This window comes from Haliotis rufescens, unplaced genomic scaffold, assembly GCF_023055435.1.
Source record: "Haliotis rufescens isolate VD_foot unplaced genomic scaffold, xgHalRufe1.0.p SCAF_6, whole genome shotgun sequence".
Classification (NCBI taxonomy): domain Eukaryota; kingdom Metazoa; phylum Mollusca; class Gastropoda; order Lepetellida; family Haliotidae; genus Haliotis; species Haliotis rufescens.
In genome coordinates this window covers 20,262,161-20,516,838 of record NW_025964334.1, presented here as the reverse complement: position 1 = coordinate 20,516,838, position 254,678 = coordinate 20,262,161, and the positions used below count along the sequence as shown (strand labels likewise).

The 254,678-nt window shown below is 40.7% G+C and overlaps 8 protein-coding genes across 19 annotated transcripts in view; 4 read left to right on the top strand and 4 right to left on the bottom strand.

The window, feature by feature from the left end:
- The first annotated feature begins 14,819 nt into the window (after positions 1 to 14,819).
- On the top strand, positions 14,820 to 19,454 carry LOC124151337 (complement C1q-like protein 4). Its single transcript, XM_048386371.1, has 2 exons — positions 14,820 to 14,909; positions 18,908 to 19,454. The coding sequence occupies exons 1-2, from the start codon at positions 14,867 to 14,869 to the stop codon at positions 19,333 to 19,335; spliced, it is 471 nt and encodes a 156-aa protein (XP_048242328.1). The 5' UTR covers positions 14,820 to 14,866; the 3' UTR covers positions 19,336 to 19,454.
- A 15,919-nt stretch (positions 19,455 to 35,373) lies between these two features.
- LOC124151344 (complement C1q-like protein 4) lies at positions 35,374 to 40,449 on the top strand. The gene is made up of 2 exons (XM_046523754.2): positions 35,374 to 35,548; positions 39,903 to 40,449. Exons 1-2 carry the CDS (start codon positions 35,506 to 35,508, stop codon positions 40,328 to 40,330), a joined length of 471 nt encoding a protein of 156 aa, XP_046379710.2. The 5' UTR covers positions 35,374 to 35,505; the 3' UTR covers positions 40,331 to 40,449.
- A 2,178-nt stretch (positions 40,450 to 42,627) lies between these two features.
- LOC124151336 lies at positions 42,628 to 73,495 on the bottom strand. Its single transcript, XM_048386463.1, has 6 exons — positions 73,367 to 73,495; positions 61,025 to 61,507; positions 60,655 to 60,677; positions 59,213 to 59,723; positions 57,647 to 57,712; positions 42,628 to 42,893 (listed from the first exon to the last, which is right to left on the bottom strand). Exons 2-6 carry the CDS (start codon positions 61,485 to 61,487, stop codon positions 42,628 to 42,630), a joined length of 1,329 nt encoding a protein of 442 aa, XP_048242420.1. The 5' UTR covers positions 61,488 to 61,507; positions 73,367 to 73,495.
- An 11,146-nt stretch (positions 73,496 to 84,641) lies between these two features.
- On the bottom strand, positions 84,642 to 139,424 carry LOC124113673 (kinesin-like protein KIF27). 2 transcript variants are annotated; one of them, XM_046474131.2, is made up of 36 exons: positions 139,371 to 139,424; positions 137,227 to 137,270; positions 136,734 to 136,871; positions 134,503 to 134,589; positions 133,667 to 133,774; positions 132,687 to 132,819; positions 131,327 to 131,473; positions 128,982 to 129,062; positions 128,764 to 128,865; positions 128,300 to 128,421; positions 127,734 to 127,835; positions 126,459 to 126,539; positions 125,969 to 126,090; positions 123,838 to 123,973; positions 122,249 to 122,332; positions 121,360 to 121,446; positions 120,772 to 120,891; positions 119,830 to 119,904; positions 117,360 to 117,479; positions 114,118 to 114,296; positions 113,286 to 113,410; positions 112,349 to 112,538; positions 110,365 to 110,461; positions 105,874 to 105,977; positions 103,632 to 103,739; positions 102,640 to 102,739; positions 101,951 to 102,093; positions 100,990 to 101,086; positions 99,364 to 99,683; positions 98,206 to 98,317; positions 97,245 to 97,382; positions 95,346 to 95,530; positions 94,682 to 94,785; positions 92,757 to 92,862; positions 91,630 to 91,841; positions 84,642 to 85,009 (listed from the first exon to the last, which is right to left on the bottom strand). In XM_046474131.2, exons 2-36 carry the CDS (start codon positions 137,257 to 137,259, stop codon positions 84,975 to 84,977), a joined length of 4,233 nt encoding a protein of 1,410 aa, XP_046330087.2. In that variant the 5' UTR covers positions 137,260 to 137,270; positions 139,371 to 139,424; the 3' UTR covers positions 84,642 to 84,974. The 2 variants fall into 2 exon arrangements, with proteins under 2 accessions (XP_046330087.2, XP_046330088.2); XM_046474132.2 differs by lacking the exon at positions 119,830 to 119,904 and having other exon boundaries at positions 139,371 to 139,413.
- A 193-nt stretch (positions 139,425 to 139,617) lies between these two features.
- Positions 139,618 to 153,618, top strand: LOC124113674 (SAP30-binding protein-like). 4 transcript variants are annotated; one of them, XM_046474137.2, is made up of 11 exons: positions 139,618 to 139,686; positions 140,340 to 140,564; positions 141,082 to 141,182; positions 141,788 to 141,830; positions 142,926 to 143,014; positions 144,675 to 144,766; positions 145,409 to 145,469; positions 146,524 to 146,575; positions 147,708 to 147,766; positions 150,106 to 150,163; positions 150,855 to 153,618. In XM_046474137.2, the coding sequence occupies exons 2-11, from the start codon at positions 140,342 to 140,344 to the stop codon at positions 151,019 to 151,021; spliced, it is 945 nt and encodes a 314-aa protein (XP_046330093.2). In that variant the 5' UTR covers positions 139,618 to 139,686; positions 140,340 to 140,341; the 3' UTR covers positions 151,022 to 153,618. The 4 variants fall into 4 exon arrangements, with proteins under 4 accessions (XP_046330093.2, XP_046330092.2, XP_046330091.2 ...); XM_046474136.2 differs by having other exon boundaries at positions 150,852 to 153,618; XM_046474135.2 differs by having other exon boundaries at positions 147,708 to 147,772.
- Positions 153,619 to 160,385: 6,767 nt separating this feature from the next.
- Positions 160,386 to 190,281, bottom strand: LOC124113675. Of its 3 annotated transcripts, XM_046474138.2 has the most exons (14): positions 190,130 to 190,281; positions 186,821 to 186,911; positions 182,167 to 182,381; positions 180,599 to 180,800; positions 179,842 to 179,991; positions 178,944 to 179,086; positions 178,018 to 178,255; positions 176,363 to 176,509; positions 175,390 to 175,536; positions 166,222 to 166,328; positions 165,338 to 165,536; positions 163,934 to 164,056; positions 162,399 to 162,569; positions 160,386 to 161,010 (listed from the first exon to the last, which is right to left on the bottom strand). In XM_046474138.2, exons 1-14 carry the CDS (start codon positions 190,184 to 190,186, stop codon positions 160,751 to 160,753), a joined length of 2,250 nt encoding a protein of 749 aa, XP_046330094.2. In that variant the 5' UTR covers positions 190,187 to 190,281; the 3' UTR covers positions 160,386 to 160,750. The 3 variants fall into 3 exon arrangements, with proteins under 3 accessions (XP_046330094.2, XP_048241966.1, XP_048241967.1); XM_048386009.1 differs by lacking the exons at positions 182,167 to 182,381; positions 186,821 to 186,911; positions 190,130 to 190,281 and adding an exon at positions 181,474 to 181,526; XM_048386010.1 differs by lacking the exons at positions 182,167 to 182,381; positions 186,821 to 186,911; positions 190,130 to 190,281 and adding an exon at positions 181,401 to 181,415.
- Positions 190,282 to 193,971: 3,690 nt separating this feature from the next.
- Positions 193,972 to 203,692, top strand: LOC124113652. The gene is made up of 5 exons (XM_046474111.2): positions 193,972 to 194,104; positions 201,695 to 201,815; positions 202,174 to 202,298; positions 202,882 to 203,091; positions 203,496 to 203,692. The coding sequence occupies exons 1-5, from the start codon at positions 194,059 to 194,061 to the stop codon at positions 203,570 to 203,572; spliced, it is 579 nt and encodes a 192-aa protein (XP_046330067.2). The 5' UTR covers positions 193,972 to 194,058; the 3' UTR covers positions 203,573 to 203,692.
- Positions 203,693 to 224,257: 20,565 nt separating this feature from the next.
- LOC124113676 (secreted frizzled-related protein 1-like) overlaps positions 224,258 to 254,678 on the bottom strand; it is a 68,293-nt gene continuing 37,872 nt past the window's right edge. For 2 of the 6 annotated variants that reach the window (XM_046474141.2, XM_046474142.2), the window contains exons 2-5: positions 246,215 to 247,417; positions 233,787 to 233,840; positions 229,295 to 229,372; positions 224,258 to 226,170 (exon numbers count right to left, since the gene is read on the bottom strand). In XM_046474141.2, the coding sequence (XP_046330097.1) occupies positions 225,602 to 226,170; positions 229,295 to 229,372; positions 233,787 to 233,840; positions 246,215 to 246,743 (1,230 nt within the window). In that variant the 5' untranslated portion in view covers positions 246,744 to 247,417 and the 3' untranslated portion in view covers positions 224,258 to 225,601. The other 4 variants (XM_046474144.2, XM_046474145.2, XM_046474140.2 and 1 more) reach the window with 4 other exon arrangements.

Sequence of the window (254,678 nt, the reverse complement as noted above, 5' to 3'; positions counted from 1 at the left end):
TGAGTGAGTGAGTTTGGTTTTACGCAATCTCACGGCGGGGGACACTAGAAATGGGCTTCGCACATGGTACACATGTCGGGAATCCAACCCGGGTCTACGGCGTGACGAGCGAACGCTTTAACCTGTAGGTTACCCGACCGCCCCACCACAGATAAGAGTACGATTTACATATGCTGCAGCGATTCTTTTTCTAACAGTACCACGTTGTTGCATGTGAGTGAGTGAGTGAGTGAGTGAGTGAGTGAGTTTGGTTTTACGCCGCTTTTAGCAATATTACAGCAATATCACGGCGGGGGACACGAGAAATGGGCTTCAGCGTGACGAGCGAACGCTTTAAGCACTAGGCTACCCGACCGCCCCTGGTGCAGGTGAGTTGCATGATATAGTATGTATACTGTTAAAAGCGACCTTGTTTACTCATTCTTTCATTGTCATTGGGATGGTTAGGATATGAATATTGTACGTGCGAATCATCTGTTTATCATTTCCATAAGCTTTAAATTACCGAGATTGATACACGTAAACTTGAGATATCGACTGCTCGAAGCGGACGTAAAAGGGTCCTTAGTACCCGCAACAGTCACACCGCAATGCAACTGAATGAAGTGATTCATATATTCTGTTATTAGTCATCTAAAAGTCGACATATACACACATGCAAACGTAACTATCATTATATATTTATTTATCAATAATCCATCCATCCATCCATCCATCCATCCATCCAATCTTGAAATGAACAGAATCACCATCAGTCTTGGATTGGAATAAAGCGACAAAACCCTTTCTATATCCAATAGAAATCCCTGCATTAAGCAGAGTCGATTGACGATTCCGACTATATCATGAACATGTGTTTTTAAATCACTATCAAACAGTAATGATACCAGGTTTTCGCGAAAAGGTGAGCGTATGCTGCCCCACCAGTGGCACCAGTCACAAACAAATGCAAAGACAAGTCAACATTTCACCTAAAAAGACAGGGGAACATATGGTACAAGTCAAAATAGGGAATTGCATTGGGCATGATTTTTGTACCTAATGCGTCAAATTTGTAAAGCTTTACTGAGGCCTTGACTGCTGTAACCTTGATCAAACAAGTTCTGAGCAAGAGTCGTATGACGCTCTTTGAAATCTTGGTAGAAAGAGCATGCTCGACTGTATCTCAAAAGTTGTGAAATGTAAACACCAAAGGCTGGAAGTGCTGGAATATTGCTCGACATGAAGGGAAAGTTGACTGTTGGAAAGTTGAAGTCATCCCTCTTGTCATAAAGTTTTGTTGAGAATGTTTTGTCATATGTATTCATGGATCGTTGCTCGTAGTATCGATTTCTGGATTGTCTAGTCAAGACTGAATTATTTACTGGCCGTCGTCATAAAGCAGGAACATTGCTGAGTGTGACGTTAAACAAGGCAGACAGACAGAAAGGTCTACGTTAGGATAACGGACTTGGGCAACAACCGATTACGATCAGTATGAAATAACCATCCATATCTAACTGGGTAATATCATGCAGTATGACACATGTTTTTATTTATTCAAACACATTGTAATGTGTCCATATTTAATTATCTCTGTAAATAAATTGCAAAACCTATCCATTTATAAATATAGGACTGCACTTGTTCATTTGAGGTGTTCTTCCCACCAGCTTGAAAATGAGACTGGACCATAAAAAATGGACAACGCATCAGTAAGGTTTTACGCCGCTTTTAGAAATTTTCCAGCAATATCACGGCGGGGGACACGAGAAATGGGCTTCGGCGTGACGAGCGAAGGCTTTAAGCACTAGGCTACCCGACCGCCCCTGGTGCAGGTGAGTTGCATGATATAGTATGTATACTGTTAAAAGCGACCTTGTTTACTCATTCTTTCATTGTCATTGGGATGGTTAGGATATGAATATTGTACGTGCGAATCATCTGTTTATCATTTCCATAAGCTTTAAATTACCGAGATTGATACACGTAAACTTGAGATATCGACTGCTCGAAGCGGACGTAAAAGGGTCCTTAGTACCCGCAACAGTCACACCGCAATGCAACTGAATGAAGTGATTCATATATTCTGTTATTAGTCATCTCAAAGTCGACATATACACACATGCAAACGTAACTATCATTATATTTATCAATAATCCATCCATCCATCCATCCATCCATCCATCCAATCTTGAAATGAACAGAATCACCGTCAGTCTTGGATTGGAATAAAGCGACAAAACCCTTTCTATATCCAATAGAAATCTCTGCATTAAGCAGAGTCGATTGACGATTCCGACTATATCATGAACATGTGTTTTTAAATCACTATCAAACAGTAATGATACCAGGTTTTCGCGAAAAGGTGAGCGTATGCTGCCCAACCAGTGGCACCAGTCACAAACACATGCAAAGACAAGTCAACATTTCACCTAAAAAGACAGGGGAACATATGGTACAAGTCAAAATAGGGAATTGCATTGGGCATGATTTTTGTACCTAATGCGTCAAATTTGTAAAGCTTTACTGAGGCCTTGACTGCTGTAACCTTGATCAAACAAGTTCTGAGCAAGAGTCGTATGACGCTCTTTGAAATCTTGGTAGAAAGAGCATGCTCGACTGTATCTCAAAAGTTGTGAAATGTAAACACCAAAGGCTGGAACTGCTGGAATATTGCTCGACATGAAGGGAAAGTTGACTGTTGGAAAGTTGAAGTCATCCCTCTTGTCATAAAGTTTTGTTGAGAATGTTTTGTCATATGTATTCATGGATCGTTGCTCGTAGTATCGATTTCTGGATTGTCTAGTCAAGACTGAATTATTTACTGGCCGTCGTCATAAAGCAGGAACATTGCTGAGTGTGACGTTAAACAAGGCAGACAGACAGAAAGGTCTACGTTAGGATAACGGACTTGGGCAACAACCGATTACGATCAGTATGAAATAACCATCCATATCTAACTGGGTAATATCATGCAGTATGACACATGTTTTTATTTATTCAAACACATTGTAATGTGTCCATATTTAATTATCTCTGTAAATAAATTGCAAAACCTATCCATTTATAAATATAGGACTGCACTTGTTCATTTGAGGTGTTCTTCCCACCAGCTTGAAAATGAGACTGGACCATAAAAAATGGACAACGCATCAGTAAGGTTTTACGCCGCTTTTAGAAATTTTCCAGCAAAATCACGGCGGGGGACACGAGAAATGGGCTTCACACATTGTACCCATGTCGGGAATCGAACCCGGGTCTTCGGCGTGACCAGCGAACGCTTTAACCACTCGGCTACCCGACCGACCCCATATAAAAAGGAACTCAAACATCACAAATTGTAGTTTGTAGTCAACATATTGTCAAAGATGATTATGGGTTTCACTAAAGGGGTAAACGTCTAATACCTCCATCACTTCGAGCTATCCTCCCTGGGCTGACATAAGCATCTAACTGAAATAAGTAAATGTTTTTAAGGCCGCAATTAGCAATTTTCCAGCATTACCACGGGGATCGCATGAAAGTAAAGAAACAGATGGAAGTGAGAAAATCGTGAGATAAATGATTTATATGTGTGGCCACTCCTGTTGGCAGTTTTAGTGCATGTAATCACACTCTTTAATCTGATCACACCTCCGGATCCTTGAGGATGCATTGTTTCAAAACCCAAGTTGAAATAAATAAACTGTAACACTTAGTTCGGCCTAAAAACATTGAGGCAGAAAACGCTGTTAAAATATGAAGTGAATAGGCGTCTGTTCTAGTCCAGAGAGCACAGAAGGAGAAGCATCTCTATTACAAGCGTTAACAGTAAATATGTTTGCTGTGTAAAGCAACACTCAGCAATATTCAAAGTCAAGTCAAAGTCAAAATTAGTTTATTTGTGTGTAGGCCTTTGGCCCTTATACGAGAAAATGCAGTGCCAATAATACAATGTGAAGCACATTACATAGATTTTACGACTTCATGTCTTTGTTTATACGCATAATATACATAGTATTGCAGACGTTTTAATAACTCATCCTGAGTTGTACACAACTTCCAATACAATTCTGGCAAATAAACTTTACGAAGCTCAGTATAATGTTTACAGATCAATACGAAATGATTTTCATCTGCAACAGACATATTGCAAACAGGACACATACGTAAACATGATTCAATAGATTGCCATTTACCCTCGTTCTGTCGTAAAGGTAAAACGTTACATCTTAATTTAATAAAAACACTGCGTACATGTTTGCCATTGTAAATGCTCAAATATCTTTCATGTTCAAACAGTGTTTTATATTCTTTATACATCATATATCGGGTACTACTGTTGACATCCAGTTGTGACGAAATTCATCTACAAGACAAGTTTTAAGAACCCCAATGAAAGCTTTATTGTCCCCAACAGACTGGTTTAACCATACAAATCCCAAACCATGCGAAATGTTTTTGTTATGAACAGATGCTACCCAAGTATTACGACCAATGTTGTCGAAATACATCAACATTTTATATATACTGAGTCAAATTAAAAACTTCACATTTTTAAAAGTAATCCCATACATGATATACAACGGACAAATGTATCAGAGAAGGTAATTTTTAATCATTAATGTCTAAAAAAGGATATTAATTAACGGTGGCAACCATAATTTGTTCCAAGCACCTACGGTATTCGGTAATAAATCATAAGTCCCAAGCACGAGAATCTGATGGCAAACAAGTTCAGTAGCGTGTATGGCCACCATGTGCGTTGACAGCTGCCACACAACGCCTCCGCATGGACCTTGTGATGCTTGTGAACACATGATTGGGGAGACGACGAATTCTGTGGTTGGTTCTGGAGAGTGCGCAGACTTCTGCCAAGAGCATCCCAGACGAGTTCGATGGGATTGAGGTCGGGAGACCTTGACGGCCAGTCGATGACGTTGACTCCCGCATTCTGATGGAAATTCCTTGTCAAAATTGCTGTGTGGAGTCTGGCATTGTCGTGTTGAAAGATCAAACCGGGTCCATGTGCTGCCATAAAAGGCAGAATTTCTGGTGCCAGTACCTGGTCGCGGTAAGCAGCAGCGTTAAGTTGCCACGAATGACAAGAAGCCTGGAACGTGCACTGCCATAGAAAGAACCCCACACCATGACACTTCCGCCTCGAAATCTGCCAACTTCCTGTACACAACACTGGGCGAAACGTTCATGACGGCGCCTCCACAACCTCGCCCTACCATCAGCAAATCGAAGATTAAATCGGGATTCATCACTGAAAACGACTTGATTCCAATTCCTCTGAGGCCATCGTAAGTGTCGCTGTGCCCACACCATCGTGCTTGAAGGTGAGCAGTTCTCAGACGGTTTCGAACTGTTTGCGCACTCGGTCTACCCCTAAACAGTTCATTTCTGGTTGATGTAGCCGTCAAAAATCGGTTACGGAGTTGACGTAAGACAATCTGACGATCCTCTGCATGTGACGTCACACGTGGTCGACCTGGCCGAGGGCGATCAGCGATGGTACCCGTTTGCTGTAGACGCGTCTGTAAATCAAAAACAGTCCGTCGACTACAACCGATCGTCCTTGCGGCTTCAGCTGCGGACGTTCCCTTCTGCAACAGGCCAATGGTACCTTCACGTTGCACATTTGAAAGGCGTGGCATGACAAATAGCCGTAAAGACTTTTGTTTTCTTGTGTTTTTCTTTTTTGTTAATGACTGCTTACAAGTATGGCTGAAAACACGTGCGGTATTATGGCCACGTGACCAGTTGCACGTGAAAAACCACTTTTGCCACTATAGTGCTGTCCACATGATTTTGATCGATTCACCTGCACAGAAACGGGTGTTATCTGAAGACAATACGTGGCCATTACTGTTTAAATACACAATAAGGGCCCACAATGATAACTGGTCAAAATGTTAACATTTTAGGATTGTGAAGTTTTTAATTTGGTTCAGTTTACTTTTCTTGGGATACGCCGTTCATGCATTCGGGTTAATTTTAACCAATACTTTATAATGCGGACCTGCGCATTGACATAAAGCGGGTGGCGACAACATTCACCATAGACAATGGCATTTGGCGTTTGTTTTCCCACCTTTAAAAAAATGTACATGCCAAAAGATGAACTCGTTCTAATTGATCATACCGCTGGTAACCCCATACTTCTGACCCATATAAAAGTATTGGTAATACCTGTGTATCAAATATTTTGAAATATACTTTTGGATCAATCATTCCTATTTTATTCAAATTTATATTTATTTCCATCAAAGCCCGTTTTCCACGATTTGCTAGATCAGCAATACACTTTGTCATCTTTAAAGTAGAAGAAAATATTACACCTAAGTACCTATAACTGTTAACTATGGGCAGGGGATGTCTTTGTATGTCCATTACTCCTTGGCATATAAGGCGCCTCTCCTTCTGAAAACAACTACGTTTGATTTTTGTATGTTAGCAGTTAATCCCCATGTATCTGTAACCTTAAAATCTATAAATGCAACATGTAGTTTTTACCTTTTTTTAATCAAACACTTTTCTATAATAGAGTGTAAAGTATAAATAGGATCGATGGTGGAATACCCAGATCGGAAACCTGCCTGCGACTTTGGTATTTTGTCCTTTAGTTCTGCCCAATTGGAAAGTCTGTTATTGAGAACACCTGTATATATCTTGCTTATAACACTTAATAGTGAAATTCCCCTGTAGTTGTCTGGAATCTTCGTATCTCGTATGTAGCGGTACTTAGAATAGACTGGGTCCAAACTGAAGGAAATATAGAGTTGTAGATCTTATTAAAGAGGCAAATAAAAAATGGCATAAAACTGTCTGATGTACTTTTTAACATTTCAATCAAAATCTCATCTATACCCGCAGATTTGCCATTTTGTATATGATGAAGACCCTTTTCTATTTCTTCCTCTGTAATAGGCGATTCTAGTATAATATCATCAATTTCATCTAAAGGCGGGTCTTCAATATTAATCTGATTGTCCTTGAGGTTTATACTGTCGGACTGAAACATTTCACTGAAATATGTAAAACACATATTCTGACTGATAGTGTTAAAATGACGGGGTACTGTAGATATACCCCTAACTACCCTCCAAAATCTAGCAGGGTTATTTGTTGTTTGTTTTAACATATCTGCTTTTTTTACTTGATAAGCTTGTTTTGTCTGCCTACAAATGCTCTTGTATTTATTTATTTCAACACATTGAAGACGCTTATTTTCAACAGATTTGCTTTTCCGAAGGTGTCTTAAAGTCTTGCGAGTTCGATACTTTGCTCGCTAACAGTGAATATAAAAAAAGCCACTAAAAGCTCCTGTAAATTCACGCTTTCTCATACAATCGGCTGCTTTTAAAACGGCCTGGATATATGACTCGAGAGCGCGATCGATGCTTATATCCACGAGCTGTGTTGCTGCTAACAAAGATGATTGGGAGGCACAATGGATATTTTCAATATATGCATTAGCTAGAGTTGGATTCCAGGCGTATTTGTAATTATCACTACATACATCTGAATGTTGCTGATTATACATTTTCAGTGGCTTTTCTTGATGTACGAGAGACATTTCTAATGGCATATGATGCGATTCAAACCTGTCGTTTACATACAATGACCCCACTAGCTGAAAAGCATCAACTCCAGCGATAAAATAATCAATTACACTTGAACCCTGCTCAGATATAAAGGTAAATTCTCCGTCGGCGTCCCCAGACACTCGACCATTAAGAATATATATATCAAAAGTATAACACAAGTTAAGCAATATTCTTCCAAATCTATTGGTAACAGTCACCTGACTTGCGATTTTTAAGTGGTACCGGTTCCTCTTGAGGAAAAACGTTACCGGTAAAGTCAGATAAATTCGCAGGCGGGTTGTTACTTTGTCCAACTCTGGCGTTCAGATCACCGGTGATAATCACGTAACAGTCAGCTAAGATATCTGGGTTCTCAACCAGGCACTGTTCAAGGAGTTCAATACCATTACCTTTTCCACTTGATGTACAGTATGTTGACCCCTATGGTGGTACGTACATACCTATCAAGAAAATATCCTTTTTGCTTTGCAGTACCCGTTTAGATATTCTTAGAGCAACAGAATTGTCAATACCAAGCATTACCTGTGTGTACAATGCATCTAATGACGTACTGACAAAAACATAAATACCGCCTGACAGTCGTCCATGACGGGCAGTTGTATGTGCCTTTGCTAAATAAGGGGTATTTTCTGATCAATGTGGAATTGATAATAATTTATCGCTGAACGTTTCCAGTAAATACACAATGTCAAATTCTGATAAATATTTCAGAAAACCACAATCATCGAGTTTAGATGATATCCCGTTAATATTCCAGGATAGAACTTTCAGGTTATGTGTGAGTAAACACTCATCTGCTAAGGGATTGTTAAGGATTGGTGCGGAAGGATGCTCTGGGCCAGGACCACACCCCTATTTAGGAGCGTCACCGTTATTCATATTCAAGCTATATAGTCTGCAAATAATTGAATCTGGCTCTCTGACATGGTTGATGCATGTCATCTTATCCTAATTGCATAGATCAATGGTACATTTGTTGGACCCAACGATCTATTTCTCTTTGTAAGGTGTTTTTGTAGCTTTGGTACAAACGAGGAACGAACATGTATTTGGGTTTTAGAGTCAAGACAAACGTTGATAGTTAATCGAATCTGGCTCTCTGACATGGTTGATGCATGTCATTGTATCCCAATTGCATAGATCGGTGCTCGTGATGTCAATCACTGGACTGCCTATTAGTAGTAGTAGTAGTAGTAGTAGTAATAGTAGTGGTAGTAGTAGTAGTAGTAAAAGGTCGTTAAAACAGTAACGTGTCTTGAAACAATATTGTTTCATTTTCATTTCAAACATGAATGTCACTTCGCCAAGGTGTTAAAAGCCATGATACACAAGGTGAGAACAGTCAGTGGAGCAGACTGTGTTGTAAAATGATGACAGATTATACATTTTAAACGTTCGTGATATCCGTGTTTACTCCAGCTGTGTAGGGGTGTGCCTGCTGGTCGCACCTCTGTGTGGCACTTTGTACTGCTTCGTTGCATTTGGAAATAACATCCACCATATCAGGCTCTCCCATCTTTGAAACGACCAGGAGAGCTGTCAATGTGATGTGCTTCTATGTGATCAATTAAAATGTCATGTAGATTGTACAGAACTTTCCAGCATTTCACATATTGTTTTCTCAGTAAAATTCAGATGATACTTGCTTTCATCTTTGACAAATTTTCCTGAACTTTGAATATAGAGATGTAACTATGTGTATGATCGCCACGCTGAATGATAAATGTCAAATGAATTAAGGAATGAAATCGAAATGATGTTTGGAGCTTTGGGAATGCAGGATAAAATAGGAATGGATATGTCGTCAGGTGTCGGAGTCAAGCCAAACGTTGATAGTACTGATGGTTGGGGCGGATTACTCTCTCATCAAACACGCTGGCTTCATATGTTATATTATTACAATTAATTGATGCTTTCACATACTTTTCAAATAAGAAGGAGATACTCGGGAATAACTCTAAATTTCAAAAATAGTAAGATATATTAGTTTGTAGCAATAGTAAATGGGAACACATAACGACTGATCTGTAAGTATGACAGGAGATGTTATGACCGCCAGCGATGGGAAATTTCCAAGTTGACGTTTTTGGACCAGCAGTGCATAATACCATCACGATTTGTCAAACCTTCATTCACTCGACGAGGCATATAATGCGCACGAGTCTCCCAGTGACGATTTGAGGGAGTCTGTCCCTCTCCGTTTTCAGCGACTGGCCAAGTTCAGACAACGTGGTCGGCGGCCTTTGACGTTGACGCACACGTCTCTCTATCATGTCCCAGACGTGTTCAATGGGGGAAATGTCTGGGCTCATTGCTGACCATGGCATTGTATGGATGTTGTGCTGCTAGAGCATTGAAGATTCGTGCATGGGCGTTGTCATCCTGAAAGACAAAACGTCGACCCACACGATTTGCAAAAGGGGACAAGAGAGAATGTCAGTATGTTGCCCCAAAAGCACCGTCCAGTGACCTTTGTTGCACAGTACGGAGTGGGGTTCCATCATTCATAGTGATGTCACATGATACCTTAATCGATCCACCTCATGCCACAGGTTGACATTGACTTGACGTTCATTTCCACGTCGCCAGACACCACCACGCCTATCAAGTGTATCGGGGCTCATCTGGAAGCATTACATATGTTTCGACAGTGTGTACATCATTGACATCTGTTGGCAATATGACGATTACTAAGGGGCGGCACAACACACTCAAGGAGTTGACCTGCATGTGGACGATTTCTAATCGTCAACCCCGTAACTAAAAGTCCTGAACCCTGATGAAAGTTTGAAGCAATTTAATTCGCCTTTGAGCTCATTTTCGTAGACCCTGGTTTCGGATATATTGATCCTGTACTTTTCCCGTGTAACCTTTGACGCCCTGGACGAGGTCGATGGACAATATTTCTATTTTTTGGTACCTGTTCCACAGTCTCCTAATCACAGACTGTGAATTATTGAACGTATTGGCCACTGCACGCTGTTGTATTTCAGTTTGCATCGGAAAGATCCGGGATAGAATAGGTCTTAAGCAACCCATGCTTGCCGTAAAAGGCGACTATGCTTGTCATAAGAGACGACTAACGGGATCGGGTGGTCAGGCTCGCTGACTTGGTTGATGCATGTCATCGATCCCAATTGCGTGGATCAAGGCTCATGATATTAATCACTGGATTGTCTGGTCCAGACACGATTATTTACAGACCGCCGTCATATGGAATTGGAGTGCGGCGTCAAACAACAAACAAACAAACATCGTGGCAATAGCCCGAAGACGCTCCGCGGGTTGCATACACAAAGAATGAATGAAATCAAGTAAATCACAATGGTATGACAAGCAAAATCAATAACCTTGACAGAAATAATTTACCCAGTGAGATTAAATGACCTCCCTTGAAAGTGTCAAAATAAAGGAATAAAGGTTTATGTCATTCATATTTTTTTCGTTTTTAGTTTTTGCATACTAACACTGACAAATCTTGATTTGACTTAACCTTAAAGACTATATATGTATCATAAAAGTTTAAGCAAACTTCTGCTAAATCCTACACGTTTTCTGAGATACAGAAAAATGTTACTTTTAACACCATCCGCATGCTGTGAAGAATTACTTTCGAATTTGTGAGATTTTGTGTAAATTTTAAAGTTTTCATCGAGCGTAAATGGAAAAATAGTGATGAAGATAACATTGATCACTGAAAGTCAGTCATGACAGGACGTGTTGGTGAAAACAGTGTGTCCTGCTTTACTGGTAGCATCCGCCACCCTCCATATGTTCATTTAAAAAAAGGTAATCGTTTGTTGTCTGTTGTCCACACCGTGATGTCCAGCCATAGGGCAGCGGCTTAAAAACAATCGAGTCTGGACCAGACAATCTAGTGATCAGCATCACCAAGTATGACCACGCGACGTTCAGTTAAACATATTTTAACTTTCAAAATCGGAAACATAATTTACAAAATAGTCTCCTCGTCTGTGACGTGAAATGGCGGGAGTTGCTCACCTTTGTTTCACGTATCGATCAGTTCAGTTTCAGTTTTACATCTTTACAGAGAAACGTGTGTCTATTGTTGAAGTGAAATGTGTGTTTGAATTGAAGCATGAAGACTGACGAAGCATGAAGTCATCGCAACTCACTCGCTACAAACAGTATTGATTTTTCGCGACTCACCAGCTACTGTGCCGAGGAGCGGTAAATGTTCTTGTTTTCGATACAGGCAAAATAGTAACTTTAACATTATTTAATTGAATATATTTATGTTTAATCATCATTGCAAACAGAGTGGAAACTTATCTGCATGTGTTGAATTTCCCCAAAACGAGGGGAATAGAGGCCATTCCCTTACTCGGGTCATATAATACGCATTTCCACATACATCTTTGGTAAAGTAAACCATATGTTGGTTTCAGCTGTGAGAGGTAAACCTGTATACCAGCTTGCCTTTTCAACTGGTCTGAGGCATGACGCTTTCCCGTCACCAAGTCCTTCGGAACAGCAACATCTTCCTGAACGTTGGCAACGCATATAACGCAGACACGGGGATATTCAAATGTCCTCAGAGTGGGATCTACATCTTCCAAGTTCACGCTCTGTCTCAGAATGGTAAAGAAGTTTCTTTATGCGCCATCGTTCTCAGATCTACAGTGAGTGAGTGAGTATTATGGTTTTACGCCGCTTTTAGCAATATTCCAGCAATATCACGGCGGGGGACACCAGAAATGGGCTTCACACATTGTACCCATGTCGGGAATCGAACCCGGGTCTTCGGCGTGACGAGCAAACGCTTTAACCACTAGGCTACCCGACCGCCCCAAGATCTACAGTGAACTTTGTCAGATACTGCGTGGCATAATGGTGTAATAAAATAATATAACTCCAGCCCTTGTTGTTTATGTAAATGAGGGACTACAGCTGCTCTCAACCTATGTCTATGACTTATATTGATAAGATCCGGATTAGAATTGATCTTCAGCAACCCATTCCAGTCGAAAGAGGCGACTAGCAGGATCGGGTGTCAGACTCGCTGACTTTGTTGGTGAATGTCATCGTATCCCAATTGCGGGGATCGATGATCATGTAATGTCTTGTCAAGAGTCGATTATATACCGACCACCGTCATATAACTGGAATAACTGGTGTTAACCAACAAACAAACAAACATGAATAACGTAAATGGTGAATGAATCCATGATCAGCCATACAAAATACAGCCGTCCATGGGTTTGCCACTTCACAACATCTTAAATGGTTACATGGAACGAAAACGTTGAATTTTAAATATACACAAAGAGAACAACTGATTCCACTGAAATAATGTAACTTCTACCAACTTCATTCTGTGCTATGAACATATATAGTAACTAAGACCCCTGCCAACACGTGAATATTAAACTTGGCATTAGATTGGACTACTTGTTCATCAACTAAGTGATCATGTGTCAAAAGAATTATAGGTAAGTGAGGATAATTCTATGCAGTGAAGTACCTTCCGCTCCTTCCGCTCTATAAATTTATAAAATCGTTTACAAAACGTACGCCCTTTAACAAGCAGGAACAAAAAGCAGATGGGGAATATAGTATGCTTCGTTGTCAGGTTATTTCGTGCACCGTACGTGTGTATTGCGCAGTAAAGTTCGAAAACAATAAAGTGGTAATGGGTTTGTCACATACGTGTGAACTATTCGTGTGGTTTAAATGTGTGCAGGGTGAAATTGATGCTATCTCATATTCTATGGACCTGTGAACAAATTATTATGGGTGCTATGTTTTTGAACTGTTATGTAACATGTGCTACATCCAAGCTGTATTTTATATTTCATCACTAACGTGTTGACGTGTATTTACAAAATACTACACTCCTTCCCGTCAGATGATGATTTCTGAATACAGTAAACTACGGTTATAACGAACTCAAAGGGACCACTAAATTTAGTTCGTTATAAGCGTAGTTCGTTATGAGCACATTTACAGCATATATACAGAAAATGGACGGGGCCAAAAACAGTTCGTTATATCCATCAGTTCGTTATAAGCGTGTTCGTTATAAACGTAGTTTAATGTGAGTGACTGACCGAGTTTCGTGTGAGGAAGTGAACTAGGTGTTGTTGTGACGAGCTTCAAAGCTGAATATTTACACGACGACTGTTTATCAGTGCGATGCGTATTGAACTGTCATTTCAAAACAACTCCATGACATTCCTTTACAATACAGATGACATCAAGAAGTACACACTGATGCAAATGCTATATTCTTATCCTGATTATAAAGCGACAAAACCCTTAGCATGTCCAATAGAAGTCTCTGCATAAAACAGAGCCGATTGTGCGATTCCGACTTTATCATGAGCATGTGTTTATGAATCTCTATCAAATAGTAATGATACAAGGTGTTCACGATAAGGTGAGCGTATCCTGTCCCATCGGTGGCACCAGTCACATACGGAAGTGTTTTCGGACTTTTAAAGATACAAATATTGCCTCTGGTTGCATGTATTAGAAGTAAAACATAAATATTTACGTAAAACGATTAAACACATTTTACATAAAGAAGCGACGGTATGTGACGGGTGACACCGATGCGAAGTTAAAATTTAATTCATTCACTCATACTTGAAGAAATGCATTACGTTTGTCTTCACATTACAAAACCCATAAAAACGAGTCAGTCGTATGCTGAATTCAGCATATTTATATAGTTTCCATTTTTTATCAGAAACACTCAGGTGTAGTTTATCCAGGTTTTCCTACACACACAAAGTCCTTTTTATTTCTATGTTAATTTTTGTTTCTAGTGTGAGAAATAACAATATCGTCCCTCACATCGGAAGTAAGGAATTGTAATCTCAGTTTTGGCAGATATTTCCTAATTTGAAAAACGATCGTGAGCATGATTAAATTAGTGGGACACAAACAATTAAAACACAATAATGACAATAGTTCCACTGGCTTGCTACATCTAAGGCTCGGCAGATATTTCGAAATTTGAAGAACTGTCGTGTACATTCTTATTTTAGTGATACGCAGACACGTGATACAACAATAGAACAATAGTTAGACTGGCTTGTTTTTGAGTATCCCAATACGACCGTGTGTTTTAAATAAAACTGAATACTCATGTTTACTTTACTCGCCATATGTTGCAGCGATTGTGAAACGTGGAGCCGAGATGTGAACGACACAGTGTGAAGTGCACTATTTTCCACTTTGAAGGTTATAGATTCTTGAATGACATTTGACACCCATACTCAATATAAGCCCCAGTGTATGAAGCAGTAGGTAACACTCTAGAGATGACTCGATGCTCTATCTTCATTTTGCTGGTGACCCTTGTTGGTAAGTATAATGTTACATCATTTCACAATTTCTTTGCTGATCTAAACCTCTGGGCTAGAGGGGTTGAAGTGAATGGTCATTGCTTCGAAACACGTTTTCTTCTCTGAAATGAGCCGTGAAATGTATTTTCACAACACATTCTTACAGGACATCCAGCATGTCCAACTTACAACGAGTTACTTTTTACTATAATCTGTGGGAAACTGGAACAGTTTGGCATAGTATTCCAGTTGTATCACGGCGTGTCATTATACAGTAAAACTACGGTTATAACGAACACGCTTATAACGAACTGACGGATATAACGAACTATTTTTTTGGTCCCGTCTATTTGCTTTATATATTCCGTTAAGTTTGTTATAACCGTAGTTTACTGTAGTTACATTACTGGGAGAGTAGGGTTCACTGTGACCCACACACCGTACAGACAAACACGTGTATCAAATCCGTGCTTCTCACGTGAGTGAGTGAGTGAGTGAGTGAGTGAGTATGGTTTTACGCCGCTTTAAGCAATATTCCAGGAATATCAAGGCGGGGGACACCAGAAATGGGCTTTACACATTGTACCCATGTCGGGAATCGAACTCGGGTCTTCGGCGTGACGAGCGAACGCTTTAACCATTAGGCTACCCGACCGCCCCAGGGGTTGGACGAAGGAAAGTGCGTGGAGAAGGGAATTTTGCATGACTAGAAAGCAATCTATTTTCACAATACATTCTGTACGTCAAGCCTTCCTGATGCAATTATGATTCAGTTACCCAATCGCCCTACTTCATTTAATTTAAGAAATTTATTGCCGCTCAGGCCTTTCTGTTGGATTATAAGTCAGATGGAACTCTTGAAGGCGCGACTTTTTCTCTTCGGCTGGGTATGGGAAATAATCCAAATTCATTCCGACTGCGCTTGTTGGTTGTCAGCACCAAAAAGTCCTTGTGGGATTCACAAAAATATCGGCGGCCTGCATCACCTTGGCTTTCTAGGTAGGGTAGGTTTCTCGGCAGGATAAAGCCAACGGATAAAAACGATATTTGTTGGGGTTATATGCGCATAGAGATGCAAATATCAAAGGTCAAGTAGGGACTACTTTCAGTGTTTATAAACAAACATGTCGTCGCCCTTGTCATTCGGCGATCGAGTCAGAATTAACCATCGGGAATCTGGATAAACTAAAGGGAAAATTCTATCATTTTTTTCTGCAACTTTGGAGATATAAATTTCGAAACAATTTTGCGAGGGCACAATTCCTAGCAAAGCGGGATCAGTAGCCATATCTGTGCTTGAAATCGTTTCCACAAATTAAAATAGTTGGATTTGGCCGAAACATGTTTGAATTGTTACCTTGCTTCGTTTTGTCGCTGTGTGTACGTCTGATTGCACTTAACGTTATGACAGACAGTCCGACTGTCAACAACGTCTGAACATGGCCGTGACGTCTCATAGACTAGGGTTAGAGTAGCTTCCCTTGGACAAAGGGCAGCTACTCTAGCGGACGGACCGATGGATTGCCGCGAAAGGCAAGTAAAAAGAATTGTCGTTTGGCGGATATGTTGCTTCGCCACTGTATAAGAAACAGATTTTAGTTGGAACTAAATTGGCTACTGTCACTTACACATCACTTACCCTGTGACGTAATAAATATTAATGCGCGCATTCCAGGAAAACTCGTAATGTTTAGGTAATGTTTGTGAGTGAGGGGAAGCGATTTTCAAGCACAGAATTGAAGAATGACATTATATGATGAAGAGGTTATCACGCTTGTGTGTTTAGGGATGGTAAATATCCTGTATTAGGAATAAACACTACGTATTCCTAATGCAGGATATTTACCATCCCCAAACACACTTGCTTGATAACCTCTATATATCTTCATTTGTATAAGCTATATAAACAAGTGATTTTTTTCAGGTGCAAAAGCATTTAATATACAAAAACAGTCCAGATATCTGTGCTTGTCAAAAATACTTTATGCACACAAGATCTTTCGCCGCTCAACAGCTCTTCAGTTTAGGGAAAACGTAAACGTAGTCATAGGCGACGCACAGCAGCAGTATCTGTGGCGTCATAATGTTATACTCAAGAGTAACTTATACGAAGCACTAAACAGCCTAAATTCTCATCCAAATGCTTACAAAAGTACCATCAGTGTAACAAAATGTCAGACCCGTGAAGTTCAGGGGTAGAATAGATCCTCAGCAACCCATGCTTGCCGTAAAAGGCGACTATGCTTGTCGTAAAAGGCGACTAACGGGATCGGGTGGTCAGGCTCGCTGACTTGGTTGATGCATGTCATCGATCCCAATTGCGTGGATCGATGCTCATGATATTAATCACTTGATTGTCTGGTCCAGACTCGATTATTTACCGACCGCCGTCATATAGCTGGAATATTGCTGAGTGCGGCGTTAAACAACAAACAAACAAAGCAACCAACTAACAAAATGTCACACACCCCGATGTGAAAATTGCCCAATAATAATTGAAGACTGAAAATAACAATTTTGCGAAGATACATGTAAATTATTTACAGTCAAAAACAACATGAACTGCCGCAGTAAAGGTGTTATATATGTTTTAACATGTGCGGGATGTGGTGAGCATTATATTGGACAAACTGGTATGTACACAGACAGCAGTTCGTGATCCAAATGTAAGTTGTATAAATGTACGCAAACAAATTGATGAATGCGGGAGTAGCAATTTTATAAATTGTTTAACAATCCCAAATATTTCCCAATGGAAAAAAGTATAATTTTCAAAACCTCCCCATGAAGCTCAATGTGTATGTGTGCACTCACACCATAATGTATTTACACATCCCCCTATTGTCACTAACTGTTATGTCATAGATATTATTACGCCACGAATACTGCTGTTGCGCGTCGCACATGACAACGTTAAAGTTTTACACCTAAAGGGCCGTTGAGCGGCAAGAGATCGTGTCTGCATGAAGGAGTTTTGACAAGCTGGAATCATATTTATTGTTCAAAGGGAACTTAAACATTATTACTCCTGTCCCCTCCCTCCTCAAATCGACAGCGCATATGTTACACAGTCGTGTTGTCAGAAGATCTTCACAGATTTTCAGTGGTCCATTCATATAATTATCACAACTAGTTTGCCCTGTACGCCAAATGGAATCTGTTTCAGTGAACTTGTTATATTATTCGCTGGCATTGACAATTTATATTTACTTAAACTTTATTTAAACGGGGTTGATGTTTGTGCTAGTGGACTGAAGTTCCCGCGTTTCATCATAAGATCAGTAGCATTTACCTGTGCTACAAGTGCAAAAGGAACATACTTATTAAAAGTGTTTCTTTACTTATAAGCAGCAGGATCTCTGCACTTGTACACTGCAGATGTATTTTCTGGTTCACCCATCACTGGATTGTCTGGTTTGTTTACAGGTCGCCGTTGCATGGCAGGAGTACTGTTGTGCGACTTCAGGCAATACATACTTCCTTTTTTAATGCAAATTGGGGGGCACGGAGGCAAAGTCGTCTTAGGCGCCGCGATTCGCTGTGCAGAGTTGCGTCCCTTGGGCACGCCAGAAACCTATCGTTGTGGATTCGAATCCCGGTTGGCCACGACTATGTTTCTAGGTTTGTCAGCACCATACCCGTGCTCGTGGGTTTCACCGATGTGGTAAACGTCTGAGACCTGCATCACATCGGGCTTTCCTCCCACATTAAGCTGAAACACCGTGATAGGACTGGAATAATGTTAAAAGCGGCGTTAAACCCAACTCACTCATTCATGCAAATTGTGCGAATGGCGGGTGATACCGGTAGAGCAGGTCATGCTTATCATTTTCGGTATACACGCCTTCTTCTATTACAATGACGCATGAATATAAAAAAATAATTAATATTTAGTTTTTTTTAAGACAGAAGCGATTGTCTTTTTCTTTTATATTTGACGTTGTTGAAGCGGTTTACCAAATTAAAACTATTCACCTGTTGGATGACTATAAGTAACAATGAACACATTTCTTTCAGCTGTGGGTGGTGAGAGCTTCTACCAGCTTGCCTTTTCAGCAGGCTTTAGGCGCGATGTCACCTTTGCTCAAGGACAAGCCATTGTCTACGAGCAGACCCTCCTCAACACTGGAAACATCTACAACAGGACCATGGGCATATTTTATTGTCCCCAGAGTGGAGTGTACGCATTTCATTTCCATGCTATTTCTCAAAGTGGTAAAGAGGCATACCTGCAGCTCCATCACAACCACAACAAAGTGGCGAGCGCCTATTGTCAACCAACTGGTTACACGGGTTCTGGGAACTCCATTATCCTTCATCTGAAGACTGGCGACCAGGTGTGGGTGGAAGCAGCAAGGACTGCATATTTGCATGGGTCTGCAGCCAACAGTTACACTACATTTTCTGGTTACCTCATCTCCCCTTCGTTCGATGTAAAACGTTAGTAGTCCAAGATGATGCTACAACATGTGCTCATTGTGTCCGAAATGTAGAAATTGTATCACACAGAGCACACAACCATGTAAAGATATTGATTCAGAGATACAATAAAGCATGATATATGTGCGGCATATGCTATTGCTAAGGTCCACGGCACGTGAAGATCCGGGGTAGAATAGGTCTTCAGCAACCCATGCTTGCCGTAAAAGGCGACTAACGGGATCGGGTGGTCAGACTCGCTGACTTGGTTGATGTATGTCATCGATCCCAATTGCGAAGATCGATGCTCATGTTATCAATCACTGGATTGTCTGGCCCAGACTCGATTATTTACAGACCGCTGACTTATAGCTCGAATATTGCTGACTGCGGCGTTAAACAACAAACAAACAAAGCTCAGGTCGTCAATGGTGAACGGAACACGACAGAGGGCCCAGGGAGTAAGTAGGGTTTAACGCCGCTTTGAACAGTGTTACAGTTATATCAAGGCATGAGAGCTTATGGTCAAAGGAATACCCGGAGTGATGCAGGTCTCCGACGATTACCACTTTGGTGAAATCCAGGAGCACGGGTGTGATGCTGAAAAACCTAGAAACAAAATAGGGACGAACCGTGATGCGAAGCCAATATCATACGTTTGTGGCGTGCCAAAGGGATGCCACATTACACGGCGAGTTGCGGCACCTTAGACGACTGAGCCACCCGTGCCATCGACTGAGAGGAACAAATGTAGATAAACTCAATATACCATTAGGTTTATGTAAAGAATGTAAAAATTCTTATGTGAAAAAAGTGACGATGGGCGGGCTGATCGACGCCACCAATTAAGCGTGTTTTGATTATAAACAAGAAATTCGGTAAGTCAGCTGTACAAATTTCAACAGGAATTTTCGCTCGGAATCGAAACACACCATATTTACAGTTTTAGAAAATGTTAGCTCCCAAAGCATGCAAAGTACGGCTTCGATTTTTGTTGTTTAACGCCGCACTCAGCAATAAACAAGAGAGAGAGAGAGAGAGTGAGAGAGAGGGCAATAAACAACAAACAAACAAATCATACAAAATGGCGGCCTTCAGTGAATTCAATCTGATCGATAATAAAGATATATATTGTAATAAAACGGGTCTGAAGCAAATGCATGTGATATGCGAGATGGGATTTGATTGGTCATAGAAGGGACATAGAAGAGACATAACCTGACATCATTTAATTTGAAAGTATACACAGGAACAAAAGTTTAGCAACACCCAAATCTTGAGCATACACATATTACATAGTCTGTATGATGAGGAATGACATTACAAGACATGTCACCATGACCTATACACGGGTGTAAGGCGTCATTCAAATTTGAAATTAAAGATTAGACATCTTCAGAAAGACCATGAAATCAAATAACCTCCAGTACACTTTGAATCTTGAAATTATAAAAGAGAGATGCTGTAGGATTGCCCTTGTTAACATCATAGCATGATAAGTAAGAATATCGTTCTATATATGTTTGCCTTTAATATACTAGTTCTTTCTCATGGAACTATTTTAGTACAAGAATACCCCCTGAGAGATGTACGCGATCTGAGGGTTCGCATACTATGGAAAACGCTTATGTGTGTGCGTGCGTGCGTCTGTTTATGCTAGATCGAGCTAATGCCAGTTTTATAGCACTCGCCCACTGAGATACCACGCCCCAGTTCAACATGGATACCCCACTCATACACCGTATGATTATTCTTAAGCGACCAGTGTGTGTGTGTGTGTCACGTTCACACTGATGTGTCCTGGGGTTTGGGAATGACCTATTTGTCCTTGTCACATAAACTGGGATGCACACACTTTTTGCAGTGAACCATGCACACACGCTGACGAGAGAGAGAGAGAGAGAGAGAGAGAGAGAGAGAGAGAGAGAGAGAGAGAGAGAGAGAGCGTCAGTTATGTTCCACGTAGGAACTGGTCTTTTATAGTCAGTTAATGCCCTTGCATCGGGAAGATGGTTATGGATGGGAGTTGGAGTGGAATTAGAACATTGGGCGAGAGGGCGATTAGTTGGAGAAGATGGAGTGGGAGTGATGGGTGGCAACTGGGGAAGTGCGGATGGGTGGTAGATATAGAGTTAAAGCAAAAGTAAATGTATTCATCTCATCCAGGTCCACTATAGTGATAACACATATGTATACACATTGATCAAACAAATATATGATACATCACACAGAGAATTCTCTATTGCATACTACTGTTTAGCTCCATGTTGTTAAAACTATGTCAATTTCTAATTTATATAATCGACTGGTGGCCCCTTTACTCAACAGACTAAACAATGCAATGTACGTTAGTAAAGCATTACTCTAGGAAGCATAACTATACCAGAGTAACAAACAGATACAAAGCGTATTTCAACATATAACTACAGTCCGTTTGACTCCAAATGAGAACGATGAGTTGCAAAAGAACTCGAAATCCAGAAAAGAGTATGAAATATCAATACGGTACTTGACCATGAATACCCTGTACCCAACAAAATCTGAATTTTGTTTAATTTAACACCCATTTAATTTAAGTAATTTATTGTTGATCAGGCCTTCCTGTTGGACTATAAGTCAGATGGAACTCTTCAAGGCGCGGCAATTTTCTCTTCGGCTGGGTATGGGAAATAATCCAAATTCATTCCGTGTGCACTTATTGGTTGTCAGCAACACAAAGTCCTTGTGGGATTCACCAAAATCGGCGGCCTGCGTCACCTTGGCTTTCTGCCTTCAAACGCTAAAAGCTTAAACGCCTTCATGCATTCTTATATATATATATATATATATATATATATATATATATATATATATATATATATATATATATATATATATATAAACAATGGATTTCTTCAGGTGTATAAGCATAGGAGTCCAATTCAGGAGTTCAGGGGTCCAGATATTTGTGCTTTAAACTCCTTTATGTACACAAGATCTTTTGCCACTCAACGTCTGTTCTGGTCTAATGAAAACTTTAACGTAGTACAACGTCAGTAGTCCTAGATGATGTTACCACATCGTAGTGCTCGAAAAGAAGAAATTGTATTACACAATTGTACATTTTCTGATTCAGAGATACAATAAAGCATTATATATATTCTTAAAAAAAGAAACGCAAAGCCAGATTTGAGTGAGGAGCCGTACAAGGTTTTGAGCCAAACTGTTGTGGAGAGAACACTTGGTGATTGTAGTCATCTCAGTTATCGGTACATAGGAAAAGTCCAAGGTGAAGGTCAGCTACCATCTATAACAGGTATGTCCGCCGTTGGATTCGAGAGCGGCCTGACATCTCCTGCCCATGGAAGAGACGAGTATGCGAATCACATCCTGGGGAATGGTAGCCCTTGATTTCGATTTCGATGTGAATGCAGACATCAATTGACTGTTTCCATCTGCCTACGGAAACAATATGCTATCATTGATCACACTTCTAAAATGCAGTTGAAAGCTGAAGCTTTTGTCTTTACTTCTAACATGGCATGATGCACCTGGAATAAATATGGGTGGCCACCAAGTGGAATAGGCTGCTGCAGCGATTCTTCTTCTGACAGTACCACGCTAGTGCATGTGAGTGAGTGAGTGAGTGAGTGAGTGAGTTTGGTTTTACGCCGCTTTTAGCAATATTCCAGCAATGTCATGGCGGGTGACACTAGAAATGGGCTTCACACATGATACCCATGTCGGGAATCGAACCCGGGTCTTCGGCGTGACGAGCGAACGCTTTAACCTGTAAGCTACCCGACCGCCCCACCACAGATAAGAGTACGATTTACATATGCTGCAGCGATTCTTTTTCTGACAGTACCACGCTGTTGCAGGTGAGTGAGTGAGTGAGTGAGTGAGTTTGGTTTATGTCGTTTTAGCAATATTCCAGCCAAATCACGGCGGGGGACACCAGAAATGGGCTTCACACATTGTACCCATGTCGGGAATCGAACCCGGGTCTTCGGCGTGACGAGCGAACGCTTTAACCACTAGGTTACCCGACCGCCCCTGGTGCAGGTGAGTTGCAAGATATAGTATGTATACTGTTAAATGCGACCTTGTTTACTCATTAATTCATTGTCATTGGGATTGTGAGGTTATGAATATTGTACGTGCGAATCATCTGTTTATCATTTCCATAAGCTTTAAATTACCGAGATTGATACACGAAAACTTGAGATATCGACTGCTCGAAGCGGACGTAAAAGGGTCCTTGATAGCCGCAACAGTCACACCGCAATGCAACTGAATGAAGTGAATCATATATTCTTTTATTAGTCATCTCAAAGTCGACATATACACATAGGCAAACGTAACTATCATTATGTTTATCGATAATCCATCCATCCATCCATCCATCCACCCATCCACACCCACACCCACACCCACACCAACACCCACACCAACACCCACACACATACATTGATACATTGATACATTGACCCAAATACACAATTAGTTTGAATGGACGTCTATAATTGTGATTTCTGAAAGTACATGTATATATTACATAGTCTATGTGATGAGGAATGACATTACAAGACATGTCACAATGACCTATACAAGGATGCAAGGCGGCTTCAAGTTTGAAATTAAAGATGAGACATCTTCAGAAAGACCATGAAGTTAATAGAAACAGAATCACCGTCAATCTTGGATTGGAATACACGACACGACCCTTTCCATATCCAATAGAAATCTCTGCATTAAGCAGAGTCGATTGACGATTGCGACTATATCATGAACATGTGGTTTTAAATCACTATCAAACAGTAATGATACCAGGTGTTCGCGAAAAGATGAGCGTACGCTGCCCCACCGGTGGCACCAGTCACAAACACATGCAAAGACAAGTCAATATTTCACCTAAAAAGACAGGGGAACATATGCTACAAGTCAAAATAGGGAATTGCATTGGGCATGATTTTTGTCACTAATGCGTCAAATTTGTAAAGCTTTACTGAGGCCTTGAATGTTGTAACCTTGATCAAACAACTTCTGAGCAAGAGTCGTATGACGCTCTTTGAAATCTTGGTAGAAAGAGCACGCTCGACTGTATCTCAATAGTTGTGAAATGTAAACACCAAAGGCTGGAGCAGCTGGAATATTGCTCGACATGAAGGGAAAGTTGACTGTTGGAAAGTTGAAGTAGGAACGCAGGAACATTGCTGAGTGTGGCGTTAAACAAGGCAGACAGACAGAAAGGTCTACGTTGGGATAACGGACTTGGGCAACAAACGATTACGATCAGTATGAAATAACCATCCATATCTAACTGGGTAATATCATGCAGTATGACACATGTTTTTATTTGTTCAAACACATTGTAATGTGTCCATATTTAATTATCTGTGTAAATTAATTGCAAAACTATCCATTTGAAAATATAGGACTGCACTTGTTCAGTTGAGGTGTTCTCCCCACCAGCTTAAAAATGAGACTAGACCATAAAAAAAGGACAACACATGAGTAAGGTTTTACGCCGCTTTTAGCAATTTTCCAGCAATATCACGGCGGGGGACACCAGAAATGGGCTTCACACATTGTACCCATGTCGGGAATCGAACCCGGGTCTTCGGCGTGACGAGCGAACGCTTTAACCACTCGGCTACCCGACCGACCCCATATAAAAAGGAACTAAAACTTCACAAATTGTAGTGTGTAGACAACATATTGTCAAAGATGATTATGGGTTTCACTAAAGGGGTAAACGTCTAATACCTCCATCACTTCGAGCTATCCTCCCTGGGCTGACATAAGTATTCTAACTGAAGTAAATGTTTTTAAGGCCGCAATTAGCAATTTACCAGCATTACCACGGGGATCGCATGAGAGTAAAGAAACATATGGAAGTGAGAAAATCGTGAGATAAATGATTTATATGTGAGGCCACTCCTGTTGGCAGTTTTAGTGCCTGTAATCACACACTCTTTAATCTGATCACACCTCCGGATCTTTGAGGATGCATTGTTTCAAAACCCAAGTTGAAATGAATAAACTGTAACACTTAGTATAGGCGTCTGTATAGGCGTCTGTTCTAGCCCAGAGAGCACGGGAGGAGAAGCATCTCTATGACAAGCGTTAACAGTAAATGTGTTTGCTGTGTAAAGCCACACTCAGCAATATTCAAAGTCAAGTCAAAGTCAAAATTAGTTTATTTGTGTGTAGGCCTTTGGCCCATATACAAGAAAATGCAGTGCCAATAATACAATGTGAAGCACATTACATAGATTTTCAGAGACTTCATGTCTTTGTTTATACGCATAATATACCAAATATTGCAGACGTTTTAATAACCCATCCTGAGTTGTACACAATAACTTTTTGAATTTAGATATAGTTGGAAACTTTCAATACAATTCTTGCAAATAAACTTTACGAAGCTCAGTATAATGTTTACAGATCAATACGAAATGATTTTCATCTGCAACAGACATATTGCAAACAGGACACATACGTAAACATGATTCAACAGATTGCCATCTACCCTCGTTCTGTTGTAAAGGTAAAACGTTACATCTTAATTTAATAAAATCACTGCGTACATGTTTGCTATTGTTAATGCTCAAATATCTTTCAGGTTCAAACAGTGTTTTATATTTTTTATACATCATATATCGGGTACTACTGTTGAGTGTTGACATCCAGTTTTGACGAAATTCATCTACAAGACACGTTTTAAGAACCCCAATGAAAACTTTATTGTCCCCAACAGACTGGTTTAGCCATACACATCCCAAACCATGCGAAATGTTTTTGTTATGAACAGATGCTACCCAAGTATTACGACCAATGTTGTCGAAATACATCAACATGTTATATATACTGAGTCAAATTAAAAACTTCACATTTTTAAAAGTAATCCCATATATGATATACAACGGACAAATGTATCAGAGAAGGTAATTTTTAATCATTAATGTCCAAAGAAGGATTTTAATTAACGGTGGTAACCATAATTTGTTCCAAGCACCTACGGTATTCGGTAATAACATCAACAGTTTAAATCATAAGTCCCCAGCACGAGAATCTGATGGCAAACAAGATCAGTAGCGTGTATGACCACCATGTGCGTTGACAACTGCCACACAACGCCTCCGCATGGACCTTGTGATGCTTGTGAACACATGATTGGGAAGACGACGCCATTGTTGCTGCAAAATTGTGCCAAGATCTTGCAAATTCTGTGGTTGGTTCTGGAGAGTGCGCAGACTTCTGCCAAGAGCATCCCAGACGTGTTCGATGGGATTGAGGTCATTCCGCATTCTGATGGAAATTCCTTGTCAAAATTGCTGTGTGGGGTCTGGCGTTGTCGTGTTGGAAGATCAAACCGGGTCCATGTGCTGCCATAAAAGGCAGAAGTTCTGGTGCCAGTACCTGGTCGCGGTAAGCAGCAGCGTTAAGTTGCCACGGATGACAAGAAGCCTGGAACGTGCATTGCCATAGAAAGCACCCCACACAATGACACTTCCGCCTCGAAATCTGTCAACTTCCTGTACACAACACTGGGCGAAACGTTCATGACGGCGCCTCCACACCCTCGCCCTACCATCAGCAAATCGACGATTAAATCGGGATTCATCACTGAATACGACTTGATTCCATTTCCTCTGAGGCCATCGTAAGTGTGGCTGTGCCCACACCGTCGTGCTTGAAGGTGAGCAGTTCTCAGACGGTTTCGAACAGTTTGCGCACTCAGTCTACCCCTAAACAATTCATTTCTGGTTGATGTAACGGTCAAAAATCGGTGATGGAGGGGAGGTGACGTAAGACAATATGACGATCCTCTGCATGTGACGTCACACGTGGTCGACCTGGCCGAGGGCGATCAGCGGTGGTACCCGTTTGCTGTAGACGCGTCTGAAAATCATAAACAGTCCGTCGACTACAACCCATCGTCCTTCCGGCTTCAGCTGCGGACGTTCCTTTCTGAAACATGCCAATGGCACCTCCACGTTGCACATTTGAAAGGCGTGGCATGACAAATGGCCGTAAAGACTTTTGTTTTCTTATGTTTTTCTTTTTTTGTTAATGACTGCTAAAAAGTATGGCTGAAAACACGTGCGGTATTATGGCCACGTGACCAGTTGCACGTGAAAAACCACTTTTGCCACTATAGTGCTGTGCACATGATTTTGATCGATTCACCTGCACAAAAATGGGTGTTATCTGAAGACAATACGTGGCCATTACTGTTTAAATACACAATAAGGGCCCACAATGATAACTGGTCAAAATGTTAACATTTTAGGATTGTGAAGTTTTTAAATTTGGTTCAGTTTACTTTTCTTGGGATACGCCCTTCATGCATTCGGGTTAATTTTAACCAATACTTTATAATGCGGACCTGCGCATTGACATAAAGCGGGTGGCGACAACATTCACCATAGACAATGGCATTTGGCGTTTGTTTTCCCACCTTTAAAAAAAAATTGCATGCCAAAAGATGAACTCGTTCTAATTGATCATACCGCTGGAAACCCCATACTGACCCATATAAAAGTATTGGTAATACCTGTGTATCAAATATTTTGAAATATACTTTTGGATCAATCATTCCTATTTTATTCAAATTTATATTTATTTCCATCAAAGCCCGTTTTCCACGATTTGCTAGATCAGCAATACACTTTGTCATCTTTAAAGTAGAAGAAAATATTACACCTAAGTACCTATAACTGTTAACTATGGGCAGGGGGATGTCTTTGTATGTCCATTACTCCTTGGCAGATAAGGTGCCTCCCCTTCTGAAAACAACTACGTTTGATTTTTGTATGTTAACAGTTAATCCCCATGTATCTGTAACCTTAAAATCTATAAATGGAACATGTAGTTTTTACCTCTTTTTAATCAAATACTTTTCTATAATAGAGTGTAAAGTAAAAATATGATCGATGGTGGAATACCCAGATCGGAAACCTGCCTGCGACTTTGGTATTTTGTCCTTTAGTTCTGCCCAATTTGAAAGTCTGTTATTGAGAACACCTGTATATATCTTGCTTATAACACTTAATAGTGAAATTCCCCTGTAGTTGTCTGGAATCTTCGTATCTCCCTTCTTATGTAGCGGTACTATAATAGACTGGGTCCAAACTGAAGGAAATATAGAGTTGTAGATCTTATTAAAGAGGCAAATACAAAATGGCATAAAACTGTCTGATGTACTTTTTAACATTTCAATCAAAATCTCATCTATACCCGCGGATTTGCCATTTTGTATATGATGAAGACCCTTTTCTATTTCTTCCTATGTTATAGGCGATTCTAGTATAATATCATCAATTTCATCTGAAGGCGGGTCTTCAATCTGATTGTCCTTGAGGTTTATACTGTCGGACTGAAACATTTCACTGAAATATGAAAACCACATATTCTGACTGATAGTGTTAAAATGACGAGGTACTGTAGATATACCCCTAAGTACCCTCCAAAATCTAGCAGGGTTATTTGTTGTTTGTTTTCACATATCTGCTTTTTTTACTTGATAAGCTTGTTTTGTCTGACTACAAATGCTCATATATTTATTTATTTCATCACAATGAAGACGCTTATTTTGAACAGATTTGCATTTCCGAAAGTGTCTTAAAGTCTTGCGAGTTCGATACTTTGCTCGCTAACAGTGAATATAAAAAAGCCACTAAAAGCTCCTGTAAATTTACGCTTTCTCATACATTCGGCTGCTTTTAAAACGACCTAAATATATGACTCGAGAGCGCGATCAATTCTTATATCCACGAGCTGTGTTGCTGCTAACAAAGATGATTGGGAGGCACAGTGGATATTTTCAATATATGCATTAGCTAGAGTTAGATTCCAGGCGTATTTGTAATTATCACTACATACATCTGAATGTTGCTGATTATACATTTTCAGTTGCTTTTCTTGATGTATGAGTGACATTTCTAATGGCATATGATCCGATTCAATGTACAGTATGTTGACCCCTCTGGTGGTACGTACATACCTATCAAGAAAATATCCTTTTTGCTTTGCAGTACCCGTTTAGATATTCTTAGAGCAACAGAATTGTCAATACCAGGCATTACCTGTGTGCACAATGCATCTAATGACTTACTGACAAAAACATACATACCGCCTGACAGTCGTCCATGACGGGCAGTTTTATGTGCCTTTTCTAAATAAGGGGTATGCTCTGATAAATGTGGAATTGATAATAATTTATCGCTGAACGTTTCCAGTAAATACACAATGTCAAATTCTGATAAATATTTCAGAAATTACAATCATCGAGTTAAGATGATATCCCGTTAATATTCCAGGATAGAACTTTCAGGTTATGTGTGAGTAAACACTCATCTGCTAAGGGATTGTTAAGGATTGGTGTGGAAGGATGCTCTGGGCCAGGACCACACCCCTATTCAGGCGCGTCACCGTTATTCATATTTAAGCTATATAGTCTGCAAATAATTGAATCTGGCTCTCTGACATGGTTGATGCATGTCATCTTATCCTAATTGCATGGATCAATGGTACATTTGATGGAGCCAGCGATCTATTTCTCTTTGTAAGGTGTTTTTGTAGCTTTGGAATCCAGTACAAACGAGGAACGAACATGTATTTGGGTTTTAGAGTCAAGAAAAACGTTGATAGTTAACCGAATCTGGCTCTCTGACACGGTGCTCGTGATGTCAATCACTGGACTGCCTATTAGTTATAGTAGTGGTAGTAGTAGTAGTAGTAGTAAAAGGTCGTTAAAACAGTAACGTGTCTTGAAACAATATTGTTTCATTTTCATTTCAAACGTGAATGTCACTTCGCCAAGGTGTTAAAAGCCATGATACACAAGGTGAGAACAGTCAGTGGAGCAGACTATGTTGTAACATGATGACAGATTATACATTTGAAACGTTCGTGATGTCCGTGTTTACTCCAGCTGTGTAGGGGTGTGCCTGCTGCTCGCACCTCTGTGTTACACTTTGTACTGCTTCGTTGCATTTGGAAATAACATCCACCATATCAGGCTCTCCCATCTTTGAAACCACCAGGAGAGCTGTCAATGTGATGTGCTTCTACCGATCAATTCAAATGTCATGTAGATTGTACAGAACCTTCCAGCATTTCACATATTGTTTTCTCAGTAAAATTCAGATGATACTTGCTTTCATCTTTGACAAATTTTTCTGAAATTTGAATATAGAGATGTAACTATGTGTATGATCGCCACGCTGAATGATAAATGTCAAATGAATTTAGGAATGAAATCAAAATGATGTTTGGAGCTTTCGGAATGCAGGACAATATAGGAATGGATATGTCGTCAGGTTTTGGAGTCAAGCCAAACGTTGATAGTACTGATGGTTGGGGCGGATTTCTTTCTCACCTAACACGCTGGGTTCCTATGTTATATTATTACAATTAATTTATGCTTACACATACTCTTCAAATAAGAATAAGATACTCGGGAAAAACTTTAAATTTAAAAATTAGTAAGAGATATTAGTTTGTAGCAATAGTAAATGGGAACACATAACGACTGATCTGTAAGTATGACAGGAGATGTTATGACCGCCAGTGATGGGAAATTTCAAAGTTGACGTCTTTGCCAAGGAGTGCGTAATACCACCACGATTTGTCAAACATTCATTCACTTGACGAGGAATATACTGCGGAAATATCTGGGCTCATTGCTGACCATGGCATTGTATGGATGTTGTGCTGCTAGAGCATTGAAGATTCGTGCATGGGCGTTGTCATCCTGAAAGACAAAACGTCGACCGACACGATTTGCAAACGGGGACAAGAGAGAATGTCAGTATGTTGCCCCAAAAGCACCGTCCAGTGACCTTTGTTGCACAATATGGAGTGGGGTTCCATCAATCATAGTGATGCCACATCATACCTTAATCGATCCACCGCCAACTCGGTTATGATGCCACAGGTTGACATTGACTTGACGTTCATTTCCACGTCGCCAGACACGACCACTCCTATCAAGTGTATCGGGGCTCATCTGGAAGCATGACATATGTTTCGACAGTGTGTACATCATTGACATCTGTTGGCAATATGACGATTTCTAAGGGGCGGCATAACACGCTCAAGGAGTTGACCTGTGTGTGGACGATTTCTTATCGTCAATCCTGTCACTAGTGAGTGAGTGAGTATGGTTTTACGCCGCTTTTAGCAATATTCCAGCAATATCACGGCGGGGGACACAAGAAATGGGCTTCATACATTGTACCCATGTCGGGAATCGAACCCGGGTCATCGGCGTGACGAGCCAACGCTTTAACCACTAGGCTACCCGACCGCCCCCAATCCTGTAACTAAAAGTCCTGAACCCTGATGAAAATTTGAAGCAATTTAATTCGCCTTTGAGCTCTTTTTCGTAGACCCTGGTTTCGGATATATTGATCCTGTACTTTTCTCGTGTAACCTTTGACGCCCTGGGCGGGGTTGATCGACAATATTTCTTTTTTTTGGGACCTCTTCTACAGTCTCCTAATCACAGACTGTGAAACATTGAACGTATTTGCCACTGCACGCTTTCGTATTTCAGTTTCCATCGTACTTAGACTTTGGTATTGGCGCCATCAGCAGGACACGTATAATAACCGACCCAGGTCAGGTTCACGTCATTTGCGACCCGTGAATATCCGGGATAGAATAGGTCTTCATCAACCAATGCTTGTCGTAAAAGGCGACTATGCTTGTCGTAAGAGACGACTAACGGGATAGGGTGGTCAGGCTCGCTGACTTGATTGATACATGTCATCGATCCCAATTGCGTGGATCGATGCGCATGATATCAATCACTGGATGGTCTGGTCCAGACTCGATTATTTACAGACCGTCGTCATATAGCTGGAATTGGAGTGCGGCGTTAAACAACAACAAACAAACATCGTTGCAATAGCCCAAAGACGCTCCGCGGGTTGCATACACAAAGAAAGAATGAAATCAAGTAAATCACAATGGTATGACAAGCAGAATCAATAAGCTTGACAGAAATAATTGCCCAGTGAGATTAAATGACCCCCCTTGAAAGTGTCAAAATAAAGGAATAAAGGTTTATGTCATTCATATTATTTTCTTTTTTAGTTTTTGGATACTTACACAGACACATCTTGTTTTGACTTAACCTTAAATACTGTATATGTATCATAAAAGTTTAAGAAAACTTCTGCTTATTCCTACGCGTTTTCTGAGATACAGAAAAATGTAATCTTTAACACCATCCGCATGCTTTGAAGAATTACTATCGAATTCGTGAGATTTTGTGTAAATTTTAAAGTTTTCATCGAGCGAAAATGGCAAAATAGAGAAGAAAATTACATTGATCACTTAAAATCAGTCATGACAGCACGTGTTGGTGAAAACAGTATGTTCTGGTCTGCTGGTAGCATCCGCCACCCACAAAAATGTTCATTTAAAAAAAGCTGATCGTTTGTTGTCTGTTGTCCACGCCGTGATGTCCAGCCATAGGGCAGCGGCTTAAAAACAATCGAGTCTGGACCAGACAATCTAGTGATCAGCATCACCAAGTATGACCACGCGACGATCAGTTAAACATATTTTAACTTTCAAAATCGGAAACATAATTTACAAAATAGTTTGAGACTGTCTCCTCGTCTGTGACGTGAAATGGCGGGAGTTGCTCACCTTTGTTTCACGTATCGATCAGTTCAGTTTCAGTTTTACATCTTTACAGAGAAACTTGTGTCTATTGTTGAAGTGAAATGTGTGTTTGAATTGAAGCATGAAGACTGACGAAGCATGAAGTCATCGCAACTCACTCGCTACAAACAGTATTGATTTTTCGCAACTCACCAGCTACTGTGCCGAGGGGCGGTGAATATTCTTGTTTTCGATACAGACAAAATAGTAACTCTAACATTATTTAATTGAATATATTTATGTTTAATCATCATTTCAAACAGAGTGGAAACCTATCTGCACGTGTTGAATCCCCCCAAAACGAGTGGAATAGAGGCGATTCCCTTACTCGGGTCATATAATAAGACATACATCTATGGTGAAGTAAACCATATGTTGGTTTCATCTGTGAGAGGTAAACCTGTATACCAGCTTGCCTTTTTAACTGGTCTGAGGCATGACGCTTTCCCGTCACCAAGTCCTTCGGAACAGCAACATCTTCCTGAACGTTGGCAACGCATATAACACAGACACGGGAATATTCACATGTCCTCTGAGTGGGATCTACATCTTCCAAGTCCACGCTCTGTCTCAAAATGGTAAAATAATATAACTCAAGGCCTTGCATTTACTTGTTGTTTATGTAAATGATGGACTACAGCTGCTCTCAACCTATATATATATATATCTATAACTTATATTTATAAGATCCGGATTAGAATTGATCTTCAGCAACCCATTTCAGTCGAAAATACAGCCATCCTTGGGTTTGCCACTTGACAACATCTTAAATGGTTACATGGAAACGAAAACGTTGAATTACTAACATTTTAAATATACACCAACAGAACAACTGATTCCACTAAAATAATGTGACTTCTACCAAGTACATTATGTGCTATTGACATATATAGTAACTAAGACCCCTGCCAACACGTGAACATTAAACTTGGCAGTAGATTGGACTACTTGTTCATCAACTATGTGATCATGAGTCAAAAGAATTATAGGTAAGTGAGGATAATTCTATGCAGTGAAGTACCAACTTCCGCTCTATAAATTTATAAAATCGTTTACAAAACGTACGCCCTTTAACAAGCAGGAACAAAAAGCAGATGGGGAATATGATATGCTTCGTTGTCAGGTTATTTCGTGCACCGTACGTGTGTATTGCGAAGTAAAGTTCGAACACAATAAAGTGGTAATGGGTTTGTCACATACGCGTGCACTAGTACTGTTGGTGTGCTTTACATATGTGCAGTGTGAACGGCAACTGATGCTATCTCATATACTATGGTCCTGTGAACAAAGTATTATGGGTGCTATGTTTTTGAACTGATATGTAACATGTGCTACATCCAAGCTGTATTATATATTTCATCACTAACGTGTTGACGTGTATTTACAAAATACTACACTCCTTCCCGTCAGATGATGATTTCTGAATACAGTAAACTACGGTTATAACGAACTCAAAGGGACCACTAAATTTAGTTCGTTATAACCGTAGTTCGTTATGAGCACATTTAAAGCGACAAAACCCTTACCATGTCCAATAGATATCTCTGCATAAAACAGAGCCGATTGTGCGATTCTGACTTTATCATGAGCATGTGTTTATGAATCTCTATCAAACAGTAATGATACCAGGTGTTCACGAAAAGGTGAACGTATCCTGCCCCATCGGTGGCACCAGTCACATACGGAAGTGTTTTCGGACTTTTAAAGATACAAATGCTGCCTCTGGTTGCATGTATTAGAAGTAAAACATAAATATTTACGTAACACGATTAAAAACATTTTACATAAAGAAGCGACGGTATGTGACGGACCACACCGATGCGAAGTTAAAATTTATTTCATTCACTCATACTTGAAGAAATGCATTACGTTTATCTTCACATTGCAAAACCCATAAAAACGAGTCAGTCGTATCCTGAATTGAGCCTATTTATGTAGTTTCCATTTTTTATCAGAAACACTCAGGTGTAGTTTATCCAGGTTTTCCTACACACACAAAGTCGTTTTTATTTTTATGTTAATTTTTGTTTCTAGTGTGAGAAATAACAATATCGTCCCTCACATCGGAAGTAAGGAATTGTAATCTCAGTTTTGGCAGATATTTCCTAATTTGAAGAACGATCGTGAGCATGATTAAATTAGTCGGACACAAACAATTAAAACACAATAATGACAATAGTTCCACTGGCTTGCTACATCTAAGGCTCGGCAGATATTTCGAAATTTGAAGAACTGTCGTGTACATTCTTATTTTAGTGATACGCAGACACGTGATACAACAATAGAACAATAGTTAGACTGGCTTGTTTTTGAGTATCCCAATACGACCGCGTGTTTCAAATAAAACTGACTACTCATGTTACCTTTACTCGCCATATGTTGCAGCGATTGTGAAACGTGGGGCCGAGGTGTGACCGACACAGTGTGAAGTGCACTATTTTCCACTTTGAAGGTTACAGATTCTTGATTACATTTGACACCCATACTCAATATAAGCCCCAGTGTATGACGCAGTAGGTAACACTCTAGAGATGACTCGATGCTCTATCTTCATTTTGCTGGTGACTCTTGTTGGTAAGTATAATGTTACATCATTTCACAATTTCTTTGCTGATCTAAACCTCTGGGCTAGAGGGGTTGAATTGAATGGTCATTGCTTCAAAACACGTTTTCTTCTCTGAAATGAGCCGTGAAATGTATTTTCACAACACATTCTTACAGGACATCCAACATGTCCAACTTACAACGAGTTACTTTTTACTATAATCTGGGGGAAACTGGAACAGTTTGGCATAGTATTCCAGTTGTATCACGGCGTGTCATTATACAGTAAACTACGGTTATAACGAACACGCTTATGACGAACTGACGGATATAACGAACTATTTTTTTGGTCCTGTCTATTTGCTGTATATATTCCGTTAAGTTTGTTATAACCGTAGTTTACTGTAGTTACATTACTGGGAGAGTAGGGTTCACTGTGACCCACACACCGTACAGACAAACACGTGTATCGAATCCGTGCTTCTCATGTGACTGCTTGTCTGTATTGTTACGTTGGGGCTATACAATTTGTCTTTGCTTCGTTTCGGTTTTTCCAACAACGACATTATTAATGTGTTTATGCTTGCTGTTTCTTTATTTACTAATTTCTTTCATAAACCATGCGTTTCTATTATCAGTAGTAGATTGATACCCAAAGATTGATACATGATCTACCCCCACAAAAACCCGTGTTGAGTGCTCTGGGACTGACCAATTGATATAGGGGTGGGACGAGTGATTGATTGAGTGAGTGAGTGAGTATGGTTTTACGCCGCTTTAAGCAATATTCCAGGAATATCACGGCGGGGGACACCCGAAATGGGCTTCACACATTGTACCCATGTCGGGAATCGAACTCGGGTCTTCGGCGTGACGAGCGAACGCTTTCACCATTAGGCTACCCGACCGCCCCAGGGGTGGGACGAAGGAAAGTGCGTGGCTGAAGGGAGTTTTGTATGACTAGAAAGGAGCCGAGCAATCTGTTTTCACAATACATTCTGTACGTCAAGCCGTCCTGATGTAATTTTTGATTCAGGTACCCAATCGCCCTACTTCATTTAATGTAAGAAATTTATTGCTGCTTAGGCCTTTCTGTTGGATTATAAGTCAGATGTAACTCTTCAAGGCGCGACTTTTTCTCTTCGACTGGGTGTGGGAAATAATCCAAATTCATTCAGTGTGCACTTATTGGTTGTCAGCACCACAAAGTCCTTGTGGGATTCACAAAAATCGGCGGCCTGCGTCACCTTGGCTTTCTGCCTTCAAACGCTAAAAGCTAAAACGCTTCATACCTTCATATATATATATTTATCATATAACGGGTAGGTTTCTCGGCAGGATAAAGCCAACGGATAAAAACGATATTTGTTTGGGTCATATGCGCATAGAGATGCAAATATCAAAGGTCAAGTAGGGACTACTTTCAGTGTTTATAAACAAACATGGCGTCGCCCTTGTCATTCGGCGATCGAGTCAGAATTAACCATCGGGAATCTGGATAAACTAAAGGGAAAATTCTATCATTTTTTTCTGCAACTTTGGAGATATAAATTTCGAAACAATTTTGCGAGGGCACAATTCCTAGCAAAGCGGGGTCAGTAGCCATATCTGTGCTTGAAATCGTTTCCACAAATTAAAATAGTTGGATTTGGCCGAAATATGTTTGAATTGTTACCTTGCTTCGTTTTGTCGCTGTGTGTACGTCTGATTGCACTTAACGTTATGACAGACAGACCGACTGTCAACAACGTCTGAACATGGCCGTGACGTCTCATAGACTAGGGTTAGAGTAGCTTCCCTTGGACAAAGGGCAGCTACTCTAGCGGACGGACCGATGGATTGCCGCGAAAGGCAAGTAAAAAGAATTGTCGTTTGGCGTATATGTTGCTTCGCCACTGTATAAGAAACAGATTTTAGTTGGAACTATATTGGCTACTGTCACTGTCCGACTGACACATCACTTACCCTGTGACGTAATAAATATTAATGCGCGCATTCCAGGAAAACTCGCAATGTTTAGGTAATGTTTGTGAGTGAGGGGAAGCGATTTTCAAGCACAGAATTGAAGAATGACATTATATGATAAATAGGTTATCACGCTTGTGTGTTTAGGGATGGTAAATATCCTGTATTAGGGATAAACACTATGTATTCCTAATGCAGGATATTTACCATCCCCAAACACACTTGCGTGATAACCTCTATATATCTTCATTTGTATAAGCTATATAAACAAGTGATTTTTTCAGGTGCAAAAGCATTAAATATACAAAAACAGTCCAGATATCTGTGCTTGTCAAAAATACTTTATGCACACAAGATCTTTCGCCGCTCAACAGCTCTTCAGTTTAGGGAAAACGTAAACGTAGTCATAGGCGACGCACAGCAGCAGTATCTGTGGCGTCATAATGCCTATGACGTCACAGTTATACTCAAGAGTAACTTATACGAAGCTCTAAACAGCCTAAATTCTCATCCAAATGCTTACAAAAGTACCATCAGTGTAACAAAATGTCAGACCCGTGAAGTTCAGGGGTAGAATAGATCTTCAGCAACCCATGCTTGTCGTAAAAGGCGACTAACGGGATCGGGTGGTCAGGCTCGCTGACTTGGTTGATGCATGTCATCGATTCCAATTGCGTGGATCGATGCTCATGATATTAATCACTGGATTGTCTGGTCCAGACTCGATTATTTACCGACCTCCGTCATAGAGTTGGAATATTGCTGAGTGCGGCGTTAAACAACAAACAAACCAACCAGCCAACCAACAACATGTCTCACAACCCGATGTGAAAATTGCCCAATAATAATTGAAGACTGAAAATTTCAATTTTGCGAAGATACATGTAAATTATTTACAGTCAAAAACAACATGAACTGCCGCAGTAAAGGTGTTATATATGTTTTAACATGTGCGGGATGTGGTGAGCATTATATTGGACAAACTGGTATGTACACAGACAGCTTTTCGTGATCCAAATGCACGTTGTATAAATGTAAGCAAACAATTTGATGAATGCGGGAGTGGCAATTTTACTGTCCTTCCGTTTTATGAATCGTTTAACAATCTCAAACATTTCCAAATGGAAAAAAGAATAGATGTATTTGAAACCTAAACTTAATTCAAAAGTATAATTTTCAAAACCTCCCCATGAAGCTCAATGTGTATGTGTGCACTCACACCATAATGTATTTACACATCCCTCTATTGTCACTAACTGTTATGTCATAGATATTATTACGCCACGAACACTGCTGTTGCGCGTCGCACATGACAACGTTAAAGTTTTACACCTAAAGGGCCGTTGAGCGGCAAGAGATCGTGTCTGCATGAAGGAGTTTTGACAAGCTGGAATCATATATATTGTTCAAAGGGAACTTAAACATTATTACTCCTGTCCCCTCCCTCCTCAAATCGACAGCGCTTATGTTACACAGTCGTGTTGTCAGAAGATCTTCACAGATTTTCAGTGGTCCATTCATATAATTATCACAACTAGTTTGCCCTGTACGCCAAATGGAATCAGTTTCAGTGAACTTGTTATATTATTCGCTGGCATTGACAATTTATATTTACTTAAACTTTATTTAAACGGGGTTGATGTTTCTGCTAGTGGACTGAAGTTCCCGCGTTTCATCATAAGATCAGTAGCATTTACCTGTGCTACAAGTGCAAAAGGAACATACTTATTAAAAGTGTTTCTTTACTTATAAGCAGCAGGATCTCTGCACTTGTACACTGCAGATGTATTTTCTGGTTCACCCATCACTGGATTGTCTGGTTTGTTTACAGGTCGCCGTTGCATGGCAGGAGTACTGTTGTTCGACTTCAGGCAATACATACTTCCTTTTTCATGCAAATTGGGGGGCACGGGGGCCAAGTCGTCTAAGGCGTCGCGATTCGCTGTGCAGAGTTGCGTCCCTTGGGCACGCCAGAAACCTATCGTTGTGGATTCGAATCCCGGTTGGCCACGACTATGTTTCTAGGTTTGTCAGCACCATATCCGTGCTCGTGGGTTTCACCGAGTGGTAAACGTCTGAGACCTGCAACACATCGGGCTTTCCTCCCACATTAAGCTGACACGCCGTGATTTAACTGGAATAATGTTAAAAGCGGCGTTAAACCCAACTGACTCATTCATGCAAATTGAGCGAATGGCGGGTTATACCGGTAGAGCAGGTCATGCTTATCCTTTGTTGGTATACACGCCTTCTTCTATGCAATGTCGCATGAATAAAATAAATAAATTAATATTTAGTCTTTTTAAGACAGAAGCGATTGTCTTTTTCTTTTATATGTGACGTTGTTGAAGCGGTTTACCAAATTAAAACTATTCACCTGTTAGATGACTATAAGTAACAATGAACACATTACTTTCAGCTGTGGGTGGTGAGAGCTTCTACCAGCTTGCCTTTTCAGCAGGCATTAGGCGCGATGTTACTTTTGCTCAAGGACGAGTCATTGTCTACGATCAGATCCTCCTCAACACTGGAAACATCTACAACAGGACCATGGGCATATTTTATTGTCCCCAGAGTGGAGTGTATGCATTTCATTTCCATGTCATTTCTCAAAATGGTAAAGAGGCATACCTGCAGCTTCATCACAACCACAACAAAGTGGCGAGCGCCTATTGTCAACCACCTGGTCACACGGCTTCTGGGAACTCCGCTATCCTTCATCTGAAGACTGGCGACCAGGTGTGGGTGGAAGCAGCAAGGACTGCATATTTGCATGGGACTGCAGCCAACAGTTACACTACATTTTCTGGTTACCTCATCTCCCCTTCGTTCGATGTAAAACGTTAGTAGTCCAAGATGATGTTACAACATGTGCTCATTGTGTCCGAAATGTAGAAAGTGTATCACACAGAGCACACAACCATGTAAAGATCTTGAATCAGAGATACAATAAAGCATGATATGTGTGCGGCGTATGTTATTGCTAAGGTCTTCGGCCCGTGAAGATCCGGGGTAGAATAGGTCTTAAGCAACCCATGCTTGCCGTAAAAGGCGACTAACGGGATCGGGTGGTCAGGCTCGCTGACTTGGTTGATGCCTGTCATCGATCCCAATTGCGAAGATCGATGCTCATGTTATCAATCACTGGATTGTCTGGTCCAGACTCGATTATTTACAGACAGCTGTCATATACCTGGAATATTGCTGAGTGCGGCGTTAAACAACAAACAAACAAAGCTAAGGTCGTCAATGGCGAACGGAACACGACAGGGCCCCAGTGAGTAAGTTGGGTTTAACGCCGCTTTGAACAGTATTCCAGTTATATCAAGGCGTGTCAGCTTATTGTCAAAGGAATACCCGGAGTGATGCAGGTCTCCGACGATTACCACTTTGGTGAAATCCAGGAGCACGGGTGTGATGCTAAAAAACCTAGAAACAAAATAGGGACGAACCGTGATGCGAAGCCAAAATCATACGTTTGTGGCGTGCCAAAGGGATGCCACATTACACGGCGAGTTGCGGCACCTTAGACGACTGAGCCACCAGTGCCATCGACTGAGAGGAACAAATGTAGATAAACTCAATATACCATTAGGTTTATGTAAAGAATGTAAAAATTCTTATGTGAAAAAAGTGACGATGGGCGGGCTGATCGACGCCACCAATTTAGCGTGTTAGCGGTACAAATTTCAACAGGAATTTTCGCTCGGAATTGAAAAACACCATATTTACAGTTTTAGAAAATGCTAGCTCCCAAAGCATGCAAAGTAGGGCTTCGATTTTTGTTGTTTAACGCCGCACTCAGCAATAAACAACAAACAAACAAATCATACAAAATGGCAGCCTTCAGTGAATTCAATCTGATCGATAATCAAGATATATATTGTAATAAAACGGGTCTGAAGCAAATGCATGTGATATGCGAGATGGAATTTGATTGGTCATAGAAGGGACATAGAAGAGACATAACCTGACATCATTTAATTTGAAAGTATACACAGTAACAAAAATTTAGCAACACCCAAATCTTGAGCATATACATATTACATAGTCTGTATGATGAGGAATGACATTACAAGACATGTCACCATGACCTATACACGGGTGTAAGGCGTCATTCCAGTTTTAAATTAAAGATAAGACATCTTCAGAAAGACCATGAAGTCAAATAACCTCCAGTACACCTTGAATCTTGAAATTATAAAAGAGAGATGCTGTAGGATTGCCCTTGTTAACATCATAGCATGATAAGTAAGAATATCGTCCTATAAATGTTTGCCTTTAATATACTAGTTCTTTCTCATGGAACTATTTTTGTACAAGAATACCTCCTGAGAGATGTACGCGATCTGAGGGTTCGCATACTATTGAAAACGCTTATGTGTGTGCGTGCGTGCGTGCGTGCGTGCGTGCGTGCGTGCGTGCGTGCGTCTGTTTATGCTAGACCGAGCTAATGCCAGTTTTATAGTACTCGCCCACTGAGATACCACTCCCCAGTTCAACATGGATACCCCACTCATAGACCGTATGATTATTCTCAAGCGACCAGTGTGTGTGTGTGTGTGTGTGTCACATTCACACTGATGTGTCCTGGGTTTTCGGAATGACCTATTTGTCCTTGTCACATAAACTGGGATGCACACACTTTTTGCAGTGAACTATGCACACACGCTGACGTCAAAACGTACAACATAATAGAGAGAGCGAGAGAGAGAGAGCGTCAGTTATGTTCCAGGTGGAAACTGGTCTTTTATAGTCAGTTAACGCCCTTGCATCGGGAAGATGGTTATGGATGGGAGTTGGAGTGGAATTAGAACATTGGGCGAGAGGGCGATGAGTTGGAGAAGATTGAGTGGGAGTGGTGGGTGGCAATTGGGGAAGTGCGGATGGGTGGTAGATATAGAGTAAAACCAAAAGTAAATATATTCATTTCATTTCTGTAGGAAGGATAACCATACCAGAGTAACAAATAGATACAAAAACGTATTTCAACATATAACTAAAATATGATGAGGTCAGAAAACGATTATTGTCTCCTGATTTCTAAATATGTGAATATTCCCCTCTTTTGTTTTGTTCATTGGTGTCAACTAATATTCACCAAATAGAGAGGTCAACTAATTTTCACCAAATATGGAAGTCAACTAATATTCACCAAATATGGAAGTCAACAAATATTCACAAAATATGGAAGTCAAGTTCTCGACATAAGTTGATGTCAACATCTGGACATCCATATACACAAACGTGTATAAAAAAAGAACAACAATAATGACAGCTCCTCTGTACGTCTTGAGTCTGGTGTCAGATGGTGGGTGAGGCTGAAGAGGAGGTTGGTTAGACCGACTTCCGTCAGGCAGGATACGGCAGTCTTCCGATACCGTCTTGGCATCATACTGGAAGTAAGGACCTGGAGAAAAGAAATATATCAAGCACCTAATAAATTCCAAGATGATAGATTTAGATTTAGAACTTATATATTTTCATGGAAATAAAAGTGACAATACCCTTTCCATATTAATAAGAAATCCCTAACAAAATCGAGTGTACGATTCCGAATATATTATGTTCATGTGTTTCTGAATTACTATCAAATAGTGACGTACCAGGTGCTCGAGAAACGGAGAGCGTATCCTGCTCCACCGGTGGTACCGAAATGTCCTCCACGTATCTACTATAAAGCTTTTTAAAAGTTTTACTGAGGCCTTGAATTGTGCAACCTTATTCAAACAACTGAGCAAGAGTTGATGCTCTTTGAAATCTAGGTAGAAAGAGCTTGCTCGATTGTACCTCAAAAGTTGTTAAATGTAGATACCAAGGGATGAAGCTGCAGAACTATTGCTCGACATATTGGGACAGTTGACTTTTGGAAAGTTAAAGTCATCCCTCGGGTCATATGTCTTGTTGAGAGTATTTTACCACACTGAATCTTTATGCATAGGTCTAAATATGAAACAAACGAAGCACTATCACTGTTCTCCTTTATTTCTAGTTCAGGTGAAGTGCAGTTGGTTCCCATGGGGATGCCCACTTGAATTTGAATTTGTGCATTCTACCAATGACAACATCACGCATTGACTTAACCCACACTGAAAGACATTCAACGGGTTCCTCATCTCTTTTTGCCCATATATTTGGCATCTGTTTCGACAGCATCCATAATAGTAGATAATAAGTAAGAAGTATCCATCCTCACCTCCTCATTTGATGACGTCACAAGTGCACCTAGTAACCTCACGTGACTGATGACGTCACATAGCCTTGACCTTGAGGGTAGGGGGATGTTGTCAACGTCATTGCCTCATTAATATGCAGAATAACTCATTAATATGCAAATGTATGCATGCATCACAGGTCAATTAGGTTAATAAAGGGTCAACTGACCAGATGCAATCATGCAATTAATGACTTGACCATTCGTTAACCGTAGAACACGGGAAAGTAATGAATGTCCCTATATGGACATGTTACTACGACCGGGGTTGGGTTGGGTCTTGACTCATGCAGAATGGAATGTCATTGTGAGTACATTTTGGCGCGAGAACATGTGGTGAACATTTGAACCTTTTGCATTGAAGACATTTCTCTGTGCACATTCAGTGGCGGGCTATGTGTGGTAATATTTAAAAGCCCAGGAACAGGTTCACGTAGAAAGATCTCTCGATATTCAATTACGGTAATAAAGGGTCAACTGACCGTATGCAATCATGCAATTAATTACTTGACCATTCGTTAAACGTGTCTAAAAACAAGATGGCGGACGTTGCCATGAACGCTCACGGGTGTCACGTGTCCTCGGTTTGAATCTCGCGCCTGACCTACAAGTCAGTTCTATGGGGCCCCCGTTCCACAAAGCGATATGAGACTAAGTTGATCCGTAAGTGCAATAACTCATTCATAGTCAAATATTATCATGACGTCACAGGTCAGAAAGGATAATGAGAGGTCTGTTGTTCCAATGCGCGAATGCAGTGTGTTAATGAGTCCTTTCATTAAGTGAGAACAAAGCGTAGTAATGAGTGTCCCTATATGGAAGTGGCTACTACAAGATTCAAATGTGATTCACGGGGAAAGATGTAATTGTTAGACATATTCCATTGATGCATGAATTTTGCGTAGTAATGACTGTCACATGTGGCAAAGAGGGGTGTGAGTTGAATTTCCATAGAAACCACATGTCCAGTTCTTAACTCTTCTAGTGTTACCTATTATAAGTTCCTTTTAACAAACAGTTGCCATGACAACTAAATAAAAAAATAAGGCTTAACAGTCTTGTCGCCAAGAGGTCAGCTCGGAGAAATATAGAGTCGGTATGGCAAAACCCGTGTGTTGAAGACTGTAATGGATGCCAGTCTGGTATAAGACGTTTTAATATTGTAAAATTCTATTCTTTTTTTAAAAGATGTTTGAGTTCAAAATGTCAGTTCAGTTTCCTATTTCAATGGAAAAATACTCGTTTAACCCATACCCAGAATCATTTTCATGAGAAACAATAGAGTGAAATAACATAGTTTAGTAGATAACTTTTAAGAGATAAGATAACTTATTAATATGTAAATGTGTAAGTGATGTATCAGGTTAATTAGATGAATTCAGGGTCAACTGACCAAATGCAATCATGCAACTAATTACTTGAGCATTCATTAACAAAGAACAATGGATAGTAAACAATATCCTTATATGGAAACTAAGGTCAGCAATCCCTCATTAATATGCAAGATAACTCATTAATATGTAAATGTATAAGTGATGTATCAGGTTAATTAGATGAATACAGGGTCAACTGACCAGATGTAACCATGCAACTAATTACTTGACCATTCATTAACAAAGAACAATGGATAGTAATGAATATCCTTATATGGAAACTTGACATCGCGAGCGAAATGGAATGTTATTGCGACTGCATTTTGCCGCCTTTTCTCCATGCGCATTCAGGGGCTGCGTTTGCTGAGATTATCAGCCCAGGAATAAGTGTGTGATCTATGTCAATATGTGTTATAAAACTCAACGGCAGTGTTGAGTGACTGACATTTTCACTCTAACCTTGCTGACAGATAAGACGTCCGTTTTCAACATGAAGAGAGTTTCAGGGGATATATTTGGACCTACAGTCATTTTCACAAAGCGTAGCAAGACCAAGTCGAGAAAAACATGTCGGAGAAAATCAATGTGATCAAAGGGGTTGCCGAGGAGACTGGTTGCATCTTAGAAGAAAAAGATGACAACCAAGAAAGGGAAAATGACTATACTGAAAATACAACCCGTGTCGAAAGTAAAGGCTGTTGTGAAACGAATCCGACCTGCCTTGAAGCGTCGCATGGCTGAAGGAAATAAAAAAATGCTTCAGACCCTCTCATCGCTCACTTATCGTATTTGATCACTATGGAGGTTACCACCTGTCCAGACTGTGGCAAGAGTTTTACGTGAAAAGATAATCTACAGAGACATCAGAAGCAGGTGCACAGGTCAACTCAAGACACGCCTTCTCTTCTTCCTCCTCTGGATAAACACCTTACTCCTCCTCCTGCTCTCGATAAACACCCTCCTCCTCCTCCTCTGGATAAATACTCTCCTCCTCCTCTGGATAAACACCCTCCTCCTCCTCTGGATAAACACCCTCCTCTTCCTCCTCCTCCTCCTCCTCCCCTTGATAAACACCCTCCTCCTCCTCCTCTTCCTCCTCCTCTGGATAAACACCCTCCTCTTCCTCCTCCTCTGGAAAAACACCCCCCTCTTCCTCCTCCTCCTCCTCTGGATAAACACCCTCCTCCTCCTCTGGATAAACACCCTCCTCTTCCTCCTCCTCCTCCTCCTCCCCTTGATAAACACCCTCCTCCTCCTCCTCCTCCTCCTCTTCCTCCTCCTCTGGATAAACACCCTCCTCTTCCTCCTCCTCTGGATAAACACCCCCTCTTCCTCCTCCTCCTCCTCTGGATAAACACCCTCCTCCTCCTCTGGATAAACACCCTCCTCCTCCTCCTCTTCTGGATAAACACCCTCCTCCTCCTCCTCTTCCTCCTCTGGATAAACACCCTCCTCCTCCTCCTCTGGATAAACACCCTCCTCCTCCTCCTCCACTGGATAAACGCCTTTCTCCTCCTCCTCTGGATAAACACCCTCCTCCTCCTCCTCCTCTGGATAAACACCATCCTCCTCCTCTGGATAAACACCCACTTCTTCCTCTTCCTCCTCCTCTGGATAAACACCCTCCTCTTCCTCTGGATAAACACCCTCCTCCTCCTCCTCCTCTTGATAAACACCCTCCTCTTCCTCTGGATAAACACCCTTCTCCTCCTCCTCCTCCTCTGGATAAACACCCTCCTCCTCCTCTGGATAAACACCCTCCACCAAAACCAACACCTCCTCTTCCTCCTCCTCAGGAAACCTGTGTCGAAAATAAAAGCTGCTGTGAAACGAACCCAAGCTGTCTTTAAGCATCGCATGGGTTAAGGGTATTAAAGAATGGTTCAGACCCTCTAATCGCGCACTTGTATTTGATCACTATGGAGGTTACCACCTGTCCAGACTGTGGCAAGAGTTTTACGTGAAAAGATAATCTACAGAGACATCAGAAGCAGGTGCACAGGTCAACTCAAGACTCGCCTTCTCTTCTTCCTCCTCTGGATAAACACCTTACTCCTCCTCCTCCTCCTCCTCCTCCTCCCGATAAACACCCTCCTCCTCCTCATCAGAAAATATCTCCACGTTTGCTTTCATCTCGGGAGCACCAGCGACACGGACGATTTAAGTTCCTTATACCCTCCAATAGCATTGTTGTTGGACCCAGTGGATGTGGAAAGTCAGTGTTTGTCTTCAACCTATTACGTCATGGATTAGTTCAACCCCTGCCGGACTGTATTGTCTGGTGTTATACTGTGTGGCAACTTCTTTACGATAGCATTCTTCAAATTTTACCCAAAGTACGGTTCGTTAAAGGAATACCTTACAATTTCGAAGATGAAAACTTCTTCGATGCCCGTAACGAGAACATGATGGTGTTGGATGACTTTTTGTCTGAAGCAAAGAATGACAATCGGATTTCCCGACTGTTTACCCAAACCTCCCACCACAAAAATATCATTATCTTTTTGCTATTGCAAAACCTCTTCCCGAGAGGTAAGGAATCTAGGGACATTGCTCTAAATTCTCATTATGTTACACTTTTCAATTCGCCAGTGGACAGACAGCAGGTGAAGTTATTCGGCAGAAGAATATTTCCTGAAGACATTAGTAAATTTATGACTCTTTATGAAAGGGCTGTTGAAACCCCTTATGGACACCTCACAGTGGATCTCAAACCCGGTACAAGTGAGAAGAATAGATTACATGTCAACGTCTTGACAACCAACGACAATCAACCTGATCACAGTGCTTCACAACAACAACAACAACAACAACAACAACGGGTAAAAGATGTCTCTCTAGCATTTGACGTTCAGACAGCTCCTGACATTCGTGCTGATCACACTTCAACTTCCAAAGAAAGGCCACTTAGCTCTGACGACGACGACGTTGAAACAGCATCCATCTCGAGTGACGACACAGGACCTTTTACCATGGCCACTGCGTGTACTGACTGCCGCGTATTGATAGACAATATGTACGATCTACAGCGACATATCAGATCATGGTGTCCAGCAAACGACGACTTGAAATGCAAAAGAAAACGTCTCAGATACGAGAGTGACGACAACAGTGACGACGATGAGGAACGACTTCCTGAACAGAAAGGTGGAGGTCTCACTGTCAAACGTCGTCGCAGGAAGCCGCCAAACACTGACGTGGATGCGGAGGAGCGGCAAAATGTTGGTTTACAACGCATCTGGAATCGTGTGTACAACATCAAGCACGACGCAATGAAACTCAAGAGGAAAAAGTACAGACAACAGGGTCGAAGAGAAGAATTGATTGATAGAAGAATGAAACAGATGTGGGAAAGCGAATTGACCGACAGTCTCAAAAGTGTCATAGAGTTCGCCCAATATTTTAGACAGGCGCCTCTATTTCAACCCATCCTAGACAGCCTGAGCGATTTGGATCCAGGCACTGATCAATCTATTATCAAAAACAAGATCGCTCGTTTCACGAAAACTGTGATGAAAGACATTCTGACTTGTGTAGACATACCCGAAGCAGATAGTGACACTGAATCTATCTCAGTCGCCGATGATGGCGATGACGAGCAGAGCGAGCAAGAATAAAAACCATGTTCTCGTGTTATAACCCTTCAGTTGAGATTTTGTGTTACCCGCAACAATGACACCGAAGAATCGGTCACCAAGTCGAGGTAAAGGAAGAAGATTTGGACTTATCCATGCATTAAAAACAGGACCTGTCATTACGTCAAAACAGATTTCTCTAAATGACAGCTCCCTGGCGTCAAAGAAACACTTGGTCGTATACATCAGGAGACCGGTCAAGTTGGGACCTCCGGGACGCAAACATCTATAAATGTCAAAAAGATGGTCGTCTCCATCAGGTGCATCCGAGTGGTGTATTTCATGTCGAGATTAAACACTTTAAACTTTTCTAAAATCATTGAAACGTCAAGGTTTTTAATTATTTTGTAAATCGTTGAAATCACTCGAACTCTACACTTGTAAAGACACACACCCTGTGCTGTTAATAAAAGCCTTATTACAGTTTATATTTTGTTGTTGTTTTAATTCATATTTCTATGATGTCATACATATGGTCAATATGCCTCTGGAAAGCAATTATCTCTACAAGCCAATCACACTACAGTTTGCTAGTGTTTATTTTTGAGTATCATACAGTTACTAACACGAACTTGTCTGTAGTAAAACAACACTGTTAACACTTCAATTCAACGAGAACCGTGAACCTACAGTGAGTGAGTGAGTATGGTTTTAAGCCGCTTTGAGCAATATTCCAGCAATATCACGGCGGGGGACACCACAAATGGGCTTCACACACAGTACCCATGTCGGGAATCGAATCCGGGTCTTCGGCGTCACGAGCGAACGCTTTAACCACTAGACTTCCCGACCGCGCCTCCGTACAGATTCACATCATAGATCTACCCCACCTCATTCGAGGTGCTCTGACGTCAGCACTTACAAAAAAAAAAGAACAAAAAAAAAAAGAGCTCTTTTGAACAAATTGTCACAGAATAGGTTTTCAATAGCTTATTTAGGCTGAAATTTGATTGTTAAAACGAACAAATGTCCAGCTTGGCACTCAAGGGGTTAAACTTTTGGAACTATATTTAAATGAGAATCTTGCGTGCCGGAGACTTTAGAAAATTGGAATATTTGTAAAACTGTTTAGAGTTAAATATTATTGTTTAATCACGTTTGTATACATGCAACTAATAAATATTCTTGATGCGAGTGTATTGTCATTTTGTTTGTTTTTTAACATATACCAAAACCTGATACAAAACAGTCAATAAAACCTTGTGATATTCGCTGCAAGAGGTTGTGAGTTAAAGGTGATGAACACTGTGATGTGACATAGTGAAATAATAGAAAAAAATATACTATAATTGGTATCAATAAACGTTTGATTTGGTAAAATACAATGTTTGACACTTAGCAAGGATTTTTTACATTTTCCGACTCGCAGACGAATTTGCATTAGTCTTTTCGTTCAAAATCCAAATGGATGTATTTATTAAATCCCAAATAGTATGTACGGATGTTAATCAAGTGCTATTCCATAACTAAACTAGGGAAAGACGCATATGAAAATCATGTACACGTTGCTGAGATGATCTCCTGACTTCTACATACATTTTGGAAGATATCAGACATAAACACAATTAATGAAAATTATTCTTATAACTGCAAATTAACACGAATATACACTCATACTGTAAGTAGGTCAAGGGTCAGATGTATTCGGGCAGTGTTTGAAGTAAAATGCTCGAATTTCAACTCGTGAAATAGTCGTTCATTGGTTTCTCCTGTAATTACAAATACTCTGAATCAGGCATAATAGACACATACTTTGGAAGACATCCTCTCTCCGACTTTAATTTCTCGTGCAAAACACTGTATTCTCCCACCGAATATCATGTTTCCGACTTGATTTTGTTATAACGCACAGAGGCGAGGTTTCCAGCTAACACCCCATGCTCTCAATTAATCTCCAATAATTATCAAATTGACTTCCAAGTTATCAGGCAACGACCATTCCGTTAGCTAGCTATCGCGGTATTATAATATGTATCTAGCAAACAATGGTTACATGTTCAGTTTGAAGTTAAAACTATCATGAAATATTACACAATGATTTTGCAAATTCATATTTTGCAGAGTTAAAGGATATGTTTGTAAATTTCACACAGGCGATTTGGTGTTTTTTCATATAATTAGTATTGTTCTTTTACAAAGTTAGATCCTGATATTCACACCCCACGTAGCGTGTTTAGTTTAGAACCGTATGACTAGACAAATTATTCGTTTAAAATATTTGCGTTATTCAATGTCAGTCAGACAGTTGGGTGTTGGCATCTAACAGTGTCGGGACAGTCATCTGGGCCAGCAGCTTGGGTTTTCATTGACAAAAAACGGGAGGGGTGTTTCAATTGTATTGGAATTACCGACCATTATTTATTGGATAAAATTCAATACACGGTACGTGAATTTTGTCTCTCCATTCATGTGTATCACATGGCATGTGTATAGTAACTCATACCATATGTGAACTTTCTACGACGGAGTGGAGCTGTGGTAAACCAACCCCCTCCATTCATTAGCAGGCTCACGATAAAAGGCATATGGTGACCTCAATTTCAGGAGGCTCTCTAGTCAGTAGTTCACAAAACAGCTACACTGACAAAACAAGGTGTTATGTGTATCACATATACCAACTCATTCGGAGTGTTGTAAAATAAACTTGTTACCATATAGTACACTAACTAAATATGGAAATATTACTATGCCCATTGAGCGTTGTAAAGAAAGTGCTCACGTGACTCCCCAGCGAATATGTACTTGGTGAAGCTTGCGTTGAATTGATCATCGAGTTACCTTCCTGACCACTAACAGAGGACACAATACACAAAACGATTAATATTAAGGTTTTAAAAAGCTAATCATGCTAAATTCAGAATATTCTAACTTTATCTCGAGTAATAGAAATTCATCCTGACAAGGGTTAACTAACACTATGCTAAGATCACATTTTTAAAACCTTAAGATTAATCGTAACTGTTTTGTAAAAAGAGATAAAAGAAAGACAATATAAGAATACATTGATCGATGTCTGACTTTATTAAACAGCACATAGGTAAAGGTAACTACATCACTATGTCTCTTCATTACGATGGTTCTTCAATTTGTGATGCACACATCCAGGGACAAAGGGAACATTGAATTTGTACATGTACTTTTTTTCCTAAATGAGAATTCGTTGGACTCATGATAAGATAATAAACTCAATCAAGTTTTTTTCATACAAATGCATACATCATGCAGAAACAGACTATTACATCTACAGCTAGGAATCGCAATGCTATAGCATGTACCCAAAAGTTGTGCGCCGCTCGCAAAGCAAAGAATAGTCTGTATCAGAAATTACTTTGTTACATTTCATAAAAAGTAAATTTTCATGAATCACTTTGAGTATTCTATTTCTTGCTTTGTAAAATGTTTAACGAGTGATGTTTTATCAACAACAACAAAAGAAGAAGGATTATATCTGATTTCTGTTGGGTATTAAACTCTACAAATGGAATAGTAAAATAAGAATCTGTTTTTAAGTTTAACTGTTAAATAGTATGAATTATTTAGTCAAAAGCATGGTGAACAGATGCATACATAACATTACAAAAATGCTTTACACAAATATGCATTAGAGGTAGACAGATGAGAAAGAAAGAAAAAAGATTTCAATGTAACTAACTACATATCAGTAAATAATTTGTAAAAATATTTATATTAAAATTACTACTCACCTAAGACTGACTCTGACACAGCAGCACGTCACCTCAATTCTCCTCATTCATTCCGTCTTCAGTACACTTGAAGAATTTTATTCGGTTGAACATTCGATTGGATTGAGACCGACCTTGTCCCTCGAAGATCAAATGAGTTGAATTTTCGAGGGCTTCCGAGTACTGCATATTCGGAGGACGTCAAAGTACATGCTTCCTACTTTCTTCACTGCAGGAGACAGTAGAACTTTCCACAGGTCTTCATCCTTGACACAGATGGATTCGTGAGAGATGATCTCGAGCAATAGATTCTTTGGTAAATCACTCACTTTACATCTTGTGGAATTTTCTTGTAGGATTCCGTCTGCATTCACATTTTTCATCAGTTCATGTCGGGAAACGATGGACACTTTGGGTTTGAACATTTTATTCCCCTCCATGTTATCAGCTACTTATGATGATAAACGCTTGAGAGACTCGGTCATTTTTGGGGGGTATGCTGTTACCGACTTTGAGAAAAAGCTCTCTGTGATGATACCAATGGTGGATTGGAGACCAACTGTGTCGCAAAAAGATTTGGGCTTTCTTTTTTATATGATTTTGCATGACTATCGTGAGAAGCAGCACATGCCCCTGTTGACACAGGTGTTGGTCAACTGGTTCACAATAGCCATGCAAAACGGATGTTTCTGACAAAGGCCCACCCAAGAGGGAAACCCATCCCTCCTGTTGACACAGCTGTTTCCATTCAACAGAGCTGTTTGCTCAGTCAACTGGCGTGTCCGCTACAACCCATTTCACCTAACTCCTAACACATCACCCCTGTTGGCACAGCTGTTTCCCTTCATCAAATTTGTTTGCTCAGTCAAAAGGTGTGTCCGCTACAACCCAATATTCCTAACACGCCCCTGTTGACACAGCTGTTTCCATTCACCAGATTTGTTTGCTAAGTAAACAGGCGTGTCCGCTACAGACGCAGGTGCTCAGTCAACAGGCGTGTCCGCTACAACCCAATACTCCTAACAGACCGCCCGTTGAAACAGCTGTTTCTATTCATCAGATTGTTTAAAAACAAGAGTTTTATGCATTAAAACTGAAACATGCTTGTAACCGTGAGACATGATTTTTTTCATTGAAAAATGTTGACATGTGAAAGGATATCGTATAAAATTTCTTGAAACTACGTTATTTCACTCTATTTTTTCTCATGAAAAATCATTCTTGGTATGGGTTAAACGAGTATTTTTCCATTGAAATAGGAAACTGAATCGACATTTTGAGGTGAAGGTGAGGTGAAATTGGGTTTAACGTCGCGTCCAAGATTATTGCACTTATATAGCGACGTGCATGCTGGTGTATGTGTGTGTGTGGCTGCTTGTACTAGTCCGGACTGATGCTGATTTATAGTGCTAGCTCACTGAGATACCATGCCGCAGTTTAACATGAATACCCCACTCAGACACAGTATACTGACTCTGAGCCGACCAGTCCTTGTTTTAGCCCCTTAATGCCGAGCGGCAGACAGGGTAACAACAAGTACCATCTTTTAACGTCTTTTTGTATGACGCGGCCCGGGATCGAACCCCGGACCTTCCGCTCTCCGGGCGGACGCTCTACCACAAGACCACGGAGGCGGTCCGACATTTTGAACTCAAACATCTTTTAGAAAAAGGAATATAATTTTACAGTATTAAAACGTCATATACCAGACTGGCATACATTACAGTCTTCAACACACGGGTTTCCTGATACCGACTCTATATTTCTCCGAGCTGACCTCTAGGAGTCAAGACTGTTAACCCTTATTTTTTTATATAGTTGTCATGGCAACTGAATGTTACAGGGAACTTATAAAAGGTAACACTAGAAGAATTAAGAACTGGACATGTGGTTTCTATGGAAATTCAACTCACACCCCTCTTTGCCACATGTGACAGTCATTACTACGCAAAATACATGCATCAATGGCATATGTCTAACAATGACATTCCTTTCCCCGTGAATCACATTTGAACCTCGTAGTAGCCACTTCCATATAGGGACACTCATTACTACACTTTGTTCTCACTTAATGAAGGAATCATTAACACACTGCATTCGTGCATTGGAACAACAGACCTCTCATTAGCCTTTCTGAACTGTGACGTCATGATTATATTTGACTATGAATGAGTTATTGCACTTACGGATCAACTTAGTCTAAGATCGCTTTGTGGAACGGGGGCCCATAGAACTGACTTGTAGGTTAGGCGCGAGATTCAAACCGAGGTCACGTGACGCCCGTCAGCGTTCATTGCAACGTCCGCCATCTTGTTTTTTAGACACGTGTTGTTCTACGTTTAACGAATGGTCAATTAATTAATTGCAGGATTGCATCGGATCAGTTGACCCTTAATGAAGGTAATTGAATATCGGGAGATCTTTCTACATGAACCTGTTCCTGGGCTTTTAAATATTACCACACATAGCCCGCCACCGAATGTGCATAGGGAAATGTCTTCAATGCAAAAGGTTCAAATGTTCACCACATGTTCTCGCGCCAAAATGTACACACAATGACATTCCATTCCGCGTGAGTCAAGACCCAACCCAACCCGGGTCGTAGTAACATGTCCATATGGGGACATTCATTTCTATCCCGTGTTCTACGGTTAACGAATGGTCAAGTCATTAATTGCATGATTGCATCTGGTCAGTTGACCCTTTATTAACCTAATTGACCTGTGACGTCATGCATACATTTGCATATTAATGAGTCATTCTGCATATTAATGAGGCAATGACGTTGACAACACACACCCCTACCCCCAAGGTCAAGGTGATGTGACGTCATCAGTCACGTGAGGTTACTAGGTGCACTGACGTCATCAAATGAGGATGTGAGGATGGATACTTCTTACTTATTATCTACTCATAATGATTTTAAAGTTGTGATCCCAAGTGGTAGGAGGCTGCTCACGATATTTTGGTCCATATTTGAATATCCGGCGAAGGTTGTTATTGTCAACAATAGAGAAGTGACCTGTTATTACATGACCTACAGGTTGGAAGCAGAATGATGAGTCTTGGAAGCCACAAGTAGTGGAATTTACATCATGAGCTGCCAAGGCCACGTTCTGCAACACTTTCCCACAATGAACAACCTGTATGAAATGGTGTTCGTATTGGAAAAGTGAAATTGTTAGTGGTTCCTAAAATTTGAAATATTGTTTCACATTTTGAGAAACTTATTTTTGACTGAGAAGGTTACTTTAATTTAAGGCATCAGTACCCTTGTTTGCACATTTCAAATTCAAGAACATGCGATCTTTGTCTGATTTAGTCGAGTCTGTTTCTGGTTTGGCCAGTATCAATAATTATAATCTCTAGTAGATGTTTTAGGCTCCTGCTGTTAGTAGACCTACCCATCCGAAATAAATGTTGGAATCGTTTATTTTCTTTCAATCACACAAACCATAGTCTTGTTATTACTTTCTCGTTTACTGATAGTTTTTTTAAAGGATATTGAATTGTTTGAACATTTTTGATTGATATGTTTTGCATAAACACAATGTTTTAAATTTGGTAGATTTAATTAATAACTGCGATTGTTAGTGGCTGTATCCTCAAAGGGGGTTAAGGTACTGTAAAATTATTGTCCCCCTGAGAGGATATGTAAGTTCCACATCTTTAAAAGTATATTGAGAACTACCACGTTTTTAATCGTATAATATGTGTCATCTTAATGTGTTAGGCTAACTCTGCCAATAATCTCCACCACTTGAAGGGATGATGTAAATCCTGATGGGGTCCATGCAGGAAGCAAAAGTACTGTAAGTCCCCATGGTCCCTAGTATGGTGATCTACCTTCAATTGTTGAAGATCTATAGCCCTTTTATATTTTGTATCGTTATATATAGTGCTTTTCTTTTTAATGATTCCGGACTAGTTTCATAACTTTTTCTGTGATAAGTCTAGTAATTTTACTGTCCTTCGTTGGCAGGTTTTTATATAAGTCCAATTGTATTGATTTTGCTTAACTATTGATAGTCACGATATGGCTGAAATATTGCCGATGAGACTCACTCACTCACTTGTTCTTACTTTGTGCAGTCCCAATGATTCCTCAAGGAGAGGCAACAAATCTTCCAAATGAATGGTATGATTTGTCCCTTCTTTTCTTTTGACCATACCTGCGTCTTTGGGATGACTCAATACACTGACGTTGACAATTCGTTGGTTAAAAAGACTGGCAACGTCTTTTATTTTGTCATTACATCCATATGGGATTGCTGTACACAACAGACGAATCCAATGATCTTCTCAGGATGGAGTGATTTTCAGAATTGAAATGTTGCTAGACACAATTGGAAACATTACTGTTACTGTTGATGCCGGATCTATGCCGGCTGACTCGTGTCTCCCTTTCCGTATTCGTAAGAAAGTTCTGCCAAACACCGAGTCAAGAGAAAGAGAGAGAATTGTAATTTTAAATTTCCAAAATTTGATGGATTAGTGACCAAATCATATCCGATGCAATTCTCTACTTTCACCAATACCATACTTTCCCGTGTGTTTTTGTCAGGTAACACTTGACTTGCATTTGCATGTATTTGTGACGGGTGTCAACGGTGGGACAGAATGGAATCATTACTATTTCAAAGTGATTCACAAACACATGATGATGTCCATTTGTTGTTAGAAGCTCATGAAATCTCTCTAAAAGTTAGATACTGAATGTTTTATGACAAATTTTAAAATACAAAAGACTCTAACATCGTATCTCTGTGACAGCAATGGTATTTGCACAAGTATGTGGTTTATGATTTTTAAGAAGTTAAATCAGATAGAATATGTCATGTATTCAAACACAGATACAAAGAGGATGAATACCATTTGTACTTGTGTGTTATGCTTATGGTAATCTCAGGAGTTTGTATATACCCCCTAAATACTACTTATATCCAACATAACATAAATTTAACTTAGTGATGTCTTCAAAATATCCAGAAACTATTAACAATCTTTTTATATAAGGCAAGACAAATAAGACAATCATCTGGGTGTATATCAATGTACCAATGTATATATGCTGCTACTCTCTCAAGCAATGATGTAACTGTAGAATGGGCCTATGGCCTCCACTACTTCATAAAAAAAGACTGAATTGAAAAAAACCAATTTCATCTCAAATCAGTTATGTTTCAGTTATATAGGGCCATGAACTTCAGAAATTTTCGATATTTTTATCCTCTATGTCAATATATACAACCACTTACATCTGACAATACTGCGGTTGTTGATCTCTGTTGCTTGAGGTAGTATTGCCCATGAAGGATGCATTTCTGAAACAATGGATTGTTACATATATTGTACCAGTCACATAGGTCAGTTGTAGGAATGAATTATCTCCCATTGCTGGTTTAAACGGTTGATAACGCCATTCGACAATGGCAACATGACTTGCCGCGAAAGGAAATGTGATGGATGGTGCGGCCACCCTTGGGAAAAGGACGTGCAACTTCAAAGGATAAGTACAACAGCAGATGGCAGTTTTATGACGTTATGGTATTATATAGGTAATACCTCCTGGAAGTGTCATGTATATAACGTGACTTCATTTTCATTCATTTGCACAGTTGAATATATAGATGACTGAAGTGTTCAGACATTTCGGCAAAGATATAAGTAAACATAAGTTATAATATTCGTTCAGTCTTGACACTGATGATTCGTATGTTAGGAAACATATCAGTAACATTCATTGTGCAAATATTGAACGATTCTAGTCAATACCTCCACATACAAAGGTTTTTTGCAACGACAAGACGCTTCCAATGAGCCAGACAAAAATTAATTGAAACGAATATGATAATAATATTGAACATCAGTAAATTAACGTTTACATACAATGATTCTGTGGAAACTAGAATATGTTCCCGGAGCAGATACCTTTAGGTGTGATGTCAATTTTGGAGAAACCCGAACAGATGTATTTTGCACCAATGGGCATTAGTGTCAATAGAACCTTGCTGGTCACAGTTCATTCCAGATAATGTAATGTGTACACCAAGCATGTTATGAATATGTTTGTGGTAATAAAAAAATATCTACCATGACATTGAAGGCGGATTGATTGTGACTGGTTAAAATGAGGTATCCTTTTCCCTATTGATACTTCATTTAAATTTTAAAGCCTTTATACATAAAAACTTTGCGAATGTAAACAATGATCTATTATTGACAACATCGAACAATTGCTGTCATGAACCCATTAGAATATTGATTTCGTTTGATATTAGAACAACAGCTTATCACTAACCCACACTAACTACTGTATCAGGGCAACATGATAATCGATCAGAAATATGAGCAGTCTAGCCTGCATGTGCGCTACCAGCTGGTGCCAGCCCACAGCTCAGTCCCCTGGTTGCAGCCACCCTACCTGAGCTTATTGTATAGTTTGTTTTTATTAAAAGCTGAAATTATTACTTTCAGTATGGAGTGTTTATGAAACTTTGTTTTATGTATCTTAATTGTTGCAATGTAATAAATTGATAGTTTACACCGAACACCTGTTGTATATTAAGAGTAAACTTCAAATTCTGCAATGGTCATATCATCTTCAGCGGTTAAATCACACCATCTAGAAAATGCTGAGCAAATAAATGAGGCTGAAGGCTCGACATGGTTAACTGATTGCTAATACATCTGTTTTATTCGATAATCGAAACTGGTTATTCTTTGGCGTTGACGTTTTATGCTGACATATACATGATACACGGGAATGTATTGTGATCATCATGATCATTCACATGCACGTACATGCATGTTTTATGTCCTACCTTTAAGGAAGTTGTCCTTGTCCTCCTGTGATCTGAGCTGTGTGATGTCAGTCTCCCTCAGGTGTCCCACAGTAGACATCAGCTCATTTATCTTCTCCACCTGACTGCCATAGTCTACAAATCCATAGTAGGAACCACGTTGTTCTTTCAATAATGATGCATAGTCATCAAGCTTACCAATGAAATGTTTCAGATTTTGGGTGTTATTCTTAAAATCGGTCTCCATCAAACGAACTATATCATCAGCAGTATTCCTCTTTTGGAGAAGAGTTGTTTGTCGGTTGGCTATTTGTGTGCGAATTTCCTCTAACCTTTTCGTCTTTTGCTTTTCTAACTGGTCAAATAACTGTTTTGAAATAAGTGTGAATGCATTGTTTACTTCAGTCTCCAACGATTTCCCTTCTAATTCTATCTTTTGTTTGTCCTGTTTATAGTCTTGAACACATTGTAAGTACATGTATTTCTCATCCCTTGCTGTTCGCACCGTGTCCTCCATGTCCTGGTCTCCCACCTAAAGACACATGGAATTTCATTTTTACGTCTTAAGGTCAGATGTATAATCATTGATGTAGCAAAATATAATCTGGCAGTAGGGGCGTTATAGTTAAAAGTGATGTGGGTCAACAGAAGGCATATTTGCGAGAGAAATATCTCCTGCTTCATTATATGTATTGACACCTCAATTAAGTTTTCATTTCTGAACAAACACAATCTGGTTATGAGCCAAGATATCATTCTGATTTGACATTCATTTGTTAAACTGTTAGACTCCATATGTCGACAAGTAAGGAGGCAACACACCGTTGACAAACGTTGTACACAACAATCATCATTTACAACTACAAATAAGCTGACCCGTGAAAATCCGGGGTAGAATAGGTCTTGGAATAGGAACCCGTGCTTGCTGTAAAAGGCGACCATGCTTGTCGTAAGAGGCGACTAACGGGATCGGGTGGTCAGGTTCGCTGACTTGGTTGATGCATGTCATCGTATCCCAATTGCGTGGAGCGATGCTTATGATGTCAATCACTGGATTGTCTGGTCCAGACTCGATTATTTACACAGACCGCCGTCATATACAGTAAACTACGGTTATAACGAACTCAAAGGGACTACTATTTTTAGTTCGTTATATCCGTAGTTCGTTATAAGCATATTTACAGTATAGCTACAGCAAATAGTCAGGACTAAAAAGTAAGTTCGTTATATCCGTCAGTTCGTTATAAGCGTGTTCGTTATAACCGTAGTTTACTGTAACTGGAATATTGCTGAGTGCGGTGTTAAATAACAAATAAACAAACAAAACAAATAAGCTATTAGGAAAACAGATACACTCACCATTCTACCATTCCTAAATTACATGTACATATGTACGCCATATCGTTTGTTTGCATATTACTCAACACATTATATCAGTATTGATAGTATTACATTTCACTTACCCGGGCTCCAAGCGTTGATATTTCTGAAATATCAATTTATGTTGTCATGGATATATAGGAAACTTGTGCCCATCCCTGTCTTTAATTGAATCATTTATTAATAAATAGTTTTACGCCACGTTTAGCAATATTCTATGAATATCATGGTCGTAAGAGGCGACTAACGAGATCGGGTGGGCAGGCTCGCTGACTTGGTTGATGCATTTCGTCGTATCCCATTTGCGTGGATCGATACTCATGATATCAATCACTGAATTGTCTTGTCCAGACTCGATTATATACAGACCGCCGTCTGATAGGTATAGTGCTTCGTGCTGCGTTCAAAAACAAACAAAACATTTGTATTTATCACTGCAAGGAAATATTTTACCTGTCCTCCTGATTGCATCCACGAGCCTCCCCCTCCATCTCTGGGACTGACGCACATCAATGTAAGTCAATCTCTTCACAGCTGTTGGAATATTGCAAGGTTTCATCAAGACTGGTATGATGTTTTCTCGCTTGTCCTCAACAGACATGTTGACCATTATGTTCATCTCAAATTCACACCACTCACTCGTTACGAAAGCAGGAGTCATGATAAGCACACATTTCCATGACTTGGCAATAAATTCCTCTATATTTTTCACCACTGTCTTTCCTGCATGAAACTCTCTCCTGTGGTCCACACATTTTATTCCAATCTCAGGAGACTCCAGGTACTTGATCAGCTCATCCACAAACTCCTCGTCGGCGATGTTGAAACAAAGGAATACATGGTATTCCTTACCTTGAGGAAGAATGGTGGAAGGTCCAGAAGTAGGGTCCATGTCAAATTGTGTTGTTTCTTTCATTCAGGGTCACAATCGGGGAGCTGAAAAACAGGTTTTAAAGCGTGCCTTTATCTGTATCAATCTTTGCTGTAAAAGTGGAATAATAGAACATGTACAATACTATAACAATTAACAATGCGAAATTAAATCAATTAGAGCAAATAGTTACATTGATGCTTCATTTTTCCATGCCATATAATGGCACCAACACCTTTAAGACTCTAGTACCACATTAGTATGGAATCATCATCCATACAAGAAGCTATACCCCTCCCTGGACTCTGGGAATAATAGTATTATTATGTTTTCACCAGCAACGTAAAATCCACTAGAGAAAATGGGAAGGTGGGAAAATCTAGGGATAGAATTAATGTACTGACAGAATAGAGTAGAATATAGAGATAATATGCATAAATTGAAAGAATAGAGTGGAATATAGAGATATAATGCATACACTGACAGAAAAGAGAGGAATATGGGGATAAAATACATGCTGTTACAGAATAGACTGGAATACAGGAATAGAAAACACGTACTGACAGAATAGAGTGGAATATAGGGTTAAAATAGATGTACTGACAGAATAGATAGGAATATAAAGATAAAATGCATAAGCTGACAGAATAGAGAGGAATATAGAGATAAAATGCATGCAGTGACATAATAGAGCGGAATATAGGGATAAATACATGTGCTGACGTAATAAAGTGGAATATAGGGACAGAAACCATGTACTGACAGAATAGAGTGGAATATAGGGATAAAATACATGTGCTGACGAAATAAAGTGGAATGTAGGGACAGAAACCATGTACTGACAGAATAGAGTGAATTATTAAGATAAAATACATGTACTGACAGAATAGAGAGGAATATAGAGATAAAACGAATAAACTGACAGAATATAGTTTAATAAAGGGATAAAATAAACGTACTGACAGAATAGAGGGTAATAAAGAGATAAAATACATGTACTGACAGAATAGAGTGGAATGCATGTTGTGACAGAACAGAGTGGGCTATAGATATTTAAAAAAAAAACCGTACTGACAGAATAGAGTGGAATAAAGGGATAAAATACATGTGCTGACGAAATAAAGTGGAATATAGGGACAGAAACCATGTACTGACAGAATAGCGTGAATTATAAAGATAAAATACATGTACTGACAGAATAGAGAGGAATATAGAGATAAAATACATGTGCTGACGAAATAAAGTGAAATATAGGGATAGAAAACATGCATTGACAGAATAAAGTGGAATATAAGAAAAAATACATGTACTGACAGAATAGAGTGGAATATAGAGATAAAATGCATAAACTGAAAGAATAGAGTGGAATATAGGGATAAAATGCATAAACTGACAGAATTGAGTGGAATATAGGGATAAAGTACATGTACTGGCAGAATAGAGTGGAAAATAGGGATAAAAGATATGATGTGACAGAATAGAGTGGAATATAGGGATAGAACACACGTACTGACAGAATAGAGTGGAATATAGGGATAAAATACATGTGTTGACAGAATAGAGTGGAAAATAGAGATAAAATACATGCTGCGACAGAATAGAGTGGAATATAGGGATAAAATACATGTGTTGACAGAATAGAGTGGAAAATAGAGATAAAATACATGCTGCGACAGAATAGAGTGGAATATAGGGATAAAATACATGTGTTGACAGAATAGAATGGAAAATAGAGATAAAATACATGCTGCGACAGAATAGAGTGGAATATACGGATAGAAAAGACGTACTGACATAATAGAGTGGAATATACGGATAGAAAAGACGCACTGACATAATAGAGTGGAATATACGGATAAAATACATGTGCTGACGAAATAAAGTGGAATATAGGGACAGAAACCATGTACTGACAGAATAGAGTGAATTATAAAGATAAAATACATGTACTGACAGAATAGAGAGGAATATAGAGATAAAATGAATAAACTGACAGAATAGTGTGGAATATGGAGATATAATGCATAAACTGACAGAATATAGTTTAATATAGGGATAAAATAAACGTACTGGCAGAATAGAGGGTAATAAAGAGATACAATACATGAACTGACAGAATAGAGTGGAATGCATGTTGTGACAGAACAGAGTGGGCTATAGAATATAGGGATAAAATGCATAAACTGACAGAAAAGAGTGAATTATAAAGATAAAATACATGTACTGACAGAATAGAGAGAAATATAGAGATAAAATACATGTGCTGACGAAATAAAGTGGAATATAGGGACAGAAACCATGTACTGACAGAATAGAGTGAATTATAAAGATAAAATACATGTACTGACAGAATAGAGAGGAATATAGAGATAAAATGTATAAACGGACAGAATAGTGTGGAATATGGAGATATAATGCATAAACTGACAGAATATAGTTTAATACAGGGATAAAATAAACGTACTGACAGAATAGAGGGTAATAAAGAGATACAATACTTGTACTGACAGAATAGAGTGGAATGCATGTTGTGACAGAACAGAGTCGGCTATGGATATTAAAAAAAAACTGTACTGACAGAATAGAGTGGAATATAGGGATAAAATACATGTGCTGACGAAATAAAGTGGAATATAGGGACAGAAACCATGTACTGACAGAATAGAGTGAATTATAAAGATAAAATACATGTACTGACAGAGTAGAGAGGAATATAGAGATAAAATACATGTGCTGACGAAATAAAGTGAAATATAGGGATAGAAAACATGCATTGACAGAATAAAGTGGAATATAAGAAAAAATACATGTACTGACAGAATAGAGTGGAATATAGAGATAAAATACATGCAGTGACAGAATAGAGTGGAATATAGGGATAGAACACACGTACTGACAGTATAGAGTGGAATATAGGGATAAAATACATGTACTGACAGAATAGAGTGGAATATAGGGATAAAATACATGTGTTGACAGAATAGAGTGGAAAATAGAGATTAAATACATGCTGCGATAGAATAGAGTGGAATATACGGATAGAAAAGACGTACTGACATAATAGAGTGAAATATAGGGATAAATTACATGTACTGACAGAACAGAGTGGAATATAGGGACAGAAACCATGTACTGACAGAATAGAGTGAATTATAAAGAAAAATACATGTACTGACAGAATAGAGTGGAATATAGGGATAAAATACATGTACTGACAGAATAGAGTAGAATAAAGAGATAAAATACATGCAGTGACAGAATAGAGTTGAATATAGGGATAGAACACACGTACTGACAGTATAGAGTGGAATATAGGGATAAAATACATGCAGTGACAGAATAGAGTGGAATATAGGGATAGAACACACGTACTGACAGAATAGAGTGGAATATAGGGATAAAATACATGCAGTGACAGAATAGAGTTGAATATAGGGATAGAACACACGTACTGACAGAATAGAGTGGAATATAGAGATAAAATACATGCAGTGACAGAATAGAGTGGAATATAGGGATAGAACACACGTACTGACAGTATAGAGTGGAATATAGGGATAAAATACATGTACTGACAGAGTAGAGTGGAATATAGGGATAAAATACATGTGTTGACAGAATAGAGTGGAAAATAGAGATTAAATACATGCTGCGATAGAATAGAGTGGAATATACGGATAGAAAAGACGTACTGACATAATAGAGTGAAATATAGGGATAAATTACATGTACTGACAGAACAGAGTGGAATATAGGGACAGAAACCATGTACTGACAGAATAGAGTGAATTATAAAGAAAAATACATGTACTGACAGAATAGAGTGGAATATAGGGATAAAATACATGTACTGACAGAATAGAGTAGAATAAAGAGATAAAATACATGCAGTGACAGAATAGAGTTGAATATAGGGATAGAACACACGTACTGACAGTATAGAGTGGAATATAGGGATAAAATACATGCAGTGACAGAATAGAGTTGAATATAGGGATAGAACACACGTACTGACAGTATAGAGTGGAATATAACGATAAAATACATGCAGTGACATAATAGAGCGGAATAAAGGGATTCGATCCATGTTCTGACAAAATAAAGTGAGTGAGTGAATATGGTTTTACGCCGCTTTTAGCAATATTCCAGCAATATCACAGCGGGGGACACCAGAAATGGGCTTCACACATTGTACCCATGTCGGGAATCGAACCCGGGTCTTCGGCGTGACGAGCGAACGCTTTAACCACAAGGCTACCCGACCGCCCCGACATAATAAAGTGAAATATAGGGATAGAAAACATGTACTAACAGAATAGAGTGAAATATAGGGATAAAACGCACGTTCTGACATAATAGAGTGAAATATAGGGATAAAGTGCATGTTCTGACATAATAAAGTGGAATATAGGGACAGAAAACATGTACTGACAGAATAGAGAGGAATATAGAGATAAAATACATGCAGTGACATAATAGAGCGGAATATAGGGATAAAATACATGTTGTGACATAATAAAGTGGAATATAGGGATAGAAAACATGTACTGACAGAATAGAGTGGAATATAGAGATAGAAAACAAATTCCGACAGAATAGAGCGGAATATGGGGATAAAATACATGCAGTGACATAATAGATAGAGGATCTTACCCGAGTGTCTTTTGGTGTCAAATATATCAATACGAGTTGATAAAAGTGGAAAAAATTCCGAGGCTTGCCGAGGATTTTTGACACTTTTATCAACGAGTGTTATCAACGCTACTTGTTATTGAACGTGAGCGATTGTTTATGTACTCTGCCAACTTTGGGGGGGCTCTGACGTCATTCTAGGTCGCGGTATGATTGTCATTTTCAGTGTTGATTATGTTGATATATTGATCTTCTCAATACACTTTACTTCATGCATGTATGTTTTGTTGTTTTTGAGCAAGAGTGATTTCAAACTCTGGTAAAGTTATTTTGGACGTCAGTTTATAAGCATGAACAATATCTAATGAGAGGTGTTGTTATTTTCGATGTTTTAGTTGTTCCTGTTTCTTGATTTTCACAACAATCACAGAGAACACCTCACCGAGAAACATGTTGGTATTCACAATACCAATAAAAATGGTAGTGGAAAGTTCAAAGAGTTTGCATCACTTTAAACTTTATCTTTTTTAAAATTATGTCTTCTCACCCCAAAATGTATATACCATATTATCAAATCTATAACTAATAATTATAACTTGCCCATTGAATACGGCACTATGCACTGTGTGACGATTTAGCATAAAGTATGAGCTACTCTCAATACTTTTCAAGTGCAGCGTGCTGAGTTTGGGCAGAGGTTAGGCAGAGGTCATAATGTATAGTAGTATTGAGGGAATAATAATATTATAAAATAGAGTGGAAAGCAGCAATGGCGGCCTCCAAGTGACACGCAAGCACAAACGTATGCAAATATATTCGTCCATATTCGAATCTTCAGATGGTGAACCAACACCGTTAAAAGTAAGGCACCGCTAGCGGCACATCACCACTACGAAATTGGAGTATACCAGAGTGTCCCAGGGTTTTCTTAATCTATTTCTGACCTCGTCCATGTTCGAATCTTCAAATGGTTTGCTTGTACCAACGCCGTCAAAAGCGGGGGGGGGGGGGGGGGGGGGGTTGTAGGGGGTGCGGGAGGGGGGGGGGGGGGTGTGAGGGTGGTGGTTCCTACGCTACGGTCTTTATTCTGCCACATTACACTCACTTCTGTCAAACAATGTGTTTTATCCTTATATTCCACTCAGTTATGTCCGAGCATGATGTTACCCCTATATTATGTTACTCTTTTCTGTCACTGTAGATCTATTATCCCTATATTCCACTCTATTCTGTTCGCACAGTATGTTATCCCTATATTGCACTCTATTCTGTCACTACATGTATGTTATCCCTATATTCCGCTCTATGTTGTCACTGCATGTATGTTATACCTATATTCCGCTCTATGTTGTCACTGCATGTATGTTATCCCTATATTTCACTCTATTCTGTCAGTTCATGTATACTGAACCGCAAAACAAACATCACCATGGATAGATTGATGAGAAACCTTATTTGTCCAAACGCTGTAAACATACTTTGAGACATATTAAAAAGATGAAACTTGGCAATACTGATCATCAAGGTTAAAATTTTAGTGTCAAATGTTCTTAAAGTGAAACACAACACTGGTTTCTGAGAAAATGGCATCAAAAGTCAGTATCTCGTGTGTCAGCCATGTGCATTGATGACTGCCGTGCAACATCGATACATGGAATCGATGAGGCGGTTGATGAAGGCCATAGGCACTTGAGCCCACACTCTTAGGAACGCCTGACGCAGTTCAGCTGCAGTTGTCAGCCTTGGTCGGACGTCATTCAGCCGTCTTTGAATCTCGTCCCACAGGTGTATTTTATCCCTGTATTCCACTCCATTCTGTCACTGTTAAAATGTTATCCCTATATTTCCCTCTGTTCTGTCAGCACAGTATGTTACCCCTATATTCCACTCAATTCTGTCACTACATGTATGTTATCCCTATATTCAACTCTATTCTGTCACTACATGTATTTTATCCCTATATTCAACTCTATTCTGTCACTGTATATATGTTATCCCTATATTGCACTCTATTCTGCCAAGATATGTATTTTATACCTACTTTCCACTCTAGTCTGTCACTACATATAATTTATCCCTATATTACACTCTATTAAGTCACAAAATGTGTTTTATCCCTATATTCCACTCTATTTCAACAGCACAGTGTGTTACCCCTACATTGCACTCTGTCAATACATGTATATAATCTCTAAATTCACTCTATTCCGTCAGTACATGTTTTCTATCCCTATATTCCCCTCTGTTCTGTCAGTACATGTTTTCTATTCCTATATTCCACTTTATTATGTCAAAACGTGTATTGTATTCCTATATTTTGCACTCTATTCTCTCAGTGTATGTATTTATTCCCTATATTCAACTCTAATCTGTCACGAAATAATTGTTATCCCTATTTTCAACTCTATTCTGTCACTACATGTATTTAATCCCTATACTTCACTCTATTCTGTCACTACATGTATTTAATCCCTATACTTCACTCTATTCTGTCACTACATGTATTTAATCCCTATACTTCACTCTATTCTGTCACTACATGTATTTAATCCCTATACTTCACTCTATTCTGTCACTACATGTATTTAATCCCTATACTTCACTCTATTCTGTCACTACATGTATTTAATCCCTATACTTCACTCTATTCTGTCACTACATGTATTTAATCCCTATACTTCACTCTATTCTGTCACTACATGTATTTAATCCCTATACTTCACTCTATTCTGTCACTACATGTATTTAATCCCTATACTTCACTCTATTCTGTCACTACATGTATTTAATCCCTATACTTCACTCTATTCTGTCACTACATGTATTTAATCCCTATACTTCACTCTATTCTGTCACTACATGTATTTAATCCCTATACTTCACTCTATTCTGTCACTACATGTATTTAATCCCTATACTTCACTCTATTCTGTCACTACATGTATTTAATCCCTATACTTCACTCTATTCTGTCACTACATGTATTTAATCCCTATACTTCACTCTATTCTGTCACTACATGTATTTAATCCCTATACTTCACTCTATTCTGTCACTACATGTATTTTATCCCTATATTTCACTCTATAAAGTCACAAAATGTGTTTTTTCCCCTCTATTTCACTCTATTCTGTCACTACATGTATTTTATCCCTATATTCCACTCTATTCTCTCAGTATATCTATTTTTATCCCTATATTCCACTCTATTCTGTCCATACATGTATTTTATCCCTATATTCCGCTCTATTCTGTAACTGCATGTATGTTATCCCTATATTCCCCTCTGTCCTTACTACCGGGCAAAAGAAAGTTTTCACCGACTTCACTTGACCAAACACCAAAAACAAAGGCATATGTGAGATTTATGGTGATTAATTTATAAACAGAAATCATTTTCCATGAATTAGAATGAAAATTCATTGTAATGCCGATATTACATTCTCCGCAATACACAAAGAAAGAGTCAAGGAGTCCAAATTAAAAATTACACAAAATCAGAGTTCATTGAAAAAGTGCATGAAGAGTCCAATAATGACACAGTAGTCAGGTAACACGTCATCAATAGCGAGTGTGACCACCCTGGGCATCCATGCACGCCAACACACGCCTCCTCATTGACGTCGTCAGTCGGCGGATAACGTCAACGGGAATCCTTTTCCATAAGTTCAATAGAGTCTGTTCAAGTTCCTGTCGGTTCGCTGGAGGCGGTACATGTTGTCTCAGCTGACGATCAAGATGATCCCAGAGATGTTTAATGGGGATCATGTCTGGAGAACAAGGTGGCCAGGGCAATAGGTTGACGTTAGCGTTGTTCAGGTAGTCTTGAACAATTCGAGCGTTGTGAGGCCTTGCGTTGTCTTGTTACAACATTAATCCTCTTGGCTGATGTTCAGGTAGTCTTGAACAATTCGGGCGTTGTGAGGCCTTGCGTTGTCTTGTTACAAAATTAATCCTCTTGGCTGATGTTCAGGTAGTCTTGAACAATTCGGGCGTTGTGAGGCCTTGCGTTGTCTTGTTACAAAATTAATCCTCTTGGCTGATGTTCAGGTAGTCTTGAACAATTCGGGCGTTGTGAGGCCTTGCGTTGTCTTGTTACAAAATTAATCCTCTTGGCTGATGTTCAGGTAGTCTTGAACAATTCGGGCGTTGTGAGGCCTTGCGTTGTCTTGTTACAAAATTAATCCTCTTGGCTGATGTTCAGGTAGTCTTGAACAATTCGGGCGTTGTGAGGCCTTGCGTTGTCTTGTTACAAAATTAATCCTCTTGGCTGATGTTCAGGTAGTCTTGAACAATTCGGGCGTTGTGAGGCCTTGCGTTGTCTTGTTACAAAATTAATCCTCTTGGCTGATGTTCAGGTAGTCTTGAACAATTCGGGCGTTGTGAGGCCTTGCGTTGTCTTGTTACAAAATTAATCCTCTTGGCTGATGTTCAGGTAGTCTTGAACAATTCGGGCGTTGTGAGGCCTTGCGTTGTCTTGTTACAAAATTAATCCTCTTGGCTGATGTTCAGGTAGTCTTGAACAATTCGGGCGTTGTGAGGCCTTGCGTTGTCTTGTTACAAAATTAATCCTCTTGGCTGATGTTCAGGTAGTCTTGAACAATTCGGGCGTTGTGAGGCCTTGCGTTGTCTTGTTACAAAATTAATCCTCTTGGCTGATGTTCAGGTAGTCTTGAACAATTCGGGCGTTGTGAGGCCTTGCGTTGTCTTGTTACAAAATTAATCCTCTTGGCTGATGTTCAGGTAGTCTTGAACAATTCGGGCGTTGTGAGGCCTTGCGTTGTCTTGTTACAAAATTAATCCTCTTGGCTGATGTTCAGGTAGTCTTGAACAATTCGGGCGTTGTGAGGCCTTGCGTTGTCTTGTTACAAAATTAATCCTCTTGGCTGATGTTCAGGTAGTCTTGAACAATTCGGGCGTTGTGAGGCCTTGCGTTGTCTTGTTACAAAATTAATCCTCTTGGCTGATGTTCAGGTAGTCTTGAACAATTCGGGCGTTGTGAGGCCTTGCGTTGTCTTGTTACAAAATTAATCCTCTTGGCTGATGTTCAGGTAGTCTTGAACAATTCGGGCGTTGTGAGGCCTTGCGTTGTCTTGTTACAAAATTAATCCTCTTGGCTGATGTTCAGGTAGTCTTGAACAATTCGGGCGTTGTGAGGCCTTGCGTTGTCTTGTTACAAAATTAATCCTCTTGGCTGATGTTCAGGTAGTCTTGAACAATTCGGGCGGTGTGAGGCCTTGCGTTGTCTTGTTACAAAATTAATCCTCTTGGCTGATGTTCAGGTAGTCTTGAACAATTCGGGCGTTGTGAGGCCTTGCGTTGTCTTGTTGCAAAATTAATCCTCTTGGCTGATGTTCAGGTAGTCTTGAACAATTCGGGCGGTGTGAGGCCTTGCGTTGTCTTGTTGCAAAATTAATCCTCTTGGCTGATGTTCAGGTAGTCTTGAACAATTCGGGCGGTGTGAGGTTTTGCGTTGTCTTGTTGCAAAATTAATCCTCTTGGCTGATGTTCAGGTAGTCTTGAACAATTCGGGCGGTGTGAGGCCTTGCGTTGTCTTGTTGCAAAATTAATCCTCTTGGCTGATGTTCAGGTAGTCTTGAACAATTCGGGCGTTGTGAGGCCTTGCGTTGTCTTGTTGCAAAATTAATCCTCTTGGCTGATGTTCAGGTAGTCTTGAACAATTCGGGCGTTGTGAGGCCTTGCGTTGTCTTGTTGCAAAATTAATCCTCTTGGCTGATGTTCAGGTAGTCTTGAACAATTCGGGCGTTGTGAGGCCTTGCGTTGTCTTGTTGCAAAATTAATCCTCTTGGCTGATGTTCAGGTAGTCTTGAACAATTCGGGCGTTGTGAGGCCTTGCGTTGTCTTGTTGCAAAATTAATCCTCTTGGCTGATGTTCAGGTAGTCTTGAACAATTCGGGCGGTGTGAGGCCTTGCGTTGTCTTGTTGCAAAATTAATCCTCTTGGCTGATGTTCAGGTAGTCTTGAACAATTCGGGCGGTGTGAGGCCTTGCGTTGTCTTGTTGCAAAATTAATCCTCTTGGCTGATGTTCAGGTAGTCTTGAACAATTCGGGCGGTGTGAGGCCTTGCGTTGTCTTGTTGCAAAATTAATCCTCTTGGCTGATGTTCAGGTAGTCTTGAACAATTCGGGCGGTGTGAGGCCTTGCGTTGTCTTGTTGCAAAATTAATCCTCTTGGCTGATGTTCAGGTAGTCTTGAACAATTCGGGCGGTGTGAGGCCTTGCGTTGTCTTGTTGCAAAATTAATCCTCTTGGCTGATGTTGAATAAAGGGCACCACAACAGGTCTCAACACTTCATCCCTGTATCGCTGAGCATTCAGGTTTCCTCGGATGATAACCAGCCGTGTTGTAATCTGGCCACAAATGCCACCCCATACCATGACGCCTCCACCTCCAAACGGGTGAACTTCTCTAATGCAGTTTGGCGCCAGTCGCTCTCCCATTCGTCGAAAAACTCGAACTCTGCCATCGTTCCTGAACAGACAGAACCGACTTTCATCTGTAAAAAGCACTCTCGCCTTGACTTTGTACGCGATGTGTTTTTATCAATAAGTTCTGCGCGGTCACGAGAGGACCATTTGAAGGGAAAATAGTGAAGTATCTTTTGGCACATTATTTCCATTCTAATAGCTAAAGTGTGGTAACACTATACTTATTGATTATAACATTTTTTGGCACACGAATGCTTTTTGTGTTCGTTTAGTCATGGCATCTTTTATCATAAGAGAACAACACGTCTACATGTAGAACATATGTTGGATTGTACAGACTTTCACTCAAATATGTGCGTGTTAAACAATGTGACCTGACAATGTGATCATGAATTCCGTATCATTTATCTATGTTGTTGTTAATGTCAGCAGCTGGGAAATCCCCATGACGTCATTGGGAAACACCCGCTTTTTCGACCTCTAACACAAATGAGTTCTCTGTCAGAGTTACGATAAGTATCGTAACTCTGAACGATCTGCGACAGGTTTACGATAGTTTCGAAAATTTATCTTATCTTAACCTAAGATATCTTATCCTTGAACGTAAGTTGTTAAGATTTATCCTAGCTAAGATCGTTTCGAAAATCTAGGCCCTGAAAGATAGCGTTACCCATATATTATATAGACAATATTTCCCAAACATTCACACTGATGTGTCTTGGGTATGGGAATGACCTATTTGTTCTTGTCACATAAACTGGGATGCACACACGATTTGTAGTGAACCATGCACACACGCTGACGTGAAAACGTACAACATAATAAACTAACTGAATAATTTACCTTCAATGAATCACTGTGCTTGAACAACAGTTTCGAGTGAACTGGTCTCGTCTAGTCTTGACAGTGAATTATTACGTGTGGTTGCCCACGTAGTATAAAATTTCAAATATGTACTAACTGGTAGTGATTCATAGACGAAGTAAGACTGGCCTGATAATTTCAGATAAGACTTTGTAGTGCACGTCAATCACCAGCATAGACGTGCACTACAGATATAGTATGATGATATGGTGGCTTGCTGTGGATTGCTGTGAGACCAAAAAAACCTTCTGCTACACATGTATTAAAACCTCAAGAAAACTTTCATTTTGTAGTTAAACTATTGGTTTTTGAAATTAAGTGTAGTTAAACAGTATATTAGATACCTCTTATTTTAATTTGGAACAGAACCCTTTAGCGCGAGGTTTCATGTGTATAAATAGATATCTACATTTAATTTCAAAACACAGTACGTTTATGTCCTAATTATCGACCCGTGAAGATCCGGGGTAGAATAGATCTTCAGCAACCCATGCTTGCCGTAAAACGCGACTATGCTTGTTCGTAAAAGGCGAATAACGGGATCGGGTGGTCAGGCTCGATTATTTACAGACCGCCGTCATATAGCTGGAATATTGCTGGAGTGTGGCGTTAAACAAAAAACCAACCAAACAACCCTGTTCATAAAATAAACGCTTCCGACATTGTCGCAGTCGGATTCTATTCAGGGAGTCATCATTATTTAAATACGGGTAAATATTTTTAAAGCATGTACTTTTTACTTACATCCTTAAAGAGGCTGTACATAATGTTGATATCTCATATGTTCTCCCTGCAGTGTTTTATTGTTCGATAAACAACTCCCACTCGTCGTTTAATTCTTAATTATAATTATCTGATAATACGAAGACAAAGTGGATAGAGAGTTACTGAGATTGCCTCATCAGGATTCCACATAGAGTTGATAATGGTGAGATTGTGGTATAAAGAATAAAGATATTAATTGCTTGCATTAAATGGGGGTGGTTTCAGTACCAGTATTCACCTTTTGCATACATCAGGTACCTTGGGTGTGTTGTATGAATACCACGTCACAGTATATACGGCTATTGTTGTATCTCATAGTTCAACGATCAACACATAACTATATGGATACAATGTTATATCAATATTAAGATGTTCGAATAAGGTTGTTATCAGTTTTTTTACAATCAAAGCTTTTTTTCTTTACTAATAAACAGCATAATCTCACCATGCTGGTCCACGTTTCGTCTTTCAAGATGTTAAAGCTCGTGCTCACTGTGCACGTATTGTAGCAGCAGCACATCCCCAGAATGCGATGGCCAGACATTGAGTCCTCATCTTTCCTCCATAAAGCACGTCACGGACATGGTCGGGAGACGTGTACGCCGACGTCAAAGGCCACCAGCAACGTTAGCCCAACTGGCCCTGGAGTGACAAGAGGGGTGGAGTGGAGTCCCTCAAATTGTCATTGTGAGATGATTTGGACCACTCCATGCCGTGTAAACGGATGTTTGGACAATCATGATGGCATGACCGATTACTGATCACCTCAAATGTTTCCTCGTCTTTCTTGGTTGTTTGGGCGCTTACAATACACCCCCATGTTCTGTTGATTGTCATGTTACACCTAGTTCTTCCTCTTTTTTTATCTGGGGGCACGAGTGGCCCAGTCGTCTAAGGTGGCGAGATTCGCTGTGCAAAGTTGCGTCCATTGGGCACGCCGGAAACCTATGATTGTGGGTTCGAATCCCGGTTCGCCTCGATTATGTTTCTAGGTTTGTCAGCACCATACCCATGCTCGTGGGTTTCACTGAAGTGGAAACATCTTAGAGCTGCATCACTTTGGGCTTTCCTCCCTCATTAAGCTGACACACAGTGATATAACTGGAACTCTGTTAAAAGCGGTGTTAAACCCAACTGTCCACACCGAAATTCCAAGTAGAATTGATAAATGATGCATTGCATGGTCCGTCCACATAATGTAGAACAATGTGTAATATATATTATGTAGAGGTATTTTAAAGAAAAGACAAGAACTTTTTCGTTTAATGACCATGTTGACAGTGGGATGTTAATTTGACTTATGTTGAACTATGGTTTGGAGTGATTTATCTCCTACAGTAGATTGTTTAGTGTAAATAATGTAGTAAAGATTAATTATATTTGTTGTTAAACATAAGTGTGAATTGAACATATTTATATTTATATATATATATACTCATTTATATATAAACATACTGAAATACCATAACAACATCTATAAGTATGATTGTGTGTGTCTATGTTTTTGTGTGATGTGTGTTGCTTAACCCAGCACTCAGCAATATTGCAGCTTAATGAAGTTGATCTGTACACAATCAAGTCTGGACCAGACAATCTAGTCATTAATATAGTTAGCACACCATCACCAAGTCACCGAATATGACCAACCAATCCATTTGTTCACCTGATACAACCAGCACAGGTTGCTGGGAACCAATTCTGACCCGGAATTCCAACGAGGGTTATTGTCTTTGAATCCCAACAACAAAATTCATCTTTTGATGATCCATTACACAGCAAAAATAAAAATATAAACATCAATTACAACAAAGAACTGTTGATATGTTCTCCTTTATTTCCTATGACATTAGTAAGTTGTAAGGCTCTCACAAAGTAATGACAATGGTCTCTACAGTTGACCAATGAGCCATACCACAGATTGAGACAGCTTACATGTATACTGGAAGGGTCATCTGAAACAAGAACAATACTGGAGTGGGATACTACCACAGGTGATTGCCAACTACACATAGAAGCACATATGGATTACCTTAAAGACACACACACACACACAAATATCAAAATTACAACTGTCATATCAAAAGTTGTATCTGACTTTTCTCACTAGAAAGTATGTCGCTGTCAACCTTGCATGTTTATAGTTTGGTTTCTGATGGAGGGATGAGATATATGTGACAATAAAATGATTTTTGAAATAAATGCTGCTTAAATGCGTGACCATATGTATTTAGAATTGAAAATAAGATGCATGGTGAAGATGTAGAAGTATAGAGTAGAACAGAAACAGTGGTTTAACGTTTGATCTTAAGGAGGTATTCATTTACACAGAAAATTATACAACAGATTACGAGGAATAATTCTGGAGCAAACTTACTGAAAAATTACCCTGAAACATTGGGGATGTGTAAAAAAGGACAACTTAGGCTTAAAAAAATGAAAGAATTGATTCTCAGGCAATGTCTTTTGAAAATATAGTGTGGGCAGTGTCTTCTTTTTTGGGGTTGTTCAAACCAGTATGTAACCAATATACAGTTGTGTAATTAATAAACAATTGTGTACAACCAACCTGGGAAAGGTCCTCCCGACATAAATGTATTCCTTGATGAGTAAAGGACTGGAATACAGTATTTGACTACTGATGGACTTGGAATATTTAAGGATTTATTTTAAAAAATTGAAATTGAAATAAAGAACGAAACGTGATGCAAAATTTTTAATGGTGCGGGCGGTGCCTGAGAAAAGAATTTTTTTTTTTTTCAGCCTTACTGAAACATTCTATTTCTAAATTTGGAAATGATGCAACCACTTATGCAGGAACAATAATCAGCTAGCACAGTGTATATACTACTTAAAAGAAGTAGAAAAACACTTGATTTGTTTCATATAACTACATTTAATCTGTAATAGTCATATGAAAGAATTGTCATGCAATGACAGATTAACTACAGTGACATGAAATAATTGTGTTCTTTAACTTTTTTTATTAGTATATCTGCATTTGAGCAGATATTATACCTGGATACCTGCAGTATATAAATGTATGATATAACAATAATATATCATGGTGCAGGCTGTAAAAAATAAATTGATTTCTACATTAAATGTGGAGCTTGTTAACTGAAAATATATTTATTAGTACACATCTGGTATTACATCACAAGTGCTTAGTAACTTCTCAATTACTTCAAGCAGTAACTGAAAAGGAAAAGAGTGGAATGTCATGTAATCACATGGGTCGGAGTACAACTGTTGGACATGGACGGCAAGTGTACTACTAATCATCAACACCACTTATCACAGAGGAAATCAAATACACGACTACCATGACAGATTAACTGTAGTATATAAAAGAATCAAGAGTTCTTTAACTTCTTTTGAGTAGTATATGTGGGCATGACCATCGTGTAGGAAGATGTAGCCATGCGGTCACCTCATATGGAGAATCCACTTCCGTCTGCATGCCAAAACACCCATTGTATCCTAGCAACACATGCTTTGAGCATTACTACATATCTCTCTCGGGATCAAAATGAGAATTACCCTTTTTGCAAACAGCTGGTGTCACACAAATTTTAAATGATCCACTCATAATTTTCACTGATACTTTACCTTTTATGCCCAACGGAATCTGTTCTGCAGATAACCGAGACCAATTATTCTGCGGCGTTGACATTCTAGAGTGAGTGACTGAGCGTTGACATTCTAGAGTGAGTGAGTGAGTGAGTGAGTGAGTGAGTGAGTGAGTATGCTTTTACGCCGCTTTTAGCAATATTCCAGCAATATCACGTCAGGGGACACTAAAAATTGGCTTCACACACTGAACCCATGTAATCAAACTCGGTCTTTGGTGTGACAAGCTAACGCTTTAACCACTAGGCTACCCGACCGCCCCCTTAAACAACTGAGCCACCCATACCTATACAATATATACTACTCAAAAGAAGTTAAAGAACACCAGATTCTTTCATATTACTGCCAGTATGGTTAATCTGTCATGGCATGACAGATTAACTATAGTAATATGAAAGAATCAGATGTTCTTAACTTCCTGTGCACAAAGTCTGTATTCCGACATGCTGACATAAGTGGAGTCATACTGCCACTACCTGAGATTCTACATTTCCCTTGCCCCCTAAACTTCAACTGAGATGTTTCAACTGCATGTCGTCTATCATTATTTTCCTATTAACCTCGGAATGCACTTATCAAACATTTTAGCAAAGCTTCACTACAACAGCACAATAACTTTCACTGTAACACTAAGGCTGGTTTTAATAGATATACTGAGGGAGACAAATAAGGGAACATCACTTTATCACACTGTTCCTTTACTTATTTCCAGATTTTCACCCACAGAGCAACTCAAAGCATGCGAAGAAACCTGGAAAAGAATAAAGGAACATGTACTTTCATGTGTTCCCTAATTTGTTTCCCTCAGTATATTTGGTTCATGATCTGATGACCCCAAAAACAAATTTAATCATTTAAAAACAGACTGTTTAAAATGAGAATCAAGAAAGATGAGAAAATGAAGACAGATTCTAAAGATAGTGAGTGAGTGAGTGAGTATGGTTTTACGCCGCTTTTAGCAATATTCCAGCAATATCATGGCGGGGGACACCAGAAATGGGCTTCACACAATGTACCCATGTCTGGAATCGAACCCGGGTCTTCGGCGTTACGAGCAAACGCTTTAACCACTAGGCTACCCGACCGCCCTTCTGAAGATAGATAATATATATAGATACTGAGCATTGATAGTGAAGACAGATAATAAATATAGCTAGTAAACACAGACAATGAATATAAATAACAACAAACCTTAAGTACTCTGTTACAGTTTGAAAAAAAAAAATATTTCATCTGTTTGCATGAGAATTCTTGTCAGAGTCATGTATTCATATAAAGCATCATACATTACAAATTTCAAATGAATGTTTGGATTATATGAACCTGAAACCTAGATGTGATGTCTGTGTAGTTAAAGACAATCGGACATTAACACAAGACACCAACATTTACAATATGTCATATTTTGGGTCATCTGAAGAATGACCAACTGAATATCGCCATAAATTCCAAATTGCTTGTCAAAGAAACTCTCTAAAGTAAATATGTCTGGTTAAACCTGGTAATGAAAATAAAATATGAATAATTATATTTCTTTTTAAGCTTACATGTAGAAATTGCAAAAAATAACACTTATAGGATGAAAACAAAGATAACATTTCTCTTTGAGAAAACATAGGACATCTGTGGACAACATAAGTCATATATAGAACACATATGGACCATATAGTTTTGATATGTTGGAACTGGTGATTGAATGTTAAAATAGATTCGTGACAGCAACTTCAAAACTGTAATAATTTAAATAGTCATGTAAAGCTGATGATCATGTGAATGTTAAGATATTTACCATACACAAAATATGGACGGTGTTTATTTGGCGAGGTAATTTTGATTAGTTTTTAATAGTTTTGATTCTATCAATGTACTGTATCACATGGTGGTGGTTGCTGTTGCTGTGGTAGATGTTGTGGTGGTCATACAACAGTTGATGCAGCTCATATCAAGTGAAATTTGAATATGACTGACACATTCCTTACAACTATCTCAATGAAATGATCACATCGGTTGCCTGATATTGGGTAATTGAAACAGGCTTCTTTTTAATGGATAAAGAATTGGTCCGTTTAGCACACACAAACCAAAGTAACAAATAAAACAGATCAACAAGGCAAATGACAAAAATACATTTCTGGAAACTTTTGAGTCTGAACCACAATGTAGGCAACACAGTAAAATGATGTGAAACTGTTGTTACTAAACAGCCCTTGTACATTGGCAGATCCAGAGGTGGGGTGGGGATGGGGTGTGGTAGGGGGTGGGTGGGTGTGTGGGGTGTGGGGTGTGGTGGGTGGTTGTGTGGTTTGAGAACACACCCACCCCCAACCTACCCTTTTTGAAGACCAAATGTATGTTGTAGACAATACCACCCACCGATTCACTGAGAGATTCAACGATTTTGAAATTTTGGACTCCTCCCTGTTAAAATTGCTGGATTGCAATATATTCTATTTCTCCATCACAAGCTCCAGACTTTTGTCCCTTCAACCTTAATGAACAATGGTGAGAGGAGAATTCCTGCTTAGTCAGCAATATTACGGCTATGTACAGCTCTGCACAAGAAGCTTCTCAAATGATAATGGACAACTCACACCCGTGGCCGATATTGTGAACAGAGAGTATTGTATTGCTTACATTCTGCCACAGTAGAGTACGCCTAGAAGAAACACCACAGCATACTTACATCCTGCTGTAAGCACCCCGTCCTCTCCATGGTCAAACTTTGGGGCATTGAGTACTGGGAACTCACTCCTCCCAATGACCCCATAGCCCAGCATCAAGATACATCAATACTCCCGGTTGATTTTTTTGTAATGCGAAGCTGTAGTGAGTGAGTGAGTGAGTGAGTTGGGTTTTACACCACTGTTAGCACTATTCCAGCAATAGGCTTCACATATTATGAAATTTCAAGATTACATTTGTAATCGGAACATTTGTCAAATTGCTGACGCAGCAGTATTATAAAGGTAAGAGCTATTTTTCAGGGCATTATCATTTGCAGAAGCGCGAGGTCTTCCATTAACTGCCCGGCGAAGGATGGCAGTTAAAAAGGCCGAGGGCTTCTGCAAATGATAATGCCCTGAAAAATAGTGTTACCCTTATTATAGTTTAAATGGATGGAATTTGTTGTCAAAAAGAAACAATATCGGTATTGAAACATTTACTGCAATCAACACCAATGTCACTGACCCACATTTACAAATATGGAAATGTCATGGAACAAACCAGATGACGTCACTATTGAACGTGACGTCGCCTATCCCTATCCTATGACGTCACCTAACAACGGGTGTGATAATGGCCTGTCGTCAAGGAATGTGAGGGCATTATCAAGTTACAGTGGCCTGCTCATATCTGATAACATATGGGCGGTTTAATGATATCCATAATGTATCCATTTTAGCTATAAATGATATCAACACACACAACTGTACCAAAAGAATGACACAATATGACAAACACTTTTTCTTCATGTTTTTGCATTATGTGGGATGGTGAGTTGAGGCTAAGTTCATCTTAGCCTGTAATATTAACTGTACTAGAAACAGCTTTGACAATTACAGTGGAATGTTATGTAGATATAAACAAGATTATCACCACAAAAATACCTATGTGACAGACACAACACCAATAAAATATAATGGTGCTGCGATGTCGATGTTTGGTCCCTTAATAAATAAACCATATGACAATCACACATACAAGTACATATAAGTTAATGCTGTGTACTATATATACATCTGATGCCACAACTCCCATTCTGACAAAGTCATATAAAACATGTCTTAAGTACCAATATATTAAACACAACATAATATTCAAATGAAAATTGATAATTCATTTGAGATAGTTACTGTAATAGGCTTCATCACACATGTAACAAGGTAAATAACGATAATAAACAAACGTCATTACCATAATCGACGTAATAAGCGCCCCGCTCTAATAAGCGCCCACGGTGACATTTGCTAATATATTGGCTAGTGAACAATCCCAATTAGCATCCCTTCCGATTGATCAATGTACACAAGACGTATTATTCAAGTATAATACGCACTCGTGTGTTATATGCACCCTTAATTATGGGCAATTAAATTCTGGAAAAATATATCTGTCGTACATAAACACTTCAGGCTGTCAGCTTAAACCACAAAATTTATCTTTCAACTCTGTTTTTTTCACCAAAATAATATTCTAATAAGAGCCCCCTATTTCTTATTTCGAGAGCGCCCTGGGCGCTTATTACGTCGAATACGGTATATGCCAATGAATAACTTATCTAGTGCTACAGGCATATTGGAACACTTCTAGCCGATAGGTCCCTACAGGCACAAATGGAGGGGGATTGAGACAAAACAGGGGCCCTACCTAAAGCCACTATAGAAATAATCTTCCTGTAGTTATACTCTAATTACAACAGCTGTGAACCTCTGGACCATCCATGTATAAAGTTATGTATAGTTTGAGACAGAGTGCAGATACCAGAGCAATGTACAAATACGGTAGTTATTTAGCTATTACGTTATGTCACAATAATGATCAAAGTTTTCAGGGACCGACTACTTGATATTCTATTGGAGGAGGATGGACTTTGTATAGAGATTAGTTACCTCTTCAGCTACAAGACCAGATATTTTTTTAATTTAAACCTATGAGTCGGAATTCTTTTAAAGAAAAACACCTTGCAACAATATTATTTTTGTGGCAGGCTATTTCTTTTTTACAACAGTGTGAAGCACAATAAATTTTTAAAAGAATCTTTTTCTACAAACATCCCAGGCCACCAAGAATATCACCCAGGATATATGAGGTTTCAGTTTCACTGTATATATATTCCCAAATCAAGTAAACATTTCTCAGTGACTGATGCCATATGACTCTTGAAAGAAGAGTGTGTGTCCAGTATGTTTTGTTTGTTTGTTGTTTAACGCCGCACTCAGCAATATTCCAGCTATATGATGGCGGTCTGTAAATAATCATGTCTGGACCAGACAATCCAGAAATTGACATTATGAGCATCTTTCTCTGCAATTGGGATACGATAACATGCATCAACCAAGTCAGCGAGCCTGACCAACCGATACCATAAGTCACCTCTTACGACAAGCATGGTCGCCAATGGGTTGCTGAAGACCTATTCAGGCCCGGATGTTCACGGGGTGTGCCAGTACTTCTGGTACAGTAGATACATAGCACTAGACTGCTGGAAGAACGCTCAATGACACACAAGAATCTTAAATACAAAACACACAGTAAAAACACACCGGCTGTTAGTTATCAACATCATGATACAGGGAAGAGAATGGGTTTTCAAACATCATGACATAACCATGGTTCTGGGTGACTATACGATTTGTAATGGCATGAATCACAAAAGTGCCCTGACGTAACAAAATCAACGGAATTCCGCGGAACAGTCTCCTCCCTGATATGACACTCGGATATGGTCCAAATGCTCCTTGCAAGTATGTAGTTATAACAATTTCAGCCTGTTTTTACAGGAAATGGAAATTCTTTTCATCACCATTACAGTATTGAAGAAAAAGTCTGAATTGAACTTTGGATTGAGCCAAACTCTACAGTGAGTGAGTGAGTGAGTTGGGTTTAATGCCGCTTTTAACAGTATTCCAGTTATATCGCGGCGTGTCAGCTTAATGTGGGAGGAAAGCCCGAAGTGATGCAGGTCTCAGACGTTTACCACTTCGGTGAAACCCACGAGCACGGGTATGGTGCTGACAAACCTAGAAACATAATTGGGGCGAACCGGGATTCGAACCCACAATCATAGGTTTCTGGCGTGCCCAAGGGACGCAGCTCTGTACAGCGAATCGTGGCGCCTTAGACGACTGGGCCACCCGTGCCCCCCCAAACTCTACAGAGCAGATAGTCACAAACTGACATCACTCGGTGAAAGACATACATTAATCAGTGTTATCTGAATTACATTGAACAGACATGGTAATTACCACTATTGATGTAATAGAATATTTCCATAACTCTACGAATATTGAACCACAAAGAAACATATCACAAGTTTAAATGTTGTATAAATTATATGGCATTCATAACACACTGTGCTAAAGACTTGTGAATCTACTAGCCCGAAGATGACTCCTAGGCTCAATTTCCGTAGATTTTAGTATTAGCATATGAACGATTATCAGCTGAGCTTACGAGGTCGAACAGCATGTTACTAGAATCAGGCTTTGGTCAGGTGGCAAAAGTCACAGACCGAAGGTAATAACTACATAATTAAACAAAGCATGCAACAAACAAGTGGCAGGAATCGTGTATAACAAATAACATCATCTGTTGTAACATAATTTTGCACCGAAACAATCTGCTAAAATATGCATATCTCACAACCTCTCATGACTGCGTGTTGAAACCTCAGCCAATCTTGATATGCAGTTCAAACCTCCCACAACAAACACAAGGAAGTTCCTTCTATTCATCAATCAACTTTGGTTATCACAAAAACACCACATAAAACATCCAATCATCAACGTTGGACAATCAAGTACAGCTTGAAGAATGGCTGTTTGATGGAAAAATCTGCTCTCTGAAGTGATTTAATGTATTGCTCAACACAAGTTAGGAATATCAACCTAAAGGTTTTGGAATCGAAATTTGGAGCCAGTGTTAGTCATTCCTTGATAAGTCAAAGTCAACAAGGGTCGTTCTGATGCGACCGGCAATGGGATGCCCTCAGATCATTGTGTAGTGTAGCAATAACTAGGATCTGCTGTTAATGAAATCACTTCTACTTGGACAGCTTGTTTGCGTTCGGTACTGCTTTGTATTCAAATATACACAGATGGTTTCACAACCGGGATGAGCAGGTTTTTAAATACATTTCAACACAGGAATTCAATTGGTTGTTAGTTGCTGTGGTCTTGTGGACACGGGATATATCCACGTTTACATTCAAACACAGGAACACAATTGGTTGTTAGTTGCTGTGGTCTTGTGGACACGGGATATATCCACGTACAGATCAAGCTTATTTCTACCTCTTGTAATTAGGGCGCACATCTGATGGGTTTTGTTGGTTGACAGCATTTAAGGCCCTAAAACTGTCTACTGACACATCTATTATAAGATACTGAAAGGGATAACAAGCTAGATGTCAATAATAGGATTAGCACCGTCAGGACACTACGTGGGCGTGGCAGGACAACTCCAAGACATTTCATGACCAGGGATTGCTGGCGGAATCCAAAGAATCTGGAAGGAAATAGCACATTTTCATTATTCATGATCAACAAAGAATTGACTTCAATATTTTTGTTGTTTCTGGGTGAATTTATGCAAAGCGTACACTTTGTTTTACACGTTAATACCTCCTCAAACACAAAAACATAATGAAGTCATGAACAATAACTCCTAGCCTGCCTATGTAATCATTGCCACCCACTCTATTATCAGCCAATCATAAAACACCAGTCTGTCAGTGGGCTTGGCTAATATCTTTTTCGTTTCTGGAAATGTAAACACACAAAAATTGCTTGCTTAGCCAATGAAATACCAAGGAATCATTTACAATCCATACAATCATCCATATCATCATCATCATCCATATCATCATCATCCATATCATCATCATCCATATCATCATCATCCATATCATCATCATCATCCATATCATCATCATCCATATCATCATCATCCATATCATCATCATCATCCATATCATCATCATCCATATCAACATCATCATCCATATCATCATCATCCATATCATCATCATCCATATCATCATCATCATCCATATCATCATCATCCATATCATCATCATCATCCATATCAACATCATCATCCATATCATCATCATCATCATCCATATCATCATCATCCATATCATCATCATCCATATCATCATCATCCATATCAACATCATCATCCATATCATCATCATCCATATCATCATCATCATCCATATCATCATCATCCATATCATCATCCATATCATCATCATCCATATCATCATCATCATCATCCATATCATCATCATCATCCATATCATCATCATCCATATCATCATCATCCATATCATCATCATCCATATCATCATCATCCATATCATCATCATCATCCATATCATCATCATCCATATCATCATCATCCATATCATCATCATCCATATCATCATCATCCATATCATCATCATCCATATCATCATCATCATCCATATCATCATCATCCATATCATCATCATCCATATCATCATCATCATCCATATCATCATCATCCATATCATCATCATCATCCATATCATCATCATCCATATCATCATCATCATCCATATCATCATCCATATCATCATCATCCATATCATCATCATCCATATCATCATCATCATCCATATCATCATCATCCATATCATCATCATCCATATCATCATCATCCATATCATCATCATCCATATCATCATCATCATCCATATCATCATCATCCATATCATCATCATCCATATCATCATCATCCATATCATCATCATCATCCATATCATCATCCATATCATCATCATCCATATCATCATCCATATCAACATCATCATCCATATCATCATCATCATCCATATCATCATCCATATCATCATCATCCATATCATCATCATCATCCATATCATCATCATCCATATCATCATCATCATCCATATCATCATCATCCATATCATCATCATCCATATCATCATCATCCATATCATCATCATCATCCATATCATCATCATCCATATCATCATCATCCATATCATCATCATCCATATCATCATCATCCATATCATCATCCATATCATCATCATCATCATCCATATCATCATCCATATCATCATCCATATCATCATCCATATCATCATCATCATCCATATCATCATCAACATCCATATCATCATCAACATCCATATCATCATCATCATCCATATCATCATCATCCATATCATCATCCATATCATCATCCATATCATCATCATCATCATCCATATCATCATCATCCATATCATCATCATCATCCATATCATCATCATCATCATCCATATCATCATCCATATCATCATCATCCATATCATCATCATCCATATCATCATCATCATCCATATCATCATCATCATCCATATCATCATCATCATCATCCATATCATCATCATCCATATCATCATCATCCATATCATCATCATCATCCATATCATCATCATCCATATCATCATCCATATCATCATCATCATCCATATCATCATCATCCATATCATCATCATCATCATCCATATCATCATCATCATCCATATCATCATCCATATCATCATCATCATCATCCATATCATCATCATCATCCATATCATCATCATCATCCATATCATCATCATCATCATCCATATCATCATCATCATCCATATCATCATCATCCATATCAACATCATCATCCATATCATCATCATCATCCATATCATCATCATCATCCATATCATCATCCATATCATCATCATCATCCATATCATCATCATCCATATCATCATCATCATCCATATCATCATCATCCATATCATCATCATCATCCATATCATCATCATCCATATCATCATCATCATCCATATCATCATCATCCATATCATCATCATCATCCATATCATCATCATCCATATCATCATCATCATCCATATCATCATCCATATCATCATCATCATCCATATCATCATCATCCATATCATCATCATCATCCATATCATCATCATCCATATCATCATCATCCATATCATCATCATCATCCATATCATCATCATCATCCATATCATCATCATCCATATCATCATCATCCATATCATCATCATCATCCATATCATCATCATCATCCATATCATCATCATCATCATCCATATCATCATCATCCATATCATCATCATCATCCATATCATCATCATCATCCATATCATCATCCATATCATCATCATCATCCATATCATCATCATCCATATCATCATCATCATCATCCATATCATCATCATCATCCATATCATCATCCATATCATCATCATCATCATCCATATCATCATCATCCATATCATCATCATCCATATCAACATCATCATCCATATCATCATCATCATCCATATCATCATCATCATCCATATCATCATCCATATCATCATCATCATCCATATCATCATCATCCATATCATCATCATCCATATCATCATCATCCATATCATCATCCATATCATCATCATCATCCATATCATCATCATCCATATCATCATCCATATCAACATCATCATCCATATCATCATCATCCATATCATCATCCATATCATCATCATCATCCATATCATCATCATCCATATCATCATCATCCATATCATCATCATCCATATCATCATCATCATCCATATCATCATCATCCATATCATCATCATCCATATCATCATCATCATCCATATCATCATCATCATCCATATCATCATCATCCATATCATCATCATCCATATCATCATCATCATCCATATCATCATCATCATCCATATCATCATCATCATCATCCATATCATCATCATCCATATCATCATCATCATCCATATCATCATCATCATCCATATCATCATCCATATCATCATCATCATCCATATCATCATCATCCATATCATCATCATCATCATCCATATCATCATCATCATCCATATCATCATCCATATCATCATCATCATCATCCATATCATCATCATCCATATCATCATCATCCATATCAACATCATCATCCATATCATCATCATCATCCATATCATCATCATCATCCATATCATCATCCATATCATCATCATCATCCATATCATCATCATCCATATCATCATCCATATCATCATCATCATCCATATCATCATCATCCATATCATCATCATCCATATCATCATCATCATCCATATCATCATCATCATCCATATCATCATCATCCATATCATCATCATCCATATCATCATCATCATCCATATCATCATCATCATCCATATCATCATCCATATCATCATCATCATCCATATCATCATCCATATCATCATCATCATCCATATCATCATCCATATCATCATCCATATCATCATCATCATCCATATCATCATCATCATCCATATCATCATCCATATCATCATCATCATCCATATCATCATCATCCATATCATCATCATCATCCATATCATCATCATCATCCATATCATCATCCATATCATCATCATCATCCATATCATCATCATCATCCATATCATCATCCATATCATCATCCATATCATCATCATCATCCATATCATCATCATCATCCATATCATCATCCATATCATCATCATCATCCATATCATCATCATCCATATCATCATCATCCATATCAACATCATCATCCATATCATCATCATCCATATCATCATCCATATCATCATCATCATCCATATCATCATCATCCATATCATCATCCATATCATCATCATCCATATCATCATCATCATCCATATCATCATCCATATCATCATCCATATCATCATCATCCATATCATCATCATCCATATCATCATCATCATCCATATCATCATCATCATCCATATCATCATCCATATCATCATCCATATCATCATCATCATCCATATCATCATCCATATCATCATCATCATCCATATCATCATCCATATCATCATCCATATCATCATCATCCATATCATCATCCATATCATCATCATCATCATCCATATCATCATCCATATCATCATCATCCATATCATCATCATCATCCATATCATCATCCATATCATCATCCATATCATCCTCATCCATATCATCATCGTCATCCATATCATCATCATCCATATCATCATCATCATCCATATCATCATCCATATCATCATCATCATCCATATCATCATCCATATCATCATCATCATCCATATCATCATCATCCATATCATCATCCATATCATCATCATCATCCATATCATCATCCATATCATCATCATCATCCATATCATCATCATCCATATCATCATCATCATCCATATCATCATCCATATCATCATCATCATCCATATCATCATCATCCATATCATCATCATCATCCATATCATCATCCATATCATCATCATCATCCATATCATCATCCATATCATCATCATCATCCATATCATCATCATCCATATCATCATCCATATCATCATCATCATCCATATCATCATCCATATCATCATCATCATCCATATCATCATCATCCATATCATCATCATCATCCATATCATCATCATCCATATCATCATCATCCATATCATCATCATCCATATCATCATCATCCATATCATCATCATCATCCATATCATCATCATCATCCATATCATCATCCATATCATCATCATCATCCATATCATCATCATCATCCATATCATCATCATCATCCATATCATCATCATCATCCATATCATCATCATCATCCATATCATCATCATCATCCATATCATCATCATCATCCATATCATCATCCATATCATCATCATCATCCATATCATCATCATCATCCATATCATCATCATCATCCATATCATCATCATCATCCATATCATCATCCATATCATCATCATCATCCATATCATGATCCATATCATCATCCATATCATCATCATCCATATCATCATCATCCATATCATCATCATCATCCATATCATCATCCATATCATCATCATCATCCATATCATCATCCATATCATCATCCATATCATCATCATCCATATCATCATCATCCATATCATCATCATCCATATCATCATCATCCATATCATCATCATCATCCATATCATCATCCATATCATCATCATCATCCATATCATCATCCATATCATCATCCATATCATCATCATCCATATCATCATCATCCATATCATCATCATCATCCATATCATCATCCATATCATCATCATCCATATCATCATCATCCATATCATCATCATCCATATCATCATCATCCATATCATCATCATCCATATCATCATCATCATCCACATCATCATCCATATCATCATCATCATCCATATCATCATCCATATCATCATCATCATCCATATCATCATCATCCATATCATCATCCATATCATCATCATCATCCATATCATCATCATCCATATCATCATCATCATCCATATCATCATCCATATCATCATCATCCATATCATCATCATCATCCATATCATCATCATCATCCATATCATCATCCATATCATCATCATCATCCATATCATCATCATCCATATCATCATCATCATCCACATCATCATCCATATCATCATCCATATCAACATCATCATCCACATCATCATCCATATCATCATCCATATCATCATCATCCATATCAACATCATCCATATCATCATCATCATCCATATCATCATCATCCATATCATCATCATCATCATCCATATCATCATCATCCATATCATCATCATCATCCATATCATCATCATCCATATCATCATCCATATCATCATCATCATCCATATCATCATCCATATCATCATCCATATCATCATCATCATCCATATCATCATCCATATCATCATCCATATCATCATCCATATCATCATCCATATCATCATCATCATCCATATCATCATCCATATCATCATCATCATCCATATCATCATCATCCATATCATCATCATCATCCACATCATCATCCATATCATCATCCATATCATCATCATCCATATCAACATCATCATCCACATCATCATCCATATCATCATCATCATCATCATCATCATCATCATCATCAACCAACAACACCAAGTGTCACAATCATCATCACTATTTCTTCACTGTTGTACTGCTATGTCCCACCTTGTGGTGTTGCGGGCCCAACGCTCCGACTGAGATGAGACCTTCTCATGGACACCTCCTCCTCTGTCATTGGACGCAGATCTTTACGAGATATCTTCACCGGTGTGGCGGCATTGTGGGGCTGGTCCTGGCTAGACTTGTGTGCAGACCGGCTGGACACTGGACGGCTTGGCGGTCGTTCACGACCACTTCCTGGACGGATGTGAGAGTCACTGAGAAGAGAAACACCAAACCTCCATATTTACCCATTTCTTTCTAAGATGAACACAGAGGAGAAAATAATACTACAGTACTGTATAAACACGGAAGGAATGAACACGATCATTCTTAGCATCATGTCAAAGATGTGACATCACATACTTAATGATATCAAACCATAACTGCTTCCATGACCCCTTCCCTGAGAGTAATGTCTCATCCAAACCTTTGGATATTCCGAATTATGTTTGAAGAATCATTTGAAATGATTCAATCAACAATAGATCTTAATGAAGAAATCACTACAAAAATTATCAATCTAAAATCATGTGAAGCATGCTAATAAAATTATTGTTGTTATAGCAATATAAGTATTACAATATGAGCACAATGAAACCCTGTGGATGTTCAGGGCCCAAATCAGGAACGTTGTTAATCTGGCCACTTTCATATTGTACAGTACCAGGTCCTGTTCAGGTCCTGTTCCACTAAGCAATCATCTAGCCAAGGTCATCGTACATCCCATTCTTTAACATAGACGTACAACCGTCGTAGTGCTGGGGTCGTTTTGCGGAAGAAGGCCCAGCCAGTACAGTACTATGAAAGAATCCAGATTAACAACTTTCCCGATTTCCAAATCGTGTTTGTGAAGATATGTCCTGATATATATACTACTCAATATATAAGAACACACACGTTTCTCATCTGACGATAGCTAGTGTATCTGCCATGACCGATAAATTGAGTCATATGAAAAACTCAGGTGTTCTTTAACTTCTTTTCTGCAGTATATATGTTCCAAACAGTAATCATCCAGAGATTGGGTTCCAGATCTCTAGGATGCAGACCAACATTGTTTCACTAATTAAGTGCCTCTCACAACGTCCCAGTAACTTTGTTCAACTGCTGAAACATCTGCAGGGTCTTACCGACTAGAGTGGGTGTCCCTGGGGGTGGGGACGTGTGCTCTTGGGGTAGAAACTTCATTCTCTGCATTACTTTGGATGGAGCTGTAAACTCCAATGTCTTCATAAGCTGTGGAGGAAAAATAAAGATGGTGATTACACTCAGCTCCCAAGGGCAGGTAGTGCATTCTCACACGGTGCAATGAAAGCGCTACAGTGATCGTAACTCCATTACTTTAACACAGATTTACGACTATCGTAGTGCGATGATCGCTTTGTGGATCGGGGCCTTGGTCTCCAGATAATGTTTTGAGCCATTGATTACTTGCTCAGAAATAATCATTCTCATTGGGTATTGATAGTTTTCTTTCAGTAAGCAATATGTTGTCACTTCTACGGGTCAGTCTATTGGGTATTTTTACACCAATGAGTCAACATTTCCTACAGTCATAATTCTGCTTAAAATGCTGTTTCAGTTGACGACAGCAATACAAATTTCTAATTAACAGAGTTAACAAGACATCGTGCCTTTTTAATGCATTATTCACACAAATATCTAGCTCGTTTGGAGCCTGGAGCTATATGAAAGTGGCACTCTGGGATACTGATGCAAAACTCAGGTAATCATCACCCCAGAATTTTCCCTGATAGAGGAAATAATCTCCTAGGTCCTGTTCCACAAAGTGATCGTAGCTCCACATCTATCGTAAGTTTATATTAAATTATGGCCCCTGGATCTTGTTCCACAAAACAAACTTTGCAATAAGATGTTTGAACTTCCCATACTATAGCCATGATAACACAGAGTTATGACAGTAATAGGGCTAAAATTGTGTTATGGAACTGGGTGCATTTGTACAAAGCAATCTTAGCGCTAAGGTGATCATAACTCCCATATCTTAACATAGTCTTACGACAGTTGTAGTGCTAAAATTGTGGTAAGGGACTGGGTGCATTTGTACAAAGCAATCTTAGCGGCAAGGTGATTGTAACTCCCATATCTTAACCTAGTCTTATGACAGTCATAGAGCTAAAATTGTGTTATGGAACTGGGTGCATTTGTACAAAGCAATCTTAGCGCTAAGGTGATCGTAACTCCCATATCTTAACATAGTCTTACGACAGTTGTAGTGCTAAAATTGTGGTAAGGGACTGGGTGCATTTGTACAAAGCAATCTTAGCGGCAAGGTGATTGTAACTCCCATATCTTAACCTAGTCTTATGACAGTCATAGAGCTAAAATTGTGTTATGGAACTGGGTGCATTTGTAAAAGGCGATCTTAGCTCTGAGGTGATCGTAACTCCCATATCTTAACATAGTCTTACGACAGTTGTAGTGCTAAAATTGTGGTAAGGGACTGGGTGCATTTGTACAAAGCAATCTTAGCGGCAAGGTGATTGTAACTCCCATATCTTAACCTAGTCTTATGACAGTCATAGAGCTAAAATTGTGTTATGGAACTGGGTGCATTTGTAAAAAGCGATCTTAGCGCTAAGGTGATCGTAACTCTAAGGTTGGGTTGTTTTGTACAACGGCACCATGGGCCAGTTGTCCCAACAATGCTAAGAGAACAGCTAAAACCAGGTGCCATGACTACAGAAACTGAACTACTTTGATCACTACTAACAAGAGGGATAGACAAAAGGGCCAGTGCCAATAGCTGAATGAAATAAAACGTTAGACCCTTATTACCATATATCTGTAACCATGGTAACATGAGTACATTAAGAGGTTGCACACTGAACATAACATATAACACCTCAACCATGTTAACATTTACAGTAAACTTAGGTTATAATGAACTCAAAGGGACCACTAATTTTCATTCGTTATAACCATAGTTCATTACAAGCATATATTCAGCAAATGTCCGCGACCAAAAACAGTTTGCTGTATCCGTCAGTTCATTATAAGCATGTTCGTAATCAACATAGTTTACTGTACTTACCTTGTGAGCTAAGGACTCCTTTCGTTATCAACTCTTTGAACTTCTTCTTCAGATCCCGGCTAGTTTTCTTATAGTAATACAGATCTTTTTCCAGCTGCTGTACTCTGAAATGCACAGACAGTAAGCTATACAAAGTACAGACGAATAAGAATGGTTACTTATTTTCATTTTTCACTATTAGGTCTAGGGTAAATATTTCTGTATCTCAGTCAATAACCAGTCATTAACAATGAGTGAGTGAGTTGGGTTTAACGCCGCTTTTACAAGTATTCCAGTTATATCGCGGCGTGTCAGCTTAATGTGGGAGGAAAGCCCGAAGTGATGTAGGTCTTAGACGTTCACCACTTCGATGAAACCCACGAGCATGGGTATGGTGCTGACAAACCTAGAAACATAATCGGGGGGAAACCGGGATTCGAACCCACAATCATAGGTTTCTGGCGTGCCCAAGGGATGCAACTCTGCACAGCGAATCACGGCGCCTTAAACAACTGGGCCACCCATGCCCCCATTAACATTTTCAAGACTACAGCAGCATTCAAACAGAATTCCAAATGGCAACACTGAGGACCAGGTCTAATTGTGACCAAGAGTATGTATCTTTATTGATATGTTAGGTGTATCTATACAACAAAGAAAGCAGCAATGATCATAGTGCACTAACTTCAAATCTATTCCATCTCCACAGCTGTTCCCTACTCCTCCCTCTGTTACTTGATGCATAAGCAGTTGCATCTTCTGTTCATACTCCCTCTGCTGCTGAACAAGTCGACGATCAGAGTCCATGTTACTTCTCTGCAAAGTGCTCTCAAGCTCTCGAATAATTCGCTCCTGCTCGTCTATCTTCACCTAGAACAAAGACACAAACAACTAACGCAACCTTAAAGGGGCACTGACCTCTGACAATTCACCAGGGCGAGCTGTTGCCTTTGTTCTCTGTTTTTTCCCCCATGGATACCCAGATAATTTCCCAGAAATCATGTCCTGTGGTGCTCCTACCGTGAGTGCATTTGTTGATATTATTGATAGTAGCGTATATTACATTGATCAATAAAATGAAATACAGTTATGTCTTGGAAATAATAAGGAAATGTAGGTATCTTTGGGGGTAGCATCGATCGGTAATGGTGATGAAGTCACTTGCTTTGTATTGTTCAAGACTATTTTGACTTGTAACAAAAACTAAACATTTCACCTGACCATTGCTTTTTTTATCTTGTTTACATGTTATAGTCAATGTGTAAAATGACTAAAATCTTCACTTAGGCAATTTATTAAAAGCCTCAATATTCAGTTATTTTACAAAGTGATTGAAACATCTGTCCATTTATTTTATTATGATAACAAATTCGAAACATTTTTATGTTTAATTTCATCAACCAGTGGTAGGAATAAAAGAAATGAAACTTAAAGTACATTTCCATATTTTTGGGTTTCTAATCCTAGTATTTCCAAATTTCCAAAAAATGACATCAGATGAGCTCCTAACATTCATTTTGTCTGTTTGTTTAGGTAGAAGAAATTAATTAACATGTAATATTGAAATCTTCAAAGATCACAGGTAACAAGTCAGTGTTCAGAAATACTTATAGATATTGCCTCAAAGTGGCAATACACTGTCCTGACCGATGGTAGCCCAGTCTCTTGTCACACTCAGTTGCGTTAGCGAGCAAATCAACTCATGGCAGCTAGTGAGCCCTAGGGGGCAGTGTTAGACAGCCGAGAAGATGCCAGACATTAGTGGCCCTTTAAAAGTACATCACACTACAGCAAATACTTATAAATATTAACATAAACATCATGAAAAAATTGAAATCCCTCATGGTTATAGAACTACAAATTTGGCTCAGTTATTCTCAGTATGGTTCTCGTGACTTTTATCAATGTTCTGGCTACAGGACTTTTCGTTGTTGTTAGTTTGTTGTTTAACGTTACAATCATCAATATTCCAGCCATGTGACAGCGATCTGTAAATAATCAAGTCTGGACCAGACAATCCAGTGATTGACATCATGAGCATTGATCTACGGAATTTGGACACGATGACATGCATCAACCAAATCAACCACGTAAGTGTTATGTTGTTTGTTTGTTTGTTGTTTATTGCCACACTCAGCAATATTCCAGCTACATAGCAATTGGTAGTTTATTGAAGCTGGACCAGACTATCCAGTGATTGACATCATGATCACTGATCCATGCAATTGGGATACGATGACATGCACCAATCATGTATCAACCAGTGAGCCTGACCACAATCCCGTTGGTCGCTTCTTACGACAAGCATGGGCTGCACCCATCTGAATCCATGTATGCAGCTAAATCCTCAAAACTGCCGACTCCAACTATAAACATGACCACATGGGATTACTTCAACCGATGAGGGGTGACCGAATGGACACATCGACCTCAGAACGTGATTTTCAAGTATGATCCTGTATATTAACTTGAAAATAATAGTTGTTATTATTATCTACAGTTCCAGCTACTGAAAACCTTTCATTAATGGGAATAAGATGATACATTAAAGATGACTACGGAGCAGGTGAGCCACAGTGCCTACCTCCAGCTCGTCACACTGCAGCACAAGTTTCCTCTCCTCCTCCCGGAGACTGACCACCTTCTCAAAATACTTGGACAGCAGCGACTTGGTCTCCACAGTGGTCAGCGACTTGAGGCGATTCATCAAGTTGTCCTCACTCTGTCATAATGGAAGCATCATGAAGGTTAAATTGGAATTATCAAAGACACAATCCATGCTATCTCAACAGGCTGTACAGGATAACATGGATGGGATTTCCACGAAAAAATTGAGAGATGAACAAACTGTGTTTTGAATTTTGAGGAACAGGAGGCCATTAAATGAGAAAGTGTTTTTACGCCACTTTCCCAATATCTCAGCAATATCATAGGCTTCACACATCGTGCCTAATTCAGGAATCAAACCCAGGCCTTTTTCGTGATGAGCGAACCCTTTTACAAATAGGTGACCCCACTGCAGCAGGAGATGGTTCAAGTTAATTTGAAACAGCTTTCTCATGAATGTGTCTTTCTGCATGGACAATGTTTCTAAAGTCAGAGTGATGTTCTTGTGACTGGAAAGCCCTGATATACCAATTCCACAAGAACACTGTTCTAGGAAACTGTACAGGAATCATTGCCTTGACAACATTAAGCAAATCTGTGAAACTGAATCAGGCAATCTTTCTGTAACAATGTATTGCAAGTCCTAAATTAAGAAAAAGAGAGTCACATTGCCTGTATTTTTTAACCCCAGTTGGTTCTGTATCAGATCAACCATTGGTTGACAATGGCATAAATTCATATATTATCAATACATTGACACCAGGGCTCCATTCCACAGAGCGATCGTAGCGCTACAATTGTCGTAAGTCTATGTACAAAAATGGGAGTTACAATCATCTCAATGCTTTCTTTGTGGAACAGGGCTCTGGTCTTTATTTTATTTGCCTCTTATGACATCCTTATCCAGGAATCTTTATAGCATCTCATCCCTATCTTACCTGAGCCTGAATCTGTGAATGTCTTATCTCTGCCTGTCTGTTGTGAATTGATTCATTCTTGTACTCAATAGCTGCATCAAGAGCTTCAATTGCTTCATCTAGTTCAATAAGTCTACAAAAAAAACAAACACTGATTATAAGTGAGTGAGTGAGTGAATGAGTTGGGTTTAACACCGCTTTTAACATTATTCCAGTTATATCACGGCGTGTCAGCTTAAAGTGGCAGGAAAGCTTGAAGTGAAACAGGTCTCCGACATTTACCACTTCGGTGAAACCCACGAGCAGGGGTATGGTGCTGACAAACCTAGAAACATAATTGGAGCGAACCGGGAATCGAACCCACAATCATGGTTTCTAGCTGCTCAAGGGACGCAACTCTGCACAGCGAATCACGACACCTTAGATAACTGGGCCACCTGTGCCCCCCATTTGATTATGAGATACAGTGAAAGTTTGTTCTTGGCACGATCGGAGATATCTAAGAATTCACATCAATAATTTTTTGCATTTATGGAGGTACATTGTATTAACGTTAAATCCGATGCACATACTGCGTAAATACGAGTAACTAATTTACGCGAACTGTGCACACAGGTTTTAACGTCTAAATCTCTGTAAATGCAAAAAGATATTGAAGTCAATTCTAATATATAAAAATGTCAATAATAACTTCACAGACTGATTATTTAATCATTACAACAATATGGAATTAGTGACATCATTCAGCACAACATTAGTGGGCGTGGCATATGGGTAGGATGAGGGGAGGGGGCGGTGGTGTTATGGTTATGAAAATATAAACGCAAAAGGAATAGGTTGGTTGACCAATAAAAAGTCATGGAAACATAACCAAGGACCTACAAGATCAAGCATGATGATGCACAACCAACTAGCTCATACACTGCCCTTATTAGCTGCCTCCTGCGACAAGCATGGGTTATTGGGGGCCATTCTGCCTCTAAATCCCCATGGGGTAAATCACCATTATGAGTCACACACTGTCATACTCAAGCCTTCCCTTGCATCATCACCCAACCAGGTCAGAACTGGTCTTCAGCAACCCATGCTTGTCAACAATTTACAGACTGCAATCATATCGCTCTAATATTGCTGAGAGCAGCATTAAAGAACAAACAGACAGACAAACCCATCACCCACCTTCTCTCCTCTTTAGCTGACAAGATACTGCCTTCCCGCAGCTTCTCGTCCATCACTCCTCGACTCTTCTGCAGCTTTTCCCTTGATCGCTTCAAGCGTGAGATCTCTTCCTTCACATTCTCCTGCTCATCTTCTGCTGCCTGGGACAACTCCTTCCGTTTCTCCTCAATCTTCTTCTCCACATTTTCCAGCTTCAAGGACATGGACACGACGTCGTGGTTGATCATCTGACTAGAACGCAGTTTCTTTATCTCCAACTCACTCTTCTCTGACAACATGGCTTCCTTCTTTGCAACGATGCCTTCTCTGCGATTAAGATCCTGGAAGAATCATTGCATCACTTGTGTAAGTTATTAATTGCTGTTTTTTCCCTTCCCTCATCTTTTGCCTCCTAAATGTCGTAAAGAACAAACAACCTCCTAATAGCACCCTGAGCAGCCTTGCAGCATGCAGGAATAATGGGTTAGGTTTTCAATCTCAATCTTTTATTACTGATATAGACCACACAAGCCTATGAATGAATGAGTATGGTTTTACGCCGCTTTTAGCAATATTCCAGCAATATCAAGGCGGGGGACACCAGAAATGGGCTTCACACATTGTACCCATGTCGGGAATCGAACCCGGGTCTTCGGCAGTGACGAGCGAATGCTTTAACCACTAGGCTACCCGACCGCCCCCACAAGCCTATGATCTACAATATGGCATACATGGACCTTAGTAGAGGTGAGGTGAAATAGGGTTCAACGTCGCGTCCAAGATTATTGCACTTATATAGCGACGTGCATAGACCTTAGAACCTGATTTGAATACTTTACATACTGTATTCGACGCAATAAGCGCTCAGGGTACTCTCAAAATTAGAAATAGGGGGTTCTTATAGAATAAATTTTGGTGAAAAAAAAAACAGAGTTGAAAGATTGTAAATTCATGCTGACAGCCTGAAATGATACAAAAGAAAAGTCTGTGTGTATTATACACGACAGATATTTTTTCCAGAATTTAATTGCCCATAATTAAGGGTGCATATAACACAGGAGTGCGTATTATACACGAATAAATAAGTCTTGTGTACATTGATCAATTGGAAGGGGTGCTAATTGGGATTGTTCACTAGCCAATACATTAGCAAATATTGCCGTGGGCGCTTATTAGAGTGGGGCGCTAATACGGTAATTACAATGAAAACCTCAGCTTGAAGTGCTATATTATCAAGGAATTTGACCATTTTATTCTGTTGTTAAAATACAATCCTGGATATTATGAACCTAGGTACATACAAAAGACATATTTCAAAACTTGATAACCTTCCAACAATGAACACAGCAATCTTTGTGTTAGACATATTTACTGTCATCTTCCCCTGAGAATGTTCCAACACCAACTGTGTTTGCAGGCCCTCGGTTGTATCACAGAACAATATATCATGAGCAAATAGTGGTTTAAATTGATACATGCTGCTTTCAGCAATATGTCAGCCATATCACGATGGGGGACAGCAAAATAGGGCTTCACACATTGCATCCATGTGGAGATTTGAACCCAGGCCATCAATCAAGCTGCACTTCAACCAATGGGCCACTCCACCCCAGTCAAGAAGTAGTGTATGTAGACATCAGGTCCTACCTCCTGCAGTTCTTCATTCTGTCTCCGGAGCACCAGCACCTTCTCAATCTCGCTGTCCAGCCACCTCTTCTGTTCATCCATCTTCTCAAGGTTTTCCCTAAAAACATTAAAAATAAATACTTTTACCTTAAATTCATTGATGAGAACTGGAAACATGAAAACAATTAACTACAGAGCCACGAAAACAGAAACTATACACCATGGAAAAATCGACCATAATTTATTGCATTGGAAACGTCAATGTATAAAACAAATAGCAATTGTAGAAATACCATATAGCAACAAATGGAAAGTGTTCAGTTCATCTGTGACACTTACAGTCCTAACAATGAGCCATTTAACACTTGCACCCTTCTCGATTTGTGGCATCACCCCATATGCATGTAGAGCACAAATTTCTGCCCCTTGTGATGAAAAGGCAACATCCAATCAGATCACTGTTCTTGTTTTGAATGGCTTCACGATGGCTAAAATAGCACTGAAGTCACTACAATAGGTGTTCAGTCATCAAAATAAAATACAATGATGTCACTAACTACTTGGGTGAGTTCATTGAAAATTTGGAAAGATTTAGAAAATATTTGTCTTAGCTTAATTGTAGGAATAATTTCAGTGCAAATTCATCACACGATGGCTGTGGCCATGTTTTCCGCACCTGGATGTTGATTTTGTAAAATGTTCTCTGATTGGACTCTGGCACATATCAATAGTCCAAACAGAGAAGCTTTTACAAAATGAACATCCAGTTTCCCAAATTATTCAAACAAAGACTATCAATATGAGCGATAATCCAGAGAACATTTTACAAAATCAACATACATGTTCCGAAAACAGGTGATTTAGCACAGATAAGACAGCTGGGAAGGGCAAGGGTGAGAGCTAGACTTCGATATAGCCTAGTGGATACACTTGCCTCGGGAAGATGAACATAATGTACATACAAACGTATGACTACACTCACATCTGTATGGGAGGCAGGGAGCCTGAGCGGAGTCTACGCTGGGCTGCTGCGATCTCCTCATTTTTACGTTTCAATATCTTCTGCTGTTGTTCACTCTTCAGCTCAAGTTCCTTTACTCTCTGCAGCTCTCTCTGCATCTCACGCTGTAAAGAGTTTATTAAAAGTAAAATCAACACCATCAGTATAAAAGAGAAATTCTTAAACAACCTTGTGAAAATGTGGTGAGGTACTTCATACGAACAGGGCATTCTGGTTGGCTAAAGGAACAACTCAAACCCTTGGTCTATGTATACATTCATGAAACCATACACTTCATAAACATAATGTTCCTTGGAGCAAGAGGCTCTACTCAAGCTTCTAGATTCACAAGGATACACTTCAAACACTTCAAACAGTTTTCAAGGTTCATATTAGGGAAGAGAATATCAGCAGATTTGACAGTTTCATCAGAAATATTACCGGATACTCATTTACAATATTTCAAACAGCAAAATATTCCACTCCTTCCCTCAGTTCATAAGTGCGCAAATGTACAAGAAAATATTTTTAATTTTGCAATTAACCAGACTGCAGGATTAACATACAGCAACCCTGCCATCTGTATTATAGTGGGAATTAACAAACAGTACTGGTGGGAATATAACAATCTACATAAAAGACGCTACACTGTCCTCGCCAGCTTGTCTCACCTCCAACTTGGCTTTCTGGTCAGTTTCGTCCTTGAACCTCCTCTGCAGATTCTCATAGTGCTGCTTCATCCTGTCCACTGCCAGCTCCAGGTCCTGGATTCTGGAAGACAGAACAAGAAAGAAGTGAGCAAAGCTCACATACCCCCGTTATCCCCGCTGGTCAACAACAAAAAGTAAATAGTTTGTTAATTAATGAAATATACCTGTTGCTTTAAGTCAGAGGAACTGCCCTTTCCTTTGTTACCCCTTGAGGATGCATTATGTTTGAAATGAACACATGTTTTTGCAAATATATTTCAATCTAGTGTGGGATAATCAATGCTTAGCACAACATACATTCTTGATGTTTCTTAATGTGTCCATGGAAACGGCAAAAATTAAAAAATTCAGAATCTTCAAACTAGCAAAAGGCACAAGTACCCATTGTGGTAAATGGGTGTAGCACGTTTGCTGAAGCTAGGGTGCATGGTTAAAAAGATATGGGCCGTACAAAACACCCACCCCAAAAGTTTAAGTTTCTAATGTTTCCATGGAAACAGCAAAAATTAAAAAGTTCAGAATCTTCAACTAGCAAAAGGGACAAGTACTCATTGTGGTTAATGTGTGTAGAAAGTTTGGTGAAGCTAGGGTGCATAGTTAAAAAGTTATGGGCCGTACAAAAGCTCGGACGGACAGACCGAACGCTATATACTCCCGATTTACATCGTAAACGGGGGTATAAATATATTGATCTCTCTTGTCAACTACTGACAAACTTAAAAGAGTACCAGAGGTACAGAATTAAAAGGACAACGAGACGAAGTAAGTAAATCATGCTAAAATAACCAAGATGTGCTGTGTCCCTGTTACATCGTCTATGACATGGTGTGACCTGTACAAGCAGAAGTCCCTCATGATAAATGACAGTGTCAACTAACAACTAACACCTTCACCTTGCACCCAGAAGGCAACCAGTGACGTTTGAAAATAACATTGGGGTATCCGGTACTCACTTTTTCTCATGCTGTGAGGCAAAGTTTGCTATTTTTTCAGTCTCTTTTTGTTTTTTCTGCAGAGCTGACATCTTAGATTTTGCCTCTTCTATTTTCTTCCTGTATTCACTGAAAAGAAAAGTAAACATAAGATGTCATGCCTACTGTAAGGTGTCATGCCTACTGTAAGGTGTCATGCCTAATGTAAGGTGTCATGCCTAATGTAAAGTATCATGCCTTATGTAAGGTGTCATGCCTAATGTAAGGTGTCATGCCTAATGTAAGGTGCCATGCCTACTGTAAAGTGCCATGCCTGATGTAGGGTGTCATGCCTACTGTAAGGTCTCATGCCTACTGTAGGGTGTCATGCCCAATGTAGGGTAATATGCCTACTGTAAGGTGTCATGCCTAATGAAAGGTGTCATGCCTACTGTAAGGTGTCATGCCTAATGTAAGGTGTCATGCCTAGTGTAGGGTGTCATGCCCAATGTAAGGTGTCATGCCTAATGTAGGGTGTCATGCCTACTGTAAGGTGTCATGCCTAATGTAAGGTGTCATGCCTAATGCAGGGTGCCATGCCCAATGTAGGGTGTCATGCCTAGTGTAGGGTGCCATGCCCAATGTAGGGTGTCATGCCTAATGTAAGGTCTCATGCCTAATGTAAGGTCTCATGACTTCTGTAGGGGGTTGCCTACTGTAAGGTGTCATGCCTAATGTAAGGTGTCGAGCCTACTGTAAAGTGTCATGCCTTATGTAAGGTCTCATGACTTCTGTAGGGTGTTGCCGACTGTAAGGTGTCATGCCTAATGTAAGGTGTCATGCCTAATGTAGGGTGTCATGCCTAGTGTAGGGTGTCATGCCTAATGTAAGTTCTCATGCCTAATGTAAGGTCTCATAACTTCTGTAGAGTGTTGCCGACTGTAAGGTGTCATGCCTAATGTAAGGTGTCATGCCTACTGTAAGGTGTCATGCCTGATGTAAGGTGTTATGCCTGATGTAAGGTGTCATGCCTAATGTAAGGTGTCGTGCCTGCTGTAAGGTGTCGTACCTACTGTAAGGTGTCGTGCCTGCTGTAAGGTGTCGTGCCTGCTGTAAGGTGTCGTACCTACTGTAAGGTGTCGTGCCTGCTGTAAGGTGTCGTGCCTGCTGTAAGGTGTCATGCCTACTGTAAGGTGTCATGACTTCTGTAGGGTGTTGCCGACTGTAAGGAGTCATGCCTAATGGAGGGTGCCATGCCCAATGTAGGGTGTCATGCCTAGTGTAGGGTGTCATGCCTAATGTAAGGTCTCATGCCTAATGTAGGGTCTCATCACTTCTGTAAGATGTCATGCCTACTGTAAGGTGTCATGCCTAATGTAAGGTCTCATGACTTTTGTAGGGTGTTGCCTTCTGTAAGGTGACATGCCTAATGTAAGGTGTCATGCCTGATGTAAGGTCTCATGACTTCTGTAGGGTGTTGCCTACTGTAAGGTGTCATGCCTTCTGTAAGGTCTCATGACTTCCGTAGGGTGTTGCCTACTGTAAGGTGTCATGCCTAATGTAAGGTCTCATGACTTCTGTAGGGTGTTGCCTACTGTAAGGTGTCATGCCTTATGTAAGGTATCATGACTTCTGTAGGGTGTTGCCTTCTGTAAGGTGTCATGCCTACTGTAAGGTGTCATGCCTACTGTAAGGTGTCATGCCTGATGTAAGGTGTTATGCCTAATGTAAGGTGTCATGCCTAATGTAAGGTGTCGTGCCTGCTGTAAGGTGTCGTACCTACTGTAAGGTGTCGTGCCTGCTGTAAGGTGTTGTGCCTGCTGTAAGGTGTCGTACCTACTGTAAGGTGTCGTGCCTGCTGTAAGGTGTCGTGCCTGCTGTAAGGTGTCATGCCTACTGTAAGGTGTCATGACTTCTGTAGGGTGTTGCCGACTGTAAGGAGTCATGCCTAATGGAGGGTGCCATGCCCAATGTAGGGTGTCATGCCTAGTGTAGGGTGTCATGCCTGATGTAAGGTCTCATGACTTCTGTAGGGTGTTGCCTACTGTAAGGTGTCATGCCTTCTGTAAGGTCTCATGACTTCCGTAGGGTGTTGCCTACTGTAAGGTGTCATGCCTAATGTAAGGTCTCATGACTTCTGTAGGGTGTTGCCTTCTGTAAGGTGTCATGCCTACTGTAAGGTGTCATGCCTAATGTAAGGTCTCATGACTTCTCTAGGGTGTTGCTGACTGTAAGGTTTCATGCCTTCTGTAAGGTGTCATGCCTACTGTAAGGTGTCGCCTACCTCTGCAGCTTCTGTTTCTCGACCGACTCCTGCTGCTCCCTCATGCCCAGCTCCTGCAGCGCCCTCTGTGTCCCCACCAGCTCCTGCTTCACCCCGAGCTTCTCCTGCAGACAACCACAAGCATCAGGGCATGTCATGATTGTTTTAACTCTTCTAAATATCACAAAATTTGAAACAAATATCTTCAAGGCATTCTGGATGACAATCAGAAAACGTCCTTTGCAATGACGCAATCTGAAACCCTGTACAGACCTCCCCAACACTGTACTATACAGCCGTCCCTGACACTGTACTATACAGCCCTCCCCATCACTGTACTATACAGCCCTCCCCAACACTGTACTATACAACCCTCCCCAACACTGAACTATACAACCCTCCCCAACACTGTACTATACAACCTTCCCTAACACTGAACTATACAGCCCTCCCCATCACTGTACTATACAGCCCTCCCCAACACTGAACTATACAACCCTCCCCAACACTGTACTATACAGCCCTCCCCAACACTGTACTATACAGCCCTCCCCAACACTGAACTATACAGCCCTCCCCAACACTGTACTATACAACCCTCCCCAACACTGTACTATACAGCCCTCCCCAACACTGAACTATACAACCCTGCCCAACACTGAACTATACAGCTCTCCCCAGCACTGAAGTACACAGCCCTCCATAATACTGAACTATACAGCCCTCCCCAACACTGTACTATACAGCTCTCCCCAACACTGTACTATACAGCTCTCCCCAATACCGAAGTATACAGCCCTCCCCAACACTGTACTATACAGCCCTCCCCAACACTGAACTATACAGCCCTCCCCAACACTGTACTATACAACCCTGCCCAACACTGAACTGTACAGCCCTCCCCAGCACTGAAGTACACAGCCCTCCATAAAACTGAACTATACAGCCCTCCCCAACACTGTACTATACAGCTCTCCCCAACACTCTACTATACAGCTCTCCCCAATACCGAAGTATACAGCCCTCCCCAACACTAAAATATACAGCCCTCCCCAACACTGTACTATACAGCCCTCCCCAACACTGAACTATACAACCCTGCCCAACACTGAACTATACAGCTCTCCCCAGCACTGAAGTACACAGCCCTCCATAATACTGAACTATACAGCCCTCCCCAACACTGAACTATACAGCCCTCCCAAACACTGAACTATACAGCTCTCCCCAATATAGAAGTATACAGCCCTCCCCAACACTGTACTATACAGCCCTCCCCAACACTGTACTATACAACCCTCCCCAACACTGTACTATACAGCCCTCCCCAACACTGTACTATACAGCCCTCCCCAACACTGAACTATACAACCCTGCCCAACACTATACTATACAGCCCTCCCCAACACTGAACTATACAACCCTCCCCAACACTGTACTATACAGCCCTCCCCAACACTGTACTATACAGCCCTCCCCAACACTGAACTATACAGCCCTCCCCAACACTGAACTATACAACCCTCCCCAACACTGTACTATACAGCCCTGCCCAACACTATACTATACAGCCCTCCCCAACACTGTACTATACAACCCTCCCCAACACTGTACTATACAACCCTCCCCAACACTGTACTATACAGCCCTCCCCAACACTGTACTATACAACCCTCCCCAACACTGTACTATACAACCCTCCCCAACACTGTACTATACAGCCCTCCCCAACACTGTACTATACAACCCTCCCCAACACTGTACTATACAACCCTCCCCAACACTGTACTATACAGCCCTCCCTTACACTGTACTATACAGCCCTCCCCAACACTGTACTATACAACCCTCCCCAACACTGTACTATACAGCCATCCCAACACTGTACTATACAGCCCTCCCCAACACTGTACTATACAGCCATCCCCAACACTGAACTATACAACCCTGCCCAACACTGTACTATACAGCCCTCCCCAACACTGTACTATACAGCCCTCCCCAACACTGAACTATACAGCCCTCCCCAACACTGTACTATACAGCCCTCCCCAACACTGTACTATACAACCCTCCCCAACACTGTACTATACAGCCTTTCCCAACACTGTACTATACAGCCCTCCCCAACACTGAACTATACAACCCTGCGCAACACTATACTATACAGCCCTCCCCAACACTGAACTATACAGCCCTCCCCAACACTGTACTATACAGCTCTCCCCAACACTGTACTATACAGCCCTCCCCAACACTGTACTTTACAGCCCTCCCCAACACTGTACTATACAGCCCTCCCCAACACTGTACTATACAGCCCTCCCCAACACTGAACTATACAACCCTGCCCAACACTGAACTATACAACCCTCCCCAACACTGTACTATACAGCCCTCCCCAACTCTGTACTATACAGCCCTCCCCAACACTGAACTATACAGCCCTCCCCAACACTGTACTATACAGCCCTCCCCAACACTGTACTATACAGCCCTCCCCAACACTGTACTATACAACCCTCCCCAACACTGTACTATACAGCCCTCCCCAACACTGAACTATACAGCCCTCCCCATCACTGTACTATACAGCCCTCCCCAACACTGTACTATACAGCCCTCCCCAACACTGTACTATACAGCCCTCCCCAACACTGTACTATACAGCCCTCCCCAACACTGTACTTTACAGCTCTCCCCAACACTGTACTATACAGCTCTCCCCAACACTGTACTATACAGCCCTCCCCATCACTGTACTATACAGCCCTGCCCAACACTGTACTATACAGCCCTCCCCAACACTGTACTATACAGCCCTCCCCAACACTGTACTATACAGCCCTCCCCAACACTGTACTATACAGCCCTCCCCAACACAGCCCTCCCCAACACTGTACTATACAGCCCTCCCCATCACTGTACTATACAGCCCTCCCCAACACTGTACTATACAGCCCTCCCCAACACTGTACTATACAGCCCTCCCTAACATTGAACTATACAGCCCTCCCCAACACTGTACTATACAGCCCTCCCCAACACTGAACTATACAGCCCTCCCCAACACTGTACTATACAGCCCTTCCCGACACTGTACTATACAGCCCTCCCCAACACTGTACTTTACAGCCCTTGCCAACACTGTACTTTACAGCCCTCCCTAACACTGAACTATACAGACCTCCCTAACACTGTACTATACAGCCCTCCCCAACACTGTACTATACAGCCCTCCCCAACACTGTACTATACAACCCTCCCTAACACTGTACTATACAACCCTCCCCAACACTGTACTATACAGCCCTCCCCAACACTGTACTATACAGCCCTCCCCAACACTGTACTATACAGCCCTCCCCAACACTGAACTATACAGCCCTCCCCAACACTGTACTATACAGCCCTCCCCAACACTGTACTATACAGCCCTCCCCATCACTGTACTATACAGCCCTCCCCAACACTGTACTTTACAGCCCTCCCTAACACTGTACTATACAGCCCTCCCCAACACTGTACTATACAGCCCTCCCCAACACTGTACTATACAGCCCTCCCCAACACTGTACTATACAGCCCTCCCCATCACTGTACTATACAGCCCTCCCCAACACTGCACTTTACAGCCCTCCCTAACACTGTACTATACAGCCCTCCCTAACACCGTACTATACAGCCCTCCCCAACACTGTACTATACAGCCCTCCCCAACACTGTACTATACAGCCCTCCCCAACACTGTACTATACAGCCCTCCCCAACACTGTACTATACAGCCCTCCCTAACACTGTACTATACAGGCCTCCCCATCACTGTACTATACAGCCCTCCCCAACACTGTACTTTACAGCACTCCCTAACACTGTACTATACAGCCCTCCCCAACACTGTACTATACAGCCCTCCCCAACACTGTACTATACAGCCCTCCCCATCACTGTACTATACAGCCCTCCCCAACACTGTACTTTACAGCCCTCCCTAACACTGTACTATACAGCCCTCCCTAACACTGTACTATACAGCCCTCCCCAACACTGTACTATACAGCCCTCCCCAACACTGTACTATACAGCCCTCCCCAACACTGTACTATACAGCCCTCCCTAACATTGAACTATACAGCCCTCCCCAACACTGTACTATACAGCCCTCCCTAACACTGTACTACACAGCCCTCCCCAACACTGTACTATACAGCCCTCCCCAACACTGTACTATACAGCCCTCCCCAACACTGAACTATACAGCCCTCCCCAACACTGAACTATACAGCCCTCCCCAACACTGTACTATACAACCCTCCCCAACACTGTACTATACAGCCCTCCCCAACACTGTACTATACAGCCGTCCCTGACATGGCAAGAGACAATCACTGTACACTGTACTGATACTGACCAAAACTTCCTAATTATTAAAAAACAAAATGATCAGGATTCTACAAATCTAAAGACAATCTGAATTTATTTTGATTACAGCTCAAGAACCAAGTGTCCAACCTTTTCCAGAGCCTTGATTTTATCTGCATACTGCTTATTCATAAGCTCGGCATCCTTCCCCGACCTGACAAGCTCCCTGATCAGCTGCTCCTTCATCCTGGAACATATCGCAGCATTTTCACACGTCAGAATCATGTACACTAGAACCAAAAAGCTATAATCTACCCAACAGGGTTTAAATGAGGATCAAGTGTAAATATGATCAAATATTTGGACATGTGAATCTCTACAAAACACTGTCATACTGCTTCACCAGGTGCTTGCGATAATGGCCTCATCAATGGTGTATGACACATTAGTCATAAATTCATGTCATCAAAACAATTCTTGGGCGGTCGGGTAGCCTAGTGGTTTAAGCATTAGCTCGTCACGCCGAAGACCCGGGTTCGATTCCCGACATGGATACAATGTGTGAAGCCCATTTCTGGTGTCCCCCGCCATGATATTGCTGGAATATTGCTAAAAGCGGCGTAAAACCAAACAATTGGTCAACTTCAGCAATGTACCCTTGCCCATACTGTAATGTCACATTTAAAGAATAAGAGAAGTTGAAATGCATCAGTCAAGCCTTCAGTGTTACTATAGCTTCTAAAATGCCACTTAAAGATAACATATATGTACGTGGCATTTATATAGCAGTACTAGCGTGATAACCGTACTTGCACCTGCACCAAAATGTTTAACTGATAGAAGAATAAAGATGTTGAAATCCACAAGTGAACTTTTACATGTACACATGGTGTTGAACATGTTGAGGTTAGAGTGAGTGAGTTTGGTTTAAAGCTGCTTTTAGCAATATTCCATCAATATCACAGCAGGGGGACACCAGAAAAGGGTTTCACACACTGTACCCATGTCAGGAATTGAACCTGGGTCTTCGGCGTGACAAGTGTGTGTACCCTACAACCAAGGGTTGATCAGGGTACAGTGACAAAGAATCAAGAGAGTGAAAAGTGTCAGATTCGGCAATATTCCAGCTCTATCATAACAACAGGTATACCACGAGTATGATGATGCACAATCAACCAATCCTGGCACATGAGGATAACCTATGTCCCTGACAGGGATACCCCACTCAAAAACAGTATGCTGACCCGTACCCCGGCCTTCCACTCTCCTGGCAGATACTCAATCCATCACACAATGGAGGCAGTATTGTCCCCAAGGAGGTGTTTGTGAGCGAAGAAAATGAATGTTTCACATCAAAGTCAAAGCAAAATTTCTGGTCTATCATGGCAGCCAGTATATACTTTTGTTTGGGCCATACAAACCAGTATTTAATCAGGGTACAACATCTTCCCGAGGCAAGAGAGTTAACTGACTTTAAAAGTCCAGTTTCCACCCTTGCCGAACTAGGCTGGAATTCCTGGGCTCAATCGTAGCGCCACCAGTGGCTATTACGAGTTATGTCCTTGCTATGCCTCCCCTATTGACCAAACAGATTCAACCTCTCGTATCACTTGCATTCGCTTTAAACAAAACGGTGGTGCCCAGTCAAGACGATCTGATCAATAATCAATATCTATATTGTGATAAAACGAGTCTAACATCGCGAAGTGCATCAAATCACGTGAGCACCTTGATTAAAAACATGAAAAGATTTAGAAAATAACTGTTGACAACGAGTTAGTGGTGCACATGCTTTGCAAATGCTGCAGTCGACCGAAATCTGCATGACACTTTATGAACCGGATTTCGATTAAGGTGCATGATTTTGTTTGGACTATGCATAGACTCGTTAGTCCAGACAAAATGTGACTCCAAAACACCAGCCTGGTTCGGCAAGGGTGGAAACTGGACTTTTATAGTCAGTTTACTCACTTGCCTTGGGAAGATGGGGTAAAATGGCACACACATCAGCCAGGTCACACACTGTAACTGTCCTGTCCTCATTAGTCATCTATGTGGTACCGGGACGTATTCCCTAGTGACGTATTCAACCCCCGAATCCTACAGGGTATACATTAAAGTTTGGAACACCTACCTGATGTTGATGGCTAGGTCTCTCATCTTCTGGTTTGCCTCCAGCACTTTCAGCTGCGTTTGCTTGATCTTCTTTCGATGGATTTCAGTGCTGCTGCGGTTGTCGATGTTGATGAGGCGACTCCCTGTGCCGTCACTCTCAGACATATCGAGACTTCTCATGAGCCTGGTGCTTGTTCGCACATCCGATACTAACAAGGAAAGATGTTTATTGAGATGACAGATAAAACAAGTTATTCATGCACTGCCTAACACACATCATATCCTTTTTAGTAACTGTCTTAAGAGGGTAATAGAGTTGGGTTTGGCATAGCTTTTGACAAGTATGTCAGTTAGTATACAGAGCATTAGTTTAATGGGGAAATAATAGCATGATCAAAAGGTTTACTATATGGGCATAGTAAGGCACTGACAAACCAAGACCAGTGGATCCTGGTAGCCTAAGGGACATAACTCTGTACAGCAGACTGGACCTTAGACCACTGGTCCACCAGAGTCCCTTTCAAGTTTTGTGACATCTAAACATGTTAAACGAAAAGGAAAAGTACTAACTTAAAAAAAAATAATAAATGGTTCTCAGGCAATGACTTTTGAAAATATAGTGCGGGCAGGCGGTTTTCTTTTGTTGCTTGTTCAAACCAAATAAACAGTTGTGTACCATCAAGCTTGGAAAGGGCCTCCCTACATAAACAAGCATACAAACTCCTATTGTCGCCATGACACGAGATACACAGTAAAGCAGTGCGCATGTAAAGGGAAGTAACTGTGTTCTATATTGGATCGAAAACGAAAACGAAATGTGCGGCAGACTTTATGATGATGTGGGCAGTGCCTGAGAACCAAGACTTATTATTTTTTTTAGCCTAATCAGCTCTAGTTTTGAGAAGCATCCTCCTCGATGTGGATGGAGGGTCTGAACCTGGATGTCAGTTCCCTACCTGGCTTGCTCCTCCTGACTTCTGGCATGTCATCTACAGACAAGCGGTTCTCCTTATCTTCATCATTCCTTGAACCCTTCTTTACACGGAATGTTCCTCGGCGGACAAAGTTGCTATCTCCAGTTCTGAAACCAGAAACATTCCTAATTCAAACTTTTTTTTCATCAGTTTTTTTTTCAAAGTTAATGGAAATCTAACATGTCTAATCATTGACGAAGTTTTTATTTGTATTTCACAAAGATGTTTCAAAGGAAAACCTTCATTCCTCTACACCATTGAGCGATTCAATCACTGAGTCTATTACCATACTGTTTATCAGTTGAAGATGAGGTGAAATGGGGTGTTGGATCCAAGATTATTGATTAATGCTGATTTATAGTGCTAGCTCACTGAGATACCATGCCGCAGTTTAACATGAATACCACACTCAGACACAGTATACTGACTCCGAGCCGACCAGTCCTTGTTTTAGTCCCTTAATGCTGAGCGCCGGACAGGGTAACAACAAGTACCATCTTTTAACGTCTTTTGGTATGACGTGGCCGGGGATCAAACCCAGCACCGTCCACTCTCCAGGCGGACGCTCTACCACTAGACCACGAAGGCGGTCCATCAGTTGAAGGTCAGGTGTGTATGTGTTTGTTGTCTAACACCACACTCTGCAATATGCACCAGATAATCAAGTGATTGATATTATGAGCAACGACCCACTCCATCAGAGTACAATGACACGCCATCAACTAAGTCACCAAGTCTGACCCCGATCCATGAAGTCATCTCTCACCCCCAGGATAGGAAGCTGGTGTAAAAGTTGGATGTCTGACATACATACCCAGGCTGTTGGTTCTCTTGATCGTCACTGAAGGTCTGGTGCAGCACCTCATCACTGTCCTCAAGCCTCGTCACCAAAAGCTGGCTTCGGGCCCGGAAGCTCTGCATGACCCGTTCTAGTGAAAACAGTGCTGGACTTGTCTTGATGTTTCGTGATGGTGGCCTCAGACTTGAGTAAAACTGGAGGGAAGGGAACACACATACTGTCAAGAATGTTTGTTGTTTAACGCCACCCTCAGCAATATTCCAGCTATATGACGGTTATCTGTAAATAATCAATCTGGACTAGACAATCCAGTGATTGACATCATGAACATCGATCCACGCAATAGGGAAACAATGCCATGAATCAACAGTCAGCGAGTCTGACCACCCGATCCCGTTAGTCGTCTCATACAACAAGCATCGTTAGGGAATGGGTGATATTATCTGAACATGACAAATATATATCACTGGTCATTTTGGTTTTTCAAGTTCAAGAGTGCCGTTCTGGTAAAAAATAGTATTTTGCCGGATGCAGCAGGTACAGCAAGAAAACGTTTCCAATGACAAATGTCACCAATAATCATGCTATATCACTACCTGTAATAATATCCCTGCTATATCACTACTACCTGTAATAATAGTCCTGCTGTATCACTACTACCTGTAATAATAGTCCTGCTATAACACTACTACCTGTAATAATAGTCCTGCTCTATCACTACTACCTGTAATAATAGTCCTGCTCTATCACTACTACCTGTAATAATAGTCCTGCTCTATCACTACCTGTAATAATAGTCCTGCTGTATCACTACCTGTAATAATAGTCCTGCTGTATCACTACCTGTAATAATAGTCCTGCTATAACACTACTACCTGTAATAATAGTCCTGCAGTATCACTACTACCTGTAATAATAGTCCTGCTATAACACTACTACCTGTAATAATAGTCCTGCAGTATCACTACTACCTGTATTAATAGTCCTGCTATAACACTACTACCTGTAATAATAGTCCTGCTCTATCACTACTACCTGTAATAATAGTCCTGCTGTATCACTACTACCTGTAATGATAGTCCTGCTGTATCACTACTACCTGTATTAATAGTCCTGCTGTATCACTACTACCTGTAATAATAGTCCTGCTGTATCACTACTACCTGTAATAACAGTCCTGCTATATCACTACTACCTGTAATAATAGTCCCCCTATATCACTACTACCTGTAATAATAGTCCTGCTATATCACTACTACCTGTAATAATAGTCCCGCTATATCACTACTACCTGTAATAATAGTCCTTCTGTATCACTACTACCTGTAATAATAGTCCTGCTATAACACTACTATCTGTAATAATAGTCCTGCTGTATCACTACTACCTGTAATAATAGTCCTGCTGTATCACTACTACCTGTAATAATAGTCCTGCTGTATCACTACTACCTGTAATAATAGTCCTGCTATATCACTACTACCTGTAATAATAGTCCTGCTGTATCACTACCTGTAATAATATTCCTGCTATGTCACTACCTGTAACAATATTCCTGCTCTATCACTACTACCTGGAATAATATTCCTGCTATATCACTACTACCTGGAATAATATACCTAGTATATCACTACTACCTGTAATAATATTCCTGGTATATCACTACCTGTAATAATATTCCTGCTATATCACTAAAACATGTAATAATATTCCTGCTATATCACTACCTGTAATAATATTCCTGCTATATCACTACTACCTGTAATAATAGTCCTGCTGTATCACTACTACCTGTAATAATAGTCCTGCTGTATCACTACTACCTGTAATAATAGTCCTGCTATATCACTACTACCTGTAATAATAGTCCTGCTGTATCACTACTACCTGTAATAATAGTCCTGCTGTATCACTACCTGTAATAATATTCCTGCTATGTCACTACCTGTAATAATATTCCTGCTCTATCACTACTACCTGGAATAATATTCCTGCTATATCACTACTACCTGTAATAATATTCCTAGTATATCACTACTACCTGTAATAATATTCCTGGTATATCACTACCTGTAATAATATTCCTGGTATATCACTACCTGTAATAATATTCCTGCTATATCACTAATACCTGTAATAATATTCCTGCTATATCACTACTACCTGTAATAATATTCTTGCTAAATCACTACTACCTGTAATAATATTCCTGCTATATAACTACCTGTAATAATATTCCTGCTATATCACTACTACCTGTAATAATATTCCTGCTATATCACTACCTGTAATAATATTCCTGCAATATCACTGCTACCTGTAATAATATTCCTGCTATATCACTACCTGTAATAATATTCCTAGTATATCACTACTACCTGTAATAATATTCCTGCAATATCACTACCTGTAATAATATTCCTGCTATATCACTGCTACCTGTAATAATATTCCTGCTATATCACTACCTGTATTCCTGCTATATCACTACTACCTGTAATAATATTCCTGCTATATCACTACTACCTGTAATAATATTCCTGCTAAATCACTACTATCTGTAATAATATTCCTGCTATATAACTACCTGTAATAATATTCCTGCTATATCACTACTACCTGTAAAAATAGTCCTGCTGTATCACTACCTGTAATAATATTCCTGCTATATCACTACTACCTGTAATAATATTCCTGCTATATCACTGCTACCGGTTTGATTGGCATTCTAGAAGTTGGTGAGTAAATAAGAAAATGTACAACTTGATGACCAACACCCTTGATGTTATCAAGCTGGACTGATTACAGTGTGAAAATCTACATCAAAAAGTCATTATGCAATAAACCAGAAGACAAGTTGTTATCCATAAAGTTGTACATTTTCTAATATCTGTTATAAACCGAGTCTAGGCCAGGACACTGACCGGTAGATCTAGCATGAGCATGTTCCATGTTGTAGTGGTACACACAATCAACCAGGTCAAACACACACCACTTAATCTGCATCCTACTAAGCTCTTACCAAAGTATTCAGTACTTGGGAGCCTCCTGTCCTTCACTCAGATAATAGGGTCAAAAGTAACCATACTGTCTAAAGAAGAGCTAAAGCACCGAGCCCCTCATTCAAACTCCCCCATGAGCAAAACCGGAGAACACACATGAGGAACACGGGATTTCACAAACTGTACAAACAAGGCATCGTCTTTAATGCAACACCTTTCATAGATTGTCTTTATGATGAGTCAACATTCACTTACATTGTCCTGCTTGCGATTGATGTGAGTGGGCACGGACTTGGGTCTTCTGCCCGTGACCGGAGGTGCGCTCGACGTAACAGCAGTGCTGTCCAGGACGCTGCTCGCACCCAGTAGCGTCTCCTGCAATAGTGCAAGCACAACATCAACACAGCACATCCAAACAACACACAGATATACGATACACATCACTGAAACATAAGGTCTGCAGAATCACTTCCATTGCATTCATGTTAATCATTGACAATATGTGTCATTATGTAAATACCACAATTAAGAAATTGGAAAATATGAAAAAAATTAACATGATGATTTTCGTAAACACTAGAAATATGAAGGTACTAATAATGGTTTGCTATGATGAATTAGATGATAGGAATTAGTATGGCAAAGGATTAAATTCTATTAATGTTAATAATTATCTCTTTAACAATGTGGCAGAGGAGTGAAGGAATGAGTGATGCTCCTTTGAAGAGTAGATCAGTAGCATCATGGTGTGCTAGCTGTGCGTGGAAACCCGAAATGATACAGGTTGTATATCGACAAATAAGTGACAGAGTGAGTGAGTGAGTGAAAGTTATTAACGCTGCCGTCAGCAGGATTCTAGTAACCCATTGTGACCTGTAATAATCAAACTGTTTGATTGGCATTCTAGAAGTTGGCAAATAAGTAAGAAAAATGTACAACCTTATGGATAACAATTTCTGATTTATTGCATATCGTGACGTTTCGATGGAGATACTTACGCCGTTATCAAGCTAATAATGGTGTAAGAATCTACATCGAAATGTTGCTATATGCAATAAACCAGAAGTTGTTATCCATAATGTTGTATGTTATTCCTACTGTAATAATCAAGTCTGTATGGGCAATGGCAAACCAAGGATCACAATTATAGCAAATATTGGATAAGAAAATATAAGCAACAAGACAGACGATGAACACAATGCTTAAATGCACATAACACATGTATCCAATAAATAATGAGATGAACATGATAAACTTGTGTTAGTTTTTCACACTGAAATGTTGGTTAAGAACACTGATTGTAAAAATTAAACAGGAATAGATGCTTGTAGAATTTGACAAAATCTGTCATGAAGTTTTTCAGTGACATCACTCCTTATGACAATCATTTCACTATGCATTATGACAATTATAGCACCACTCCTTGTGACAATCATATCTCTATGGATTATGACAATTATAGCATCACTCCTTATGACAATCATATCTCTATGGATTATGACAATTATAGCATCACTCCTTATGACAATCATATCTCTATGGATTATGACAATTATAGCATCACTCCTTATGACAATCATATCTCTATGGATTATGACAATTATAGCATCACTCCTTATGACAATCATATCTCTATGGATTATGACAATTATAGCATCACTCCTTATGACAATCATATCACTATGCATGATGACAATTATAGCATCACTCCTTATCACAATCATATCTCTATGGATTATGACAATTATAGCATCACTCCTTATGACAATCATATCTCTATGGATTATGACAATTATAGCATCACTCCTTATGACAATCATATCTCTATGGATTATGACAATTATAGCATCACTCCTTATGACAATCATATCTCTATGGATTATGACAATTATAGCATCACTCCTTATGACAATCATATCACTATGCATGATGACAATTATAGCATCACTCCTTATCACAATCATATCACTATGCATTATGACAATTATAGCATCACTCCTTATGACAATCATATCCCTATGCATTATGATAATTATAGCATCACTCCTTATGACAATCATATCACTATGCATTATGACAATTATAGCATCACTCCTGGGGTCAATCATATCCCTATGCATTATGACAATTATAGCATCACTCCTTATGACAACATATCTCTATGCATTATGACAATTATAGCATCACTCCTTCTGACAATCATATCACTATGTCTCGACAATGATAGTCCTTATAACAATCATATGCCTTATAACACTCATACCACTATGCCTTCCGACAATCATAACTAGGCTTTACAATCACACTCAAACTTCACTATGAAATACTGGCCTGGGTCCAATAAAAGATTACCCGAACGTAAAAGTTACTGTGATCGTATTCTTCATGATTATGAGGTCATTTCATCAACTTTCATAAGGATATTCTCCTATACTTTGGGACATTGGAAACATCTGGGACATGTTTCATGACAATCAGTCAAGAAAGTGAACCGATATGAAACCCTGTGGATACAAATATATCTGTTCATGATTACATCTGTCAGTGAGTATAATGTAAACTCTAATGATCTATCCCGTCCAGTCCTACTACAACAACCATGGGATACCAGGGACCACTGTTACCCGCCCACCCAGTGTAGAGAGAGGTGTAGGAAGATGGTGCTGTTGCCAAGAAGAACTAGAATGCATGTGCAAAATGTGATGAATGTATGAAGGATGAATACCCCTTGTAGGAAATGTTTCTTTTGAAACAGGGGACTTTGTTGATCAACTTCATGATGTACGACTTGGATGTCTGGCTGCAATACATTTAAACAGGAGATGAATACACAGAATATAGCTGGATAGTTTGTCGAGGATAACAATCTCTCTTCTACCAACACTAATGCTGAAATGATTCCGACGAATCTGTGATGCACCTACACATCACCAGTCAGTGACGTCATCCACAAGTTCGAAGTCAGTCTTGTAAAATACTGTTTTCTTGAAGCCCAACTAATATTTTCCATATTATAACAGTAAAATCTACTGAAAATATGCGAAGTGTTCGGGCTAGTAGGCTCAATGTTTTTAGCACAAATAAATATATAAATACATTTAAATATTTTTTTCGTTTTTTTTGTTACATCAAAACTGATGACTTAAACATGTTAAAACACTCACACATATTTACACAACAATGTGTATTGTGATAATATCATATTGAGAATAAAGTATCCCATTACAAATCACACTGTAATTTTGGTGCATAATTTATGCTAATGATCAAGCTTCTATTTCCTCCAACTATCACAGCATGACTCTAGGTTCAGAGTTAAGGTTCCTCTTTTCTTACTCCCAAAATAGATAATATTTGCGGAGAGCTATCATTATCATGATAATGATTATCTCCTAAGAGCTACGGTCAATTCATCAAACCACATGTTATAAATAGTACCATCCTGCACTTTTAACATTATCAGAATTTTATTATTCCCATAAAACAAATCAGCCAAAAACATTAAAGGCAATTTAAATACGTAAATATTGAGCTTCGCAACATATTCTATCATTTCAACCTACCTAAACTAAAATATTTACAAGAAACCTGTAGATAAGATAAGAAAGGTGTGACTGAGGTTAATACTGGTTAGTATACACAAGCCTGTTACTATGGATACCCTTACCTTGAGAGCTCTCTGCAGCTCCTGTATCTTCAACTGCTGCTCCAGCATCTGCTGTTCCTGGCGCTGGCACGTCTCAATGGAAGTCTTAAGTGCTGCATTCCCCTCAGCCACTTCCTTCTCCTGCAGGGTGCACAGCATCATGTGTGAGTGAGTGAGTTTGGTTTGAATGTGAGCAAGGTTGAAGTAAAGCAGGTCATAGATAATTACCCCTTTGTGCAAGCCTTATGTTGGTTGGTTGGTTGGTTTGTTGTTTAACACCACACTCAGCAATATTCCAGCTATATGACGGCGGTCTGTAAATAATCGAGTCTGGACCACACAATCCAGTGATTGACATCATGAGCATCGATTCACACAATTGGGATACAATGACATGCATCAACCAAGTCAGCAAGCCTGACCATCCGATTCCGTTGAACAAATAACAGATTTTTACCCAATTTTCATGCAACCTGGTTAATATTCAAGATAAAACCCTGCTTGGGGTAAACCCACTTTATTTACTTTCTCAGGCAAGGATCAAGGACACAGAAGAATCTCTTGGCCTCAACAGGGGATGATTGACATCATCCTACTCCAGCAACCTACCAGTTCTTCGATTCTCTCTGCCAGGTGATTTACTTCTCTCGTCTTCTCAGCAAATATATCTTCATCACTTCTAAGATCATCACGACACTGAGAAAACACGAAACATTATTATAACAGGAACAGCCAATCTCTTTCATGGACCCACAATACTTAGAGAATAACCAATGAGGTAAGAGGAATTACGGATTATCTGTTCCAAGTGGTGTTAATCCCAAGCCTTTGGCAAGGACCTAGCAGCATTCATACATGAGTAACAGACATTCTGTTATACCGAGTTTCGAGTGGGTTATAGTATATTGCCATTTTAAGAGAGAAAATGAAGAGTAAATGAATGAAATGTCAACCCTACAGTTGGTTGGTTGGCTTGTTGTTTAACGCTGCACTCAGCAATATTCCAACTATACGACGGCGGTCTGTAAAAAATCGAGTCTAGACTAGACAATCCAGTGATTGACATCACGAGCATCGATCTACGCAACTGGGATACGATGACATGGATCAACCAAGTCAGCGAGCCTGACCACCCGATCCCATTAGTCGCTTCTTACGACAAGCATAGTTGCCTTTTACGGCAAGCATGGGTTGCTGAAGACCTATTTTACCCCGGATCTTCACATCTCATGGCTTCAACTGACCAATCAGCTTTAAGAATTACTAAAATGCACAAGTTCAAATATAGGAAATTTATTACACACAATCCTTCTACCCTTATGGGTAATAAATCAAGTTATCAACAATTCAAGATGTGCGGTGTGCTGGTGTCTGATCAAGTTAAGGATTCTGGAGGAAGTCTGAAGAATATATGAAGGTGAAGGAGCTGAGGTCAACAATACATGTCAGTTACTGATAACCATCTTACATGAACAGGATTCAGTCTTGGCATATTTACCTTTCTAAGTTCGCTCTCCAAATCCCTTATGGTCTGATTGTCCAAACTTTCTCGAGATAATGTAGAGGGAACCCTATTTTTTATCTGGAACAAAGGGTGTTACGTGAATCACCACAATCATTATGACACTGGAAAATCAGAACTGATTTACACAATCAGCTGGGTCACACATGGGAGTGTGGGAATGTTGTTGTGCTCCCGCCAGCAATACTCCTGTGATGACATGGTGGCTTGTAAATACTCAGCTCAGACAAACCAGTGATTGATAACATGAACAAGGGGCCAAGACTTGGAGTATGATAACACTAAGTCAGCCAGTTCACATTGTGACCACCCGATCCCCATTCAAGTCGGCTCTTTGACTACAAGAATGGGGAACTAAGAACCCTCAAAGGAATGACCACCAGGTTGTATTACCTTCTCTGCCCTGGAATCCCCACCGGGTGTTGTACTGAGGACCTACTCTGCCATGGAATCCCCACCAGATGGTGTACTGAGGACCTACTCTGCCCTGGAATCCCCACCACGTTTTGTACTGAGGACCTACTCTGCCCTGGAATCCCCACCAGATGGTGTACTGAGGACCTACTCTGCCCTGGAATCCCCACCAGATGGTGTACTGAGGACCTACTCTGCCCTGGAATCCCCACCAGGTGTTGTACTGAGGACCTACTCTGCCATGGAATCCCCACCAGGTTTTGTACTGAGGACCTTCTCTGCCCTGGAATCCCCACCAGGTGTTGTACTGAGGACCTATTCTGCCCTGGAATCCCCACCAGGTTTTGTACTGAGGACCTACTCTGCCCTGGAATCCCCACCAGGTGTTGTACTGAGGACCTAGTCTGCCCTGGAATCCCCACCAGGTTTTGTACTGAGGACCTACTCTGCCCTGGAATCCCCACCAGGTTTTGTACTGAGGACCCACTGTATCCCGGAATCCCCACCAGGTGATGTACTAAGGAACTTCTGTGCCCTGGAATCCCCACCAATTGGTGTAATGGGGATCTATTCTGCCCTGGAATCTCCACCAGATGGTGTACTGAGGACCTACTCTGCCCTGGAATCCCCACCAGGTTTTGTACTGAGGACCTACTCTGCCCTGGAATCCCCACCAGGTGTTGTACTGAGGACCTACTCTGCCCTGGAATCCCCACCGGGTGTTGTACTGAGGACCTACTCTGCCATGGAATCCCCACCAGGTGTTGTACTGAGGACCTACTCTGCCCTGGAATCCCCACCGGGTGTTGTACTGAGGACCTACTCTGCCATGGAATCCCCACCAGGTGTTGTACTGAGGACCTACTCTGCCCTGGAATCCCCACCAGGTTTTGTACTGAGGACCTACTCTGCCATGGAATCCCCACCAGGTGTTGTACTGAGGACCTACTCTGCCATGGAATCCCCACCAGGTTTTGTACTGAGGACCTTCTCTGCCCTGGAATCCCCACCAGGTGTTGTACTGAGGACCTATTCTGCCCTGGAATGCCCACCAGGGGGAGTACTGGGGACCTATTCTGCCACCAAAATGTGCATGGGATGACTAATAACTATCTCAAGTATTTGCTTGAGACAAATGTTGTCAGCTCTACCTCCTCCATGAGGTCCAGCCAGTCCTTCAGCCTGATGTCCTGACTCTTGGACAAAATCTCTCTTTCCTTGATGTCCATCAGCTGCTTGTAGGCTTCCTCTGAAACCATGCGGTAGTGGGAGCACTCAGTCTGTAATCTGAAAACACAACATGGAGCACTAAGAACATGTTCACTCTTAGACACATTAACTCAAATTACAACATGACAAGGGTTAGTTTGTGTTTTGAACAGTAGTTCATCTATGACCAAGATGCGAAATCAGTGTGATTGTAAGACTAGAAACCATGACCAGTGGATCCTATTATGACACCACTCCCAATCTCATTAAAATCAGATCTCGCTACCGCTAAACAAAGATCTGAGGACATCCCATTACGGGTCATGTCAGACCGACCTTGCGCGAACTTTGATCGACCAATGGAATGACTGACGAGAAGTCGACATTAGCCAATCAGAAGGCAGCTTACTCGTGTTTTACGGCACTAATTTCAAATTGGCGACTACGCTTCGAAACATATTTTGACAAATTCTCGATTAAAAATTTGAAACCTGAACAAAAGAACATTCTGGAAAGGCTAATAGATGGTCTAGATTGTATGGATTCAGTCGTTAACCCCGTAACTATCGTTTGGAATACCCTGTGTAAAAAGTTTTCGGGGTTGCATGATAAGAAATCACATTCCGACTGTCACTTTCATGATCTGGTAAGCGATGCTCTGATTGGTTGGGTGAAAGGTCGTTCTGACGTGACCCCTAACTGGATGTCCTCGGATCTTTGTTTAGCGGTAGCGAGAACTAAGATCTGATTATAATGAGATTGCACCACTCCCCAACTACTTGTAGCGGCTCAGATGATTAGTGCCCCAAAATCTCCGCCCTTCCCACCATGATCGGACCTCCCCTCCCACTTACCTGACCTCCAGGTCCTGTAAGAGACCAGTCTCGCTGTGTCCTCCACCCATGATCGCATCTCCCCTCGCACTCACCTGACCTCCAGGTCCTGTAAGAGACCAGTCTCACTGTGTACTCCGCCATGATCGGACCTCCCCTCACACTCACCTGACCTCCAGGTCCTGTAAGAGACCAGTCTCGCTGTGTCCTCCACCCATGATCGGATCTCCCCTCACACTCACCTGACCTCCAGGTCCTGTAAGAGACCAGTCTCACTGTGTACTCTGCCATGATCGGACCTCCCCTCCCACTCACCTGACCTCCAGGTCCTGTAAGAGACCAGTCTCACTGTGTCCTCCACCCATGATCGGATCTCCCCTCACACTCACCTGACCTCCAGGTCCTGTAAGAGACCAGTCTCGCTGTGTCCTCCACCCATGATCGGATCTCCCCTCGCACTCACCTGACCTCCAGGTCCTGTAAGAGACCAGTCTGCTGTGTCCTCTCCCCCCATGATCGGACCTTCCCTCCCACTCACCTGACCTCCAGGTCCTGTAAGAGACCAGTCTCACTGTGTCCTCCCCCCATGATCGGATCTCCCCTCGCACTCACCTGACCTCCAGGTCCTGTAAGAGACCAGTCTCACTGTGTACTCCGCCATGATCGGATCTCCCCTCACACTCACCTGACCTCCAGGTCCTGTAAGAGACCAGTCTCACTGTGTCCTCCACCCATGATCGGATCTCCCCTCGCACTCACCTGACCTCCAGGTCCTGTAAGAGACCAGTCTCACTGTGTACTCCGCCATGATCGGATCTCCCCTCACACTCACCTGACCTCCAGGTCCTGTAAGAGACCAGTCTCACTGTGTCCTCCACCCATGATCGGATCTCCCCTCGCACTCACCTGACCTCCAGGTCCTGTAAGAGACCAGTCTCACTGTGTACTCCGCCATGATCGGATCTCCCCTCACACTCACCTGACCTCCAGGTCCTGTAAGAGACCAGTCTCACTGTGTCCTCCCCCCATGATCAGACCTCCCTTCCCACTCACCTGACCTCCAGGCCACTATGAGACCAGAGCCTTGCTGTGTCCTCTCCTTGATCGGTTCTCCCCTTTGACACACCTGACCTTCAGAACCTGTATGGTATCAGAGTCTTGCTGCATCCTTTTCATTGGTGGGTCTCTGCCCCCACTACCACCCGAATACCTCAATTCTTTGGTCTAGCATCCAACTCACCTTACTACTTTGACCTCCAGGTCCTGTATGAGATCACAGTCTTGCTGTGTCCTCTCCACGCTTGTGTCTCTCCCAGCACTGACAACCGATGTCCGCTGCCTCACCAGTTCTTCTCGCAATGCCTAATAAAGTGATTGAGTTGAATGAGCATGTACACTATACATAGGAGGAATTTATTTGCAATGATTGAGTTTGAAATGACACTAATACAGCCAGCTCATAACTGAGATCCTGCCATCCACTTTCCAGGTTACCCAGTAGATCACACAAACACAATCTTTTGACAATAATAGCGGAAAGTCCTCAACGATCATAAAAAAGGGGTAGTTATTTGATGATACAATTACATGTATTACTAACAGAATGGCTGAACATAAACATTTGAAATCGACAATTACATTCTGAAATCATCTTCCCTCGTAACACCCGGCCTCAAAAGGGTACTTTATATTTGAAGTGATCATGCAATAAAATAGTGAAAAGTACAAACCTTGATTTCACTTTGCATTTCTTCAAAACGGATTGACTGGATGTCTCTGTTTACGATAGGCTTGTTTCTTATGTTCTTTGCCTGCAATGTAATGTGCAATGAAGGAAGTGAATGCTAAACATCAAAAACAATGTCTGTCAAATGTGTTTTGAACAAAATGTAAATAAAAATGATCAGGCCTACATCCAGACAACTATCTGGGTCCTAAAACAGTTCTTCCGACCTCATGTATTGGAGTCACTGTGCATTAGGTAAATGACCTCAAATGAATCCTGACATATTTTTATTCTCATTTGAATATTAATTGGTCTAGCCCTTGATGAAGATTCTTACCCAATTAGCATATTTAAGGGCAGTGAAAACACACTGTTAGCATATTTGAGAGCATAGAGAGACACATCCTATCAGCATATTTGAGAGCATAGAGAGACTTACTTGATAAGCATATTTGAGAGCACGGAGAAACTTACCCTCTTAGCATATCTGAGAACATTGAGTGACTTAACCTATTAGCATATTTGAGAGAACTGAGAGACTTACCCTCTTAGCATATTTGAGAGCATTGAGAGACTTATCCTGTTAGCATATTTGAGAGCACTGAGTGACCTACCCTATTAGCATATTTGAGAGCATTGAGAGACTTACCATATAACCATATTTAAGAGCATTGACAGACTAACCCTGTCAGCTTATTTGAGAGCATTGACAGACTAACCCTGTCAGCTTATTTGAGAGCATTGAGAGACTTACCCTGTTAGCATATTTGAGAGCATTGAGAGACTTACCCTGTTAGCATATTTGAGAGCATTGAGAGACTTACCCTCTTAGCATATTTGAGAGCATTGAGAGACTTATCCTGTTAGCATATTTGAGAGCATTGAGTTACCTACCCTATTAGCATATTTGAGAGCATTGAGAGACCTACCCTGTTAGCATATTTGAGAGCATTGAGAGACTGACCCTGTTAGCATATTTGAGAGCATTGAGAGACTTACCCTCTTAGCATATTTGAGAGCATTGAGGGACTTACCCTATTGGCATATTTGAGAGTATTGAGAGACTTATCCTCTTAGCATATTTGAGAGCATTGAGAGACTGACCCTATTAGCATATTTGAGAGCATTGAGAGACTGACCCTGTTAGCATATTTGAGAGCATTGAGAGACTTACCCTGTTAGCATATTTGAGAGCATTGAGAGACTGACCCTGTTAGCATATTTGAGAGCATTGAGAGACTGACCCTGTTAGCATATTTGAGAGCATTGAGAGACTTACCCTGTTAGCATATTTGAGAGCATTGAGTGACTCATCGAAGTTGGCGGAGGCTGGACTGATGCAGCAGATCATGAGGGTCTGTGCATTGCCGCCAAGAGAATCCTGAAATAGCAATGGGTTTTTCAGTGTGTAGAATGGTTTCCTGGCAACGCTCAGTGCGTGCAGGGTCAAACAATCAACCATTAAGTCAGAATCTATTTCATAGCAAGGTCATCTAGGTCAAGGTCATAGACTGACAAGGTCATCAAGTTCAAAAGAGTTAGTAGGTCAGCAAGTTCACCAAGGTCAGTTAGATGAGTGACACTTCATTTCAGCATTCAAACACAATTTCTGTTTTGGATATTGTTTGTTGTTTAATGCCACACTTAGTGATATTCCAGTTACATGATGGCAGTTCAAACAATTACAGAGTGGGGAGGGGTTGCTTAGAAACCAAGGAACATATTCATGGTGTAATCAAATCTCAACCTCATGGAAACTAAGATACAAAATTCAGCACAGCTTCCAATCGCAGCTAATTTGGACATCCATGTCCTTGTACAGAGGATGTCAATACATGGTAATACCTTCAACAACCGTGTAATCTTGGACTCCCGATATGGAATATGGGTGCTCTTCTTCTTCGGATCCCCGAGTGCACTGATAACATTACCCAGCGACAGTAGGCCTGTATTGATGTGAATGGACTCTGAAAACAGTTAAAGGACACTCTTCAAGACAAACCTATTGAGATGCCATACAAACAGCGTTAGAAATTGGCACTAGTCCTGTAGTCCTTGCTAAACTGCCCAATAGTTAAGGTATCAAAAGGACAAGTAGAAATTTGCCATTTTAAGGGTTTGCCATATGTTATTAACATAAGGACTAGTGGACTAAAAATGTTAGTCTGTACCACTGGCAATATTCACAAATGTGATCTAAGGCCTTGCTAAACAAGAAACTCCCACTGAGCAAGAAGATTCCCAAATTGGAAACTATGTTTGTTCTTTTATCCTATTTTCACAAGGTTCACATTGAAGTAGATTCCTACCTTTGAAGCGGTCGCCAACATTGCCTGTTCTGTGTGCCCTCTCAGATCCGGCCAGGTCGACAAAGTGGAACTTCCCGGCCATTGTGTGGCTCATGGATGCATCTGCAATGGCAGGAAATGTGCATGAGAAGCATACACATGACAACTTACTAGTTATGATAATATGAAGAATTTTTGCTTCTTAGAATCTGTAGCTATTAACTCCCTATGATGCTTACCATCTTCAAGAATGTCGCTGCTGTCACTTGTATGCCGGGATCGCCTTGATGCTAGAACATCATCTTCACACCACTTCTGACCTGGAAATGGTTAGGTTGTCATTATCATCAAGTCCAGGTTTACATACTGGTTATGTATCATCTATCATTTTAACTTGTCCATTCTCACTCACCAATGACAATTCCCGCAGACTCACCCATGACAATCAACAGACTCACCCATGACAATCAACACACTAACCCATGACAATCAACACAGACTCACCCATGAAATCAACAGACTCACCCATGACAATCAACACACTAACCTATGACAATCAACACAGGCTTACCCATGACAATCAACAGAGGCTCACCCATGAAATCAACAGACTCATCCATGGCAATCAACACACTAACCTATGACAATCAACACAGGCTCACCCATGATAATCAACATACTCAACCATGACAATCAACACAGACTCACCCGTAACAATCAGAACAGACTCACCCATGACAATAAACACACTCACCCATGACAATCAACACAGGCTCACCCATGACAATCAACACACTCACGCATGACAATCAACACAGACTCACCCATGACAATCAACAAACTAACCCATGACAATCAACACAGGCTCACACATGACAATCAACACAGGCTCACCCATGACAATCAACATATACTCACCCATGAAATCAACACACTCACCCAGGACAACCAACACAGGCTCACCCATGACAATCAACACACTAACCCATGACAATCAACTTAGGCTCACCCATGACAATCAACACAGGCTCACCCATGACAATCAACACATACTCACCCATGAAATCAACACACTCACCCATGACAATCAACACAGGCTCACCCATGACAATCAACACACTCACCCATGACAATCAACACACTTACCAATGACAATCAACACAGACTCATCCGTAACAATCAGAACAGACTCACCCATGACAATCAACACAGACTCACCCATGACAATCAACACAGGCTCACCCATGACAATCAACACAGGCTCACACATGACAATCAACACAGGCTCACCCATGACAATCAACACACGCTCACCCATGACAATCAACACAGGCTCACACATGACAATCAACACACTCACCCATGACAATCAACACAGGCTCACCCATGACAAACAACACACTTACCCATGACAATCAACACAGGCTCACCCATGACAATCAACACAGGCTCACCCATGACAAACAACACACTTACCGATGACAATCAACACAGACTCACCCATGACAATCAACACATACTCACCCATGAAATCAACACAGACTCACCCATGAAATCAACACACTCACCCATGACAATCAACACAGTCTCACCCATGACAATCAACACAGGCTCACCCATGACAATCAACACAGGCTCACACATGACAATCAACACAGGCTCACCCATGACAATCAACACAGGCTCACACATGACAATCAACACAGGCTCACCCATGACAATCAACACAGGCTCACCCATGACAATCAACACAGGCCCACACATGACAATCAACACACTCACCCATGACAATCAACACAGGCTCACCCATGACAAACAACACACTTACCGATGACAATCAACACAGACTCACCCATGACAATCAACACATACTCACCCATGAAATCAACACACTCACCAATGACAATTAACACAGACTCACCCATGACAATCAACACAGACTCACCCATGAAATCAACACACTCACCCATGACAATCAACACACACTCACCCATGACAATCAACACAGGCTCACCCATGAAATCAACACACTCACCCATGACAATTAACACAGACTCACCCATGACAATCAACACGTACTCACCCATGACAATCAACACAGATTCACCCATGACAATCAACACATACTCACCCATAAAATCAACACACTCACCCATGACAATCAACACACTCACCCATGACAATCAACACACACTCACCCATGACAATCAACACAGGCTCACCCATGACAAACAACACACTTACCGATGACAATCAACACAGGCTCACCCATGACAAACAACACAGACTCACCCATGAAATCAACACACTCACCTATGACAATTAACACAGACTCACCCATGACAATCAACACAGACTCACCCATGACAATCAACACGTATTCACCAATGAAATCAACACACTTACCCATGACGATCAACACAGGCTCACCCATGACAATCAACAGACTCACCCATGACAAACAACACACTAACCCATGACAATCAACACAGATTCGAAACTTTGTTGCCTCTGATGACAAGCAATGGGTGCTGGGGACACAGGTCCCGACTGGGATCGTCCATGACGAACCACACTAACTCACCTATAACAATGGTGAAGATGGAATGTGAGCGGCTGGAATGTTCGTTCATCTGAGTGGAGCCTGTATGTCGTGCTGCCGACCCCGACTCAAGGAGGGACATGACGTCATCCAGAGTCTCACACTCAACCTCCTTGACCCCAATAATCACTGTAACAGAGGAACAACTGCAGTCAGATATCACCACACATCAGTTACACTAGGACATGTATATAATGAACTACAAGGGACCGGAGAAATAAGTTTGTTATTAACGTATAAACACCCGCCATCTTGGATAAAACAAAACACAATACACATAAATGAAGCATTGACTTGTATTAGCAGTGATCACTTCATAGCATTCAATTGATAACATTACATAACATTCATTTAATATTGATTCCTCGCTGATTGCGTATAGCCAATCGTCATGATGGTGATCGGTAAATATTCAAGTCGGAACAAGACAATCCAGTGACTGACATTATGAGCATCGATCTACGCAATTGGGATACGATGACATGCATCAACCAAGTTGGCGAGACTGTCTACCCAATCCCATAAGTCACCTCTTATGATAAATATAGGTTGCGGGGAACTCTTAACCCAGAATCCACATGGGCACTGTATTTACAAATTGTATGTATCTGGGTAAAACTTCCATATTTCCAAACTGTAGTTATTTTGAATAAGGGAGTGATGACAGCATCACTATTTAAAAAATAGGTTTTTCTTACAAAAGCATTTAATTCAAGCCGTTGAGTGGGGGGCAAACCAATTGTTATTTAGCAAGGGGATAAAAATGATGTCAAAAAAACTTAGAAACTGTTACACAGGAATGAGCTTGTGTACATCCCTTACCAAAATGGCGGAAGGTGTCCGGTATACCGCATTCTTTCCATTTATATGTCTGAGCATCATCTTGAAGAGCTGTTAAATTGCATTAGCCTCATTCATGATGTTTGAAACAGTGAGAAGTGGCAGAGGTGAGGGGTTAACGTCGCATACAAGATTATTTCACTTATATATAGCAACATGCATGCACCTCTGTGTCTGGCTGCTTGTACTAGTCCAGACTCACACGCAGCAGAATTCCGGCTATATGATGGCGGTCTGCATAAGTAATTGAGTCTGGACCAGACAAACCATTGATTGACATCATGAGCATCGATCCATGCAACTGGGTTACGATGACACCAAGTCAGTGAGCCTGATCCCATTAGTTGCCTCTTATGACACGCATAGTCGCCTTTTACGGCAAGCATGGGTTCCCAGCACCCTGTTATTCATAGAATCTGGGCCGGGTGCAACTTCCCTTTTCAGTTGAAGAATCACCATGTGAGTCTAGTCTAAAGAAGGAGTATACTTCCTGGTGACCTACCTGTGTTGCCCTGGTCATCTTCCCTCACATGGAGATCCTTGCTGCACTTGTCTACATCGAGGAGATCCTGTAACTCCTCCTTATAGATTTCAATGTAGGACACTGTGATGGAGAACTCCACTGCCTCATTGCTCTGAAACACAAGACAGGAGTTGTTGGGCTTCATTCTAAATAATATTTCAGTTATTCCTCAGCAGGTCAGCCTATATATTGTGTTTTTGTTGTTGTCAGTTTTGTTTGTTGTTTAACGCTGCACTCAGCAATATTCCAGCTATCATGGCTATATGACGACAGTCTGTAAATAATCGAGTCTGGACCAGACCAGTGACTGACATCATGAGCATCAATCCACGCAGTTGGGATACGATGACACATCAACCAAGTCAGCGAGCCTGACCACCCAATCCCGTTACTTGCCTCTTACAACAAGCATAGTCGCCTTTTACGGCAAGCAAGGGTTGCTTAAGACCTACTCCGGATCTTCATGGGTCTAAAAATGGTTAAAGCCTTAAGTTTTGTATTTGTTTTTAACGCCCCAGTCAGCAATATTCTAGCTATATGATGGCAGTCTGTAAATAATTTAGTCTGGACCAGACAATCCAGTGATTGACACCATGAGCATCAGATCCACGCAATTGGGATACGATGACATGCATCAACCATGTCTGCAAAGCCTGAACTCCCGATCCCGTTGAACAGGACATCAGCAACCCATGCTTGCCGTAAAAGGCGACTAACGGGATCGGGTGGTCAGGCTTGCTGACTTGGTTGATGCATGTCATTGCATCCCAATTTTGTGGATTGATGCTCATGATATCAATCACTGGATTGTCTGGTCCGGACTCAGTTATTTACAGACTGCTGTCATATTGCTGGAATTTTGCTGAGTGTGGCGTTAAACAAACACAAGTCAGTAACAGATCATGGAAAACTAATAAATCTTGGAGACATGCCATGGAATTTGAGTCTTGTGACTGTACCTTCATGATGTCAAACATCTGGTTAATAGCCCGGGGAATAGTTCCATGTTCATCTTCTGTAATGGCTGAGATATTACATCCTCCAATAGTGTAGGTCTTCCCTGAGCCCTAGACAATCACAACAACATGGAGAAACATCAGACATTGTTCGTAAACATTGGGCCAGGTTTCACAAAGAGATCCAAGGATTACGTGTATCAAGTCTATGTTAACGTATAGGAGATATGGCTGTTGCATCACAGTGTTCCATATTAATTATGAAAGTCAAGGCGTCCATGTTATTACCATAATTGTAAAATACAACAGGAGCAATCCTCTAACACTATATTTCTAACACTGCAACATTAAAAAAGTTTGTGAAATGGAGACCAGGAGTCAGTCTATAATTCTAATAAGTCAATGAGTGAAAAAAGAGTGAGTGAGTTGGTTTAACACCACTTTCAACAGTATTCCAGTTATATCACGGCGTGTCAGCTTAATGTGGGAAGAAAGCCCAAAGTGATGCAGGTCTCAGATGTTTACGAGACTAGTGAAACCCCGGAGCACGGATATGGTGCTGACAAACCCAGACACATAATCAGGCCGGTGAACTGGGATTCAAACCCGCAATCACAGGTTTCTGGCATGCCAAAGAGATGCATACCCGGACCGGTAATGATTTTTAAATCCCTGAGATAATCACGAAAATTAAAAGCACTTAAGACGTATCATCAAGACTATGTCCACCAAATGTTATCAAGGAAATGCTTAACATCAAAAGCATAAAAGTGTGTTTTGCCAAAACAATTTATTTCCCAAATAAAAGCGACCACAATGACAATGACTTCCACACTTACAGTCTGACCGTATGCAAAGACGGTTGCATTGTAGCCATCAAATATACTCCTGACAAGTGGATCCACACAAGTTTGATACACATCCTCCTGAAAATGTCAAAAGGATATAAGTATGACAAAGTTGCAATTAAAGGAAATTCTTTCAGTTTTCAATGCACTGAAGCATCTCCCAAGGGTAGAACACCGGAAGCAAACACGTGTAGTCAGTGTGCAAAACGAATGGTAGGCCAATCACCTGTGGCTATCAAAATTGTGATGGTCTGCCATGTGAGAAACTAAGCTAGATCAATTGTCTGTGATGTATAAATTGAAGGAACAGGTTGAACTAAGAAGTATGGCAGATAATACATTGTAGAGATAACTTTGCTTACACAGTTTAACATTGTTCAGACTTTGTTCATCTTGATGATTGACAACATATATTCATTTATGCAGCTTAAAATACAACAAGATGTATAAGACTGTATAAGGATGCAAATTAATTTTCCAGCACATTCTAAACTAAACAAAAATAACATGTTAATTTAATTATGACAATAAAACTAATATTACTTCTAATATGCACAAACCTGAAGAATTGTTTTTTGTGTCATAGCCAATGTGCCCTTTGCAAACTTCAGATCTTTATATCTCACAATGACTTGTCTATCAAGCAACTGCTATAAAAGGCTATATGTCTCCTTGCCCTCAACCCAATGCTACACCCTTCGGGCTTTGCCCCAAGGCATCACAATATGACCCAATCACTGGACAACTCTCAAGGGTGTATTTTCAGTCAACAGTGTGCACTTTGAGAAGGATGATGGAGTGCATATCACTCTCTTTGGAATAATAAATGACACGTAACACAGTAGATTTGAGGTGGTTTTATCAAAGTATAGAGTTTCCAAACAGGACCCTGTTACAGCTTTGAGGGATTACATTGACAGAACAGCTGCTTCTAGACTATGAGATGGGTCTGTACTCTGTTCCACTGTATAGAGGCTTCTACTGTGGGACATGTGTTAGAAGAGTGTATTGTTTGGGCAGGATTAGGGAATGAGTGAGTGAGTATGGCTTTACGGCCCTTTTAGCAATATCCCAGCAATATCACGGCGGGGGAAACCAGAAATGGACTTCACACATTGTACCCATGTCAGGAATCGAACCCAGGTCTTCGGCGTGACGACCGAATGCTTTAACCACTAGGCTATCCGACTGCCCTTTCGGGAGGATTAGCCAAATTAGAATATTCCGCTAAATCATTTCGACCAACTGTGGCTACCGCAGTCATCAGTATGGGTACAGATCCTCAAATCGAACAAACGTTTGGACATTATTTCACACAATTTCTACAAACATTATGTCCATTCACATACTCCAGATACCTTGTACAGATGATATGCTAGTGCAGTAGATCACTGCCACTAGTTTGTTGTCTAAACAGCAAGTATCCACCTGCAGCTCTTGCTTCAGCTTACAGAAACTCAACAAACTTTAAATTCTCCATTCTCTTATTTACTTTTCCAGTTACATTTGTTACTTGTGTTGTACAATTAATGTGATTGTTAACATTCTTCTGTTTTCTTCTTCTGTTTGTTAATCTTGTTACCATAAGATATTGTGATGTTTTCAAAACGTTTGCAGAATTCTCCTCTTCAAAGTTTATCTTGTTTATGGTCCTCTTTACATAGGCATTATTGTTTATTTGAAAATAAACAATTGAGAACCAATTTCACAATGTTGTTTGTGATTTGGTCACATCACATATGATGTAGATTTATATAAATTAAACATGACAAACAGATGAAACTTATTGCCTCTTGTGAAAAGCAACAGAGGTCAAGGTGAGGTGAGGTGAAATGGGGTTTAACGTTGCGTCCAAGATTATTGCACTTTTATAGCGACGTGCATGTGTGTGTGTTTGGCTGCTCGTACTAGTCCGGATTGATGCCGATTTATAGTGCTAGTACACTGAGATACCATGCCGCAGTTTAACATAAATATCCAACTGAGACACAGTATACTGACTCCGAGCCGACCAGTCCTTGTTTTAGCCCCTTAATGCCGAGCGCCAGACAGGGAAACAACAAGTACCATCTTTAAACGTCTTTTGGTATGACGCTGTCGGGGATTGAACCCCGGACCTTCCGCTCTCCGGGAGGATGCTCTACCATTAGACCACGGAGGGGGTCTAACAGAGGTCAAGAGTCCTGCCACAAGCAGACTAGATGTTGAAACATTGCCCTCACCTGTGATGTCTTATGGTTAAACACATGGTCAAATGTAAATGCCCTGTCTTTGCCCACTATCAGCTGATTGGTGTTGCGTAGTACTTGAACACACATCTGATCTCCCCCGAGGCGTTCCTTAGGCAAGAGGGGCCGAACCTGTGATGAGATGGTGGAAAATCTACATTGATGGACTGTAGGCAACAATGATCACAAAAATGATAAAATCTTTGTTTTCGCCCTAAACATCATGAACATGTGGATATTTTACATTTGAATGTTTGAAGAAAGGAACAGACTGTTCAAGCAACATCAGTCATTAGATTCTACAAATAGTCTATGTGGTGGACAATAGAATTATTTTATCATGGACAGAATATCAGTTGTCATGACTGTACCAAGTGTATTACATTGTGGTCAATTATCATGATTGTCCAGATTACAAATTGTTATTGATGAAATGATAACGATTGAAAATGACCAAATCAAAAGTACAATTGAACAATCTACCTACCCGAACAGCCACACGAACATTGACTTCTTGCATTTTGCCACCAACTGAAGTAAAAAATGAAACGGTCATATCATCTTCTTTCCACAATCTATCTTCCCACGCTTAATTAATTTTTTCAATAGTTTATTTATTTATTTATTTTATTCGTTCAACAGTATTTCAGCTATATGATGGAGGTCTGTAAATAATCGAGTCTGGGCCAGACAATCCAGTGACTGACATCATGAGCACCGTTCTTCGCAATTGGAATATGATGACATGCATAATGCCATGAGCCATAAGGCATTGCATAAGCCAAAACATGTGGAGACTATTCAAAATTGTTTACTATTTATATCCTGTGGACATGGTGGAAGAACATTGTTTTAGCACTTTCTTATTTTCAAAATATTGTTGTTTTTGTTTTCAATGTAATGCATGGGGCAAGGGGCCTGATAAACATGATAAAAGGGGTCTAATATATATTAATTACCATTCAGTAATTTTTATTTAGCACAGAATTAGGCATAGTAATGAAAACTGCATAGATCTTGAAAACATAAAACATTCACCTTTTTACGAAAATTATCATCATACCTGATACCTACCTACTGTTGGACATCTGTTGCAATACATCAATTAGGTTTGTGATGACAAGGATGGATAATTAGAAGAGCTGTGAAGTGAGTGAGTGAGTGAGTGAGTATAGTTTTACACCACTTTTAGCAATATTCCAGCAATATCACGGTGGGGGACACCAGAAATGGGCTTCACACATTGTACCCATGTCAGGAATCAAAGCCGGGTGACGAGAGAACGCAAGAGCTGTGAAGGGAGTATAAAGGGGTTGTACCCCTATCATGCATTTACAGGCAGCTGCAGCTGCTGCTTCGAAGCATGCAAACAGGGCCTTACGTGATGCACAAATGTGCGACAAGTACTGTACATTTAGAGCTTGGTATAATCAATGTTCATGTCCACAGTGGCCATGATTGATGGATGAAGTGACAGACAGGCTTAAATGTTCTTGATCATGTTGATGCACTGTAGGTACAATGAATATTATAGAGCATTCTACAGGACGCAGTATATTTTTTTCTGCGCCCATTCTCTACATTTGTGTGAACACTAAATCGTTTCACCACTTTAGAGGATTCTCATATAATTCTCACAGGGACCCTTAAAATTATAGACTGGGGTCCCTTGAACCTCCACTCTTGAATGTTGACAGTCAAGGTAAAATCCTAAACAAATAAATAGAATTGTCAAATTGATCACAGTACTCTCATTTATTTTATTATTTTCCGAATAATAGTTGCAATTATACTTATTCTGCACACAAAAACATCAAGAGAGCAGGATGAAATGGTTTGGTGTTGAATACATTGGCATTGTTTTACCATTGATACAGATCAGGACGTGTGGTGCCAAATGACTGCCAGACATCACCAATTAAATGCAAAGAGCGCATGTAAAACCATAGTAATATACAACAAGACCAACACCATGCAGGACAAGCTAAATTTGCATTGTTTTTAACAGTGTGAACACAGGTCATTTGGTTAGCCTATCTGGCTAACAAACGGTAGGTTGTAGGTTCTTGTCTGGTGGATTCTCACAAAAGCTAGTTACTTGACTCAATGACGTACAATATGGCAAAGATCGTCCCCACAATGCTCAAAAGTTGTGACTTTAAAGGTACTCTGAATAATGAATATGCGGTACTGGGATTCATACTTTGTCAAACAATTATTCACATGAAAATTGAACATGGTTTACTGGCTGATCACATGCAGTTTCAAGTGTCATTTTGCTCTTCTATTTGGGAGATGTCCTAATTGTCATGATTTAACATTACGTGTCTCTCCTCCCTTCCCTGAAAACAGCCCAACTACAAACATCAGGATTATCAATGTTATGGTATATCAATTTCATTTAGAGGTAATGAAAATCTTTTGATATATACACGTGTTAAAACAAGTTGACTGACTGGATTAGGTCTACTCGTGTCAACCATGTCAACTGACATGATTATAAACCTGACAAAATGAGAAGAAAGCAGAATGGCAAATGTTAAACATCCTCTTACTCGAGAAAACATACGATTTCTACATCAACGTCATCGCCACAATTATCAAACAGTTCACATTTAGTCCCAATCGTACCTGAGTTACGATGTAAACAACATCACATTCTTTAGCCGGCGGCCATTTGCAAACATTCTGAATAAGTAGAGCTAAGTGCCAAATGATCATACGATATTTATCATCGAAACAACCTGTTAATTTCCAATTAGTTTTGTTTTTAATTATAAATATAAAAAAAATAACCTTAAATGACATACATGTTATTTAGTGGTTGCAAATTCGAAAACAACACCATAGCTTAGCATTTTTCTAGACTCTTTTCACAGAAGATTGCATAGTGGACTTCCGGTTGTCTTTTGTGCGGTTGATGTTCGTATGTCTGACTAAGAATCAGGTAAATGTCGTTCATGGGCTCATTTTTTCAGGATTTTGTCTTTCACTGTTGGATAAATGTGATGATTTACAAGATGATTTATGCAAACCAACGTATTCTATTTGAGTCATTGATCAAAACTAAGGCCCGTAACATGGAGATAGGATATAAACTTGAGAAAGGCATGAGTCCAACTAAAGATCATTTCATCCGGACCACAAATGGGTGTTACTTTTCTCTTCTAAAGATACCGAACCTTAAAATAACGAAGATAAGATTTTCCCAACAAATGAAGAAACTATAGGGTTAAAATATTAATAGCATGATTTCTTATTTTTCACATCTAACACATCCAAGGGACCTAATAACTAATACATACCAAGCTTACATGAGTAATACAGAGGCTGATCCATGATCATGCTGAGTGTCCATGATAAAAAGTACCCACAGACAGAAGTTATTATTGAACCAAGGTCATGTTGATGATACTCATGATAAAAGTATTGAAATTATGTTTGAAAGTCAGAGGGTCCTTGTCATTACCGAAATGTTTGAAAATTATGATCTTTTAGGTGTCCCTCAATTCAAATGCTATAAGCACAAACCTCCAGGACTTCAGCAACCATTAGATTTCTAACTTGGCACAATAACAATACAGTTTCAAAATATTACAGTGATGGCCATGGAGAGATCAGACAGTCTGACAGCAATGAAGTCTTTGACAGCTGACTATGGTGAAGATTCCGATGAGGAGATGCCATCAGCTGTAGACAACATCTCAGATGAAGAAACACAAGAAATTCTAGCTAAACAAGAGCCGCGACCATCTTCCTTACCTAACCTACAAAATGATAATTCCAACTCTAGTGTCCCTGAAAAACCACGCTTGGCGAAACGGAGTAAGTACATGAAGTACATATGTAATGATAGATTTTCTTCGTATCTTTCTTGGAGGTGCGGGTGGCCCAGTTGTCTAACGCATCACAATTTGCTGTGCAGATTTGCATCCCTTTGGCACACGAGAAACCTGTGATTGTGGGTTCAAATTATGTTTCTAGGTTCGTCAGCACCACACCCATGCTCTTGGGTTTCGTTTAGGTGGTAAACCTCTGAAACCTGCACTTCAGGCTTTCCTCCCACATAAGCTGACATGCTGTGATAAAACTATGATAACTGGAATACTGTGAAAAATAGCATTAAACCCAACTCACTCACTATCTTCATGGCTGACACATGGAACATCAGAGTCAGTCCATCCTGGAATGATAGAATTATCATTACCCATGATAGCAATTGGCTAATGACACCTGTTTTGACAAATGATTTAATTTAAAAATTGTAGATAAAAATGTATACATGGTAATGTTGACTACGACTTGAGTCCATGTTTAGAGTTTTCACTATTTTCTTCAACAGCCACCAAGCTTGTGTCCTATGGACCAGATGATCAGGAAGATGAAGAAAGTCAATCAGAGGAAGAAATAGAGGAAGAGAGCACAGATCTTTTAGATATACAGGTATGTTCTTATACACGGGAGCCTGTTGAGAGCTCAGGATCGATTGACTGCTCTTGGTTTAACAATATCAAACGTGAAAACATGTTCCCCATGTTATACCTGATCTCATGCTGTTACGTCCAACTAGTGTCTTGGGATTGTTTTACCAGTTGTGTGTTTTCCTGCTCACGAGTTATTGTCGTTTACGACACAAGGCAGTGTTTTAAATGTGTATTTTATTTCAATGTTTAGCATCAGCTTCCTCGTGCATGTCTCACGGTTGTAGTCTTCCCAGGCTAGGGTATCTGCGCCCACCTTTCAGTCGTGGGATATATGCATAGTGTGAGATAGGATAAGTTTAAAATTTACTGTTGGGTGAGCAGAGGCATATGTCAAACAAAGTCAAACAATATTTGGAACTGGCAGAATGTATTGCAGAGACTGGCAAGCCCATCACTGAATTTCTGTAGATTTTGTTCAAATCGCCACAAATAGCTGTAAGATTACTGGTGCGATGTCAAACAATAATTGCTCAATTACTCATTTATTTTATTGCCCTGATGTCTTTATCATGCTAATGTGAGTCAGTTTGACATGTTGAAGGAGTAATTTTCCCTTTCTTTCAGAAAACTGATATTGAAGAAAAGGTTTTAGACACTCAAGATGCATGTAAGTACTGTTCCATCCATTGAACATGTTACAGTTGTCTGATTGTTATGTGGCAGTATATACATGGTACAGTGTAAGTTTAGTTCTTATGATTGTTGGTGGCAGCAAACTGGGGCACATGTAAAGTAGAGTGACCTCCCTTAGTTGTTTACAGTTGTCAGTTCACTTACTGGACTGACCACCTCATTTGAGACACTTTGCAAGATAACTGTTTCTTGAAGGCTGGTTTGCCTATATAAGAGCGAGACGAGGCCGATTTGAGGCCACCAGTCCAGATGGGATACCTATCTGAATGTGCTGACTTTTCTGCCTATTCCAACACTGTTTCCTCGATTCAAGAACAGAACATTTGCCTCACTAAAGATTTCAACTGTCAAAACTCTGTAAAACTGAAAATCTGCCATTGTATAGTGTTGTATCTGTATTGTAAATAGTTGTGTGAGTTGTTTCTCACACTGTGCCATATACTGAGTGGCAGAGCATGTCATTCAAATCTGTTCCCCCATACATTCCTTAGCTTCAGTTACGGTACTAATCAAACATTTGTTCTATTGTAAACATTGCCTATTGTCTGACAGAAATTAAGCATGGAAGTCAAGGGGTCCTTATCATAACCCTAATGATAAAAGTTGAAATTTTGGGGGGTATCTAGGTTTGAATATGATAGGTACACACCTCTAGGACGCCAGGATCCTTAATTTCAAACATTGTCTGATTGTAGACATTTGTAGACATTTCTTTGTTGGTTTCTCATGTTGTAAAAGGGGCCACGGGTGGCCCAGTTGTCTAAGATGCTGTTAAAAGACGCCATGATTAACTGTGCAGAATTGCGTCCTTTGGGCATGCCAAAAACCTATGATCATGGGTTCAAACCCCATTTTGCTTGTGCTTGTGTGTTTCACCAAAGTGGAAAATGTCCTAGACCTGCAACACTTTTGGCTTTCCTCCCACACTGAGCGGACATGTCATGCTATAATTGGAATACTGTTTAGAACGGTGTTAAACCCAACTCACTCACTCACCCATGGTGTACACAATGTATGTTACAGGAAGAAAGTATTGAATAAATGACTAACTCATCACTCTCTCTTGCAGCTGCTCTGTCACGGAAAGTCCGGAATCTGTCGGCGGAAGAAATACATATCCCTCCTGAACCTGCAGGACGATGCTCAAAAGAATTACAAGTTTGTGTGATATTTTCATACTTTGTCCTAGTTACAAGTACTGTATTTTAGGTAATGTCATACAAAGGGTACACCAGTATATAAAGCATGATTGTCGTGCGAGCTGCTTTAACAGAGGATCTGTTGGTTACAATGTGTGCCCTGGCTGATTTTGAGACAGATCTTCACTGACTAGAATACAGTTCAAGGTTCTTGTATTGGTTTTTGATGCAAGACAAAGACTAGCACCAGCCTTTCTTCAGGAACTTTTGCTGGAGCAGCTCCTTTACTATGGAACACTCTATGACTCAATTTCAGAAGAAATCAAGAACCGACCACATTCCAATCACAACTTTATTCACTTGTTTAATGAATCATATCCAGTCAAGTCCCGTTAATTTGACATGATTGGTTGCAGTTGATTATTTTTTATTTACGAGTATGTCAGATAATCAAAATTATGTAGTATGAACGTTCTTGATAAAAAATTGGACAACTACATGAAAGATAACAATAATTAATAAAAAATAATTAAAAATAAAATATTCAGTTCATGTTATATTGTTAGCGGAATATGTTTTCTAATCATGCAACCTCTAAAGCTTCACACAGGGCATTCCAAGCTACTATTACGGACTGTCTGACTGATTCAAAATACTTCTGAAAGCATAGTCTGGAATGGAAGTCACCAGTTTGAAACTAGTGCCACCTCCTAGTTATTTTATCACTCAGTCAAAGTTGGCGAAAGATCGTTCTGATATGACCTGTAATAGGATATCCTCAGCTTTAGTGAGAACTTGTATCTGATTTTAGTGAGACTGAGGTAATGTAAACATGGGATTAATCCTGTTTTGTTTATTTAAGGCATTAATTGTTTATAGTTAAGTGTGTTTATCTTGACGGCCATTGTAATATGTAGCTACTAGCCAACTCATCTCACATCAAAACACAGGGCTGTGTACTCGTGGGGAGTGACCTTGGAGTATGCTGATCTTTATTGTATAGTCATTGATTTCGGAAATTTGTTGCAAATTAGGGGAGTTGGAGTGGGAGTGTGTCAAATTAATGAGTCTTAACAACACTGATTAAATCAGTTCCCATAATTAGTGTCAGAAAAAGAGGATTGTCGGATTAACAAGTGTCGGATTACCAAGACTTGAGTGTATGGAAACTCACTCTTCTTATGTTTGTGTCATGCAGTCTCAAACATCACTTTCGGGCCGTTAATTTTATGGGGATTTTTGCACTTTACTAATGTTTAGTTATTTATTGTTATTCTCGGGGCGGTCGGGTAGCCTAGTGGTTAAAGCGTTCGCTCGTCACGCCGAAGACCCGGGTTTGATTCCCGACATGGGTACAATGTGTGAAGCCCATTTCTGGTGTCCCCCGCCGTGATATTGCTGGAATATTGCTAAAAGCGGCGTAAAACCATACTCACTCACTCACTCACTATTGTTATTCCCTGATTGTGTGTATCACTCTTATGCACTCATCCACTGGTTTACCTGACACTTGATTATTTACATGCTGCTGTGATATAGCTGGAATATTGCTGACAAACAACATTCACTCTCTCACTGCAGATTTCTAAATGTTGTTTCACAGGATATGTTATCCACAGCTCACAGTTTCTATTCTTTTACTATACCATATTAAATACTATAAAACATGTCATTTTCAGGAGAAGATTGCTCGAAATTATGAACGCATGATGAAGAGTGGCTACAGCCACAATGTGATGATTCAAAAAAGAAAAGATTTTAGAAATCCCAGGTGAATGTCTTAACTGAATTGTTTGTGTTTTTTGGGTTTACAGAATTTTGGCCCGAAAAGTCGGGTTGGTAGGTTACAAATAAATAAATAAAAACATTCCAATTCTGAATATTTCAATTTGTGAAATTTAATTTTTTTGGAGTTGGTGGATTCGTAAACGACTTTTAAAAAAGTCTGACATGACAAAATGGTTGGCCATTCCAATCTGCAAGCTATAATTACAATTTACAAGTTATAAGCATGGCCCTGTTTGAAATTCTCGGAATTGTGTCTGTGTCATGATGAAACACAACTACTGCAGGATTGAGTTAGATTATAATGCATGGGTTCCAGACAAGTAACAATTTTTTAGTAAGGCTAATTCCAATCTGCCTGTACTGTAGTTTCATGTGCACATATTTTGACCTTGCACTTATTTTAAATGTATGATAAAGGGATGTCACTGGTGTAATGATAAACGAATGATTACATTTGTATCCTGCCCACCTAACTGCCATGTATTATATTCATGCTTCACTTGAATCACCCCAGTCAACAGTTATTACATTTTTTAATTGTATTTGTTGAGGTTCACTGTGACAGTGTTGATGGTGAGTTCATTGAACGATGTAACAAAGACTAATGCATACTTTTTTGTTTCAGCATATATGAAAAGTTAATAGAGTTTCTGCACATAGATGAAAAAGGAACAAACTTTCCTCCAGTAAGTTGTCTTCATTTTAATCATGTGTTCACCTCTCTTTAACAGGGTTAGCATGGCTGGACACTGCCACAAGTCTGTCAGTAATCAATCTCATTAAAATCCGATCTTAGTTCTCGCTATCTCTAAACAAAGATCTGAGGACACCCCATTACGAGTCACGTCAGAACGGCCTTTCATCCGACCAATCAAAGCGGTGCTTACCAGATCATGAAAATGACAGTCGGAATGTGTTTTCTAATCATGCAACCTCGAAAACGTGAACATGAGGTATTCTGAACGACAGTTACGGCCATGACTCATTCTGTCAAAATTATCGTCTATCTCCCGCTTCCGGGGGATAAACATTTGAACGGAGGAGGCATTGCACAGTATGTGGGAAGCACTGCCATACAATCTCAACCACATATAATGCTTTCCGGAACGTTCGTCTGTTTAGTTTCCAAAATTTTAATCGAGAACTGTGTCAATATATTTTTAAGCCTAGTCTGAAATGGAAGTCGCCAGGTTGAAACGAGTGCCGTAAAGCTCGAGAAAGGTGCTTTCTAATTGGCTGATGTCGACTTCTTGTTAGTCATTTCCGTGGTTGGTCAAAGTTCGAGAAAGGTCTTTCTGACGTGACCCATAATGGGATGTCCTCAGATCTTAGTTTTGCGGCAGCGAGAACTTAGATCTGATTTTAATGAGATTGGTCAGTAAAAGATCAGTGAAACTTTGGACGGAGTAGTATCTCCAAGAGTCTAGTTACTTTTCATAATCTGGGTTAGATTTTCGGCAACCTTTGCCTGTCATAAGAGGCGACCAATGAAATTTGATGTTCAGGCTTGCATTGTATCTCAGTTGTGTTGATCGGTGCTCATGATGTGGTCAAACATCACCTAGGGTTTACCTGACACAACCTTCTATGGACAGAGAGGTCTCATATTTGTGTGAGGGACATGATGATAGGTCCGATTTTAATGTGGTTGCCTCAGATTGGTAGGTTTGTAGATGATGCTAGTTGTCAGGAATGCTGTCTATCAAACATGAATTGAAATGAGTTTTTTTTGTTTTTCAGGATATTTTTAATCCTCAGATGTGGACTAAAGAATCTTTTTATGATGAATTGGGTAAGTGTTTTCTTTTTCTGGTTCGTCAAATAAATATCAACATGATATGACATAAAGGGAAAATATGGAACAATGTGGTTGATATACCATGATCTCAATTGATGTAATGGTTGATACACATCGCAATGTGAGGCTGAAGTGTAGGTTGATTGGCTTGTTTTAGAAAATATCCAGTCAGCATCAGTGTGGTGTGAGTGAGTAGAAGTTTTGTTGACCAGTGACTTTTTGAAGCTAAGTTCCTTCACTGCTCCCACAGGTTAAGACTGAAATGCTGTTAGAAGCAGTTTTTGAAAATAAGCGCCTGCTAGTAGTAGTAGGCCCGTTGCAGGTAGATCTTGTATCGGTCTTGTAGTTCAAAATTTGTATTATGGTCAGCAGTGAATTTATGTGTCGATTTATTTGTCACAAAAAGCCACATTTTTTTAGTGATAGCCTGAAGAGTTTAATCAGGGCCTGCAGGTCCTAAAGTCTGTGGGTCCTGATGGCGGCCTGGCAAGTGCTTGTATTTAAAACACTGGTTGAAAGTGGTATTAAACCCACCTCACTCTCTCCCTCATTCTAGGGGTGAAATGATACAGCAAGATCACGATATGATACATATCACGTTACAAAGGTCACGATAAGATAGGTAGCGCGTTATGCATATTTAGTCTTATTTGCATCAAATCGTGTGGAAATGTCTTGACCATGTTGACTATAAATATTTCAGAGCAGGTTCAAAAGGAAAAGCTAGCTATAGACACATGTTCGTTGTGTCTATTTCTATTAGTGAACTTAATTACAACACATTTTGCAATTTTATCTGACAAAAATACCTGGGGTCATTAAACGGGCAGTAATGTATTTTAGAAAGTGTGTTGTCTTGTATCGAAAATGTAAAAAATATATTGTGTATCGTATCAGCGCATGAAAACTCACGATTTCACCTCTAACTCATACCACTGACAAAAACACCCGGGGTCATTAAACAAGCACTAATGTATTTTAGAAAGTGTATCGTCTTGTATCGAAAGTGAAAAAAATATATTGTGTATCGTATCAGCGCATGAAAACTCAAGATGCAGCGATGTATCGGTTCACCCCTAACTCATACACTCCCACATGTTATACCGCCTGACTCCTTCTACTGCAGATAAGACCCAGAAGAAGGAGATGGAGAAGCGTGAGAAGGAGCGGAAGGACAGAACCAAGGTACCGGTACTGATGATTTCCATTTCCATCTTTCACTAAGGGACGGACCAGGGTCCTGTTCCATAAAGCGATCTTAGCGCTAAGACTGTTGTAAGTCTAGGCACAAGTATGTGACTCTTGCTTGACAATTGTATGGCGATCTATCCTGAAACAGCACTATTCAGTATCATAAAGCAGTTGTTATCCATACATTGTGTCAACTTTGTCATCCATCAGCTTCAACATGTTCAAAGAAATGCCTATCAACATTATATATATTATATTATACAAGTTACAATACCCATAGCACAAAGATGGCTTTGTGAAACAGGACCCTGGGATATGCATTGAAAAGAAATTACAGATTTTTATTATTTATCATTATATAAAATTAACTGTCAAGGAGTGACAGAATGTTTTCCTGAGTTCACAAAACATTGATCTCACCTGGCAATTTTGTGTAATGATTACTGGAACTGATCATTTTTCTGAACCTGTTAGGGGCTGTCAGGTAGCCTAGAGGTTAAAGCGTTCGTTCGTCACGCCGAAGACCCGGGTTCGATTCCCGACATGGGTACAATGTGTGAAGCCCATTTCTGGTGTCCCCCGCCGTGATATTGCTGGAATATTGCTAAAAGCGGCGTAAAACCATACTCACTCACTCTGAACATGTTCAAGGCTCAGTTCTATTGTTTTATGATTCTAAGCCCTAAGCAGGTAACATGCTCTGTCCTGTGCTGTGTGCCATCCCATAAATAAATACAATCAAAATACACTGTTTAACATGGGGTAGAGGGTAAGCATGTGTAGAGTTCCTGGGCCGGAGTAGTTACTAAATACAGTGATCCCTCAATATACCGCTGTCATCGGGGTCCAAGAAACCGACCTTGCGTTCTAGGAAAGAGCCTTGTACAGATATTCATTGCTGAGGTTCACATTACGTAATGATGGTAGTGAATGGAACAGTGGCGCAATTATTTCAGTGGCATGGGACATGTAGATCTATGTAACACTGATCGTGGACGATGATTCAAAATGCATGCATAAAAAAATAAAAATACTTTGTGTGTAAATTAATCAAAGCAGTCTGTATTATTTTATGACTGGATGTTATACATGTAGAATCTAAATAAGTGTTTTTCGGAAGAAAATTGGTCCGATCGCCTACCTACTCACATTATCGATCGATGACAGTACATTACAAAGCTGAACAAGCCTTGTGATTGCTGGTAGAGCGTACAGAGGATAAGGTTGTTACAGTGTGTGACATGGTGATTGTGTGTCATGTCCATTCAGACTGGGTTGTTGTCATCGCAGACTAAAGGAATGGAGGTATACATGCATGGCTGATTTTGTGAGGTATCACGACAGCATGGATGGTTATCAAAAACTGATTGGTCTGACCCACGCCCAGAACATCAACCATGATGTGACGGGAATATTGCTGACTGCTCCACTTTAATACACAGGCTGATCCAGAGGTGGGGGTGGGGGTGTCTGGGTGTGGGTGTGGGTGTGGGTGTGGGTGTGGGTGTGGGTGTGTGGGTTGGCTTGGATTGGATTGGGGTGCACATGTTTTTCTATTCAGATATCTGACTTGTTAACTGCGCCCTAGGTCAAGTGGCCCCGCTTTCAAAAACCTGAATCCATCACTGCTAATATTTTCAGGCTCAGTGATTTTGTGGTTGGTTTGGTTGGTTTGTTGTTTCATGCCGCACTCAGCTATATTCCAACTATATGACGGCGGTCTGTAAATAATCGAGTCAGGACCAGACAATCCAGTGATTAATATCATGAGCATCGATCCACGCATTTGGGATCGATGACATGTATCAACCAAGTCAGCAAGACTGACCATCCAATCCCGTTAGTTGCTTTTTACGACAAGCATGGGTTGCTGAAGACCTATTCTACCCCGGAATCTGTGGAATATTGCTGACTGAGGCATTAAAGATTCCCAATGGACCTAGGTGACTAATGATTCTAAAATCATTGTAAATGCCACTCCATATTTTGGTATTATTGTCAAAAAAGTGTGACAAGTACAGAGTGCTCATAATGCTGTACAGTGCAAGTCTCATGGGTCTATACAACTTTGCACATTTGGATAGATCCTACCACCGTTAATGCAAATATTGTACTCAGAACATCGAAAGTGGCGCGTGAATAAGGTTTATTTGCACTATTGTCCTGTCTTTATAGACAGTGCAACAGTGCTATGTTTATGTTTTCACACTTTTTTTTCTCGGCCATTATATTGTACATCACATTGGCCACACAATGATGTGAGAAAAATCTGGTATTTTTCATGATACTTGCACATTAACGATTTGTTTCTGTCTTTACCATTGCCATTTCAGATCGATTTCATTGTTGGTTCGAAAAAGGTTTCTTCCTCCAGCGACGGTTCAGCACCTGGTAGGTTTAACTGGAAATTACAATGAAACTGCAATAATGATTGTGTATTTGTATATTTAATCAACACAAATGTGATGTGACCCAAGCACAAACTGACAGGACAATATCCTCAGCATGTTGACTTGCTGACATTGTTGGAATACTGTTCATCGAAGTGTTAAAGTCACTCACCTACCCATCTATGAAGACACTCACTCACTCACTCACTCACTCACTCACTCACTCACTCACTCACTCACTCACTCGTAGACAAATATATCTCTTTCATTTCCTTTTGGTTTAATCCCTGACTGCATCATACAAAAGATGTTAAAAGGCATTTACCCTGCCTGGTGCACGGCATTAAGAAGCTAAAACAAGGACTGGTCGGCTTGGGGTCAATATACTGAGTCGGAGTGGGCATATTCATGTTAAACTGTGGCATGGTATCTCATGCAGGCTTACTATAAAACCAACATTAGTCTGTGCTAGTACAAGCAGATAAACAGACAGACAGACAGACACACACACACACACAAACACACAGAGACACACACACACACACACGTCGCTACATAAGTGCAATAATCTTTATCAACATTAAACCCCATTTCACCTCATATTTAATTTAATCAGTTGCATCTTTCTGTAACAAGAGCTAGTGATTTCAAACCAAATCCTGTTGTTTGTTATTTGTTGTTTTCTTCAGATGAAAAGAAAAGGAAAACCAAGTGGGACAGTCAGCCTCAGGTGTCAGCAGTCCGGTCGTCGAACATGCCCAACCCATCTGTCGTAACCTTGACAACTTCAGCAACAGGGACTAAGACAACAGTTATATCAGCCGTCGGTAGCATTACAAAAAAGTCAAGTCAAAAATGACAGTAGTTCAATTCATGAAACTATATACATTGCATAACCTCGTTAGCTCACCTGATTCAGGACATGACCAGTTAGCTCACCTGGCCTGGATGGTTAGGACAGATGAAATCACCTGTTATTTGACAGCAATGTCTGTTATTCATATTCATACAAGAGCTGAAGTTTCATAAAACTTGAAAATATAACTCCTGCATTTATCTCGAAGATTCATTTACTGTGCTATAATATCTAAAGCAATATCATCGTTTCAGCCTCAGTGTGTGAGATACAACTGAGAATATCAAACTGTAAAAAAACTCAAGAGGATATCAAACTGTGTCACATGCTTTGATGCAGATTTGTATAGAACAGTATTGTGAAGAGAGTAATGTATGTACATCATACGGGTTAACGTAATACTGAGATCCAAGTTTAGTACCCATGCTTCTGTTACCCTAAGCCAACTCAATCCAGTACCCAGTTTTGTATAGATTAAAGAGTGACATTTTGGGTGATATTTGCCAAAAGCAATAATGCTAGTACATCAGTTCTGACTCGCAGCTGAAAGGTTCTGGTAACCATGGAAACAAACTATAGCATGGCAATCAGAACATTAAGCAAAATACTTTCAAGCGTAGGTTGCCATGATGCCTATATGTGTATCAAGAGTATTCTCTTGGTTTAATTTCCTAGCAAGGTCATGTTGGGTTGATCTAGAAACTTCAGGGAGCAGTGTACTTTACAAGGTGCACTTTATTGGATTTCAGTCAGGAGGATCAAACTGATGCTGATAATCTAATTCGCCAACACTTTACCTCAGGACCACAGGCGCTGTCACAAATAATAAATGCTTGTTCATCAGCACCTGATTGTTTACCTTGCTGTACATGTGCAGCAGCAATTTTCTCCACTAAACTCAAAACTAGATAAAAATCGTACAGAGTTTTCTCACAACTAGCCCTAAGTATCGTAAAGAGGTGCCTAATCCTCTTGATAGTATTGGGATGATTGCTATCTTACCGAAAGAGGCACACAAGATCTGTGAAGCGAGAACCACAGATGGCAGCCTTAGTCAATTCGTGCTATAAGATGTCGATAAGCTGCGTCCAGTTAACTGCATTGTTACCATGGTAACCAAACTTTGATTTCTTTTTACAACCCCTTCTCTACATCCCTAACAATAAGTAATTGTGATTTCGAAGTCCTGATTAAGTGGTTTATGATCTGTAGTTTGTCTGTGCTTGTGAGTTGAAGCAGTCATCATCTACTTCCTGCATCAATGACAGCTTTCCTCCCACATTTAGCTGACACATGCTTATAGAACTGTGAGTAACACTGGTAAAAACAATGTTAAACCCAACTGACACCACACCACACACCCACATCCCCATCATCAGTGCTAGAGATGTCTCATCCTTCAAACATTGGGAGTTTCTGTTTGAACATAAGTGTTTTCATTTGGGTACAAATATAGATGTGGGACACAGTTAGCCAGAGCTGTGCAGAGTTACATCCCTTAGTTGTGTCAGAATCCCCTGATAATTGTTGACCATCATTTTCTGTGAACAGTTGGGTTAATGCAGTTGCTTGTAAAGCAAAAGGCTGAAGTCCGGTTCCCAACAATTCCACTCACTTTTCAAGGATAACCAAACTAAATGAAGCAGATAGATTGCTACAGGAATAACATCATCATTTCCTCCTTGGACACAAGACTTGTATGTAAAGGCCAATTATGTCTAGGCTTGGGATTATATTTTTGCCGATACAAGTATTAAAATATATTTTAGTTTAAATTTTGGCCTTGTGTACTGTTTGCATGTGTTTTGGAGATTTTCCTGAAACTGTTTTGCAGCAGGGATCCTGTTTTATATCCTGATTTCTGGAAGCAAGTGTTCCATTCATTAATAATTACAGCCCTCTGGAGATTTCTGGGCCAAATCGGTTCTCAGTACTTAATGCTTGTCATCGCAGACTAGGGGCGGTCGGGTAGCCTGGTGGTTAAAGCGTTCGCTCGTCACGCCGAAGACCCGGGTTCGATTCCTGACATGGGTACAGTGTGTGAAGCCCATTTCTGGTGTCCCCCGCTGTGATATTGCTGGAATATTGCTAAAAGCGGCGTAAAACCATACTCACTCACTCACTCATCGCAGACTAAAGGAATGGAGGTATACATGTATGGCTGGTTTTGTGAGGATGGTTATGGATGGTTATCAAAAACTGATTGGCCTGACCCACACCCAGAATATCAACCATGATGTGATGGGAAATATTGCTGACTGCTGCATAAAATAATATTCACTCACATGACTCATTTTGTGTGAATGGTACTCATAGGTAACCAATAGCTTCAAGTGGACAGGGAAGACCTGCCAAGTCTGTGGGAGACAGACAGCTGTTGGGACATCACTGAGTATTACAGCTGTTAGGATATCTTTAGATGTCGGTATCATTGCCACTCACTGTAAATATGACCATTGACAAGTCGACCTGTACATAATGTTAGAAATCAAGTATGCCTGTTATAATTTCATTGTATCATCACACGATTGCTGTACAAAAACATGTCTCTGTCCACAGGGCAGAATATTTCAATATGAAATAAATTATTTCAAGATGTATTGATTTGTGTCATAACTGATCTCGAGGAGCCAGGCTTTTTTAAAACTCGGTTTACAAATCTGCCAACGCCAAAAAATTGAAACAGTGCTTTTCTTATTCTGGCGACCAGACGTTAGTACAATGTTAAAAAAAACCATCTCATTTACTGTCCCTTTAAACAAATTAATTAGAATACCACATTTGAAAGCTTTTCAAAATGTATCTTAAAATCTACTTCTGAGGAATTCAAAAAATGTATTTAAGTTTGATTTCTTTACCATTTTTCTTTTTCTTTTTTCGCCAAAGATCTGTAAACCAAAAAAACCACATCTGGCCTAGGCTAAAAAAATAATAGTCTTGGTTCTCAGGCCCGGCCCACATCATCAGAAAGTCTGTTGCACATTTTGTTTTTATTTCAATTTAACAAAACAAAAAAACTAATACTTAAAAACAATGTGATCCGAAATAGCACACAGTTACTTCCCTTTACATGTGCACCACTTTACTGCGTATCTTGTGTTATTGTCATGGCAACAATAGGAGTTTGTATGCTTGTTTATGTAGGGAGGCCCTTTCCCAGGTTGATGGTACACAACAATATTTGGATACATACTAGTTTGAAGAAACAAAAAACAAAACCACTGCCTGCACTATAATTTCAAAAGTCATTGCCTGACAAACTATTTATTTTTTTAAGCCCTTACCATCCTGCATGGTTACCCAAGAGGATGACGATTGAGGCAGCCTGTGCACTCTGCATTCACTTACCTGGTATAATTATCTGGGGAGGGGCAGTCGGGTAGCCTAGTGGTTAAAGCGTTTGATCGTCACGCCGAAGACCCGGGTTCGATTCCCGACATGGGTACAATGTGTGAAGCTCATTTCTGGTGTCACCCGCCGTGATATTGCTGGAATATTGCTAAAAGCGGCGTAAAACCATACTCACTCAATCTAATTATCTGGAATACTCCTTCTCTTGATAAACCGTGAAGATCGGGTTAGAAAATTGTCTTTAGCAACCCATGCTTGTTGTATCCATGTGGCAACTGAAGGAATCGGGTGATCAGACTCTCTGCACGTCATTGTATCCCAATTTATTAACAGCCCACCGTCATATAGCTGAGTGTGGCATTGGACAACAAACAAACAAACATCTTTTAAAAACACATTCCATTTACATAGTACATCTTTTATGGCATCTCCCCACAAACATATATAACTTACAGGATTGAACAGCTTACTTTTGGAGGGGGGTTACGGGCGGAAGTCTTTCCAAATTTGATTGTGTACTCTATCCCCTCTTTTGAACGGACTACCAACGCACTTTCAACCACTGGTTGTGTGGTCCAGACTAAACCATACACCTGCATTAAAGCTAAGCACTGATTACTATATCTTTACATATTAAACATAAATCATATCCTGTATATATCTTCTGAAACATTTGTTTCTTATGCAAAGTGACGTTCTTGTTTTCGAAATACTGACAGGAAAACTGATCACCTAAAGACATGTTTTAGGTCTGTTCCAAAGCATTTTTTGGATGTATCTTGTATTTGACATTAGTCTGTATCCTGTACCGATACTAGCGCCAGGCCAAGACTTACCACGAATCAGAAAAACCAGGCTTTAGGAAGATTGCATTGGGAAACTTTTATGAAGTGATGTTTCTTTTGCAGTTCAGTATATTCAGAGCTGCTTAAGTATGTAAATTCTAACAAGTATAGTAAGCAAATAGTCATTTTTTTATATTTTTCATAATCAAATCCTTACTTCATTGTTATAGGAACTTCTTTTGAACACGGGGGCACAGGTGGCACAGGTGTCTAAGGCGCCGCAATTCGCTGTGCAGAGTTGCGTCCCGTGGGCACGCCAGAAATCTCTGATTGTAGGTTGGAATCCCGGTTCGCCCCGATTATATTTCTAGGTTTGTCAGCACCATACCTGTGCTCGTGGGTTTCACCGAAGTGATAAACGTCTGAGACCTGCATCACTTCGGGCTTTCCTCCAACATTAAGCTGACACGCCACGATATAACTGGAATACTGTTAAAAGCGGCGTTAAACCCAACTCACTCTTTTGAACACACTCTGAAAATATTCAAACAAAATGTTCAATGGCTTCTGAGATGAGAACGGTGTGGAGGCAGTTTTTATTCCACTAAACTGAGACTCTGCAGCAGCTATTTTGAAGTTTACAAAATGAAAAGTTAACTTTGTAGCTTGGGACAAACAGAACAAGTTATGTGAAAATGATATTGATATGTTCAGTGGATTTTGGAGTAGAGATTTTAAGTTTCAGAGATAAGGGATGGATGACGACCTATAATATAAATAGCTCACATTGATGATGTCAAGCCAGGTGAAGCAAAAAACAGACACTTAGTCTTAAGCAGTCTATCATTAATTGTATGGCTTAAATTACTTTATATCTTCAATTTTTAAATATAACTCTAAGGACAGCAACATAGTTCATAATGTCCATTTTCTGCCTCACAAATGTTATGTACGCTTATGTCTTAACTTCTGTATCAGTACCGTAGCTGGCAGGGGGGGCTCTTGCCCCCACCTGGATTTTTTTATAGAAACAGTTTTATTTGACTCATGAAAATACAAGTTGGGGACAAGTGGAAGTTGTACAAATATTTGCCCCCCTTTGTCAAAAAAAAGTTGACTACGGCCTTGTGTATGTTTGAAAATATCGGTATTATTATATGACAATGTGTATTTTTCCATCAAGTACTAATTTTGCAAAATATTGGGTCAAAAGTCCCTTGTTTAATGAAGCATTGACCGTTTGAAATCGCCAACCCTCTTAAAGGGCAAGTTCACACGGAAATGAACCTATTTTTCTTGTACTTTTTCCACATTAAAAGTGTTAACCTAGAAGTGTCAAAGACAAAAATATAAAAATATCACAATTAATTAACATATTTTTCGCATTAAATCGATTTATATTTTTCACATTAACCAAGTGTTCTATTTCCACAACAAAAACACCATGGCTTATGCCCTTTGCAATATGACGTCATTGGTGCCAATTGATAAACATTATGACGTCATCATGCTTTGTTTAGAGCCGCTTCACGTGGTGTAGGTACAGGTGAGTGATTCTAGCGTCTCAGATGCCAGCCAGCATAGTGTTATGCTGAGTCACCACTGCGCCGGAATGTGTCGTAGGCCATGTTGTTTTACCGCAAACTGGTACTTGATATCTTTTGCGTTGAGAATAGACAGGGACCCAGTTGAATTGGCACCAATTACGTCATAATCTAAGGGGGATAACTCAGGCCTGTTTAGCTCGAAAAACGAAGGCCTCATAACGGCATATCATTTTCACACTATTGTGAGCTTCCTACTTTCACTGTGAATAAAATGAGTGTATATTTTCAAACACAGATACTAATTAATTCTAAAATTGCGTTTTGTTTAGAAAAAGATAAAAAGTGATTTTTGCGTGTACACTTCCCCTTTAACAGTGCCTTATGCTTAAAACTAATCCAGCAGGCAGGGTTGAGAAGCACGAAAACAATTCAGCAGGCTAAAGGTTAAAACCCAAGGAGCTGGTTATTTCAGAATCAACTGAAGAAGACAAACACAATTCGCATCCAAATGTTTAATAACTGTACAGAACCTGTGGAGGATACAGCATAAAATTATGAAGTTTGGGACTTTTGGGACAACCGAAAGTCATCTTCACACAACAAGATCACAAGATGGCTGCTGAACATTGATCTCACCAGATCATTGTAAAAACATGGTAGAAGGCAAGTAAACAGTGGTAAAAGGTCGTACAACATAATCATGATAATGGGTCCAAAGTGCATATTGTAATATTGTAATATGACGGACCAAACAGAAAAGGACAAGTCTCTAGATTGCCTGATGTTGTACAAATCGGTTGTATTACAGACAACTATACTGGGTTACAACAAATTGGTAAATATTGTGAAACACAAAGATAAGCACTCTCCTGGAATGTCACATAAAAATATTTAAAAATACAATCTATTAAAATGTATGTATATTATACAAATATATCACAAAAACCTTAAGTGAAATTAAAAAAAAAAATCAGTGCATCTCCGTAGCTCCGCATAACCTATCAGTGCTCTCAACATTATCGAGATAGCTGTTTACATAATTCATAAAGGCAACTTGACACCCTACATACATACCCAACGTATATATACATCACTAGCCCTTTAGGCATCAAACCCATAAAGTACTGAAATGTGCCTTAAACTGTGAACTGGTGCTGTTTGTACCAGGTGACATTTGTCCCAGGTGACATTGTATATCAGGTGGTCACACTTGGTGACTTGACTGATTACGTATCATTGTATAGCTTAGGACGCTGTTCGTATTATCAACCAATGATTTGTCTTGTCAACACTTGATTACTTTACAGGCTGCTGTTGAATAGCTGGAATTTTGCTAAGTCCGGTGTCACACAACCATGATAAAATGCCTTCAATTTGTGATTGTCAATTTCTTAAGGAAGGAATGAACTTGGTTGCCTAACAACCAGGAATGTATGCAGCAGTTACTGGTAATGGTTTTTCAGCCTAGATGGCAGAGATGTACGTGTCAGTTGAAATTTACCAATAAAAATCTGTAAAACATTCAACAACTGATAGCAATCACATGGTAAATCCATCAAACAGAGCCAATAGCTATATACAGTAAACACTTACTATTTTCAAGGGATAACACTGAGCAAATACGGATACGAGACAAAAACCCATGATTTGACCTTGCACTGACCTTTGGATCAGGTGAGCTACAGTATATTCTCATCTATCAGTACATACAAAATAACAAATACAAATCACAAACTGCTGTCCAAACAACAGCTACACACTAGTCTCATAAATTTCCAAACATAAACATGTGTTATAAAAATACCCAATATGAATCCGAATATATGTCCCTTTGTCGTATGATGGGTTAAGTGTTAGTTTGGATAACTGGGGTTTCATTGTACATGGTTTCATTTGAGATGCCCTATTTATCATATAAGGGTAGGTTTCTCGGCAGGATAGAGCCAACGGATAAAAACGATATTCGTTGGGGTCATATGCGGATAGAGATGCAAATATTTTGCCAAGGCTCGCTAAATACAATGTTTATTCCTAATGCAGGATATTTACCATCCCCAAACACACTCGCGTGATAACCTCTATATATCCATCCACCCAACTTGACCGAAGCTGGGCAACAGTGCTGAATGAAGGACACTCCTAGAACCAAACTGTCGCCATGGTTACATTGTCTGAACATAGGATAGAAAACACCTCTCTAAAATGTACATAGTGCATAGTGTCTAATCAGTTCTTTGCCAAATTATTTTGAAATTATCTTGAAAGCAACTACATCTATACAACTCAATTCTGATAGGGATTATTTTAATAATATTATGATACACAAAGCTGATTCTCTTACATAATACGTCAAGTGTTTATTAAATAGAATAACATACAGTAGAACACGGATATAACTAACTACAAGGGACCAGAGAAATCAGTTCGTTATATCCGTTGTTCGTTATACACGTTTTTGCTCGGAAACGTCCGCCATCTTGGATCAACAGCATTAATAATTCTCAATTTCGTGTCTAAACTGATAGCTTTCCTCTTACTATTGCCCGCAATGATAGCATATGCAAGTGATCTGACACTTGGACACAATCTCGTAATTTTTTTATGTTTAATGTTTGTTTTACAGACAAGATTACATGTACAGGTAAGATTAACACAATGCAAATTAAACAAGGTTGATCCGTCACCGCTGATTGTGTTGATTCGCCACTGATTGCGTACAGCCAATTGTCAGTGATACTTGACACTGAGTGAGATTTCCCAGTTCGCTATACACGTCACTAATAAGGGATAGATGGGCTTGTCGGTGATCAGATATCAGTTCGCTGTATCTGTTAGTTCGCTGTAGAGAGTTCGTTATATACGTAAATTTTATATGATATTATATAGGAGATAAATCGGGGATTTTTTAACAGTTCGTTGTATCCGTTTGTTCGCTATATCCGTGTTCGTTATATCCGTGTTCTACTGTACCTGATTTTTGTTTTGATCCCTATAGTTGAGAAGTATATTTGGCAAGATAGATGTCCAGGAATCCTAACTGTCATAAGTGTCAGTGCCCTGTTCCACAAAGCAATCTTACAGTTACCATTGTCGTAAGTGTATGTCAAAGTATGGGCCTTAGCACTAAGATGTTAGAAGAAGTAGATGTATTGTTGCAGGAATATATACCATCAGTAAATAGCATCCAATGTATGGTGCTTCAATGTGCAGTATACAAGTGTTACAATGTATCTTGTATCTTCACACTGGTCTCGGAACCAAGGAGAAAATATATTTGCCTCAGACAGAAATATTAACCTTTTACTTGAAATGCAGACATGGGAGAAATACAACTTAGTCCTGTTATTTGTGATCTATACTTTGATTTTTTCCAAGATTTTGATTTGTTTATTACTTTTACAGATCCTATGAGTTCACAACAATTTCTCACTTCTGTTACCCAGTTTTTAGGAATAAAAGAAAGACTGATTTGGGAAGTGACTTAACCGTTTCACCCCAAGTAGCATGTAGCATTCATATCTTTTTGCAGTTAAACCCAGCCTACCCCCTTTAAATAACTATTATCCTGCTGGAGAATGTTCTCGTTGCAAGTTTGAACATTGGGGATTGAAAAATGTTGTAAAGATGCCTGGACAGTATTGCATCGTCATGGTGATGAGGTATCTGAAAAACACTGCCAACTAGTTTCTATCCAGGTGCATTTATTATTGATTATATCACTAATGGGGGACGATATTTCTTGTGTCCCACATCATGATATGGATTGTTGCTATGAAGTGGTATAAAACCCCACTCACTCACTCACTCAATATGTCATCAACAGGTTATCAGTGGAAACATCTGCTTATGGTTGTGCATTTAGTAAAAAGAGACAGACATATTTGTCAAAGTTTAACAATCACCAGAATATACAAAAAACAAAAACACAAACTATATTTTGAAGACATCCTGGTGTTCTCACAAAACGTTTGCATCATCATGAAAATATAGAAAACGATTCATGGCCACAAGAAATGACCACATTTTAGTAAACTGAGAAATCCCTTAATCTACAAAAATGTAATAAAGAACCTTGATCTATAGTTCATATCGTCAAGGAGATAAGGATACCAAAATATATAATTCACGTTCCATACATTGTTGAAAATATTGAAAGAAACACCATTAACGTCCTTAAGTGGAGATAACTGGTTGGGGATGGCAGACAGAGGTGACGTCGATGTCAACATGGTTGCTATAGCAACATCTGGCGAGAGGATCTCTAATCCCTTAGAGGCAGAGTCAACGTAGTACACACCTTTATCAATTCCTGGAAAAAGAAATATGATGTGTTACGTTCATGATCAATACTTATATATGATATACAATATATATTTCTCCATCACCCATGACTACACACAGCTGATATGTTGTGTAGTGAGTGAGTGAGTGAGTTGGGTTTAATGCCACTTTTAACAGTATTCCAGTTATATCGCGGCGTGTCAGCTTAATGTGGGAGGAAAGCCCGAAATGATGCAGGTCTCAGACGTTTACCACTTCGGTGAAACCCACGAGCACGGGTACGGTGCTGACAAACCTAGAAACATAATCGGGGTGAACCGGGATTCGAACCCACAATCATAGATTTCTGGCGTGCCCAAGGGACGCAACTCTGCACAGCGAATCACGGCGCCTTAGACGACTGGACCACCCGTGCCCCCTTGTTGTGTAATGGTGACATGGGTCTAATCCAAGTCAAGATTAACTGTTTAGGCTGTTTAACTCTAGGAAGTCAAATGAGCCTGAGAAGTCTATTTGTTAAAATGTAAAAAGAAATTCTAAGGGGCAATGAGCCTGAAATAATCACTGCAAACAATGCCCCCTACATGTTGGTATTTTTAGGACAAAAATTCATTAAAGGAAAAATACCAATCTAAGGAAATGTTAATGTTCTATTGTATCTCCAGCTGCACATATTCTTCTATTTGTTTGTTTGTTGTTTATCTCCACACTCAGCAATATTCCAGCTATATGATGGCGGTCTATAAATAATCAAGTCTGGACCAGACAATCCAGTGATTGACATCATGAGCATCGAACTATGCAATTGGGATACGATGATATGCATCAACCAAGTCAGCGAGCGTAACCACCCATTCCCGTTAGTCGCCTCTTACGACAAGCATAGTAGCCTTTTACGGCAAGCATGGGTTGCTGAAGACCTGTTCTACCCCGGATCTACATAGGTGACATATACTTCTACCACTGAAGACTTCTAAAACTTGCAACTTTCACAAATGTGACCACACACTAACCCATTATGAGAAGCTTTTCAGTTTGGATTGTTTTTTAAATCATGTTAGCAGTATTAAACAAGTGTTCCATTAAGCACCCCCTGACCAACAACCAATATAAGTAATCTATAGGAGCGCCCCTACAAGGACTGCAAATTTACATGACAGTCATTATTTTCTTGTGTATATTACAGATGTATTAAAAGAAAACATGATTATTTTATAAAATATTTAAGTATAATCAAGTAAGTTTGTTCCTTACTGCTCAATCTCTGAAAACAAATTTGACTTGTGTATGGTTTCAAAAAGCGACCCTTTTTAAATTTTGTTAGTGTCCTTGGTACATATTAGGGCTAATACGGTATATTATTTGAATTGCTGGTTTGTGTGTAGTTCACGGAGAGTGAGACCCCTCCTCCCTTACCATGTTGTGTCTGACTTCCGTTCTGCACCACGTTGAGGGGGTCGAGGAGCTGACCCAGCTTGTGGACCAGCCAGCGATGGCCTTCTTGTTCCACGGGCTTAAACGTCAGGAAGATTGCTTCCGGCATACGTGTTGGCGGCTTGGCGTAGAACTGGAAGTCTACCGCCACACCTGTTGACAGGAAATTGTTGTCTTCCATGTTAATGATATTAAGTCGTTAAATATTTATTGTCATATATTCATTCAGAGAGTCAAGATTAGCCGTACCTATGTATCCCAATACCTGTGATTTGCTACATGATCTTATGAGTTATACTACTCAAAAGAAGTGAAGGACCACCCGATTCTGTCATATTACTATAATTAATCTGTCATACTACTATAATTAATGTCATATTACTATAATTAATCTGTCATATCACTATAATTAATCTGCCATATTACCATAATTAATCTGTCATATTACTATAATTAATGTCATATTACTATAATTAATCCGTCATGGCATGACATATCCAGTGTTCAACATATCTGACTCAACCTAGTTATCAGTCGACAGAAAGCAAACATACAACATTGTGCATCTTTTTATGGTTATGTAAATAACATAATAATAAAAACAAAAAAACACAAGCATTTGTCATACATTTATGCATCTTTGTTTGTTTGTTTGTTTGTTTATTTGTTGTTTAACACTGCACTCAGCAATATGCCACCTACATGATGGCAGTCTGTAAATAATCGAGTCTGGACCAGACAATCCAGTGATTTGATATCATGAGCATCGATCAACGCAATGGGGATACAATGACATGCATCAACCAAGTCAGCGAGCCTGACCACCTGATTGCGTTAGTCGCCTAACGGCAAGCATGGGTTGCTGAAGACCTATTCTACCCCAGATCTTCACAGGTAGCATTTATGCATCCATATGCATATTATTCATACTACTGAATTATCATACAGAGATTATTACCCTAGATTGTCTGTTATGATTTTACAAGCTAGAGTAATACATGAATTCTTACACGTGCTTCGTAAAATCAGTATGGCACACATGCTAGTGTAATAATTTTCTTTATTCCCCATTATTTCTTAATCCTTTTGAGTTCCCCTTTAGAAAAATGCACTGATCACGTCCGCTGTCTTAGAAAAGCAAACTTGTCGATTGACGTCAACAATCTTTAGTAATGATGTCGTCTCTAGTGTGACGTCATTCTGACCTTATGTTACATTCAAATTTGAATGAACAATGCCGCAAGGATGGGACCAACACACTCTTGGGACTACAAACTGAGTTCGAAACAACCAGGAATTCAACACATCCAGATTGATACATCCAGATTCAATTAGGGAATTTTAGAAATCTCTGGCTTTATCAGTGGATTAGTATCAGCCAGGAATTCAACACATCCAGTTTGATAATCCAGATTCAAATAGGGAGTTGGCTTCATCAGTGGACTAGTATCAGCCTCATAATTACTACTACTGTCATCATCATCATCATCATCATCATCATCATCATGTTTGCCCACCTGGTCTTCCCTGTGAGTCGGTCTCAACGCTGTATCGGATGCACACTTTAGGTGGTGCACCATAGTAGAAGGTCGCTTCTGTTTCAACAGGAATCAGATTGACTCCAAACTTGCAGCTGCCATCTGAAGAATTAATACTTCTATCACACCACATCAATGTCAACATATCAACATTATTATCTGTCACAGAGATAAGGCAATTGCTTATACATGTTGCGTAAATAACGTACATGCCATGCATGACCAATCCGTAGTGTGCGTGCGTGCGTGCGTGTGTGTGTTGGCTGATTGTACTAGTCAGTCTGTTTTAAAGGGGGACTTTCGCCAACACAAACTCCTGTTCCTCTACCTTGATGACAAGCATACTGAGATACCATGCCCCAGTTTAACATGGAATACCCCATTCAGACACATTACACTGACTCCAAGCCGACCAGTCCTTCTTTTTATCCCCTTAATGCCGAGAACCAGGCAGGGTAACAACAAGTACAATCTTTCATTGTCTCTTAGTAAGATGGGGAATGAACCACTGACCGATGCTGTATCCACTAGACCATGGAGCTGCTTCTTTCACATGACACTACAGCACAATATCACTACCTTGAACCACAAACATCAACACTGGTTCCAGTTGTAGTTGGATAGGAGACATAAGTCTGGCACACCAAGACGCAGGTACCCGAGTAGTTTACATCTCACATCCCCCATTGTCACATGTATTCAACCAAGCAACCAAGCAACCAACCAAGCAACCACCCAAGCAACCAACCAACCATCCATCCATCCATCCATCCATCCATCCATCCATCCATAAATCAATCAGCCAACCAACCAACCATCCATCCATCCATCCATCAATCAGCCAACCAACCATCCATCCATCAATCAATCACTACTATAGATTCAGTTTGAGCCCAATTCAGATGACATGACTTAAAATAGCTGTCCAATGAAATTACTCTCATAAATAAAAGAAATTCTGTGCTGCTTTCGAAAAAGGAGTGATGGAGGAGGTGGCATCATTTCCGAGACAAAGCTATGGTTTCAAATGGCTCCAGCATATAATTATATCAGAATGGAGACCTTACACACAGGATAATTGAGGATGAGCCCTAACAAGTGTCTACTTTGGCTTCAGAACAACATTATATAGAACAACACTGAGAAACAGCATCTTACCCTTGTGCCGTTTGATATCAAACATATCAACACTCGTCGATAAAGTCCGAGGAGCATTCAATTGTTATCGACAAGTGTTGATACATTTAATATCAAAAGACACAAAGTTAGATTCTATTGTTCATCTAAAATCATTCTTCCAACTTTTTCAGTTTGTAAACTGTGATAACCAGTGTCTTTAATGTCCTATAGAAGCCATTTTTGGATAATAAATACTTTGATTACCATTTGCCTGATAAAGGTCAGTAACTGTGTGTGCCCAGGGTTTGCTCTGTGCCCGGCAGTTCTTTGTCATATTGGGTTTGTAGATTCCCACTTGGAATTTGCCAGTGTCGTAGATGCTGCCGAAGCGGTCAAAGTCTGTCTGGTTGTAGGTCTGGTACACATACTGCCCCAGTGGATTTGTCGGCGACGCCCAGTTCACCTGGAAACATTACAGCCATTGGGTTAAAGGGTGAGTGAGTGGGTGGGTGGGCAAGTGTTTGGGTGGGAGAGTGGGTGGGGGTGTTATTAGATGGGTGGGTGGGTGATTGAGTGGGAAAGTTGGTGGGTGTCTTCACAGATGGGTGGGCGAGTGATTAAGTGAGAGAGTGGGTGAGTGGGTGCGTTATTAGATGAGTGGGTGAGTGATTGAATGAGAGAGTGGGTGTGTTTATAGATGGTTGGGTGAGTGATTGAGTGAGAGAGTGGGTGGGTGTCTTCACAGATGGGTGGGTGAGTGATTGAATGAGAGAGTGGGTGGGTGTCTTCACAGATGGGTGGGTGAGTGATTGAGTGAGAGAGTGGGTGGGTGTCTTCACAGATGGGTGGGTGAGTGATTGAATGAGAGAGTGGGTGGGTGTCTTCACAGATGGGTGGGTGAGTGATTGAGTGAGAGAGTGGGTGGGTGTCTTCACAGATGGGTGGGTGAGTGATTGAGTGAGAGAGTGGGTGTGTTTATAGATGGGGGAGAATTAATGCATGAGTGGGATGGCTGGGTGGGATGGCTGGGTGGGATGGCTGGGGAGAGAGTTAGCGTTTGGTACTACAAACACTGGCTATCCCCACAACATTGTTTTAAAGGGGACTTCTCACACACAAGCACCTGTGTAGACGTCACACCAACTTACTCCATTCTTGTCCACCAGTGCAATGATTGAACCATCCGCGGCAAACTGGAACTTGTAACCTTGGTTACATGACATCATAGCAGTGCGATCGGTGACCAAATGGTAATCTGCAACAAAGAGAATCATTAATTCATAATGGTGAAACAGCTGCAAACCAGGGGTCCGAACAATTTTAAATCCCAATCGGACATTTGCATTTAGGCCACGCCCCCTTCAAAAAGCGTATTTTAGGACGACACACATTACAAGTTGTTACGTATTCATAATATGAAGAATTATGAATTGTTTCAATTTAAATTGTTAATTCACCGGACAATTAATAACAAATAATATCATTTTAGATAAAAATGGAAAACATACGTTTGTTTCTGTTATAATAACGATCTGTTAACGTAGTGAACGGTCTAATTAATATTCATGAGTTATATTCATGAGTCTGCTCAAGTGTACGCGTTGTAACATTTGGATCGAGACTATTATCCCATATTTGGTTATCACGTGACCTCACGGGAAAAGTGTTTTTTTAAAACTAAAGATTATTTAAAAACAAGACAGATAATATAATCACAAATACTAAAATATCGTTGATAGCAATAGTTATTTGAATACTTTTTTCATCTGTACTTAATTATTGACCATAAAAAAATGATATCGATCGTCACAGAAAGCAAAATGGCGGTCAATCAAGATTCAATATACGACTAGCTACTGAAAACAATAAAATCTGCAAATCCTCATTGAATGTCAACCAAGTGAAAGTCGTTAGCCACGTCTTACAAATGATCGTCCAGACTTTGAGGGTTTGGCAGATCCGCTCGACTGATCTGCATCGGTTGACTGGTTGTCACGCTTTCGCTACTTGTCTGAGGTTACGTATCGTCGCATTGTGAGGATAACGAGGTACATCGATGATGCAAAGTATTTATGTACAGTTGTAAACACCTTTCACTCAAATTAACAAGATGTTCTCAGTAATTAATCAGTGTCAACTCAGTTTATTGCCTATTACAGTGATTGACCGATTGGACTATCATGTCGGTACGATGTATTTACAGCAATCAAACAAACAAAGCTTGTCAGTGTAGATAATCTTCATTGTGTTACAACTGCAGCGGAAACTGCTCAGTCCTAACTGTTGATCATGTCCGGGTAAAATTTAAGAATGTCCGGACAATACTTTTTAAAATGTCCGGACAGAAAAAATTAAATGTCCGGTAAGCAATATTTTCAACCGGACATTTGAGATTCCCAATCGGACATGTCCGGCGCATATGACGGTTTCCGGACCCCTGCTGCAAACTAAGAATTTAATTGTGCATCTATTTCTAAAAACAAACGAAGTACAAAAACATGTTTGTAACAAATTAATAATATACCACAATATTTGATTGGAAAATCATGAAAACAAAAACAAAATAAAAAGAATAAAAATCCCAAATCATCAAAAGGCAACAGTTCCGAACTAGACTTATCAAAATGGAAAATTTCAAAAAGAAATATTGAACGGTTTTGGACTTCTGCTTCGGAGACAGACAGACGGACATGCTGATAGCTACGTGGATGTGGGATGGGTCTCTCCACAATCTATGAAAGGAGGTTGGGGGACTTACAAAAATTCAACAAATACTGATACACCCGGTACAAACAATTTTTGTACCTTTCTTGCATGCAATTATGTACACTGTTTTCACGAAATCTTCAAATCTAATACAATACCAAGAATAGTTGGATTATTACAGAGCATCACCCAATAGAACCCAGTGTGATGCAGTACATCTTTTTGGGGGCAATGGGTAAAATAACTACAGGAAATCCGTGCTACACAGAGACCCACACCTGAGTGTCTTTTAATATCAAGTGAGGTGAAATGGGGTGCGTCCAAGATTGCACTTACATAACAGTGTGTGTGTGCGTGTGTGTGTCCGTGTGCGCACGTAGAGTCCGGACTAATGTCCGTAATAGTGCTAACCCACTGAGATAACATGTCGCAGTTTTAACTTCTTCCTAATATCAGCTTTCCCCCCTCCCTGATGCATACCAGTAATACCCGTGAAGATCCGGGGTAGAATAGGTCTTCAGCAACCCATTTTTGCCGTAAAAGGCTACTATGCTTGCCGCAAGAGGCAACTAATGGGATCGGATGGTCAGGCTCACCAACATGGTTGATGTGTGTTATCATATCCCCACTGCGCGGATCGATGCTCATTATGTCAATCACTGGATTGTCTGGCCAAGACTCAATTATTTATAGACTGCTGTCATATACCGTATATGACTGCGTATTTATAAGCCGAATTTTGAGGACCAGAAAAAAGATTCTGTAGAAAGGGGTCGGCTTATCCATGGGATACACTTTCATGATAGTATTTTTCAGATCGTGATCTGTCAGAAACATCGCCTGAATGACGGTCCGATAGATAACAACTTCCAAAATGTTTGGAAGTTGCCACGACTAGAGCCATTATTGTTATAAATTATCAATAAAGTTTATTTATACACCAATGTTGTCATTATTAAAAAAAATGTTATGCATGTTACTACTTCCGATAATAAGTTTTCAATTTAATGTTCAAAGTTTATCGTTCTTCATAAACTCCACAATCTTGTAGAATTTTCCTATTCGGAATATTCTATAAGTAATACGTTACCACTGTTATACCGAGGCTGTTGTCTCCCACAACTGCTGCTATAGCGAAATCTACCACAGAGATCTCAATTACCTCATGCAGCACGTGCGTAGCCACCTAGCTGCCATGTGACACCCTTCACTCTTGTCTCCTGCGAGAGCAAGTGCTCGGGGGACGGACGGGCGGGCAGCAGCCCAGTGGTAACGTATTACTTATAGAATATTCCGAATAGGAAAATTCTACAAATTACATTAAGTAATACGTTACCACTGTTATACCGAGGCTGACTACCACAGTAGGCGGTGGGGAGCACCTACAACCCGAATCCTGACTGCTAGCGTTCCTTCCGACCAGCGGAAGTAAACACCAAGGCGGAAGCACTCGATGCGCATGCACCTAGCTAGGCGTTACCCTATAGGAATACCAAAGCACTGTCAAGCGCATACCGTAAGGCTCAATCGTCATTGCCAAAACGATTGGTGACTCCAAACGGCCCCACTGGATAGGTATTTCATCGCCGCAGCGGATGAGAACACTGTATCCGCGTGAGCTTAATCTTAGATCAGGTTAAACAGTCGAAAAGAGGGAAATTAATTTCATTCAGACCGTATATCCCAGAGCAAGCCTACTTAAAGTATGCATTAGGCGCGTGACCTAATTCCAGTATTTGTAAGCATGCATCACAAGGTTGGGATACACGACAGACAATTAAAGACATAATTGTCAAAATACAAATAAGGACAAAGCACACAAAAAGCCGCCCTCACCTGTGGTGTGAGTGCGCTGGTTTGCGGGACCCCAACTCCTGTACCCACGGCAGTGGGAACATTGGAGTAGACCCAGATTGACCACCGTGCAAGGTCAGACGCCTGAGGAGTTCGGAATTGCGCTGGGCACACCCCTTAGGTGCCCGCTTGCGCCGCGATCCGCGGGCCAAGACGGTGCACACTCTCCACGACGGCATCAGCGACCTGTTTGAGGTAATGATTGGCAAAAACCGAGTCAGAACGCCAGTAACAACCTCGTAATATTCTGCGAACAGAGATATTCGAGTGTAGGGCAAATGTTGCCGCTAGCGCCCTGATCTCGTGCGGGTTTGACCCCGCTACCGGTAACCCCCGAGACCGGTACGCCAGATTGATGACAGAACGAAGCCACAACGCAATCGAGTTGCGAGGTATGTCAACCGTGCGATTAGGGTTACACAATATGAACAGACGGTCACGCCCTTGTCTACGTTCATTCGAAGCCTTAAGATAATACTTAAGGGCCCTAACCGGACACAGCCCTCTGTCCTCAGTATCAGCAGGATGTAAGATTTCTTTGAGTGATCTTACAGTGAATTCTCTCTCCGTTTGCCCGACTCTCTGATTCTTGGCGACGAAGCCCATGAGCAGGCCCAGGCGGACCGCTCCTTCGTCACCCCTATCGAATCGTACCTTGGCGACATCGAGTGCATGAATTTCGGATACACGTGCCGCCGTGGCAAAGGAGAGGAGAAATGCTGTTTTCCAAGTCACATGCCGGAACGAAGCACTATGCAAGGGTTCATACGGAGCTTCCGTAAGTGATTGCAACACTAGGGAAAGATCCCAGGCCGGTGCCCGAAGGCGGCCCTTCTTAAGATCGTGCTGTTTGAAACCCTTGATAATACCCCGTATCACCGGCTCTTTGGAGAGACTGGTACCCATAGCAACGTCCCGTACCGTAGCAACGGACGAGACATAGTTGGCAATGGAACCCCCGGAGAGTTTCCGGGTCTCTCGCAAGTGAGACATGAAACGAGCAATATCCTGCACAGATACCTTATCTGGCGAATGAATGTGATGTTTACAACACCACTTCGTGAAAATAACCCAACGTGCATTATACACCTTCTGGGTAGAATCACGATGCATACTAACGTATGCCCGAGACGCCCGGCGAGAAAAAACTTTACTCCTCAGACGCTCGGTGACAACATCCACGCGTGCAGATTGAACTGCCCTGCGTTTGGATGAAGCTGACGGGTGTGAGGGTGGATCAAGAGATCCGGTCTCACAGGCAGTGGAAGTGGCGACTGCGTGACCTGGGTCAGCAAGTCGGGGTACCACGATCTGTTCGGCCACATGGGCGCGATCAGTAACATTCGACAGCGAACTCCTCGGAGCCGGCTTAGAATGTGTGGTATCAACGCTGTCGGCGGGTAAGCATAAGCGACCAAGCCCGTCCAGTCTAACGCGAGAGCATCGTGATCGATGGCCCTCGGGACCGGGACTGGTGATACAAACAACGGGAATTATTGTTGAACCGCGTTGCGAACAGGTCGACCATCGGACGACCCAAACGTTCGCACAGCCACTGAAACACTACTGGGTTCAGCATCCACTCTGTGGGGCTCGGATCCTGAGGCCTCGATAGAGCATCGGCCAGTACGTTCCGCACACCTGGGATGTGACGGGCGCGTATCTGGCACGGGACACTGTCCACCAGAGCGTAAAACTCGAACGTGAGATCGAGTAGCGAGTGACTGTGGGTTCCCCCCAGTTTGTTCACATAGGACACTACCGTCGTGTTGTCGGTCGCCAGCATGAGCCGGGCGTCGACGAGACGATGCTTCCAGTGATTGACTGCGTTGATCACTGCCTTGAACTCGAGACAAGTGATGTGAAGACCTAGTTCGTCTAAGCACCACAGCCCCGAGCTCACCTCCCCCTTTAGATGGGCGCCCCAGCCCACTAGAGAGGTGTCTGTATACAGGGTCAACGTGGCCCGGTAGGGCCGCATAGAGACTCCTGATAAGACAATGTAAGGGACCGTCCACCACTCCAGATGCGGTCGGAGCCGATCCGGGAGGGCGACGGTCGCACTGTTCACCTCCGTTGCTAACAACTGGATTAAAAACCGTTGCAGCGGGCGGAGTTGGAGACGACCCCGTGCGGTGCAGTCCTGGGCTGATACAAGTAGCCCTAACAGCTGTTCCCAAAAGTGAACAGTCTGTTGCACCGCTAAGACTTTGGCAATCATCGCCTGAATTTTGTGCCACCGGTCTGGGGGGACAAAGAGGCGATGGGACACCGTGTTGAACCGACCTCCGATGAACAGCAAGTTCTGAGAAGGGGTTAACTCGCTCTTGGGGAGATTGATAATCCACCCAAATTGCTCCAAGAGCCGACGTGCGAAATCGAGATGGCGTGACAGGGTGTCCGTAATTCGATTTGCTACTAGCGAGTCGTCCAGGTACGCGAAGTACCGGACACCCCTCCTGTGGAGGAACCCCACTATGGGGGTGGTTAACCGGGTGAACAGCCAGGGAGCGGACGTGTGAATCACTGTTCGGCACTGTCCTACTTTGGAACGAGAAATATCCTGGAGTAAAACCCCGGTGTTATTTCTGGTAGAGCTAACTCCCGTACTGCCCCTTCTCCACCAACCTGCCGATGGCATCGGCGAGGATGGGAAGATCGGTTTCCGAATCGAAACCTGCCAACGGGGCAACGGTGAGCGGCGGATTCGCTTTGAGATCAAGCCGATAGCCGTACCGAATCGTGTTGACCACACACGGGTCGTCGAACACTTGTTCCCAATTCTCCCAGTAAGTCTGGAGTCTGGCTCCCACTGGGGAAGGAGAGGGGGCCCTGACAGGTTGCGACAGGCGCAACTGTCCAGGGCCAAGTGACTCGGGTTCGCCTAAGGGCCAACCGAAGTTGGCGCTGTCGGCATACGAACCCCTCCAATGAGAGTCACCTGGAGGGGCCCTTGCCGTCCGTCGACGACTTGGGCTTCCCCCAGTTCCCCGTCTTCCCGCGAAAGGGCAGCTGATTGCCCATACCGGAGCCCTCAGGGCGGGGCTACTTCCCAGAGGAAGAAGAACCCGACCCCTTAGACCTACCGGCCGCAGCAGCCTGGGGCGCGCTCCGGTTAGGAGCGGCACCCAGGCGCCTATGCAGGGACCCAACAAGAGCAAGTGTGTGCCGAGAGTCCTCGGCAACGTACTCCAGGGAAGCATTTAAACTGAGCAGGCAGTTGTAAATGCGCTGGTCACGGTCCGTGGGAGAACCTTCGACCAGACGGGCCGCTGCAGCCAAGTAAGTGTCTCCGTGAGACATGGAGTGCCGAGCGAAGGCGTCCAGCTGGTGCAAGGTAGCTTGCGTTACCGTAGCAGCCGGTGGGGCAAGGACACCCAACCGCTCAACATGGGCCTCCGCGGTAGGACCAGCCTCGGGAAAGGCAAGGTCATGTACCGGGAATAAACCCTTTCTCCACGACGTCGGAGGCAACGGGAGACCCCGACTGGAGGCTGCCGCGAAGGCGTTCTCCAAGGAAGGCTTGAAACCGCGCAGCAAGGTTGATGCGGGGAAAGCCGTGTCGGAAGACTCATCGTATACCTCGGAGGAACCCACAGTCGTGGATTCCCCGCGGTACCGGCCGGGGCATGTCCTCAAAGAGGTCATAAACCATGGCCACGCGGTCCTAAACCGATAGCGGGAGCGTCCGACCCCGCGGCCACCGAAGAGGCCGGGGACGGAACAGCCAGCGGCCTATCTTGCGATAAGGCCGCCAGCTTGGAATCCACAAGTTTCGACAACAATGCGGCGACGGAATCCCCAGACAGCCCGAGGGCCGCAAGGGGATCCGCCGCAGCCGAGGAGGTGGTACCCGCACGGGGACCCCGACCGGACGAACCGGCCACCACAGGGGTGGAGACGGACTGTACGTACAGCCGGTACCGCTCAAAATCCGCAGGCCCCAGACCTTCGCACAGGATGCACCGGGTGTCCCTGCAAGGAACCCTGCACCGCGGGCAACGATCGTGGGGATCCCGGGACGACAAAAACTTTCTGCACACCCCATAACTCCGAGGAGCAGGGGTAGAGGGGGTGGATACTGGGGACATATCCATGTCAGACATTGATTGTTTGCTATAAACAAAGAACAAAACATGGTTACAACGCACGCACCACAATGATTCACAAACGAACATTTTCACAAGAAAATAAACGAGCAATGTGAACATATAACATACACATATAACTTTTATTAAAGAAATAAGTTATGTTAACCCCCAAAACATACAAGAACAGGGGAAACGTAAAACACAACGTGCATACGCGAACCCCGCAAGTATATAGAAAAAAGGGCGGGAAAAATTTTCCGTTTGGCGGGAAAATTATAACCAAGCGTAGCTACCGCAACGCCCCATAAAAGCACAGTTTATTAGAGAATAAACTATAATAAATATCACCAAATCTTCAAGGAACGCTTCAGCAGGAGAAAACACGTCTTGCTAAGCAGACGAAGGAGACAAGAGTGAAGGGTGTCACATGGCAGCTAGGTGGCTACGCACGTGCTGCATGAGGTAATTGAGATCTCTGTGGTAGATTTCGCTATAGCAGCAGTTGTGGGAGACAACAGCCTTGGTATAACAGTGGTAACGTATTACTTAATGTAATTTTACATGTAGCAATATATGTAATTCACAGCTATAATATATAATCCCCAGATGAAATCGCCAATAGCTATTACGTACGTTTTGCAAAGTTCATAAATTGATAAGGAACAACTGCTACCTTTATTGAAAGAGGCAAATAAACAACTGTAACGGCGAGTTATTTCCGTTCGCCATTTGCAAAAACATGTGATCAGCTGTTTCCTGTGACGTCACAAACGGTGACCACTGTGATTGCTTCCTGTTGTTTAAAAAGCAACACAGTACACAAGGAAATGAGCACTGATAATAACAGGCCGATTGGTATTGTCATGTTGTTTACACAAACATTTTCATGTTGTGGGTGCTTAGCGATCGTGTTGGGAGTAGGGGCTTAATTTCTTTTAATTTTTCGAGAGATTAGTTTAATAAACTGGAGAAGCCTGTGAGTAAGTGATGGTCATTCATAGTTTATTTAATTCAATTGGATTAACATACAATAGTGGTATAAAGGGGGGTATAAAAGTTGGTATATTTCCGTGTGCGAAATACGCTACAGTCGGAAAGCGCATGTTAAATCTCCTATATCAGTTGGTATATTTGTACTGACAGACATTCTCATCATGAGTTTGAAACGAAAACGCCATGTTTACGACGCTGAATTCAAACTGCAAGTCTTCGCTCTAGCTGATATATTTTCTCACGGGTTCATAATTCTATATACACCAATTCACAAAATGACGCTTCGTTGTTGATGGCAACATATAACGATCATTATGAGATTAAAAAACCCCAAGAGGAACAGCTTCCCACTTTATGAAAGTGGATGACTGGTTTGTTAAATCTTCATTGGAAATAATAATGACTTTTTCAATATAATTCCAACCTTTTTCATCATATATTTTTTAATATCTGCGAGTACCGGCACATGTCTTGCAGTCCGACTTCGCAGTGCTTTTTTGGCTCTCACTTCCTGGTTCGGCTTATCTGCGGGTCATATCATTTTCTTTCTTATTTCAACGGTCAAGTTAACACCTCGGCTTATCTACGGGGTCGGCTTATCTGCGGTCATATACGGTAGCTGAAATTTTGTTGAGAGCGGCTCTAAACATTAAGCAAATAAACAAAACATACCAGTGAAGTCAGGGATGGAAGCTCTCAGCTGCTTCCACTCTGCGCTGACCTGCTCTGCCAGTGGATGATCTCCCAGTGCATCAAGGGCAAGGTCATTAAATTGTCGCTGCTCGATCCAAGACAATGGGCCTTGCATGTACAGAGAAGCTGTGGGATACAAGAAATTGATATTTACAGAAACAATATTTACAGATATCATTGAAACATATTACCATGAATTTTCAAAATAAGTCACATAGCATTGCTGGTTCACGTAAGCTGAAATTGTTTGTTGCATTTTGTAGCTGTATATTCTTACTTTTTTACCTCATCAAAACTGGATATGGATTGGGCAAATGGCTGGTTCCAGTTGGCGGGTCCATTAACCAACCATTGACGTTGCCTTGGAGCAGGTGAATGTCCACCATAGGCAAACAATTCTCACTCACCTTCATGTAACTGCTAAACCATTAATATGATGAAAATAATAAAAACGAAATCGTGACATTTTTCTTCATGACTTTCCTTTCTGCACACGTCTAATACAATAGCCAAGTACACTTTAGGCTAAAAAAAATTAATAGTCTTGGTTCTCAGACATCATCATAAAGTTTGCTCCATGTTTCATTTTTATTTCCATTTTAAAAAATAATAATAATAAGATTCTTAATAAAAATTCCAAGTCCAACGGTAGTCAAACACTGGATTTCAGTATTTTACTCATCAAGGAATACATATATTTCTTTCCCAGGTTGATTGTACACAACTGTTTATTTGGTTACATACTACACATGTAGTTTGAAAAAAAAAAGAAGAAAAAAAAGACTCCTGCCGCCTGCACCATATTTTCAAAACCCATTGCCTGAGAACCAATTCTTTTATTTTTTTAAGCCTTGGGCAATGATATATATATATATAAAGCAGGTGACTGTGTTCCTCTACTCCCTCAAATCCCCATTTACACAAAATGCTATGAACACCTTATAACACATACTCTGGTTTTCAAGAAACTTGTAGAATATATCATTCTCCCAGTTGATCAGGTCCCCAGCTTGGGCGATGCCCCAGGTGTGTTCTCCGAGCTTGGTCAGGAAGCGGGAGGCGTTGTACATCTGTTCATCATTGGGGCAGCTGCTTGCATCTGTACACACACAGGAGAAATACACTCTCTACAGCTGATCAACATATTTACTGCATATACACTTACTACAGCTGATCAACATATTGACTGCATATACACTTCCTACAGCTGATCAACATATTGACTGCATATACACTTCCTACAGCTGATCAACATATTTACTGCATATACACTTCCTACAGCTGATCAACATATTTACTGCATATACATTTCCTACAGCTGATCAACATATTTACTGCATATACACTTCCTACAGCTGATCAACATATTTACTGCATATACATTTCCTACAGCTGATCAACATATTTACTGTATATACACTCTCTACAGCTGATCAACATTTTTACTGCATATACACTCTCTACAGCTGATCAACATATTTACTGCAAATACACTTCCTACAGCTGATCAACATATTGACTGCATATACACTTCCTACAGCTGATCAACATATTTACTGCATATACACTTCCTACAGCTGATCAACATATTTACTGCATATACATTTCCTACAGCTGATCAACATATTTACTGCATATTACAGTAGACTCCTCAATTTCCAATGTCACTTAGTCATGCATCACCGTTGTGAACTAACGTGATATGTGACACTTGGGGCATCAATGGAGAAATGCAAATAAGCAGTCAGATGAAATAGCATTTTGAAAAAGGTTCATTCTTTGGAATAAAAATACTCAATAGTCAAGTCAAGTAAAAATATGTTAAATACCCAAGGAAACCTGTGAATACTCAAAGTGAATGATTCTGGTTTCCCATGCCTTGATATTGTTGGAATACTGCTAATAGCGGCGCAAAACCATACTCACTCTATCTCTCACTCACTCAATCTCTCACTCACTCACTCACTCAAAGTGAACAGTAGCATGTGAGTAAGTCCTAGGGCTGGGACAAGTCCAAGTTTACTACCTGGGTACCCAACCCCCTATTACCCGACCCTACCCGGGTACCTGCTGTAGGTCATAAGTTGGGCATAAAATGTTCAATAGGGAATTGCTTCACTGGAGCCCTGGCAAAAAGTGTTCAGGCATAGTAAACGATCTGAATGTGCATACACTGAAGCTGACAGAAGCTTTGTTTTCAGTCAAACATTTAAAAGTCAGAAGGAATGTGTGCATAGTTGGAAAGATATGCGAACATTAGCGACTTGTACTAGTGTAACCATGGAATTTTAGTGTTATTGTCATTTAACCATATGGCACATGACAAACCACTTGTCTGGGTAGTCCTGTGGGTACCCGGGTCCTACTCAGGACCCACCTGACCTGAGTACCCCAGTACCCAAGTTACCCGTCCCTGCCCTAGTTAGTACTCAATAACACAAACAATGATCTGGAGCCCTGTTGAGGTGATCTAACCCCAGATTGACTCCAATAATAATCCATGGTGTGTGAACATCATACCAGCACCAGAACATTATTCAACATGGCCGGTCAACTTCAAAAGTAAGACCTTAACTCAGGGGAGATAACTCTAACACTAATACATACTGCCTGTGGAAGCTTTCAACAAGCAGTTTGTTCTTGTTCTGAAGAAGGCTCGCATCATGGCAACTTTCATAGGATCTGATGCGGAGCCCTGGATCCAAGTATCACCAATCTCCTGCGTCACCAGAGGGAGCTCTGCTTTAACTACTTGGGCAGCGGCAACAAATTCTTCGAAGGTTGAGGCTTGGATATGGGCGTTAGGGAACTGTCCCCTAGCTAGTTCATAGAATATGAGGACTTCCTAAAAAAATGGAAACAGTACCGGGCATATCATACGTGTTAATTCAAAACATACAATCAGACAGTGGCACTTAAATCTTGTTTAGAGTGAGTGAGTGAGTTGGGTTTAACGCCGCTATTAACAGTATTCCAGTTATATCGTGGCGTGTCAGCTTAATGTGGGAGGAAAGCCCGAGGTGATGCAGGTCTCAGACGTTTATCACTTCGGTGAAACCCACGAGCACAGGTATGGTGCTGACAAACCTAGAAATATAATCGGGGCGAACCGTGATGCTCATTACTTACATCCTTTATTTATTTTGACCATCTGTCCAAAAGATCAAGAGACCAAAGTAATGGTTGGTTCATGTTGTTAGATTCTCTACAAGTTGTTGGTTTGTTGTTTTACTCCGCACTCAGCAATATTCCAGCTATATGACTGCGGTCGGTAAATAATCGAGTCTGGATCAGATAATCCAGTGATTGATATCATGAGCATCGATCCACGCAATTGGGATCGACGACATGCATCAACCAAGTCAGCAGGCCTGACCACCCGATCCCGTCAGTCGCCTCTTAGGACAAGCGTAGTTGCCTTTTACGGCAAGCATGGGTTGCTGAAGACCCTTCACGGGTCTGTTATATTAAGCATGGACTTGTCATCTGTTTGTTATTTTGCTAAACAATAAAGTCTAATATATCAATGTTACCGCCATAGATGCTGGAGGTCCCTGGTTGTCACTCTTGAAAGCGTAACACATTGCTTCATCCAGACCTTCGAATGTCACGCAGTCCTTTGCAGACAGGCCTAGGGCCCGTGCTGGGTATTTCCCTGGTGGGTCGGGGTAGCCGCCTGGTAGCAGGGGAGACAACTCAGCCAAAATATATGCAAGAAGGTTGTTTTTATGCCATATCGTCAATATTCAAGCAATTTCATTAACTTCTATGTAATTTAATAGGGGCAGGCAAAGCAATGGCTGAATACATGAGAAAGACTCCATATGACTTGATGAATATTAAAATGCATATCCCAGTGTGTTATTGCACCCATTCAGCATAATATTAACAGACATAAAATAATGCCAAACCGATAAGTGCTTCGTTGGCCAAACAATCTACAAGATTAAAATAAACCAAATACTATGTTAAATGTGTGACAAGCTTATGTTAAGAACATTTTAAATATGATTGTTTCATTTATTAATTCAACATTGAGAGATTAATCTAGGATTCCAAGCAAAGTGCCCCTGGCTGGCAAATTGAGAAAAAGAAAATGGTTCACAATTGCAGATTGAAAAAAAGTTCTTATATTCCTAAGTTCATAAGTATTTTAACATTGAAATTTAACATTGCATTCCATGCAATCATGTTAAACAAAGCTTTAAAGCCTCTTCCTGTATATTGGTCCAGTTCTCAGTGAAATACAAGTAATCTTAATCCATAACTTTTAGTCAAAATATAGCAGCATGAAATGCTTAATTACAATTTGGGAACTTTTAATGACATTTGCTGTCAAATGTCGGCCTCTGAGCAGGTGTAGACAAACCCCTGATATAATTATTTATTTAGCAGAATTAAAAAAATGAACCCCAAAAATGTTTTTCTTACGTGGATGCCACATTCCGATGAGACTGGCATTCTGGTACTCCCAGCGGAAGATCTTGGGGACGGCCGGTGGTGCCGACCCTCCATTGACACCAACACTGATACCCTCGATGCCATGCTTAGCATACAGAGGCAGCAGAGCGATCGACATGCCTGAAATTGTTCATCAACTTGTTCATGGACACATGGCGTGAGCAGTCTAAAAAGTCGTATCAACTCATCGAAAATAACGTAGCTGAGGATGGATCGACAGAAAATATGTTCAAGACTACATTTTATAATAATAAACATCAGGTTCATTTAAAATCTGTTACAAAGGTGAGGTGAAATGGGATTTAACGTCGCGTCCAAGATTATTGCACTTATATAGCGACGTGCATGCACCTGTGTGTGTGGCTGCTTGTACTAGTCCGGACTGATGCTGATTTATAGTGCTAGCTCACTGAGATACCATGCTGCAGTTTAACATGAGTACCCTACTCAGGCACAGTATACTGACTCCGAGCCGACCATTCCTTGTTTTCGCTCCTTAATGCCGAGCGCCAGACAGGGTAACGACAAGTACCATCTTTTAATGTCTTTTGGTATGAAATGGAGGGGGATCGAACCCCAGGCCTTCCGCCCTCTCCGGGCGGACGCTCTACCACTAGACCACGGAGGTGTTGAAACATGTTACAAAACTACCAAGACTTATATCCTTGAACTGATATCATTCACAGCAATGACTTCATATCTACTTGTTTCAATGTTCTGTTCCTACCTGGGACGTCCCTCTGACTGACGACACGAGTTGGGCGCTTTATCCCGAATCTCTTATCGAGGTCTTCACTGATCTGCAGGGTGTAGTCAACCATGGAGGGGTCGAACATTTCATTGTTCATATTCATCGGCCCAGCATGCCATGTGATAATCCCCATCTTGATAGCTGCCTCGAAGTTGCTCAGTTCCGTCTTGTTAGGGCACTGCATCAAAGCAAGAGTGAGTGAGTGAGTATGGTTTTACGCCGCTTTTAGCACTATTCCAGCAATATCACGGCGGGGGACACCAAAAATGGGCTTCACACATTGTACCCATGTCGGGAATCGAACCTGGGTCTTCGGTGTGACGAGCGAAGCATAAAAGCAAGAGCATCATAAGGTTGAAGGGCATCCATACCAACTCCAAAACTTGAACATAAGTATGTTTTCTTAAAGATGTTGGCACAATCCATGTATCACCCTGGTTGAAGGATTAGTGTACACTCGATTTTCATTCTCAGCTCCCTGGGGGACATACAACCCAAGCTACCTTATGAGTCGTTTGAAGGTTAACAGGCACATTATTATTTCATTCTACAGTGTTCTACCAGGTACCCATTCACTGCTGGGTGAACAGAGGAATATTAAAAACAAGTCTCTTGCTTAAGGAGAAACATGTGTTTCAGTGTGGGGTAGGACTGAAGCCCTAGAAACTCTAAAGAGTCAAGCTTGCCAATCACAGCCACCCACCCATCTACTCTCTGTGACCAATGTTGATAAACTTCATCCTATCTGTGGTTACAATGAGTTACAAATAGCACATTCCTGTAATTGTATTCCAGCCAGGTGAGGGGGACAGTCCAGGTACATGCCGACCACCTTCTCCCCATACACCTACCTGTAATTGTATTCCAGCCAGCACCAGGTTTGGGGGACAGTCCAGGTACATGCCGACCACCTTCTCCCAATACACCTACCTGTAATTGTATTCCAGCCAGCACCAGGTTTGGGGGACAGTCCAGGTACATGCCGACCACCTTCTCCCCATACATCTACCTGTAATTGTATTCCAGCCAGGTGAGGGGGACAGTCCAGGTACATGCCGACCACCTTCTCCCAATACACCTACCTGTAATTGTATTCCAGCCAGCACCAGGTTTGGGGGACAGTCCAGGTACATGCCAACCACCTTCTCCCCATACACCTACCTGTAATTGTATTCCAGCCAGGTGAGGGGGACACTCCAGGTACATGCCGACCACCTTCTCCCAATACACCTACCTGTAATTGTATTCCAGCCAGCACAAGGTTTGGGGGACAGTCCAGGTACATGCCGACCACCTTCTCCCAATACACCTACCTGTAATTGTATTCCAGCCAGCACCAGGTTTGGGGGACAGTCCAGGTACATGCCGACCACCTTCTCCCCATACACCTACCTGTAATTGTATTCCAGCCAGGTGAGGGGGACACTCCAGGTACATGCCGACCACCTTCTCCCAATACACCTACCTGTAATTGTATTCCAGCCAGCACCAGGTTTGGGGGACAGTCCAGGTACATGCCGACCACCTTCTCCCCATACACCTACCTGTAATTGTATTCCAGCCAGCACCAGGTTTGGGGGACAGTCCAGGTACATGCTGACCAGCCAGGGGTGGGACATATACATCAGCTTCTCCGCATACCCCAGCATATACAACTGCAAGCCCACTTTGACAGCTTGGGGGAAGTACACGGTGAAGTACTTGTTGAGAACATTGTTGATGAAGCCAAGCTGAGGCCTGATGCCGTTGAAACCAACATCTGTGTATAAAAAATAATCATAAACTAGTTGACATTATCACTTAACAATGATAAGATCCTCCTTTTAATAAGAATACACCTTTATAAAACAGTGTTTACTTTTTGTTTTTATTTTGTTTGTTTGTTGTTTAACGCCGCACTCAGCAATATTCCAGCTGTATGACGGAGGTCTGTAAATAATCGAGTCTGGACCAGACAATTCAATGATTGACATCATGAGCATCGATCCACAAATTTGGGATACGATGACATGCATCAACCAAGTCAGTGAGCCTGACCACCCGCCTCTTACAACAAGCATAGTCGCAATCTATGGCAAGCATGGGTTGCTGAAGAACTATTCTACCCCGCATCTTCACGGGCCCAGTACTAACATCACTTGAGGATGGGACTCATTTTAGCATGCTAGAAATTACTGGGTCTTACCGGACACATAATATTGTATCTTGCAAATTGAGAGTTGATCCAAATAATTTCCATTGCAAGTCCTTGGGGAAGCAAATATTTATGGTTGTTTGCATCACAAAATTTATATGTGCAAAGATTGTGTATTGCATGTTACTGACATTTCTATTCTGACAAGGAATGCAATCGAAGTAAGTCAATGCTTAAATTAAACAAAAATCAGGTGTGCTGAACATGTTTAAGGGCTCTTGACCTGTTTTCAGGAGTGCCATTGTCTGCTAGGTTTTTCACAACAATCAACACAAATAACCACTTCCATTTGAAACACAAGACCTTGTACATAATATTTGTGATACTCCGTCAAAATATGGAAACATACGATTACATTCAAATGTATTTGGTGCAGTCTTTAACATCTTGTGAAACATCTGTAAGATACATTCAATGAATCACCAAATACTGTCAACTGATTTCACACGGGAAGTCGATTAGCGATAATGCAATCTCATTTAAATCAGATCTCAGTTCTCGCTACCGCTAAACAAAGATCTGAGGACATCCCATTACGGGTCACGTCAGAACAACCTTTCGCAAATTTTGACCGACCTAGAAATGACTGAAAAGAAATCGACATTAGCCAATCAAAAGGCAGCTTTCTCGAGCTTTATGACACTAGTTTTAAACTGGCGACTATGCTTCGAAACATATTTTGACGTATTCTCGATTAAAAAAATGAAAACTGATAAGAAGAACACTCTTGAATGGCTTACAGATGGCCCAGATTGTATGGGTATAATCATAGAAACCCGTAACTGTCATTTGGAATACCCTCTGTTAAATATTTTGTGGTTGCATGATTAGAAAACACATTCCGACTGTCACTTTCATGATCTGGTAAGTGACGCTCTGATTGGTTGGATGAAAGGTCGTTCTGACATGACCCTTAATGGGATGTCCTCAGATCTTTGTTTAGTGATAGCGAGAACAAAGATCTGATTTTAACGAGATTGGCGATAGTGGAACATGCAACTTATGGGGAAAACTCTTTTCAAGCGTGACAATCCCTATTTTATATGTGTGGCGAGCATGGCGGCACTAGTAATTTCAAGCCCTGCAATGGTTGATTTTCTTCAATCTTACATTGAAACCATCTATGATCGTGATAATCGGCTAGGCCATCAGAGGTGAGGTGAGCTGAAATGGGGTTTAACGTCGCGTCCAAGATTATTGCACTTATATAGCGACGTGCATGTACGTGTGTGTGTTTGTGTGGCTGCTTGTACTAGTCCGGATTGATGCCGATTTATAGTGCTAGCTCACTGAGAAACCATGCCGCAGTTTAACATGAATACCCCACTCAGAAACAGTATACTGACTCAGAGCCGACCAGTCCTTGTTTTAGCCCCTTAATGCCGAGCGCCAGACAGGGTAACAACAAGTACCATCCTTTAACGTCTTTTGGTATGACGCGGCCGGGGATCGAACCCCGGACCTTCTGCTCTCCGGGCGGACGCTCTACCACTATAAACCACGGAGGCGGTCCTAGGCCATCAGAACTGTATAGATATTAACAGAGTCATCTTAAAGTAACACATCTCTAATCACAGAATCTAGTTCAGTCGTTGATATCGATAACCAAGTCATCACATACAGATTATCAAACTAAGTCAAGGTTGTTTCCAATGGGAAAAGTATTGATAAAGGTTACCTTTGACCACTGATATGTTACGAGGGATGTTGTTGTATATTGTGATATTAATGTATCAATATTTCTTTAATGTAAAGCCCATTTTGATACAAATTTACAAATATTGATCAAAATTAATAACAGAGTTCCAGATAAGCTGCGTATCTGCGTAAAATACACATCAGAAATGCAGAAATACGTAGTAAAATAAAATCCAAGTGTATCAAATACGCAACAACCATTACAGATAAGCTACAAAAATATAACGTGTGCGTATCATCAAAATATTGTGAAGTAACCCTGCTTATTCGATTAGCAAATCAGCAACTTATTTTGAAATTATAAACGGGCATTCCGTCAACTCCACGATGACAGTTACATCACAATCATTTGCCATCACACTTTCTTGTGGAAGTATCGTGGTATTTTTTAGTCCTATAAAGCTCTCGAACCCCCACGACACCAGTTTGCAGGGACTAGATGAATAGTGTTTTTAAATATTTAACTTAAAGACCCACATGTTTAAAAAACTAGTGGGCAACAGAAATTTGAAGACCCAGATAGAATTACTGATACCCAACATATTAAAATGCATGGGTAAAATACCCACAACACCAAAAGCTTATCTGGAGCTCTGTAATAATACACTGCCACAGAAACATTTACATTTTGTTAGATTACCATGGTTAAGAAGGACCATGATAAGGCAGCAAATTCAATTCTATACATTTAACATGTGTTTAATGGACCAGCCTAGTTCATATTTAGCATAAACATTATCATGTGTTTATTAATTGATGTCTAGACAGGAAATATTTTCTGTACACATACAGAATAAGGCCACACTTTTTTAATTTTTTGTTACACAGATTTATTTAAGCTTTTCAACACAAGGTCAGTTGAAATAAAAATAAATAGCTACGTCAATCGTTTATTTATGTTTTTATATGAAAGTCATTCTGCTGTTGAGTTTAATTGCAGCTGGCTTCTTGAATCACTGAAAGTCATGTAGACATTGAATTTATATACATCGGTTTTTTATAACAGGGTCTATATTACAAGTGGGAGACATAATACAAACAAATATTTTTATGTGAATTTTATTTCTTGGACCAGCTGCTTTTCAGAAGGGGCAGAGAGCCTGTGATATGTAAAATAAAAAATGTGTGGCTAACATATTTGTTATCAGTCAGTGTCAGTGAGTATGGTTTTACGCCGCTTTTAGCAATATTCCAGCAATATCACGGCTGGGGGACACCAGAAATGGGCTTCACACATTGTACCCATGTCGGGAATCGAACCCGGGTCTTCGGCGTGACGAGCGAACGCTTTAACCACTAGGCTACCCTATATTTGTTATCAACATGGTTAATCAAAATATCAATACATTGATCAGGGATGTGAGCAGGTTTTCCCGAAAAAAGAGGAAAAGTCTAGGGGGGTCTGGGGGCATGCCCCCCCCAGAAATTTTTAAAACATTTGATTGCATTTTAAGCAATTTCGTGCAGTTTGGACAACATTCACACCAAGAAATGTAATAAGTCAATGGCAAAAGTCAATAAGTCAAATAAACAAGATGGCAGATGCAATAAAATTTCGAAGTTAAATCAGTACTTTTAAAAAATCGGGCATAGCTTTTGCGCACCTGGCTACCCGCCAGGTCTGGGAGCAATACTGCCATAAACTTCAACCCCCATCCCCCAGACACAAGGACAACTGTCACAAGCGTGCAATGTCTGACCCTTTCCCCATGTTGAAGCATATTGAAAAAAACTTACCTTGTACTTACCTTTTGATGAAAAAAACAAAACTCCATTGCAAACATAAGACATTAATACAACATATATCCCCATGACATGGGGTTTTGGACGCTGAGGAAACATTCATAGTTTTCTTGCTTATCACATGAACAACTGTAAAACATCTCATTCACTTACAGGCTAAAAGACAACTTTATCTTAAAAACAAGCCATCAGCTGACTCTGAGTATTTACAATTTATGTGTGACGCCACACCCCACGTTATAGTGCAAGTATTCGTGACAGAAAACGTATGATGTCCGAAAACCTATGCTGGTGAAAGCTCTGATCGAAAACAGGATAATCCGCGCCAATTGTCCGGTTTTCGATCATATTTTCGGAGTGTTTTTTAAAAAAATATTATTAAATTTTTACGCGGAAGATGATTTTTTTCCGAGGACTACTGTTTTAAAAAACGCGATTTTCCGCGTTTCCGCGGAGATTTCACATCCCTGATTGATATATCAATACTAATTCGAAACTTTCCAATCATTGCATAACCCTCACATGATTCTGTTAATGTTCAAGATTTGCAGGCTAGTACTTACCTAAATGGTTCATGAATATCAGATGAACTTTCTTGACATCCTTCGGATCAGCATCTCTTGATTGTACAGGAGCTTCGCCACTCACATATACCTGTGAATAATAAATAAACTTGCTGACATGTCACAAGACAGTGATTGACAATTCAAGGATATTCTAGCATCCTACAGGGGGCACGAGCGGCCCAGTTGTCTAAGGCACCCCGATTCGCTGTGCAGAGTTGCGTCCCTTGGGCACGCCAGAAAACTATGATTGTGGGTTCGAATCCCGGTTTGCCTCGATTATGTTTCTAGGTTTGTCAGCACCATACCCGTGCTCGTGAGTTTCACTGAAGTGGTGAACATCTGAGACCTGCATCACTTCGGGCTTTCCTCCCACATTAAGCTGACACGCCGCGATATAACTGGAATACTGTTAAAAGCGGCGTTAGACTCAACTCACTCACTCTAGCATCCTGCTGCTGGGTCTAAGGTCCAGTAACATGTGCCCTTCCAGCCTTCTTCATAAATTCTACATTGACCTTGGATAATACACCTTTCTGTCAGGCCAGTCCTCATAATCAGGATTCAGCTCACTAGCCTTTGATTAAAAGCAGTTGAAAGACCTGCTATATCACTGATAATGAAGGTTCACACATCCACTAGATTTTGATGTCATTTCACCTGAAATTAAAATTGTTTGTTTGTTGTTTAACGCTGCACTCAGGAACATTCATAAACATGAAATACCGAGGTTTTCAAATCATCTGTGAAATGTCATCATGTACCGTATTGTAATGATATATTGAGCTCGTTCTGTTTATTTTATTATTTGCATTTGAAATTAGCTGAATAGCAATACCTAGAACATCACTGACATTGCTTTGAGGACATTTTACAGATTTTCATTGTGTGCTCTGTTTAATAGCTACAACAGAAGGATATGCTTCTGATATGGACTTTTCATTTGACAGGACTTCATTACAGAAAAGACAGCCGCAGGGTGGCCTAACACATGTAAATTTTATGTGCGAATGCAGGGCTGTTCCGTTTTCAATGCAGACCCCCTTTTAAAAACAGGCATTAAAACACAAGTTTGCTGAACAACCTTTTCTACCCTACACGACAATGTCTGAAATTATGGTGATGAGTTATCGTGGACAAATAAATAACTTTAATGCAATTTAATGCGAATTGTTGTTCTCAGATTTATATCAATTTTGCATTTCATCAGTTCAATAATGCAGCAAACGGACCATAGTCCACATCTTATTTAGGTCCAGTGGCTTACGTAAGTTCAGGCATAGACACTGCCACTATCCCGTTAATCTGAGACGAGTGAAAACCTAAACTTGAAGTTCTCTCCATCTGTGGACTATTTAGATTTGACCAATGATGTTTTCCCGAAACATAACTAGATTGTAGGAGATAATGTTAAGTCTCGCCAGACCCTTACTGGCGTCAGACTAACAGACAAGTGGTCATGCCCAATCCTTAATAAATAAACTGAAAGGGATTCTATGCATTTGATTGGCTAACAAAGCAATGTTTTTATTTATGCTTCCATAAACCTAAAAACATAATCGACTATGCCCAGGAAGGGAGTCCTCTTCTCTGATTGGCTAATCATAGAATGGGTGGGTTTTGTGCTGCATTACTGCGCTGATTCATGTCACCTACTTCGTATAGTTGTCTCAGTTTTTATGTTTACTGTTAAATAAGCAGTCTGTGAAGTTATTATTGTTGACTTTTTTATTTATATGAATCGATTTCATTTTTTTTGCATTTATAATAAAACATGAAACCCAGTCTGGTGCAGGTATTTACTCAAAGTGCACACAGGGTTTTACGTTAATAATTCATGCACACAAAAATAATACTGAAGTCAATAAATCAGACTTGTCATTTTAGAAGTGGCCTTTTGAACATGTTGACTACAATCAATGAGAGCGAGTTACATCTTTCAACAGCTCTCAACAGAATTATAGTATTATAGTATTATCACAGTATGTATGGAAAACTGCAAACTGTTGCAGGTTCAAGCTGTTTTCAGCTTTGGTGAAACCCAACAAGCATGGATATGAATTGCCCACATAATAGTCAAATCCTTTGACAAGTAAGGGATGCAACTCTACACACCAAATATTGGGAAGCTTCCTTGTATACAAGAGGAAAAGAGTGTGGTCAGCTGATGAATAAACTCATGACATCACATGTACAGTAATAGTCATATGACAGGAAACTGTAGTGGAGAGTGCTTTTTTCTAGTTTCACTTTTGTTTATTCCATGTTTTATGGTTTCAAAAGTATGATTAAGTTGTTTGAGAGTGAAAGGAATTTAATCTTAGTACAGAGCCAAAGACTTGACTGGTGGCACTGCATAACTTAATTGAACCAAAGATGTACACACATGTATGTATGTCTTTGCTTGAACTCAATTAAAGCTTCACTTTAATAAATATATATATATATATATATTTCAAGACAAAATAGATATAATAATATTAAGAAGAACTTCTTTATCGACATTTCTGTATAGATCCTTTAACAAGAGTATAAGTATCTATATGGAAAATTTATCTATAATCCTACATGTATATATATGTTAAAGAAAGTTTCCATTTAAGCTGTCATCTGTGACTAACTTCTGAGGAATGCCTATCAAACAATGCAAGTATATACTACAAGCCAGGGCTGGGACAAGTCCAAATTTACTACACAGGTACCCACCGCCCTATTACCGGACCCTACCGGGGTCCCCGCTTTTGGTGTCAAGAGACAGGTACAAAATGTCCAATTTCGAATAGTTTGACAGTAGCCCTGGCAAAATGTATTTAGAGACACATATACAACGATGTGGTCATGCAAACACTGAAGTTGACTGAAGTTTTAGCTTTGTTCAAATATATATAAGTCAGAAGAACGTGTTCATAGTCAGGAAGAAATGTGACCATTAGAGACTTAAAATTGTCGTGTAAACAGGTATATAGTGATTTTTTGTCATGAAACAATATATCACATGACTACTCAGTATACCCACCCGACCCGAGTTACCCGTCCCAGCCCTACAACAAGCCATAATGAATCATTAACATATATATCATTTAATAGTTGTCATGGTTTTCAATTTCAAGCATCATATATAAGATCATGTTCAGCTGAAATGTCAGAGTCCTGTTACAATATATAAGTGGTGTCGCGGTACTATTTATAACTCAGTCAGTCAGTGTGACCTATAACTTGTTTGTTTGATGACATAAGACGGACAGTGGTCTGTTTACTTACGGAGTGACAGTACATAACACGAACATAAATGTAACAAAAATTCCATACCAAGCACAATCCTAGGCAGAAACATATCTTCTGTAGAAACGACATTTTATATAACATCTCCAATGAACACCACCATCAACAAGACAATCAGGTGCTAGGTCATGTGCTCGTTGTTTCTGTAGTTTCACTTCCGGATCATAGAACAGCCAATCAGTCCACTCGTTACTAGTCGTCTTATTCCGGGACAAGCCTAGATTACGGAAAGGGACGAAAGAAGACGAATAGCTCACGACCAGCACGTTGACCGAGATCATAAACACGATAACCAGCTGATCACACTACATGCCGCCATGAACTGTGGGAATTCATTTCTAGTCAGAAAGACCGTTGGGGAAAGTGCATGAATGACAATTTAATATTTATTATTGATGAACTATATATTTATTGATTGTTGATTTATTGTTTTTCACATACAAAAATCACAGTGGCAAAAATGAAGTACGTACGTGCAAAAGTGAATATCGAAGTTTAAATTTTGGACATGTTTGAACAGTGCAATAAATATAAGGTTGAACCTTTGTTTAAAGGTTCTAGGGTTTTCGAAAACACAATTATAGCATCACGATAAATTCGACATTTTTAATATTCACCAAACTTTGTGAAAAGCGTTCAGATGTTTAAGAAATGCATCTTAAGAAGGTGTTTCATTTTACAATATGTGTGTGTGAGTGAGTTTTAACGCCGCTTTTAACAGTATTCCAATTATATCGCGGCGTGTCAGCTTAATGTGGGAGGAAAGCCCGAAGTGGTGCAGGTCTAAGACGTTTACCACTTCGGTGAAACCCACGAGCACGGGTATGGTGCTCACAAACCTAGAAACATAATCGGGGCGAACCGGGATCAATTTACAATAAGCGCTATAGACGCGTATAACCTGAATAATTAATTTGAACCTATTTTTGTAAATACAAACGTTAACTGAAAATCTTAATTGAAACTTGTATCTTGATACGAAAATAATATGAAATCTTTTGTGATATGTGTTTTATATCCCCCCTGAGGATAAGGGAGAGGGCGGTGGGATAGCCAAGTGGTTAAAGCGTTCGGTCGTCACACCGACGGCCCGGGTTCCACTCCCTACATGGGAACAATGTGTGAAGCCCATTTCTGGTGTCCCCGCCGTGATATTGCTTGAATATTGCTAAAAGCGGAGTGAAACCATACTCACTGACTCCTGATAAGGGACAAATGCCAAAATGTAGTTCCAAAATGTCACCCACAGTGCAAAATATCCCCCTTCAACAGTCCATACACGGTGCGTGTAATGTTAAGTAGAGTTGTTAGTCGTTGTTGAAACATGCATACTACAACAGCGCGAGCAGGTGCTTTCAGGATTTTTCTGATTTGAAATACAAGACATAATTCAGACATAGTTCAATATCATCTGTCATCTGTATATTTTTCAATCAAAACTTCGACGAAGGATTTATTGGGATTTGTATAAGTTCAAATCTAAATATTCCGGTTAATATGCCAAGTCTTGTCTGCTGTATCAGAAAACTCGGGCATGCACTTGTCCATCCACATCAGCAGTTCTGTGTTTAGTACATACATCACAATCGACAAGAGTCATCTGAATTTCAAATACCAGCTGTCAGATTATAAATTACATGACTTGGATACCATTCTTCGTTCTAGAGCCCGTTTCAACATGTTACTGCTTTGTTCACGACAGACAGGTTCGCTTTTATCTGCTATAGGCTGTTTATCAATCGCCTGTGAGGCTCTTCTCAAAAGAGTTAAATAATTATGAGGACACATTTTAATGCTTTTATGATTAGGTGTAGTCTTAGATATAAAGGAGGAACGGGTGGTCAAATCTTGGTGTAGAGTTGCGTGCCATAGACGCACCAGGATCTGCTGATCGTGGGTTCGAATCCCAGATTCACACTGGTTATGATCTTTGGTCTGTCAGTACTATACTTGTGAGGGCACGGATGACCCTGTTTAAGGCGCCGCATTCTGCTGTGAATAGTTGCCTCCCTTGGGTGTGCCAGTAACCTATGATCCGAATCATAGTCCTGATGCTCCTGATTAAGTTTCTAGATTTGGCAGCACCATACCCCTGTTCGATCGATCGGTTGCTCGCTCCTCACTCACTCAATCACTCACTCACTCACTCACTCACTCACTATCTCACTCACTCAATCACTCTCTCGATAACATCTGCGAGAAAGCATGCTTTCGGCAGAGATTTCTTATAAATATGGAAAGGGGTTTTCGCTTTTATTTACTTATACGCGTGGTTACTGAAAAGTTCTGAGCCCAGTAATGATGGACAGCGTTGATGGAGTTGGTTGCTAATTATTTGTGGTGTTAAACGTTCCCCATAGCAGAAAAGACGTCATCATCATTCGCATAATGCTTGCCTAAGGGTACTTTCTTCAAGTTTGGGAAGTTGTTGAAGTCTGACGGTGCCAACTCTTGTAAATACGGAGGATGCTCAATGAGTTTAAAGCCACATTCATCATTGCAGCCATGGCGACAACAGACATGTGCACAGGTGCATTTTCCCGCTGGAACAACACACATTTAGTAGTTTTTCTTGATGTTTAAGGGGGCGGTCGGGTAGCCTAGTGGTTAAAGCGTTCGCTCGTCACGCCGAAGACCCGGGTTCGATTCCCGACATGGGTACATTGTGTGAAGCCCATTTGTGGTGTCCCCCGCCGTGATATTGCTGGAATATTGCTAAAAGCGACGTAAAACCATACTCACTCACTCACTCACTGGATGTTTAGGACTGCCTCTGTGGCCCGGTGGTAGAGCATCCATCTACGCAAGTGAGATATGATGACATACACACGACACCATTTTACACCGTTAATGGAGGCCCGTGAAGGTTCGGGTAGAATAGGTCTTCAGCACCCCATGCTCGCCGTAAAAGGCGACTAGCTTGTCGTAAGAGGCGACTAATGGGATCGGGTGGTCAGGCTCGCTGGCTTGGTCGATGCATGTCATCGTATCCCACTTGCGAAGATCGATGCTCATGATGTCAATCACTCGATTGTCTGGACCAGACACGATTATTTACAGACCGTCGTAATATAGCTGGAATATTGCTGAGTGCGGCGTTAAACAACAAACAAACACACTTTGTGACATTGATGTAGTAATAGCGATGTGTCAGTTTAAAGAAGAACTAAGCTCCGGCAAATTGGCAGCCCCAGCCAGTCATTAATAACTACTGTGTATTTGTGAACTAATTCAGTGTATATCATGTAGAACAATATTTAGCAGTTATTTCACATTCACATATAATTATTATACACAAACAACAACGCCCAGACCAAGACTGAGTTTGGCACATTGTCAAGACTGTAAAGAATTGTTTGATAGGTATTACTTAGAGGTTGACGGATGACAAAGTAGAGATAATTTATGGATAACAACTTCTTTATTTACTGTCCTTTTTACATCGGGGAAAAATCCTTAGCCTCCCACCATTTGTCCTTTCCTGCTTTACCCCCTGCACCTGGCCATGAAGTGGCCATGAAACGTTTTGAATGTACAATTAAAAAATTAAAAGGTTGTTCTCCACAATCATACTCCTTGTGTTGACGCCATATCACGGGTCGTGTTAAGGGAATTCTGGAATTCGATGTGACGATCAGCAGATCCTGCTACGCAAAGGGGAAACACCTCGGCATCGAGTATTCCGGTCTCATTTGGTCACTTGTGCCTCATAGAATATAGATAAGCAGATATACGATAGATAGGAATGCATTTAGGTTAAAATTAATTCTCATACGAAGCTATGGTAGTGTGGCTTTTAAGTTTCAAATTAGTATGACAGCCATGTATAAATCACCTATGAATATTAATAATCATATTGCAAACCCATCCCTTTACTGCCGTCATGCTGCATGAAACGGACCTGTAGCCGTGTTGATACCTAGGTGGTTTTGACGTCCGATGTCACTTTGAAGGGGATGATACAGACAATGATGAATCTACTGACCATCGTAATCGCCACAGGTATCGTGCCATACGATAATTTCATTACTGAAACATTTGTTTTAGAAATTATTTTATCGGAAAGAGGTTATTATTTTATTCAAAACAACGTTTATGTTTCACTACCTGGAACGGTTATTGTTAATGGCTTTTCACATATGTTCACACTTCAATGTTTCTTTTCTAAGTTTTGTGACCGCCTCCGTGGTCTTGTCAGTATACTGTGTCTGAGTGGGGTATTCATGTTAAACTGCGGCATGGTATCTCAGTGAGCTAGCACTATAAATCGGCATCAGTCTGGACTAGTACAAGCAGCCACACACACACATACACGTGCATGCACGTCGCTATATAAGTGCAATAATCTTGGACGCGACGTTAAACCCAATTTCACCTCACCTCTAAGTTTTGTTGTTTACTTTTGTATCAAACTTAATGTTTTTATTGTGTAACACTAAATAAAGTTAAGGACCACTCGATTCTTCCTCATGTTTCTATATGTTAACCTGTATCATGGCATGACAGATTAACTATAGTAATGAGAAAGAATCGGGTGGCATTTAACTTTATGTAATAGTGTAATTGATAAATCTCTCCCATGCTTTATCAAATAACGCCGACGTGACATGCTTGTCACAACCAGTTCCCTATAATTATGAATAATTTGACATGTTGTATAGTTGAATCATGTCGATGTGACTTGTTACATTATATTCACAGTCATATAATCATATACAGGGCACATTTTAACCTTTTAGTGCACCCGATGTACTCAAAACGTGATATTCTTGAGTTATATTTGATTTTCATATATTGTTCAAAACAAGAGATGCCCCTCCAAACAAACACTAAACAATGTCCTTGCCTACTACCAAACCAGGAACAGACCCATCCTTATTGAGTTGTGCATGGTTCATATATGCCATGCAAATAAACCGGTTTCTGATACGCGGGGAGAGAACTGTTGGCTACCCTCTCCACAGAGAGGGAGAGAGAGAAAGAGAGAGGAGAGAGAGCGAATAAGATTGAGAAAGAGAGAGTGAGAGAGAGGAGAGAGGGGGAGAGAAAGGGAGAGTGAGAGAGAAAGAGAGAGAGTGAGATAGAGAAAGATAGAGAGAAAGAGGGAGAGGAGAGGGTGCGAGAGGGGGGAGAGAGAAAGAGAGAGAAAGAGTGAGGAGAGAGAATGAGATAGAGAGATGGGAAGGAGCGAAATAAAGAGAGAGAGTGAGAGAGATGAGTGAGAGAGAAAGAGAGTGAGAGAAAGAGAACAAGAGTGAGAGAAAGGAGTGAGGGAGAAAAAGAGGGTGAGAGAAGCTGCTTAATATTGCCAATGACAATGTCCCCATTCACGTCAAAACCTTGCGTATTAAGAAACTCTAAACCCTGTCTGTGCATATTCCCTAAACCAGGAATATTCCCAAGCTATATTGTTCTACTTGCTATATGCACAGGCGCTTCTGTAATCAATCAAACTCGTGTATTCTGCATAGCTTCCTCGTTACACCACGTTTAAAAAAAAAACCTAAGACATTCATGCGCTAAATACTGTATTGAAATATGTGTATTCCGGTCAACCACATATACACACAATGCGTTCTTCAAGGCAACAAGAGGGCTCTGAACGTAGCTGAGCTCTTATTAACCTGACCTGAACTTAACTCTACTGAACTTAAACTGACCTGAACTATACTTACCTTGACCTGAACTGAACTCTTCTGAACTTGTCCTGAACTTAACTCTTCTGAACTTGACCTGAACTGTACTCTACTTAACTTGACCTGAACTGTACTCTACTTAGCTTGACCTGAACTGAACTCTACTTGACCTGAACTGTATTCTTCTGAACTTGACCTGAACTGAACTCTACTTAACTTGACCTGAACTGAACTCTACTTAACTTGACCTGAACTGAAATCTACTTAACCTGAACTGAACTCTACTTGACCTGAACTGAACTCTACTTAACTTGACCTGAACAGAACTCTGCTTGACCTGAACTGAACTCAACTTGACTCGACCTGAACTGAACTCCACTTAACTTGACCTAAACTGAACTCTACTTCACTTGAACTTAACTGAAATGGACATCAAATTAAGAAGCAGTAGAGCTGATACACTTTGTGTCGCCCAAGAACTTTCTTTTCACATAACGTCTATCAATTTCTCTATGAACGAAATTTATTCTTTTAATAAATTCAAATTCAGCATAGTGGTAAACACGAAATCCCCACGACAACAATACCGTGTATTGTGCATGGGTATTATTCCTTCAGGCTTATTTGGCCAACATTCAAGTAAGCTGTAGGTTGTACAGTTCAACTCTACTTGACGACCTGAACTGAACGCATCTTAACTTGACCTGAACTGAACCCTACTTAACCTGAACTGAACTCTATTTAACCTGAACTGAACTCTACTTGACCTGAACTGAACTCTACTTAACTTGACCTGAACTGAACTGAACTTAGCTTGACCTGAACTGAACTCTACTTAACCTGAACTGAACTCTACTTGACCTGAACTGAACTCTTGTGAACTTGACCTGAACTGAACGCATCTTAACTTGACCTGAACTGAACCCTACTTAACCTGAACTGAACTCTCTTTAACCTGAACTGAACTCTACTTGACCAGAACTGAACTCTACTTAACTTGACCTGAACTGAACTGAACTTAGCTTGACCTGAACTGAACTCTACTTAACCTGAACTGAACTCTACTTGACCTGAACTGAACTCTTGTGAACTTGACCTGAACTGAACCCTACTTAACCTGAACTGAACTCTATTTAACCTGAACTGAACTCTACTTGACCTGAACTGAACTCTACTTAACTTGACCTGAACTGAACTCTACTTAACCTGAACTGAACTCTACTTGACCTGAACTGAACTCTTGTGAACTTGACCTGAACTGAACTCTACTTAACTTGACCTGAACTGAACTCTACTTAACTTGACTCGAACTGAACTCCACTTTACTTGACCTGAACATAACCCTACTTGACCTGAACTGAACTCAACTTGACCTGAACTCTACTTGAACTTGAACTAATTTTGAACTAAACTGAAATGAACATCAACTTAAGAAGCAGTAGAGCTGATACACTTTGTGTCGCCCAAGAACCTTTCTTTTCACATAACGTCTATTAATTTCTCTATGAACGAAATTTATTCTTTTAATAAATTCAAATTCAGAATAGTGGTAAACAAGAAATCCCCACGACAACAATACCGTGTATTGTGCATGGGCATTGTTCCTTCAGGCTTATTTGGCCAACATTCAAGTAAACTGTAGGTTGTACAGCTAATCACAGCGTCTGGAAAACCAGCTTCCCCATCTTCCCTAGGCAAGGCAACTCACTATAAAAGTCCAGTTTCCTCCCTTGCCGAACTAGGCTGTATTTATAGAGTTATGTTTTGGCTGGATTAACGAGTCTATGCATAGTCCAATCGAAATCGCGTTACGAAATCGACATCGGGTTTGTTAACTATCGTGCAGATTTCGGTCGATTGCAGGATTTGCAATGCACGTGTACCGAAAACTCGGCGTCAACAGATATTTTCAAATATTTTCATGTTTTTAATCAAAGTGCTCACGTGATTTAATTCACTTCGCAAAGTAAGACCCGTTTTATTACAATATAGATTATACGATCATCTTGACTTCGCGCCGCCATTTTGTTTCAAGCAAATGCAAGTGACAAGAGAGGTGGAATCTGGTTGGTCAATAGGAGGGACATTGAAGAGACATAACTCGTACTAGCCACTGGTGGCGCTACGATCGAGCCCAGAAAATCCAGCCCAGTTGAGCAAGGGTGGAAACTGGACTTTCACAGTCACTGAACGCCCTTGTCTCGGGAAGATGGTCACCTCATATTGTGCGATAGAGTCACATACCAAAACACTCTTTTGGGAGCTGATTAACACTGATGGTAACGAACGTGCTGTGATCAGGTAGTAGTGCCACACCCCACAACCACGCCCTGCCCCGCCCCGTTCCATCATATATTCAGATCACATTATGTAGATTCAATCAACAAAATCACACAATGTGAATGTTAAATAGTCATAAATAAATATTCATTAATAATTCCTCTTATCTCTCTTCCGTCAGCAATCAATCAGAATACATATAAAGCTTATCGGCTGTTTGAAATTGGTGCAAATCTAATCCTGTATTATTATGATACCTTTCTTACGCCATACTCATGATTTGGTTTGGTTTGTTGTTCGGCGGTCTGTAAATAATCGAGTCTGGACCAGACAATCCAGTGATTGACATCATGAACATCGATCCACGCAATTGGGATCGATGACATGCATCAACCAACTCAGCGAGTCTGACCACCCGATCCCGTAAGTCGCCTCTTACGACAAGCATAGTCGCCTTTTACAGCAAGAATGGGTTGCTGAAGACCTATTCATGATATCTGACTTGTTTTTTGTTCAGTATATATCCCGTCTGGACATCTTGAGTGCATGCAATAAAGAGTCGAAAGACTATCCTGCAGACAACCTGCAGACAACCTGCACATGCCTAGGTGTACTGAGGACAATGTTATGACAATTATGAAATAAAAACTGGTTACTTAACACGCATAACACACAACAGAGCAAGTGTTGACTTCACCTGGAATGACTGAAACAATGTCATAAATTATTTCCAGACGCTTGTGATTATATTATTACAATTATTGATAGTAATATTCAGAAAGACACCAGTGAAATCGTCAATCAGCAGGGGAGGAGAGTGTTAAAGTCAACAAGACATATGAGTGTAGCACGAAAACCCAACAAGCACAATGGTAGGCCATCTTCCCGAGGCAAGAGAGTTTACTGACTTTAAAAGTCCAGTTTCCACCCTTGCCGAACTAGGCTGGGATTCCTGGGCTCGATCGTAGCGCCACCAGTGGCTATTACGAGTTATATCCTTTCTATGCCTCTCCTATTGACCAATCAGATTTAACCTCTCGTATCACTTGCATTTGCTTCAAACAAAACGGTGGCGCCCAGTCAAGACAGTCTGATCGATAATCAAGATCCCTATTGTGATAAAACGAGTCTTACATCGCGAAGTGCATCAAATCCCGCGAGCACCTTGATTAAAAACATGAAAAGATTAAGAAAATATCTGTTGACAACGAGTTAGCGGTGCACATGCTTTGCAAATCCTGCAGTCGACCGAAATCTGCATGACACTTTACGAACCGGATTTCGATTTCGGTGCGCGACTTTGATTGGACTATGCATAGACTCGTTAGTCCAGCCAAAATGTAACTCCATAACACCAGCCTAGTTCGTCAAGGGAGGAAACTGGACTTTTATAGTCAGTTAACTCACTTGCCCCGGGAAGATGTGGTGGGGTGGGGAGGTGGACTACGGGACACTTAGTAAATACAGAGCCTTAAGAAGACCCCCGCTGTCTTGGGATAGGACAATTACAGAACAAAAAGAAAACAATTTAAATAGTTTTTACCCCCATAAGGAATATCTATTTTGATAAGCAGGGGACATTATTATCTTCAAAAGTGAACAAAAACAGTGTTGGAAACTCTCGAGGAAGTATAATGTCATGGATGCAACCACTCAGACCATTTCAATGAATCAGTGGTTTAAACACTTCAATAATCTGCTGAACACAGAGAATCCAACAGATTAAGATCTCTCTTTCACGAACAATCGTATATAGTCTGTGATGATGACGAGCAAATCAACTCTGACTTAAACAGTTCTTTATAAGAAGACGAAACCTAAAGCAGTTTTCAGGGTATCATACATAATACGTTACATGGGTTTTATTAAATCCCATCCGGGATTCGACCCCACGTTGTCAGAGTGAGGCACATAATCGCTTTGTGTGCTGGCGATTAGCTGCTTCGATCTAAGAGTGTGGGTTCGAATCACGGATGGGATTCCACCCAAAACTGTTCTAGAATTTGTAAACCTTGAGTGACCCTGAATAACCTCTGTCTGTCTGAACTGAAGGGTCGATATTGCAGACCAGAAACTCCAGACATGTGACGGATCTGCCTTTTATTTGACCATACGTGAATTTTCTATCATAGTCTGTCCTATCGGCCGTCACAAATGCACCCTTATTCGAAAACTATTTGGTAGAATTTAGAACAACTTTCACCGCAAACGTGATTTCTATTCCAATAGGAACTATTAAGTTCAGTGTTATGAAAACCGATTTCATTAAGATATAAATGGTTTTACTCATCTTGCAAACGTCCGACTGCGGATTCTTAAATCAATAAACTGACGAAATGAAATAATAAATTAAATCAAAATAACTTTTTGATAATTACGACAAAATAGGTTGTTATTTCAACACTATTTAGTATCAGATATGAAGGTGTATTTCCGGGACAAAGTAGCGCATTTCTGGTGTTTGTGAACCAAACGTTCCGAGCAGTTTCGTTCGATACGTGATAGTCTTACAAAACAGGTATATCTATATTCAACTGAATATTATGTCAAACTGTTGAGGCCAGTTCAACTGAAATAGAAATGTCCGTATATTCTACACAGTCGGTATGTTGTATATGTAGGCTGCCTTCCCTGTATGGTAGTGTTGTATCTGTAGGCTATAGGGTAGTGCTGTATCTGTAGGCTATGTGGTGGTGTTGTATGTGTAGGCTGCCCCTCCCCCTATATGGTAGTGTTGTATCTGTAGACTATGTGGTAGTGTTGTATCTGTAGGCTATTTGGTGGTGTTGTATGTGTAGGCTATTTGGTGGTGTTGTATATGTAGGCTGCCTCCCCTATATGGTAGTGTTGTATCTGTAGGCTATGTGGTGGTGTTGTATGTGTAGGCTGCCTCCCCTATATGGTAGTGTTGTATGTGTAGGCTATTTGGTGGTGTTGTATATGTAGGCTGCCTCCCCTTTATGGTAGTGTTGTATCTGTAGGCTATGTGGTGGTGTTGTATGTGTAGGCTGCCCCTCCCCCTATATGGTAGTGTTGTATCTGTAGACTATCTGGTGGTGTTGTATGTGTAGGCTATTTGGTGGTGTTGTATGTGTAGGCTATATGGTGGTGTTGTATGTGTAGGCTGCCTCCCCTATATGGTAGTGTTGTATCTGTAGACTATGTGGTGGTGTTGTATGTGTAGGCTGCCCCTCCCCCTATATGGTAGTGTTGTATCTGTAGGCTATGTGGTAGTGTTGTATGTGTAGGCTGCCTCCCCTATATGGTAGTGTTGTATCTGTAGACTATGTGGTAGTGTTGTATATGTAGGCTGCCTCCCTTATATCGTAGTGTTGTATCTGTAGACTATGTGGTGGTGTTGTATGTGTAGGCTGCCTCCCTTATATCGTAGTGTTGTATCTGTAGGCTATGTGGTGGTGTTGTATGTGTAGGCTGCCCCTCTCCCTATATGGTAGTGTTGTATCTGTAGGCTGCCTCCCTTATATCGTAGTGTTGTATCTGTAGGCTATGTGGTGGTGTTGTATGTGTAGGCTGCCACTCCCCCTATATGGTAGTGTTGTATCTGTAGGCTGCCTCCCTTATATCGTAGTGTTGTATCTGTAGGCTATGTGGTGGTGCTGTATGTGTAGGCTGTCTCCCCTATACATGTATGTTAATTGTTAAGTTGTATCCACAGGGCTGGCCGCTGTAGTGAGAGGAAACCCCGCCGCTGACCTGTGCCCCGGACATGTGGAGTGTGGTACCATCACACAGGAGAGATACACGGCCGCGGCGGGAGACGTCACGAAGCAGTGCAAGTGAGTGTGCCTTTAATATTGCCATATATACTCACCCTAAGAAGAAACCCATCGGGTGGTTTTCTTTCACTCATTTTGTTGTTTAACGTCGCACTCAGCACTATTCCAACTATATGATGGCGGTCTGTAAATAATTTTGTCTTGACCAGACATTCCAGTGATTGATATCATGAGCATCGATCTACGCAATTAGGATACGATGACATGTTTCAACCAAGTCAGCGAAACAACTTTTTTGTGATGCGCTGCAAACCATCTCATTGGTCTGGTGGTAGAGCGCCCGCACAGAGAGCGGAATGTCCGGGGTTCGATCCTGGTCTTCATTTGAATACGACACTGTCCTTGACCTTTGTTGCAGGGCGCTGTATTTCGGGTTGGACTGTTTGGATCGCGTGAGGATGAACTGCTCCGCTTCCAAGACGTTCGGGTTGTCCGAGGCCATCAAATTTGCCAGAGAGCAGCTCAACAAGCTCAACTGCACATGTGAGTCTGTGTTGTGTTTAATTGACCTTCTTTCCTTTATAGTGAGCGAGTTGGGTTAAACGCCACTTTGACCAATATGTCGGTTTTATCATGGAGCGTCAAATCAAGGTAATGAAGTTGGTTGGTTTGTTGTTTTACGCCGCACTCAGCAATATTCCAGCTATGTGACGGCGGTCTGTAAATAATTGAGTCTGAACCAGACAATCACGTGATTGACATCATGAGCATCGATCCACGCAATTGGGATCGATAACATGCATCAACCAAGTCAGCAAGCCTGACCACCTGATCCCGTCTTAATGTGGGAGGATAGCCCGAAGTTTGAAGGGATGCAGGTCTCAGACGTTTACCACTTCGGTAAAAACCACGAGCACGGGTATGGTGCTGACAAACCTAGAAACATACGGGGGGCGAACCGTGATTCGAACCCAAAATCATAGGTTTCTGGCGTGCCCAAGGGACGCAACTCTGCACAGCGAAGCGGCGCCTTAGACGACTGGGCCACCCGTGCCCCCAAGTTCTGATAACATTAACCATTATATGTTTTTCATTGGACATCACTGACATGCTGTGTGTTTTGAAGATGCTATTCAGGAGGCAGCTATGACAAACGGGAGTATGGGGACAACAGGGGTCGGGCCTGTCGCCCCTGGCTATACAGGAGGAGTTCCGGGTACTGGAGGCACCCTGCCGGGTACTGGAGCTGGGGGGACGTGGTGGCAGCCTGCAGGGTCGGTGTCTACCCCACCGACAATTCCAACCGTGGGAACACAAATGACCCCCCCGAGTGGAGGTATGTATACTTCCTACCAGAATGTAAGCACTAGAACACTATGAACAATAGAATTAGGGCCTAAACAATCGTGTCTAATATTTTATATTCACGCTTCACAATAACTTAATTATAAATTTCATCTGGTGTTTTTTGTTCAGTCTTATTATTCCAGAATATTGTGTCGCTAAAATCGTGTTTTACTAAGAAACATGAACTTTGTCTTACTTGAAGCGTTTCTTAAAGTTAATTGCCTTATCCCTCTTTGGTTTGTCCGAGCTTAATGTATAATCATTTCTCGTGTTTGATACGACCCTTAATCTTTTCTTAACAGTTTGTCCCCCCCCCCCCCCCCCCCCCTTCATTTCTTAGCAAAACGTCACGTGTAACAATCTAAACTGCTATACACATGGTTCGGGTTTCAGATGCCGGTCGCTCTTGTCAGTCGCTGTCACTCGTCTTGACGATCGTGCTCATTTCAGGACTGTTATCATTTTTCTGAACAAAGGCGACGAATCAATGGGGTCATTTATTGGCAAAATATAACTGAAAATAGATTGATTTAGGGAAACCTTTTATAAATGTACCACAGCTGTTTAAATAAACAAAATTTGCCTTGAAATATACGTTATGGTTTAGAGATGGTTCTGAGGATGATGAAGAGACTGTGACCCAAGATGTGCCTTTCACTTCATGAATTGCCTCCTAACTAGAACCGCTTGTGTAAATGTCTTATGTTGGAAGACACTGGAAGAGTGAAATGGAATGTGTAAGCTGTCCAGCCAAGGAACGCTTTCAATGAGTTTGAGGACGTACTTGTCAACTTTTCTTTTTCAAATTCTAGTGAGCCAAATGGACCCTTATCATACCTTGTTCTTTGAAATAAGAAGGAATCTTCAACTTTGGAAATACCAACTGTAAATATCAGCTTCAAGAAAAGACCATTTATCCCAAAGTGGTGCCAAAAAGTATCATTACATATGAAATCAATGAATTGTGTCATGTTAAATATTAGCACAAACTAGTTTTAAAAGTTCTATAATTCAACTGAAAGTAAAAAAAAAGCAAATAAGTGTTATTTCCACAATTTTCCCAATTCAATTACGTTAAATAAAGCATATATTGACATTGTTTTTGTATTTTGTTTATATAAATTCAAAGAACAATTTAACCCATACGAATGTCACCTGGTTTCTGGCTCTCAGTAACCCGTTGCCTAGGATATACGCACATACAGACATATGAAATTAATTCCTGAAAATATGTTCCCTTTATGTCACACTTTTGGATACAACAGGACTATCGATGCTAACCCCTTGACCAGTTGAACTACATCGTCTTAAGCGACATATCGAGTTCGTTATAACGAGGTTTCACTGTATGTCAAACCATCTGTCTATTGCTTAACATAAATATTTTGTCAATTAATTTTTCGTATCTTCATTGAATCATTATCACGTGGAGGTTTAAGACTGTCCACAACAACATATGTTTTTCGTCGTAAGAGGCGACTGATTCTGAGAGCTGCTTGACCTTTCGCTGGCGGTACGTTGCTCATAATATCAATCAGTGGTTTTACTGGTCTACACTCGCTCATTTACAGCGCGCTGTGATATAGCTGGACTAATGCCGACTGACGTTAAACAACAAACAAACAAATAATTTAAACATCAATTAACACTCTGCCAAGTCATTTCCACCGTGTTTGTTTGTTTGTCTGTTTGTTGTTTAACGCCTCACTCAGCAATATTCCAGCTATATGACGGCGGTCTGTAAATAATCGAGTCTGGACCAGACAATCCAGTGATTGACATCACGAGCATCGGTCCACACAATTTAGATACGATGCATTTCCACCGTGTAGACATACAAGAAAGCATCTTGTTTAGTCAGCGAGCCAGACCCCGATCCCGTTAGTCGCCTCTTACGACAAGCATGGGTTGCTGAAGACCTATCCTACTCCAGATCTTCACGGGTTATACATGAAGTAGTGGATTTTGCCACTTGTTAGGTAACGAGTACCTGGGAACTTATCTTCAGGTATTAAAACGCGAATGACAACATTATTGCAATGCTGCATGCCTTAAGGCCTCACTGCCACACACCAATTTCTTTGTTTCCTTAGAAAACAAAGAAATTTGTTTCCTTAGTATATATTTATTACGGCGGTCGTCAACAATTGCATAAATAACGAAGCGCTCGTAATAGGACTTTAAGTGGTTCCACGGGAGTTCGGCCGGGTAGGGGCATTAGATTGTTCTTTTGTTTGCTTGTTGTTTAACGCCGCACTCAGCAATATTCCAGCTATATGATGGCGGTCTGTAAATAATCAAGTCTGGAACAGAACATCCAGTGATTGACATCATGAGCATCGATCCACGCAATTAGGATATGATGACATGCATCAACCAAGTCAGCAAGCCTGATCACCCGATCCCGTTAGTCGACTCTAAAGACAAGCATAGTCGCCTGTTATGGCAAGCGTGGGTTGCTGAAGACCTATTCTACCCCGGATCTTCAACGGTCGTGAGCGCATTAAGTAGGTTTTACTCTATACGCTTGGTTTTCTCCTGATGAAGGGCAAGAAGTTGCTCTTCACTGTCGTCACAGACAATAACAGAAATTGTTATCCATAAAACAGTGTCATGTACATAGGTTTTACTTCCCTTTAAACAGTAATTCAGTTATATCACGGAACGTCAGCTTAATGTAGGACAGTCTCAATGTGACCGGTACACGTTTACCATTTGGTGAAATCCACAAAGGCGGTCGGTTTGTTCCTGAGACACCAAGGATCATAACGGACAGAATCTTGGATTCGAACCCACGAACAGCGGATCCTGCACGGCGATGGGGTGCTCACTGCATCACTCACTGTGCCCTTGAGGCAAGAAGGTAGAACGTGCGTGAAATCCTGTTCTAGGTTAGTAAATATAGTTTCAGTGTATTTTGAGCTTTTGTAAGCTCAACGCGGTTGCCACTTAGAAAGCCTGTATCGGCAATCGAATCTGTCCTCGTTGTTTGTTGGTTAATCTTGTCATTTTTTGTTTACTTTTGTAAAAGCGACAACGCGACGATGTCCCTTCTAGGATTCCATACTAATGACAGGCATGGGATCTATTCTTCCCCTGGGGGCACGAGTGGCCATGCCGTCTAAGGCGCCGCAATTCGCTGTGCAGAGTTGCGTCCCTTGGACACGCCAGGAACTTATGGTCGTGGGTTGGAATTCCGGTTCGTCCCGATTATGTTTCTAGGTTTGCCAGCACCAGCTTGTGGTTTTCGCCAAAGTGGTGAACGTCTGAGACCTGCATCACTTCAGACTTTCCTCCCACATTAAGCTTACGCGCCGTGATATAACTGGAATACTGTTCAAAAGCGGTCACCCACTCGCTCTTCCCCTGATGGTGTCCCCAATGTGTGAAGCCCATTTCTGGTGTACCCCGCTGTGACATTGCTGGAATATGGCTAAAAGCGGCGTAAACCCATACCCATTCACTTACAGTGCCTGATTGATTGACTGTCTGTCATCGTACCCTGGCGCAGAACCTACGCACTCACAGATTGACGGCGATATACTTTCACTGCTATGCTCAGGGGCGGCTTATATAAACGCTGCCTTCCTCAATACTTGTTGCCAACCCACGTGGTTGAGATTACGTTTCCGAATCTGAATGCTTTACTGATGTGCTTTCAGGAACAAATAAGTTCATTATCCCTGACACTGGCTGTGGTGATGAACATAATACAGTAATGTGTGACTGGAACTGTGGTGCTGTGACATAACACAGTAATGTGTGACTGGAGCTGTGGTGCTGTAACATAATACAGTAATGTGTGACTGGATCTGTGGTGCTGTAACATAATACAGTAATGTGTGACTGGAGCTGTGGTGCTGTGACATAATACAGTAATGTGTGACTGGAGCTGTGGTGCTGTGACATCATACAGTAATGTGTGACTGGAACTGTGGTGCTGTGACATAATACAGTAATGTGTGACTCGAGCTGTGGTGCTGTAACATAATACAGTAATGTGTGAATGGAGCTGTGGGGCTGTGACATAATACAGTAATGTGTGACTGGAACTGTGGTGCTGTAACATAATACAGTAATGTGTGACTGGATCTGTGGTGCTGTAACATAATACAGTAATGTGTGACTGGAGCTGTGGTGCTGTAACATAATACAGTAATGTGTGGCTGGAGCTGTGGTGCTGTAACATAATACAGTAATGTGTGACTGGAGCTGTGGGGCTGTGACATAATACAGTAATGTGTGACTGGAATTGTAACATAATACAGTAATGTGTGACTGGAACTGTGGTGCTGTAACATAATACAGTAATGTGTGACTGGAGCTGTGGGGCTGTGACATAATACAGTAATGTGTGACTGGAGCTGTGGTGCTGTAACATAATACAGTAATGTGTGACTGGAGCTGTGGGGCTGTGACATAATACAGTAATGTGTGACTGGATCTGTGGGGCTGTAACATAATGCAGTAATGTGTAACTGGGGCTGTGGTGCTGTAACATAATACAGTAATGTGTGACTGGATCTGTGGGGCTGTAACATAATACAGTAATGTGTGACTGGATCTGTGGGGCTGTAACATAATACAGTAATGTGTGACTGGAGCTATGGTGCTGTGACATAATACAGTAATGTGTGACTGGAGCTGTGGGGCTGTAACATAATACAGTAATGTGTGAATGGATCTGTGGGGCTGTAACATAATACAGTAATGTGTGACTGGAACTGTGGGGCTGTGACATAATACAGTAATGTGTGACTGGAGCTGTGGTGCTGTGACATAATACAGTAATGTGTGACAGGGGCTGTAACATAATACAGTAATTTGTGACTGGGACTGTGACATAATAAATTAATGTGTGACTAGATCTGTGGGGCTGTGACATAATACAGTAATGTGTGGCTGGAACTGTGGGACTGTGACATAATACAGTAATGTGTGACTAGATCTGTGTTGCTGTGACATAATACAGTAATGTGTGACTGGATCTGAGGGGCTGTAACATAATACAGTAATGTGTGACTGGAGCTGTGGGGCTGTGACATAATACAGTAATGTGTGACTGGATCTGTGGGGCTGTAACATAATACAGTAATGTGTGACTGAAGCTGTGGGGCTGTAACATAATACAGTAATGTGTGACTGGGGATGTGGGACTGTGACATAATACAGTAATGTGTGACTGGATCTGTTTGGCTGTAACATAATACAGTAATGTGTGACTGGAACTGTGGGGCTGTGACATAAAACAGTAATGTGTGACTGGAATTGTAACATAAAACAGTAATGTGTGACAGGGGCTGTAACATAATACAGTAATTTGTGACTGGGACTGTGACATAATACAGTAATGTGTGACTAGATCTGTGGGGCTGTGACATAATACAGTAATGTGTGACTGGAATTGTAAGATAATACAGTAATGTGTGAATGGATCTGTGGGGCTGTGACATAATACAGTAATGTGTGAATGGGGCTGTAACATAATACAGTAATGTGTGACTGGAATTGTAACATAATACAGTAATGTGTGACTGGATATGTGGGGCTGTGGCATAATACAGTAATGTGTGACTGGGGCTGTAACATAATGCAGTAATGTGTGACTGGAATTGTAACATAATACAGTAATGTGTGACTGGATCTGTGGGGCTGTGACATAATACAGTAATGTGTGACTGGATCTGTGGGGCTGTGACATAATACAGTAATGTGTGGCTGAAACTGTGGGGCTGTGACATAATACAGTAATGTGTGACTGGGGCTGTAACATAATACAGTAATGTGTGACTGGGGCTGTAACATAATACAGTAATGTGTGACTGGGGCTGTAACATAATACAGTAATGTGTGACTGGAGCTGTGGGGCTGTAACATAATACAGTAATGTGTGACTAGAGCTGTGGGGCTGTAACATAATACAGTAATGTGTGACTGAAGCTGTGGGGCTGTAACATAATACAGTAATGTGTGAATGGGGCTGTAACATAATACAGTAATGTGTGAATGGAACTGGGGGGCTGTAACATAATACAGTAATGTGTGACTGGAACTGTGGGACTGTAACATAATACAGTAATGTGTGACTGGGTCTGTAACATAATACAGTAATGTGTGACTGGATCTGTGGGGCTGTGACATAATACAGTAATGTGTGACTGGGGCTGTGGGACTGTGACATAATACAGTAATGTGTGACTGGGGCTGTGGGGCTGTAACATAATACAGTAATGTGTGACTGAAGCTGTGGGGCTGTGACATAATACAGTAATGTGTGACTGAAGCTGTTGGACTGTAGAAGCACGAATTACGCCATGCTGGTCGGGTAACAGAACCGTGTTGTACTACCGTATTTGGGATTGTGTCGACTTGTAATGTCACTGCGTGACGACGGTGTCAACTCGGTGAAGGGTTTGCCCTGACACTCGACGTCTGGTAAGGCAACCCCCCTTGACCAAACACCTGCCCCGACACCTCGCTTCATGTTACACCTGTCAGAGGCGACATTGGGTAATCGTGGTGGGGAAAGGGAGGGGGGGGGGGGGGGGGGGGGGGGAGAAAGAGTGAGAGCAAGTGTGGTGGTAGGTGAGTACGTAGGTCGGTGGTTAGTGCACAACGATGTATTGGGAAGTAAAGGCGGTTGTTGGGTTATGAAGGCTAACAAGGATAGGTAGTGAGGGATAACACAGAGACGTGAAGGGTAACAGGGGAAGTGAAGTGTAACAGGGATGGTGAAAGAAGGGTAAGAGGGGTGGAGAGAAGGTTAACAGGTGTGTGGAGTGAAGGGTAAGAGGGGTGGGGAGAGAAGGTTAGCAGGTGTGTGGAGAGATGGTTGTCAAGGTGGGGAGAAACGTGTGACGTTGTCAAGGTAGGGAGAAACGTGTGACGTTGTCAAGGTAGGGAGAGAAGTGTAACGTTGTCAATGTGGGGAGAACGGTGTGACGTTGTCAAGGTGGGGAGAGAGGTGTGACGTTGTCAAGTAGGGGAGAGAAGTGTGACGTTGTCAATGTGGGTAGAGAGGTTTGACGTTGTGAAGGTGGGAAGAGAGATGTGACGTTGTGAAGGTGGGGAGAGAAGTTTAACGTTGTCAAGGTGGGGAGAGAAGTGTAACGTTTTCAATGTGGGGGGAGAGGTGTGACGTTATCAAGGTGGGGAGAGAGGTGTAACGTTGTGAAGGTGGGGAGAGAGGTGTAACGTTGTCAAGGTGGGGAGAGAAGTGTAACGTTGTCAATGTGGGGAGAGAGGTGTGACGTTGTCAATGTGGGTAGAGAGGTGTGACGTTGTCAAGTTGGGGAGAGAAGTGTGACGTTTTCAATGTGGGGAGAGAAGTGTAACGTTTTCAATGTGGGGAGAGAAGTGTGACGTTTTCAATGTGGGGAGAGAAGTGTGACGTTTTCAATGTGGGGAGAGAGGTGTGACGTTGTGAAGGTGGGGATAGAAGTGTGACGTTTTCAATGTGGGGAGAGAAGTGTAACGTTGTGAAGGTGGGGAGAGAGGTGTGACGTTGTGAAGGTGGGGGGAGAAGTGTAACGTTTTCAATGTGGGGAGAGAAGTGTGACGTTGTGAAGGTGGGGAGAGAAGTGTAACGTTGTCAAGGTGGGGAGAGAAGTGTAACGTTGTCAAGGTGGGGGGAGAAGTGTAACGTTTTCAATGTGGGGAGAGAAGTGTAACGTTTTCAATGTGGGGAGAGAAGTGTGACGTTGTCAAGGTGGGGAGAGAAGTGTAACGTTTTCAATGTGGGGAGAGAAGTGTAACGTTTTCAATGTGGGGAGAGAAGTGTGACGTTGTCAAGGTGGGGAGAGAAGTGTAACGTTGTCAAGGTGGGGGGAGAAGTGTAACGTTGTCAAGGTGGGGAGAGAAGTGTAACGTTTTCAATGTGGGGAGAGAAGTGTGACGTTGTCAAGGTGGGGAGAGAAGTGTAACGTTGTCAAGGTGGGGGGGGGGGGGGGGGGGGGGAGAAGTGTAACGTTGTCAAGGTGGGGGGAGAAGTGTAACGTTTTCAATGTGGGGAGAGAAGTGTGACGTTGTCAAGGTGGGGAGAGAAGTGTGACGTTGTGAAGGTGGGGAGAGAAGTGTAACGTTGTCAAGGTGGGGAGAGAAGTGTGACGTTTTCAATGTGGGGAGAGAAGTGTGACGTTTTCAATGTGGGGAGAGAAGTGTGACGTTGTGAAGGTGGGGAGAGAAGTGTGACGTTGTCAAGGTGGGGGGAGAAGTGGTCACGTTGTCAAGGTAGGGGGAGAGAAGTGTAACGTTGTCAAGGTGGGGAGAGAAGTGTGACGTCGTCAAGGTGGGGTATAAATTACGAGAAGGGTTGAATTTCCTGGACGATTGCAATTAAAGCTTTCTTTGCGCGTGTCAGCGTCAACCGGAGTGATCACTATTGTCTGATAAACCAACAGTGTAGCGGAGCTCAGACAACACAGCTGATCGCCTGACAGGTGCCCCCCTGTGACAGGCAGCAAACAGTGGTAAGTCTGTGTGTATTGTGGGGAGGTATCAACACTCCACAACGCGTGGCACCTCAAGGCTTGGCGTTCACGTCACGTTATTGCAGTTATACCCACTCATTACTGGGCCCTGTATCTAAAACAACTGTTTGTTAAACGTCCACGACTTATGATAGTTACTTATATCATTATGAATATGAATATGGACACGATTATGAATATGAATATTATTCGCTGTTGTAGTAGTAGTAGTAGTAGTAGTAGTAGTAGTAGTAGTGGTGGTAGTGGGGGTAATAGTAGTAGTAGCTGTGGTGGTAGTGGTTGTAGTAGTAGTAGTAGTGGTAGTAGTAGTAGTGGTGGTGGTAGTGGGGGTAATAGTAGTAGTAGCTGTAGTGGTAGTGGTTGTAGTAGTAGTAGTAGTAGTAGTAGTAGTAGTAGTAATAGTAGTAATGGTGGTTGTGGTGTGGCGGTGGTGGTGGAAACAGTAGTAGTAGTAGTAGTAATGGTGGTGGTGGTAGTTCTCGTGGTAGTAGTAGTTGTAGTAGTACTAGTAGTTGTAGAAGTGGTGGTGGCGGCGGCGGCGGTAGTAGTAGTAGTAGTAGTAGTAGTAGTAGGGGTAGTAGTAGTAGTAGTAGTAGTGGTGGTGGTGGTGGTGGTAGTAGTAGTGGTGGTGGTGGTGGTGGTGGTAGTAGTAGTAGTGGTGGTGGTGGTGGTGGTGGTAGTAGTAGTAGTAGTAGTAGTAGTAGTAGTAGGAGTAGGAGTAGGAGTAGGAGTAGTGGCGGTTGTGGTGTGGTGATGGTGGTGGTGGTGGAAGCAGTAGTAGTAGTAGTAGTGGTGGTGGTAGTAGCAGTGGTAGTAGTAGCAAATCCAATTCGCACATTTACATTAAAGCTTTCAGTCGTTTAAATTGGCTTTGAGCCAAATTTCGAAATACCTGAAAGTATGTTAAAAACGTATTCAGAGTCTTATAACGCGTGTTTCCGTTATCACCAAGTACACGCAGTATTTTAATTTAAGAGTTCATATCGCGCGTTACTATTTCAGTAGAACGTAGCCCCGCCAGGTGAATCTGATGACGCCACATGTGCTTCTGAAAGTTTAGTTTGTGTGTATCTTTAGAAACTAGTCTGTAAAATGGTAAATTTTGTTAAAATCAGAATGTGTCCAATTAACGTTTGAATATCTCAATCTATCGTATCAGGCCCATGATTAGAACCCCGCGGCAGTGAGGAGCAGTGAGTTCCACAAAATCTCTCCCGATAAGAAAAGTGGCAAAAATCGAAGATCCATTGCCGGTGTTTTATCTGCAATGATTAAGGCGCTGAAAATAAGCCTCGAGTAATGCTAGGAATTGTGCAGGCCACGCAGAAAGCACGACAGCCAGGGGATGGGGCGGGCGTAGTGGGGCGAACCTCACACCCTTTTTGTCATAAATACAGACCATCAGAAGATGGTGTTTAACTTTGACAGTACGAATTGCTTTTCTTATCTCGCGGCCAGACATTTGCAATTAATTGTAGCTGATAGACTGGCATACAAGCTGTATTAGCCTAGATCCAGTGCTGAAACGGGTAGAGTGTTTGAGAAATAAACCTCCGTGATATATGTGGGTAAAGATTTAATGGCAACAAATTATTAACCCATGTAGGTGTATTGAGTCCCATCACATTTACAGTCCCCGAAAGTCCGCCTTGTCTGCCACCTCCAGTTCCATAATTTGTATCAACCTGACACAGAATTTCGAACACGAACAACAACAGACCAGGTACACAAGCATTATACCGGACACCTGTCCGCCATGTTTGTTTTAAAGCGACAACCTCATCAGTGACATCCGTCGGAGCCACATTTCAGCGAACACGTTGTATTTTGTAACTACTATTGTAGTGTAACAATACATTTACTTACGAAAGCCTCTAATTCAAGTTGTTGTGTGGGGGGCAAGGCCCCCAAACCCCCTGATGTTTTTGCGAGGTGAGAAAAATGGCGTCTGAAAAACTTAGAAACCCTTACAAAGAAATGAGCTCGTGCACATGCCTTACCAAAATGGCGGAATGTGTCTGGTATACTGTAATCTTGCAACAGACCAAGTCTGGCAATTGACATCAGAAAATAGAGCACAACGCTTCTTTAAAGAGGATCTAGGCTTGGGTCGATTAGCAACCTAGCAAGTTAAAGTCAAGTCTTTCAAACACAGTTCAGCTGATTTAACACATTTTATGATGTCTATCAATCTAGGAGTCAAGGATTATGCTCATTCCCCAGTGGCAATATCTCAGCTTCACACATAGCGCTAGCCACGTCTAGAGTGTCTGAACGGTCAGTGGTTCCATCATCCACTGGCCCTGTCACATCAAAAGACGTTCAAAGTTAGTTCTTGTTGAGGTGACTAACGGGACCGAGTGATGAAGCTCGCTGACTTGGTTGATGCATGTCATCGTATCCAGGTTGCGAAGATCAAAGCTCATTATGCTAACCACTGGATTGTCTGGTCCGGACTCGATTAATTACAGACCGCCGTCATATAGCTGGAATATAGCTGAGTGCGGCGTTACACAACAAACAGGTGAGCCGTGACCTTGACCATGACCTTGCAACACAGACTACAGACACATTTGGTAAAGAACCACTAGGTATACATGTACGTTCTCTGTTAATTAAAACTTTAAATGTTGGATAAAAATTGTAATAAAAGTGAAGAAATACGATAATTGCCCATATCCTTAACAGTAACAGTTCAAGGTTCCAAATACGAGAGAGTGTCCCTTTAAGAGCACGACATATTGCGGACAAAATCACGTGAAGTCGAGATGGCTTAAGGATGTCTGAGAGGCAAGACAGTTGATTATTGGTATCAAAGGATAGACGTACATCTATATCTCCCGCATCGTCCATTCATCAGATTGTGTAGCAGGAGACGAACCAGCAGCTCGGTGGTCTGACCGACTTTGAAGGAGCCTCATACCTCTTTGTGGAAATATCGAACCGTCGTAGACATGTCTGAGAGATGGTTCCCGGGCTTTGCGTCTGACGCTTGGGATCTTAGCTCCTGAAAATGATTGGAAACATGACAGCTCCATCACAGAATCTGAATTGATTTTCATCAGTCTGGTAGCGAGAGCTATCTTGAAAGGCGGAAAGTCTATTTTGAAGATAATGAAGTCTTTTAACTGATAGAGATAATGCAGTTGGGTGTTAGGTCTTGTCATGATATGTGAACTATATATTATGTATTTTTGTTCTCTTTTTTGTTGTTGAAATAATGAGATTTCAGCAGACAGTTCATTGTCGATGTTGGTTACTGATGATGTTTGGGAAGGTTTTTTTTCTACGCCTGTAATCAATTAGATATTATTATAGTCAGGTGAAGGGTTTATCAAGTACTGCTTTACACAGATTGTTTCAATTTTGGTGATGTAAGTGATGCTGCTCCATATGTTTTGTTGTTGTTGTTGTTGTTTAACGCTGCACTCAGCAATATTCCAGCTATATGACGGCGGTCTGTAAATAAACGAGTATGGACAGTCTAGTGATTAACATCATGAGCATCGATCTACGAAATTGGGATAAAATGAATGTATGAACCAAACCAAGTCAGCGAGCCTGACCACCCGATCCCGTTAGTCGCCTCTTACAGCAAGTATGGGTTGTGGAATATCAATTTACACCCGGATTTTCACCGGTGTGTTAAGTATGTAAGCCGCATGAGCTATTAGAACAAGGGGAATGTAGCTGTTCTACCGTCACCTCTCAAAACAAGACACATACTTGTGAATGAATGTTGTTTAACGCCAGTATGCAATTTTCGTTATTGCACTGTAGCAGGGCGTGGAGTCATCCCACAGATGACATCCTTACCTTGTCAGCTTGCTGATGCGGTTAACCTCTTTGGTCATGTGGACAAGGCGTCCGACCTCGGATCAGAAGGTCCGTGGTTCGAATCCCATCACGGGACTCGGAAATTTTATGGCCGCTACAGCACGACCCGTAAATAACCGAGACTTAACAGACGAACCAGTGGTTAATAGCATGAACAACTATTCTTACACTCGGTGGGTGAGAAACCCATTTGCGATAACTGGTATCAAACATATGTGTGAGATCGAATTCCAGGTCCGTGATTGGCTACTCCATGGTGATGACCTGAGGTCAGATTATGACGGACTAATTTCCTGATTGTAATTCATTAATAATTTACTCGCGCCTCGCGAATTCACCTACGTCTGTGACGACAGTTTAAGATTTTAGAGTATTCATAAAAGTGCTTTTTGTAATCTAGTCCTCGTTACCATCATCGCCTTAATAATCCGAACATATAGCGGAATCTTTTGGTGGAGGGTCACACACGGTATGAGTAGTAAACGGTAAGCGGGATGATGTCACTGATGAACATTGTGCTATGTATTAATGCGCCATTGCGATCATGAGAATAAACAAAAAATGCATCGCTTCGATGTTAAAATAGTGCGATTTTAGGATGTGTAAGAAAGAGATTACTGCACTCGTGCCGGTCACATACCGCCTATCCTTCGTTCTTGAGATACGTTTTTGAACAGCTTGTTGTAAGATAAATGGTATATGACAGCAACTCGTGAAGTTATCTCTATTTAATCAGCCGGGACAAGCAATATTGGGCACTATAATCTAAATCTGGCAGGTATTCCCCATGTGGGAAATAAGTACTGTATTACCCCTCACCATAATATGAAAAATAATCTCACCCTGTGTCTAAAACTTTGCAACGAACATTTTTGCCGTTAAAGTCAGTATCAGGTTCTGACGCACGGCAGTGTTAAAATCCCCACAATATCAAAGTGTATATGCAAGGACAATTGGTAAATTGAGAGATGTAATTATCGCAGCTGGGGTTAGCTTAACCGTCGCTGAAGATGTAACTAATATTGTAACATGTACTTGAATGCTACTTCTGTGTGTGGTTATTGGTGTATCCGAGTGTATTACCCAGAACTGTTAGCGCACTATATTCTCTAATAAGCGGTGTTGTCACCCCAACAATCACACGGAGCCGTGTTGTGACACGTGCTGCGTTTGACCGAACATGTTATGAGACGTTTCAAGGGGGTATTCCTGTCATGACGTTAGTCCAACGGTCTCTATCATGGGTCCCGTGGGGTTTAAGTTGTCAGATTTGCTCGGCGGTCTGGCAGCGTCTGGGTAGCAATTTCTGTCATCCATCAACCGTATTTTGATATAGTTCGTATATTGATATCTTGTGCTAAGATATTATGGTCCAAACTTAAGGGTCACTATGCCCAAGCGTTCAGGATGGGCTGGTCTTTCGTTTGAGTGTTTCGCGAAAACCTGGTATCATCACTATTTGATAGTGATTCATAAACACATGCTCGTGATGTTGTCGGAATCATACAACCGACTCTGCTTAAGGCAGATATTTTTGTGGGTTTTGTCGCTTTTGGATGTTGGTTACATTTCCCTGACTGGTTTTTCGTGTTGAGCAGTGCGCATCCGATTGTTACATACACAATTCAGCATGACCTCCAAGATGACGGTTGGTTGGTTGGTTGGTTGGTTGTTTAACGCCGCACTCACCAATATTCCAGCTATATGACGGCGTTCTGTAAATAACAACTGGACCAGACAATCCAGTGGTTGATATCATGAGCATCGATCCATGCAATTGGGATCGATGACATGCATCCACCAAGTCAGGGATCTTGACCACCTGATCCCGTTAGTCGCTTTTTACGACAAGCATAGTCACCTTTTACAGAAAGCATGGGTTGCTGAAGATCTATTCTACCCCGGAATCTTCACGGGTTCCAAGATGACGGAGTTGGCGAAGTGATTTGAGTACGCTGATGGACAAAAATGTAAAAATTGTCTTGGCATTTAGTACGAAGTGTAGGTATGTTTGCGGTTGGCATCGGTGATGTTGATGATGTTTTCACTATTTTCACTTGCAACACAAACTAATGTTTCACATTAACATTGTCTATGATATAGTCTATAAACCGAACAAGACCGAGTTGTTTGTCTCGCATGGAAGAAATTCACGCTTAAAGGAACTTGAATGATTCTGTTCAATGCTACAGCAAATGTAAGTTAACAAAAAGAGAATATCGTAATTGCAGGTTATATGTACCCTATGAGGCAATTACCACGTTCCAGACCCGTGAAGATCAGGGGTAGAAGAGGTCTTCAGCAACCCATGCTTGTCGTAAGAGGAGACTAACGGGATCGGGTGGTCAGGTTCGATGACTTGGTTGATGCATGTCATCGTATCCCAAATATCATGGATTGATGCTCATGATATCAATCACATGATTGTCTTGTCAATACTCGACTAATTTACAGACCGCCGTCACATAGCTGGAATATTGCTGAGTGCAGCATTACACAACAAACAAACTTAGTTTGCCCCAGGAATGTATCCGTGTATAGTCACATAAATGAACAATATCCTACAAAGCTGCAGCTATACAAGGAAACATATTCGATGCCACATTTCTTGGTAGCATTCTTATTTTTAAAAAAAAGCTTTTAAAGCGTTTAATTCGGAATATAATAACTTGTGCTCGTTAAACCTGTGTTAACGATCCCTAATGTTTCCAATGCAAAAACCTATGCTCGTTGTATGTTCTGTATGTAAGCTTTAATCTTATATGTACCTTTTTATGGTATGTATCAATATATACACAGCTAGCTTGTAATGTTTTCGATTTCAGCAATATGTAATTATGCATAATATTTATTTTTTATATTAAGTCAAATATAATATGCGTACTGCAACAATAATGTAACATTTGATGCTTGCCTGTTCCTGAAAATATTGGAAATAAACTCGTGCTCTTTTCTCAAATGATCAGGGGCGGTCGGGTAGCCTAGTGGTTAAAGCGTTCGTTCGTCACGCCGAAGACCAGGTTCGATTCCCGACATGGGTACATTGTGTGAAGCCCATTTCTGGTGTCCCCCGCCGGGATATTGCAGGAAAATTGCTAAAAGCGGCCTAAAACCATACTCACTCACTCTCTCACTCACTCAAATGATCACGTTAGTAGTTTGATTCCGCTGTTTTCAGATAGGTGTCTGACTTAACACTCACAGCACACGTGACAACTATTTTCATAATGTCCGAGTTTGTTAAACAAATCCATTGAGTTAGATAACAATAATCAATCAATCACCGTATTATCGGCTAATCCTTGGAACACTGTTTACACAACACGCAAAGGCACTTCACGCTCAGATATGGCTGTATCCCGTCTGCACTAGAAAAACTGCATTTTCACATGCGTTTGATAAATACACTCAGTAAGATAACAGTGATTAATCAATCAACGTATTATCGGTTAATCCTTTGATCACTGTTTTTTGCCTCTCCACTAATCATTCCTCTGTCGCTGCGCTGCCACGTGCATATTCCAAGAGATAAACCTCCCGCATTTCGAAATTTGAGGTCGTCTCACTGCAGATTCGGCAACACTTATTTTCATTTAAAACTGAGAGCTGAGCCGCCCAGGTCCTAGTTAAAATAAAAGGTGTCGAATCTACAGTAAGACGGCCTCAAATTTCAAACCAAAGTAGGTTTATCACCATCCTATCATGACGACAAGAACAGTTTGAAAATTCTGCTCTCATGCATGGGTACATTGGTCAGTTCTCTTGTGACGTTCCGAAAAGGATGCCAAAGTTTTTTCCTTGACAGCCCTATGTACAAATTTCACGAACCAAGAGTGAGTGAGTGAGTGAGTATAGTTTCACGCCGCTTTTAGCAATATCCTAGCAGTACCTCGGCGGGGGAACCAGAAATGGGTTTCACACATTGTGCGCATGTGGGGAATCGAACCCGGGCTTCGGCGTGACGAGCGAACGCTTTAACCACTAGGCTACCCCACCGTCCCTTAATGGACACAGAGGATCTGTAATTATGTTCACTGATGTGATGATGTAATGGTGCAAATGAGCCCGCTGGCGTAACGTCGGCGCCAACGGAACCCTCTCAAGCATGGCTTAATACCGCCAGTTTTAGCTGCTGACGCCACCAGAGAGACTGCTCATATTTGTGACCGATGACTGAGTGACTCGGTGAATGGTGTGAGTCGGTTGCGCCCGATGGAAGAGGACATACACTGGAAACATGGGGTTTCATTTTTCGGCTTCGAAGCTCTCAAATGTTTATAATTCATCTCATCGGTCGTAAGTGAGTACGATTTTAAGCCGCTTTTATTAATATTCCAACAATATCAAGGCCGGGACACCACAAACAGGCATGACACGTCCTATCCATGTGGAAAATAGAACCCGGATCTTAGGCGTGACGAGCGAACGCTTTAACCACTATGCTACCCTATCGCCCCTCATTGGACCATTAACATGACAGAATCATACCAAGCTGAAATACATAAAGAGGATCCAAAATCAGTCTCAGTCACCTCATCATCTATACAATAAGAAATCAGAAACCACGATTTCATTGCGGGGATACGTTTGTTGAGACAATACCATCCAGGGGTATTAACAATAAAAGCATCCGATAAGCTTCCACCGTTCTCTTTGTCCGTTCGTCTAAGTTGAAGATTTTGATTAACATGCGTCATTGTCTCAAAGTCTATTTCTGCTGTGAGGGGCGGTCGGGTAGCCTAGTGGTTAAAGCGAACGTTCGTCACACCGAAGACCCGGGTTCGATTCCCGAAGCCCATTTGTGGTGTCCCCCCGCCGTGATATTGCTTGAATATTGCTAAAAGCGGCGTAAAACCATACTCACTCACTATTTCTGCTGTCCTTACAGACCAGTAGCCCAGTCTCTCGTCACGCTCAGTCGGCGCAGCCAGCAAATCGACTCCGGCAGCTGATGAGCCCAAACGGGCAGCGTCAGACAGTAGGGAAGGAGTCAGAGCATAATGCTCCTTTAAAGGCCAGTACCCGAATGAGTGTAAGAGTGAGTGAGTGAATTTGGTCTAACGCCGCTTTGAATATTATCTCAGTCCACGGCGTGTCAGCTAAATGTGGGAGGGAAGCCCGAAGTGAAGCAGGTCTCAGATGTTTACCACTTGGTGAAACCCACGGGGTATGGCGTTGGCAAGTCTAGAATAATAAGCGGGACAAAACCCGAATCGAACCCCGTTCTTAACTTTCTGGTACGTCTAAGGGACGCAACTCTGAAGAGCGATTTGCGGTACTTTAGACGATTGACTACAGCTACATCACGGTGGGGGAAGCTAGAACTGGGATCACACATTGTACCCATGTTTGGAATCGAGCCCTGAAGTAGAAGAAGGTCTTCCTACTTGAAATAGGAATTTCCTTTTGGGGTAGACGATGATCTATTTTAACCTCAAGTACGTACACTATATTTAATGAAATGAGAACCGTGCTGGCGGAAGCCCCTTTAATTGGTCTACAGTACGTAGTATTTAACGCCGAGTTGACAGTTGCATATTCCGCCCATATCCTTTCTTAACAAAGATGGATTCACATGTGCGAACGTAGTGACAGCGTAACTGCCGTTAACACCAACGCGTACGATCTAATTAGCAATGCCATATGACTTGTCCATGGATGGGTAAGTGGCTCAACATACAGACGGTGGCGCCCAGGAGAAACCCCCTAACTGATATAAGGGGCACAATGCAGTGGCAGGCAGCCCATAATACCTAGACAGATGGGCGGGGTCACGCTGCCACGCTTCGAGAGCCTCCACTGAGACAGCGTACCTTCAGCACCATGGTCGGGCCTATTCTCTGCATTTGTGAACATACATTCAGGGCCATGTCTGGGTTTGTTCATCGTTATTTTCAATTACCTAGGGCCAGGAATGTCCAAGGGATCCTGAGTTACCTTCCTACCTGATGAATTATTTTTTTGGACGAGGGTTGGGTTTTCGATTTGGCCCGATTCCCTCACTGTTGGATTTCACCAAACTGGCCAATGCTAATGTTGTGGGCAGTGTTTGGCTTCATTCGTATATTGACGATAAGAATGGGTGGGGATGTGTGTGCATCAATTTGGGGATTAGTTTAGCAATATAACGACCTATCACCATTGTGCCTGTTTGGGGAATTCGACCCGGGTGACAAACGAACGCCTCTACCGCTAGTCTACCCTACCGTTTAACTGTACAATGTTGAAGGCGGCGTTACATACGACTCACTCAGTAATCACCCAAACTTTGACGTCTTTAGAAGTTATTTCGTTGATTGTGGTCAAATACTGTTTCTTACAATATAAGCACGTCTTCGGGAGAATGTGGTTCATCTGTTCGTTTGTCACGTTTTCGATTTTCACTGCCTATGAAAATAGACATGTTTTACGTTTTCAACGAGACAATTTTACTTATTGATTGAGTATGGATTAACGGCGTTCTTAGCAATATTCCAGAACTATCACGTCAGGGGATACCATAAATGGGCTTCATCCCCATTATTGACTTATTGATCAACAATATACGTTGGACAGATGAAGATGCTGGCAGCAACAACAGGGGTAAGTCGGGTAGGCAGTCATGTAAATAGGGGTATCGTCACAGTGTCGACGTTCATCGTACACACAGCAGTCTTCTGGTTTTGCTTGTCAAATGAAACGTGCGTGTGCGTTTCTTGTGCGTACGGGAGGTGTATGTGTATAGTACCCCGGTGGGATGCTGAATGTGGGAATGTGGGATGTGTTAGGAAAGCCCAAAGTGATGCAGGTCTCAGATGTTTACCACTTTGGTGAAACCCATGAGCACAGGTATGGTGCTGACAAACCTAGAAACATAATCGGGGCGAACCGGGATTCGAACCCACATTGCCCAAGGGACGCAACTCGCGGCGTCTTCGATGACTGGGCCACCCGTGGCTCCTGTCATTGTGAGTGATGGCCGCATCCCGAACCATCTCATCCGAGTAGGATGGACTACACGCTTCTTGCTTCATATTTAGATCCGGGGCACGGGTGGCCCAGTCGTCTAAGGCGCCGCGATTCGCTGTGCAGAGTTGCGTCCCTTGGGCACGCCAGAAACCTATGATTGTGGGTTCGAATCCCGATTCGCCCCGATTATGTTTCTAGGTTTGTCAGCACCACACCCGTGAGTTTCACCGAAGTGGTAAACGTCTGAGACCTGCATCACTTCGAGCTTTCCTCCCACATAAAGCTGACACGCCGCGATAAAACTGGAATACTGTTAAAAGCGGCGTAAAATCCAACTCACTCACTCACTCATATTTAGATCCATGCATGGAGATTTAGAGTTATGAAAACTATCCACAAGACTGTATGACAAGCGGGATGATTCAATGTCAACGGTCAACATTTCCTCTTTGTTGAGCAACGTCCCAGTAGCTCCAGACTTTGGTGTCTACATTTCACAACTTTTGAGATACAATCGAGCATGCTCTTTCAACGAAGAGCAACACACGACTATTGATCAAGAGTTGTTTGAACCGGCTCACAACATTCAAGACCTTAGTAACACTTTCAAAGTGGAAAACGTTTCCAAATTTGCCGCATCAGTGACCAAAATGATGTCCGATGAAATTCCTTATTTTGACTTATACCGTATGTTCCCTGTGTCTTTTCACGTGAACACTTAACATGCCTTTGCATGTGTTTGTGATGGGTGTCACCGATGGGGCAGGATACGCTCACCTTTTCGCAAACACCTGGTATCACACTATATGAGAGTGATACATAAACACACGTTAATGATATAGCTGGTACAATGGATTCTGCTAATAACAGATATTTCTTGTGATTAATATTAGGCTTTTGTATCTTTCACATCTTTACTTTAAATATGACGCGTGACACTTTACCACCAATACTACAATAGATGGTTGATCATAGACAAAAGACCCAGTTACATTCTGTAACACCATGTCAAGAATTGCGCATCGGTATATTGAACCACTCGGGTCGATTCAGTCCTAGAACCTCAGCCAGCAGGAATCCTTCTTAATTTGGACCGCCTCCGTGGTCTAGTGGTAGAGCCTCCGCCCGGACAGCGGAATGTTCGTGGTTCGATCCCCGGCCGCGTCATACCAAAAGGCGTTAAAAGATGGTAATTGTTGTTACCCTGTCTGGCGCTCGGCATTAAGGGGCTAAAACAAGGACTTGTCGGCTCGGAGTCAGTATACTGTGTCTGAGTGAGGTATTCATGTTAAACTGCGGCATGGTATCTCAGTGTGCTAGCACTATAAATCGGCATCAGTCCGGACTAGTACAAGCAGCCACACATACACACACACGTGCATGTACGTCGCTATATGAGTGCAATAATCTTGGACGCGACGTTAAACCCAATTTCACCTCACCTCACCTTCTTTATTTGAACTACGTGTACGTGTCTACCCACCGACACAGCCTGGTGGCAGGAGCGAACCTTGTACAACTTTTCGTTTGTCTTCATCTTCAACTCAAGATATTTCTGTTATGCACAGAATAACGTATAGCTATCATGTTATACGAATTATACTGAACAGAAAAAGTTAGGGATCTTGAATATATAGGTTTTTTTTGTTTAAGTGAAGACTGGACGCACAACTTCACAAGAATATCAAAAAAATATTCATGTTCGTAACTTCTTTTGTTCAGTATTAATGCTTTGTTTACAGAGAGAATTTATGCAATATCATTACTCCATTGCTGTCAGAGATATCATAGGTAGCAAAAAGCCGAGAGAACCCGAGTGAATCCGAGTGAATGCGAGTTATAAAAAACCCGCCAGTGTGAAAAAAAGTACAAGAATCAATATTAGGGTTGAGAGTTTTATATGTTAATCTTTGACCAGTTATTTCACATGGGTTAATGGATTCCAAAATATCATTTGATGTGACAATTGAATAGCTAGGGACAGACAGTCAAAGAGTCCATGTTTTTTTTACAAAAGCGCTATCAACAAATTTAGAGTAGCATAACACGTAACAGGTACATACCGAAACTCAATCTCCGGGTCACATGTAAACATGTCCAAACATGGCTCGCTATCAGAATCCAATTTTACCTTGTCATTACAATATCATGTGCACACACGAACCGTCCATCAGGAAAACTTCCGATGAATTTCCAAGAATTGTGCATCTTTGGACTACAACTGGTTTACAGTTTGCCAGAGTATTCTCTGGGCTAGCACTGTCATCGATATTTGTTATGTACATCTGGTTTTACAACATGGCCACCATGGGTGGAAGAACGCCATATGAAATGTCCGTTCAGGGTCCACACTACACGTCCCTTGTTCTACACACCAAGAGGACTACCATAGCTTTGTACAATAAATGCATGCAAACGACGTTTACTGCAACATATTTACAACTTGGTATACGTTCTCAGCAACGAAGGACACTAGATAGAGCCAATACCAGAATCAGGGCATTCAAGAGCTCCCTATACTACAAGCACAACAAAGCATCTTTGGTTTAATTGATCGATGTCGTGAACGTAAATATTTATAAACATAGAGATACGAGTAAATACAGGGGAAATACGGTAAATACACGCTTGATAATGGCACCCGTCTTATAACGCGGTATGTTTGACACGAACATAATATTCTACAGATATACACAAAACCGTGGGAGTCTCTGATTGGTGGGTTAGAATACGTATATGTAGATATACATGCACCTTATATATATCATCCATTAGTCTTCCTGACCTTTTGATAATAGGAGTTATAAATAGTTGCTGAAACTGTCAGTTTGACAGCTGCGTTTAACAGGCGAAGATGGACAGTGTTGACAAATCCGAAATTTGCTGAAAAATTGAGAGAAACCGAGACCCACACTTCATGACTATTGCGCTTGGCGCTTGCGTACAAATGTGTCTAGATCTATTGAAAGTAATACAAGGATTGTATCCAATGAGTTTAGCACGAGACGAGACGCCTGGTTGTATCTACCAGTACATATGTCTAACCTATGGAGGCCAGCAGATGATGACGAACCTTTTATCAGTAAGATTTGTCCTGGCAACACCGTCCGCTGGTCACAGCATGCATTGTCAGATGCCCTTCGCAGGATGCGAGAATGTAAATATGGTACACCTCATGGAGTATTTGAAATGAAAGTCCCTGCCAAGATGTCCTCAATCAGGCTTCTACGGGGCTGGTGTGGTTACTGAACCCGATTTCCTCTTGCGATCCTTCTTTGGTCGTCGCTTCTTACCTTTTGATTTTTTCCCCTTTTTCTTATCCTTCTTTCCTCTTCCCTTTCCCTTTCCCTTCCTTCCCTTCTTTCCTCTGCCCTTCTTGCCTCGCTTACCTCCCTTCTTTCTGCCTTTCGTTTTTGGTTTACCCCCCTGGGCGGGATCAGTCGGGAGCATAGTTGTCACACCAATGACCTCGCTGTTGAATAGGTCCTTACACTCGTGTCCCTTCTTAATCTTCTTCAGAGCCTTCTTGAAATCCTTATTTTTCTTCTCCCATGGGACAACGAAGGACATGACGAACGTATTATCCCTCTTGTTTCCCATTATCAGAAATTTGCTTCTGGTGTCATTGAGAAGGTCACACTGGCAGTTGGCTCCCCCTTCTATGATGAAGGCCATATTCTTCTTATCCTTCTTCGATATGGCTTCCTCTTTCTTGTAAAACTTTTTCTTCTTCTTCAAGACAACGAGGGCGTCGTTATCCCTCTTCTGGAGTTCGGCGACACCTGTCCGTATAACTGAAACAGGAAAATTAGACTGTGAACCCAGGGGTTAATATAGATAATTTCTTCTCTAATAGGGGATACGGGTGGCCAGGTCGTCTATGGCGCCCCAACTTGCTGTATAGAGTTGCTTCCTTTGGGCAGGCCAGAAACCTGTGATCATGGGTTCGAATCCCGGTTCGCCCTGATTATGTTTCTAGGTTTGTCAGCACCATACCCCTGCTCGTGTGTTTCACCAAAGTGGTAAACGTATAAGACCAGCATCACATCGGCTTACTTCAACATCAAGCTCACACGCCGTGAAATAACTGAAATACTGTTCAAAGCGGCATTAAACTCAACTCACCCACTCTAATAGGACGGGTTTCAGGAAGTTAACAATGTGCTGCGAATTTCGTTAAGTCATACATTTTAACGGGGCTTACGATCGTCGTAACGCTACGATAGCTCCGTGAAACCTATCCCAAGAGAGTTCTTGTATTTTAAGTATGACACTTAATCTGGAGTTGATTATGTCGTTTGAAAGGATTACAGGATAGTACATTAAATGCATTACTGATGACGAAAGGGGCATCATATAGATCCATGTTAAGTATAGCACACTCTTTAGGATCGAGGGGGGCACGGGTGGCCCAGTCGTCTAAGGCGCCGCGATTCGCTGTGCAGAGTTATTTCCCTTGGGCACGCCAGAAACCTATGATTGTGGGTTCGAATCCCGGTTCGCCTCGATTATGTTTCTAGGTTTGTCAGCACCATACCCGTGCTCGTGGGTTTCACCGAAGTGGTAAACGTCTGAGACCTGCATCACTTCGGGCTTTCCTTCCACATTAAGCTGACACGCCGTGATATAACTGGAATACTGTTAAAAGCGGCGTTAAACCCAACTAACTCACTCAGGATCGAGATGCCGTCACCAACCGTAACCTACTCTCGGGAAGTACAAATCTACAAAAGACTTTAAAAACATAATTTGGCAAATACGCAACACGTATTGCATAAAGTAATACGATATAAAAGTCTCGAAACACAAAACCGTTATATTCGCAAATCGTGATGGAAACAAACTTGAGACGTTCTTTAATGACGGTGCAAAAAAACTAACCCTTTCGAAACCATTCCCTCTTTATTATTGACGCATCATTGTTGGTTGTCAAGAGTTTTATAAAATGAGGTCTGATACGGAATTATCTCGATCTAAATAATAGCCTCGCGCGGTAGTAACAGTAATTCATGCTCCAGGAGAATAAAAGCGTTCCGAGGCTGGGAATCCTAGCTAAGCCAGGTCGCCATTACTTGACATACAGCCTGAAACGTTGGTTTACATTCATCACCAATATTATGGCTCAGGTTTCACTAAATATTGTCGGGAGATCGGGGAATGTAGTAGACTACCCTGCCATTGTTAAGCCCCATCATTGGAAACCTAAGCTACCCTTTGATATGAGTTACGCAACGCGTCGCGAACAAAGACGTTTGAATGAAATCTACGGCAAACAAGTGTGTGTCAACATTGTTGTCAACACCCCAACGGAAGCTCTCGCTGTACACTCGCCAGATATCTGCATAACATTAATCTTCAGATAGGAATACTCTTTCATTATGCAACCTTATGCGGGTTTGGTCCATGTAGTTTCGATATAGATTTCCGATCCATTGTTAGAAGACGATAGCTAACAATTGTATGATGTCAAAGATTTGTGTTCAAATAATTTTAAGTGAATCAACATATTCACAATTATCCGTTTTTCCACGTGACCAAATGTGTAGATAAAAACTATTACAGATAAGTACACCCGTGGTAAGAGCTGGCTAGAACAACCATTTACGACCCCCCCCCCCCCCCCCCTCACCCCCTATACACACACACACAGACTCATACACTCCACCCCACCCCACACCCCACGATTCACCACAGATACACAGTACAATCTGAAATGATAGTGTGAAAGGAATATATGTCAGCAGCGTCTCAACAAGTTATTTCTGTAACGGTATTTATGTCGGTATGTCCGAACACAAGATAATAATACATCCTTGACAATACTAATGTGCAGGTTGTGCACTAATCAGCGGTTGAACATTAGTATCGATTTCTGATCGCAGAGGCTAACGACATCGTAAAGAAATAGCCGAATGGGGATATCATTTGCTACAACTATTATTCAACCGACGGCATTGCAGCGTAAAAAGTACCGACGTTGAACTTTTTCGGCGTAATTCCATCATCGTTCTTGCTTTGTAATCAGACAAGATTGTTGTGAGATCCGTGACTAGACCCCAAAAAATGGAGGATGTCAACCCTTACTTCAGCCAAATAAATGCTCTTATTTCCTCTTACAGAAAATGAACGAGAGTTTAAGATAAATTTATAGGCTGAGGCGTTGACTGGTGGAATGGAAACGCTATCAAGGTAGTCTCCGTTGGTCTTTCTTCTGTTACTCTCGCATAAATCACGGCCAGAATTCTAACACCGCGTCTACAACGCCATGACAGAAACACGAAGGGAAAAGGATTACTCTCCCTTCACGATGCAACAGTGGCATATACAGTGAGTGACGCCATGCTCTCCTCTCCTAAATAAACACCCAGTTCACTGACGTCTCTCCCTTTTTCAGTTTTTTCACCCTTGTTATATTCCGTTTGGACTTCAAACTGCAATATCCATTCTTACAACTAGTTATATACCTAACGTAACATGAGGTGAAACGATGCTGTAATCACATTACTGTTTTCCCAAAATATATCGATAATCAATGATGATGCCAAGACATAAGAAAGGTATTATCGTTAAGGTGGCTGTCAGCACGCTTTCTATTTCTGCCTCTTTACAAAACCAGCGTTAAAGCAGATAGGTAGATAACCGATCGGTTAACTAAGTCAGACCAGTGCAAATATTTTTTTTATGTTTGCAAGGGGACAATAGACGTTGTTACATTGTTAAATCCTTCACATTTACTGGGCAAGAGTGTAAGTTCTCGGAGTCCGAAACCGAAGTCGTTAGTGGCTACAGTGAACGAGGAGATTAAAATCCTAAAGCTTTGGGTGCTTACACACTATTCTACCTTTTCATTGCTCGGGGAAAATCTGATACTACGCATATCCTATTCTATTGACAAAAAAAGGTGAAAAACGACCTTACCAAATTGGGACCGACAGTTGTTGTCGACGATGGCTTCGAATGTCATAGGATGTTTGCAGGCCGTACAGTTATTATCAGCTGAAAGACCAACAACAAAAGGTTTAATCAGCATATATGACAGATAGCTTTGCTGTCAACACCACAGTGAAGGAGTCTCGCTTCATGGCGCATTTGTCAAAGACGATGGAGTCTGTAAACCAGTCAGAAAGTCAACTCGCGGCTATGTCGGGTATTGTGCCGTTGATCAAAGCCTGTAAAGCAATGGTACTTGTGAAAGTCTTCCATACTCGTTTTTTAATTATTTTATTCCCTCAGCCAGAGTTCAAAGTCATTTCTCAAACTAGGTCTCAGTCAAAACGTCATGTAAGGTTGAGCAATAATGCAACTTTCATAATAGGCTAATAACATTATAACAGTAACGTTCACTTCAGAAAGGTCGCTGGAACCTGGACAATAACAATCGAAGTGTGTATTTATAACTGTTGTTTTACGCCGCAATCAGCAATATTCCAGCCACTTGGGAGCGGCCTGTAAACATAGAGTCTGGATAGGTGAGATGAGGTGAAATTGGGTTTAACGTCGAGTCCAAGATTATTGCGCTTATATAGCGACGTGCATGCACGTGTATGTGTGTGTGTGGCTGCTTGTACTAGTCCGGACTGATGCCGATTTATAGTGCTAGCACACTGAGATATCATGCCGCGGTTTAACATGGATACCCCACTCAGACACAGTATACTGACTCCGAGCCGACCAGTCCTTGTTTTAGCCCTTTAATGCCGAGCGCCAGACAGGGTAACAATAAATACCATCTTTTAACGTCTTTTGGTATGATGCGGCCGGGGATCGAACCCCGGACCTTCCGCTCTTCAGGCGGACGCTCTACCACTAGACCACGAAGGCGGTCGAGTCTAGATAGAGCCACACAACCCGTATTAATGTTCGTATGTATTAATAAGAATTGACTTCATTACGTGTTTGCGTTGATGGAGGTATATACGTAAACACAGTAGCAGATTAATGCTAAGTATACATACCGGTGTTTACATTTCTACCTCCAGAAACGCTTAAATGTATTGAGGTCAATTCTCATAAATAAATACGTTGATAATAATAATTACACATACTCATTTAATCATAAACACACAAAAACACAACAATACGAAATCAGTTACATCGTTTGGCGCATTAACACAACACAAGCCTGGCCCAATCAAGAAACAGTAGTCCGTTAGTGGGCGTGGCCAAATTTGTTTTCGGTGGCAAGAAATATTTGCTTGTTCAGCCAATCAAATACCACTGAATTACTCGCAATTTATTTTTCAAATAAATATACTACTCGAAATAAGGTAAAGAACACCTGTTTTTTCATATGACTATAATTAATATGTCATGTCATGGCAGATTAACTATACTCATGAAAAAATCGGGTGTTCTTTAACTTATTTTGGGTAGTATACTCCTTGCACGCATTAGAAGCAAATGTATCACCAATAAGCCGGCGTTTCCTATTCCTGAAATTAAGTCAGTCCGGTGGTCTAAGGGCTTCAGGAGTTGTCAAGGGTTATAGGCGGTGTCAAGGGTCACAGTCATTTTGAAGGGTCACAGTCGTTGTCAACGGTTATAGGCGTTGTCAAGGGTCACAGTCGTTTTGAAGGGTAACAGTCCTTTTGAAGGGCCACAGTCGTTTTGAAGGGCCACAGTCGTTTTGAAGGGCCACAGTCGTTGTAAAGTCGAGTATCGTTGAGGGTAGTTACACAATCTACGCGATTCCTTGTGGCCATGTGATTCCACGCTGAAGATGTGGTATAGTGTTTAAAGTGTACTTACCATAATGACCACGTCCAAGACCAACAGTTTCTTGTTTTATGAATGTTCTGGACCAGAATTGCTAATGACATGTTCAAGGTTTACAAGGTGCAATTACAATGAAATATGTCAAGGAAAGAAATAATTATATCCACACAGGAATATAATTTTGATGACCAATTTAGTTCTTTCTCGACATTAAATTAAAAGTGGTTTCAAATCATATTTTAAATCAGCACTATGGGCGGAGACATCGTTAAAACAAGAACTGTTCCGGACCATGTAATGAAACTAGAACTTACGCTGTGCGAGAACATCATGTGATCGTGAACTACACACAATATAATCCTATCTGTAAGATGACAATGGTTACCTTCGTGATTTCATTTAAAGACAAATGGCTACCTGTACCATCTGTTAATCTGAAACGGTCACATGCAATGTCAAATGTTTTTTTGCAAACACAATGGTGGACACATGTTGGTTCTAGTACAAACGTTACACATCGTCTCCACTGTGTAACTACATTTTAGTCATCTTATATATGTATACTGAACAAAATAAGTTAAGGATCATTAATATTTTAATTTTCTTTTTTTTTTTTTTTTTTTGGGGGGGGGGGGGATATATTTGGGAGTGAATATAAGCAAACAATTTTATAGAATTATCTCCAAAAATATTAATGATCCGTGACGTATTTTGTTAGGTATATAATTTACCATGACACTTGACAGGACCTGTGGTCTTCCTTGCTCAAGTTGAACCTACCCCAGTCATGTTTTGTTTTAGTTGAGTACAACAGATCTAATCTATCATGCAGAATGTGCCCTGGTATAAAGACTTCTACAGTTACGAAGAGAGAGAAATGAGGAGTAGAGCATGCCATATTCAAGTTAAATAGAAAATAACTATTTGTTAAAACGAGGTGTTTCGCTAGTGTACACCCCGGTTGTTATAGAGAGGGTAGGGGATTTATTTCTCATTAGGAATAGGTCGCTGTAAAAGATATCAAATTTTGACACAAAAGATAGAATTCCTTCCACTGGCACGCACCGTTGACCCTTGAAACATTTAAGTGATTCTACAGGGGCAAAGCAGGCTGTTCTCATTAATTATTCAATCCTTCATATATTTTTTCTCAGATTTCTAAAACAAATAACTTACACACCAATTAACATAAACTTACTCCTGAGAAAACCAACATAAATGTCCGTGGTTAACTATGGTTAACCTAACCAGTACAAAATGAGAGAAAAACATTGTTCTGTGTTAGTTCGTATGCCTTACAAACACCCCTACTGATGGGATGTCAACTATCCGTCATCCTCCAGAGTATTGCCTCAACATACTATTATGGTAAATACCCTGGGTGCATTCGCCACTAACGTTTCGCTTCGGTAGTGACGTCAATACCCGAAATCCAACTTTTCACAGAATATTATTCTTTAATGTAATTTGACGGCTATTTTGGCGCCATATAATTTGAAGCTCAAAATAAGATATCACAACCATAGCAAACGGGACAGGGTATGTATCACAATAGGATGGAGGGATAATTCCCTGGATAATCGAGGATGTCAACCCGTTGAATCCGACTGAATATTTGAAACAGTATTACCCACAGGTGACGAAACTTATACACTGAAGGCGGAATCTATTTACATGCTCAAAACAAACTGATAGAGCATAATGCAGGACGTGAGGTCGGGCGTCAAGTTGGGTGCGACATTTGTTGAGACTAAATGTGTTAGAATAGGGTTGCTAAAACAAAGAAAGTTGGAAGAATTATCAAATTATGATGTAGGTGAAAGAACAACACAAATCAAACAGGGTTACGAATCAAACTTAGGTCAAACAAGGTTATTCTCCTACCAGTTCAATACACCTTCTTGAAGAACAAAGCCATGGAATAAACCGCCTCAATGATAATAAAGATGTACAAGTGGGTGATGCTTGGATACAGAGTGAATGGTTTTATCTTCATTATTCACAAATGCCGCTTAACTCTAATGATGTATGAATGCACTCCTTATACCAAAATTTAACCATATGTATTTAAACGTTGTACGAGTGAGTGTATCTTGTTTAACGCAATATTCCAGCCAAATCACGACGGCCTGTAAGTATTCATCGTCCGGGCCACACAAACCAGATTGTGGTGACAACGACCCAAACCGACGGCGTGCGATGGCACACATCGAGTCAGGTCATTTTTGCCCTGGAACGAGGCGGACGAGCAATTAATAAATATTGATACATATTTCATATTAAAGATGAGCATGTGCACAGTAACGATGCATATGTGTGAAATTAATCTTAACACCGAAAGGGCCTGTGACTGGACAAAAAAGATCTCATTCACAGACAGACCACATGCATGTTATCACTGTGTAGCCATGACATTGATGTCTGTCTGTCAGGATGTTGTAACGAAGGGATATTAATGTCATCTATGATTCATCATTACACATAACATCAAATGGTAACTGTACAATACGATACATAAGATGCGCATAGGGTACGATCATAATGCATGTTATGTTTATCAAACTCCAATCCTCTTGCTTACATAATGTCATATCCTAATATGGCTAAGGCATTGTATTCTCTAAGAAGATGCAGTGAACCGAGCTACTACGACCGACGATGCTTGTTAGAGAGTCCACAATCACAAGAAATTTACCTATGAAACCACCTGAAGAACTCCCATCGTTTTTACATTGAGAACCAATGCACGCTGAAATGATAAACATTGAAAGCCATGGAGCCACACTCATTCATTCCGTCATAATAGGAGGCACAAATATTGTCAGAGCTCGGCATTGCTAAGACACTGTTCTCCAGCTATAATCTACAATAATTGGTTTCGGCGTCTGAAAAAAGGCCATTAACGTTCAACAGACCAGGAGACCCATTACACGATCAAATATCATCAAAAGTTCATTTAATTTCCCATTTCAAAACAACGGCGAAATTTCGTTGGATATTTGAGGTTTTGTGTTCAGAACGTTGTCACCTCAACAACTCCTTCACTCGTCACCTCTTCATCATCAGATGAAGTGGACTCGAGTTTTAAAGAGGATGATGTCGTCCTATGTAACTGGCTGAAGGAAACAGCTAGAATGAAAGCACTACTAGATCTCCTGGTCTCTTGGTGGCATACTATAGTTGACGCCATGCTGATGTTGATGGCTACCCAGTCAACACATGTGCAAAGATATACAACCTTCTTGGTCCATATCAGCTGTATTGAAACGAAACTGATAAACCAAAATAAATATATGTACGCGACAGGTTACAATCAAAGGTACGTGTTTTCCCCTCTGTTTTGGACTACAGAACAGAAGGTATGCCTTCTGGACTTGGCGGACCCGTTCCACAAAGCGATGCTCGCACTAAGACATCGCAACTCCCATTCTTTCACATAGACTTACGACAGTTCTAGCGCTAAGGTCGCTTTGCGGAACTCGGCCCAGGGTGCCGTTGTACAAAGCGATCTCAGCGCTAAGGTAATCGTAACTTTCATACCGTAACAGACTTACGGCAGCGCTAAGGTCGCTTTGTGGAATGGGGATCTGGAGCAGTGTTGATACACAGTAGAACTAAAACTACTTTGCACATGTGATGCCAGAGCTTCGTGTACACATACATGATATTCACGTTCTGATTAGAGAACACACTAAGTGAAGCATGAAATGATCATGAATCCTGAAAAGAAGATAAAGTCATATTATTTCGAAATCTCTCCAAAAATAAGTTTGATAAACAGAGTTAACACATAAACATGTAAAGACAAGTTTGCATCCAGTTCGTCTTCCATTTTATTACTATTAGAGTTTATCAAATTTATTCATTCAGCTGTTTAAGTATACCATTTATCAGGCTACGTTTACTCAGAATTAATTTATTCATTTAGCTGTTTAAGTATACCAGTTATCATGCCACGTTTACTCAGAATTAATTTATTCATTTAGCTGTTTAAGTATACCAGTTATCGTGCCACGTTTACTCAGAATTAATTTATTCATTTAGCTGTTAAAGTATACCAGTTATCAGGCCACGTTTACTCAGAATTAATTTATTCATTTAGCTGTTTAAGTATACCAGTTAGCAGGTTACGTTTACTCAAAATTAATAAACACTTAAGGGAAAAAATTAATAAGGATACTCTAGGTTTATTTGTTAACAGGAAAACATATGGGGTCATGGCATTTTGAATCAAAATTGAATTTTAGAAAATTAATTTGTACTTTCCTTCAATTCAGGATGAAGGTATTTGAGTACAAAGACATATTATTGTATTTCGACAAGTAATCACCAGTCCAATGACGGCCAACAAAGGTGTCAAAGTAATGTTAGCAGAGGATCCATCGGAAGCCCGAAGACGATTTCTCACAGTTCTGAAGTGCGGCGCTATTGGCCTCCAACAGTGCCGTGACAAAGGTGACGTTACGGTTGCCCGTGTCACAAGCGTAGCGCACAATGGACTTTTACCCGGCAATTACCAGCAGTATATCGTTAAGTGTGTGCGAAGACCCCCCGCCTGGGGTTGACATGTGGGAATATACACTTGGGTGTATGGTCAATATCCCCCCCTACGTCTCAACGCCTGCCATGACATCTCAGTGACACGTTCTCATGTATGGACATGAGTTTACAGGGGCGGTATCAACACTAGGATCACTGATTTAACCAGAGACAGGCAACATTTGGACATTTATCAACTTTGAAACTAAATTTATCTAAAAAGGTCTTTTTGGACATTTTGGATGACAATTGGTCAATGTCCAAGAAAGATAACCGATCCCATAACCAGGCTGGCTCAGTCAATATGTTAGGTAACCTTAAGTTAAGTACTCTAAATTTACTCTTAATTTACTTCCAACACATCATCTAGTTTTTTAAAATATAAAAGCGCAAACAGTTCAAAATTATAAAATTGCCATTTAGTAAATGTGTTTTTATCCGATCCCCTTTACTTTTAAACGGATCATACTTTGCATCTAGATCTTCCACTGTTATATTTACTGGTGCAGAAAATATTCCCCAAAGTGCAGAAATCAGTTCCACCGGAAGTGCACCCTTTACCAGTCAGTCCATATTTTCAAAGATTAAGCTCTCAGCAATATAGTAGTACAAGGATAATCCATACGTTAATCATGGAGATATGACACTTTCGGAGAGAGTACCACAGATTGTAGACACCACACGAAAATCTTTAATCAGAACATTACGGAGGAGACAAATATACTCTTGCGCTCTTACCAACACGAGTATAAAGGTCACAGGGATATGGGCGTGTTTATATGTACCCCTATTGTATCGTGTAGTAATATTTCTAATTAATCAAATCCTTGTTGTAAGAAAAACCTAAGGTTTCTTGAAATCCTCCTTACGGATCCCTAGACTCGATTCCTGATCATAAAACGTTTGTGAGCTGTCCCCTACTTTGAACATCATAGCCAGTGTACTTAACCGGGTGTGATACATGTGAGAGCTACATCAAGTTCACTTGTGTCGTTATTAATGTGACAATCGAGAAGCTGTTACGGGGCTAACTAAACGTGTCAGACCGGTTGTAAGAGGGGCAGTAGATAACAGGACAGAGTCCATTAGACGCCGCCTTCAATGCCCCATTGTTTCTTCATGAACTGTGACTACCCCCTCCACCCCTGGCATTTTCCAATTCTCCAAATTTCCAAAAACAATATATGAGCAGCCAATAAAGCCCCATCCTGGTTGCATCCTCGTTTCTTCCCCCTCTTTGGCAATACACTAAATGGCCTGGCCGCCCGTGTGCGAAATACGCTGAAGTCGGAAAGTGCACGTTAAAATCTCCAATGTAAGTAAGTAAGTCACAAAATGTGCCTGAGTACAGCTGTCAACCCAAATGGTCAAACAACATTGAAACATACTGAATGATGATCATTCTAGAAGTTGGTTGGTAGATAAGAATACATACAACCTTATAAATAACCACTTCTGATTTATTGCATTAAGCGACGTTTCGATGTAGATTTTTACGCACTCCAGCTTGATAACAGTGTAAGAATCTACATCGAAACGTCGCTATATGCCATAGACCAGGAGTAGTTATCCATATGGTTGTATGTTTCCATTGAAACATGATTAGAAACTGGGACTTCGGGCTGATTTTGGTGTGTAGGAATATTGCTGAGACCAGCGTTAAACAACAAACAAATAAACAAGTTCGGGTGAGAGACAACCTCTACGCAGTATTTAAAAAAATATATATACAGAGTTCTTTGTTGGAGAAGAGTTCCGCATCTCAAAAGACCTAGTAGGTGATATATTCTACAGAATTTAAAAATATTTGGCCACAAGTAGTATTTTATGGAATATACAGAATTCTTTGTTGGAGAAGAGCCTCGCATCTAACAACTCATCCCCTACTGAAAGTAGACAAAGACTTTCTTTTCTTCTCTTGGTATACTCTGCATCGGTCAGGCTACCCCAAACTGATCTGAATGCATATGGGTTATGTGACCCACTGTCTGCCAAAGGGGTGGGCCTTGAATAAGATATATTGGGTCCACAACACTCAAAATGCGGATTGTAAATTATTTAAGGGGTTTATGGCCAGTAACTTCGAGCCTTCTCAAGCACTGAGTTATTCTACAATACGTCATAACAGGGAAGTACCAAGATGATGTATGAATGTTGTCTGCATTGCAAAGTGTGCTTTAAGGATTGTTTAATAGTTTGAAGATGCAACGCATTGGTACAAAACATGTAAAGTAGAGAATATTTAGTGTTTTCATCAGAACTAAGTAAATAGATTTGACACAACTGATAATGGAGAGTGTGTAAAATACTGTAATTACAGAGTGAGTAACATATTGTGAATACAGAGTGTGTAAAATACTGTAAATACAGAGTGTGTAAAATACTGTAAATACAGAGTGTGTAAAGTACTGTAAATAAGGAGTGTGTAAAATACTGTAAATACAGAGTGTGTAAAGTACTGTAAATAAGGATTGTGTAAAATACTGTAAATACAGAGTGTGTAAAGTACTGTAAATAAGGAGTGTGTAAAATACTGTAAATACAGAGTGTGTAAAATACTGTAAATACAGAGTGTGTAAAGTACTGTAAATAAGGAGTGTGTAAAATACTGTAAATACAGAGGGTGTCACATACTGTAAATACAGAGTGTGTAAAATACTGTTAATACAGAGTGTGTTAAGTACTGTAAATAAGGAGTGTGTAAAATACTGTAAATACAGAGTGTGTAAAATACTATAAATAAGGTGTGTGAAATACTGTAAATACGATGTGTGAAATACTGTAAATACAGAGTGTGTAAAATACTGTAAATACGATGTGTGAAATACTGTAAATACAGAGTGTGTAAAATACTGTAAATACAGTGCGTGCAAAATAGTGTAAATACAATGTGTGTAAAATACTGTAAATACGGTGTGTAAAATACTGTAAATACGGTGTGTGTAAAGTACTGTAAATAAGGAGTGTGTAAAATACTGTAAATACAGAGTGTGTAAAGTACTGTAAATAAGGAGTGTGTAAAATACTGTATATACGGTGTGTCTAAAATACTGTAAATACGGAGTGTGTTAAATACGGTATATACCGTGCATGTAAAATAGTGTAAATACGGTGTGTGTAAAATACTGTAAATACAGTGCGTGCAAAATCGTGTAAATACGGTGTGTGTAAAATACTGTAAATACGGTGTGTAAAATACTGTAAATACGGCGTGTGTAAAATACTTTAAATGCGGTGTATGAAATGCTGTAAATACGGTGTGTTGAATATACTATAAATACGGTGTGTGAAATACTGTAAATACGGTGTGTAAAATACTGTAAATACAGGGTGCGTAAGCTACCGTAAATACAGAACGTGTATAAGTACTGTAAATACAGTGTGTGCAAACTATTGTAAATACAGAATTGACAGAACTGTAAATACAGAATTGACACAACTGTCAATACAGCGGCAACACAATTGTAAATACAAAACTGACACAACTGTAAATACAGAATTGACACAACTGTAAGAACAGAAGCGACAAAACTGTAAATACAGAATTGACACAACTGTAAATACAGAATTGACACAACTGTAAGTACAGAAGCTACACAATTGTAAATACAGAAAAGACACAACTGTAAATACTGATTGGCACAACTGTAATTACTGAATTGACACAACTGTAAATACAGAATTGTCACAACTGTAAATACAGAAGAGACACAACTGTAAATACAGAAGAGACACAACTGTAAATGCAGAAGAGACACAACTGTAAATACACAATTGACACAACAGTACTGTAAATACACAATTGACACAACTGTAAATACAGGACCGACACAACTGTAAGACAGAATTGACACAACTGTAAATACAGAATTGACACAACTGTAAGTACAGAAGCGACACAACTGTCAATACAGAGATGACACACACTGAGAATACAGAATGTACACTTTGGAAAATATATTGTATGTACACGTTATGAGAGGTACAAGGTTATGATTAGAACTTATTCGAAATTATTATTTCAACAAGGCCGGGTTGCTTTCAGGGTAGATATCTTTTATCAAAACGGATGTGGATAAGTTGGTAATATGTTTCATTTAAATAATGTTCTGCTATGTTCTTATTATGTTCAATATGTCTGAACGTCCTACACGCAAAGGGGGCTATGTTCCAAATTAATTAATAGCCCGACAAGCAGGAATAATAACTCGCTATAAATTCCTCAAAGATATGTCGGATTTAATTAAGTCAACTCCATTTAGTCAAGTTTTGATTGAACAATTCACATACGCATTAACATTGTGACGCATCTAACACATAGTGTAAAACGATATTTCGAATTTATTACTTTCCATGTGAATATTGTTTAAGAAGCAGGGGCCAAGAACACATAGAGATTATTCATACAAAGTGAATAATACGTTTAATTTAGAGATTTCTTAGCGAACACCTGGTGTCATCACTGATTTTCAGTGATCCATTCCTATGATTTTCATCGCTATTGTACGCCCATTGGATTCGGTTGAGTCGGATAATCGAGACTGGTTATGCTTTGGCGTTGACGTGTTGTATTTACAAAGGTTATTGTTGACGAAACAAGAGTGAGTGAGTGAGTATGGTTTTACGCCGCTTTTAGCAATATTCCAGCAAAATCACGCCCCTGACGAAACAAGAACAATACAAAGAACAGCTATGGATTATTTCTACGAAGTAACTAGTATACCCAGTGACTGTATTATCAAGGATAATGTATGTATCATTGTGTATTTTTAGAAAAGAAATTTGACGAGTAGGTGTTAGTGTTAATAACAAATGTAGTTTAATATCAATAATGAGACAATGACGTATAATCTATTTTTCAATCAATTAAATAGCATATAAAATTCTGATCTATTGTGAAGATATGCGTATATATTATGTGTGGAATAGAATGAGAACAAGGGTTCCAGCAACGTGGCAAACAACGTCTGACAGGGATGTCTTCGTTGCCACAGATGCCGGGGCTCATTCGTCGGTGTAGATTGTTCTTATTACAGGATAATGCAGTGATCTCATTGGTGTGATGATTGACCAATCACAGATATGTTTATTACATTACACGTCTATAACGATGAAACACATTTAATTAAACGTTTATAATTGTGAAGCTCCTTTCATGAGACTAGTGTAGTCGTGCGGCTAATTATATTAAACAGTTGAGGCTAGTTTCAAACGTTTTAGTGGAACAAGTCTAGTTGTGATGCTCATTTATCGAACTGATCTAGTTGTGATGCTCATTTATCAAACAAGTCTAGTTGTGATGCTCATTTATCGAACTAGTCTAGTTGTGATGCTCATTTATCGAACTAGTCTAGATGTGATGCTCATTTATCGAACTAGTCTAGATGTGATGCTCATTTATCGAACTAGTTTAGTTGTGATGCTTATTTATCGAACTGGTATAGTTGTGATGCTCATTTATCGAACTAGTCTAGATGTGATGCTCATTTATCGAACTGGTACAGTTGTGATGCTCATTTATCTAACTAGTCTAGATGTGATGCTCATTTATTGAACTGGTATAGTTGTGATGCTCATTTATCGAACTAGTCTAGATGTGATGCTCATTTATCGAACTGGTATAGTTGTGATGCTCCTTTTTATCGAACTAGTCTAGATGTGATGCTCATTTATCGAACTGGTATAGTTGTGATGCTCATTTATCGAACTAGTCTAGATGTGATGCTCGGTTATTGAACTAGACTAGTTGTGATGCTCATTTTATCGAACTGGTACAGTTGTGATGCTCATTTATCGAACTGGTACAGTTGTGATGCTCATTTATCGAACTAGTCTAGATGTGATGCTCATTTATCGAACTGGTAAAGTTTTTATGCTCATTTTATCGAACTAGTATAACCGAGGCCTGCGTCATCAAACATGACAGCGAGGCTCATTCCTCCAAATAGGGTTTTGAGGCTCATGTTTTTCAAATTGTTATATTTGTGAGGGTCAAATATCAAATTGTTACAGTCGAGATATAATCTATTAAAATATTCAAACCATGGTGCACACTCAGTGGCTTACCGATCTTTGGAACATACAGTAAACTACGGTTATAACGAAGGGACTACTAATTTTAGTTCGTTTTAACCGTAGTTCGTTATAAGTACATATACAGCATGACTACAGCAAGTAGTCGGGACCAAAAAGTAAGTTCGTTATATCCGTCAGTTCGTTATAAGCGTGTTCGTTATAACCGTAGTTTACTGTAGTTGAAATGCGCAATTAACCAACCCGGGCAACAAAATTTATGCTGTATGTTAACATCATGAACTGGTCCTTAAGTGCACACGATTTCGATGATGGTATAGGATAACTATGCATGGTATGCACTATAACTGCTTCTAATTGGTTACTTCTCTCACAAAAGTTACAGAGACATACATTGTGTGTTGATATGACCGTCAGATCAAATGCAATGACATCATGTAGTGTCCTCTAATCCTAGGTCACTACGAGACTATACACAGCCCCATGTCACATCTGCCATTGACATATTTGTTTCTAGTGGCCCATTGGGCGCCTTTGACGACAGAGCGGACAAGATTGCAAGCGTACTTGCCACTCCCAGGGAAATTCTAGATGGACTTGACAAACAGAAAGAATAAATCTTCCCCTGTTGAAAAAAACTGTTCTGTTGTCACTGCAGTAGGATTACCTACAACTTGCGCTGTGCATGTCGAGTTTTTTCTTTGAGAAATTTATGAGTTTGGTAACCGTGTCTTCCTATTCATTTGACGCGTCAGGGCTAGTCAACAGAATGCGGGCATATATCATCGCAAACATTTCTGACTTTTACGCCATCTAAATAGGTTTTTGCTCTGATTGTGCGAAAGAAAATTCCTAAAGATTTCGCAGCATATCAATTACTTCGGTAAAGTTCAACTAAAAAGTCGCGATGATGAGAGGTCGCGATTTTCTAGTCGCTGATTGCCATCACCCCGGCAAACACGTATACAGATTTCAATGAAAGCATTCATTATTTCATTATTTGGATTTCTATCTAATAATACATGTAATTTGGTGAAGGTAGCAGCAGTTTTTGTCATATTTTTATATTGTCCTATGTTCAAAGATTACATCTTCTCTTTACTGCAACATTCAAAGGATAACAACCCCTCATTATCTTCCCGAAATGGCGGTACAATGGTATTTGCATGGAAACTCATGATTGGTTTCTTTACACCCGGTAACCCAGTCCATGATATAAACAACAGGTATAAACCAGAAATTATTCGTATATGAAAAACACTGAACGAAACACGGACTGATAAACACTAAATATTAGCTGGCGCTTACCAGTGAGAGGTTCCAAGTTGAACTGCACCCATGAAATAATGTTATCTTGTATTGTGCTCGTACAACCAGTTCTTAAATCCAGGTGTGTGTGTAATATGATAATCATTGATAACGTCGCTACTGTTGTTCTTATTTTTAAACAATAATAATGAGAAGCATATTTAATGTTATCAATATTGCAATTTGTAAATTATGATAATTGTATTTGTGGTAATTATAACTATATTACAATTATCCATAACGTTATTTATAATGATGCTATCTCGTTATTACATTAATTCAAGGTTCAAGGTCCTGTTCCGGATCCCCTCGGTTTATTACTATATACGCATTGGCTAATAAATTAAATTTTGACATTGAGGTGTTTCGGCTAATTCCAAAACCAAAAAGTTCATTATCATAATAATAGTAATTCCACAGGCAGATGCCGATATCTCTCCGAAAATTCACCTCTTCATGATAATGATAATATACACCTTTAACGAAGACATAATGAACTGGTTCAATAACACACATATCACCCGACATATATATATATTTACTTGTCCGCTGCGTTTGCAATGTCTGCAATGTAGAGATCCCGGTTTATTTAATTAATTTCGATTAGTCGACAAAATCAGGTTAGTGAAAAGGTTTTTCGTGTAAATGCAAAACAGCGTTTTTAGGTTAATGCAATTATGAGATTTGATACACGTGAAATATCAATGAAGTATATGTGTATCTCATGGCTTTGGTATTCACAACAATAACGAAAACCTAAATGTTGCTTAAATCAGTTTTCCTACTTCGAAATCATTTCCAGATAAATAGGAAATGGTCAAATCACGGTACTGTAAGAGCGTCTAAAAGCGTTCAATAAATTATCAAGTCTAAGTCTTGTGGTATAAATTAATATCACGGGCTGTGTGTTGGGTTGTGGAGCGCTGTGTGCTGATTACAGAACATTAGCAATGCATGATGGTATATGTATGTACTGATACATGATTTCGTACCTATCTTCCCTTGTACTCTGACCCTGGATTATATTGTCTAGTGCCGTTAATAAATGTAAACAGGCTGGCAGTCCATACCGATTGCAATATAAACACATGTACAATGTACACACGTTGATGAAAGACATGACTGACATGTGATTATCAAACAAGTCCCATTTTAATTCTGGAAACCCATTTGTCCAGAAACTGTCAGCGCTGTGGCCAGTCTCGGACAAAGGTATTTACAAATCTCAACATGCTATTTTCATGGGTATATACCAAGGAAGAAAAAAATAAAAATATTTCGCAAACTCATAATATACACTATGTCGCCCAGAGTGAATATTCTACATATATTTTTTTTAAATTTCGGTTCGGGTACTAGCACATTTATCAAGGGAAGCTACCATTTACCACGTTTAATGAAAGACTTGATTGACATATAATTATCAACTTTCATGTTTTCAAATTCGGTTCAGTAACTGGGGCTTTATCAAGAAGTTATTGTACCAAATGCATGCTACCCCTTACCACGTTAAATGAACGCCTTGATTGACATGTAATGATCAACTTTCATGTTTATTTTAATTTCGCATCGGATACTGAGACTTTTATCAAGAAGTTATTGTTCCAAATGGAAGTAAGCTACCCTTGACACGTTTAATGAAAGACTTGGTTGACATATGATTATCAACTTTCACGTTTTCAGTTTCCGTTCAGATGCTAGTACCTTTATCAAGCATTTTCTGTTCCAAATGGAAGCTACCCTTACCCGAAATACCGCCCCTTTAAGATATTTCATTATTCATTTGTATTTATGAAAATGCACGCCGGATCCCACTTTTCCAGATAACAATGGCCGCTTTATCTCTAGCACGACGCTGCAAAGCGTACAGACAGAGCACCTTACATGCGCTCTCACTGTTGAATCAATAGACCATCTCGTGTGCTGTTTGTTTAGCAAATCCACACTTGAAATATCCCTTTGTGCAATATTGACATTTATCATTATGAACGTAATTATTCATCTGATAGAAAAATGAAAACGGCTCATTTTTAGACCCACAACACTCCGTTATGATATTCTGACATAAGGTTATCACTACGTTATCTCTATGTTTAAAGTGTATGATGTAAGACGTTCGCACGCTACAGATTTATCTTGTGTGTTGATAATGTTTGGTTACACAAACTGCGCACTTACTGCTTACTGTAATCTTATCTACTCATGGCCTCTTCCATTATTTCGTTATTACTGAACCGAGGTCACGCACACTTTAATTTAGGCCATCTTATTGCATCATATGTCCTCTTTGTTAATATTGTCATTTTATATTCTCAATATTTTTCCATAAACAGTTTTAATATACACAAGGTAACCAAGGCTTGATTGAACTGTTCAGAACCTATTTCTGTTCATTAATCCTGGTATGCAAGTCTTTGATAGCCTAAGAAGTTATCGATTTTACCAACAAAAAACATACGAATAGACATAAAACATGAAAAAAACATTTTTTTCAAATATTTCTGGATTTCCTGTGAAGAAATTTTTGAGTTACAAATATATGAAATACAATATACAATTTGTCCTACAATCTTTCTCAAACGCAATTTGGTAACAGAGAATGATCATGATGAAATACGACATGATAGTGCCATGGAGATGATCGGCTTCTTAAGTGCTGAATATGGTCATATAATGTAGCACAAAACAGTATGAGTTTCATCATCAAAGCGAGAAAGTGTATAGGCATTGTAGAATTTCAGAATCTCGTAAGCGTAAAATGAAAAAATTGATTCGTTATATTTCTAATATTTTCAATTAAACATGGACAACGTAACTATATAGGGTACATTTGAAAAGAGAATTTTTGTGAGAAAATTCAGCACTTTGGTTAATGTGAAAAGAATGAGATGAGAGTCATGAAATGAAACAGAAATGAAGGAACAGGCAAACTGAACACAAGAAGCTGCCGAGTAGCAAGGGCGGCCATGCAATAGCGAGGGACTTCTTCAGATGAAAAAATACAGACTGACAGAAACCCAAAAAAAATAGAACAGAGAGAAAAAGTCAGAACTCAAAACTTTTTTGAGAAATAGCAAAGTACCAGAAGATGACAAAACTAAGGGTATTTCAGTTTTAAAAAAGAGAGACAGGAACAGAAGGAAGGGTATATTTTCATACACCAAGTTTGAGAGTACGGCGAGAGAGTGTCCACGCCTTGAGGTTAGGGGGTAGAGACAAATATACACAAATACAACTACTTACGTTTGTTGTAATTTTGTTGTTTGATGCAGAGGTCGTTATCAACTGGGAACTTGTCGCATCGTAGCATCTCCGGCCAGTCGAACTTATAGAACTTCATTCTATACAGGCATGCGTTTTTGACACTTTCACACAATGACCTACAGGGCCAAATTGTTCTTTCCAGGCATACGGGGGAAAACAGCGAACATAGAAACAGCTTAACATCCGGATGACAGTGAATCCCAAGAAGAGGAACCCAGGACCTAGACTGTTGGGTGACCTCGTTGAGGGTATCATGGTCCAAAAGGTTTGGCAGTCTCATGCGTTTGTAGCCTATATCTTGGCATAGGGTTAGATTTGTGGGAATATCAATGCACTTGGGGGTAACCCCGACCCACTTAGGTGTCCAGTCTCGCGGGTAGTCCCCGTGTATGATGTAGCCGTCGTTGTTGTATTCATCTCTGTAGTAGTTGTAGTCGTACTCCGACGCCGAGACTAAAGAAGCCAGACAAATAAACACACTCAACCAAGCTTGAGTTTCCATCTCCATATTACGATACACTTTCACAATTATTCTTCCAATGCCGTAGGCTAGAGGTTAGCGTCTAGTTGGGTATAACAACGGCTTCCGAATGTGTTAACGGCCATAAGAGGCCCCCACACCTCGTGTAGATGTCAGGGTGCCTGGCACGATGCACGATACCTCCTACACTCCACTTGTAGCCCCCCTCGACTGGAGACACAGGCACAATCCGAGCCCACCCCAATTGCTTAACAAATTATGACACGATAAGAGCGGCCTCCGTCCAATTACCGGAGTGGTCTACACAGCCAGTTCTTGGTACATGTGTTGTCACTTGGTCGTCACTACGGGCTAGCAGGTTGGGTCAAACTAAGCACTCTGGTGCAGTCCCTCACACGTGTCGACTGAAACACGTATTGCACAACATGTATGTCTACACCATCTCGTCCTTCTGATGCGACGGTCAATGGTTCACGTTTGCTGTAACTTTTGTCGAGTCTAGCAAGTCACAAACACGGGAATGATGGGACTTCCACAATTCATTATTTGTCAGGATCCACAGCAACGGAGCTTTGCCATGGCTAGGTAGCGAGTCCTACTCCATGCGAGTTCGACTTTCCCCCGTCTTCTCAATCTGCAAACTACTCGTGTAGCTGTCTGCTGCCACGGAGCCCCTTCCACTCAAAGCCACTCCGTAGACACTGCAATTGAAACCAATTCAATTAATTCAAGTTTTAAATTGAAGACTCACACAAAATATGCGGCTTTTTAAAGGACGACATGTACAATTACCATCTACAAAGCGTGAAAGATGAGAGAATAATACGGCTATTGAATGTATCCTATCTCTAGTGACAAGGCTGTCGCCGGCCGAGACAGTACTTCTGACACACTGACAAGATAGTGTTCGATGCTATATACACTACACTCTTACCCATACCCAAAACACACCACGTCTATTTCAAGCAAACACACCCACAAAGGTCCACAGGCCCGTCACTCAAGCTGTGTCTCGATTGGTTTAGCAGGTCCACTGAAGTGCCACTCATCCAGAGCCCCGCCTCTCATCGAGGACTGAGCTTTTACAAAGGTAGGGATCACTATCCGAGGTATTTGAATGCGGATTTCAAACTGACAGTCTCCAAATCCCTTCACTCGAGTGGGCGTTGAAAGATTAGAAAAATAACGAGCATCATTTAACGCCATATAGTCCAAGGATGGCTGTCAGAGTTTGCCGTCGGAAGGTGACATACCAGCTGGTTCCCGGGAGGCAGACGATACACTACCAGGGTTACCCTTGTCTGTGGATTTGCAATATACCACTGTCAGGGATTAGGGGCATACGGAGAGGAGAGGACGAATTTGTCTGCTTTGCGAGAAGGCTGCGGCGAATGACGCTCTGACGGCTCCTATCAATAACCTCGAGTAATGCACGACACAAGGAAACGAGTTCACGGGGAGAGGTAAAGACTCCCGGCATCACGTTATAGAATAATCATACACATCTGCACCACTCGGCTTACCTTAGTGAAAAGAAACCAAATGTTTAGTTTTAAACCGCTACAAATATCTACTCTCGTAAAAAATTAACATCAAACGATAAAATGCTACGTCGGGAAATCTCTCCTCAATGTTCCAGTGGAATTTATTTTATCAGATGTACTGAACTGAGTACATAAACACGTATATTTAGACAGTGAGTTCTCGATTAACAAATACTTGATGATATCTTCGGTAGTGGATTACCTAATGAGATTAATGTGAATATCTAGAGTGCCAAAGCCATTCATAAGCAGCTGAAAGCGCTAACATTGGCGCCCAGGTCAATCGATTAGTGGACTTAATTTTCATTCTCAGCTCCATGGGAATTATGCAGCCCAAGTTGCTATGTCACATTACCATCTCGTTCTACCGGGTTCCCATTTATTGCTAGATGACCGGAGGCATATTTCGAACGAAGACACTTGCCTTAGGAGCCACCACTTGTATTACATGTGCCTACTGATCTTCTTTTGTCTGCCTTGACGGAACATTTTGATAACGTGTAGATCATGTGTATGGTACAGCGAGTAAGAGTTATTATTTCAAATATATCATGGCGAGTAGTTTAGTTTGGGGGAGTGAATGTTGTGTAAGGCCACAATCAGCAATGTTCGATCTACGTCACAGTTGCCTGTAAATGATCGAATCTGGACCAGGGCCTCGTTCTACAAAGTGATCGTAGCAGAAAGACTTACGGTAGTCGTAGACACCTATAAGTTTAGGCAGTCGTAGCAGAACGACACTTTCTGCAGTCGTAGCAGAAAGACGACCGCAACGCTTATACTTTAACATAGACTTACGTCAGTCCTAGCAGAAAGACGACCGTAACACCCATATGTTTTCATAGACTTACGTCAGTCGTAGCAGAAAGACGACCGTTAGGCGCATACTTTAACACAGACTTACGTCAGTAGCAGCAGAAAGACGACCGTAACGCCCATACTTAAACATAGACTTACGTCAGTCGTAGCAGAAAGACGACCGCAACGCTTATACTTTAACATAGACTTACGTCAGTCGTAGCAGAAAGACGACCGTAACGCTCATACTTTAACATAGACTCACGTCAGTCGTAGCAGAAAGACGGCCGTAACGCTCATACTTTAACATAGACTTGCGTCAATCGGAGCAGAAAGACGACCGTAACGCTCATACTTTAACATAGACTTACGTCAGTCTAGTAGAAAGACGATCGTAACGCTCATACTTTAACATAAACTTACGTCGGTCGTAGCAGAAAGACGACCGTAACGCTTGTGCTTTAACATAAACTTACGTCAGTCGTAGCAGAAAGACGACCGTAACGCTCGTGCTTTAACATAAACTTACGTCAGTCGTAGCAGAAAGACGACCGTAACGCTTGTGCTTTAACATTAACGTTTGAAATTTCCCTGATAAATGCGTAGTTGCTGCTTCAGGGTGTGGTATTTCTGGGGCGTATGGATGTTCTTTACACACAGGGGGCACGGCTGGCCCAGTCGTCTAAGGCGCCGCGATTCGCTGTGAAGAGTTGCGGGCCTTGGGCACGCCAGAAACCTATGATTGTGGGTGCGAATCCCGGTTCGCCCCGATTATGTTTCTAGGTTTGTCAGCACCATACCCGTGCTCGTGGGTTTCACCGAAGTGGTAAACGTCTGAGACCTGCATCACTTCGGGCTTTCCTCCCACATTAAGCTGACACGCCGCGATATAACTGGAATAATGTTAAAAGCGGCGTTAAACCCAACTCACTCACTCACACACTAGAAACACAGACTGACATAACACAATTCCAGCAGAAATCACACTCTGCATCTAGATGATCTTACTCGATCATCTTCTTTGGTTTTGGGATCGCCTGGAATCCCAAGATATGAAGCCTATCACTCGAAACAAAGGGAAACCTCTTAAGCCTGTCAAAGGGGAAACTGCGATGTTGTGTACAATTACAGGTGAGATTCAAAGCTTCATAGAGACGTTTGTGCCTCAGGCTTCTGAACTCACGTGAACTGCACCTCGTGACCTTTAGCACGTAACAAGTACCTGCCAACCATATTATGAACAGTTAGTTTAGCAGGGTAGGAACGCGGCGTGTATGGGAAGGGTTTATGTGTGGTATATAGACCCTCGTCTTAGAAGCAGCGCGGGTATGCCACGTACGGGAACAGAAAACTCGTAGACGTGGCGTGTACGGGTGTAGGTGACGCATGCATGTCTCGTGGGAGCATTGGTAACATATATCTAGGCCGTGTGCAGGCGCAAGCGTAGATAGGACTTGTACAAGCTTCTTTAACATACGGAGACAGGTAACAGGTAGATGTGACTTGTACCGACACAGGTAACACATAGATATGACTTGTACCGACACAGGTGACACATACATATCACTTGTACGTACACATATAACATATGACTTTGCGGACTCATATAACACGTACATGTGACTTTCCGGTCACATATAACACGTACATATGACTTTACGGATACATATAACACGTACATATGACGTAACGGACTCAAGTAACACGTACATATGACTTTACGGACACATATAACACGTACATATGACTTTACGGATACATATAACACGTACATATGACGTAACGGACTCAAGTAACACGTAGATATGACTTTACGGACACAAGTAACACGTACATATGACTTTGTGGACTCATATAACACGTACATATGACTTAAAGGACACAAAACTTGTATGTACACATACAACACGTACATATGACTTTACGGACACAAGTAACACGTACACATGACTTTACGGACACAAGTAACACGTACACATGACTTTACGGACATATATAACACGTAACTATGACTTTACGGACACATATATCATGTACATATGACTTTACGGACTCACATAACACGTACATATGACTTTACGGACATATACAACACGTACATATGACTTTACGGACATATACAACACGTACATATGACTTTACGGACATATACAACACGTACATATGACTTTACGGACACATAAGTTGTATGTACACATACAACACGTACATATGACTTTACGGACTCAAGTAACACGTACATATGACTTTACGGACACATAACTTGTATGTACACATACAACAAGTACATATGACTTTACGGACTCATATAACACGTACATATGACTTTACGGACACATAAGTTGTATGTACACATACAACACGTACATATGACTTTACGGACTCAAGTAACACGTACATATGACTTTACGGACACATAACTTGTATGTACACATACAACAAGTACATATGACTTTACGGACTCATATAACACGTACATATGACTTTACGGACACATAAGTTGTATGTACACATACAACACGTACATATGACTTTACAGACACATATAACACGTATATGTGACTTTACGGACTCAAATAACACGTACATGTGACTTTACGAACACACACACACATACATACACACATATATATATATATATATATATTGTTACCTATATGTGAAGTTTACGGACACGGGTAACACGTAAATAGGAAGTTTACGGGCACACCAACCGATATTCTGAAAATGCAGTTAATGGGGTGATGTTTACATGCAGCAATCATCTAAATCAGATTTGGACTCCGGAACACTTGAACACACCGGGGAGATGTGATGCCGAGGTAGGACAGACAAAATGGAGATGGATTTTCCTATTAAAATAATCTTAAAGGTATATTTATTGCAGGGGGATGTTCACAGCACACGTCAGTACTAGGACCATTAGTCATAACGACGATCCCAGCACTGGCAAAGGCTCATGTTTTGTGTGAGAAGGCACAGTATGTTGCAGAACTATTCAAGAAACAAGCCTATCTATTATAATGCCACAAGACATACTTTGGTGTGTAAAAACTGACCGCAAATCTAGTAATGTCAAAATAGGTATTTCATAAAAGCATATGTCTTAGGAGAAATTCGTTTCATAATGTAGTTTATAGTGAGGTGGTGTGACGAACAGTCGGCATAGGCCGGCATAATCCTTCCCTTCATGAAAATCATAACCGTAACGTCGTTGTCAACTACACGCCTGAGTTAGCAAATTGCCGTGTCATACCGATATATTATTAATCACTTAAGCATAAAATTTAAATGGTTGGGTATAAAGACACCTTGTGACACTGTAACATTCTTCCTGTTTATCTGAGACGGAGAAGGATTCGCTGTGTTCGTATTCTCTTCATCAGAACTAGGAATAAGAACAGAAAGCTTTGTATAGATGTTTTCTGACACAGTAATTGCGTTGATATACTATATAATCAGTTTTACTTTACACTATAAAATCCTTCTCCGGGTCCTTTATAGTTTGTTTCTATTCAAATTCACATCGCCATGACTCATGTTTTACATAGGGTCTGCAACACGTACAGTTCAATGAATGGTCAAGGCAACGTTTTCATATTGCTTCTATTGAACGTGCTCCATTAGGGTGGAATTCAGTGTATTTAATTTCCATTCTCTTATATTGAGTGCGTGAGTGAGTTGGGATTAACGACGCTTTTAAGTATTCCAGTTATATCACGGCGTGTCAGCTTAATGTGGGGGAAAAGCCCGAAGTGATGCAGGTCTCAGACGTTTACAACGTCGGTGAAACCCACGAGCACGGGTATGGTGCTGACAAACCTAGAAACATAACATCGGGGCGAACCGGGATTCGAACCCACAGTCTGCATCACCTAGAACTGTTCCTGTCTCACGAAGTAACGTTCCTGCCTCGCCCAGAATTGTCCCCGCCTCAGCCATAATATTTCTTGCCTCACCCAGTAATGTTCGTACCTCACCCAGAATGTTCCTGTCTCACCCAGTAATGATTATTGCCTCACCCAGTAATGTTCGTGCCTCACCCAGAATGTTCCTGTCTCACCCAGTAATGTTCCTGCGGTGTTTTTTTAACAACAAAGTCGGTCTGATTTGAAAACAGCAACAGATACAACCAGCTACAACGATCTACGCCGAGGAATGATGAGGTATTTGAAGAAATGTCATTCATTTCATGGGTTATGTGTATATAACTTTCACTCCCGCAGCTCAAAATCCCTTAAGGGGAGGTGAGGTAGCCTTGTGATTAAAACTAGTGATTTTCACACGCCGAAGATCCGGGTTCGATTCTCCCCATGTGTGAAGCCCATGTCTGGTGTCCCCTGTTGTGATATTGCTGGAATATTGCTAAAAGCGGCGTAAAACCATACTCACTTAGTCCCTATGTTATTCTACTCATTCCAGATCAAGTATATGACGACGGCCGGAAATTAATCGACGCTGGACCATATCAATCATAACACATCATACCGTTTTACGAAATCGTTAAAATGATTCCTTGCTTTTGTAGCCATCACAGACACCACGCTGTTCTCCAACAGCGCCCATGTTTACAACAGAAGCGCTCGTCAGTCAACCCTATCATGTAGTCCAACTGTATACGTCTGTCTTAAAGCAGTATACTGTCAGTGTTACGCCGGTCATAACGCCAAGGTCGTCGTCGTTCTGGACCCCTGATTAAGTCTAGATGCTCTGCTCGGCTAATATTTATGTGTCTGCGAAGTGGAAATGGAGAGGGTAATTCGACAGGATTAGACTACTTGACAGGGAGTTTTACAGGCGTGGCGCAGACATTAGGTGAGAGCTGTCGGTGACTGTGCAGTAAACATGGCTAGAGTAATATAGGATGAGAGCGTTCACACACAATGTAATCCGAGAACGCCGTCTTAATGGGTAGTTGTACAGATGTGGTTACGACGTCGCAGCCTTGCGACGGTGTGTTTATTATAGGAGAAGGGTGTGGAGTAATCATATGGTTTGATTCTTAAATCGGAAGCTACTTCCGTGATACACGGTGCTGAGAAAACAATGTGGTATCCTCAATGTGGGTGAGTGAGTGGGTGAGTGAGTGAGTGAGTCTGTGAGTGAGTGAGTGGGTTGGTGGGTGAGTGAGTGAGTGAGTGAGTGAGCGGGCGGGCGGGCGAGCGAACGAGCGAGTGAGTGAGTGAGTGAGTGAGTGAGTGAGTGAGTTGGGTGTGGGGTGAGTGAGTGGCTGTGTGAGTGAGTGTGTGAGTGAGTGAGTGAGTGAGTGAGTGTGGGGTGAGTGAGTGGTTGTGTGAGTGAGTGAGTGAGTGAGTGAGTTTGGTGTGGGGTGAGTTAGTGGCTGTGTGTGTGAGTGAGTAGTTGGATGAGGAGGGCCTTGAATTAATTTCCCTTGCGGTACTGCGTGGCATTGGTTATAACAAATGTATCGTTGCGTCATTCATCTGTATATTATACAGACCAAAGCTGTCTAATGTATGGTCCACGCCGAAGGCCCTGCTTCGATTCCCTCATTGGTACAGTGTGTGAAGCCCAGCCTAATCGGTGTCCTCCGCCGTCATATTGCTCAAATATTGCTAAAATCGGCGCAAAACAATATTCACTCAAACACTCACTCTAA

Bases quoted from the DNA above. Each gene is read 5' to 3' on its own strand.
- LOC124151337 (XM_048386371.1), top strand. From the start codon at position 14,867: ATGACTCGATGCTCTATCTTCATTTTGCTGGTGACCCTTGTTG. The intron at 14,910-18,907 runs GTAAGTATAATG...CATTTCTTTCAG, and splicing joins TTTGCTGGTGACCCTTGTTG to CTGTGGGTGGTGAGAGCTTC.
- LOC124151344 (XM_046523754.2), top strand. From the start codon at position 35,506: ATGACTCGATGCTCTATCTTCATTTTGCTGGTGACTCTTGTTG. The intron at 35,549-39,902 runs GTAAGTATAATG...CATTACTTTCAG, and splicing joins TTTGCTGGTGACTCTTGTTG to CTGTGGGTGGTGAGAGCTTC.
- LOC124151336 (XM_048386463.1), bottom strand. From the start codon at position 61,487: ATGAAAGAAACAACACAATTTGACATGGACCCTACTTCTGGACCTTCC. The intron at 57,713-59,212 runs GTAGGACATAAA...CCATTGTTTCAG, and splicing joins CAAGGACAACTTCCTTAAAG to AAATGCATCCTTCATGGGCA. The intron at 42,894-57,646 runs GTAAGTGGTTGT...TCTTTTCTCCAG, and splicing joins CAACCGCAGTATTGTCAGAT to GTCCTTACTTCCAGTATGAT.
- LOC124113673 (XM_046474131.2), bottom strand. From the start codon at position 137,259: ATGCAAGAAGTCAATGTTCGTGTGGCTGTTCGG. The intron at 134,590-136,733 runs GTGAGGGCAATG...TGACATTTTCAG, and splicing joins TTAACCATAAGACATCACAG to GAGGATGTGTATCAAACTTG. The intron at 85,010-91,629 runs GTGGGACATAGC...ATTTCCTTCCAG, and splicing joins TGGGCCCGCAACACCACAAG to ATTCTTTGGATTCCGCCAGC.
- LOC124113674 (XM_046474134.2), top strand. From the start codon at position 140,342: ATGGCCATGGAGAGATCAGACAGTCTGACAGCAATGAAGTCTTTGACA. The intron at 143,015-144,674 runs GTTTGTGTGATA...TGTCATTTTCAG, and splicing joins GATGCTCAAAAGAATTACAA to GAGAAGATTGCTCGAAATTA. The intron at 150,164-150,851 runs GTAGGTTTAACT...TGTTTTCTTCAG, and splicing joins CAGCGACGGTTCAGCACCTG to ATGAAAAGAAAAGGAAAACC.
- LOC124113675 (XM_046474138.2), bottom strand. From the start codon at position 190,186: ATGTTATATAAAATGTCGTTTCTACAGAAGATATGTTTCTGCCTAGGA. The intron at 182,382-186,820 runs GTAAGTACTAGC...TTTTATACACAG, and splicing joins GATATTCATGAACCATTTAG to ATGTTGGTTTCAACGGCATC. The intron at 178,256-178,943 runs GTAACATTGATA...CCATTTTTTTAG, and splicing joins GACCTCCAGCATCTATGGCG to GAAGTCCTCATATTCTATGA.
- LOC124113652 (XM_046474111.2), top strand. From the start codon at position 194,059: ATGATACAGACAATGATGAATCTACTGACCATCGTAATCGCCACAG. The intron at 201,816-202,173 runs GTGAGTGTGCCT...CCTTTGTTGCAG, and splicing joins GACGTCACGAAGCAGTGCAA to GGCGCTGTATTTCGGGTTGG. The intron at 203,092-203,495 runs GTATGTATACTT...TTCGGGTTTCAG, and splicing joins AATGACCCCCCCGAGTGGAG to ATGCCGGTCGCTCTTGTCAG.